The 279,161-nt window shown below is 34.7% G+C and overlaps 1 protein-coding gene and 1 pseudogene across 3 annotated transcripts; one reads left to right on the top strand and one right to left on the bottom strand.

The window, feature by feature from the left end:
• Positions 1 to 37,185: 37,185 nt before the first annotated feature.
• Positions 37,186 to 182,920, bottom strand: LOC149573009 (glutamate receptor 3.3-like). Of its 3 annotated transcripts, none has more exons than XM_089814148.1 (7): positions 182,423 to 182,920; positions 124,709 to 125,011; positions 66,466 to 67,826; positions 65,699 to 65,979; positions 38,752 to 38,783; positions 38,253 to 38,656; positions 37,186 to 37,634 (listed from the first exon to the last, which is right to left on the bottom strand). In XM_089814148.1, the coding sequence occupies exons 1-7, from the start codon at positions 182,547 to 182,549 to the stop codon at positions 37,383 to 37,385; spliced, it is 2,760 nt and encodes a 919-aa protein (XP_089670274.1). In that variant the 5' UTR covers positions 182,550 to 182,920; the 3' UTR covers positions 37,186 to 37,382. The 3 variants fall into 3 exon arrangements, with proteins under 3 accessions (XP_089670274.1, XP_089670275.1, XP_089670276.1); XM_089814149.1 differs by having other exon boundaries at positions 124,709 to 124,843; positions 182,423 to 182,704; XM_089814150.1 differs by lacking the exon at positions 124,709 to 125,011 and having other exon boundaries at positions 182,423 to 182,708.
• Positions 182,921 to 237,981: 55,061 nt separating this feature from the next.
• LOC149573008 (putative GPI-anchored protein At1g61900) lies at positions 237,982 to 266,738 on the top strand (annotated as a pseudogene).
• The last annotated feature ends 12,423 nt before the right edge of the window (positions 266,739 to 279,161 follow it).

The following is a 279,161-nucleotide window of genomic DNA, read 5'->3' as shown; positions in this document are numbered from 1 at the left end:
TGATAACATCAATTAGTGATGTTCGTGACTCCTTTAGAGAAGGTCACTCTTTAGGAAAGATCAAGGAGTGATAAGGTCTAGATGATATTTATGTTAAAACCCTCCAACAAGGTCACACTAAAAATGTGCTTGCAACCTTTAACAAGTTTTTCTCCTAACAAAGCTCACTTCAAAAGAATGAAATCATTTGGGTTACTAGTCCTAGGTGGTTTTTCCCTTTACAGGGTTTCCACATTAAATCATGGTGTCAAATTTGTAATTATTTTTGTGTTGCATGTTGATTTTCATGGTATCTACTTAATGCTACAATTTGGTAGTAGTAAGGTAAAAGCTAAGTTATATTTTTGATACTCAGTAAATAATAGAAATAGTGAGATAACATTTTGAAGTAAATTTATTACAAGATTGAATTTTGTTGGAAACTACAATTGGAGCCATTGTTATGTTATCATTGATGTCAAACCTATTGGTGAGATAGAGTGTCAAACCTACTAGATAGATATTTTACTGACAGTACAAAGTGCCATATCATTTGATTGAGGAAGTGGAATTTAAAAGAAGAGATCATGAGATGACCTAGTGAAAGGTTGAGTTGTGATGTGTTAAGTATTATGGAAATACAATGGGCACTTGATAAGTTAGTCCTTGACAAGATAATGTGTTGATCAATCAATACATGAAGTAAATAAGATAGTTAGATAAATCTTAGAGTGAAAACAAGTCAAAAGGATAAGCTTAGTTGAGTATCAATATTAGTTGGTCAATGAAGGAGCTAAAACAAAAAATTAAGGAACTTAAGTAGAAGTCAAACAAAATAGTTCAAGCTGAGTGATAGTTATTGTCAAGAAAACATATGGAGAAGTGTTGGTAGTGATCAAGCATAGTAATGGTCAAACAAACATGTTGATTTTGAGTGAGAAAGTATAGCGTGTGTCAAGCTACATAATTATTAATGACCATAAGAACACAATGATTATTGAGTGAAACAAAAGTTACTGTTTGAGAAAGAATTGATTTTGACGCCGACACAATGGAACTTTAAATTTATCAAAGCGTGTAGAAGATAAGGATTGATGAGTTGGTGTATTTAATGCATGAGGAGAGTTTTTTAAGTGATCAAAGGAAAAGATTTGTTCAAAAGTTTCTAGAAGAAGAAGGAGAACAAAAATATGGAAAGATTCAATGAACCTGACCTAACCCTAAGATCAATGGTGATGTTTAAGCAAAAAATATTGAAATTACCTATTTAAAGAGGGATAAGAGATATTTTCTAAGGTTGGTCCATTGTTGATTGTCGATCTTAAGGAGAATTTATGAAGAGGAGAGCACTGAAGGTGAAGTGTGAAGAGTGATTTCTTGAGGAGATGCCAAGTAGATCAATGATGGAGATGTCAATGGAGGCCAGTCAATGAACTAGCATATGAGTGAATGGAGATCTAAATTTTCAAAGTGAGTTATACTTTATGTATTGTTACATTCTATCCATTGTATCAATAAAAATTGTTTAATTTGGTTAACCTAATAGTAATTTTATAAATCCTTTAATCAAGGTGACATTCTAATAGAATGATCCAAAATCCTCTAAGAAGGCCACTCCTAACAGGGTGATTAAATCCTTTAACAAGGTTACAATTAATAGTGTGTTTTATAATCTTTAACAGGGTTTTCTCTTAACTGAGCTCACTTTTAGAAGAGTGAAAAATTGGTAGCATGTTACTTGGTGGTTTTTCCTAAATTGGGTTTCCACATTAAATCCTAGTGTCAAAGTGTTATTTTCATGTGTGGATGTTATTGTTATGCATGCTATAGTTTACAGTAGTTTATTTACTGGAAATCAACGCATATAGAGATAGAGAATTAAGTAATTTCTTGAAATGTTAAAATCTTGATGATATGCTATATAGACCGAGTGGGTATCTGAGATTTATTAATTTGTTTAAAGTTAGTAAAAATTGAATTAGAACATCTAGATGTGAGGATACCTAATTCACACACCCCCCTCCCCCCCACTCTTAATTATTCTAAATTATTATAAAATTGTGAAGTTTAATGAGATCATTGAGTTATTGTTAGTGATTTTTATGAATTTTAAATTGGCACTAAAGTGTTTGGAAGGCTTGTAGAATAACTGGACATAATAGATTCACCCCCTACCCTTAGTTATCTAACAATTGGTATTAAAGCACAGCGCTTAGAGGAAGAAGTTTGAAGGAACTTGAGATAAAGATCTAAAGATGAATAAGAGAGAGGTACCAAAGATGTATAAGGAGAATTTCTCCTAATGAAAAAATAGAATGAAGTTATATCTGTTTGGAATTGGTGACAATGCTACATACTAGCTAGATAATGAATACATTGCACCACCTCTTCCTATGATCTTGGAACAAATAGCTGAAAATAAAAATCATAATAGTTTGATGATTGAAATTGCATCTGCCTCAAATGACTTCAAGTTTGATGATGTTAAGAACTGTGCTAATGCTAAAAAAATGTGGGACAAATGGGCACTTGTACATGGTGGAGATCCAAATGTGTTGAGAGATAAAGTAGAAAGTTTAATAGGTAAGTATGATGACATGATGATGAAAGAAGGTGAGAATAATGCACAATATGTGAACCAAATCAAGGAAGTAGTAAGTGCAATCAAAGGTGTTGAAGGGGTTATTAGTGATTATGATATTGTAAGTGAAGTTCTTAGAACTCCTCTACCCATTTATGCTATAAAAAAAATTTGTAGTTTAAGAATTTAGAGCAATGTTAGGCAATGATCTAACTCTTGATGGTCTACTTGATCAATTGACTACATTTGAGTTGAGCAAATATAAGAACAATTTGGCACACTTGGAAATGCTTTTACGTCTTCTCTAACCATTGGTAGTTCAAAAAAAGAAAAGAATAGTAAAGATGAAACTAAATTTGAATCTGAAGATGATATAGATGATATTGAAGCATTTCTTGCAAGGAGATTATCAAAAGGAAAAGATAAATTCAAAGGTAAACTACCCCTAATATATTTTAAGTGTGATGAAGTTGGTAATTTTGTAGCTAAGTGTCATAACAGAAGTAAGAGTGATAGAAATAATAACAAAGATCACAAGTACAAGAAAACAAGGACTACAAAGACAAAGGAAAGAAATCATGTTACATTGTTGATGAAGGACATACCAAGTCTAGCTTTGATGATGAGAATGACAAAGTTGAGATGGCGTAACTTTCTATCAAAGAAGATCCCAGTAGAAAAAATGTATTAGAGTGAAAAATCCCTTATCTCACATGTCAATAGGAATGATATGTGTATCATAGATAGTGGATTTTCACATCACATGACTGTTGGCATAAGTAAGTTTGACAAACTTGAATAAATTGATGATGATGGAACTGTTAATTTAGGTAATGATGTTCCAATTGGAATGTTTAAATGGGAAACAAGATACTAAGAGGGTATGTTTTTTTTTGGGGGGAGAGGGGGGTTGAATTAGGATCTCATACTTTTGACTTCAAAACCAATTTCATAAATTCACACCTAATTCATCTCATATAATAGATCTACCATTAAAATTGTAATGTTGAAACTTAAATGAAATACATTACATCCATAAATATTTCAACACATAACAAAATTATTTTCTTACCTAAAAACATTTCAAGGTGAAGGCAAAACTGGGGTGGGGATCAAACCCACAAATCTTCATTGTTGCAACAATAAAGTTAACCTATTAGGGTTGCAATGTTTGATCATAAGATATAATCTACCCTATGAGGGGTCTACCATGTTAAAATCTTAAGAGACTATTATGTTTGACCTTGTTAAAGGATTTTACACTCACAATGAAGTAAGGACTATGTTAGGAGGTTTATGTTAAAACCACTTTGTTAAGAGATTTACTAGTGTAGAGGCACCTAGTCAAAGCCTTTATTTTGGTTTCTAGTTGAATTGGATTTTTGGCATGTACTAACTCTATCCAATTTAGGGGTGTGAGTGAGTTTGGACCTTTTCAAGGTCATCTCTTTTTTTTTAGTTGTTCCTAGGTGAAGTTTCCTCCTAGGAGATTTTGGTGTGTTTATGAGTGTAGCTTGTGTTATAGGGCATAGGTCTAGAACCATGAAAGTATGAGGAAGGTATGATTTTTGAACCATACTTTCCTCCTTACTATTTTTCTATCCTATTACATGGATTGGATCTCCTAACATGTCATTTGGAGCAAGAAAGGGAGAAGATGTCAATGGTGTAACAAATGTGCAAAAGTTTTCAAGAGGGAAAAAAATGGCATAAAACATACAAATTTATTTCTTAGAGGCTAAATCATGCCTAGATATCATTAATTGATCAAATTAGATAGGTTTGGAAGTTCTTGAGGGAAGAAATGCAAAGTTTCTTATAGATGCAAAAAGTTGTTGAAGTTGTGCAATTCTTGGAAAAGTTGCTTGACAACTTTTTGGCAAAAAAGTTGCAAAATGCAAGAAAGAGGTTGATGGTTACTCAAAATTCCCAAAACCTATTTGGGTAATTATAAAACCATGAAATAAACACATCTCAAGGGTTGGGTCTTGTAGTTAGTAATTTTGTGCAATTGGTTTCATGATTTCTAGTTCAGTTCTAATAGTTCAAAGAGTTTTTTATTACCTGTGTGGAAGAATGGATTTAAGAATTCAATATAGTTTTGGATATTTGATGTTCATATCATTTCAGTACTTTTATATTTAGGTTACAAGTTTTTAGGTGTTCATTTGAATATGTTTTATCATTTGTGGATACCCTGTGTGTTGGTCTAATTTTGGCTCTCTAAACAATAATGGCTCCGCCATGAGTTCCTACCGTAAGTTCTTCATGGATTTATGGGACATTAGAGTAGAGCCAGTGTACATAATGTACATAATTTTTGGGGCCCTAGAAAGTGTGGCAAGCATTTTAAATGTGATGCCCTAGGCAAGTTTTTGACACTTGGTTAGGCGATCACAGCAAAGAAAGGAAGGATTTGGGGTTTGAATGTGAGGAATACTTCAAACAAGGTGTTGGAAAATGATGAGGGTAAGTAATGCCACTATATGCCAAAGGAGAAGGCTTCATGACCATTTTTGATAAGGGAATAATCAGACCCTTGTTAGTCTTGTTGTTCATATTAGGAGACCTTTAAATATAGGCTTAAAAGTTATTTTCTGGTGTACAAATAGTTCGGAAACCTAAAACCCTCAAGATCCATCAGGGTTTCCAAAAGGGTACTAAAATATTTTAAAAAAATTGCCACACCATTTAGAGAAAAGTAAGGTTAAATCTCAAAAACTCAAGTTGGAGGCCTAATCCTAGTAGCCCTATTTGTGGCAGTTTTGGAATAGGAGTAAAGAACTTGATGATAGCTTATGAAATTGATGTCCAAAAGTCTAAGGGAAGTCTAACATCACTTGTAAGATCCCTCACTCCACAAGGTTGAGAGTAATGGCCAAGAAAGACAAAGGAAGGAAGCCAACAAGTTAGCTTGAAGAGACAATTAGAGAACGAAGGAACTAAAACCATTGGTGTAACTAGGTAGTAAGTAGTTAGAGGATAGGGTAGAGATCCTCTAAAGGTTAGTATCAAAGGAATCCTAATAGGCTAAGAGAAATCCTAAGAGAGTCCTTAAGGAAGTATGAACTAAAGAAGCAAACTAACCTAGCATTACATCATTTACCCTGTCTCAATTAACAATAGTTGATTCAGTACTTGATCCTCATTTTTCTCTGTAAGTTTATCTTGGGTCTCCTCTTTATTATATCTCTAATGTGATATCCTAATTTGATAACTTTGTTCAGTTCTTTAATTATCTGATTCCTCTTTATATGATCTTCTCTCAAACTTAGTCTTGTCTTCTTCACATGTGCATACACTCAGTCTTTCCTTCCTTCATACTTTACATAAGGTATATGCTTCTCCTTATCTCTCATTCAAAAAATTTATTCTAGGGTTAGAATCCTCCATAAATAGATGTTCTATGAACATTCTAGATCTTAATCAATAGTTAATAACTCATCACCTTTTGTCATTTCTATCCCATTTTCTAATTGGTTGAATTGCATGCCTTAGGATCATTACCTTCTAAAATGATGTGTGATCATCTTCTTAGCTGGCTCTACAAATATTGAATATCATATACGAGTCAACCAAAATGGTTTACATATGTGTTTGCATCATTACAAACTTATATGTCAAAACTAAACTACTCAGAACTTGAATGCTTTGGCGCTTGGTCATGTAGGCTTCTTCATGATGTTACTCGAATTCTATATACCTACCTACTTGATAATCAATGATTTATCAACGTGCTTAGTCTCAACTATATTGCTTAGTGTGTACATGTGATTAGTCACAACTGAATACTCAACAATCACTATCCTTCTAGGTATAAGCTTTTTAGGCTTCGCCTTTACTAGATAACTCAGTCGTAGTGATGACCATGTAATCTTGCCTAGTAAATCACTAAGTGTTTGGACACTAATCAAAAACATAGGCTTAGACATCAATAGTTCCATGTCCAGTGAAAGATAGATGATCATTAATGTTGAATGAGGACTAAAGTATACTAGGTATGAGGACTAAAGTATAATATTTTGAGTGTTGCTCAGTTGAACAATACTAGTCACAAGATGGAGTTTCAAAATAGAAAATTCAAAACCTATGATGATGAACGAAACCTAATTAGAACTCAAGTGAAAACAAAAGACAATCTATTTTATCTTGATCTGATTGTTAATACACATTTATTTCTTAAGATTGAGGATGTATGGTTAGGGCATAAGAGGTTGTGTCATGTAAATTTTGAGAATATAGCGAAGGTTAGTAGAAAGAAAAGAGTTAGAGGCTTACCAAATCTATATAAACATAAGAATGCTATGTGCAAAGAATTTCAGCCTGATGAGATGGAAAATTCAATTTTTTCAAGAAAGTCACACACTTTTAATGATATTTTATAGTTAGGGCAGGTTGGAATTACAAGTGAAAAGAGTAAAGTTCTAAGAGGAGGGGTGAATTAGTAGTTTAAACTTGGACCCATAAAGCTTTCACCATTCATTCACCACATGCATTAACAAGTAAGATGAAATAACATGTAAAGAATATGCATCTAAATCATGTAAGAAATCACACACATAACACCAAATATTATTATCCTAAAACCCTCCAAGCGAGAAGGTAAAATTGGGGTGGGGATGACACCCACAAATCTTCACTACTGTAGTTGTAAAGTGTATCCAATTAAGGTTACAATGTTTTGACCATGAATCATGGTCTACCCTATGAAAGGTCTACCCTATTAAAGGCTTACAAAGACTATTAGGTCTCACTTTGTTAGAGGATTTCAACACCCTATTAAAAGTGTGCCTTGTTAGAGGACTTCAACTTACAACTAAGTAAGCACACTGTTAAAGGATTTTACATAGACTATTAGGACTACTCTATTAAGAGATTAAACTAAAATTAAATATTAAAATGTCTCAACATAGATCCTATGATTGGCACTTGCTTGCCTGATAACAAATCACCTCTACACACTTTATCATTTTGATCCTTCTTGATCAGATGTCACAATGTTGTATCCTTCTTTCTATCCTATGTTCTTCTCTATCTAATTCTACAATTCACTCTTAATTCTAAGTCACCTTGAATGCTCTACATGCAAACTATCTTGTTTGCTCCTCCAATTCAATTACTCACCCATAAAGAGTTTAGGGCTTTGTCCTCCTTAAGAAGACTTAGGTGGCTTAAGGTTAGGTATGAATTGATGACTGAGATTCATCCATATTGTTTCTTAAACATTCTCATTTTTTGATTGGTTGCATACAATTGCATAGGGAATCCAAATATAGATTTGTCCTTATCTCCAAAAGATCGTAATCTATCCTTAAGTTGGCTCAAAAATGGTTTACATAGTTGTTTGTGTCATTACAAACAAATATGTCAAAATTGTGTCACTCAGCATATGAAGTCTCTGATGCTCGGCATGCACTCTTCTGTATACTGTGACACAACACCTGAATTAATCGATATCGACTATTTACTCAGCTCTTGAATCACTTGGCATAGTCTATCTACTCAGCACCTAAGTGACTTGGCACATGAGTGACTCGACACTCATTGCAACTCGGCATGGTCTAATATTTACATGTTGTGATCGGCATGTATTACTAGTTTATCATGAACTGAGTAAATGACTTAAGTGTGTTGACACTCAGTTCTCAAAACCAATCTGAGATCAACATGGCATGCTAAATTATGTGGACTAATGAGAGTGGAAAGTTATTATTGTGACATATACTTCATATTATTTTTTTATGATTACACTAGGATGAAGAATGTCATGTTCATGAAGGTAAAATCACATACTTTTGATATGTTCAAATGGTATAAGGCTAGAGTTGAGAAAGAATTTGGTAAACAATTGAAATGTCAAAGATCTAATAGAGGTGGTGAATTTTTTATGAACTAAATTCACTAACTTCTATGCTGAGAATGGTATTGAAAGATAGTTATGTACACTAAGGACACCACAATAAAATAGAATCATTGAGAGAAGAAATAGATCTCTTTTGGATTGTGCAAGGACATTGTTGTTTGAAAAAGATGTTGCGCAAATATTCTGGAGAGAGGTTATAAGCATTGCATTCTATACTATCAGCTAAGTTCAGTTGAAGAAAGGAACAAACAAGACATCCTATGAACTTTGGCATGGTCATACACCTAATGTAATTTACTTCAAAATATTTGGAAGTAGGTATTATATTCATAAGGATGCATGAAATGGTAAATTTGACTCAAAAGGAGATGAAGTTATTTTCCTTGGATAGTCATCTAAGGGAAAAACATATAAATATTTGAACATAGCTACTAACATAATGATTGAAAGTGCAAATATAAGAATTGATGATTTTGTAGACAAGAACAATATGAAAAGCAAGAAGGAAACTAAATATTACAATAGATTTGTATATATGTACAAAGATGTACTTGAAACATTACACAAGTTACAACAAAAAGTTATCGAGCAATAGCTTGCTTTACTTGAGCATAAGACATAATAGCCTAAGCAAGAAGTTGAGCCCCTACCAAGTAAGAATAATGTTGAGAATCAAATATATGAACCTATGTTAGAGAAATATGACAAGAAAGAATCATTCACCTAAACAAATCATTAGATATAGGAGTGCTAGATTGTTTGCAAGAAGTAAGTTGAAAGAAAGTACATGTTTAATAGCTAAATTTGAACCTAGAACAATGAAGGTTGCACTTGATAACGAGGGTTTGCTAAATGTTATGAATCAAAAGATTGATCAAATATCAAGGAGAAACACATGGACTCTAGTATCGAGACTTGCAAACAAGAACATGATAGGAACAAAGTGTATTTTCAAGAATGAGTTGAATGAAAATAGAGAAGTGGTGAGAAACAAAGGAAGACTAGTTTACAAAGGTTATGCCCAAGAAGAAGGAATACACTATGGTGGGACTTTTGCACCTATCACAAGATTGCACAGAGTAAGAACATTTTTGGCCTATGCTACTTACTAGAAATTCAAAGTGTATCAAATGGATGTCAAATTTGCATTTTTGAATGGAATACTTGAAGAAAAAAGTCTACATAGAATAACCAAAAGGATTTGTTGAACTTGATTAGAAGAACCTAGTTTGCAAGATGAAAAAAGAATTATATGAACTGAAAAAAGCACCTAGAGCATGGTATGAAAGGTTATATTCTTATTTGATCAAAATTGGATTTTCTAGAACAAGAGAGAACAATAATATATATTTAAAAAGTGAATCTGAAAAAATGTTGTTGATTGCTGAAATTTTTGTGAATGATATTATATTTGGTAGAAATGATTTTCTATGCAAATCATTTACTAATCAAATGAGTATAGAATTTGAGATGTCAATGTTTGGTGAGATCAAATGTTTCATTGGCTTAAAAATTTATCAAATGAAGAATGATATATATGTGACTCGGTCTATATATGTAAAGGAAATCTTCATAACATTTGGAGTGGATGAGTCAAGATCAGTTGGTACACCTATGGTGACCAGAGTGAAATTGTCAAAAAAATTGCCAACTAAGGTAAGTGAAATTCAATATAGATCAATGATTGGTAAACTTCAATATGTTGTGCATTGTAGGCCAAATATTGCACATGTTTTTGAAATTGTTGCAAGGTTTTCATCTAATCCACAGGAAACACACATGACTATTGTGAAGAGGATATTCAAATATCTTAAACGGACTAAAGATTTTGGATTATGGTATAAATAAGATGGTGACTTTACTCTTAAAGTCTATACTGATGCTAATTGGATTGGTAATGTTGATGATAGAAAAAGAACAAGTGGTGGAGCTTTCTTTTTAGGAGAAATATTGATAACATGGTTGAACAAGAAATAGATTTGTATTGCATAATCTACTATTGGAGTTGAATATGTTGTTGCTACAATTAATTCTTCTAATATTGTTTAGATTAAGCAATTCTTGGAAGGAATGCAAGAAGAGTAATTGAGCCTGTTACTATTTATTGTGATAACACTAGTACAATAAATGTATCAAAGAATCTAGTGATACATGCAAAGAAACAACATATATCAATCAAGTATCACTAATTGATGGCACAAGTACAAGAGAAACAAGTAAGGCTTGAATATGTGAAGTCTAAAGAGAAAATTGAAAAGATGTTTACTAAGTCAATGCCTAATGATGCTTTTGAATATCTAAGAGGTAAGTTGGGGGTCGGTCCCTTAATCCAAAATTTACTAAGAGAAGATGCATATTGCATCAATTCATGGTTGAAAAGAAATATCTCTGTCGAGTTGATGCAAGAGTTCACTCTTTAGGAATTGTTTCATGCAGTTGTAAAAATTATTGTAATAAAACTGATGTACACAATACATGCAAGGTACAACATATAACTAAAAGGTTTTATAAGTTTCACATTGCAACCTATAGTTACCTTTGGCATTGTTGTTGAAGGGGAAGAGAATAGGTAAAGGTGGAGAGAATAACCAAAGGAAGATAGAATAAGAAAATGAGGAGAGAATGACTAAAGGAGGAAATGAGTTATAAGTGCAAGAGAATCTGATACATCATGGAAGATAATCATAAATGAGAATGAAATATCAAAGGGGTAGTTGACACAAAAAAATGCAAATATTTCTGAATATAAAGAGAACAAATCTTAAGAGAGAGAAATGTTGAAGATTGATGCTACTGAGATACAAATCGAGTACACCTGAAGATGAAATCTATTGCAAGGAACCTGACTCAAGTCCAAGAGTTGAAAATTTGTATTGTTGTCAATGAATACATTTCATTATCTTATGTAATGTTTTGCCATCGATGCAAAGGGGGGACATTGTTAGCTCCAACTGATGATGTAACTAAGAATGCTATGAATGCATGTTAAAGAGTCATATCAATTATTATGTTATCATTATGTCAAAATCTTAGTTGGCTAGACATTATGTTAATTCAGTACAATGTCATATCATTTGATTGATGAAGACGATTTGAAGAAAGTATGATGATGATAAAAAAGTTGATAAATATGGTATTCAGTGGGCACTTGAATGAGTTGGATAGTGATAATGTTTTTTTTTTATTGTTTTACAATCATGTAATCATGTAATTTAATGATGAATTTTGTGTATTCACCGAGCTATATAAGCTACACTGACTGACAAGGTGAAAGGAGTACAATATTAATGGACATTTGTGTAGAAGAAGACTATGTGTTTCAATCATTATTTTGTCACTGATGTCAAACTTTCTATTTTTTAGTAAGACAACTGCTTATAAGATTCAAGTACTATCACTTAATTCATTGATGAAGAGGATTTGATCAATAAGATGTAACAAAAGAACCAAGAGGAAAGGTTGAGTTATAATTATGTAAGGAAGTACAAGGATCAGTTAAGATGGTGATGACATGATGTATTAATAATCTACTTAAGGTTACAAATGTTAGCTACACTTAATAAAGTTTAGAAGAAAAAGTTACACAAAGTTTGTCTGCCAAGCTTGATCGAGTGGATAGTAGATGTTGAGCGAAGTTAGTGCAAGCAGAGCAGAAAGTCAATTGGAGCTGAGTGAAAGAAAATTCTAGTGGATGCTAAGAAAGACAGTTGATGCTGAGTAAAGTTTAGTTGATGTCAACTATCAATAAACTTTAGTTGACGCTAAGTTATTTTATAGTTGATCTCGAGCAACGCAGTATGCACTAAGCATCAGAAGGTTGATAATGCCGAGCTACTACTTTATGTTAAAGATTGAAGATTCACTAACTCTAAGATGACAAGTTTGTTTTCTTGAAACTTGTGAACTAGGTGGAAGATAAGGTTGATGAGCTAGTGGCATAGAATTTAAGGTAAATTATTTTTAGGCAAATTCAATGAGGATTCTAGAAGTTTCTAGAAGAGATATGAGACATGGAGTAAATATATTGTATCCTATCTAATCTATCCAAAACCCTAATTTTGATGATGAAAAATGAGTGGAAAAATATCCTAATTTCCTATTTATAGGAATATCTGGTCATGAAGAAAATTTGTCATATGTGAGAACTTAAGGAAGAGGAGTTAATGGTTTTGCTTCATTAAGTGACCTAAGAGGAGAGTTTGCAATGGCATGTTAAGAAAGAAGGCTTAAGGAGATGAAAGCTTGAAGGTTGAACAAGCTATCAGAGCTACAAAGTATGAAGGCCAAGTAGAATTGAGGACTAAATAGAGATTTGAAATCTGCAAAAGAAGTTGTAAGTTGTATCAAATCAAAGCTCTATTGTTACTCTCTAACAATTATATCAGTCTAGGGTAAATCCTCTGGATTAAGGTTGACCTAACAATCATTTGTAAATCCTTTAACCAAGTGGCATTTCAATTGAATGGTCTAAAGTCCTCTAACAAGGCTCACTTCTAACAAGGTGATTGAAATCCCTTAACCGGGTCACATTTAATAGTGTGTATTATAATGTTTAATAGGGTTGGCCTTTCACAAGGCAACACTTTAGAAGAGTGAAAAGGACTAGTATGTTAGTGGTAGCTTCTCTCAAATTGGGTTTCCACGTAAATCATTGTGTTAAGTGTGATGATGAATCTATTAAGTTTCATGCTTTACATTTTTGCAAGTTGATTTGACAGTAACATACAAGTTTTAGTGATTGAATAATCTTATGGTTGCATGCATGGGTATAAATTTTTTATGGGTTCACTAAGTTATGAAAAAAATTATTTATACATGTTTGGAACTTGGATAACCGATTCACCCCCCCCCCCCCCCCCCCCAGTTATTCTAAAGTATTCCAACAAATGGTATCAAAGCCATCTGCTTTAGAGGTCTAGTTTCAAGGTACTAGAAACACAAAGATCGAGATGTCTAAAAGAGAAGTACCCAAGCTCAATAGAGATAAATTTGATGAAGCTGCACCTTGGAGGACTTGGAGATCATGCACAATCTACCATTTTTGTGGAACATATTGATCTAGTTGGAGTTCTAATTGGTAAAGATATGAAGAAGAAGAAAGAACACAATGAGGCGATGATGGAGATTGTCTCTGCTCTTAGCTATGTTGAATTTGATGATATCAAAGGTCTTGACCATGTAAAGAAAATGTGGGATGCCCTAGCCACCATCTATGGAGGAGACAAAAATGTTCAAAGAGCCAAATCTGAGAGTCTTAGAGGTAAGTTTGATGGTATGAGAATGAAAGAAGGTGAGAATATTGCCCAATATGTTACTAGAATAAAAGAAGTTGTTAGTGGAATAAAAGGAGCTACTTGTCAAATAGATGATGATATTGTGCTAAGAAAAGTCTTGAGAACACTACTACCTATTTATGCTATTAGAATTTCTACAATTCAAGAACTGAGATGTATTCCAAGAAATGATTTAACCCTTGAAGGTCCGGTAGGTAGACTCACTACTTTTGAGCTATCTAACTTTGATAATTGCAAACCTGAGAGTGTTGAATCTAATTTCAAAGCTAAGCTCTTATTGAAGGACTCTGATGAGGTGAATGAGAAAAAGAAGAGAAAGATAAAATATGTGTCTAGTGATAATGATACAGATGAGGAGGATGTTGAACAATTGGAAGCACTACTAGCAAAAAGATTTCACAAAAGTAAAGGCAAGTTCAAAGGTAAGTTACCCATCATTTTTTTCAATTGCAATGAGGTTGGTCATATTGCTACAAGATGTACACAGAAAGAAGAACTACAAAGGTGATGACAAAGAAGACAAGATGACAACAAAGATTACAAAGATAAAGGCAAGAAGTCATGCTATATTGCTAAAGAGGAAACAAGGGATGATTCTAATGAACATGATGATAAAGTGGTGTATTTTGCAATGAAGGATGAATCTGATGAAGATGAGGCAACTGCACTTGTAACTTGTGTGAACAAAAATGATAGATGGATAATTAATAGTGGATGCTCACATCACATGACTAGAGACAAAAGTAAGTTCATTACCTTAAACTGTTATGATGGAAATAGTGTAAGATTTGGTAATGATGCACCATGTTTGATAAAAGGAAAAGGTTCTATCAAACTCACATAAGATTTCATGTGACAATGCTTACTATGTTGAAGGACTAAACTATAACTTGTTGAGTGTGTCACATTTGAAAAATTTGGGATGCAAGGTTGAATTTGGAAACAAGACTACCAAGATATATGACACAAATAAGAAACTGATTGGAAAAGGTGATCAAACTAGAAGTGATCAATTCTATCTTGATATAGAGGATGTTACTTGTTTTGTTGTAAAATTTGATGATGTATGGCTTTCACACAAAAGGTTATGTCATGTTAATTTTGATAACTTGGTTAATATCAGTAACATGAAGAAAGGTAGAGGTTTTTCTAAGTTGAAGAAACTTGGTAATATAGTGTGCAAACAATGTCAACTAGGAAAAATGACAAAGTCAAGCTTTAAGAGTAAAGCTTATACCTCTAAAAAAATACTAGAGATTGTTCATATTGATTTGTGTGGACCAATTGATGTACAAAGCTACAAGGGAGATAAATACATAATATTATTTGTTGACGATTATTCTAAGATGATGATAGTTATGTTTTTGAAATAGAAATTTGATGCTTGTCAAATGTTTAAGTGGTACTTAGCAAGAGTTGAGAAAGAAACAAGTAAAAGTCTAAAATGTTTGAGATCAAATAGAGGAGGAGAATTCACATCAAATGAGTTTAAGATGTTCTATAATGACAGAGGAATCAAAAGACAGACATCTACCCCCAGAACCCCTCTAAAAAATAAAATAGTTGAAAGGAGAAACAGGTCTATAATGGATTGTGCTAGAACACTCATGATGGAGAAGAATGTTGCTTTGAAATACTAGAGAGAATATGTAAGTACAATTGTCTATACCTTGAACCATGCACAAGTTAAGAAAGGTACTCATTCAACACCTTTTGAACTATGGTATGGATATCCATCCAATGTAAAATATTTTAAAGTATTTGGAAGCAAATGTTACATTTTTAAAAATGTTAGAAAAGCCAAGCTTGATGCAAAAAGTGAAGAGGGTATATTCCTCGGATATTCCACATGAAGAAAAGCTTATAAGTGTTTAAATACTAACACTAACAAAATTGTGGAAAGTGCAAATGTGAATTTTGATGAATATATAAAAGTACATGAGGTTGAACCTATGAAAAAACCAGAAGAATACAAATCATTTGTATACTTTTATGAAGGGATGCTTGTTGAAGAAGATGTTGCAAATCAAGTTCCGAATCAACAAGTTTTAGTGACTGTCGAGTCACATCTTATGAATGTCGAGTTACATTCAGAACTAAGCTACATTCAGATGTCGAGTTATAGAATGAAGAAGATGCACATTCTAATTCTGAAATTAGTATACATGAAGGAGATGTTGAGATACCTAACAGAGATATAAACAGTGATTTTGAAGCTGGAAGAAAAAATAAAGAAACAAGAGCTAAGCCAAGATTGTCCAAATATGTCAAAAGACATCATCCTACTGATCAAATCATTGAAAATAAAGATTCTAGGCCAATGACAAGAAACAGATTGAGAAATGAATCATGTTTTTTGAGCATGAAGAAACCCAAAATAGTGAAAGATACATCAGAAGATGTGGATTGGTATAAAGCCATGGAAGAAGAGATTGAACAAATAGAGAAGAACAAAACATGGAGTCTAGTTCCTAGACTAGTTGACAAGAATGTAATTGGCACCAAGTGGGTATTCAAAAACAAGAAAGATGAGAATGGTGAAGTCACAAGAAACAAAGTAAGATTAGTTTTCAAAGGATATGAACAAGAAGGAATTGACTATGGGGAGACATTTGCCCCTATTGCTAGAATGGAAGGAGTAAGAACTCTACTTGCTTATGTTGCATACAAAGGTTTCAAAGTTTATCAAATGGATGTTAAATCTATATTTCTAAATGGTATATTAGAGGAAGAAGTTTACATAGAATAGCCAGAAGGTTTTTTTGATATTAATAATAAGAAAATGGCATGTAGACTGCATAAAGCTCTATATGGCTTAAAACAAGCACCAAGAGCATGGTATGAGAGACTTCATACTTATCTTGTGAAGATTGGATTTGAAAGGACTGATGATAACAACAATCTGTACATAAAGACAGAGAAAGACAAAGGTATTTTGTTATTTGAAATATTTTTTGATGATATCATATTTGGAGGTCAAGATGCTTTATGCAAGGATTTTGTAAACCAGATGAAGCAAGAATTTGAAATGTCTATGTTTAGAGAGATCAAATTTTTTGTGGGTTTGCAAGTATATCAGATGAATTATGCTATATACATCACTCAGTCAAAGTATGTCAAAGAAATATTGAAGACTTTCGGATTAGAGGATTCCAAACCAATAAGTACACCTATGGTGATAGGACACAAGTTGTCAAAGGATGATGATTCTGCTAAGGTGAATCAAACATTATATAGGTCTATGATTAGCGAATTGCAATATGTAGTATATAGCAGACCTAATATTGCATTATCTATAGAGATAGTTGCAAGATTCTCTACTAATCCCAAGGAGAATCACTTAATGGCTATTAAGAGAATAATGAGATATCTGAAAGGAATAGAAGAGTTCTGTCTATACTACAAGAAGAATGAAAAGTTTGAATTGAAAGCCTAGATTGATGCTAATTGGGCTAGAAACATTGATGATAGAAAGAGCACCAGTGGAGGAGCATTTTTCTTAGGCAAGAGACTAGTTACAAGGACTAGCAAGAAACAAAGTTGTACTTCACACTCTACTGTGAAAGTTGAATATGTTGTTGCTGCTGTAAATTGTAAAAATATTGTATGGATCAAATAGCTACTCAAAGGAATGAAAGAAGAAATCACATAACCATTAATACTTTATTGTGATAATACAAGTGCTATCAATATATCAAAGAATCTAGTGATGCACACAAAGACAAAGCACATTGCAATCAAGTATCATTACTTGACAAGATAAAGGAGATGAAGATGGAATATGTCAACACAAAAGAAAAAATTGTTGATATCTTCACAAAACCATTACCTAAGTATGTTCATGAGTATCTAAGAGGTAAACTAAGTGTGATAACCATATCAAAGGCTATCTAAGTAACAAGAGGAGCACCCTTCATCAAACAAGTTGATATTCATATGTTACAAATTGCTACAGAGGATCTTACTTTAGGAGCTTCCTAAACTAATCACAGAGCTAAAACTTTAAATCAATCACAAGCAAGGTGACAAAGGGACAAACTGAAGAAACCACAAAAGCTTATATCTATATGTTTTAAGATAACAATTTTTTGGTATACGTCTTTGGAATTATTTGCAAAGAGGGAGAAAGTACATTAAACTAATCATCATCAAAAAGAAAGTACAAGAGATTGTTGTCAAATAAGTTGGAGAAGCTATTGATCTTAGAGGGAGATCTGAAAATTGTTGATGTTGTTGATTAGAAGACACATGTATGATGAAGGAGATAGAGAAGAATGTAAGAAAGAGGGAGAAATCATAATCTACCTACTAAGAGGGAGATACAAGAAGAAACTTAGAGGGAATTATAAGAAAGATTTTTGTAACCTAATTAGAAGATGGAAGTTACTAATAGAGGGAGAAATTTTGATACAAGTTTTCTTTTTGGTATTGTCTTACTATTTTAACCCAATCAATTTGGTTGAACAAGATGTTCATCATTTGATTGACTTGGTTGATTAGTTTGGTTTGTCATCAATGCCAAAGAGGGAGATTGTTGAGATATGATTGAAAAGATCATTGTTGAAGAGAGATTATTGAAAGAGGGAGATTGTTGAAGAAGATTATGTGTTTCAATCATTATTTTGTCACAAATGTCAAACCTGCTATTTGTTGGTAAGACAACTGCTTATAAGATTTAAGTACTATCACTTAGTTGATTGATGAAAAGGATTTAATCAATAAGATGTAACAAAAGCACCTAGAGGAAAGGTTGAGTTATGAGTATGTAATGAAGTACAATGATCAGTTAAGACATTGATGACATGATGTATTGATAATCCACTTAAGGTTACAAATTTTGGCTACACTTAAGAAAGTTTAGAAGAACAAGTTACACAAAGTTTGTCTGCTAAGCTTGATCAAGTGGATAGTAGGTGTTGAGCAAAGTCAGTGCAAGCTAAGAAAAAAGTTAGTTGGAGCCAAGTGAAAGAAAATCCTAGTGGATGCTGAGAAAGACAGTTGATGACGAGTAAAGTTTAGTTGATGTCAAACATCAATAAACTTTAGTTGATTTCGAGTGATTTTATAGTTGATTCTGAGCAACGCAATATGTGTTGAGCATCAAAAGGTTGATAATGTTAAGCTGTTGCATTATGTTAAAGATTGAAGATTCACTGAATCTAAGAGGACAAGTTTATTTTCTTGAAACTTGTGAACTAAGTAGAAGATAAGGTTGATGAGCTCGTGGCATAGAATTTGAGGTAAACCATTTTTAGGAAAATTCAAAGAGGATTCTAGGAGAAGTTTCTAGAAGAGATATGAGATATGGGGTAGATACATTGTATCCTACCTAATCCATCCAAGATCCTAATTTTTGAAAATGGAAAATGAGCGAGAAAATATCCTAATTTCCTATTTATAGGAATGTCTGGTCATGAAGCAAACTTGTCATATGCAAGAACCTAAGGAAGAGGAGTTAAGGGTTTTGCTTCATTAAGTGACCTAAGAGGACAGTCTACAATGGCATGTTAAACAAGAAGGCTTAAGGAGATGAATTCTTGAAGAGTGAACAAGCTATCAGATTTGCAAAGTATGAAGACCAGGCAGAATTGAGGACTGAACATTGATATGAAATCTACAAGTGAAATTGTGGGAAAATCCTTTAGATTAAGTTTGACCTAATAGTAATTTGTAAATCCTTTAACTAGGTGGCATTCCAAGTGAATGGCCTAAGGTCCTCTAACAAGTCTAACTTATAACAAGGTGATTGAAATCCCTTAACCGGGTCACATTTAACAGTGTGTATTGTAACTTTAAATAGGATTGGCCTTTCACGGGGCATCATTTTAGAAGTGTGAAAAGGAGTAGCATGTTACTGGTAGTTTTTCCCAAATTGGGTTTCCATGTAAATCATTGTGTCAAGTGTGTTGATGAATCTATTATGTTTCATGCTTTACATTTATGCAAGTTGATTTGATAGTATCATACAAGTTTTAGTGATTGAATGATCTTATGGTTGTATGCATAGGTATGAATGTTTTATGGGTTCACTAAGCTATGAAAAGTTTTTTATACATCTAGACCTTGGATAACTGATTCACCCCCCCGCCGCTCGCCCCCCCCCCCCCCCCCCCCCCCCCTCCCCTCAATTCTTAGTTATTCTAAAGTATTCCAACAGTTTGGTGAAGAGAAAGTTAAAGTTTAGTGTTAACCGAGTAATATTGCCTGAGTGAAATGTAATGTTCATCGAGTATGAGATAGAAGAACAAGTTAAGAAAGATGAGATTTGAGTCTAACTTATGGTGAAAATAGAGACTATTCGAGAAGTTCAAAGCTGAAAGACAACGTTTTAGATTAAGGTAAAAAGAGGTTTTGAAGGGGACCTCAAACCCTTAATAAGAAATCAAAAGATAAACCATAAAGTTTCACCAGGTTTTACAAGGACTTGAAATTTGCAGTTTTAAGAGATTCAAAATCAAGTTTTAAAGGGACTTGAAACCACAAGATAAAACCAAAAAATGAGACCAAGTTTTACAAGGACATGGAACCTAGTTTTAAAACAACAAAACTAGATTAAAAAGCTAGACAATTGACCAGAAACTAGGACAACTACCAAGATAGAGACCAAAAACTAGAAACATAGAAAAACTTCTATTATAGTTCTTTGATCATTTGGACCACCTCTTTTCTAGCCTCCACGATACTTTGGATGGTACTAACTACGAATCCCACAGTGCCCAACAGCTTTTTTCCTAGAGCTCTGTCTAGTTCATTTACTTGGACCACCTTGAGATATGATTTCTTCATTAGTTCTCTTCCCTAAGCTAGCAACAACTACACAAATGCTAGAAGTAACCTACTCCATCTTATTACCACTCTTTTTGATCAATAACTGGAGCTTGTTTTCATATTCCTTTAGTTTGTCTAGTATATTACCAATCTAAATTTCCATCTAGGTGGTCTTTGGACGATCAGTTTCTTGGTTCTACTATATTATTGTGACTTTTCTTTTCAAGTTCATTAATTCGTTATACACCCAGGAGTCGATTTGAAGGGAAGAGTCTACATTGAGCTTTGCAATATGCAGGAAAGTATCTCTACCTGCATAATCATTTGTATCCTCCCCCATAACTTCCTTATCCATAGACTCATTCTTCTCTTTCCTTATGTCTTCCTTCACATTTTCAGCATCCTTATTAAAGAGTTCCTCCTTTCCCTTCTGCACTACTTCTTCTTCATCCCTCACTCCTAGGAATTGTTCACTCTGATTGGTATCCTCTTTACCAAAAATTACCCAACCCAGTATTTTTATCATTGCTTTCATCCATCTCCTCCTTACCAGATTCACCCTTGGCACCTAAGTAACCTTCCAAATTAGAGCTAAAATCTCCCACATTTGTGCTCTCCTCCTCATCCACTTTTTTATCTTCATTATTATCTGAGTTATCAGACTTAGTAATCTCTTCTACATTTTTTTGAGGGGTATCTTGCTTCAAATTTTGTCTTTTCCCACTAACCCCTTCCTCACCTTTACTCTTCCTAGAGTAGGTTTCACTCACAAAGCCCTTCTTTTTCTCAAAAGGAGGGGAAGACACAATAGCCTTGTTCTTACAATAATTCTCAATTAGTAAAATTAATCCTTCATGAAGAATCGGGCAAGATTCTTTTTTTCTATGAGCTTGGAAACTATGGAGTAAAAAAAATCTCAAATAAAAAGGAAATGAGATTCTATCTTTGTGCCTAAAATGGTTTAGAAACACAAAATAAAATTTATGAACGCATTTAGCTCTACCATCTAAAATAAAGTACTCACGAATGCATGAAAGCACATCCTACCAAATAACCTTGATTTGGCCCAATTCGTTAAAATCACCATTCTTCTCCAAGTTCTTTTCCTCCTCATCTATTTTTGAAAACTTCTTAAACATTGCATTTGAAATACTCGTTTCCTTACTAAATTTTATGCCATCCTTTGGCAATCCTGTCACCTCAGCAATAAAGTCTTTCATCAAATGCATCGTCACTCCATGCAGAGAAACCCTATCCTCCACCTAGTTTTTGAAGAAAGTTGTAGTGACATGAGGTTTACATCCATGAAGTCACTCTAGATAATTAGTGGTCTTCCCCTTCTATAGAATTTGCCAAATAGAATTTTTGGCTTTCCAAGCCTTGGAATTATTAGGCTCTTGCTTACATGGTTCTCTGCCCATTTCAGAAGACTTTGTTATGCTAAGGAAATTCAGTGTCGGGTGAAGAAGAAGAAATAAAGAAAAAACTAGAACCAAGGTATTCATTATAATAGCTAAGTCACTCATAAAAACAAATACGTTCAAAGCCAAGATTGAAGTCACATAAATGTACTTTCTCAAGAAAATAACTCTGACTTCCATATTTGCACCTCCAAATTTCATTATATTTCTAATCTTGGAAAATCTTTCCCTCCATCGTGTGAACTCTATCATAATTAATGAGAGATTTCAAATCCATATCTTGCTTAAATCATCATGCCATCTTACACTCTCGTTGGACAGCTTTGTTGGCGATCCAATCAGCCACTACATTACCTTCATGGAAAGAATGGGAAATAAATACTTTCTCAAATTTATTCATTAATGATTTAATTTCCTTTACAAAATCTTTGATTGACCATGTGATCAAACTTTTACCATTTAGCATATTAACAATGTTTAAGGAATCTTCTTCCAGCCAGAGATTCTGGAAACCAGTTTCCACAACAATCCTCATAGTATATAGAGTTGTAGTGGCCTCAACTTTATGGCTATTAGATATACCAATAGGTATAGCAATAGCATCTATTATATTTCCTGGATGATCTCTCAAAACTCCACCACAACCCACTTTACCTAGGTTTCCCTTAGCAGCACCATTTAAGTTCCCTTCAAGCCATCCCGTAGGTGGAGCCTTCCATCTAGTCTTTAGTCTACGGTCTTCTTTCTTCATATTTGAATTTGTGGAAAGAATTGGGTTGTCAATTTGAAAGTCTTTATTATAGTTCCTACGAGCCTTAAAATTTTCTTTTATAGCCCTGACAATGTTTTGTCCAAGCACTTAATATGGCATTTCTTTATTTTGAAAGATTATGTTATTTCTTTCTTTCCAAATACCCCACCAAAGATGGGGGACGGTAATTTTCTATAGGAAAACAACATCAATATCCTTAAAGGGGCAGATCCAACTTTTAAAACATAGATCGGCATTGTTTTGATGGACCCAAAAAATATTCTAATATTGAGAATAGAGCTCCAAACTTATTGACTGTAAGTGCAATTCAAAAACAAGTGATCTCTGTCGTCAAAACCTTCTTTACAAAGATTGCACTTGTTAACCACATTAATGCCTCTCTTTTGCAGATTGTCCGGAGTTAGAATTTTATTTTGAAGTAGGATCCAATAAAAGATATTTATTTGTGGTATAAGACCCTTAATCCATGCTTTTGTCCAAAATGGTTGATTACCTTTCTCTTTTGAATTGAAAACAAAGGAAACTTTGAACTGACCACTAGGATCAACACTCCATATCATCTTATCCTCCTGAAGGGGATGCAAGGAAAAGGCATTCAACATGATTTGGATATTGTGAAAAAACTGGTTTACATCAACAAGGTTGACCCAGTTATTATTATGCCAATAGTGTTCCACAAGAGTCCCAAACAATTGTTTGCATCTATCAACTTGAGTTTTATCCTCTCAAAGTCCTCAATCAAGGGTTGATCCTTTATCCAAGTATCACCAAAAATCTGACTTTTAACCCATTTCCAATTTTCCATGAGCAACCTTTACTTAGGGTATTCTTAGTTCCTTGAATAGCCCCCCAAATAGCAAAAGGGGAAAGAACATCAGGAGAAGACAAAAATTCAGGTAAAGAATGAGCATAAAAGAGATATTTATGTTTCCATATTGTACTCCATTCCCTATCATCATGATATACTCTCCATCCTTGTTTAGCCAAAAGAGCTCGATTTATACTTCGCATTGATATGATTCCTAGACCACCTTCCTGAATAGGTTGACAGATTTGATCCCAAGCTATCAAAGTCATTCTCTTTCTTTCCTCAGTTCCAAACCATATAAAATTTATTTGGATTTTATCAATAGTATCTACAAATTCTATTGGTATTCTAAAAAGACTCAAAGCATAATTAGGAATACTTTGAAGGAAAGCTTTAAGGAGGGTAATTTTACTTGCTTGACTCAAGAAATTTCCCTTCTAGCCTGCCAATTTATTGTTAATCTTCTTTATGAGATCTTCCTAGAAAGTCTAGAACTTTAGGTCCCAAAGGCAGACCCAAATAAATACAAGGAAAAGATCCTATAGAACACCCTAAAATTTTAGCAATTTTGTTCTGTCTTGGAACAGGGGCATTAGTAAAAAACAAGGAGCTCTTGTTCCAATTAATCAATTGACCTGAAGCAAAGGAGTACACATTAAGGGCTTTCTTAAGGTTTCTATCTTCCTTAACATCAACTTTACCCATGAATATAGTATCATCAACAAATTGACCATGAGAACAAGTAAGAGGTTGAGAAAAAGGCTACAAACCTTTAATATCCCCTTGCGAAACCAGTTTCCCAATATATCTTCCCAAGCAATCAGCCATAATAATAAAGAGGATAGGGGATAAAGGATCTCCTTGTCTTAATCCTCTGGAGGGGCTAAAAAATTTAGAAGAGCATCTATTCACCAAAATAGCTATAGAAGTAGTGGAGATCAGCTGAGATATGGCTCTTACAATCTTATGATTAAACCCAAAAGCCTGCAAAATCTTAACAAGAAAACCCCATTCTACTCTATCATAGGCTTTCGCAATATCAACTTTCATGACAGATCCTTGATTGTTAGAGCAAGAGAAGGAATGAATAATCTCATGAGCAGTAATAATAGAATTAAGAATTTGCCTTCTTGGGATAAAACCATTTTGTTGATTGGCAATAAGAGAAGGAAGCACCAAAAGCAAACTAGATGTGAGAACCTTTGAAATAATCTTATAAAAAGAATTACAAAGACTAATAGGTCTATTCTGGTCTGGAAAATCAGCCCAATCTTTTTAGGAATAAGATACAGGAAGGTAGATTTGATCTCCTTAACCATTCTCTTAGCCCCAAAGAATTCCTTTACAGCATCACATACATCTCTTCTAACCAGATACCATGCCTTCTGAAAAAAGAAAATAGGAAAAACATCTAGTCCTGGAGACTTATTCACTCCTAATGAGCTAATAGCTTTAAAAATCTTTTCTTCCTTAGGAATGGATCCTAATAATTTGTTTTGTTCTTCAATAATTAAAGAAGGAATCACCTTCAAGAGATCTTCTTGGTAACCTGCACGAATATTAGGATCAAATGTCATTAAAGAAGAGAAAAAAGAGACCATCTCTTTTGGGATATTCTTTTCCTCAGTAATATTTAGATCACCCTTTTTAAGATATGCAGTACGATTTTTTGCTCTGTGCTTTAGGGTAGAAAGATGAAAAAACTTGGTATTCTTATCTCCTTCATTCAGCCAAATCAATATTGATCCTTGTCTCCAATAGATTTCCTCCTTAGTGACAATGTCATGAAGCTCAACCAATTTTTCATTCTCTTCTCTAACAAGGTCAAAAGAATAGCCTTCCTTCTGAATCTTACTCTGAATACTTTGGAGGTCCTCCTTTAAAGTAGCTTTATTCTCAAAAATATTACCAAAACATTTTATTCCATATTTTAACCTCCTTTTTAACATTTCTTAATTTAGTAGCCACTCTGAAAAGAGCAATTCCTTCAACATCTATATTCCATGATTCAGCCAGTTTACTCTCAAGTTGTGGATGTTGCATCCACATTTTTTCAAACCTAAAAGGAAAGTTTTTTTTGAAATTGATATTTTCTGCAATAAAAAACAAAGGGAAGTGATCAGACCCAAATTTTTGTAAAGCCTCCAATTTACAACTAAACTCTTTAGACCAATCAGGGGAAATAAGGGCTCTACCCAGTCGGACCTAAATACAATCATTACCAAGCCTCTTATTACTCCAAGTAAACTCAATTCCATGAAGATCTAGATCCATTAATGCCTCTTTATTGATGAAATCCATAAGATCCAATCTACCATCTAGTTGACTCGCATTACCTCCCTTTTTTTCATGATCATAGAGAGGAACATTAAAGTCTCCCAAAAAAATCCATCTACCAAAGTAATCTTTACTCTTTATATGAGAAAGAGTTTCCCAAACCTTTTTCTTGAAATTCTTTAAATTCGAAGCATACATATTTACAATATACCAAACATTTTTCTGGTCAATGCTAGTAATTTTGACCACCATAAAATGTTTACTAGCATTTAAGATAGTACCTGAGTAATAGGATTTCTTCCATAACATCAAAGTACCCCCTGAAGCTCCTTTTGAACTACTAGCTTTTATACAGTAATTTTTAAAAGACTTAATTTGTTTAGCTCTCTCCTTTTCCATTTTGGTTTCTTGAAGCAACAGAAAATCTAGTTTATGCTATCTTACAAAATTCCTAACAACATCAAGTTTGTGACTACTATTCAAACCCCTTATATTCCAAGTGATCATTTTCATATATGTTTTTTAGGGGGAAAATCTATAATAGTTGCTTGTTGTCCATCAACAATATTCTGCATACTTTCCATTTCTCTGGTTTTCCTTGTAGATTTCCTTCTAGTTTTCTCTAAAGTTCCAACATTTGGTTTCACCTTGGTTTGTTGTTCCAATTTACTACTATGAGTCTCCACTCTTTTAGGAACCGAATTATTCTTCTATTCTAGTTTTTTCCTTTGTTTCGATTTTTGTTTCAAGTGCTTGTCTTCCTCTTTTTTCTCCTCAGATTTAGCATCATTCTTAAAGAAAACAATTTCTTTGTATAAAGGTGTCTCAAGAAGTTTAGGGGAAGCAATGTGATTTTCAATCACATGAAGATTTTGATATTCTTCTTGCACCATCGATTTGCTACTATCCAAAAGAATTTCACCCTCCTCTAATTCCTCCATTTCTACTAGATCTTCCTAGTTAGTCTCAATTTTCTGATAAATAACTATTTGCTTCATCATATCTATCATGATTTCTATAATTTTTCTCATGTGAGGTAGAATCTAGTATCTCTCGAATCCCCTAATTTTCACTGCTCAAGTTTTCCTTCAAAGCCAATTTTGGCATCTTACCTGATTTCTGAGAATCCGAGTTCAAGTTATCCTTCACATCTTTAGCATGAATAACTTTAGGTTTCCACACTTTCTTTTGGACTTTAACTTCTTTCTTTTTATCTTCCTTTTCAGTCTTAAAGGTTTTCTTTCCTTTGTTAGGACAGTTTTTCACCCAATGGCCCTATTTTTTACAAGCGAAACATGTATTTGGGAGATCTTCATAAATGACTTCCTCCATTCTTTTCCCCAGTTTTGAAATGAGTTCCACTTTTCCAGGGAGGTGATTCAAGTTTGCTACTTTCACATATAACCTGGTGCTCTAAAGTTTAGATTTTGAAGTCATTGTTTGCTCCATTGCAATAAGATCCCCAAAGGATCCAACAATTCCTCTAAAGATATCTTCATGCCAAAACTCTAAGGGAAGGCTAGGAAGTCTAACCCGGATCGAAGTAGCTAAGAATCAGATAAATCCATATTTGGCTCCCATTTTTTAATAGTGAGAGTACTTTTGCCAAATGCTCATGGACCTCCACAGAGAACCATACTCATATCTTCTTTGCAGTTAAATACAAAAGAAAAGAAACCATTCAACATAGGAGCAATATCAACTTGACCACAAATAACCCATTTCCGTTTAACCATTTTTTTCAAAGTTTATATATCTAGTCTAGCCCTCATAAATTTTCCCACAAGAGTAAACTCCATAGAGGAAACACAGAAATCAACAATGGGATCTAGAATAAAAATTTGAAACTCACATTTCTCCCAGCAAGCTTTCGATGTTACCAGAGGGAAGGTTGATTTTCCACTTGGTTTCCTACCGAATAGGGATGACCAAGTCTTTTGATCATCTACTCCTTTCCATGAATCTTGTGCTTTCCTTTCAATAATAGCCCCCACACCATCCAAAGGATTTTTATCTTTCTCGAATACCGAGCCCGTCACGTGATTTGCAGAAGAAGGATCCAAAGAAAGGTCTTGGACCCCACAACTAGTGGAACCAACATCCATAGTTTTTTTCAAAAAGGCTAGATTTTCCTCAAATTGCCCTTCCGTCCCATTAGAACTTAGCAGATTTCCCCAAAATTGCCCTTCTATCCTGCCTAGATCTGTTCCTCTCGCAAGATTCTCCCCTACCAGTTTCCCGCCCAGAAGTGCACCACACAATTCAAAAATAGTCAAAGTGTCAGCCATTCCCCTTTCCCTAGAAAATTATGTAGCCTACAGTACGATACGATTTGTAAATTTGCATATTATTGGTCTAAAAGCTAGGCAATGTTGTAAGTTGTTAGTTACAAGATCTACAGATGGAAAAATACAAATAAGATTTGATGATGAAGATAAAAGTAAGATAAGGATGAGCGTGAAGTTCAATGAAAGTTCTATTTTTCTAAGTGACTAAATACATTGAATTTGAGATCTAGATGTGATTAAGAAACAAAACCTAGAGGAATTTGGAAGTAGAGAGTTCACTATTTAAAGGGATGTTCAAAAAAAAATTTGGTTGATGATCGATATTGTTAAGTTGGTGATTTTTGAGAAGAGGATAAAGAAACAAGAAAGGTGAACCTAGCAAAGCAAAAGGAAGATCAAGTAGAGTTAGAGAAAAATGAAAGTGTGAAGAAGTGAATCAACCAAATAGAGATCAGAGAAGGAGAAGACAAGGGAAAAAATGATTTGAACAAGTAAGGTGGTGCTAAATCTTACAAATCATTCGACTATTACTTTCTTACCATTTTAGCAGAAAAATTGAGTGGACTTAACAAGTCTGTGAAATCCTATACAGTAACATTGATTATTGATGTATGGGAATCCTTTAGAGAAAGTCACTCTTTAGATAAGATCAAGGAGTGATAAGATCTAGATGATCTTTATGTTAAAACCCTCTAAAAAGGCAAACTAAAAATGTGCATGTAACTTTTAACAAGGTTGGCTCCTAATAAAGCTCAATTCAAATGAGTTAAATTATTTGGGTTTCTGGTCCTTGTTGCTTTTTCCCTTTACAAGGTTTCCACGTTAAATCATTGTGTCGAATGTGTGATTGTTTCTGTGTTGCAAGTTGATTTTCATAGTATTCACTTAATACTATAACTCGGTAATAGTAAAAAAAAGCTAAGTTAATTTTTTTATTTTAATTTTATGAATAGTCCTTTTCAATTAATAAAATTTACTAAGATTACAATTCACAAAAAAGGGGCCGAGGGATACAAGATCACCCCGCGAATGAGTTCAAACGGCCGAACCAGAATAAACAACATGGCCTCAGCCAGAAACTATAAACTATTCATTAAAAAAAAACACTTTTAAGCTGCCAAGGCAGTACCAGCAAAGGGAGGAGGATCATCTTTATCAGGAAATCCCCACACAACAGTGGGATTGTGAGGCAGACTGGGAACAGTCTAGCCGTCAGCAGCATCAGCAGGGTCTGGGGTAGTCACAATCTCCGCATCCTTCTTGTCTGGCCGCGGAGGAGAAATTGCCAAGACCAACCGAGGAAACTTGCCAGAGTGCACCCGTCCAGGGGGAGGAGCCGGAGACCGGCCAGATGCCCGCCCAGGGGGGGAGCCAGGGACCAACCAGAACCACCACGTGGTGGGGAAGCGGAGCAGCGCCTCCAACCGCCATGACCACCACTGGGAGAGTGGTGGCGGGGACCCTGGGAGCGCGGCGTGTGTGAATGGCAGCCAGAGGACTGGCATAAGTTAAATTTTTGATACTCGATAAATAATAGAAACAGTGAGACATTAGTTTGAAGTAAATTGATTACAAGATTTAATTGTGAAGCTAAATAAGATCATCAAGTTATTGCTATTGATGTTTATGAAGTTTGAATTGGTACTAAAGTGTTTGGAAGACATGTAGGATAACTAGACATAACTGATTCACTCCCCCCCTGCTCTCATTTATCTAGCAAGACCCACCCTTTCCCTCTTATTAGTGGGGAAAGGGGTATCCACATGTCTAAATATACATCATAAACTAAATGAAGTTCTCTAAATAATTATTTTCAGAAATAGAGGGGAAGATCATCTGTCTATGGCCATCTATGATGAACGAGCAACTAATGGGGCAACAAGCTCATCCATGAACCTAGTAGCCATGTAACCTCTAACCCTAGCTATGTCTGTATAAAAAGGAAACCTAGACTTCACCATAGTGGTGGTGCCCATAGTATCAATCTGCCTATACTTCTCAATGTCAATGACATTGCGAGAAAGAGAATTATAAAAACGGTCATTATTGATATTGTCATAAGGGTTATATGATTCAACCATTTGAATCATACAAGCCAACTCATCTTTAATACTAGTCACCTTCTCCCTATTAGGGAGGGTGGTGGAAATCAAAATAGTAGAACCAAGAACTTTGATAGCACAAGATAGTCTAGCTATGGTATCTATAAATAAATGTTGTTTATCATGACTGAATGATGTTGATCTACGTGTTGTACCTAACTGAGCACTAAACACTACCCTCTCCTAAAGTTTCAAGTGTTGCCCCAATACCAAATGCCATAATGTATGATATAAAGATGTATCTATAAAGTGAACCTATATGTAAGTGTATGTAGCTCGAAGTAATGTATCTAGATCTACAAGTATGACAAAAATCTCTGCACATACATGTACAAGTATACATACAATGTAGATAATAATACTAACTTTAATTTATAAACATACAACATTATGTATGTTATTTAATCATATCTACTTCAACTAAAAAATATAGATCATTAAAACATATATATTGACAATTTATAGCTCATCTATTTTCAAAAAACATTGTGTGAGAAAAAACTAAGTTAATTTGGAACTTAAAGTTAGATATCCAGGTTAAAACTAGATTTGAACAACTGAGTTGACTCTAGATTTTAAGTAATATTTTTTCACTAGGTTGGTTTTTAACTCTAAGTTTGAACAACTTGGTTGATTCTAGGTTAATTCTACCTAATATTTGACTAGGTTAGTTCTAAGGTCTAGTGTTTGACTAGATTAACTAGCAGTAAATCCTAAAATTAATTCTTTAATATTTTAAACATGCTCAAGTGTTTTAAGTATCATTTTACATATATTATTATTATTTTAAAATCTAATTTTATATCATGTGCATGTACATTTAATCTAAACATGAGAAAAAAAAAATGATAAATTCATAGTTTAACTATACATTTATATACATACAAGTCATGAATAAAACACAAATAAACATGGTTAATTATGTTTAACCTACACCCGTGCAAGTTCTATGATTTCAAAGTATGGTTGAAATTGCCTTAAGTTAGACATGTTAGATTAGATTTACTAGGTTAACTACATTTCTAGTACAATTAACTAAAATTAATCCATGTTAACTTCATTTAATCTACGACTATAATTAACTAGGGTTAAATTTGACTATGGTTCTCTACATTTAATTTATATCTATGGTTAACTAAGTTAAAATTAACTATAGTTATCTACATTCAATCTACGTCTATGGTTAACAATTAACTATCATTTAATTTTAAATAATCATAATACAAAGCATATTAATTAAATTTAACAGTAAAGCTAAACTAAATTATCCTCACTTTAATATACAAACATATACTAAATACATAACACTTTAAAAAATAAAATAATTGGCCTACCTAGTCCGACCGAAAGCCCTAATCACCCACTCCAAGAAATCTAGAAATTGCTAGAGTGAAAATGACCTATATATAGATTAAGGGGGGTCCAATTGACACCTTTTCGGTTGGAACCATTCTACACGAAAGGAGTTTGACCAAACCCACTTTTCCACGTCGATGCCACTTGGAACCATGTGGGTTCGGCTAGAAGTGTTCTAGTCGAGCTAGTTCCAGATGTAACCCCCTCAGATGTCCTAAAAGGTGACACAACTTTGTTCTTTTACCCTATGATTCTATTGCCTCACTCTAGCATGATAGTTGATGGGTAAATATTGATTCTCACTTAACTTGGATTCTTAGTGGTCGAGTGGTCCAATCACTTGTGACCCTTCAGGAATAGGGTGGCTGATTATCATATCTATATTGCTTTGGTTGTCTATTATTTGGCTCTCCATGGATTATTATGTATTGCATAATGAAAAAAACAATGTATTCTATACTAATACTTGGTATAATTGAGATAAAATTGTAAATGCTCCTTGAGAAGGTAATTATAGTCAAAGTTTTGATATGTATTCATATTATGTATGTCAATGTTGGTATCATGCACTCCCATGTTATTTTCTATCGTGTGATGGTTGTGGTAGTATCATAGAGCATTAATGGATACATTTGATTTGGTGATTAAAATGAACATAAGTTTTGTTTTTTTAAAGTGGTCTTTTGGACTGAGTGTGCCTTGTTAGATTGAATGAACAAGAGAGAAAATAGGTAGGAACCTAAGTTTTTGTGCTCATCTTAGGTTCATTTAGGAAGTTTGGTGTACCTTGATAAATACCCTAGAATAAGTCCTTGACCTTGGTCTTATAGTTAGCATCTTCATTTTGGAAATTCACTTAGTTTTCTAGTCAAATTTGGTGAATCGATGTTTGTTGTTGTCTTGCAATGTCTACATTGTTTGACATCTCGATATGGTTATTAGTGCAAATGATTCTTTATATTGAGACATTTCAGTATATATTGAGCTTTTTTGATAGATTAGTGTCTATGAATATGTTTTGGCGTATGTATTTTTCAATGTCTATGTCTGGCTTTAGCATATGCACATGTCCTTTGGCATCTTGACCTAATTTATTATTGGAGCTATAAAACTTGTCATGTTAGTGGTTACAAAGCTTTTACACATGTTCTTTAATTTTGATCACATGTTAAGCTTTTGAGGTGAACAAAATGTTGTATCTAGGTGTTTCATAAGGACACTTCTCATAGTGGTATTGGAATGAATTTGGAAGTAATTTGGGTGGACTTGTGTACTACATCTACAAGGAGACCATTAGGAGAATCTAAGTACTTCATGTACTTCAAGGGATTGTAAGACTTTACCCTCTAGATGTTTGGTCTTCTACTAGTGTAGTGTCACAAAGTGACTAGTTGAGTTAATCCTTAATGTTCAACATAATGCTCTCATATGTTTATCATGTTTAATGTTACTATTTCAAAAAAATGCTTAGGTATGATCTTAAGCACAATTTACTCTTGTTACTTACCATGACATTACAAACACGTTAATTTGGGCCTCTGATTCAAAGGGAAACTATTATATTGGAAACTAGATACTCCTTAGCTATTAGCTCTCCAATGTTTTATTCTATTTGGAGAAATACAAGGAATAGAAAAGTAATTCCCAATGTCATTTTTTGGGTAGGTTGTTCACAAAGTAGTCCTCGCCTAAGATAACATTCTTAAAAGATCTTTTTGATTTGCCTAATGCGTTCCTTTCACTACTTGTAGGAGGAAAGTGTAAACCATGTGACTCTCCACTACAACTACTCCTAAGGTTACCTTATGGTCACATGGGGAATCAATTTTGCTGAATTTGAGATTAATTGGGTAATGCTTTTTAATCTTAGCACATTTATAAGCTGTTGGAATTACAATTCACTCGCCTTTCACCCCATTTTGAATGAAATATGAAATCAAGTTTCTTCCCACGTGGTATGGGCATTACAAAAAGAAAGAAATGATAGAATTTTTTAGCGATAATAAATAGGTTGAGATTAAAGCTCTTTCTATATGTAACTCTATCAAAGAAAATGTGAATGTGACTAGAATTAAAAAACAAAGGCTTCTCCTTCCAGTAATGAATATAAAATTTCTAAACATTGGAGTGTCATCAAAAACTTGTTCAATTTTAACCTCAACACAATTTTGATTAGAAAACACAAAAAATGGAAACTCCCCTTGTGAGTAGGGCTAGACTTAAGTCTAATAGGTCTTCAAAAGGGAACTCAAACATAGCTGGTGTTAATAGACTGTGGAGAAATAGAGAAAATAGTATGATTGAAAGCAATGCCAACTACCTAGGAACTAGAACTAACAACAAAGTTCAAGCTATTATTGCTTGATGGAGGATGAAAGGGCCAATGCGAAGGCATCTAATATGCTCAGACAAAAATGAATTTGCAAATTGTATGAACATCGTAAAAGGTGAAGTTGCTCAGCTAAAAAGTAAGGGAACAACATATTGGAAACTTTCACTCTACTAAAACATTTGGGACTTCATATTGCGACAATGTCAACTTGAAAGGCAACATGGTAAGATCCTTTGTGTTTGAATGAAATCTTTTAACAACATCCACAAGGCCAAGCAACCTATGGGACCCATAGAGCGCCACAAACAATGGAAGCAACAAAGCCCAAACAAAGGGCTCCCGCCACTAGATTTCTTTATCCTTCTACAACTTGGATCTTCTACTATGTGTCTTGGTCAAGAAATCTGAACGCTTTAAAATCTCCTCTTCTTCAAACAACTTGCTCAAGGTGTCCAAAATTAGTGTATCAATGTAATTGTTTCAAATATCCTTCTAGGCTAAGCACTTTATGATGTAATGTCAATTGGCCTCCACCATATTTTAAGTGTAATAACATCTTCTGTCTGCCTACTCTTCTTGAGGTATTGTCCATCTTCTGGTTTTAGATCTTAGCTGGTGCAAACTAGTTCTTATACGAACAATTAACATTTTTGCCTTCCATTTTATTTTCATCCCTATGAAGTTCTTTTGAGTACAATCATGAGTGGAATTAAAATGTGTGATGCATAATGGGCAGTAGGATAAATGGCTGGAACAGTCAACTCTGCAACACTACTCGGCAGAAAGAAGCACACTCCCCAAAAGTCTAATCAACATGCTTACCTTGAATTTGCCTTGAACATATGTTTTTATTTCCCCATTGGTGCTTAGGCATTCACTCTTTTTAATATCTCTCTTATTCAACCATTTATTATTCAGTTTCATGCATGTGCTCTTCCTTTTGTTCAATTTATCTTCTGCTATAATTTTTGGCCAACAACACGGCTCCATGTTCTGTAATATTCTTAAATAACCTTGCAAACAACACATAACTATTGCTGCTTTATAATTCAAAAACACATAACTACTGCTTCAATAAGAAAAGCCCTGGCCTTTGCCAACATAATCTTGTACAAAATAAATGATTTAATTTTAAGGCTATTTGTGATCCACTTTTAGTAGTCTCTCTATGTCCATTTACTTCTTGATGTGTTGCTGCCCCATACCTCACACCAATATAGTACAATCAGAAACCAGAGACTCAAAAAGGATTTACCTAGTTTCCCAGCACTTCTACATCTATTTTACGAGTGTAAATTTTTCCATTCCCCTTGTAAACTTTTTGCTGAAATTATGGTGAAAATCAAGACCCAAGTTTTTATATTCATTGACCACTTACGAAAAGTTGCTTTCAAAGATGAATTCTCTGTAAATGTTTGATCTTTTCAAGATAAAGATCATACCTTAGTTTTACTGGTGCTCACATGCATCCCCAACACATGACAAAATGATTCAAGAGCTTTACAAATTGAATGTTCTTTTTATCATTAAAAAAAGGTAATCGAGAACCATTATTTTGAATATTTAGCTCTATGTTTTTGTCAGGTAGCTTTTCTCATCTGACCTATAGTGCCATTCCCTCAGGTCCGCATGCTCACTGAATCAGATTATATCTTGTTATCTGCACTTGTCAATAATGCCCAACTTCTTGATGTTGATACCACCTGTTCAAAATGTAAATATTTCCTTGCTTTCTTGCTACTGCTCCACTAAGGTATTGCTTGTTTTTGTTAGGGAACACCATTGGAAGACAAAAATTTCAAATTGAATCATCGTCACGCACCAAACTTCAAAGGAATGTTTCCATTTGGAATATATTCATTGAGGTGAGATAGGCTCTTGCCTTTGTGGTATGCATGTCCATGAGGTGCTAAACAATCAGTTTGTACGATCGTGGAATCAAAAAGAAGTGGTGTTGGGTGGTGTTCAATTTAAAAGCTATATAGCTATGATCAGTTATCTGCCACGGAAGAAATAATCCTAGAATTGGCTGGACTAAGAATGGGACTTTATTGATGATTTCCTTCAGGAGGGTGAGGATGGGTATAAGAGAGATGCTACATTGGGAGGACAAGCTGCTATGTCTCAACAAAGATTGGAGAAAATTATGAAAAACTCATCTCAGGTCTAAGAATTAGGTTCTTTACTGTTGTTTCTTTTGGTGATCCTTGTATTGTTTAAATTCGACCCTTGCAGCAGTATAGTGTCTTATTTTGATGTCAATATCTTTGTTTTGCTATTCTTGAACTCGTCAGTTTTGTGAACAATTGGGACTCTTCTTTCCCTCTTTATCTGTGAAAACAATTTAATATTACATAAATATTATTATATATATTTTAATTTACATAAAAAGTTCTAATTATAAAGAATGCTAAAGGAAACACAAATGCTACAAAAGCAAGAAATTTTTTAAGCAGCCCAGTTGGTAAGTTGTTTGGCTCTGTGACACATTTGTTTTGTCTTTCCAGTATTATGTTGAATTTGCCAGTGTTCCTTGCACATAGACAAAGTTAGTCACTGGTCTGAGAATTTGTAAAATTTTCCTCAATGTACCTTTCTCGTGCATTTATCTTTGGCATTTGCTAACTTTTGTGTCATTGCATCCCTCTGTTGATTCCATTGCACTGAAACCCAAAGGAAGTCTTCAATGATATCACTGAAATGGCCAAAATTATCTTGGTAGTGGAGAGCTCAGTTATTGGTGGAAACCAATTTTTTCCTATTAATTGGGTGTGAGAAGAGAGAGGGAAATTATGAGAATCATTGTGCCAAGCAGTGATTGTGTTACTGGGATACATGCACCTGAATGGGTGCCTTGGACATAGTAACAGAAGAGAACAGACAGATTAGGCTTAAGAATATCACAAATTTAAACTAGACACAAGTTTTGGTATTGGACATTACAAAAGCAATACAATCAGAGAAATAATGTTGAAGAAAAATGTGTTTGTGGATGCAAATCTATGTTAAGTAAGAGACCGCTACTTAGCAAGGGATGTGCAATTCATACTCAGCAAGAATAGTATAGAAGTTAAGTAAAAGTTGAACATCTCCAAAGTAATTCAATAACCAGCTTAAACTATAAATAAGAAAAGAATAATATCATAATATATTTCTAATTTCTAATTTATTAAAATGTAGACATCTCCAAAGTAATTCAATAAGAAGCTTAAAACTATAATAAGAAAAGTATAATATATTTCTAATTTCTAATTTACTAAAATGTACACAAGAAAAACAATGGTTAAATGTAATACTAGAAGCCTACAATGTAACATATAGCTTTACTACCCTTCAAAATTGGGTTAGGGAATTAGCCATTCTTCACTTAAAGGCTAAAGTATTTCTATTTATGCATAATGGTTGCCGTTTGGGTCAATAAATTATAAATATTTGATTGTACGCATCTTACATATGGTTAAACATTCATTCCTGACCACCTTAAGAATTAGTATTATAAATTTCTCGGAGTAGTATTATATACAGAAGCTGGTTATTTAAATTAGGAAGATCGCATTTGAAAGGAACTAAAGAAGATATATAAGACTACTGAAGTGACGGATATCAATCCAGTCACTAGAAAGAGACCCCAGAAGGAGTCCAATCCAAGCTGATTTGATTCTGTGGAAGCTGTGGAATCACAAGGGGAAGAACCAAACCACTTGTCATTAATTCGTTGAAGTTCTCCATTTTCTTCCAACCCCAAGATAGCAGAAGAAACATCAACTGTTAACTTTGATCCCTTTTGAAATGCCTGCAACAGAACAAATCGAAGAGTTTATTAATGATTTATATTCTAAACCTAACTAAATATATTGATAAACAAATAATAACTGTCATGACAGGACTATTGTAATATTGTCCCAAGACAAATGTCCAAACTAGTACTCTAAAGCCAAGGAACGTTTCAAATGCATAATATAATTGCACTATAATTGTAAGAATAGATTTACAGAATCACATCATCCGGTTGGTGTGTTGCAAATTATGCTTAATTATGTCTTCCTTTTTGGAATCAAAAGGCCTTTATTATCTAGTAAGGAATTCATTTCATTTGTTTCCCCCATTTGAATAATAATTTTGAAATTCCCCACTTGACAAGAAAAAATCCTTAATAATTAGAAGATAAAGGAGAACTTCAGACATCCTGGCCTCACAAGCTCGCATAATTGAGGTATGGGACTCCACATACTTTTAAAGTTAATCAATGTATTGTTCTATTTTTAATTGCCTGTAACTTTATCAGACAATGCTTGTCATCAAATCAAGCTTTACCAATCAGTCCACTACTCATATAACTTCATGTTTGATTCTTTACCACAATTTGTAATGGCTTCTAGTATAAAACATGCAAATATTTATAGAGGCTTACAAATCCCCAGCCACTTGATGTAAACTTCTCGTAATAAATCCTGAATTCACATTCTGAAGACAAAAACAACTGTGCATATGGAAGGTCATCTACAATTGCCCCAACGCCACCTGCTTTTGGTCCTTTGAATAGCATTTTTGTATAGCTAGAAACATTTTTCAATGGTACAAGTCTGTCTTTGGTCACACCCAGCTTGTTGAGATATTCCCCCGCATGCGAACCAGCTTGAAAGCCAATAGGAACATCACTTGCCAGCACTTCAGAAATACCTTGAAAATCTGGCTTTAATTGGTCAACAGTTAAAAGTAATGTAAGACTTGCAGTGTAGCTCGAAGTAACTATCAGTATCACAAAGAGCCAAACAATCACAACAATTCTCCCACGAATGCTTTTCACTTTCTCACCTGTAAAATTTAACTCAAGATTTGAATTTGAATAAGTTAAATACATCTTATGAGCAAATGATTTTCAAAAATAAAAAGCAAAAATTTTTCCTTACTTTGAGCAAAGAAGAGAGTTGAAAAAATGAACCTGCGCATAAAGAACCAGACAACATGCCAAAAATAGTCAACTTACATAAAAATGTCAATTTTAATTCTGTATAAACAAAACAATATCATTCATATGTCCACTCATTTAATTTGAATTATTTAAATAGGTAAAATAATGTTCTATTAGGATCCACACCCTTCAAAAAGTCAAAACTGGTAAAAGTTACAAACTAGACCAAGCTAGGAAACTACAACCAACTTGCCTTTCAAGAAATAAGTAGATTATTCATCAACAAACAACTCAGTCCCATAAAAACAAACAAGGCCCACCTATAACAGCTAGCCATCAAATAAAAAAGCACAACCCCACATTAGGGTAGCCTACAATATACATTTGAAAAATTAGCAAGCCATAATTCAGGGGAAACACTGAAGCAGAGCTCATAGTGACTGTTGATGTGAGTTTTATTCCACTACAACATTCAGAATCAAACACTCAATGTTTCAAGGTGAAATACTAAATATTCAATCCTCACTTGAATAAAGTCACCTCTTATCATAGTTACAACGTCATCTGGGACAGGGGTACATTGGAACGGGGGGATAGGTTTCCGGGACGGGCAGACAAAGGGGCCTCAATTTCGGGACAGTGGGGGAACGGCAAGGGGAGAGCGGCGGGAGGGTTGTATATACCATATACTATACATACGGTACTCAAAATGTTAGTTAGGAAAAGATGTTTAAGACTATAAAGAAGTAAAATGTCAAATACTATATACTAAAATAGTAAATACTTGAACATTGATAGTGAAGTTTTCTCAGCTCTTCACTCTTCTTCTTGTAGCAATCAATTGGAAATAAAAATGTGAAAAAAAAATGAAGCTTGGAGACCTTTTGAAGGAATGTAAGACCATATATGGGCCCCACATAAACTTGGGGTTCAATAGAATGAAAGAAACAATTAAGAATTGTGTTTTTTTATAAATATACTTTTATGTTGTAACAGGCAATGCCTAGTCATCCACAAGACGTTCACGGTATGCATAGGCGTCCCCCTTAGCATTTTGAGGATGTCAGAACCACCCTGCATTCCCACTAGCAGGGGAAAAAAATGGTGGCACCGTGAGGGATGCTAGAACGCCATCCCAAGTTCTCGAGTGCATCCTCGTTCCAAGAACGCTTGGGATTTAGGAGGAACACCACCCCAGGGTTCATTGCTTCTTATGCTAAGATTGCAAAGAAAAATCACAAGGTGACTTCAAGGTTCCTTCTATTGTAGATACTTGCTCAGTTGAAATAAGTGATTTTCTAGATCACTTAGCAGACTTATGTTATTTCTCAAGACTCATCAATTTGATTCTAAAGATTTGTCTTCACAATGTACGAAAATATATTTTGATTTTCCCAGAATCCACTTAGCTTAAACTTGCTAACTTCTACTACTTTTACATGTGGATACAAGGAAGCTTCTAAGGTATATTCAAATGATTTTCAAATCAATACCTCTTCTCCAATCCCATCAATGGACACAAACTAAAGATTGAGTATCAATTGAAATTAAGTGCATGTAAATATCATTTGACCACGCATGGCTTGACTCACAATCAGTAAGTAGCTAGTGGTTCAATCAAAGACCGAGTCAAGTAAATATGCATTCACAATTTCTTTTGTCTAGCTAAGTTTTTTATTAAGTAAAAAAATTTAGGAAGGGGTCATGAAACCTAACACAAAGCAGATTTGTAAACAATGGGACCTGAAACACACATCAAAAGATATACAAAGAGCTCCACATAGAGAAACAGAACAAACGCAAAACATAACCTAGATGGACAAGGGAGAAGCAAATCAACTCACAACTCCCAAGGCACAAATTGGCGGTCAAGAAAAGAACTCCATCATACAACAGACCGCACAAGAAAGAATGATGAACAATAGATTAAGATTTCCCCTTAGATCCCAACTTGTGGGTGTTGGTTCCCAAAATCGCAGATTGGAATCGTACAAGCCTTGCCAACTCGATGCTACAATATCCAACCAGTTATAGCCAACTTGACGGAACTGAATGGATCCAAGTTCCCTGCACTCCTAGCTCTGCAAGGCCAAGGCGGGTGCACCTAATCCTGAACCGATCACTTAAATCCAAGATTATGTAACGCAGATAGATTTAAGTAAAAGGGTCCCCCAAAAAAGCAAGATGTTTTAGGAAACTTCAAACTTGCTTAAATATGTATAAGTTGAATGATAACTTCGAAATATGATTACTTCAAACTTGTAAATGCTGAAATAAGAAAAAAGTTAATGATTAAATAAATTTTTGAATCATTGAAATGAAAAGATATGATGGATCTTAAATCTAGTGAATATATTAACTTTCAACGAAGAAAAATGAAATGGTTGCCAACATATGGATTAGGAGTTATAAGCAAATTAATGACCAGTGCCAGAACTTTGAAAGAGGGTAATAGAGTCAATATCATAAAAGTCAATGTACAATTTTATCAAATTTAATGTATCAAACTATAAATAGTTCAATTACCAAGACGTGACAAATTAGCTATATTTACGCACTTTCAAACTAGTCTATATTGCTTTTTAACTCACGCAGAGACAAAATAGACTCAAATACGAAAACAATTTGGTATTTCACACTATTTGTGATGATCAAGTCTGAAAAGCTATTGCAAATCCAATCCACTTATCCAGCATTAAATTACTTATAGAAAATATAAAACGATCATAAAGGACAGAATTATGTGTTTGACTTCTAAAACTTTGCAAATAAATGAAATAAAAATCCTTACCGATATACCTAAAATTGAAAGCAATGGAGACATTCAACGATGATGCTCTATTCCTTGCAGTTCAATTCCAAACAACACAAAAATATTTGCCAATGCTTCAAAATCCACCAGCTTAGTTCAATCATTTGATCCTTGCTAATGGGAAATTCATATATCACGAATGCTTAAAAAGTTGAGAATGCCAGAATTTTTTTTAGAAAGAAATTGTATATGAATTGTGTGTATATCCTCCATTCATTCTATATCTTATATTTATAGATGAATAAGTAGTTATATGGTTGTCATCCAATCATCACAACTCTTCAAAATAGAGAACTAATTCCTGACTAGTTCCATTATGTAATTGTTACTATAATTACAAGCTTTAATTTCCAATGGCCTTAGGAGAGCAATATGTTATATTCATTTGTGAATCTGAGTTGTCTCCAATCTTGCAATTATATCGAAGTCATCTACGTGCATCTAGTCAGGGCCATCAATCATTGTTATTGATGAATTTTGATTACAGTGTTCCTCAATCATATTTGTGCTTTGCTTGTGTCCCATATATAAACCTTTTTTTCAACATTCTTTTGAGGAACCGTAGATCCCAACAAGCACCAGACTCAATAAAATAATTATCAAACAAACCACTAATTAATGAGTTGTATCTATGTGAGGAATTCACGCAGCCGTTCATCACCATCACGATCTCATAGATAGATTCTGCCATGATATCTGACATTTGGGGTTGTTTTATTTGACTGTGATTGCAATTGTATTCACTTTGACTATATGGACATCGCTCATATTCCACGCAAGATGTATTCGTTCGGAATATAGTAACAAGGTTAAGACTTTGTACACTCCAAGAAAGGAATGTTTCTAGTCGATATATCTGTTTCTGATTAAGATTCTATTATTTACAAAAAAAAAAAAAAAAAAAACTTTGACGTGATGTGCTTGCCAAAAATTGTGTTCATCTTTGAAGACATAACATGTTCCTTATATCGCATTCTCCATGGTGTGTTCATGACCGCTACTCCCCTTACCCATAGACCTGCATCGACAACAAAATATTAATTGGATATAAATCATCAAGGAATGATTTCAAGTCATAAATATATTTTCATGCTTAGACGGCTCTATAAGATGTGGAAACTAAAAATTTCATTGTAGAGCATATTGATTTTCCTCGCATATTCCATATAGGTCTCTAAACAAATTCACATACATCTCCAAGATCAGGTAAAAACAATAAAGCATTCTTTAGAATATTTCTCTTGTGATTCAATTGTGGTAGGGATCATTCCCTCAAGCACGAAAAGTAGAAGGTGAAGAGCATCTATTGAACGAGCATTATTGGGATCTAGTATAAATGAAAATTGACCTCCTTCCTTAGTCGGATATGAGCCACAATCATTGACCACTATGGCAAATCCATTTTATCTGATAGCAATGTTTCCTCAACTAATTTGTCAATGTCATGTTTATCGAATTGAATCCAGCATTTCAGAAACAGGAAGTGGGACTGTTGCCTCAGACAGGGGCTGCAGAATGCTTTCGACTACTGCAGAATAGCCTTTAATGCTGTTAGTTCATCTTGACATTCCTTGTAAATTTATGCTGATTACTCATCGTCAATGGATAGTTGATAACTGTATTTTCTATAATTTTCTTTCATCAATTCATATTAGCTCATTACAGATTCACCACAGCACATTTACTGGTTGCCTTCGATTTGTTGTTTTCTGCAAATAGTTGGTTGTGTATATATATATATATATATATATTCAGACTTATCATTTTTGCCATCCATAGACTTCCACCCTGGTACTGTGATCAGAAGCAATTTGTTGTCTTCTATTGTCGGAGACATGTTTCGTAATCAATATTTGAATGTTCAGAGTATAAAGCAACAATAATAATCGCTTCAATACTAAATCCAGACATCGGTAATTTCCAGTGGATGATAAGCATTGCATTTCATTTTTCACTTATACGCAAGGTTTTCTTCAACACACAATAATTCTGTATTCTCCACGACCATCAAAATTTGCTTGTTTTCAGATGATCTCCTAGTAATCTTTTCTTTGAAGATCACTTTAGTAGCATCTTCACAGGATTGCTGGAGGGTCCCCCTTTAGAAGGAACTGTAACTTCAAATGCTTTAACATTCACCACAACAGTGTTTTTCTTGTATGGGTTACCTATTGAGTTGTATAAACGTGTTATTCTATATCACAGAAAATGCTCCTGTGATGATACTTCTGATTGATTAGAACCTTTTAAAATGCTAACAACGCATGTGTGAACTTTGCCAAATCTGTATTAAAGATATTGCTTCCACTAATGCTTGTGATATTCCCATAATAGCAAGATATTTGTGAGAAATCTTGGTTTTGAAAGTAGGATGTTAAAAAAAAAATCCAGTTATGATAACACATGTAATTGCCGCGCCATAGTATGTAATTATCCCGCAAATGGGGACCTGAAATCAGGGCTCCATCAGTGGGATCTAAGGGCCATGTCCAAGGAAGGAGAGGAGCGCTTTGAATGTTTCCCTTTTACTGTAATCCATCCTTCTTCAACCTTGGCTGCAACAGCATCCCAAGCTGACGAATCCATAGAACATTTAGCCCCGATTGTGGAAGACTTGCTTGAAGGAATAGAGCCAGCACCAACAGTGACAGGCATGCCTAAAGAATCAGAACCAACACCAGAAGAGATTGAGGCAGAAACTGCTGCACCAAAGCCTGAAGAAGGACTAGCACAACCATGGTCTTTCATCCAACGAAGTTGCTTAAACAAAAATTCTATCTTAGCAACTTGAAATCAAATCTATTTTGAGAGATGTAGATTACCATGCAATAATTCAAACTTGATCACAACTCGCCATGTAAAACACAAATGAAGAGTATAGCAAATTTGGCATTATTTTAGCAACAATTTTCCAACATCCAATTCTCTACAAGTGAGGAAAGAAAGCCTTATATAGGGAGCTCAATTACAATGAATGACTAAGATTAAACAAAACCAATGGCCCAGATTAATCCCTACAAATCCTAATTAGAGTTGCCATCTTAATTTTGATTAAGTAAAAACAGGTTTTAAAGGACCCGAAACTTTTTACAAAGTATCAGACAGAAGCAGCTAAGAAAGCCCACAAGGAACTGTGCATCAGCACCAAAAAAGCAAAACAAACTAAGACAGAAGCCTTAAAACAACAAAGACGAATAAAACAGAAAAAAGACAGCACCAGGTTTGCCATCTTAGTTGCCACCTTATCAACCAATGAGATTAAAGCACCTCAAACTGAACCAATAGCAAAATTACAAAGTTTTGACAGCTAATTAAATGGCACCAAAACATGGGCCAATCATAATTAAGCACCTAATCTAGCAACCAGTAAGAAAATTACTTGCCACTTAGGCTTACATCAAATTATCTTTCAAACTATGTTTTCCTTTGTTTGCCAATTCAATGAACTTGGACAAGATAATGTTGAGCTCATTCATTGGAGGAATAGGTGCCTTTTGCAATTTTCAATCTGTTATCTTCATCTCAGTTTCACTTGCAGAAATAGTTTTTCCCAATCTGGTGTTTTGTTTTGAACTGAAGTCATTAAGACTATATAGACTGCAAATCTTCTCAATTGCCCTCTCTTGACAGTTCCATTATCCTTGGGGCTGCAAATCTTCAACTTTTCCTTCAAAATTTCCAAGTTCATATTTTCTTCTCTTTTCTCACCAAACTGAAATGTTATTGCCACTACTTCTTTGGCCTCTTCACTTATTGCTTGGATGGAAAACCTGAGATGATAACACAATCAATTCTTATTTTCTTCAAAGTATCTTTCCTATGGATCAAAGCGAAATACCATTCAGTTACATCCTTCATCCCATTTTCTTTTATCACCTTTCTCTTCTCTAGCAGCTGCTCAGGAAGCTCTGTCATTGCCTGCAATTGAGGGATACATCTCTCTTTAATAGGCTGGAATTCTTCCAAAAGTCTATCCAAGGTTTGAAATCTTTCTCTAAGTGTTGTAAGTTCTTAATATTGCTTCACAAATCCTGAAGGAAAGGCAATCACCTCTTGTGCAGCTTCTTCCATCCAATCTTGTGTCTCCTGGACTGACATCCTTGAAGCAGTATCTATTAATTCCCTCTCAAGGGTGAGATGTGGTGCAAATGTGTGATCTCTCTGCTGGATGGGGTTGAAGACATGTTTGAAGTACTCTGTATCTTGGAGTTTCTTCCTTGGACTTCTTTGCAATTTCCTTGATCATCCTATCTTGCAAACCTTGAAGAGCATTGTGGGCCTCCTTAAATTATTGTTTCTTTGTAGTAGCTCCCGTGTCATGTTCAATGATTTCATAATTTTGAGTAAGGATGCTATCCCTTGTCTTGTCCATCTTTGGAATGGCAATTTGGACTTCACGAGTCCCTGAATCATCTCTAATTATTTTGGCTAATCTTACTGCAAGCTGACTATGTTTCTCCTCTCCAAAATTTTGTACAATATCTTCAATGTTGTCAATTGGTTTTGGTTCCACAATCTCTTTTCCTTGTATTTTGTCTCTCAACCATGCACATGTTTTGCATTCTCCTAATCCAATGTTGGGCTCCTCTCTATTATGATTTTCAATTGAGACAGTGGTTATGTCTTCCCTTGGGCCATTATTTGTGTTGGAGTTTGTAGCTGCAATAGAAGTCTTTACCTCTAGGCATTAATTCCGCTATAGTCATCTTCAGCTGAAAAGGACATTTATGAAAAATTCTAATATTAAATATGGAGACATGTGTCTTATGACATGCATTAAGGCATGCATATGGAAATATGAAGAGTAATGTTTTGAGAAATTAAAGAGACCTTCGGTTGTAATGTGAAGAGTCTCTCTTTATGTACTATTACTTATACTACCGCCAAAAACTCGCAGAATTTTTCGCAAGAACTTGTCGAGTACTTGCTTATTTTTATTAAAAACTTGGTCGTAGTTTTGTAACAGCAGTTAAAGGCGAAAAACAGCCCAAATCAGTTTCATTTCTCATTTCTTCACTTATATTTTGCTGAGGGGAAAAGTCTTCCAAACACTTCCAAACTGATTTCGATTGATTTGAAGTGGACTTTAGGCAGGTTTGAAGCACATTTGCAGTGGGTTTGGAGCAGAGTTTTTGAAGAGGATGACATCAATGATTTGAAGAGGCAAGCTATGGAGAAAGGCATGGATTTGATTTCATGCTGGATGACACTGAGTTGAATGAGTAGTTATTGCTAGTGCCAAGAGAAGCTAGAGGTAGAGCTATATCTAGGATTGAGGACAAGCCACACACTGAATTAGACATACCGAGCAAGAAGGCAATCATGGCCAGTGCAGACTTCTAAGATTAGACCCTCTAGTTCTACCTCTCCCTTAGTTTTTACTAGAACTAAGAAGAAGAAGATGTAATTGGAATGATGTACTTACTTTTAGTTTTACATAAATTATTTACTATTTTGCTTCTAGCCATGAGTCTTCCTCAAGAGAATGCGATTTTGTACCTACTTTGTGTTTAAATATATATAGACTCAGCTTTTTTTTTTTGTTCTCATTTAATGACTCATTGGATGTATCCTCTCATTTCTAATTAAATTTATGCAATTTTATAAGTTGCCGACTTTTTTCTAAAAACTGGCTGAGTTTTCCCCAAATTTATTTTTCAGATCTTGGCGAGTTTTCCAATTATGATTCTAAGTGTGGAATGTGGAGATATCTATTTCCATATGCTTTCTTGATCATGTTCAAAGGATCAAAGTTTTCTCTTGCCTCATAATATCCTAGCCCATAGAATTCAAAGATCTAACTTTGGTGCTTCATCTGTTGCTTGTGATGGGCAAGTCTCACTTCGAAAATTGAAATGGAATCCAACCTTGGCTTATGTTTGTGCTTTTGAATCTTGTCATAGGCAAGTAATTTTCTTGCCACCTCCTTGATCAAAATCTTGTTTATAGGATATCTTGGAAGCTTCCTAGGACAAGTACTTTCCAACACTCGAATGTAGGTAAATTTGGGGTATTGGGTATACCAGGACCTATGCTTCTTGATACATTTCTTAGCTTCTTCAAATAGTCTCACATGTGGTGCCTCCTGTAGCTCTTCTACAACTCATGGAAAATGCACCATTGAAAATCTTGAAATGCTTGTTGTTGTGAAGGTGTAGCTATGGGTAGTGATGGAGTCTTAATTTTAGTCTTCTTTTTTATTGTGAAGAGTGAGCAAAGATGGAGAGTTAGTATGAACACCTGAAATATAGCAGCAATATTACCACTGAAAATAATATGCAAGATGGGGAATTGACAAAAAAAGACTCTTATATGGAAGATTGCAAGCAAGTTTAAACACATAAAAAATAGTGAAAATAAAGAAAATTCATTTGGAGAAGTTGAATGGTCAGTTGAAGCTTATGAAATTTCTTCACAAGTTGGGGCTGATCAGAGTCTTGCAGATTTTCTACATATTCCAAGTATGGAAGAAAGCAATAGAAATCATAAAGCAAATCAGAGATATTCATAACAGAACTGTTTTCCAAGGAACAAAGTAGGATAAATTAGCAGGCTAGTGATTTCTTTAATTCATCCGTTCAGAGTTCAAACCTATTAGAAGTTTTGTAGCCTAAAACAGGTAGATCTTCATTTCAAGATAACTCACAGATCATCTGTAAGAAACGTTCTTTTTGAAGAAGCAAAATTATACGAGGTAACAAAAGTGCTTTTTAGTGCTAGGCACAAAGCTTTAGAGTCTCCAGTTTCACTAGCCAAGCATTGCATGAAGAAAGTATCTTGCAGCACTTCTGTACTGGTTGTTGAAATGGCCACACATCTATCAGTAACAGCTAATGTCTCTCCGATAGGATTGTTTAAACCTATACAATGGAGAATAAAATGTAAGAGTTGCAAAGTTCTGAAAAATGGTGTAGGAAATTATTTTGCCTGTTGTAGAGTGCCCTTTGGAAGCAGCAGTTATAATCTCTAGTAGCGATTATGGTTCTGATTCTTCTGATAATATCTGTGATCTTGTGTCAGATATGTTAGAATCTGAAAAGATTGATAACTCAGAAAACTAGTGCAAAGAATAGATATCTAAACTATGAATGCAAATGATACAAAATCAAAATAGCAACATAGAGTTAGATTGTTAGTCTCCAAGAGAGTAATGCATATGCTAGAAGCAAAATAGCATTAAGAGAATGCAAAAGAAATCGATCACAAATACAAGCCAGGTAGAATGCTTATATAGACTAGGAATAGGGAGGAGGTGGCAACACCGACCAATGAGGAGCAACCATCTATCGGACTAAAGATAGCAAAGCATCTTCCTAAGATAGCTAATGGATGCTCACATGTAGGAAGGTGACACCTCGCAACCACTTTCTAAATAAGACATGCTTTATTAACTTAAGCAAGATTATTAAAAGTGTAAGAAAAACCTAGTAATATAGGGAAAAATAAATAATCCACTAAGAAATAAAAAACTACACTAACACCCCCCCATAAACGAAGCTTAGGTGGATGGAGAAATGGGTTCCAACAAGTCAGGCCTGATGAGGTACCCATGTACATAAAATTCCCCCAAAAAAAATCAGGACTTTGAGTGAGAGGAAGAGGCCCCTCCAAAAGATGAAGCATCCCGCACTGCCAGCAAAGCTCGCAAATGAAGGAACTTGCTCTCAGTGAAGGGTATCAGCAGCCTACTCGAAAGTCGAACAATAGCAAAGGTCGATGACATGACCATGGATGAGCTCTTGGATGTAGTGCATGTGGATCTCGATGTGTTTGGTCTGGTGATAATGGATCGGATTCCGTGAGATTTGAATGGCACTCTGGTTGTCACAAAATATGACTGATGGTCATTTGATTTGGATACCAAACTCAATGAGAAGATGTTGAAGCCAAATGGCCTCAGTGGCGGCATTCACAGCCCCCTGATACTCAACCTCAGTAGAAGATAGAGCAATAGCAGACTACTTCTTGCTCAACCAACAAACAGGACCGGAACCAAGTGAGAAGATGTAACCTGAAGTAGACTTGCGATCCTAAGAATCACCTGCCCAATCTGAATCTGTGTAGCCCACCAAATCAAGCTCAATACCTGCTACATAGTGAATCCCATAACTATGAGAACCCTGAATGTAGTGAAGGACCCGCTTGGCTGCTTTCCAGTGCAACTCATGAGGCTCCTGCATGAATCGAGAGACCATGCCTACAGCATATGAGATGTCAGGTCTCGTATGAGTCAAATAAATGAGACTCCCAACAAGTTGGTGATACAAAGTGCCATCAACAAGTGGAGAAGAACACTGAGCCTCAAGTTTGACTCCAGAAAGAAAGGGAGTCAGAGCAGACTTACAGTCAGCCATATGAAACCTCAAGAGTAAATCTAGAGCATACTTGAATTGTGTGATGGTGATCCCGAAAGGAGACTGAAAGATCTCAATCCCAAGCAAGCAATGCAAGAAGCCCAAGTCAATCATCAAGAAACTGTCCTGAAGGGCAACTTTGACAACCTTAATGGTGGGTGAAGAACTTCCTGTGATCAGAAAGTCATCCACGTACAAAACCAAAAATAGGAGTGAATCACCCTATTGCAGAATGTAGACATTGGGATCAAAATGGCATCGAGTGAACCCAACTAATAGAAGAAAGGAGTCCATCTTGGCATACCAAGCCCAAGGAGCCTGTTTGAGGCCATAGAGAGACTTTCGAAGATGATACACAAGTGAAGAATCCTGAAGGAAACCCTGTGGCTGCTCCATGTAGATCTCCTCATGAAGGTCACCATGAAGAAAAGCACTCTTCACATCCATCTAATGTACTTCCCAATGATTAGCTACAAAAATGGCAAGAACAAGTCGAATGGAATTCATTCAGGCAACTGGCGCAAAAGTCTCAAAGTAGTCAATCCCAGGAACCTGGGAGAATCCTTTGGCGACCAAATGAGCCTTGTGTTTGTCAACTAACCCATCTGCTGCAAATTTTGTCCAATAGATCCACTTACATCAAACAAGTTTTCTTCCCTCGAGAATAGGGACAAGATCCTAAGTGTGGTTCCTCATCAAGGAACTATACTATTCCTGCATAGTTGTATCCCACTCAAGAATACCAGAAACCTCATGAAAGGACTATGGATCTGAGGTAGTAGCAATGAAGACATGTGGAGCATCCTGGAATTGTGAACAAGTCTACCTAGTGTCTGATGGATCCCCAACCCAATCACCTGCAAACTGCAAGGTCTGTCTAGCCCAAAGTGGACCAGAAGATGGAGAATTTGGAGGAGAATCATCAACCTGTGAATGATGACTAGGAAAGGAAGGAGGTGAGTCCTCTGAATCACTCTCTGCATCGAAAGTGGAGGTAGAAGACAACGCAAGTGAATCTGACTCATCAAAAGATTTGTCATGTATTCCAAGTGACTCCAATGTCAAAGTAGGAGTTGGAGAAGTGATAGAAAGGGAGCTTGAAGGTCCCTCCTCAAACTGAACGCTCCTCTCAATGAACAACTCCTATGTAGTAGGGTGGAGCAACCGATAACCCTTCACACCATCAGGATAACCTACAAATATGCAAGGTTTTCTCTACGGATCCAAGGCTTTGCGTTTCTCTGTAGGAATGTAGGAGAGTCAAAAACTTGAAAGTGCTTAACTAATGGTTTCCGATCGTTCCAAGCTTCAAAAGGAGTAACTCCCTTCAAGACTCAGTGAGGAACACAGTTTTGGATATAACAAGCACAGGTAATGGCCTCTGCCCAATACTATGGTGCAAGAGATCTAGAGTGAATCATACAATTTACCATTTCTTTCAAGGATCTATTCTTCTGTTCTGCAACATCGTTCTGCTGAGGATTGTATGGAACTGAATATTGTAAATCAATCCCCTTTGAAGTACAAAATCTTTCAAACCGATGGTTGACATACCACCATTGTCTGTGCGCAAAACTTTGATGGCTTTCCTAGATTGCTTCCCTACAAAAGTTTTGAAGTCCTGAAAATGATCAAATACCTCTGACTTCTGTTTGAGAAAGTAAACCCAAGTATATCGAGAAAAGTCATCAATGAATGTGAGGACATATGGGGCCCTGCTCAAAGAAGGATGTTGAAATGGACCAGCCAAATCACTGTGAACTAACTCTAGTATCTGTGAAGCTCTTCATGCCTTACTTTTGTCAAACTTTTCCTTAGGATGCTTACCAAGAATGCAACCTTGGCAAACACCGCCCGAGAACTGAACTAAAGGAAACCCTGTGACCATACTCTTCTTGTTGAGTTGATGCAAGTAGCGGAAGTTAAGATGGCCAAACCGCCCATGCCATAATTTACTCACATCATTAGAGTGAGTGAGCAAAACAGTCAAAGGAGGATCAGGAACAAAGTGAGAAAACATTTAGAGCCATGACTGATGATCTGCTCTCCCAACTGCAACTGTAGAATCATTGTGCAACTCATGTATCTCCACTGAATCAGGAGTGTACTCAACCCGCTTGCCTGAACCTATGTGAGTGATCTGGTATACCGATAGGAGATTAGTTGACAATGAGGGTACACAAAGAACATCATGAAATGTGTCATCCCCCACATCAACAGATCCTCTCCCACACACCTCAACAGGAGTGTCGTCACCCATCAAAATAGAAGGCATAGTACATGACTCCAAGGATGCAAGTTCTTCCTTAGATGAAGCCATGTGGTGCGAAGCACCTAAATCAAGAACCCAAGTGGATGGCAAGGAAGCAACTGTAACAAGGGTCTTGCCCTTTCCTTTCCCTTTGTTGTTTTCTTTTGCCTTGTTAGACCCTTCATTCAAACTTTGTTTGATTGACTCAGGAACACTGATATTATTCTTCTCAAGAATGTGTGTCAAGTGATCAATTTGTTTCTTCAAACATTTATGTTCATCATGACCAGGGCTTTTACAATAGGCACATTGGACCTTTTCTTTCTTAGGCTTATCGCCCTTGGAAGATGGTGTATCAATAGTTGCTTTTGAAGCAACTAGTATCTAATCCTCTTCTCCTTGCTATTCTTTTGTTTCTTATCCTTACTATTTTTGTTACTACTTTGTCCTTTTTGTTCTTTTGTGCCTTGGTTGGCAACCAAGGCATGTGACTTAAAGGACTTAAGAGTGCCCATTTGGATTAGCTTGTCCTGTTCTCAAGTGAGATTGACAGCAAAATCACCTAAAGATGGTATGGTGAATTGAGTACCAAGTGCACCCATAGTAGCATAGAAGGTAGAGACAAACACAAAATATTTTGAACTCATCTTAGAGAGAGTACTAAGAATCAATTGTTCATCTTGCTTTTCAATTCCACATTGTTTTAACTGCAACCTTAGTGACTTCAATTTACTGAAGAAATCTTGGATTGTGTTGAAATTGCCTGGATTTAAACTAATTAGTTCATTTTCCAACATATGACCCCTCATTGAATCTTGTGTGCCAAATAGTGTTTCTAGCTTGAACGCTTTAACCATATTTCATTTGATGTATTCAAAGATTCAATGTGAAATAACAAATTAGGAGAAACAGACAAACACAATGTTCCATATGCCTCATCACATTTTTTAAACCACTTAAGCTTATCTTCATCTTTATCAAGTTCAGTTTCAAGTCCCATAGTTATCCTATTTAATCTAGCTTTCCTTAAGTGAATTGTCATGTGTGATTTCCACTCAAAGTAATTGTATGGAGTTAGGATGGGCATATTTGTTTGATCCATGATGAAGAAATGCAGAGAAGAAATGCCAAAATAAAACAACCACGACAATCCCCCCCCTTTGTACTCAATCGAAGAACCCCCCATCAAAGAAATATTATTTGGCACTTTATTTTAGTGCATTTACAACTACCACTAGCAAGAAATACTAAGTGGTCTTGATTTCAATGCATTGCAAAACCCTCATGAAGAGCATATGCTAAAAGTGAAACGTGGGCACAATAATCAAGGAAACAAATAGTACCACTGTGATCTACTCAAAAAATCATGCACTTTCAAAAAAAGAATCGCCTTGATACAAGGTCGTATGAGAAAGTTATGATCCTCCGAAGTTTCCAAAATGAGAACTATGCACAGTCACAACAAAGAATCTGCAATTTTTGAAGAATTTATGCATGAAAATCAAAAAACAACTCTACTTGTGGATAGAGCAAAAAAAAATAGCCAAGGTCATAACAAGAATTGTCAAAATCGAAGTCGTTATGAGCAAGAACGAGGCATTTGAAAATTGCATTCACATCTGCGACTACCAACGCAGAGGGGTACGGCTTTAGCTTTTCGTGCTCGATTCTGCAAAATATATAGCTTGCATGCAAAAACTAAAAAATACTCAAATAGTTTTTCGATGTTGCGAACAAAACCCAGAAAGCGTTTTTCTTGGTGATGTACAGAAGATGTAGTTGTGTAAATCAAACACCTTTAACAATAAAAAAACAACTCCAAAAACCAAGAAATGACCCCAACAACCAAAAGATGACATGCAAATGTTGAATCAACTTCCTAAGTCCATCAATGGCATGCTGGAACTTGCAATACTGATTGAAAACTTCAAATATGCACGTTGGTTGTCAGATTTGAGATTGAAACCCCAGAGATTAAAAACATTTTTGTCAAAACTTTTCTAATTCTCAAGATCATCCAAAGATGCAAGAGAAGAACATACTTCGCTTTTCAAAAAACTACAATAAGATTTATTAGTCCCCTGCGAATCTCTCAAATAAGGAAACTAAAATCTACTCTTGCACATAAAAAAGCTCTAATACCATGTTAGAATCTGAAAAGATTGATAACCCAGAAAACTAATGCAAAAAATAGATTTCTAAACTATGAATGCAAATGATACAAAATCAAAATAGCAACATAGAGTTAGTCTCCAAGAGAGTAATGCAAATGCTAGAAGCAAAATAGCATTAAGAGGATGCAAAAGAAATCGATCACAAATACAAGCCAGGTAGCATGCTTATATAGACTAGGAAGGAGGAGGTGGCAACACCGACCAATGAGCAGCAACCCTCTATCGGACTAAAGATAGCAAAGTATCTTCCTAAGATAGCTAATGGATGCTCACATGTAGGAAGGTGACACCTCGCAACCACTTTCTAAATAAGACATGCTTTATTAACCTAAGCAAGATTATTAAAAGTGTAGGAAAAACTTAGCAATATAGGGAAAAATAGATAACCCACTAGGAAATACAAAAACTACACTAACAAGATATTGAATGTTGTAAAGTCTCTCCTGTGAACATAGTCAATGTTTGCCAATACACCTTATTTGATAAGTAATCATTCAAAAGGTCATTCCTTTCTTTAAAATCTAGATGTACCCTCTATGATTCGAATATCCAGGCTTTGGTTTGCAGTGAGAAGAAACATGGAGCGCATGTAATCTCCCAGTCGAAAATTACCCAGTTTTTTTCCCTCAAAAAATTTTCAGAATACAAACATATTTTATACAAAATAAACCAGCACAATTAACCAAAAATGAACCAGTAAATAACCAACAAATGCTCATTAAACTCCAGATTTCGTTATTGCATTATACATCAGCAATACAATAGTAAATTTCATTGTAAAATGGGACGCATCCCCCACCAAAACCAGGCCACACCCGAGACGAGGACACACCCAAGACGAGGGGACGGCATCTCAGCATCTCGAGTGGCACCACCTCTGCCGGAGATGACAAGATGTCTCTGTGTCCCCTGTGGGTGCGGGGGGATGCGAGGGGGGATGTTGGGACGTCTCCTGTGACAACAAGATGGGGGACATTAAAAAAAAATTAAAAACAAGGCATTATTTTAAATTTTTTTGGTTCTATTTTTGTTATAATGGGATGTGGGGCCCATTCCTTCCTTCTTTGTTCAAAAGGCTTCTATTCTTTAATTTTATTCACATTTGCATTTCTATATCTGAAGACTGATATATATTATAAATTTAAAATTATATAATTTGACACTCTTTCATTTGTTGATGTTCATTGTTTGTCATTTGATCATGAATCATGATGTTCCAGTTCAAAACTTCAATGCAATGTTCAATGTTTAAGTTTTTTACATCTTTATATCTTATACTGTATAATTGTAGTACATCTTTTCATAAGTAACATTTTAAGTACCATATGTATAGTATATACACCCCTGATCCCCCCCACCCCCCCGCCGTCCCCAAATCAAGGCCCCTCTATCCCCCCGTCTTGGAAACTTGTCCCCCCGTCTCGCAGGGAGGTGTAACTACGATAATAATCAAGTCCAAACTTAAATACAAAAAATACAGTCGGATTGGAGATAAACAATAAATGCACATGTAATCTTAATGTGAATTCTGATGTGAATCCATGCAAAGATGAATCGGGGCTACATCCAATTCACCTAAGAAAAGCCCGAAGGTTTCCATCCTCAGGATCCTCAACAAGAGAAAGCTAGCAGCTTCCCAAAGATCTCCAAAGAGAAACCAAAAAATAAATCTCAAATCCAAGCATGCCCAAATGAAACCACCTCTCCTCCTTTTATTATCCAATGCCATGACTCTTCAACATCCTCTACCTCATCTCCTTGTCATCTAGCCATTTTGTCTCTTATTAATGCCCCTTTAATATTATATTGGCCTTTTATAAATCTGCACTAAGCTCTCATAATCCAAATTAAATATTTCATAAATTTGACTTTAGAACTCTTAATGTCCCAAAAAGGGGACATTACAAGTCCTTCCTCCTCGAGATTGCTTGCCCTCAAGAAATCATGAGCCCACAATCTAATACCAAGGTCCCATATTAATCTCAAGGAAGCTACTTCACCAAGCCACTGCGCTACTCTAATACAAACAATATGTCCAGAATTGTGAAGCCGTTCATCATTTCCCCACCTCCGCAATGCACCAATCATGTTGATACCAAGATCCTGTATCACTACATGTGCATAATCTATCAAATCAACCGGTCATGTGCTGCTATCATATGTGAGAAAATCCTCAATCCAACTGAGATCACAAGCACTGCTAGAGTCAAATAGAGATGGGAACTCAATATCTTGCCAACCAGCTTCCTAAAACAATACTGACCATAGGCTGATCCTCCTCGGTCCCACAAACAAAAAGGCCATCCACCTTCCTAGCTGTCTAAAATATCCCATCACTCCATACTAAAATAAGTAGAATGTCTAAAATATCTAGCTGCCAAAACACTGCTCCTCTAACATGTATCCTGGAACTGTATCCATAGACTCCATACTGAAGAAGCAAACTAGATATGGCTTCCTCCTTCATGAAAGAAAGTGTAACAAACAAAGTGCTTTCATCATGCTCGACATCTATGATGGTAAAGTAATAGTGGGCACTAGAAAAATGAGAAGAATCAATCAATAAATTCCCAACAACACTCTCCTTTCTACCTATGGGCTCCTTGGCCATACTATTAGCCAAGTTACTATCCAAGGCTGATTTGTACTCAGCATTATGCCCCTCTGTCAAATGTAATAAATCAGTCACCTACTGGCTGCAATAAGTATCAATCTGTGACTTGATTAAAAAAAGTGTTCCATCAAACTTAAATAGTGGATTCTTCACTACCCAATCAGCATCCATCTCAAAAAATGAATTGCTATGCTTTATCCAATTAATATTATGCTAGCTGAAAGTATTATCAATTTATCATGATAAGGATAATTGTCCTTAGGGGATGCTACACAAATAATTGATCTAGAAGATACCTTGTCACCCCTACAATCATCTATAATGTTCTCATTTGTTGCCAGCATCAAAATTTTAGGGATTTGGACCCTCGTAGACTAATGACGATGGTTAGAGGGTCTTCTGAGGATTGATTCATCTCCGACATTCAGGATTTACGGATTTGGCCTTTGTTCGATATCATTGGGACTTCATTTGCCATACTATGTATAGTAAGTCAGGAGTAATAGAGATGGACCCTTTCTATTTTTAGAAAGTGTATTTGGTCACATGGGGAATTATGAGGAGAGATTTCTAATTCAAACAGCATGGCAATCAAACAAGTATTTCAAGAGATATTAAAGTTCAAGGACTTAAGTGATTTATTTAAATATTTTAATGTTATTATAAAGTTATTAAAGTCACTCTAATATTATAAAGTGCAAATATAAAGTTACTTTATGATTTAAAGTCACTTTATGACAAAAGTAACTTAAGTGACTAAAAGACAAAATAGTCTTTTATCCCACATTGCTAAGTTGTTCATACCCCTCCTCATTTTGAAGTTATAAAGGAAAGCATTTGCATTGGGATTGTTATAATGAATATATATTATTTTACAAATCCTGAAGGTTGCTTAAATGTGACTGGATATTTCCTAAAGAAGAAACCCCCTAAGGAAAATAGTGAGTCTGGACGCAAACCTAGCACTCACATTGCATTTTCAGAGCTGAAGGTTGAATTGATACATTGGTGTACCAGAAGTTGGAGACTCCATAGTAAGTAGAAGCAATAGATATTTGAAGGTCATACCAGATAGTGGTAACTCACAGGCAGCAAGTTCAGACAGGTGGGAGTTCACAGCAAAAAGAAGATTGGGCACGAGAAATTAGTATAGAACAGTGGCACGTATAGGACATGGTCTGGTCGCTTGGAATTTGAACAGAAAACAGGCTAGAGAGTCATCACATAGCTAAGATACAGATGGCATGAGTCCAGTTCTAGGTCATACAGAGGCCTTTCACTGTCTACGTACCTCCTAGCAGTGAACCAACAGTAGTATATGTGTGTGACAGTGGGCAGCAGCTGGCTGACACCTAGCTATTCTACGGGGTACACTTCACACGGGGTCACTTTCAGTGCAGTAGTAGCAGTTAGGAGTTGATGGTGAGACAACAGGCAGATTGAAGAAGATCAAGGGAGTCATATGCTGGTCTAACAAGGACTCCATACAGAAGCCGCAAGGATAGTCCATTCCCCAACCACTGGTAAATCTGCATTCATTGAAATCGGGTCTGTATTTCCTCCTCCAAACCGCACTTGCAATATTGTTTGTCTATGTAAATCCTCAAATATTGAAGCCTAGTCAATGGTGTCTCAAACAACAGATGATAATTTATTGTTACTGTCATGAATCAGTATTTCAGATTGTTCTTATTATATCAGTATTAATGTACAATCTAGAAGTCAATATTTCATTTATAATACAACTACTCTATGGCATTTGTTTTGAAAATCAGTAAAGTGATGTTATAGTAGTACTTGCTTAAGGCTCCTCGATTGCACACCAACTGTTTGATGAAATTTTGCGAGTCCAAGTTTGACTTTCTGTGATCAGAACAAGCAAGGATTATTACAATGGTAATTCAGTGAAGTCACCACTTCATGGATAATATAACTATTCTTTGGCACCTGAGTTGTAAATCAGTGAAGTGATATTAAAATAGTGCTTGTTTAAAATCCAGTGATTACGCACCAACTGTTTGACAAAAAGTCAGTTAGTTCAGATAAGAGTTTTATTGATCGAACCAAGAAGGGATCATCGCATCATCAACCAAAAGACATGGTGTCATACTGGAAGGAGACTCCATTGAACTCCTAGGTGGCTGATCCACAATACCATCAGCTTCATCCCTGTTAAGCTGCTCATATGACTGAGTTTTATCTTTGTTTTCATCCCTCTCTATAGGCTGAAACAAATCTTCTTTCCTTCCTTCTATAATCTTGCCCTTTGCTAAGAACGATTTCAATTTCTATTCACATTGTTTGATGATATTGTTAACCAAACTACAAGCATCAAAAGAAAAGACATGTGTTGGTTTTAAATCAGCCAATATGGTAGATAAGAAATTTTGTGAACCGTCATCACTCTCTTCAATGATCAAAAAGACATGATGGACTGCATGAAAGAAACATTTTTCTTGTGGTTCCTTTTAATGACAATCAAAAAGTGATGGAACATATCAAGAATTAAGTCCTCACAACCAAGATCTATCATAATCACACAAGCTCTAAGTTCTGCAACTGTTTCCAAAATTTTAACATTCTTACCAAAGGTTGAGTTATTGATATTACTCAATACCTAAAAACTTTCCACGATCAGCTGGAATACTTCCTTCAGAATCTCCTCGTTCCCCTCCATATGTAGAGTAACGAATAATTGTCAACCTTCAGATTTAGTAATTCTGAATTCTTTCTTTTCTACAAGCCTAAACTAGATACGAGTCTTAAGATTTTAACCAAATAATAGAAGCATATGCCTATAGAAGCCACCCAAATGCCTGTGAAAGTCATCTGGAAGGGCCTCCTAGGCATCCAGATGCAAGTGGAAACCTATCAAAGGCTTCCACTTGCATCCGGGTGCCTGGGAGGCGCTTCCAATTGGCTTCCACAAGCATCTGCCTCGGCATTTGCCTCCACAGGCATCCACTTCTGCTTCCAGAACAAGGATGCCCGCTTCAGCTGCTAAGAATAAAACCATTGCTTTGGTTAGTGAACATTATTTTGGGCCACAATTGCAACAAGATGTTTGGAAGTTTGTGCAAAGTTACAGATTATGTTAGATGGCAAAAGTAACCAAGCAGAAAACACAATTATATCAGCTATTACTTGTACTAGGAAGGTCATGGGAGGATATTGCATGGACTTTATTCTTGCTTTGCCAAGGACTCAGAGGACATGATTCCTCTTTTGTGGCGGTAGACAATTTCTCAAAGATGGCACATTTCATTCCTTGTACAAAGATTAATAATGATGTTCACGTTTTTTAGAGAAGTGGTGAGACTACATGGTCTGCCCAAAAGCATAGTTTCAAATTGAGAGACTAAGTTTGTTGGGTACTTCTAGAGGATATTGTACAAAAAGATGGTAATATCCTCAACTCCATACCAAGCAAGCGATATACAATTATATATGTTTTAATTAAAGACTGAAATTTATGATTTCCCAATCTATTAAATATTTATTAAAAATTGAATCTTACTCAGCCAAATAACCTGTGGAAAAGAGAATGATGCAAGTAATACAATAGTTGGTTCAATAGAGTTATCAACCGTAATAATTAACTTCCAAGAATATCAACTGAAGACATGAAGTCAATTTACTACAAATGATATATGCAAGGACCGGCACCAAGAAGATGTCTACAGAAAACTAGTCTCATTATCCACATCAACACCATCATACACGAGCACATCCATTTTGAGGATTACTGATAAATGCACATGTTGGGATCATCCATATGCATATAAACATACATGTTATAATGTTCCATCATCAGAACATTCTATCATGTATGGCTATATCCATACAGCACTATTTTTCAATATCATGTTCAAAGATATAAGAATGACATCGATATGATCCATGATCGTGTGTCACCAACGATCTGTGGATAATAAATAATTCATGTTTACTATGATTACTTATAATAATCATTAATGATTACTATGAGTGATAAGAATATCTAATGATGGTTGCTTATGCTCCATCGATACTTGGCTGATGTATTCATTCCTTACAATTAATTACTAATCGTATTGTATCTGTAAGCATGGCAGCCCATAATAATTGATCTAATCATATTTTGTTTACCATTAATTATGGTGGAAAGAGTTACCAGTGTGGCAACAATTCATCATGCCCTTTCAGCAGTTACAAATAGGCAAAGCTGATCGGCTATGAGAAGTGTGTATTGATTATTAATTTTATAGACCCATTCTCTTTGTGGTATATCACTCATAGAGCATTTTGGTTGTTGTTGCAACCTTATTTCTTTAAGTGCAAACATTAATAAAGCAGATCAAAGACAACACCATATACATGGCATGCTCATAATTGCATATTAGAGACGGCTCCAAAATAACAGATTGCACACATCATATAAAAGAATATTTGAGACGACATTATCTGCCATTGGATCGTCCTCTCATAGCAGCATATATTACATTGTCTATCGAAGATAGCTCGCAAGGTATATGCATATTCCCTATTGTAAATCAAAGACGACCATATAATATTGAGATTTGAACTGCTAGATATCTATTGTAATCATAACCTTGTTAAGGTTCATTGTATTCCAGTGTGGTATTGGAATTACAATTACACGCGCACGCACACACACACACACACACACACACACACACACATACACATATATTCATATACATACATACATATTTCAGAATTCATTGTTCATTGCATAATACATTGTCCACTTCCAATATCATTACACTTGCACATTATAGTTGCACTTGCTTCATAACTCATTAGCACATTTTAACTATTTTAGCATTTGCATTGCTAGTCATATGTACATTTCATTGATCTCCATTCACAATTCAATAGCCTAAGTCATATAAATGCATTTGTTCACGTAGTGTCCAAGAAACATAAAAAGAGGACAAAATTGTTGCATGCATATTCTACCTGTGGTAAAATCACATGTCACCCATTTGGTTTTTCTCCTACTAAGCTTCTCAACAGATTTCCTAAACTCCTATTCATTGTTGCATGCATATTCTGCCTGTGGTAAAATCAGATGTCACCTATTTGGTTTTTCTCCTACTAAGCTTCTCAACAGATTTCCTAAACTCCTATTCATTACTTCTCTATGTCCATCAGTCTATGGATGGTGTGCCGAGTTAAATTTCAGTCTTTAGCTTGTAATGTCCTCTTTTTATGTTTCTTGGACACTACGTGAACAAATGCATTTATATGCATTTATATGACTTAGGCTATTAAATTGTGAATGGAGATCAATGAAATGTTCATATGACTAGCAATTGCAAATGCTAAAATAGTTAAAATGTGCTAATGAGTTATGAAGCAAGTACAACTATAAAGTGCAAGTGTAATGATATTGGAAGTGAACAATGTATTATAATTCAATAGTAGTATGCAATGAACAATGAATTCTGAAATGAATATATATATATATATATATATTCATTACACTTGCACATTATAGTTGTACTTGCTTCTTAACTCATTAGCACATTTTAACTATTTTGGCATTTTCAATTGCTAGTCATATATACATTTCGTTGATCTCCATTCACAATTGAATAGCCTAAGTCATATAAATGCATTTGTTCACGTAGTGTCCAAGAAATATAAAAAGAGGACATTACAAGCTGAAGACTGAAATTCAACTCAGCACACCATCCATAGACTGATGGCGTAGAGAAGTAATGAATAGGAGTTTAGGAAATCTGTTGAGAAGCTTAGTACGAGAAAAACCAAATGGGTGACATCTGATTTTACCACAGGCAGAATATGCATACAACAATTTTGTCTATAGGAGCACTGGTAAATTGGCATTCCAGATTGTATCTAGAAGAATTTTGACAAATGATTTTGAGTTGAAGAAGTTGGACAATGTAGAAACGAGTAAGTTTGAAGCCCAAGAATTTGTAAAACACTTGAAGAATTTGCAGGAAGAGGTGATAAAGCATATTATTAAGATGAATATACAGTACAAGGCTAAGGCAGATCAGAAGAGGAGACAAGGAATTTCAGATTGATGATGAAGCCATGGTTCATCTATTGAAAGAGAGGTTTCTAATAAAAGCATATGATAAGTTGAAGATGATGAAATCTGGACTATACAAAATCTAGAAGAAGCATGATTCACAAAATGCTTGCGAAGTACAATTGCCCGGTGAGCTCAGTATTTCACCTGTGTTTAGTATTTTAGATTTGACATAGCATCATTAAGAAAATATCGTAGAGAAGATAGCAGAAGTTGTTACAAGCTAGGGTTGTCGTTGCACCAAAAGATCGACCTGTCAATGCTCGATACAAACACTAGATTTATAGAACATAAGAGGCGGTTAGGCTATGTCACGAATCCTGAAGGGTAACATTGGCGGCTAGTCCAACCATCCGCCCCTCAACATTACCCAAGCAGATTTGAACCTATGACCAAGCTCTGATACCAATTGTTTCAAGCTAGGGTCATCATTGCACCAAAAGATTGACTTGGCAATGCTCAATACAATCACTAGACTTATAGAACACAAGAGCCGGTTAAGTTATGTCATGAATCCTGAAGGGGAACGTTGACAGTTACTCCAACAAAAGCACAATGGAATATTTCAAAACCTACTTGAGCTACAAAGGAGATCGAAGACATCTTGGATAGTCGTGTTAGCAGAAGCACAAGAAACAAGAAATATGGAGAGTTCTTAGTCATATGGAAAGGAAAATCTATTGAAGAGTCAGCAAGGCTATTAAAAGAGGTTGACCATCTTAGTTTTCCTTTGGTATAAGAGCAATCTTGCATCACCCAAAAATACTATCTAATTTTTCAATAAGGGCTATTTTGAGCAAGGTTACTAGTTTTGGTAAATTTACTATTTTTAATAAGTTCCTCGTTTGAACACAAATTGTTCCAATTACTTCCTTGGAGGTCCATTTTGGATGTAAAAGCAAACTAGTAGATTTTCATGGCAAGATATTGAATTTTTTGTTTTGGCCGAGTAGTACAAAAACTTTGAACTCAAATTTGAAGGCCTTAGAGGCTTTGAAAAGGTGTCAAACTCCTAGTCCTATCTGAGATGACGCTTAACAATGCGAGTTGTAGAGCGCTTTGAGAGGTTTCAGAAAAGTGGTTATGATAGCCAGTTGAGTCTCCAGTTCACAAGTTATGGCCTTTGGAAGTTGCGCTACTTTAGGAGAAAAAAGAAATCCCTTCAAATATGAGTGTGGAAACCCGTTTTGGGGCATTCCAATATAGGAATAAATAATATAATGATGGTCTGCCTCAAAAAGTGGGTTATAATTTCCAGGTCCTAGGGTGGTTAAATGTCTCAAATATAAAGAAGACAAATAAGGGTTACCGAGGTAGTTCTAAGTGGGCATATGGTGGTTCCAACTTGCAAATTGTTGTGATGAAAATGCCTGTGAGGCTGTAGCGTGTTATATTTCTTAATATTGTAACATCATTCCATTAAAGATAATAGAAAAAGCAAGTATTTATATTCTTGCAATTGTTTGGTTCTTGCAAATTTCTATTTATATCTATGTTGTGTTGTGTGTGTTTGGGTTAGTGAGGGAAATACCCTTCATCATACGCCCTAGCGTGTACGTGTATGTGTTGTAGCATTAATATCAACTTATAATGGTGAAATCAATTATATAAATAGAATCACTCATAATCCGCTTGAAGTTAGCATATTAGTAGCCTATTCCTTAATCATAGTGATAGCCATTAAAAGGATAGGCTGGTGTTGTGTAGGGAAAGGCAGAGTAAATCCTCACAGGGTAGGTGGGTCCCAATATGGAATAGCAACAGGGTCTTCAAGCCTTGAGGGAGCCTCCTTGTAGATTGGTGTGAATCCCCATCCTCCTAAGGATTGACAAGTTTTGTAGAAAGTAACAAATTGGCTATAACTATGTTAACTGACAAATGTGTTATGAATGTTAATCATTTTCCAGTTTAAAGATCCTATTTAAGGCATGATATATGCTGATATGTTAATTACAGGTAAATTTCCATTTGCAAGTGTAATCCAAACCCTAGTTGGTAACTTTTAAGGTAAACCAATCAAAGTCCCGATAGGGGACATTACATTGTTGGTAATAATACAACTGAGTCCTGCCTTTACAGAATGAGTTTTTTCCTGAATCCCATGTATATGTAGTATTGTGAATTCATTTGCTCAATTAGCGTTTTAAAGAGCCTATTCCACACTTGGCTTATTTCATTTATCAGCACAGTTAATTTACTGAGCACTTAATGACATCTGATATTTCATTGTTGACATGTTAATGTTCAGCTTGTGTGTTGTCAAAAAAAAATTTAAATTGAGGGTGGGTGATACAAAAGCCTGTCAATCTTGCATTTGACATATCAAAAGATAGGTTTCTTCTTTATTGAATAAGAATCAATTATTTTTCTAATTGATATGAACTGAGAACTTAAGCATCTGTATCTGATCCTCAACTCTCTTCGGTGCTTCTTAGTCAAGCTTTTAAATAAAGAATTTGTTAAACCAATGCCCACCCAAAAAGTCAAGTATAAAGTTTTTCCGTAAGATGCAGTCTTCAGCAGAAAACTACTCGAAAATATGTTGCATAAAAAATGAACATCTCATCCCAAGGAAAAAGAAATTAACAAAATGTAGAAAGACTTTCAAAACTATAAGGAAATAAATGAAAAGAGGAAGATAGTATTTATTCAAAAGTATTACTATTTACACACCAAATAGATGTGCCAGCTTGTTTCTTCAGCCCGCCTTGAAATTCCTCATTTTTTCTATGCTCAAGCACCCAAACAACAAATCCTGTGAAACTGACAAGCGCCAGCAATGTAAACCACAGATTTGGTGTAAATGGTTTCAAGAAAGACCATGCTTTCTTTGAGGAATAATCCTTCTGACGGACTACAACCACCAGCCCAGCTGTTACATAAGGTTGTGTAAAGTCGACTATTTGTAAGCGAGCTGGTGTGATAGGTATATCTCCTATTGCTGCATCATATTCCTGTGTGACAAGAAAAGGACCTTAAGATTTGCAGATCACATTTTATGCTCCTGGAATATAAGAAAGCATGAAAGAAATGATAGATGTAGAAAATTTAACAATATAACTTCTTGAAGTACTACTCAATATTATTCCTTTCAGAAGTTAAAAGTTTAGAACTCCACACACCTAAAAGCTAACTCAACTCTTTTGCAAAGTAATATCTGAAACATTCTTCAGACACAGCATACGTACTTTGTTAAACAAGAAAGACATATATAAGAATGCACACAGTCTAGTAAACAGATTTCAAATTTGGCAAAGTGCACTTTTCAGTTATTCCATCGAATTCAAAAAAAACCCATGAACTTAGACATCTAAATCTTTCTAATTGTTTCAGATTCCAAAAATATCAGTTTAAAATTTTCCATTTGTATGACACTGCAAATAAATACAGCTAGGAATGACTTGCATAATGATACTCTAATCAAGATTTAGAATGTTCACCTGGTCAGCAACCTTCTTAAGAAGGTAATCAAGATCGAGTGTTGAGCTTCCATTACCGACAGGTATAAAAGTATAACTGATATTATAAGGAAGATACGCAATAGTAGCTTCAAATACATCTATAAAGAAACCATGAAAATTCGTTGTATTGCTCCTGTCCACTGTAGTAGAGACTATCCCCCTCTGAATGGCATCTTTAGGAAACGCAACCCGCAGGGGCCTTAAATATTTTTGAAAATACCCGTCATGATGATTTATTGATCTGCGTCTAGACCAAATATCATGATTTGCACTTTGATTCCCTTTAGTTGTCCCAAATACTGTGCTACTAACATCCTTACCATTTACATCTGAAAGAATTGCAGAGTATCCAGTTTCTTCTTTCCACTTTCCAACAATGACCAGTTTCTTGCGAGTAAATTTCACAACTTCAAAGCAAGTGCCCACTCGTTCCCCTCTTGTATCCATTTTCACAAGTCCTGTTACACCTGAAAATTTAACTTTCAAAATCTCTTGTAAAAGAAAATGTCCATTTTCAAATACCATAAACTTTGATTTACCAACTCTTCCACTTGCAGCTTCGTGCAAAGAAGCATGCATAAAAGACAGATTTCTCTGCTTTCCCAAGAAACCATGAAGAGCTTTTGCAACTGTCCATATTGCATCGTATGCATAAAAACCATATGCTTGTAGTGATTGATCTGTTGCATGTTTGTCTCCCAGCTTGCTCCTCAATTCAGATTGAACAGATTTAAGCTTTGAAGACATTGGCATATAGCTTCTAACACCAACAATGCCATGATACTCCTTCCAGAGATCAACGTCCGAGGATACTGCATCCAAATTCCTTGTAATTGCATCTGTGATAATCCACACATGACCTCCACCAAACAAGCTCAAGTTATGGGCAGCAGAAAGTACACTTTGCCCAAAATTAGGTTGCATATGAACTACAAATACTTTAGGTTTTATTTCCTGCAGTTTAATTAGATTATGGTGTAGTTCTAACATATCTAGATTGGAATGAAGTGCTACTTTGTACATTTTACATCCATAGGGCTCTAGGGCACTACTTAAGGATTCAATAGCATTCCACCCAAAAAAATCATCTGTGAATAAAACCACTGCTTCTTTCCATCCATGCTCGCCAATTATGCTAGCAACTGCTTTCATCTGCACATCATCATTAAATACAACCCTTGTGAAATAAGGGTACTGTTTTCGTGATAGTGATGGATCTGTTGCTGAGAAGGAAACCAAGGGAACATGAACTGCTTCTGCCATTTTACCAACTGATTGGACTACAGCTGATGTTTGAGGCCCTACTATAGCAACTACTTCTTCTTCAAGCAACTTCATTGCTGCACATAATAAAAACCTCTTCTAAGAAAACTCAGGAAATAAACTGAATATCAGCAATCTTAAGGGACTATAAGGAAAATAAGAATGCTGAAAATTATCATATAGTGGATATAGGAAGTTTATTAAGTAAATTTTACTTATCTAAAAGATCAAAACAAGGAGCACGTAAGGTTTCAAGAATAAGGATGATGCTGGAAATTTTCCCATCCACTAAAGGTGAACTATGAGTTTTGAATTCCCTATCCAGTAAAGGTGAACTATGAATATTTTTTTATTTTTTGTCACACGTAAACTGCGTTAGAATATTACCAATAAAAATCCACTCAAAACAGGTATCAGAGATTATATACCTATTCTCAAAAGCTAATAGCAATGAGACTTCAAATTTAGAGAACACTATCTAAGGATTTCCTGGTCTCCAATTGTAAGCCAAATCATATACAGCCAATTGCCCACTTCTTTTTCTTTCTACAAGTCTCGTATTTGTTCAGTGTTGTAAAGTATCATTAAATTATTTTGAAAAGATATTACTTTTTCAGATTTTCCATGGCCTTTACTTCGGCTTCTAACCAAAAAAAATCCTATCAGACCCATATTGTAATTTTGTCAAACACTTTGCAAGTTAGCTGAAAGACTCTATTTGTAGTTTATGGTTGACTGTCCAGGATTTTCTTTCCCCTTGAATTCACAGGAAAGAATCTTTATGTTCCTTTTAACTAGTCACTTGATTGAGCAACAACTTGCCAATGACAACACGTATCGAATGAAAGGAGATATCTTGTACACCAGAAAATAGAAACTATAACGGCTTCATATCAAACATGATTACTTCCAAATCTGAGCTAATGAATTTTTCACTGAACTGAACAAAATCACAAACTTATCTCAGCAAACCCTTCATTTTCATTTGTCCAATACAAACAAGGCGGGTCAAGAAGGAATTATTTTATTGTTTAGTTGCTTAACACCATTGGAGTCTTCAGCCACACTGCACAAAAATCAATTTTCTTGAGACTCTCTTGCAATAGTTGCATTCTCCAACCAAACCTTCCATTAGGTTTTTATGTACTTCCATGCACAGGGCCAGACATGTCCCAAATGAACATACATTAAATTTCTACTACGCACCAATTAAATCAATAGGAAGAGCGATCCCCTGATACAGGAATTTGTTTTCTCTAGTCACTGTCAGTTCTAAGGAAAACTGGCAAATTCACCGACACAAAATAAACCAAGAACCTATGCCCGACAACAAAGTATCTCACAGGCATATACAGCAATGATTTGAAAAAACAAACATTATACTGTCTAGTTGCAGAAAGAATATATAAATATCCGAATTAACCAGAAGTAGACGACTCTCACATACTCCTTTCTCAATACACCCACTTGCAAATGTTTGTAATTTCAAATCAACTACAAGTTATAGTACCACTGCTTTTGTGAACTTATTCCTATCAGAGATACAATCTTGTCCCCCAAGTGTGATTTCTAGCTACATCTGACAATGTTGGAACAGTTTCATTCAAAAGATGATTAAAAAAATCCCAAAATCTTCAAAGAACAGCAACATAGCTCAGCTGAGATGTCCTTTGGCTGAATGAAACAATCCAGAAATTAGGAATGGAATCGGTGCACAAAAAACTGATAATCACGGAAAACATTAATATGGAAAGAGACATTTACATCATCTAACACAAAGTATACCAGCTTTGTTGATGAAGCCAAATAAATCGCAGTCATGAATAAAATTTCCTCTGCAAACTTTATTGATTGATATTCATGCTTAATAATCTCCCCAGATGTTTTGAACATTAGATTTAGGCCATAAATTAATAGCATTAGAATCTCAAGCCAAAAAAAGAAGTCGGATCCACAAATAATGAAACGCCCAATAACTTAAGCATGTATGCGCCCTTTCAGGATGCTCACTTACAAATGTATAGAGTAAATGAAAAATAAATGGGCCCCGCGAATCTTTTACATTTGCAAAAACTTCAACCTTTTGTTTCCAAATTAAATTGGGCCTCCCACTAAATTATAATGCCCACTTCTATATTGCATTGTAAGTTTAATGAAATATTAAATTACCACCTTGAATCACCAGCACTTATATTAATTTGTCTTCAAACCAAAAATATATCTCATCGTTGGCAAATGTCTTCTGCTAAAATCAAGGCAATATGAATGATACAAATACCTGCAACAGGAAACGAATGGGTTCCTCTACCCAATTTCAGTCTTTCTACTAAACAAAGACTCTGGAAATGATGGCTCCAAATGTCCAGATGATACTCGCTCATACAAATGCCTTCTAACGCAACAATTGGCCTTTAGAAAACTGAACGGACCCAAAAGAACATTTCCCAAACATTTTTACAAATAAACAAAGCCTTCGATATTTTATGAGTCTTGAATTCACTCTCATAGCAAATACAAATTCATTCTCATACCAAATTCTTTGACTCACACCAAACATTATTTGATTTGTTGATCTTTGAAGGAGTCGGGCTACTCAAAATTATATGAAAAATATTAGCCTTTCATGTTGAAACAACAAATCCGAGAGCTCGTACCACAAATTGATATATATTGCTTCCTGAATGTTTTGTCTTAGCAACTCAATATAACTGCAAAACTTCCAAAGAGTAATTAGATTTTTTAACCTTTGGCCGAATTGACAAGCCTTTATACACTCACTACTAAGGAAAGATCAAGATTATTTTATTTCCTTCGCTTTTAAATTTAATCTTCAACAACTAATTATCAAATCATGATAAAATATTAGGCAAGAGCCTACAACACAATAGTAAATTGTGAGCCTCTTATCTAAGAGGTCTTGGGTTCGACTCTACTCAAATTTAATAAATAATAATAACTACCTTGGCTTCGGCCTATTACTCATAAAAAAAAAAATCATGATATAATATTTATACATCTTGGAAATCTTTAAATCGTTCATCTTGTTTTTGAATACCCATTTAGTTCCAATAACATTCTTATCCTTAGGTCTAGGAACCAATTCCCATGTATCGTTCTTCTCAATTTGCTCTAGTTCTTCTTTCATAGCTTTAATCCAATAATCATCTTTACTAGCTTCATCAACTTCATCAACATTTTTAGGTTCAACTTGAGAAAGATTGGTTTCTTGGCTAAGCAAGAAACAAGATTGTATTTCATAAAGTACGGCAAAAGTAGAGTATGTAGCAGCAACAAACAGTTGTAATCAGATATTATGGATGAAAAAAAAAACATAGGGATTGAGCTTACAGAGTCTGTTATCATACATTAAGACAACACAAGTACAGTGAGTATGTCAAAGAATCCAGTGTTACGTTCAAAGACAAAGCATATATCTATTAAGTATCACTCTTTGAGAAAGAAAGTTGCAGAAAAAGAGATCAAATCGGAGTATATTAGCACAAAACAGCAAATGGAAGACATATTTACAAAACCTTTGGCAAAGGACACATTTGGGTACATGAGAGGTATGCTTGGGGTTATGCCCCAACCTACTTTTGAGTAGTTGAAGCTGAGATTGCATCAGTCCAGTGGTAATAGAACACTATTTCTCTTATCTGGATTGGATGCTTGATGCTTCCTCTATGGGGGAGTATCTATGTTTGAGCTGAGTCATAAAGGACTCTTGGAAAATGGTTCTTAATAGTCTCTTTGGACACTTGAGCATATTGCAGATTCTAAGTAGAGAATTGACATGATACCTTTGTCATTGTGTCAATGGGGGAGAAATATACATGAAAAACATCCTTTGATATGAATATGTTGAGATATCTTGTGGGGGAGAGTAATACATGAAATATCTTTTGATATGAATGTTTGGAGAATAACACATGAAACATACTTGTATATTGATTCATTGATTGATGTCGATGGGGGAAGAAGATTCAAAGGAGCCTATCCTTTCGAGGAGAGATTCCTAAGAGGATTTGAAAAGATGATGTTGTATGGGGGAGATTAACACCTTCCTTGTGCATTATGGTTATAGTACAGATGACATTCATGGACAGCATGAATTGGAGAGCAGATGTAGTAGAGAGACATTTTGTATTAATGGAACTTAGATGTTTTTCATCTATGTTTCCATCAATGCCAAAGCAGGAGATTGTTAGCATGAATGCTGATGGTATTCCTATGGGGGAGTATCCTAGCAGTGCTAGAAACATGTTTCATAGGTTGTGTGTTGCATTAATGACAGAGTTTGTCATTGATGTCAACATATTGGTTATTCTATGAAGACTCGCAAAGCAACAAACAGAGTTTGGCTTCACGTGGTTTGAGGAATGAAGATCAACTTATGCACACTTGGGAGAATGTTCTAGAGTATGTCTAGATGCTACAGTTAAGAACGTGTACGAAAATATGAAGACTAGAGAGAGTTATGATGGTTTTGGTGATGGCAGCATTCAAACAAAGTTTTTGGAAAGCAGGTACTGTTGTTTGGATTGTATCTCCTAAGTCCTAACACAAATGGAATCTGGTCAAGTGGACTTGGACAGAGGTAGGAACATGTTGAAGATGTTGTTGTTAATCACGCACATTCAAATGATCAGTGAGTGAAGAGTTATGAGACTGTGAGCCAACAAATTGTTTGTAATTGTGAAATGATGTAATATTGTAATGTAATGTGTACATGTAATATCTTAAGTTGGTACTATATTATTATTGTAAATTGAGAAAGCCCCAAGGCCGTCTCAATAACTTATTCTAGGACTTGGTATAAAGGCAAGATGATTGCCTTGGTTGAACCATCCGGTGCGGATATTATGTAATCAGTGAGATATTCTATTGTGCGAACTTACATTTGAATATCTTTTGGATCAGAGAAGTGGTTGGTGCAATTGAGGCACACTGAGCTTACAAGGAACTGTATTTGGCAAAGAAGTTGTTGTTGGACAATGTTGATGTACAATTGTATTATTCAGTAAGGATAGTACTAAAGTAGTTTGGACAATGGGTCCTTTTATCTTCCTATCAACTCCTAACAGTGTTGGCACAACTCCTAACAGATTGGAATCTCCTAACAAGGATTCAAAGTCTCCTAATAGGGACTCATATGTATTGATTGTATTTCATTGACTCCTAACAGGGTCCATCCTTTCACAAGGAACATTTATATTAGTACATCACCTTGTACATACCATCCCCGCTAGATTTTTCCCTCTGATCAAGGCTTTCCCTAGTTAACAGATCTAGTGTTATTGTGTATGGTTATCTTTTTGTGGTCGTTGCATCTACTGCTTGTATGTTTCAAAATTAATAAGGATATTGAAAGTTGTTTTAATTGCATAACTGATTCACCGCTCCCCCCCCCCCCCTCAATTATCTTGGTGGACTTTACTTTCTAGCAAGCATCGCCAAGAAAGGAGTTAGGCGAGGGACACCACTTCATCTAGGGGTTGATAGGTATGAAACCTAACCACCAAGGCTAAGGGGTAAAATGGCTGGGCAAGCGAGAGTATGTTAAGGACTACCATGAGCTACCTGGTCAATGATTGGGCAATGTTAAGAAAACACTAAACATTTAATTAAAATGCAATACATTTTGGTAAGTGTTGATCTTATAACTTGTGATGTTGCCATGCCTTAGTACATTAGTGTCATATCATTTACCTATACTTGCATATCTATATATATATATATATATATGTATGTATGTATGTATGTATGTATGTATGTATGAATTAGACATATGTATGCATCCACATTATATAAAACGTATATGTTAAATACATTGTTAATATACCAAGCATATACATACGTACACAAGTATAAATAGGTGGCGGATGACACAAATGTACTAAGGTGTTACGCATGAATTAATAATTCTTAGCACCACTTTATTTTCTCTTCAAACAACCACCTTTCTATATTGCTCTCATCAGCCTTTTAATTATTTTTTTGGGCGGCCATATTATTAATATTATTATTGCCACATGGAGCTGATGGCCAAAGAATCTTGTAACTCTTGCCACTTCTGTATCTTGCTCGTAACTGAGCTGAGAAGGCTATGCTTTATGTGATGGCTCTTGATCAAATATATATCTTTTTCTCTTGACAAAAATGAGTCACTACTACCTCATTTTTTCTCTGTTCTATTCTCAATATTTTTCCTGCAACTTGATACACCTCTTATGGGCGTTTGCATTCAACGTTTCTTACATCAAAGCATAATTAATCACTGCATATTGAAGCCTCTTGGAGTGGGCATTCTGTGCATCAGCCAAAGCTACTCATACCATGCAATCCTACCATTTACCAAGTCATGTTGTTACCTCTGCACATATATAAATATATCTTGCAAATAGATCGTAAGGCATGGCTAAAGCCATTTAAAGATTCCCTATGCTATCTTATTGATTGTGAATGAAACGATGATCTTCCTTATGAACAGCATGATTGTGCTGAACTACAAAGTCTATATTTTTTTGAGCAAGAGTATTTGCAATATGCTTCCTACGATGAGAATTTTATACCTTGAAGATTCAAATTTGTAAAAGAGAAAACTTCTATACCAATATGTATTAGCAAACTAGAATGGCTGAATCCTGAATTGATTAAAGGAAACTATCATTATATTGCCAACACCAGAATGGCGGATATATTGGCTATTATATGAATGCTTAATCATTTCCAAATTTCCTTTTGAAATGCCAACACCAAAATGGCAGAAGAATTGGCCATGCATATTAAGATTTAAATTCATAATTCTCTTTATTTAGCCAAGGCTACAAAGGTAGATTATCGGTTGTGATTATCATTACTTGTACAACCACCCGATGAATCATCCAGGAAGACCAAAGGATACTTCTACATGATAAAAAGGAATTATCAGTAACTTAAATGCGAAATAAGTTATTTAAAGAAACCGTGTCAGCTCATAGTCCTTAATGTAGTCTTGTTGTCAAGTCTAGCGGTGGGTGATCGGGTACATAGTGCCCTCACAAATCCTTGGCCAGCATAGGTTATTGGCATGCTTGTTGCTGTGATCACTAGAGGTCAGAGTGTTACTAGTTAGAAGATAGATTGATGGAAGATGTCAATAGCCTCGTCAGCTGACTAGCCAACACTCTACACCAAGATGCTCAATGGTTGGACAGTGGTGCCCCAAGCCTGATTCCCAAGGTAGGGAGGGCCTTTCTCAGTAGAGATTGTGTGGGGATACTAAGGGTCCACGGTTGGGAGGTTAAGACCAATGACAACGCTTCTCCTCTCCTCCAATAGCCAAGGCTTGTACAACTCAAGGTCACTGTCTTTTGCAATCATCGGTAAATCGGGTACTTCATTTTATTTTAATATCTTGCGATTTCCAGTTAAGAATTATAGTGAGATGTAATGGTTGTTTCCATGTATATAGACTAGAGCAGTTAGATTAGTTAATCATTTACTTGTTATGTCAATAAAATGAAAATGAGATAAACACATAAGTAGTTATAACTGCATTTCATGTTACATTGAAAAGAATGTTATTTTTGAGATATTTCCAATTAATCATTTATTATCAAATTTTAGCATGTTACATTCTACAAGTTCATGGAATTTGTGGCCGTTGGTGGATGAAGAGTTTTCACATAACTTCAAACAAATTTCTTGCACACATTTTACTCCTATAGGAAGAATCAATTTTATGAAGAAAATTATGCATTTCAATCTATCTATTCAAGTGCTAACCAGATACTATAGTGGAGTATTATTTGTTACATCCCAAATTTTTGCCCTAAATTTTAAATTGAACATAGCCGTTGGTTTAACATGTGAAGCAAGTTAGTTAATTATAGTCGTTGTATCAATTTATTTCTTCCTGATCATGTGAAAGTGAGATAGTTAATTATAGCCGTTGTATCAATTTATTTCTTCCTGATCATGTGAAGCGAATTAGTTAATTATAGCCGTTGTATCAATTTATTTCTTCCTGATCATGTGAAAGTGAGTTAGTTAATTATAGCCGTTGTATCAATTTATTTCTTTTCGATCATGTGAAATGAGTTAGTTGAAATATATATGATAATGAGATATTTTTCATGAACATGTGAAAAGAGTTAGTTATTTTAACGTTGATGAAATCTCTAACGGTCACTAGATGATTGTTGAATTGATGTCTTGGCGAGAATGTTGTTTTGAATGATTACAGGAAGAAGACTAAAAAGGGGAAGCATTGCTAAACGGGATCATCGAAAGGGGATGATCGAATAGTCCAATCATCTGAATTCGATAGGTTTGACCTAAGACCACTTTGGCAAGGATACTAGATTTGATAACATGATGCATTATGGAACACACATGAGCTATTAAAAAGAACAATATAATAATCAATTAAAAATTAAAACTATAATTCATACCTTTGATGAAATTATTAATGAATTCATTATTTAATTATTATTATTCACACTCAAATACGAACATATGTACATTAAAATAAAGTGACACCAATAAATAATAAGCCATTATCTAATGATGCCTCTTTACTTAAACGTACACATGAACGTATTTAAAAATGAACGACAATCATAAAATAATAATAATTCTTTAACTTCTTATTTTCTTTCTTTCTTTCCCTCCTTTTCTTTAATCGTTTTGAATAGCATTTGAATGGATTTCTTGTAACTGAAGGGAGCTGTAGAATCGAGCTCCTTTTTAAAAAGAACTTCTTAATCATATCATGCATTCTTCCTTCAATCTTTTTGTTATCTGCTATCGGTGCTTTCCAAAACGACTAAAACCAAATTTCAATTGCTATTACTGCTCATACCGTCCTCATTTTATTTTCCATATTCCTCTCTCCTACTTGGCCGCGGGAATCAAATCAAGTCGTAGGACTCTCTTACCTGATCACAAAGTCATCCGGAAATTACAGAGGCGTCACGTGACATGAAATATTTTCTTTATTCATTCTACTTGTGTCTGGTACAGAATACGAATCATATGCCATCAAATGTTTCCTGAACTTTTCTTTTCCAGATTATAGTATCAGTAAAATAACTTTTGTGTCATCGAACCATAATGTTTTCTATCATATTGCTGTTGCTGACGATGAGCCTTGACCATCTTAGGGAATCAACTAAACTTTGAGCAAATTTATACTTTATTCTCATTCCAATCGAGTATCCGATTCTATTAATTTCAAATACTGAAGCTACTAATTTCTTTTTTCAGTCTGAAATCGAAATGATAATGAGAAGATTTTCGTTCAACTTTCCTATCCAATATCTCATTAATAATCTTTGTTTTATTTAGAGTTCCAACCATGGAATTGCAATAATAACCTTGATTAAATAACTCTGTTCAGAAATCAATGCATTCATTTTTATCATACTGAGATGGTAAATATACCAACACTGAGGAATTCATCGGCGAAATTGCCATTAAAGGTGAAGAGGTGAAAAGAATACATAGTGGATATGATTCGCGAGCACCTAGGAATCATCGGCATGGTAGCCTGAGAAGGTGAGGAGGTATAGATGAGTTTGCATAGAAAAAGAATGGCATCAGATATAATAAATAATAAGATAAATACTAAAATAGCTCATGCATGTTCCACTTATGTAAGATGTTGTCAAGTCGAGTTGGTGGAGATCAAGTTTGTAGACCCAATTTGAAATCCTTGGCCAGGGTAGAATTAGGCAAATACGCCGAACATGTGATCTTTGTTGATTGTTTAGACACTTCAATTTTTTTTCAGAATAACTGTTCGGACTTCAACCCACCCGATTACTCTGATGGCTAGGCTTATGAACATCCCAAGCCCGATCCCGTGGTAGGAAGGGTCATTCTATTAAATTAGAATATGTGGGTAGAATTAGGCAGATATGCCGAACATGTGATCTTTGTTGATTGTCCAAACGCTTCAATTATTTTGGAGAATAACTATTGGGACTTCAACCCACCCGATTACTCTGATGGCTAGGCTTATGAACATCCCAAGCCCAATCCCAAGGTAGGGAGGGCCGTTCTATTAAATTAGAATATGTGGGGATAAGTAATGGTCCGCGGTTGGGAGGTTAAGCCTATGTCAATGCTTCTCCTCTCACCAATGCCAAGGCTTGGACAACGAGTTAAAGAAAATTCCTCCATTTATATTGTACGTTTCTTTTAGTCCCTGAATGAATAGATGGTTATTTTTATTTCAAGATAGAGAAAACATTTACTTTATGAATAGTCGTTACTTTATTTTCAGTTGAATATTTAGGAATAGTTAAAAGATTGCAATACTTGAATATATCTCTATTGTTTCTTGTAAATATGTAAGATAGATTGAAAAAAAAGTTTCCTTCAGTTATAATCAGATGATATAAAGCAATGTCATGTGAGATGAATTCAGTTATTCGTGAAATTAGTTTAATTTGAGATTTTATAATTTGGTTAAGAAAATTTATATGTTACATAATTCTTCTTGAAGATTTTCTTTGACTAGAGCACATTAGGGATTTTTGTACTTCCAAGGAATTCCTTAAGTGTCTAGATTCAATGCTCTAGTTAGTATTGGCAGTAGAATTTTGGACTTTGTGCACAATTTCCTCATCAAGTGGAGGCTAGTACTTTTGGCCTTGGGTGCATGGATACTAGTAGGCGAAATCCTGAACTTTGAAGAAACTCCTTGATATCTCAAAAGTGATGCTTAGGTATGCCTTCTTGGCTTGGTGTAGTATATCTCTTTTGCTTTGAAATTAGCAATTGAAGGGGCTCACCTTAAGCATGATATAAGTTTTCTTATGAAGAGTTTTGTCCATAGTGGAACAACTTGTATTCTATGTCTTTTGCTTCCTTCTTATCCAACATTATATTGTTTTGGTTGATTCCACATTCTTCATTTTTGGACATGTTTAATAAGGTGCTATGGCTTTTCGAATACTTGGTCATTAATTCCAATTTTACGTCCTCTTACTCAACCGTAAGCCAATTTTTTTATTGTTCAATACCTTCTTAACTTGGGCACATTTTGGCCTTCAAGAGATTTTGAAATTTCTTTAGATAGTGCTAATTTTTTCAAAGGATTCGCAGCTGGCACAATTCTAAACAGGAAAGGTTTCAAAGCTAAAACCTTAAATGACAAGAAACTAATCTCCACTCAAGACTTAGTCAAAGTCACCACTTTTCAATTGGATCACAAGGAACTTAAGAGACTGACACAAGAACCATTTAGAAAACAAAGCCAAAAAGGCCAAGAAAACCAAAAGGTATGGGGATCCCCATTTGCAATGGGCAATGTGTGACAAGACCATATAATCGAAGCTTGAGTTTCTTCACCCCACTCCTTTTCAATGTACTTTGTTTGTAAGGCTATAGGCACAAGAAAACCACATCTCCAACCTCAAGCGTCTTCTCAATCCGAGGCCAATCTGCATACATCTTGTGCTGACTTTGTGCAGGCTGAATACTATCCTTAGGTGCCAAAGTGACCCAGATGTTGAGATTGCCTATTATCCATCTCAAAGGCAAATCCAGTGGATAGGAGACGTTATTCCTATCATGGTTTGGTTTCTCATAAAGCATGGACTCATTCATTCTTACAAAGAGTTCAATGACTGATTATTGTCATTATTGACCTTAAGGATGTCAAGTTGTAACATGGATTTAGCACCGCTGTGACAAACTAGACATATTGAAACTTATATTAATGAGTTTCAACAAGTTATTATGGTTTAAGAGATGCTTGATAGATATGTGGTAATGTTGTTCATTACGAATTTACATGACAAGATATGGGGCTTATTTAGAGCTCTTGAGCAAAAGACTTTGCAGAAACCTATTTCGACAACCTTAGACCTTGATACATCACAACCACCTAGTTATTACCAGGATAAGAAGTTTCCTAGGAATTCCAAGTCATTTCATAGGCCTTCTACAATCAGGAGGGTCCTCCCAAGATGGATTAGGAGACACGTAGTGAGTTGAAGGAAAAGCTATGCTTCTCATGTAAGAAGCCTTGGAAGCCTGGACACCAATGTCTTTGAAAAGGAAAGTTGCGTCTCATACAGTTTAATTCTGATGTGGATGATGACAAAATACAGGACATAGGTTTAGAGGGCAGCAATGTTGAGGGTGAGCACGAGGCTTCACAAGTGGAACTTCGAGATGGCAATGTAATGGATATGTGTAATAATACTAGTGCCACCCAAGTTCCTAGATATCACATCTAACGGCTGAAAGGAGTGATTAATAATAATGGTTGACTTACCTTGTGCATGGTGGCACAATTTCATAGATGAGGCATTAGTTTTTAGACATGGGTTATAGGTAGAGGACTTCTTTGGTTTCAATCTATTAGCTGCAATGGCTTCACTATGCAATGCACTAGGAGAGCCCCATAGCTTATCATATAGATGGGTGAGTACACCTTGATAGATGATATCCATGTTGTAGGTCTTGATGAGATTGATATAGTGCTTGGCATCCGATGGTTACAATCACTCGACAAGTACATTCTTAGCACTCTCATCCTAATGATGGATCATTGAGTATGATCCAAAACGTTGATGCAAAAATTCTCACACAATCTTACCTAGAAGCAGGAATCTAATTATCATGGATTGTGGAAATCTGTTATCTTTAAGTATATTCAGTATTTTTGGAGGAAAGAGTTGAATTTTATGGTTGAGGGAAAGAAGGTTATGTTGAAGAATCTTTCTGATGGTGGACCTATGGTGGTTCTAGCATGTTGGATAGAGTCCATATTCAAACATGGAGAGGATGTTTGGGCGACACAATGTTTCATTTCGTCCAAGTCGCCTTCTTTATAGAACAAACGACCATTCCACATTGATGTCCAAGTGATGTTGGACAAGCATGGAGTTACATTTGGTGATATTCCTTCTAGTAGACCTCCAAGCTATAGATTTAAGAATTTGATATAGCATAATGAGCGCCAAATGAATCAGCAAGCTACAAGCATATGATTTTGACATTATGTCAAGGGGAGAAAGAGTGTTGTCGTTGATGCACTTTAGGCCTACAATTGCCATACTTCATGAGTGAGATTTCAATAGATTGGAAGTCTCAACTCTTAGTTGAGTATCCAAAGAACAAGTTTACATGCGATATTATGGATAGTTAGATTCAAGATGACAAATACACATGCTTGATGTTCTTATCTATTACAAGAACATGATTTTTTTTAGTACCTGGATCAAAACTGAAGACAATCTTGTATGTCATTCATGACACACCACATGTATGATATCTATGGTATTTCAAGACATTTAGGCAAGTTGGAGAGAGATTCTTATGGAAGGGCCTCAAGGATGATATTTTGCACCATGTACGTCTGTTGCATCCCAAATTTTTGATCTTTTAAAATAATGTCATAGTCGTTGCAATGGTTGGTTAGATACTCTTGCATATCATGATCTTGTGAAATGGAAGTTATGATTTACCAAATTTATTCATGTGAAAATGACTTGTTAGTTGATTTTTGTTATTTTGACAAAAGTGAATGCTTATATTTTAATATAAAGATTAGTGGTGGTTAGCCGTTGTGACAATTATCAATTACTTTGTTGTATTGATATTTCAATTTAAATGAAGGAACATGTTATTATTGTGGAAAATGCATTTCTAGTCGTAGGAGCAGACGAAGGGGGGAAGCATTGCTAAACGGGATTCAAGGTATGGGGCACCCATTTAGTCCATCATTCAACTATCAGGTATGGGCTCCAACTACCTTGATGAAGGATTTAACAACTAGGCAACAAAGTATATCTTGGACAGACATGAGCTACTTGGTCAATTTTATAACAAGAGAAATATTAAACCTTTAATATCATGAAAGAACTATTACCTCTCTGTCATTTTTGAGACAATGGATGTGCTCAACATTATAAACTAACATATATATATATATATATATATATATATATATATATATATATATATATATATGATGCCACCATGATACTCTAATAATGTCTATGAATTGCACTTACATGTATATATAAATATATGCATGCGTATCTAGAGAGTATATTGATAAAAAGAAAGTATATGTACTCTCACAATTACACACCTGTATAGATATATGTATATGTAGGTACAATCATAGACAAAATTCAACAGCATGATGACATAATATTTATATGTATATATATAAACATTATATTTGTTTAAAATTATGGAGAAAATATATACTTCTTTATGATTCCAAAACATGAGCGTTGCCACCTTTCATCAGCATTGTTTTTTTTTCAAATTTGAACTTAAAGAATTCTTGTAACTGTAAATCAAGCTCCTTCTTGTAACCACAGCGGGAGACTATACTTTCTATTCCCCACGGCTGAGAGAGCACTCTCTCTCACGCGCTCTCTCTCATTATTGTATACGATTCTCAATGAACCAAGTTCTTGTCTCTCGTCTGATTTCAGAAGCATGATACCGTACTAGTAATGCAATATTGAGCCACTCAGGTGAAGCCAATAACACCTCACTATTACTATGTACTTAGCCGCACGGGTGAAGCCACAACATACATAGTGGTTGCTACTGCATCAGCAATCTGCCTTGCTTCCCTCTATATCCAGGTCATGTATCTTTATCAAATTATTCGCATTGTATGCAATGCTTTACAATTCAAGAAAGCTCCTTTTATTCAAATGGAGAATTAGCTTGAGCTCGATCTGCATCTAAGAAGTGTCGGCTTTGCTCTTTATTTATTTTTTATTATGGCAAGTTCCTATTTATAAGCATCAGGTGCATGCCCATAGGAATGCACTGATATAATTACAGGGAAAGGAATGCCCAACCAATGCAATCATATAGTACCTTTATGTTGTGTAAAATTTGTCGTATCTTTGGTCTTGAAATATCTTTTGTTTTTCTCTGCTATTTCATATATACCAGTTGTCATTGATTTCAAAATGATTCTCGCAAACAATTCTGATTTAAAAGAATCTCATGGTTATCAGCAGTCTCCTAGGATGCACCCAAGACCGGTAGAGCCAAGTGTAAATGGGTGAAGAGGAGAGGAATCCTACAAGAGAAAAGAAAAGAAAACTATTATTCAGTGTCTTAAATATATGATCAATTAAAGAAAGAGATTGTTTAAGTCCAACTCAGCTCATGATTGTCCAAAATGTAATCAGTTGTCAAGTCGAGCGATGGTGATCGGGTTGTTTAATACCCACCTAAATCCTTGGCCAAGGTAGTATAGAGGCATGCTTGCCAGAAATGATCACTAGAGGTCGAGAGTGCTAGCTAATAGAGGAAAGGTTGATGGAGGAATTCCTCAGCCTTCTTTGCTCCTTAGCCAACAATCTAACACCGGTATGCTCAAGATAGCAGAACTATGGTATCCCAAGCCTAACCCGGGGTAGGGAGAACCTTTCTCATAAGAGTCTTGTAAGAGTCTCGTAAGAGATTGTGTGGGGATATGTTAAGGTCCACGGTTGGAAGGTTAAGCCTATGTCAATGCTTCTCCTCTTTGTCAGATGTTGAGGCTTGCACAACACACTGTCAATTGATTCAGCTAACTCGGTATGAATCCTAAATCTTTTACTTGTACGTACCTTTATATTATTTAAAATGTATAGTCGTAGACATGGTTAAATTGATTTGTTTCTTTTAAATTTTAATCATAGTAGTTAAGGAAGTTGATTGTCTTTCATATGAAATGGATATAGTTGTTATTTGATTTTGGAATTGTAGTTTTGATGTATTGTTTCTCAACTACTTCATGTCATTCCATTATGATATTCGGTTATAATCCTAGAATATGTACTTGATTTTAGCTTAGTAAAAACGGTATGTTACATATGGTATCAAAGCTTTGGGTTCAACTCTAAACCTTGGGCTCATCACTCATCAAGTTAGGAAAACTGAAAATTGAGATTTAAATCTAGCAAGATGTATATCCAGAAGACTCCCCGCAAGAAAACCTGGCATCCCATATTCTTCTATTTGATAAAGAACATGCCGAAGCATGATTATTCCTATTGCTCCATACCCCAGGATGATGAAACGCTAGCTCAAGCCGTGCAACGAATGAAGAAGGAAAGGGTCAGATGGGCTCCTACCAAGAAGGCAATACTAAGGGACAAACTTATCAAGACATGGAATGCCTGACAGACTAATCCTCTCGTGATCTTTAATAAAACTTGGATAGTGCAGGATAAGCATAGAATTGAAACTAAACAAAATACCCAGGAATAGAATATCTAAGCATTCAAATTAGTATTTCCTTCGCTGTATCCTCAGAAGAGGAGATTTTTGTAAATAAAAATTCTTGCAAATGTAACTGGGGAATTTGTGAATTTAATAAGATGAGCAATTAGTAATATCTTATTTTCTTGTACTTTCTTTTGAACAAACACATACACATTTAAAAGTATGAACATGAAATTGATTGAAGAAAACTTATTTATATTTCAAAAGCATTTAAAACAAGAAACATGAATAACAACGGGAATACCGTAGATGATGAAGTGATCAATGAAGTCAACCCACAGATTCCCTCAGATCTGTTGCTTCAGGTTTTGCAAGACACAAACGAAGCTGGAAACCATGGAAAAGAATATGAACAACTTGGCAGCCTAGATAGGGCGAGGTCAAGAGGAGATGCAATCCTCGCCTCCACCTAGAACTAAACATGAAAATTCTGGCCACAGCGAAAAGAGCACTCAAGTCTCACCCATGCAAACTGAGAAACAAAAAAAAACTTGAAATAGTTAGCGACTTATCCTCCTATACTAAAAAGATCAAGCCACCTAGATTCTCTGGCTCTGAATTTGGAGAGGATGCAGAAGCCTAGTTAACTCAGATAAAATAGTACTTTTAAATTAGGAGTTTTTCTAAAACATCAAAGGCAATATGGGGAATATACCACCTTTCAGGTGAAGCAACTACTTGGTGAGGAAACACTAAGATAGAACTCAACATTAAGACAACTGAGGTTACCTGGGATAAGTTCGTATCCATTTTCAAAAACCGAAGGCTACCCCAGACTTTCTATGATCAAAAACTGTTAGACTTTCAAAACCTTAGACAAGGGGATATGAGCGTACACAAGTATTGGAAGAAGTTCACTCAATTATTGAAGTACGTACCCCCATATCAACAAGACAAGAATCTAAAGGTTAGGAAGTTCATTATGGGTTTGACCAATAAGATCGAGGGAGTAGTGGATGTCCTTGCTCCCCGAAAAATGGAGGAAGCCCTCAAGAGAGTCATTTGATAGGAACAAAAAATAAAGAGGGATGACTCTATCTGAGATAACAAGAGGAAAACCAAATGGAACACAAAAGGGTCAGATTCAGGATCCCATAAAAAGCATTTTAAAAACTTCAAGCCCAATAAAGCAGAGCCAAGGGGGAATGGAGGTAAAGAACTCAAGGGTAATTCAGGTGGAGGCAGTAAAGGAAATGAGAAGGGACCACCATCGAGATGTTACACTTGTGGTGGGGATCATTATGCCAACAAGTTACCTAATGAGTCAAGTACAAATCAGCCACCTAGAACTCCATTACTACCACAACAAACTGTCTACCAACAAAGGATTCATGCAACACTAGAAAATCGGCAAGTAGAAGAACAACTAGACCAATAGAAACTTCGAGTTAGACCTATAGAAACCCTATTTCTATATTAATCGATACAAGAGCAACAGAATGTTTTATATCCCCAAAGCTACTAAGTAGACTCCCTTAAAGAACTAGTTTTATGGAAAATCCATGGACTGTTGAGTATGCAAACCAATCAAGGGCTAAGGTAGAGCACTACCTATTTGAGTCCTAGATTGACTTTCCAAATTTCTCAACAAAAATGAATCTATATGTAGCACATCTTGGGTCCTATAATATCATCTTGGGTATAAATTGGCTTAGTGAACATAAGGCAAAGTTCAATTGTCTTGCCAAGACAGTAGAATGTTTAGATGATCAAGGAAAATTTGTAACCATCAAGGGAGTTATACATAAGGTCAAAACACACCAGATATTAGCCATGCAACTTAAAAGATGTTGAAGGAAGGGGTGTGAAATTTTCGTGGTAAAAATTAAAGACTTGAAAGAACCTGTAGATGTTACTTATGGTGAAGACTACAACTCCGAAGATGGAGAAATTAGAGAAAAATTGAGGGAATCCTTTTGTTGGCATTATATTGTATTTGTCATTAGTAACAACACTTATTCGACTATGAATGATTACCGAGTTCATCACTCAGTCTATAGTGTATACCGAGCATTCAATGGTTACCTTGTAGGTTCATCACTTAAGTAGTTCATACCGAGCATTCCTAAAGCTACCGAGTGAGTGCGCAGTCAAGCAGTTCATACTGAGCACTCATGAAGCTACCGAGTGAGTGTGCAGCCCAGCAGTATCTACCGGGCATACAATGTTCACCGAGCTTTATAGTGTTTACCGAGTGATAGAGGTGCAATGTTTACCGAGTGATGGAAGTGCAGTGTTTACCGAGTGAAAGCAAGGTAAACGAAGGATTCAGTTTTTACCGAGTGATACTATATCTACCGAGTCTCCAATGGTTACCAAGTTCCAAGCTAAGTTGTGTGATTAGTATGGACCGAGCTTCTACTTCTACCGAGTGCATGACGATGCCCAGTATCAGAAAGTCAGCTTGACGAACCCGAGTTTTCTACTGTTTGGCCGACTCAATAATATTTTGTTCACTTGTGTTTTAGCCGACCTTGCAATTATAATTATTGGAATGATATATATGTAATGTATTATATCATTTACAATGTAGGTATAAGAGTATCAAGATAGACATGTAATGTTTTGAGAAGAATAAATGCGAATCAATAGCAGAGCAGAATATTCAGCAAGGTCTACAAGGAGCAGTAAAGATTCATCAGTCACAAGAGGTGATCTGTACTTTAAGGATCTAATTAGCAATCAAGTTGTAAGTAGATCCACTGTTTCATCCTAACAGGTGAATCAGTTTTGTAAATCCTTTAACAGGGTAGACTTAACAGTTGTTGTATAAATCTCCTAACAGAGTGCATACTTCATTGTATGTTTGTAAATCCTCTAACAAGGTTGACCTAGTAGTCCTTTGTGCTCCTAATAGGGCAGATCACCAAAAGTGGTCAATATAAGCCTTAACAGGCCAACTTTATACTACAGTATTGAAGTTTTGTGGGTATCATCCCTGCCCCAGTTTTACTTTCTATTTGGAAGGTTTCTGGGTTACCAAATCACTGTGTACATGTGTTATGGATGTTTGATCTCTCATATATGCAGTAGATTAGATGAATGAATGGTGAATAGTATATATGATTAAAGTGTTGAATTGTTTTAAAGTTTTGAAGTTACCGATTCACCCCTCCCCTCTCAGTAACCTGTCATATCTTAAATATTTCCAACACCTTCGAGGAGAAGTACCCATATCTCAAGAAGTTTCAAGATGTGTTTCCAAAAGAATTCCCAAGAGTACCTCCGTCAAGAGTATTTGATTTCACCATAGACTTAGTACCTAGGGCAAAACCTATATCCAAAGCACCTTATTGAATGACCACTACCAAGTTGATAGAGCTACAAGTACAGTTACAAGAATTATTAGATAAGAAACTTATCCGACCTAGTGTCTCACCTTGGGGAGCTCTGGTGTTGTTTGTCAGGAAGCAAGATCGGACCATGAGACTGTGCATAGACTATAGGATGCTTAACAAGGTTCTTGTTGACCATTTTGTCACCATTTACCCATTACAAATAATCAATCTGAGATACAATTTATGGGATAAATTGTGCAATTTTCGGCCAGAAACAGTTGTGCAGTTTCGGGCATTCTTGAGTGCACGAAAACACAGTGTAGTTTCGTGCGTCAAAGGAGTTGCATGTCGAATGGGTTTCTCATCGAATGAGCAAATTTCGCTCTTTCGACGCTGCGAAGCTACAGCCTTGCAATGTTGCAATATCCTTGTTTCGCGTGGTCGCAGGGCCACTTTTTGTCATGCAATTTCGTTCTACGACCTTGCAATCAGTATAGTTTCGTGCTTTTCATAGCATCACAAGTCTTTTGTGTGTTGCAATGGTGCATAGGCCAAAATTGTTGTGTGCTTTCATGCCAAAGTTAAATTTTTCTACTGACTATTTCACAACCCAAGAGCCCAGTATTTATTGCCAAACTGCATTTTTTGGTTTCTTTAGATAACATAAGAGGTCGTCCTTTGTTTCCACTTGCAAAACGTATGGGCATGATTTTATTGATTGTATTAACATTTATTAGCCCATTTTTTGTCACTTATGAGCAGATTTGTGTACAAAATTAGATTTTATTGATTGTATGAACATTTATTGGCCCATTTTCTGTTACTTCATGAGTGGATTTGTGTATAGAATTAGATTTTATCTGATTTCTTTCTTGATTTACACTCTATTATCTTAACTCCACTTGGTGGGAGTTTGAGCTGTATTGTTGTTATTGAGTTATGCCTGATCTCTTTAAAAGGGCAACTTTGAACATGGTTTAGAGGTTCTTCTCTGTTCTTCTCTGTTGTATTTTTGCAGTAGCTTTATGCTTTGCAATTGTATTCCTTTTGCCTTCCATTAATGAAATTCTTATTTTTACCTCTTCTTGTCATTCATGATTTGTGCATGTCTTTTGCCTTGTTTTGAATTTTTCTTTCCTACTTTTGAGAGTTGTATGTTGTGTTTAACCTATTTATAAGTGTTGTATTGTGAAAATATCCTTCCTTTCAGCATTCAATCAATTCCAAACCTACATGTGAATTCTTAGGAAATAGAAAAGAGTTAAGATATGTGTATTTGGGTATCTCATTCATGTATTGTGCATCTAGAGGCAAAGATTATAACCACAATTCAATCTGGTGCATCACCTCTCCCTTTCAGCATCTCCTCGTCCCTTTTCTTGAAAAGTTGTAGTTTAGGTGCATCCTAATTGTAGAAGCCAGCCTTCTCTGGAGATTCAACCCTCAGAGTACAAGTCCCACGCTTGGAAGTTGTTTCCATGTTACACAAGGTCGTTTGAGGGTCATAGCAAGGGTGCAGACTTCTGCGTCAACTGTTACCATTAAGAATAGGTATCCACTTCCTAGAATTGATGACTTATTTGATCAAATGAGAGGTGCAACTATATTTTCTAAGATTGACCTAAGGTCTGGATATCATCAACTTCGCATTAAAGGCGAAGACATTCACAAGATTGCTTTCAAAACTAGATACGAACATTATGAATTTATTGTACTACCATTCGGATTAACCAACGGTCCAGCAACTTTCATGAACCTTATGAATAGCATTTTTCAAGATTGTTTGGATAAATTTGTGTTGGTGTTTATCAATGACATTCTCATATATTCACAAAATGAGGACAAACATTAAAGGCATTTAGAGATAGTTTTGTAAAGATTGTGAGAACATAAACTATACGGAAAACTATCCAAATGTTCATTTTATCAAAAAGAGATCCAATACTTGGGGCACATTATATCAGCTCAAGGGATAGTTGTAGACCCCACTTAGATCAAGGCAATCAGAGATTGGCCCATACCTAGGAAATTTGTCAAAGATTTTTCCAGGATAGCTTATCCCATCACCTCACTTCAAAGAAAAGGGAAGAAGTTCATGGAAACCAAAAAGTCTCAGGGAGCTTTTGAATACTTGAAGAGAAAGTTAACTACTGCCCTGATACTTTGAGTACATGATCCCCGAGGCCAATTTGTGGTTATAACAGATACATTCGAGGAAGGGTTAGGAGGTGTATTGATGCAGGAAGATCAAGTTATTGCCTATGAATCTAGGAAGCTGAAAAATTATGAACAAAATTACACCCATCACTTGGAGTAAGCAGCCTTTGTTCACACGCTCTAGATGTGGAGGCACTATTTGGTAGGAAAACCCTTTGAGCTCCGATCAAATCACCACGGCCTAAAATATATATTTACTCAATATGACCTTTAATGCCCTACAAAGGAGATGGCTGGAATTTATAGCAGATTATGACTTTGAGATCAGCTACATTGAGGGCAAGGAAAACAAGGTAGCAGATGCTTTAAGTCGAGAAAGGCATGTGTCAGCCACGGTAGCCATAACTATTGGACTTAGACGTATTGCAACACCTAACCAAAGACAATTTCTATAATGAGGTCTGCCAAGCACTTCATTGAGACCCTCAAGATCTCCGGTATGGAGATTACCAACTAGAAGAGGATAGATTGTTGAGATAAAGAGATAGGATATATATACCCAAGGTTTCAGAAGTCTGAAGGATGATCTTAGATCCCACACAACATGTTATTTTGGGCATCTTGGCATGACCAAGATGTTGGCATATCTGAAACCCTTGTATTTTTGGAAGGGAATGAAAAGAGAAATAACAGATTGCGTAGTTGGATGCCTAGAGTGTGAAAGAGTCAAGGTAGAACACTGTTACGCAGTCAGCCTGCTACAACCAAACAAGGTTCACGAATGTAAGTGGCTGATAATTACCATGGATTTCATTCAAGGGTTGCCTATGACCCGAAACAGACACAATACCATCTTAGTGGTGGTAGACAGGCTAAACAAAGTGGCTCACTTCATACCAACTTAAAAGATGGAACGCCTGAAATTGATCACAAGTTTGTATGAGAAATTTTCAGACTTCATGGAACTCGAAACAAGATTATATCCGACAAGGATGCCAAAGTTACATCCAGGTTTTGGCAAACTCTATTTTCAGCTTTGGGAACCAAGCTAAATATTGGTTTCGCTAAGCACCCAGAAACCGACGGTTAGACAGAAAGACTAAATCAGATTTTGAAAGATCTCTTAAGAGTATTGTATAGATCGATAACACCAGTGGGAAACCTATCTTTCCTTAGTAGAATTTTGTTATAACAACTCTTATCAATCCAATATCAAAATAGCACCCTTTGAGGCCCTATATGGTCATAAATGCAAAACTCTTATAAGTTGGAACCGAATTGAGGACAGAATTATCATTGCACCAAAGATGTTATTAAAGACGGAAGAACAGGTGGTTCAAATCCGTCGAAGGTTGAAAAAGGCAAATGATAGACAAAAAAGTTATGCAGACGCTAAAAGAGTACCTCGAGAATTCTCAATGGGAGAAAAGGTTCAATTAAAGGTTAAACCGCAAAAGAGTACTATCAAGTTTGGAAAGAATGCCAAACTAGCCTCAAGATACGTGGGACCCTCCGAGGTGTTAGAAGTTATAACCTTAGTGGCCTACAAGATCACACTACGTTCATCCCTTGCCAAGATGCACGATGTATTCCATGTATCATATCTTAAGAAATATATCACCCATCATGAACATGTAATTGATTGGAATCTTTTGCAGGTATGAGACCCAAGGGTGGTGGAAATAGAGCCGCTCAAAATACTCGAGGTGCGTCAACTCCACTTACGAAATCAAGACATAACCCAGTGCAAGGTTCAGTGGAACCAGTATACTAAGGAAAATTCTACCTAGGAAGATTATGATGACATAAAATTTTGTGACTATCTATTGAAAAATAAAAAATCTATGCAATGTTAAGTAGAATTTTGTTTTCCTTTCCCTTTCTAAAGTTCATCAAGGATGATGAAACACAAGGGGAAGGGTATGTTACATCCCAATTTTTTTATCTTTTAAAATAATGTTATAGTCATTGTAATGGTTAGTTAGATACTCTTGGATATCATGATCTTGTGAAATGGAAGTTATGATTTACCAAATTAATTCATGTGAAAATGACTTGTTGGTTGATTTCTATTATTTTGACAAAAATGAATGCTTAATTTTAATATAAGGATTAGTGGTGGTTAGCCGTTGTGATAGTTATTACTTATTTTGTTTTATTGATATTTCAATTTAAATGGAGGAACATGTTATTGTGGAAAATGCATTTTTGGTTGTAGGAGCAGACAAATGGGGGGAAGCATTGCTAAACAGGATTCAAGGAATGGGACGCCCATTTAGTCCATCGTTAGACTATCAAGTATGGGCTCTAACTACCTTGATGAAGGATTTAACAACTAGGCAACGAAGTATACGTTCGACAGTCATGAGCAACTTGGTCAATTGTATAAGAAGAGAAATATTAAACCTTCAACGTTATGAAAGAACTATTACCTCTCTTTCATTTTTTAGACTATGGATGTGCTCAACATTATGGACTTTACATATATATTTATATATATATATATGATACTACCATGATACTCTAATAATGTCTATGAATTGCATTTACATATATATATATAATATGCGTGCGTATCTAGAAAGAATATAATGATAAAAAGAAATTATATGTACTCTCAAAATTACACACGTATAGATATATGTATATGTTGGTACAATCATAGACAGAATTCAATAGCATGATGACATAATATTTATATGTATATATATATACATATATAAACATTATATTTGTTTCAAATAATGGAGAAAATATGTACTTCTTTATAATTCCAAAACATAAGCATTGCCACCTTTTATCAGCATCGTTTTTTTTAATTTGAACTTAAGAATTCTTATAACTGTAAATCAAGCTCCTTGTAAACGCAGCGGGAGACTATATTTTCTATTCCCTATGGCTAAGAGAGAACTCTCTCTCGTGCACTCTCTCTCATTATTGTATACGATTCTCTATGAACTGAGTTCTTCTTATCTCTTGTCTAATATCAAAAGCATAATACCATACTAGTAATGCAATACTGAACTGTTTGGGTGAAGCCAATAACACCTCACTATTAATGCATACTGAGCCACACAGGTGAAGCCATATCATACATAGTGGTTGCTGCCACATCAGCAATTTACCTCGTTTCTCTCTATATCCAGGTCATGTACCTTTATCAAATTATTCACATTGTATGCAATGCCTTTCGATTCAAGAAAGCTCCTTTTATTCAAATGCAGTATTAGCTTGAGCTCGATTTGCATCTGAGAAACGTTGGTTCTGCTCTTTATTTTTTTTCTATTATGACAAGTTCATATTTATAAGCATCGGGTGTGATGGAGCCTAAAAATTTCTTGTCTCCATTTTTTTATCTTGAACAAAAGCAAATATGATAAGTTGGTGTTGTTGATGCCTAGAGGGAAAGGAGTAGTTTTAAGATTGCAAAATCTCAGTAGAAGTTATCATCTTTTATATTCAAGTGGAGGTAGTTTTGGTGTTGTTTACTATGGGGGACTTCAGGGAGAGAGGGCAGCCATAAGTAGAATGGATATGCTGGTCACAAAGGAGTTCTTAACTGAATTGAAGGTTCTTACACATGTTCATCACGTGAGCCTGAGGTCGGAGGTGCATCATCAATCTGGCCTTCACATCTACTTGGAACATTTGGAGAGGTCTCTCCTAGGGTGGAGGTATATGCATTGGGTGTTGTTCTTTATAAAGTGGTTTCAACTAATGGCACACTGTTATGAATATGATTGAGAAATTAAATATGGAGGATTTCTTAACATGAAACATTAATGAGTGAAAAACCATTAAAGTGCAGCCCCAGAGCAATGAAAGTTACTGTCAAAGCCATGTTATAGAGATGCAGAGATGAGTGTATTGACAAACCAATGTGTACTTTACAATCATAACTGTCAACTTGTTAGATGTCAAAATGCCGAAATAAGGGAGGTATTTGATGATCTAAGACTTACTGCAGCATACAGTTGAAAAATGAATAAGCGAGAAATTGCAATCATACAATTGACGCAAAAATCAATGTATTTGCATATTGAAATACTAAAAGGACTCAGGTGTCTTCAACAAAGATTTGGAAGATCCATTCATTAAAGTTCTGCAATAAGACAAATTAGTATGATGTTTCCAGATGGACAAAGGAAATACATCAAGTCTTAAAGGAGATATAGGATGAGAGACTCTCATCCAAGTCATCATATGTAAAACAAATTAGAGGAAGCCATGAGAGCTATGAATCAGCCATACCAAACTCCAGTTGGCAATATGATACAAATACACATCATTGTTGGAAAGAAACCAAGTACCCGTACATGACAAGTGGATTGAAATTCACAAAGTTGTATTAAGACAAAAGAAAAACCTTGGACGGCTCTGGAATTGCATACAGCAATGCAACCAGTCCAATATTTTCCATCAAGTATGAGACTTCTCAAAGGAGCAAGGACAAGTTTGTAAAATAATATGAAGAGATGAGAAATTTTGTATCAAGAAATAAACTACCAGAGTGTGCCGTTACAGTAACAATTGATACCAATTGATGCAATAAACGTCAACAGCCATATATGAGAAGGCCAGGTCTTTCATTTTATTTTGATAGTAACTGCTCCTTCGTGTTTGTTGCGGGTGATTAAGCGAAGACTTGAAGCGTGGATTTCCATTTGCGAGATTGTGAGTGAATCGATATTAAGCATTTGAAGATCTGTGATGTGTCGGGGAAGAAAGGCATGAATACATAGATGGATGAACTCTCGATCAGACGTCAAAACGCATTTTCAAAATTATCAAGGACAATAGCGTGAAGGTTCTATGAGGGGCCACCTATATAATAAAGAATCATGTTCGTGATTTTATTGCGGCTCAGAATATATTTGAATGGTCATAAGATATTGGTGTTAACCCGTACCAAATTATAAATTAAAAACTCACGCTATGTCAACAACTATTTAGTTATTTGTTTTGGAGCGGTGTGTCATTTGGTAGTAACCATATGACCCATCGTTCTCTATAAGTAAGAGATGTAAAATCAAATTCATATTCATATTCATATACTCTTTCTAAATTTTATAATGCACCCATGATGTATTATTATCCGATTGGAAATGGAATGAATTTTTTGAACCAAGCTGCTGGATTCTAGATTGCCGAGCAAATTTATATGCAATTTTGAAATTGAAGCGCAATAGATAGATCATCTATAAGGAGTCTCTTTATTGCAATTTTATTTCTAGCATAATTATTTATTTTAAATTTTGGAGTTTTAAATTATTATTAAGTTGTGTCCTTTATAAAAAAAATTATTAATTTATATAAATATTTTAATATTCGGATAAGTGGACTGGGTCAATATTGCATTTTAGATTTGATAAACATAGATATTGTGAAATATTTTATTGTTTCCGTATTTATGCCTAGTTTGTCTCCACAGGAGTTAAAGTGCATTCTAGATTAGTTTAAAATTGCATAAATATAATTGATCCGTCACGTCTGAAATGTTAAAATTGTTTATAGTTTAAATATATTAGACTTTATAAAGCTGTACGTTTCAACTAATAATATTGACTCTGATTGCCCATTTAATTAAGCATTGGTCTTTTACTCTTGATTCATAATCCATATGCTGGCAATTTTTTCATTTCTTTCTTTGAGGAATTAATATATTCATTTGTTGCATTAATCTATAATCATTCTTTATTTGAAACATTATCACATTTATAAAATTATTAACTTTATTTTTTAATTCATAATTTGTAGAATAAAAGCTTTTTATAATTCTTGTCGTTTTGAAAAGCTTTTATTGCATTCGCATTCTAATTTATCTACTATAAGCATCTTGGATTTAAGGTTGTTGCCCAAGATCAGGTACACCCACCTCAGTTTTGCTGAGCCGGAAGCGCAGGGAACACGGACCACATTGTTAAATTTCAGCAAGTTGGCCTTAACAGATTAATATCCTAGCATCGAGCAAGCAAGGCTAGTAGGATTTCAATCTACGGTTTTGGGAACCAACAAATTGGCGACTCTACTGGAGAAAGTTGCAAAACAAACCCTAAGAGTTTCTGGTTGTAGACCAATAAGAGTTAGATTCTATTTAATTTGTTAAAACAATTTGATATATTTGAAATTCTAAATTGATAACTTTTTACAGTGCATTTAATTTCCTTGAAGATTTCAATCTCGTAATTATTTTATAAATCTTATTGCTTTGTGGAAATTGTATCTTGTAGAGCATTGTATGTCTCATTTTAACCTTTGCCACAGGTGAGGTATACTCTATACTCTGCTGGAAGGAAGAACTCAGATTCTTAAAGATTATTCATTTCCTCCATTTGGAGGTGGCGACTCTATTATGTACTAATCGATACTTCAACAAAAGAAGTGCGTGAATCATTAGTGATTCTATTGAGGGAAAATACTCAGAAGGAAATGCTAGATGGTCTTTCAAATGCATCGATCATTTCAAAGAAATCCTTTTGTTCTAGATGGCATCAGGCCATTGGATTTCAGCAATTGTTATTATGAACCTAGCAAGTTATCTCCAAAGCTTTCACAACTGGTACCCAAGTTCCATGGAGAATGGGATGAATCGGCAATTTGACATTTGGATGCATTGTATACATTTATAGAAGATTATGATATTTGTGTGGAAGATCAAGTGATGAAGTTGTTTGCTAGAACATTAAAGAACGATGTGAGACAAGCATATGAATCATTACCCACACAATGCATCTCATCCTAGAAACAATTCGAACAATGGTTCCTTTATGAATTTCATGATACAAGCGAGGAAGATGACATGTATTATGAGTAAGATGACAATCAAAATTGCAACATGGAAGAGGATCTTGACATGTCTCCACTTGATGCTTTTTTCAATATAGAAAGATATGAAGGCGAGACTTCAGCACATTTGTTTTTGAGAATGATGAATATTTATCATAAGATTCCATCAAACTTTAAGCCTCCTTACAAGGAATTTCTAAACAAAATTGTCAAGTTTAGAATCTTGCTAAAGGACCCTGATGTGAAGCTTCTTCTTCAAATATGGGAAGAAGCTATTAAAGATGAAGAAAAGGCTACTAAAGTAATAGAAGAACATAATGATGTTTCAAATTCAAATGTAGAAGAAATCGAAGAGGAATCAGATTATGATGAGACCGGTAAGGAATTAGACTATGAAGATCATGGAAATAATGAAGAGGATTCTCTCAGTGTGGATGAGATCTCGACTCTATTAAACATGGAATATCAAAAGTATGTTGAAAAGGGTGGTCCAATTTTTCTTCCCGTACACAAAGAAAATCAGATTAATGAGACAATAGATGTGTTTTATGAAACATTCAATGGACAAGAAAATTCAGTCATCTTGTCAAATGCAGATCACTTTCATGAGGAGACCAATAAACCAGAAGGATCATACACCTCTCAAGAGGATGACATTTTTGTTGAAGATTTGCATTGTGGTCTAAATATAGAAAGAGATCTCTTCGGATACAATTTCAAAAAAATTTCAGATCCTATATGTGATGGACTGGCAAAAGGGAGTGAAGAATGTAGCTCTTATACATTTCTTGAGGAGAATGTGAACATTTAGGAAGAGGAAGAAAGTGCATCTGAGATAACATATGAATATGAAGAGGTTTCACATGAAAGTTCTCATAAAGATATTCCCGAGATTTCTATATTCTTAAATTCATTTCTTGGAGAGGATCTTTTATGCAATTAAGCCTATCAGCCATATGATGAAGATAGCATACCTAATGACGATTTTGAAGTTGACTCAACTTATGACAAGCAATCAGAAGGTGAGATACTTTTCAGCCCATCCTATGATTAGGAATTATACCAGATGTATGAAGATGATATGAAATCAGACAAGTACAAAGAGGAGAAAAATCAGCATTTGGAGTATAAAGATCAAGAAGATTGTGTGCAAAAGGAAAATCAAACAAAGGTGACTAGTTCTGATGCAAGTATGACTGATTACATATATACAAAGTTTCCATTCAGCAAAGATCACAACACACTTAATGACTCCTTAACAGCAAAACAGAAGTCATATGCCAAGGATTGCATCGAGGAAGCACAATCAGTAAGTATTGTTCATAAAAAAAGATGCATGTGATACAGGTAAGAAGTATGAGCAGCATACCGAGGTAAGTACCCCTGAAGACTCTATGATAATAACATTTGTTAATAATATGCTTAAGGAATTTCTTTCAAGTTTTCATCATCCTTGTTCTGAGGATTTTTCTTTTATGTATACTAATCAAATCAATGAAGTAAGAAATCACATGCTTGAATTAAAAAATCAGATTTATTTCTTTTTAAAAGATCCTATTGATAAGGCATATGTAAAATCTAATCTTGAACAGGAGAAGCACATGACATGTGATGATTGTTTTATATGTACAAACGGATCAGATTTTACTAATGGCCAATATGATATCATATTCAGGAGATCCAAAGTGTTGAATGATCAGAACTATGTGTTTGATAAAGGGAAGAATCAATGTTCACTTTTTGGAGGGCCTGGTGCCACCCAATTTTCATCGTGCACCATGTTAAGCATGATGCTCGGTCTGCTCCTCCAGAGATAGCTGGAATCTCATTATGCCCACAAGGGGCATATGTCCCCAACAAGAGCCACTGATGGAACCTAAAATTTCTTGTCTCCATTTTTTTATCTTGAAGAGTAAGCAAATATGATAATTTGGTGTTGTTGATGCCTAGAGGGAAAGGAGTAGTTCTAAGATTGCAAAATCTCAATAGAAGTTATCATCGTTTATATTCAATTGGAGGTAGTTTTGGTGTTGTTTACTACGTGGAACTTCAAGGAGAGAGGGCATCCATAAGTAGAATGGATATGCTGGTCCCAAAGGAGTTCTTACCTGAATTGAAGGTTCTTACACATGTTCGTCACATGAGCCTGAGGTCGGAGGTGCATCATCAATCTGGCCTTCGCATCTACTTGGAACATTTGGAGAGGTCTCTCCTAGGGTGGATGTATATGCATTGGATGTTGTTCTTTAATAAGTGGTTTCAACCAATGGCACACTGTTATGAATATGATTAAGAAATTAAATATGGAGGATTTCTTAGCATGAAACATTAGTGAGTGACAAACCATTAAAGTGCAGCCCCAAAGCAATGAAGGTTATTGTCAAAGCCATGTTACAGAGATGCAGAGATGAGTGTATTGAAACACCAATGCATACTTTACAATCATAACTGTCAACTTGTTTGATGCCGAAATGCTGAAATAAGGGAAGTATTTGATGATCTAAGACTTACTGCAGCATACAGTTGAAAAATGAATAAGAGAGAAATTGCAATCACACAATTGAAGCAGCAATCAATGTATTTGCATATTGAAATAATGAAAGGACTCAGGTGTCTTCAACAAAGATTTGGAAGATCCATTCATTAAAGTTCTGCAATAAGAAAAATTAGTATGATGTTTCCAGATGGACCAAGGAAATACATCAGGTCTTAAAGGAGATATAGGTTGAGAGACTCTCATCCAAGTCATCATATGTAAAACAAATTAGAGGAAGCCATGAGAGCTATGAATCAGCCATACCAAACTCCAGTTGGCAATATCATTGCTGGAAAGAAACCAAGTGCCCGTACATGACAAGCGGATTGAAATTCACAAAGTTGTATTCAGACAAAAGAAAAACCTTGGACAGCTCTGGAATTGCATACAGCAATGCAACCATTCCAATATTTTCCATCAAGTATGAGACTTCTCACAGGAGCAAGGACAAGTTCATAAAATAATATGAAGAGATGAGAAATTTTGTATCAAGAAATAAACTGCCAGCGTGTGCTGTTACAATAACAATTGATACCAACTGATGCAATAAACATCAACAGCCATATATGATAAGGCCAGGTCTTTCATTTAATTTTGATAGTAATTGCTCCTTCGTGTTTGTTGCAGGTGATTAAGTGGAGACTTGAAGCATGGATTTCCATTTGCAGGATTGTGAGTGAATCGATATTAAGCATTTGAAGATCTATGATGTGTCGGGGAAGAAAGGCGTGAACACAGAGGGATGAACTCTCGATCAAATGTCAAAACACATTTTCAAAATTATCAGGGACAATAGCGTGCAAGTTCTATGAGGGACCACCTTTATTATTAAGAATCATGTCCGTGATTTTATTACGGCTTAGAATATATTTGAATGGTCATAAGATATTGGTGTTCACCCGTACCAAATTATAAATTAAAAACTCACACTATGTAAATAATTATTTAGTTATTTGTTTTGGAGCGGTGTGTCATTTGGAAGTAACCATGTGACCCATCATTCTCTATAAGTAAGAGATATAAAATCAAATTCATATTCATATTCATATACTCTTTCTAAATTTTATAATGCACCCATGATGTATTATTATCCGATTGGAAATGGAATGAATTTTTTGAACCAAGCTGCTGGATTATGGATTGACGAGCAAATTGATATGCAATTCCGAAATTGAAGCGCAATAGATAGATCATTTATAAGGAGTGTCTTTATTGCGATTTTATTTTCGACATAATTATTTATTTTAAATTTTGGAGTTTTAAATTATTATTAAGTTGTGTCCTTTATATATGTTTTTTATTAATTTCTATAAATATTTAAATAATCGGATAAGTGGACTGGGTCATTATTGCATTTTAAATTTGATAAACATAGATATTGTGAAATATTTTATTGTTTCCGTATTCATGCCTAGTTTGTCTACACAAGAGTTAAAGTGCATTCTAGACTAGTTTAAAATTGCATACATATAATTGATCTGTAGCGTCTGAAATGTTAAAATTGTTTATAGTTTTAATATATTAGACATTATAAAGCTGTATGTTTCAACTAATAATATTGATTTTGATTGCCCATTTAATTAAGCACTGGTCTTTTACTCTTGATTCATAATCCATATGCTGGCAATTTTTTCATTTCTTTCTTTGAGGAACTAATATATTCAACTGTTGCATTAATCTATAATCATTCTTTATTTGAAACATTATCACATTTATACAGTTATTTACTTTTATTTTTTAATTCATAATTTGCAGGATAAAAGCTTTTTACAATTCTTGTCATTTTGAAAAGATTTTATTGCGTTCATATTCTAATTTATCTGCTATAAGTATCTTGAATTTAAGGTTGTTGTCTCGGATCAGGTACACCCGCCTTAGTTTTGCAGAGCCGGAAGCGCGAGGAACTCGGACCGCATTGTTCAGTTCTGTCAAGTTGGCCTTAACCAATTGATATCCCAACATCGAGCAAGCAAGGCTCATAGGATTTCAATCTGCAGTTTTGGAAACCAACAGGGTGCATGCCCGTAAGGATGCACTGATATAATTCCAGGAAAGGAATGCCCAGCCAATCATATAGTACCTTGCTGTTGTGTAAAATTTGTCATATCTTTGGTCTTGAAATATCTCTTGTTTTTCTCTATTATTTAATATCTATCAGTTGTGATTGATTTCAAAATGATTCTCACAAACAATTTTGATTTAAAGGAATCTCATGATTAATTAGTAGTCTCCTAAGATGTAACCAAGGCTGGTAGAGCCAAGTGCAAATGGGTGAAGAGAGGAATCCTACAACAGAAAAGAAAGGAAAACTATTATTCAATGCTTAAATATATGATCAATTAAAGAAAGAGATTGTTTAAGTCCAAGTCAGCTCATGATTGTCCAAAATGTAATCAGTGGTCAAGTTGAGCGGTGGTGATCTGGTTGTTTAATATCCACCGAAATCCACAACCAAGGTAGTATAGAAGCATGCTTACCATAAATGATCACTAGAGGTCGAGAATGCTAGTTGACAGAGGAAAGGTTGATGGAGGAATTCCTCAGCTTTGTCTACTGCTTAGCCAACACTCTAACACTGGTATGCTCAGGATAGTAGGACTATGGTATCCCAAGCCTAAACTGGGTTAGGGAGGACCTTTCTTGTAAGAGATTGTGTGGGGATATATTAAAGTCCACGGTTGGGAGGTTAAGCCTATGTCAATGTTTCTCCTCTTTGCCAAATGCCAAGGCTTGCACAACACACCGTCAGTTAATTCAATTAACTCAATATGAATCCTAAATATTTTACTTGTACGTACGTTTATATTACTTGAAATGTATAGTCATAGATATGGTTAAACTGATTTTTTTCTTTTAAATTGAAATCGTACAAGTTAGTTGAGGAAGTTAATTTAGTTGTCTTTCATATGAAATGGATATGTCGTTATTTGATTTTGGAATTATAGTTATGATGTATTGATTCTCAACTACTTCATGTCATTGTGTTATGATATTCGATTATAATCCTAGAATATGTACTTTATTTCGGCTTAGTAAACATGGTATGTTACAATGTCTATGTCACTTGTCAGCAAAACAAGTCAAGGCATACTTTTCCACAAGGTCTTCTGCAGCCATTGCCTATTCTAGAGAAAAATTCGAAGTATATCAATGGATTTCATCTCTAGTCTTCTAAGAGTTCAAGGAAAAGATTGCATTTATGTGGTTGTGGATAGATTGACAAAGTTTTCAAACTTCTCTATTACAGCCAACCATATAGCATCTCAAGTAGCAAAGCTATTCTTTTGTGAGATGTTTAGAGTCTAGATATTGCAAACTTCCTAGGACCATTGTTAGTGATTAGGATAGCAGGTTTGTGAGTATCTTTTGGCAGGAGTTATTTCGATAAGCAAGTACATGGTTGACCCATACACCGATTACCACCCTCAAATGGATGGGCTGACGAATATAGTTCATAAACGAGTTGAGGGTTATTTGCATAACTATGTCTCAGGTCAGCAAAAGGCATGGGTGCATTGGATGTACTTGGGCGAGTATTGTTATAATACTATGTACCACACATTCATTAGTATGACTCCCTTCTGAGCGTTGTATGGTTATGATTCCTTATCATTTGTGGACTTGGCATTGGTTAACAGTAAAGTGCCAAGAGCTCAAGATTGGCTACAAGACAGTCAAGATGTCCTTAAGAGACTTAAAACTAATATTCAACATGCACAAAGTCAGTAGAAGATGTCTACAAATTATCATCAGGTTGAGAGGAAATTTGAGGTCGAAGACATGTTTTTCTTGCTTCTACGACCTTACAAATAGAATACACTCAAAAGGAGTGGGGCAAAGAAACTCATGCCTCGGTTTTATAGTCTATACAAACTATTGAGGACGAATGGAGAGGTAGGCTATGGGCTTGAGTTACCTTTCAAGAGTAAGATACATAATTTATTTCACGTGCCTTGCCTGAAGAAAGATTGGATACATCATGTTGTTTCTTAACTTAATTTGCAAAGATTCTACATATGAGGGAGAGGAGGTTGCAGAGTAGAGTGATTAAAGAGTATTTGGTACAATTGAGAGACTTGGCTTTGGAGGATGCCACTTGGAAAGGCGAGATGATACTCCAGCATCCAACTTTACAATTGCTTGCTCGCAAGCAATCCTAGGAAGGGAGACTTATATTGTTCCTGAAGAGCACACGATTATACTAAGGGGTGGGGGGGTTGAATCAGTATAATAACAACTTTGCCAATATAAACTTTTATCCAAACAATAACTTCAAATACTAAAATAAACGATTATGCACATGAACACAATGACACAAGATTTACGTAGAAACCCAATGCGAGAGAAAATCACGGCAAATAATTGCTTTATCTATAAACTATTATTTTACAAGTTGGTTTGTAGGCTCCAACCTACTAGAGGCTACGACCTCTATGTTTATGAGCACCAACTCACTAGAAGCTCTAACTCCCACACTTTGCAGGCTCTAACCTACTGGAAGCACCAACCCCCACTGTTGTCTTTATGAGCACCAACCCACTGCATGCAAATTTCTTTTCCACCTTAATATGGTTGCTCTCTCAGCTGATGATAGATATTTTGCTCCACAAGAAATGAAAACTTATCTTTCCTTTGTCTAAAAGCTTATTGTCTTCAAAGCACACTCTTCTCATAACCTGTCTATTTCCTTCTTTCTCATATATTCAATTTAATTCAAATTCCTCATAATTCCTTCTACAATACTGCTAAGTATATATATGAATCAAATTAGAAACCTGATTTTATATATATATATATATATATTCTTCTTTTACTCATACTTCAACTCCACACTCTTTCTTGACTTTTCATATATATCTTTACATACTCTTTTTCTTATATTATACTAACATTCAGTTAACATGTATGTATCAGATTTAATAAATCTGAATATATTCTTCAATTGTTCCTTTTCATTCTTCAATCACTGACATCTTTTCTTCTTATTATTTATTTACCATGATACTTCTTCTAATTTCTATTCTTCCTTACACTTCGCTGCTCACATCTGTTCATTCTTATATTTCTAATTTCTTCTCTCACCTGCTGACTTCTTATTCTTTTTTATTTCATATTCTTCACCATACACTTCTTTGATTCTTCTTTTCCACCGCACACTTTACTGTTTCACTTCTCGCTTACTCTCTTTTTAAAATGATTCATTTTTTATACTTTAATATATTAAGAAATATGACTTTTCACAATCAAGACTCATATCATTTCTTAATTAAATTAAATAATATTTGTAACACTGCTTTTACCTCTTTTTACTTTAACACATCGTTTCCTTCCTCTAATTTATACTTGTTCCTTATTTTATTATCATTTCATTAATCACACCTTCCTATTTTATAAATGCTAACTGACGTGGCTTCCATCTATATGCTGACAGGGTGAATTCGAATTCCTCACTGTAGACTTTTGCATATATAACAAATATATAAAGCGGTCACCAATATTTGTCCGTTGCCTTCTTTGCGTATAGTTCATTGCTTATCCATAATATCACTATATATTAACAGATCTCCTCAATGTAAGTTAGATAAAATAATTGCTTGAATCAGGGCAATTGAATGGATGTTGTACCCACTGGATATACACGTCTGACTCCTCTGTCACAGCCGTCTTTTTACATAGTGTCTATAATATTTTTAATTACCGCCGTTCGAACTTCATACGTATCAGGATCTTTGATTTGTATGCTAGCTTTCTCTTCTATTTGTTTATACGATGACTGGGCAAAGAATTTATTTGTTTACTTCCCACCAAGCTGCTCCCGATGCCATGTATAATTTGACTTTATAAAATGTTGTCCGACTCCATAGGTTATTTATATTTGTCATTGCATTAAGTTTTCTGTGTCATTAGATTTGATGAAGGATCGTTTTGAAGCTGCAACCATAATATCTTCTTTATTATTATTTTCTTTGTTACCATCAACTTTTATAGGAGGATTTGTCTTCCCTTTGTTCGAATGCTTCTTAATTATATCGTTTACTCATGAGGTGTATCTCCAATGTACAATCATTCGCTCAAATCGTTGTCTTTTCTCCTTATTAAAATTTTATCGCTGGATATCTTTGTTCCAATGCCGCTCAATCTTTACTTCTCTTGAGGCATACTGCATATGTGTGAGATGATATTTATGTATCAGGTCACTGTCTTTCTAAGACATGTCGCTGTGTATCCTGAATGCTCTAGACATCAATTTAAAAGTCACTCAATATAGGGAAACACTCTGTTCGTTTCAATCGATGGACTCCACCGTTGTGCTTGGTATATTTAACTTGATGTGTATGTTGTCCTGAGTATGCGTCTATGCATCTAATTTAATCGCATCCGATCATACACTCCCTTGATGTAGCCCTCATATCTGGATGACTTTTTGTCTTTCATACACTGACTCAATTTCTAAATACTTCCACAGTGTCTTCTGTTAACAGTCATCGATACTTGCTATCAACTATCATACTCTGTCCATTGTCTTTACTGTATAAGCTCTCTAAATCACATCGCTGATTATTGTCTTCCCATATTCAATGTTATATTCGCTGCTCCATGTTTGACCTTTTTATAGCATTCAAATTAGAATTTATGCACAGAAGTTTCTGACGGCATCTCCAGGCAGGTCTCGTTACTTGGTTTGTTCTATGCTCTGACTCGAACTGGCTGGGACCATCATTTTTACCTCTTACCACTCTTCTATTTATATTGCTCCTCCTTGCCTTCTATATCAACTTGTAATCTTCTTCTCCAAAGTATGATGTTAATTGTGTTTACGTAAGTCTCCTTAGATCTGATTATAGTGCTGCTTATTGTCTGATTATTGGTGCTTTGTCTTCTTATTTCATTTCCATGTAAAAACTCAAGCATTTCCATTTGATAAATAGTTTATGCCATTGCTGCTGGAGACAACTTACACTGTTCAAGTTCAATGCTTCCACATACAGCTTGAAAGCTAGTGTATCACGTAGTTTATCACTATGACTCCATCATGCTGCTGCTGTCATTTATTTAAACTTTTTGCTTAGTTTATTTTGTGGATTGCAGTACACTCTTTGCTCTTGGTCTCTAATAAGATATTCTTCTTTGTATAGTGGTTGTTGTTCCTTCATGAATCAATTAGCAATTCTCTAGTCACTAAAGTTTAATCTTTATTAGTTATAATCCTTTGAAAGACTCTTCCCAATTCTTGACTGTTTCTTAATATCTATTCCTTTGACATTGATGGTTTTTATACTAATAGTATTGACAATCTTTGACATCAATGACAATATTTCAGCAGTTCCCTCTTTCCTAGATGATCACTCAGAAGTTAGACATTTTCCTATTGTCCATCTCCGCAGGCAAATCCAGTGGATACTAGATGTTATTCCTGGCATGGAAGGACTTTACATGATAGAGATTGGCATTTGGATGGCTTAGTTAATGAGAAAATAATTTTATTTTATTATAAAGTTACTTTATGCTCAAACTAGTAATCTTTCTTAAAATAACTTTATAATATTGAAGTCAAAAGGTAACTTTAGAATAGTAAATTATAAAGCAACTTTAAAATATTTCATTGTAAAGTTACATCGCACAATAAAAAATGAAATATTTTATAAAGTGCAATTATAATGCTCACTAAATTTGGACGCCACAGAGGGGAATCTACACAGAGGTTTCCATTTGTGCTTCATTTGATGAATTCTCAAGCAGATTTAACAGGTTTCTTTCAGCAATAAAGCTTCTAGGATTTGGTGCATTCAAATCAATCAAATTCAATAACCATAAATACTTCCTAGAGGTTGATTTGATCATTGATCAATGAAAATCCCTCTAGGGATCTAATTAAAATGGTTGTAGTAGACATCGGTGATTTTGTGAGCGTATATGGAGGGTGAGAGGCTGCTTCTTGCCATTCATACCATTTACCAGGCTTTCCGTGTCAATCCCCCAGCAATACAATTCCTCCTGCAGGTCATACCATTCAGAAATGGTGTCAGGGTTTGTGCAGATTTCTTGATCTATAATTGATTGCAGTGGGATTCATCAAGCATCAAGAACACTTTATGGTTCAGCTTGTTAGGCACATTGAGGAATTCCAATATAATTCAATAAATTTACCTACGAGCCAGGTGCAGGGTTTAGTAATTCCATTATTTCTTTCAATATTTAATTTTAGCAATTACTGTTAATGCAAATAAAACTAGTCGGCGCTACTATAGCAAGTTGGACCCACATATACTGTGATCTCCTCAAATCCACCAATAAAATTCCTATCTGGTTGACTGCTAGACTCCAAGTATGCAAATTCTTGTTCTTGGGGACAAATTCTCTTAATTCTAAACAACTGCACTGATGTTTCAAATAATTCAGACAGAATTTTTATTTCACTCCTTATAATTTTTTCCTTTGGTTCAAAAGCGTTGTATCCTGGCATATGTTTCGTGGTTGAACTCTAAATTATAAATTGGCACTGCAACTCAAACCAAACATTCACAAATAAAATTAAAACCACTTCAATCAGAACCTGAACAAATCAGGAAAAAAATGGATCAGAATCAGCATATATCTTTCATTAACACACATTTCTGAAAAAGAAAGTACAAATTGTATAAATGCAACTTGTGAAAAAAAATACAGAGGTGTGTTATTAGTCCCTGCATTATAAGGCAGAGACTAATGTTTTCACTTTTCCAAATGCGGTTAATTTTGGCTTTGAAAATTGTGTCAAAAAAATGTATAATTGTTGGTAAACAGATTTGTCACTTAGAAAATACATGATTTAGCCCAATGAAGTGTGTGGCAAATCAATTTCTCCAACAGTTGGATAGGCCTTTGATTCCCAGCCTTCCTCTGTGTTTAGAGGGGCAGCTCCCTCGTAAGATAAAATTTTGATTTTTCAATAAAGATGATTACAACTTAGAATATATAAAGGAAACTATTGATGACGAATGCACCACACGACTTCAATGTTTCCATAAAATTGATGTAGACTGCTAATGAAAACAAACAAGAACTATGCTTGGGAGCTATCATCAACACAATGCTAATTCAATGATTCATAAATATTTACACCATACTATGAAAATACTCATCATAGTGATGAAACAACACTTCAACAATTCAGATTCAGTAGTAAATAGAACGCAAAATGTACTTTTTCTTTTATTTCTTAGCACCAAGAACATAAGAAATGACTAATTACAAGAACAATTGTACACACTTTCCAAAAATTGCCTTGTTATCAAAACATAAGTATTCCCTATCTCCAAGTCCAAAAAGTCCTCTATTACATCGAGATTAGTGAATTTATAGCTATTCTAGAATAACTAACCTTTCGGGTTTGTAACTAATCAAAAAGTTAGAGTTTGGACTAATCCAAAGATAGTTCGTAACCAACTCTAACTTTCAATACTTAACTACAATTAGAAAAAGTTAAGACATTGACCAAAACCAAAATTGATTCTAAAGTTGACCTCTTTACAAAATATATAAACAAAAATCTGAGACAACTTTAGACATCCACTTCTAACTTTCAACTATGATCATTGATATTTCCTGAGCTTGCTCCTTGATCTGTAGGTGTTGTGAGTAGCTGAGTCAGGTTTGCCTTGTATGTTCTAAATGATTTGATGACCTATTCCAAAGCTTTGTTTTTTATGATGATTAAACTCTACGTTTTCAGCTTGCATAGATCGTGTCTCTTTCTAACTTCATCCAACTCTCTAGGACATAACCTGGTAAGTTTTGAATACAGGAGTCCAGTGCCGCTGAGAGACTGCTCAATCTCGTCATAATGTTAGCATCTTAACTTTGTTTACTGCCAAGTTTATTGCTGATCTTTACCTCTATGCATTCCAAAATGGAAGATATGTCTGGATCTTGAGTGTGTTCGTTAACTAATAAGGATAGCTTCTACAATCATCGGTATATTCCCCAAGGCCTTCTTTTTCAGTAGCTTGGAAGAGTTTAAGAACTGTTCTCATTCATCCAATTGTTGATTCATGCTATCATTTTTCCATCTGATGTTTTCCAGCCATATGTCAATTTGCTCTTCTTCTCCACTGGTGACTAACTTCAATGATTTGACTATATCACTATCCATTCCTTTAATCTCTACTAAATTAGCATCAATTTCTCTCCAGAATATCTGTTGTTCCTTGAGAGTTGTTAAATCTTTTTGAATGTTTCATTGTATATGATCTGTCTTAGCATATGTAACCTTAACTTCCTAAAATAAGCTTGATGATTGTTCTTTCATGCATTTTATCCATGCTTTCACCATCTTACCATAAGTTTGGCATTCTCCTATGTCTTGAATGGTTTCTTCATTAAACATCTTCTTGGAATCTCCTGTTATTTCTATAGATGAACTAGGGTCCGGAAAGGAATCACCGACCATCGATCGGATGCATGAAGAAAGGGCTTGAACTTGACACTTGAGTTGATTCTTAACTTGTTTATCTCTCCTTGACTATTCCATCAGGACAGCAGCTAGCACTTGAAAATTATGCTCTCTTCCCTCACGAGTGATCCGGCCTAGATCCACTTTAGTTATGCTGAAATCAGCTTTGTCTGCCTCATTATATTCTTCTCTATGACTGGTTGTGCAATTTCAACGAATAGGTTTCCTGAGGTAGGATTCACTGCCAATCTAGAGTCTATTCTAGTTTTCTTTACCTTCATACCTTTATGCACTAAATCAGCTACGGCATCCAAATTCGCTGCTTCCAATTGGATCCTCCTTTTCTTCTCTCTCCAAACTTTGTTGTAACCAAGATGTTGAGATATTGGTAGATGAGTCAATTACTGAAGGAACTTGTAGGACTGTAGATGATAAATCCAAGTTATGCACATTCTCTACAACTGGCACCTCTTGAGTTGCCTTCACACTTTCAAGAGACAATGAGCGTGTAGGGGATGCTATGGATTGAATTATCTCATCCACGAATGATGATGGTAAAGCATTCATCTCAGGAGCTTCATCTATCATTTTTTAAATTGGTTTTAAAGTCTTCGCCTTGGGTTTTGATCTCTTCTTCCTGGTTATTGCATTGAGCTCGCATCCTGAAACTAGATCAATTCCTTTATCTGGATCTTCACCATCATCTCCACCTTGTGTGCTATGTAAAGAACTAGAAGAAGTAGGGATAGAAGATGGAATGGCTGAAATCGATGTACCTTCCTGGGAATTATTATTTTTCTTTGCACTATCTCTTCCTATAGATCCAGTAGCCGTGACTTCTTTAACTTTATTCTTTAACCACCTCTCAGTTCATTGAATCACAACGAAGGTTCTTTCCTTGAGGTCTTTCAATTCTGCTACAGACCAATTAATATATGGCAATTTTAACAGTTGTATCCACTCAAAGAAGAAAGGATCAATTAAGTTTGATCCATCCTCTTTTATGCATGTCACATCCCATCCCATTTTATAATCAATGATTTGTTGTATCGTAAATCTCATCCAGTCCCTTCTTCTCACTTCGAAGTCATTTTCATAGTTCGCCCAATAGTCTTCCATTGTAGGGAAATGGAGATTGCCAGGTCCCAGTGCCAAGTTGTTTTTAACATACCCGTTGCCATCAAATGGGAAACAATTGTGGAAAGAGTATAAAGTCATGTTCACCATGGATCTCTCAATATTTTGAGCATCTAAAGAAGAAAGACAACTATAGTGCCCAATACCGATTGGGAAAGGGATTGATCTTTTATTATTGCACTTTTTGTTTACCTGACCAATTTGCCTGCAAACTTCTAAAAGCACCAACCTATCATCTGCGAAGCGAGGCAACATAAGAGGACAATCTTGGAAACCTCCAATGTGGATGTAAGTGAATCGAGGGTACTGTATGAAAAAGCTACCATAAGTACTGATGAGATTGTCTGCTTCAGGAGAAATTCGGAGTCCTATATCTCCCTGTAGCTCTCCGGCTATGAGCATAGAAAAAGCATCATTTGTTGGATAAAATTATCCAATTATGTGTTGTCTTTGATGTTACACAAATGTCATATCAGTTATCAGTTAGAGTCTACCGAACTCAATTGGTCAGCAAGGCAAAAGACAAAGTCTACCGAGCTCAGAAGGTTAGCAAAGAAGATTTACAATGTCTATAGAGCATTCTCAAACTTTACCTTGTGCAGACAGTTGTTACCGAGCTTTCAAGGTTAGCAAAGGAAATTTTGTGTCTACCGAGCTCACTCGGTCATCAAAGGAAAATGTGGCAAAAAACAGTTCTTACCGAGCTCTCATGGTCAGTGAAGGAAATTCAGTTCTTACCAAGTTCACTCGGCAGCCAAAGGATTTCACAGAATTTGCAGTTTAACCAAGTTGAGATGATTAACTCAGAAAATTGTTTTTGGAGCAGTGTTTACCGGGCAGGGTCGGCCAATGAAGGATTTCATTGTTTTGGAAAATAAAGTTTATTTGTTTAATGTAATATTTGTAGCCGACTGATGTATGGTTTATTGGTAACTGTAACTTGTAATTGAGCCGACTTGACAATTTGTAATGTATAAATAAAAGGTAAAGTTGTGGATTCTAATTGTAAGGAATGAGTATGCAACGACCTGATTATGTGAAGAGGCAGTGTAAGCGAATTTTGAAGAAGGATCAAATATCTTTGAGGAGAAGCAGAGTTCTATTTGATCGACGAGGATCTATTGAAGCAAAGCAAAGATCTGTATCAACAAAGTTCAGTTGCATCTCATTCAGGTCACTTATTGTTACTTTCTCACCATTGTAACAATATTTTCTAAATCTCTTAACAGAGTTGGTTTAACAGCCATTTTGTAAATCCTCTAACAAGATGGACAGTTCAGTTGAATTGTTCTAAAGACCTCTAGCAAGGCCACTCCTAGCAGGGTGATTAAATCCTGTAACAGGGTCACACCTAACAGTGTGTTCTGTAACCTTTAACAAGGTTGGTTCCTAACAGGGCTCACTTCAGAAGAGTGAAAATTGGTAGCTAGTTACTTGGTGGTTTTTCCCATATTGGGTTTCCACATTAAATCTGGTGTCTCTTGTGTTCATGTTATTTACTTTTGCATGCATGTTAATAATTATGAATGCTTAAAGATCAGTAACAAGTTAATCTACTGAGTTACAGCATTTTTGTGAGTGTTTACTGAGTGACAGAAGTAACTAATTATTTAAGACATCTAAGGGATCTTGATTTGTTTTTGTGGTAACTGATTCACCCCCCCCCCCCCCCTCAGTTACTCCATCTATTATTCCAACATCATTACCCTACGGAAGTGTGCGTTGCTTTGTTTTAATTGCAATTGGGGTTAATAATTATTAATTTGCATGGTTAAGTTGTACTCCCCATAAGGATTAAGACTAGGCCATGACTTCATACTAGCAATTGTGTACATTAGGTACGAGGACATGTAAAACCCCTAATTTGCTTTACTAATTATTTCCCCCCAATCTATAAATTTTTTTCCAGTGGTGATGCTACTGATGTACAAAAACATCCAATCCTAAAAGTCTTCAGCAATCTGATTTCCCACTATCCTATTGAGGAGAATTATCATATCAGAAATGTCTTTATTAAAGATATTTCTACGCAGCACTCTTGGTAACTGTGACTGTCCTCTTCTAGGTTGATCCAGCCAACTCTTAGCAATAACATTCAAACATGTTTTCTTATTCTAATTGAAGTATCCTTGAGCACCTTCTTTAGAGATTTTTGTGAATTCTTCTCTTATTGGTAATCTGAATGTGATGGAAATGGACACCAGATCTAGCCTCGCCACGATATTACCCCCTGAGGTCTTGATGTCCTTGGAATTTCGATCATACGCCTTGACACATGTCAAAACTAGTTTTGCACACTGAACTGCAATTGGATGTCCTCCTGCATGGGCTAGACCACTTTCCAATGTTTGTTGTGCTAGAGGTGATCTACCTTCTCTGCTCATCATCTTCCAAAAGTCTGCAATTTCTATATGTCCTATTTTTGTATTTGATATCTCGGGAAGCGTGCTTGTTAATATGACAGGAGGCTCTTTGCCTTGGAATTTGTGCCTCATAGTATTGCTTACCAAATTCCTTTATCGATGTTCATCCGACTTCGTATTTTCAGACTATTGGCTTCAAAGCACACAAATTCACCTTAAGTATCATGTCAAACTTTTCCTTCATGCTTTTCAAAGTTTTTATCTTTATGCAAACTTTTAATTCAACATAACTCGAGTTGAGGATGTGAGAATGCAGAAGGCTTACGTCAAACAATTCATGTTCTTGTCTATGTTTGACAAAACCATTATCACTTGGGCCCTGCACCTGCTATTGCTTTTGTTGTTCACCATTCTTAAAAACCTACTGCTCACACTTGATGGCTTGGGTCTTACATCTGCCAGTTGCATTTTCCTTAGTTAAAATATCATTTCAAATATTTCGAACAACTCCCGTACTTCATCTAGTTCGTAATTGTCATTGCTCTCCATGTGCTTGAGCTAGAGATAAGACGTGAATTTAATTATATCCTTCTAAGACATGGAGCCCTTTCAATGAATGTCTGGTCTTTATGAATCTTTCAATGACTTGATGTATTGTAAGTCTTATCCTAATCTTTTAAACATACGGTCTGAAAGCAACATTTGCTTATTGGCATGGGTGGTACGAGCATTTGGTTAAACATATCAAGGTCTTCTTAGATACTTCCAAATTTGCTATGTTTATGAAAATAGGAATGGTAGCTGAGGGCATAATTTGGGAATATGAAGCTACACGTTACTCAGCAACTTCCACAATCCTAGATGCCACAGATCACGAGAATGAAGATGCTTATTCAAACAACTCACATGCCTAGTCTATGCCTTGTGAAATTCTCAACCATTAAGAACATCAAGCTCATTCCAACGTCGATTACTAATTATCTGATGCCACATAATGCCAAGGGATAGGTATGAGGCTTTGATTTTGTTCATGCTCGCAGATATTCTTGTTAGTGTAAATAATTAATTATTATTTACACTTAAGTTTACTTAGGTTAAATGCATTATTAGTTAGGCACCTAGGAGTATGCGTACTCATATGAGTTTTCTTGATGACAACACAGGAGTTAGCAACTCATTTTAGCATATGGTGTCTACAACACAGGAGTTTGCATTATCAACTGAGTTGTCATGTAAACAACACAATTGTTCACACTCTAATTAAGCACATGGTGTCTACAACATCTTTTTACATGACACACCTAGGTAAGTTTATCCTCTCATCATAGCACAAACTTTTGTGCTCAATGGAGGATAATCCACTCTTGGTGGACATGTGCTTAGTTGTGAGGCTTATCATTTCTCTAACTCCTAGTCATTCTAGAGGCCTTTATTTACAAGCACTTCTAGTGTACTTGTACAATCAATTCATTCTCATATTGTTATTATGATCATACATCATTTGGTCCATATTGTGCTTTGTTCTTGAGCTTCTTGATCTTGGTGTCATTTTTCCCTAAGGCAAATTCTTACATGGTATCAAAGCCATAGGAGCATCATTTCACAACCATTAGAGACCATGTTTACTTTACCTCATAGAGGGCCACCGATTCAAATTCGGAGAATCTGCATCTATTAGGAGCGTCTAGAACCAAAAGGGACCTCACCATTGCATCCGAAGCGTCAATTCAATGAATTGACTATAAATTTGCCTACCCTAGGCCATAGTCAAATTTGAGGCAAAGTTTTATTGCAAACCGGCACCCGAAGGCCTGATTTGCGAATTTGGTATGATCTTTTAGATCTTTGAATTTATTTTTTGGATCTGCATATTTTAATTTCCATCTCTGCAATTTTCGGATTATTTTTTTGAAAAAATTTTGGCCATCAAGCCTATAGAATAGGATTTTTTTTTGCAGGCTAACCGAACATTCTCTGAAATATTCCCTCCAACCGGCAACGTATTCCTCATACTAGCCGACCACACAACATACCGACAATCGGCACCGCATTTCATTATCAATGACATATTCAACTGGCGGTTACATCCAAACCAACCACAGCAACTTCAAGCCGATTTAACCTCTGCAACCTAGTGTTTTTAAACGCCTTGGCAAGCACAAATCGGGTACATGTGGGATTAATCCCACACCACCCACCGAGTTTTTAAACCCCTGCCGACGCCCAACTACCACCGGTGTCACTCATCACCGTTGGCTTCCTACAGCAGCCGCCGTCCTTCAATTGACATTGACCATTGCTCCCACCTGAGACACAATAGCGCCACATGATAACACGTCAGGCGCCAACTCATCAAACTTTGACCACACCATCATCAGAGCTCCGTACACTCGATCAGCAATATGATCTGCCACGCAGACGTTGACTCAGATCCACGTCGTCGGCCAAACAAGTCACCCTCCAAGTCAAATCTGCATCAGCACCATCGTACAGCACAGTAAGCAGTTTGTACCATTCAGATCCGACACGTCATTCGTACGGACTGCCACGTCATCCAGACGGGTCTTTTTTCACTTACGTCATCCGTACACTGTCTTAAATTTCACGATCGTTTGACCGTCACCAGCAAGCCAAATTGCATTGTCGTGACAGCCATTTGGACATCAAATTTAACCTAGTGTTTTCTTGCACAAACCCCTCTTCATATGCAGTTTTGATTTGAGAGTCCAACATCGAGAGGTCATATCTCTGTCATCCGGACTCCAAATCAGGTGCAATTTTTTTTTTTTTTAGCTAGAATTTCCTGAATTTTTCAGTGGTGCAATTATTTTCTGGTTTTGGTGTGCAGATTTGTCAAAAATTTCAGTTTTTGGCAACTGTACTTGTCCAATCCTGCATTTTGCAACTTCAAATGCTTCGTACGGACTCATCTAGACAAATTTTCAGGTTCCTTTTTTTTTTTAAGTAAATAATTTTTTGTCTACTTTCCAGATCTACAATCATATTATAGGCTTGTGTAGACAGAAATACCACTTTCAAAAATAGGTCTTATTTTGCATTGTATTGCTTTGATCAAGCTTCAAAATTGAGCTACAGTGCTTAGTACAAGATTTTAACTCCAAGAGGAGGTTGTAAACAGCAAAATCAAAAGTCCACTAAGGCCTATATTGGCAAGTGGCTATTGTAAACGCACTAAGTATAAAGTGCCAAAATCATTCATTTGGGGGGGGGGGGGGGGGGGGTTTATTAAGTGAAATGGGGGGTGTCTCTTGGTGTTGTGTTCATCTTTTTTTGATGTTATCTTTCTTTTCTTGCATCATGGGAAATCTTAAGATTCCAAAATTAACACGACATAACTATCCAACATGGTCAATTAAAAAATGGTGTAAATTGATGAATGAAGAAGTTTCTCAATATACAGATGGTTCTTTTCTTAAACCAACAAGTGATCAAATATCTGAAAGTGAAATTCGTGCTTTGGAAACAACAAATAGGAAAGCCCTAGGACTCATTAGGTTAGGGGTTGATGACAATATCCTCTATCAGGTCATAAAATATAATACATCCAAGGAAACTTGGGATGCCCTTAAAAACCTATATGGAAAAGTGAGTAAGGAGGATGTCTACAAGAGTGAAGATGAGCTTATCTCCCTAGATCCTAAGAGCTTTGATTCTATACAGGATTTTATCGTTAAGGTGAATGAGTTGAGAACAATACTTACTGATTGTGGCAATCCTATTAAAGATGACAGGTTGATTTATCTCATTCATAATAAACTGCCATCTAAATACTCCACATTTGTTTCTTCTTTCAACACCACAAAGACTACCTTAGGGGCTTCCTATAAGAAAATCACTTTTGATGATTATGCTCAGCTGTTAGAGGATGAACAAGCTAAGTTGATAACAATGGGGATTCTCAAGTCTTCAAAGTCTAAGGCATTGGTGGCTAACAATGAGAGTTCTAAAAATTCAGTTGGTGAAAGTTCAAAGGAAAGGGCAAAAAGAAGAAGTGGAAAGATAACAAACAAAGGGACATAGAAAAATCAACAACAAGGCAAGTCTTCTCCTAATACCAACAAAAAGGGGGACAATAATCAAGAAAAGAAGAAGTGTGCCTATTGCAAGAGAACTGGTCATGATGAACATCAGTGTTATCACAAGCAGATTGATGAATTGAAAAACATCATGAAGAAACACAATGTTCCATTGCCTAATGCTTATAAGGAGAAGGGGCTTTCATCTTCAAATTCTAAGAGCAAATGGCAAGCGTTACTCACAAACACTGTTAGTCAGGGAGAATGGATTATTGACTCAGGTGCCACACATCACATGGGTGCTTCAAAGAGAGATTTTTCTTCCATGAAGCATTCAAAGGTACCTCACATCTTTGTAGGAGATGATACTAAAGTGGAAGTTGAAGGAAAAGGTGAAGTTGAGATGGAAAGTGGAGCATTCAAGGATGTTCTCTATGTTCCTAATCTTACCTCCAACCTTCTTTCAGTCTAAAATATCACTCACTATGGAGGTAGAAATAAGGTTGAATTTCTTCCAGATTCACTGGTAGTGAAAAGCATCGAGGATGAATCTATGGTTGCAATAGGTGAAGCTAATCATGATTCAAGGCTTTACACTTTCTCTTCCTTTGTGCCTAAATCTAATGCACAAGCCTTGTTAATGCATTTAAATACAGAAAGCAAACTGTGGCATGAGAGATTTGGACATCTCAACTACATGTATCTTCAACAGCTTAGTAGCAAGAGCATGTTTCATGGTCTACCTCAAGTCCAGTTTTCAGAAGGTGTTTGTTCAAGTTGCACACTTGGGAAGCATTCAGAAAAAATGTTTGACAAGGGGAAGTCTTGGAGAGCACAATGTGTTCTTGAATTGGTTCATAGTGATGTGGCAGGCCCATTTCCAATGCCATCATTTGGAAAGTCTCGCTATGCACTCACTTTCATTGATGACTACTCTCGCTATACTTGGGTCTCTTCATGCTCATAAGAGTGAAGTGTTTGACAGATTTCTCAGCTTCAAGGCTCAAGTAGAAAAGCAATCAAAGAAAGCCATCAAAGTCCTTCGAACAGATAATGGAGGGGAGTATGTGAACTCAAGACTTATATACTTTTGTACTCAAGAGGGAATTGACCTTCAGCATTCAATACCATACACTCCACAGCAGAATGGTGTTGCCAAAAGGAAGAATAGAACCCTCAAGGAGATGACCACTTGCATGCTACTACATAAGTCTCTTGATCAAGTCTTTTGGGTTGAAGCAATGAATTGTGCTAACTACATCCAGAATAGGAGTCCTCATAAAGCTTTGGATGGTATAACTCCTTTTGAAGCTTGGACTGGCAGGAAACCTTCTGTAAAGCACTTTAGAGTCTTTGGTTGTCCAGCATGGGCACGAATACCTCCACAGAAATGCAAGGCATTGGAACCTCAAAGCAAACCTTGCATCTATGTTGGATATGTGGACTCTCATAAAGCCTACAAGTTGATGGCTCTAGAGACACATGACATATTCTATGAGAAGAGTGTACACTTTGAAGAAAGTTGTCCAAGCTTTACTTCTTCAACTCCTCCTTCTTCCTTCTTCATTAATGAGAGTGACAGTGATGACAGTGACTTGGAAGATGTTTGTCCACAACCCAAACAGAGGCATCAGCCAACTGAGGTTGAGAATATCCCTTCTATATCTTCTTCCACCATACCTAAATGGGCTCAGCTCACATTGGATGCGGCAGGACCATTGGCAAGGAATCCTTTAGATACTAGGAGGGCAAGATCACAACATAACTCACTCCCTCATGCTCATATTGCAGTTGCTTCCAATTCATAATCATTCAAAGAAGCTTCAGGTATTACAGAATGGGATAAAGCAATGGAGGAAGAATATATTTCTCTTATGAGAAATGATACATGGGACTTAGTCTCTCTTCCTAAGGGAAGAAAATTGGTTCGATGTAAGTGGATCTATCGGACCAAGTTTACAGCAGATGAAAGTGTTGATAAACATAAGGCTAGACTTGTTGCAAAAGGTTTCTCTCAGGTACCTGGCATTGACTACACTGAGACCTTTGCTCTAGTTGCAAAAATGAACTCCATTCATTTGACACTATCTATAGCAGCAGCTCAGATATGGGTTGTTCATCAGATGGATGTGAAGAGTGCATTCTTGAATGTTGATCTTCATGAGGAGATTTATATGGAGCAGCCGCATGGATTCATTCAGGATTCTACCTTGGTTTGCAAGTTGAAAAAGTCTATCTATGGACTAAAACAAGCTCCCAGAGCTTGGTATGCCAAGATGGATTCTTTCCTTCTCTCAGCAGGGTTCACTAGATGTCATTCCGATCCGAATGTCTACATTCTTTAGAGGGATGATTCTCATTTGCTACTTGTACTTTATGTTGATGACTTGATCATTACAGGGAGTACAGCATCCATCATTGAAAGTGTCAAGACTACTTTGCAGGACAAATTTTCGATGACAGACTTGGGTCTACGTCATTATTTCCTTCGTATTGAGATACATTAGTCTTCATCAGGGATCACATTATCACAACCCAAGTATGCTCTTGATCTACTTACTTGGTTTCGCATGAGTGACTACAAGGTTGCATCTACTCCATTTTTTTCAGGTCTTAAGTTAGAAGCAAAGTGTTCCACTCCACTACTTTCTATAGAAAGTTGGTTGAAAGTCTCATCTACTTGACACATACACACCCTGACATATCCTTTGCAGTTGGCATGGTTTCTCACTTCATGCAAGCGCCATATGAGCTTCACTAGAAGGCAGCCAAATGCATCCTACACTATATCCAAGGTACACATACACATGGGATATGTTATGCAGTTGATACTGGACTACAGTTAGTGGGTTATACAGACTCAAACTATGCAAGGGATCTTGATTCTCGCAAGTCTACTTCATGATACATGTTTCATCTTGGTTCCAGCCCTATTTGTTGGCAAAGTAAAACACTAAACACTATTGCTCTTTCATCAAATGAGGCTGAGTATCGAGGAGCTGTCAATGTAGCTACAGAAGCTATTTGGTTACATCAAATTCTGAAGAAGTTTGGTTTTGATCTACCTAAACCCACAGTCATACATTGTGATAATCAGAGTGCCATTGAAATCTCAAAACATCCAGTCCAACATCAACGGACAAAACACATTGAGGTTCATATGCACTACATCAGAGAGCTGATTCATGAGCAAGTCATTGCATTGCAGTATTGTCCTATAGAGCAGCAGATTGCCGACATCTTCACCAAGCCCTTCACTAAGGTCAAGTATCTTCATTTGCAAAATCTCTTGGGGGTGCGGGATTTTTCACCAAAGGGGGTCACATGACTCTTCTTTTCTTTATTGTATTTATCTCTCTTTTTGGGGGAGGGTTTTTCCCAGGAGGTTTTCCCTCTTTCTCCGTTTTCAGAGAGATTTCATTTCACTGCATTGCATAGCATTGTATGTAGAACATTGCATTTGTACATGGGTACCTAACATCGCCTAGTAGCCAAGACCCATCATGCATTTTCATCATAGCTTTTGTGAGCTTAAGTGCATTCCCCTAAATTGCACTTAAGGGGGGGTCTTAGTGTAAATAATTAATTATTATTTACACTTTACTTAAGTTTACTTAGGTTAAATGCATTATTAGTTAGACACCTAGGAGTATGCGTACTCATATGAGTTATCTTGTTGACAACACAGGAGTTAGCAACTCATTTTAGCATATGGTGTCTACAACACAGGAGTTTGCATAATCAACTGTGTTGTCATGTAGACAACACAGTTGTTCGCACTCTAATTAAGCACACGGTGTCTACAACATCTTTTTACATGACACACCTATGTAAGCTTATCCTCTCATCATCGCACAAACTTTTGTGCTCAATGGAGGATAACCCACTCTTGGTGGACATGTGCTTAGTTGTGAGGCTTATCATTTCTCTAACTCCTAGTCATTCTAGAGGCCTTTATATACAGGCACTTCTAGTGTACTTGTACAATCAATTCATTCTCATAATGTTATTATGATCATACATCATTTAGTCCATATTGTGCTTTATTCTTGAGCTTCTTGATCTTGGAGTCATTTTTCCCTAAGGCAAATTCTTACAATTCTAAGGTATGCGTTGATAAGGATAAACCAACGAAAAGATAACAAAGATATATTATGTCAAAAATTTCATGTGCATGGTCATATCAGCATTTTTCTCATGCGATGGACAAGGCATGCCGATGGGACATCAATGACCATTATGCAAAATAGACCGTGTGCAAAAAAATTATTCCCATCGAGCTAGCATTCATCGTGCAGAGAGACAGTCACCGTTGCAAGACATTTGATCAATCACTTAAGTGGAAACCTCTATGCTTCTAAGTTCTAATGGAATAGCCAACACTTGAGACATTCAGTCAAACAGATTGGTGAATACCATCGCTATGTGTCTTTGATTCTTACGGTCATAGTGCGATGATGTCTGCAATCAATTAGATCATCCACCTAATCATATCGCACATTGCTTGCAGTCAATGATTCCTTGACTTAGGCTATGCATAGAAGGGAAAGAGTGGCTTTGCATATAGGCGTGAATTGGAATGTAGACTGGAAAGGTTAACACCATCTGTCCTTATTCCATTTTCTACCCACTATGCTAGAATAGTGGTCATTCATTCAACATCATCGCCTTTCTTTGACGATGTCAAACAACAGTTCCATGTATAACTGGCAAGATAAAGTGCAAACATATCCAGACTCTACCCACAACCCATTCCATGCTTCAAAAGACTTATGGAGCTTCACCAACAATTCACTTTTTCTCAATGATCGAGTTTAAGATGTTCAAAGAGCATCAATTGGGTACTTGATCAAACCATTTATCCACGTTTCGATATGCATCTAGAGTTTTAATTAAAGCATTCATCATGAGGGCCAAAGATTCTTCATTTTAGGTGCTTCAATTCACGGGTTGTATCAATGTCTTTACAAATGTCTCTCTTCTTGTAGAAATTACTACTCCACCTTACTCTTGCATTATACACCAGTGTGATTGACCAATGGGAAGCCATCATCTCATAATTTTTTACTTACAGCATCTTCCCAAACTTTACTGGCACGTATTCCTAGTTACCAAACTTCTGTCACAAATCAACTTCAAATTATATCTCTCAACTTAACACCCAGCTAGTAGTTATTTGAAGGTTGGAGTATGAAAGTTGGGGTTAAGATTTGGGAAAAAAGTTTGAGTACGTAGAGAGAGATAGTTTTAGTACGTGGAGAGAGAAAAGTTTTAGTACAAGGAGAGAGAAAGTACGTGGAGAGAGGTAGTACGTGGAGGGAGGTAGTACATGGAGAGAGGATTTTGGTACTAGGAGAGAGAAACTCTTAGTTTGGGGAGAGAGGATTTTTGAATAGTGGAGAATTAATCTCTCCCCCTCTCCATCTCTCTATCTCCGAAATTAATTTAACAAACTCTCCCACTAAAATATCCAGGTAACAATACTATGGTTTGTTAATATTTCTATCAAAATGATTTTCCTCCCTGTTTTTTCTTTTTTTTCTATTGGTTAGCCAGATTTTTCCTAGGCTTTTTTATTATTTTTCTTTTAAAAATAAATTAATGACTAATCAAATATAAGTAGAAGAGAATGTTTTTAAATGTTATAAGGCATATATACAATGCCCCGAATTGGAGTCTTCTAGAAACTGTATCAAATACGAAACATGAATTTTTGTTTTTCTACCATTCCAAAATGTCACTACCTACCTTCACATTGCACAGAGGAAACCATTCATAAAAATACACTACATGACATTTTAGACCAATGAGAACTCATTTTTCTGTTGCATCTCATGGTAAAGTACTTTTTTGGGCATTTATATTAAGACTGAACCATAGCTCACGATAGTTTGATGACCACTAGGGCCTTAACTATAACATCATGTATATATTTTTCTTAATTAATGTTTTAAAAAAAGGCATGTGATTTATTTTTTAAATTTAATTCTTATTCTATGATTTTTTTGATAGGCTTCTCTTATTTTTGTCTGTGGTTTTTTATTTTTCTATTTGAAAAAAGCAGTAAATTTGTTTTGGGAATAAATTTTTACATCAAACCACCGCCTAATAACCACCTAATAATATTTGATGGTTCCAAAACATACTTTCAAAGTTATAAACAATCAAAATAATAATAATAAAATATAAAGTTTATTCTAATACTAAATTAAAATAAATAATTTTTTTTAAATAACTTTAATATTTGCAATGAAATCTTTTATTTGTTATAATAGTGTCTTTTTAAAAAGTATAGTTAAAATTAATTTTTTAATTCTAATATTTTTATTATTATTACAATTTCATTGATTTAAGTAAAATACAATGTGTTATTTCTCTATCATTTTGATATACATTACCAATAGTTTTTATTAGAATATATGTATAATTGTATTTAAATTTAATATAAATTAATTTATAATAATATAATATATGCATTCTTAAGGCAAGAGCCTACAACTCAGCAATAAATTGTGAAACTCTTATGTTGGAGGTCTTGGGTTCAAGTCTCCTCAAGTTCAACAAATAATAACAATTAATAACAACAAAAAATAATAATTAATCTTGGCTTCAGTCTATTACCCATTAAAAAAAAATTAATATATTGTTGTTTTATCAATATTAAATACATATTTATTGCGAATTAAGTTACTTAATTTTATTATTTAATTTGATGACTATTTATTACTTACTTTTTGATAAATTTTATTAGAGATCATTTTTTTCCATAGTGAGAATATGTATTAAGTCTTTTTTCTATGTGACTTTTTTCTTGGCAGAAGATTGTTTTAATGGATATTAAAAAGAGTTGGTAATGAAAAGTTATAAAATCAATATTTAAAAGCTGTTTGTCATTATTTTAGCTTTTTCCCGTTAGAAAATATGTTTTATTTGATTTATACATTTATCTTTCATGAATAAGTCTTTGTTGTGTTATGCAAGATACTTTATTATAGTCTATATAAAAAAAGTCAACATTTAGGTAACTTATTGGCAATAACATGTCTCTTAATTATTTTTGTTGATCTATAGACCCCTGATCATAACTTTCAGTAGATTATCTAGACTTTGCTTGCACAATGAACCCCACTAGTAATAGCTTACAGAGGAGTATCTTGGACTTTTTCTTCAAAACACTCTTCGTGTAGATTAAATTACAATCATAAACAAGTTTTTAAATGTTGTAATGTTCTACTAATTAACAAATAAATAAGCTAAACAATAAATACTTAGCTCTCTATACCTTTAAATAGGATCTAGCAGTCTATCATAAAATTACTTGATATATCTATTGATTTTTCATTGCACTTCAATTTTATTATTATTTACAAAATGAGAATCAACATTTGGCTAACAAAATGAAAAGAAAAAGTGTAAAGCCACAAATAAGCTTGACCTACAATTGAGAAAGGTATATGCAGAAACAATAAGGCTCAATAAAACAACTCAAATTTCATCACTGTTAGTCCTACATATCTTGGTGAACAAATTCATGTAGGTTTAGTACTAAAGTATCTGTAACTGTAATATTTAAATATAAGCTAGTTGTATAGCTACAGCAAAACAACAAATTATTCTATCCTACATTTGGCAGGGACTCGTGTTGTACCACAGCTCTTGTTGTTTATAGTTATTTAGTAATATGCACAAAGTTAAATTATAAAGAATTTTGAAGCAACCAAAAACTCCAAATCAAGTCAGCATCTACTTGCTATAGCTGCAATGGCATCATTGTCCCTTCTCATTGCAAACTGTAGACAAATCTCAAGAATTTTCTTACTAAATTTTTAAGTTCTTGGCTACATGGTCGTCATATCAATTCAGTGTTTCTAATACAACTCCTCTTGTTCTAAAATCAGAATTGTCTAAGTACAATTCAAAGGCCCAGTAACCAAATTCAAAGAGAAACATGGATACTACAAATTCAATATCTAAAAAAAACATACCTGCAGTAACACCTTGTAAAGTATTACAGTTGTAGTCCATAATCTTCAAAGACATCTTTGTACCACTTAATAGATTTTGTTCTTGGTTAATTCTTTGCACAGCAAATTCTAAAGCGGTCTTGCTGATCCTCCCAACTGTTGAATTTAGTGATAGAAGAGCCCCAATATTAATTGTCAAAGGATGTGACTGATGTTGAAGGGGCAATGCAATTGCAATAAAAAGTAACAAAAAATTTATGAATAAAACTAGGAAGCACTGAAGGCATTGCATCTGTAGCATGCTGATCCAAGAGAGCATAAAACCTGAGACATAATAAGTACAACATTATTTCATTATTTTAAAAGATCAATTTTCTTTAAGAGTACATTTAGGACACAAGCAATACATATATCAGCATAAGTTTTATTTTGAAGAAAGTATTCTTGAGGAAGTTCGATATTTCTTAGGAGGATGGCAGTCATTTTATGCTCTTCAAAACAGATGGAGAGAGGAAGAGGTTTGGAATTGGAAAACTACTCAAACAATTTTTGGACTTTTAGTTTTACGGGTTGTTCTTTATGCTTGTGAGGTGTGGGCCAGCAACACCTCCATCTCATAATGGAAGCATATAGAGGGAATCAAAAGCACTATTCCATATGATATCATGCTAAGCAAAACAGGAGCTGCCTGTAATGCCCCTGAAGATAAACGACTTAATAAGTTCAAATTAAAGATTTAAACTTCGTATTTTGAAAGGTATAAGCATTCAAATATTAATCAACAAGTAATATGCAAGGAGTGTCATAACTAAACATATTGATCAATAATAAAAATAATAAAAATATTAGTCATATTAATAATGAACATCAACACCTCCACCAGTGAGTACTTTGATGTAGACTCTCTTGACAGTGTAGGGATATCAGTATATATACCCTGTTGTCATCAATAATGTACTATGGAACGTAAGACTGACCAGTGTTTTGAAGGAAGCTACATTAGCAGCAGCGATATTAAGTTTTGCAGCATTCAAGTTGAAATCGACTGAAATGTGGAGACAATCACTAGAATATGTGTTCAATAAGAATTACTTCCCAATTTTAGTCAGAATATGTATAATATCTGAGTCATGGTTTCTCAATATTAGATGGGTGAAAACAGTGAGCAGAAATAGTCCACCACTATTATCAATAGTAAATGTGAGACAACTAGTCTTTGTTAAAGAAGCAGTCTGCAAAAGTATACAGTGATTGGTATATTGGATAGTTACACCACCCTGGGGGACGGGGGGACGGGGGGATGGCGGAATGGGGGGACAAGTTTCCGGGACGGGGGAACAGAGGGGCCTTAATTTGGGGACGGCGGGGGAACGGTGGGGGGACAGCGGCGGGGGACAAGAGGTGTGAATATATCTATGCATATGGTACTTAAAAATGCTAGTTATGAAAATATGTATTGCAATATAGGATATAAAGATGTAAAAGAGTGAATACTTGAACATTGCATTGAATTGGAACATCGAACATTAAACATAAATAGTTGAATCTGCAAATAGTCAATATCAGGATGTCCCCATCCTCAGTGGAGGTGGCGGAATCTGGTGGCACCGCTGAGGACGGAGAGACAGAGTCCCCAAGTCTCCAGTGCGTTGAAGTCTCCGAGACGTCGAGCAAAAAGGGGGGGACACGTCCCCGTGTTACTATGGTATATTGTCAATCATCCTCGTGTTAGCTATGATGGTCGACAAGATCAATATAAGGCTCATGAGAGGCTATAACGTGGTATGTCCCAATGTAGTTTCCACGAGTACTTGGACAAAAGGATATGCCAAGTAGACACCATAATACCCAAAATATATCATCAGTACCTTGGTTACCAATATATAATCAACTTCATATAATCAGCTGGTAATTATTAATGATATAATTATTGGGTGTGATGAGATGTGATGTCTTTCCAAACCACCCCATTCACATTTTATTGGACATATATATACTAGGCCGATCAGCTATCCAAAGCATGAAATGAGAAATGATTTTCTAAACCGAACTCCCTTTGTGGATTCCACTCGAGCAGAGCATAGATGGTTGCTAATGCTAACACAACCTACATAAAAGTGCAAGTATTATAATTGCAGATTAGAGATGACGCCAAGTAAAGAACATATAACATATTTGATAGATCAGAGACAGCTGCAATACAATTTATTGCCTAACCCATAATAGAATATCAGAGACGTCATTCTTCTGCCAAGTAATTATCTTGTAACTAGCAGCACACATCAGATTGCATATCAGAGACGGCTTGCAAAGTGATGTGCGTATTTTATATTGCTAACTTGGAGATTGCAAGTTTACATACACACTGAATTATATATTGTTCGAACTGGCAAGTACTTACAGTCATTATTGTAACTGTGAACTATTCATTGTGGCAATTGGAATTACAGATATGTATGTATGTATGCATGTATGTATGTACCTTTCATTAAATAATTCATTTGTGTATTTCCATTGACATTAGTATTACCAGTCACTTGTACATTGCATCATACCATTACATTATAATTCGTTAGTGCATTTCCATTATCATAGCATTTTGAATTACCAGTCATGTTCATATTTCATTAGTATTGCCTTCATTAGTATTATTACATTCATTCATCCCTAAATGCAAAGAAGGTGAGTAATATTGCAACAATCACTTGGTGTGTTCTGCCCCATCATCTTGAAGTTGATTGTAATGTCTCATGCACTGGTGGTGTGCCCTGGAAGCTATGTGCCAAGGTTCTGCATAATTGGGGGTGGTCCCCGTCCTGGGATGCTCCGGTAGAAGAGAGCTGTGCCCTGTAATGCCACCCTTAACACCCTAGGTAGTTGCCCTTACCACCAGGATTGTCTTTTGGTGTAGTGGTAAGACCTTAGTGGTATCAAAGTCGAAGTCTCGAGGCTGAGACCCGCAGAGCGTGGTGGGTCATAATTTCCCGTGGGTGGTGTTCCTTGAAGGCCACATGTTTGGGATCTGTGTAAATGGGGTGTGGTCCCTGCCCTCAGATGCTTTGATTAAATGGAAATGTGCCCTGTAATACCACCCTTAACACTCTAAGTAGTCGCCCTTACAGCCAGGTCGATCTTTCGGTGTAGTTGTTGGGCCATAGCACTATAAGATCCCTTGTGGTTCTAGCTCTAAAAACTCAATTTTTGAAATTTCATCAAATGGTTGGCATGCAATCCCTAAGTTCAGATTTCTGAATGTATATGTGTTTGTTTTGTTTGTATTGAATCATTTTGCAATTTCTTAGCATATACCAATGCATAACATAAACTATTTGTTTTCCAAATCCAAACAAAGTATCCCAATTTATTCAATAAGAAATCTGATTGCATACAATACCAGTTATTGGAATTAGAGAAATAAGATTAATCAACAATTATAAAATCCTATAACTGCTTGTTGATCATATTGACACTACCAATGAAATGTGGTCGCTCTAGGAAGTGATACATAGACTAGGAAAAATAGGAGAAGCACCCAGCAAAATAAAATAAATCCCAAACATTGTCCTTTAACAATCTGTTGCTTCTCTATATGACCGACAGCCAGCAAAAACTCAAAACGCTGAACCATATATGGGCTGTGATATGCATAAAGTGAAGCCCTCTTCCCTTGCTAACAATTTGAAAATGAACTGGACTTCTAATCACCAGTTTCTATTTACAGTTGAATTAATCTTGGCTTTTGTATGAAGCCAAAGCACTTGCACAATTCACTACTGTAGTTTTAACCAATTCAAAGTGTTAAAGCCAGTGTAGAATTCACACTTCCACCATGCTGAAATTCTTCAAACCCTTGTTTATTCTCTTCAAAAAATCAACAAAAACAAATGTACAAGAATCCCTTTTGATTTCTCTCTGAGGCTCTTTTATGATATTTCCTCATGAATCTTCATTAGCAAGGATCTTTAATGATTTTGATATTTTCTTTTATAAAAATGAGTTGACTTTATAATATATCATAAATAAAACACACTTTAAACCAATGAGTATTAATTACTCAATACCCTTAGCATGGCCCCCACTTTCTTAAAAAGTCAGTCTATAGCTTTATAATATAAATTGGATAATTAAACATCATTAAATGCCATTAAACTATTAAAATCTCATGAAATACTCATTATTTTGATGACCCGTTTGAACCAGGGAGTCAACCACTGCATCCCTGTCCATTTGGCTACCATTTGACTACCTCACTACAAATAGAAACGGTACATCTCTATCAGCTTCAGACTTACTATAAATAGCTAGTATATGAAACTGACCCGAAACGAAGTCTAATCTGAAACAAAGGAATACCCAACTGGAGCCCTGTAATTGGGGTGCAGTCCCTACCCTCAGATGCTCTGATTAAAGGGAGATGTGCCATGTAATACCACCCTAGTCCCCCTTACAACCAGGTCGATCTTTTGGTGTAATGTTGGGCCTTAGCACGGTAAGAAGCCCTGTGGTTCCAACTCTAAAAACTCAATTTCAACCTTTTAAAATTTAATCAAATGGTTGGCATGCAATCCCTAAGTCGCGATTTCTGAATGTATGTGTTTGTTTTGTTTGTATTGAATGATTTTGCAATTTCTTAGCATATACCAATGCATAACATAAACTATTTGTTTTCCAAATCCAAACGAAGTGTCCCAATTCATTCAATAAGAAATCTGATTGCATACGATAGCAGTTATTGGAATTAGAGAAATAAGATTAATCAACAATTATAAAAACCTAGAATTGATTGTTGATCATATTGACACCACCAATGAAACATGGTTTTTCTAGGAAGTGACGCATAGACTAGGAAACATAGGAGAAGCAACCAGCAAAATAAAACAAATCCCAAACATTGTCCTTTAACAATCTGTTGCTGCTCTATATGACTGGCAGCCAGCAATAACTCAAAAGACTGAACCATATATGGGCTGTGATATGCATAAAGTGAAGCCTTCTTCCCTTGCTAACAATTTGAAAATGAAACAGACTTCTAATCACCAATTTGTGCTAAAAGTTTAATCAATCTTGGCCTCTCTATAAAGCCAAAGCACTTGCACAATTCACTAGTGTAGTTTTAACCAATTCAAATGTTGAAGCCAATGTAGAATTCACAATTCCACCATGCTGAAATTCCTCAAACCCTTGTTTCTTCTCTTGAACAAAAACAAATGCACAAGAATCACTTTTGATTTCTCTACAAGGCTCTTTACTAATATTTCCCCATGAATCTTCATTAGCAAGGCTCTTTAATGATTTTGATATTTGTTTTTGTAATAATGAGTTGACTTTATAATATATCATAAATAAAACACACTTTAAATCAATGAGTATTAATCAGTGTAACATGGAGAATCGTGCCCCCCTCTGAAACCTCGAAGTACTCGTCCCCGAGACGTCCCTGCACCAGGTACTTAGAGTACCCAAGTACCCCCACCTACGCCATTCCACAACCATGCTGCCATTGGGATGGGTATTTGAATTTCTATTTGAATTTTGATTTTTTAATGTTACTATTGGATATGTAATATGCTACTATGTTGAATGTTCAATGGTTCTAGTTAATGTTGCAATTTTGCTATGTTCAAGTATTTAAACTTGGTATGTTCTACTGAAACATCATTTCATAACTAGAACTTCAAGTTCTATATGTATACTATACAACACCCCTCCCTACCCCGTCGTCCCCTTGCCGCCATTCTCTTGCCATCCTGAAAATGAGGCCCATTTTCCCCGCATCCCGGAAACTCGTCTCAACGTACCCCAATACCAAGGTTACACTAGTATTAATTACTCACTACCCTCAGCATGGCCCCACTTAATTAAAAAGTTAGTTTATAGCTTTATAATATAACTTAAATAATTAAACATTCATTAAAAATTATTTTAATATTAATATCTCACTAAATTCTCATTATTTTGAAGTCTTTTGAACCAAGGAGTCAACCACTACATCCCCTATCCATATGACTGCCTTACTAGAAATAGAAAGGGCCCATCTCTATCAACTTCACACTTACTATAAATAGCAAGTATATGAAACTGAGCACAAACAAAGTCCGATTTGAGCCAAATGAGCACCAAACTGGAGCATACTGAATTTTGGAATAGGAACCTCCATTAATGAAATCTCTACCTCAAAAGATCTTCAATCCACAATAATTAGCCTACGAGGGTCATAATAATAGGCCAACTCCTCAAACTCAGGTGCTCATGAAAACGGGAACATTACATTGATAAACAAGGAAAGATAAAAATAAGGAAAGATGAAAATAGCTTGAAGAAATTAGATGAATCAAAGATGTTAAAAGGTGAAATTGAGTTTAGAGGTAGAAGTAATCTTCAACTTATTCATAATCCATAAATGAGAGTTGAAGTGAATTGGATTTGTGACAACCCACTCTCAAAGTGGATGAAGAAGCTGGTTTAAATTCACAGAATGGATTCAATGAAAATAAGTTTTGGGACCCCACTGCACCTTCTCTCAAGGGAGCAATTCAAGCCTTTTGGAATTTCATGACAAGATCTCATAGCGCCACCATTAAAGACTCCCCCCATTCAAATTACCAAAAGATATCATTCAGAAAAGGATTCTTTCTTTGAAGCAAAGATCACAAACCAATTATTCAAATTTGATTAAAAAAATGGACTCATAGTTCTCATACAAGATAAGTGTTGCTATCATTATGTTTCAGTTAAGATGATATTGACAAAAGATCTACCAAACTCGTGGAGGTTAATTATCCAGATCTTCACCTCCATGACAATGAGTAATCATTTTCATGCACAAATGTATGTTATGTAGAGATGGCACTTCAAGTTTAACATCCAGGAATCATCATGAGATTATAAGAATGCTTGTGGGCAAGCATATTCTAAGAGAGGGAGACTATAAGGCCCCTAAAGATAAATGATTTAAATAAACTTATTACTTTTTTATATTAACATAGTGAAAACATTTGGGTTACATCATGAGGTGTATAAACCACTGAGCATCCTACATTTACATATTCAAAATACGCTCAGAAGAAAGTCACAGATACACAGTCTAAGCAAATACCTGAGATGATAATACCTCTTACAATTCAGAGTATCTGTCTACTGATTACAAAAATAACTGATATAACCGATAATTAGATTAGTTAATACAAAAAAGATATACAACCAGCTTAAACAATCCTTTCCAACATCTGATAACAACCAATATACAAGGCTAGCCCATCTATCCAATTGTAGCATGATCATGAGGAACATGGTTAACAGCATTCACTCTATCTTCAATATTAAGATCTTTGATAAACTGGTTAAGATTGTCCATTTCCCTCTGTTTAAGCATATCCTTGTGAATATCAAAATATTGACATGAGACAATATCATTCTTGTGGATCAGGATGTGTCCCCCCAACATCAGCATCATGAATCTATCCCTGAATATTTCCAAAGCAGCAGCAACCAATGACATGATTTGAAAATGTATGAATTTACATCCAAACTCAATAAGTTGTCTCTTCAAAAAAATCTCTTCATTTCTCTCCTTCCCAAAAAACCAAAGAATTTCACAAGTTAAAACAAACCAAAAAGTATTAATTTTAAGATCAAAAGATTCAACAAAACCTACAAGGATTTCACTCCATGAGACTTGGCCTACTATTCCAAACTATGGGTGACCCAAAAAAAATAGACCAAACACCACGGGCAAAGGTACACTCAACAAAAAGGTGCTCATAAGACTCCAAGACAGAGCAGACACCACACATAATAGGATTACCAAGACCATTAGGCAAAGTATTACCCACATCAAGTTTCTTCAAAAGTAATAACCATCTAAAACAAGACTTCTTAGGCTCACAATGAGAGAGCCAAAAAAGAGTAAAGATAAAATGCCATCTATCAAGCGAGAACCCCAGCCCCCAGCCATGGTTAACCCTGTCGAGAATAGAACAGTCATCCTTAAGCATTTTATAGATATGTTTAGTAGAAACACCACTGAAGTGATTACCATCTTTCCATTTGATCTTCTGAACAAACTATTTAGTGTCCATAATATGTCCAGGGAAGAAGTTACCTACAACTTTAACAATGATGGAGTAAGTCTTCTTTTGAGAATTGGGAATGTGAAATTTGCCAACAATCTCATTCCACAACCCGAACCTATTGTCAACCAATATATCACCAACAATAGAGATGTCATACTGATTCCATTTTTTTGCAGAACAGCTTTGAGTTAATGCAAGAGGTTTACTATTAGCTTCAACTCCCTACCAAATAGATCCATCTACAACAGAATATTTAGGGGGACCACCAACTGCACCCCTAGATAGGATAAGCTCTCTAACCTGGGACAGAGCTTCCAAATAGATTGAAAAACTTTGGATCCAAACATAGATAGTTCATAATTCCCAAAAACCTTATCACATAGCTGAACATTGGTCCATTTTTTACCCTTTTTGATACCATACCTAGAGATGTTGTTCCTAACTAAAACTTTCCATGGTTCTTCCCCGCTCTGAGCTTGAATGATCCACTTAGAAGCCAATGCCATACCTTGGGCTTTTATGTCCTTAATCCCCAATCCCCCCTTCTCTTTGGGTAAACAGCACCACTGCCACTTTACACAATGTCTTTTCTTATTCCCTAATCCATTAGACCACAAAATGTCCCTCATGATCCTTTCTAAACTACTATTCTGATAGTTGGTAAATAACCATACTGAAGAAAAGTATATGTGGTTGGCAGATAAAACTTTCTGAACCACTTGAACTCTACATTCCAAAGCGAGTGGGCTTGCCATTTCAAATATTTCTTCTCTATTTTGGAATAGAGCCACATCCACATATCCTTAATAGATGGCTCAATAGAGAATGGGATTCCAAAATACCTAACAATCTCATTAGGTCCCAACCATTGCCATCCTTTACTCACCACCCAGCCTAGAGGGGACAAGGACCACCCAATAATGGATGATCTATGAGGAGCCACTTTAGCCCCTGAGACCAAACAGAAGAATTACAACCTGTGATACATATTATCAAAATTATCTTCATCCAAGACAATGAACAGGGCAGTATCATATGCAAATTGAGCACTAAGCAGGATCTCCTAATTGGGCAGAGTAATACCCTTGATAGAAGGTCCTAATTGGGTAGCTTTGAGAATATAAAATAATGCATTAGCAGCAATTACAAACAAAGAGGGAGCAATTGGACATCCCTGTCTTATAGATCTTTAAAGGACTATCCCTTCAATCAATTCACCATTAACATCTATAACTGTAGAATTGTCTTTAAGTAATATCTCAATCCACTTACAAAAACCAGGAGGGAACCCAAAAGCATGCAGCATACCCATCACAAAAGGCCACTCTATTCTGTCATAGGCTTTTATAAAGTCTAACAGGACCATCACTACATTTTTATCATCATACTTAGCCCAATGCACTGCTTCCCAGCTAGTAATGAGGTTTTCAAGAATAAACCTCCCTTTAATGAAACTAGTTTGAGTGGGTGAGATAAACTCATTAAGAAGACCCCCTATACACCTAGCCAAAATCTTAGTTATAATTTTATATGACAGATTTAGTAATGTTATGGGTCTCCAACTCTTTACCTATGACTTATCCCCTCCTTTTGGCAAAACTTTAAAAACCCCTTCATTGATGTCAATACCAAGTGAACCAAGATGGTAAGCATTCTCATAGAGTTTCAAAAGTTCAAGACCAATCCATTCAATATTATGTTTGTAGAACTCTGTTGGGATGCCATCAGGCCCTGGAGCCTTGTCATTTGCTAAAGAAAGAATTGCCTCCTTAATCTCATCAAGGGTGATGGACCTATCAATTTTCTTAGCATCCTCATTAGAGATCTTTTTGGGAATGAGCTTAAGACATTGTTCTAACTTCATCTTCTTTTAATCACTAAACTCTGAGGTACAAAGACCTTTATAGAAACTATAGAAAGCTTCTTTAATACAGCTAGGGTCATTATTTAGGTCCCCATTAATTTGGACATGCTCAACCAATTCTTTCTTATGCTTAGCTCTAATAATATTAAAAAAGTATTTAGAGCCTTTATCTCCTTCCTTTGTCGAATTCATCCTAGCTCTGATTTGCTGCCCTTTTATACTATACTGCTGAATTTTCCTAAGTTGCGATTTAGTCCATATTAATCTTTCCTCTAAGTCAAGATCACAACCCTTCCTCTGAAGATCCCTTTCAATGGAGTTCAAGGTGCTCTGCAGGAACTGTTCCTCCTCATCCCTATCCCTAGCTCTTTTCTTACCAATAATTTGAGAATAAAAAATCCAAGAATCCACCAATAAGCTCCATCTATCCCAGGGGTTCAATTCTCAGTTACAAAGTTTACATAGCCTGGTCACCCTATAAATGGCACCATCATCCTCATCATTAATCAATAAAGATGTATTGAGTTTAAAATCACTCTTAGCTTGCCTATCATTACCAAGATAATTGTCCATAAAGACATTTGCATATATAGGGTGATGATCAAAAAGAGATGCAGGGGTAACACTAATAGGAGCATGACCATCCTAATTAGCTAAATTGAATTTCTTCAACATAAATCCTATCCAGCCAAGAATAGAATCTTTGGCTTCCAGATTGATTGTTGCACCAAGTGAAACAAATATAAGAGAATCGTTTCTTTTTAAGGGATAAAGGGTTAGCAACTCTAAATTTTCTCTTGAAACAGGACTAAAAGTAAAATTCATTACCTTTCCAGCACTGGGTGGATCCCCCACTTTTGTCTTCTTTATTCTCTACCATATTAAAGTCTCCAACAAAAATGCAATGTGCTTTAGGTAGGTCACAGGTTAATGACTCCCATAAGGCAGCATGGTCCCTATAATCATTGGGGGCATAAATATTGTTGCTAATGAATTAAACTTCTATTAGAATATATGTTTCTTTTAATTTTAATCACAAGTGACTAATAAGTTTGAACTCTTATTTGTAGGTATAAGAGCAGATGTACCTTTATCAATGCTGAATAATGTGTTCAATCTTTAATACTTCCAGTATATGTAACTTGCCCTGAATCTAAGAGCCCGATCTGCAATAATGTTATTCTCTGATTCTGAGTCTTGATCTTCAAGAAGACAGTGGTATGTAGACTGCGAATGCAATATGGATAAGATATAAATCAGATGGTATACGAATGGTTATGAGCAATATGATTTATGTCACTCTGCTGAAGGTATTGATCATTTATAAATTTCGATGTCAATACTACAATAATTGGTGCACATATATATTGATTCCAATGGACACCTTTCAAGATAGGTCACAATCTTTCAATATCAAGAGTCATGATTTTCCAATATGATTAATTAGTATTAACTAATTAATCTGATCTTCTATAGGATCAGATTAGTTAGGTAGTACTAACTAATTGTGACTGATATGTACTCATATAAAGAGGCATATTGGATCGATCTACAAGACCATCATGTTTTGGAATCGAATGTATATATATGTATAAAATTTCATCTTAGTTTGATATGAAGTGCTTGATCAGATTTAAGATATATTATCAGATTGATTATGTATATGTATGTGAGTGTATGTAAAATATACACACACATACATATACAATCTGCAGTCTCTAAGTGACGCTATCCAATAACACTCCCTCTTAACTAGGGAAGACAACTAAGTACGAATTTTTGATATCACCTTACCCGTGATATCAAGGAGTATATTGAACATCAAGTGTCATGATATTCATATATCCTTGTTATGGTATGTGCACTGACATCATGTCGCATGATGCCTACCATAACACATCATGATGTCTCACCATGATCATCTCATAAGGAACATAATGATTTGGAAGACATCAAGTCTCATGATATCTTATTAACATGTTTCAAGAGATCCTACTATCAGGACCTACATAAAGATATCACATCACATGATATCCATCATGATAGGAAACATTGCAAAGTCGTCACTTGACAATGTTAATACAAGTATGCATTATCAAAAAGATCGTCATCTTAATGTAATGTATACAGGTAGAGGGCACATAAGTCATAGAGTCACACATATGACAAAAGAGTTTACACATTAAACCTCTTTAGTATATATAATTTTATACATGAAATAAATTTTAGAGACTAAGTCTCAATTACATTTCAATCATACCAAGTTTCTTTCTGAAGTGCTCCACCTTAACTCTAGAAAGAAGCTTGGTGAGAATCTCTACAGTTTGATCACCAATGTTAATATACTCTTAATGGCTTCCCTTTCTACCATATCTCTGACATAGTGAAAAGGAATTTCAATATGCTTGGATCGATCATGGAATACTAGATTTTCTAATAGCTTGATATAGCTTTGATTATCACATAGAATGGTTGTAGGCAATAGAGGTTTTCCAAATAGTCCCACAATCAGCTTCCTAAGCCATATGGCTTCTCTGGCTCCCAAAGCAGCTGCAATATATTCTGCTTCAGTAGAGCTTTGTGCAACGGAGGATTATTTTCTGCTTGTACAAGAGATCATAGCGGATCCTAGACTAAAACAATACCTAGATGTGCTCTTTTGATCTGCCACACAGCCAGCCCAACCAGAAACTGTGAATCCATGTAAATCAAAATCAATCTTATTGTATTTAAGACCGCACCCAATAGTACCATGTAGGTATCTCCAAATATGCTTAGCAACAACAAGATGAATTTCATGAGGCTCACACATGAACTGACTTAAAGCATTTACTACGTAGCATATGTCAAGTTGAGTGTTAACCAAATACATAAGAGATCCAATAATCTGTCTTTAGAGTGTAGGATCTACAAATTTGGACTTTGATGTAGATTATTTTAATTTGTGCAAGTTAGTCTCCATGGGAATTGACATAGGTCTACAGTTCAACATTCCAAATCTTTTAAGTATATAGGCAGTGTATTTTCCTTGATTCAAAAAGATACCACCAGGTTTCTACCATACTTCCAGCCCTAGAAAATAGTTTAGAATTCCCAAATCTTTCATTTCAGATTCTAAAATTAAATCTCTTTTCCATTGCGCAATGAGGTGATCTTCTCCTGTGAGTAATAGGTCATCAACATAAAGAATTAAAATTATCATATCACCATTAATACATTTAAAATAGAGATTTGGATCAGCAACATTTTTAGAGATTTTTAATCTTGAGGTATTTGTCAATTCTTTCATACCAGGCTCAAGGACCCTGTTTGAGTCCATATAAAACCTTCTTTAATTTGCATGTATGAGTTTCCATATTATGAACTATAAATCCTTCGGGTTGCTCCAGATAGACTTCTTCTATTCTTCCATTTAGAAAAACAGTCTTAACATCCATTTGGTGAACCTTCCAACCTTTGGTTGCTGCTATAGCTAGCATAGCTCGAACAGAGGTATATCGAGCTACAGGTGCAAAAGTTTCCTCGTAGTCAATGCCTTCCTTCTGAGAGAATCCTCTAGCAACAAAACGTGCTTTGTGTTTTTCTATGCTACCATCTGCAACATGTTTAATTTTGAACAACCATTTGGAAAAAACAACTGATTTTCCCTTAGGTCTAGGAACTATATCCCAAACATCATTTTTTAAGATGGGGTGGTATTATACTGTCATAGCATCCTTCCACACTTGTTGTTTGAGAGCTTCATCAATATTGGCTGGTTCAGAATAAAGAATTTCACTCATTAATGCATTATATGTTAGTTTGTGGGGTCTTTTGCTTTCTCTAAATGTTCCATCAAGTGCTGCAAAATTTTCAGCTTCCTTCAAAATTTTCTTAGCCCAAAGTGGTTGTTTCCTTTTGTTGGAATTTGATCTTCATCATGACACTCGTTCTAATTCTCTGATTCAAGTGAACTTTCATATGAGGTGTCGTCAGGATGTTTTGACTGAGTTTCAGGAGTAGAACATATATCTTTGTTTATGGTAGGATTTTGATTTTCTAACTCATCATAATTTTTTGCTCTTTTAAAAGCAATATCTTCCTCAAATATAACATCTCTACTAAGTTCTATTTGCCTTTGTCTAGGAATGAATATTCTATATGCTTTTGGTGTTTCACTATATCCCACAAAGATTCCTTTTCTTTCGGAGGGTTCTAGTTTTGTTCTTTTCTCTTTGGGTACATGAATGTACACCGGGCAGCCAAATATCCTTACATGGCTTATGTCAGATTTTTGTCCGGTAAAAGTCTCTTCAGGAGTTTTTTATCAAGATGGGAATGCAAACATCTATTTTGAATATAAACAGCTACACTAGATGCTTCTGCCCAAAAAGAGGAATCTAGATTTTGATTAAACATCATGGATTTTGCCGCCTCCACAATAGTTCTATTTTTCCTTTCAGCTACCCCATTTTGTTGAGGATTGTAGGGTACAGTGAACTCCCTCTTAATCCCTGAACTACTACAATATTCTTTGAACAATTTTGAAGTGAACTCTATTCCATTGTCAATTCTTGAGGTCTTAATTTTCTTTCCAGAGAAATTTTCAGTTAGAGATTTTAACTCTTTAAATCCATTTAGGATTTACTCAAATTCTTTGTATTTTAGAAAGTATATCCACATTTTCCTTGAGAAATCATCTATGAAGATTACATAGTGTAGGGCTCCTCCCTTGGAGGGTGTTGGCATAGGTCCACAAAGATCAAAGTGGATTGGTTCCAAGATATTTTTGGTTTTACTTGAGCTAGTGTGGAATGATCCTTTGGTGTTTTTCCCTAGAGCACGTCCTTTGCATGTTCCACAATGTGAGGAGTTTAATTTGGGTAGTCTAGTCACCAATTTATCCATGGAATTTAAGGCTTTAAAGTGTAAATGTCCTAATCTTTTGTGCCAGATTTCATTTATGTCAGGTGATTCAAGGATGAGAGCTTGTTTAAGTTTGGTACACAGTTTATATAAATAACCTTGCCTTATTCCTATAAGTTTGGCTTTCTTAAATGTGGTGGATTTATGCCAAGCCAAACTCTCTCATTCATAAATGTGATTCTGTATCCATTATCTTCAAGAGTTGAGATAGATATTAAGTTTCTTTTAATTTTAGATACGTAAAGTACGTCTTTTAGTTGAATTTCCATGCCTAATTCTATGTGCAGAATCATCTCCAATGGTTACTTCATCAATTTCTTCTACCATAGTTTCCATATTTTCTCGGAATCCCATAATATGTTTGGATGATCCGCTATCAATTACCCAGGTGCTTGATTTGTTTGATACTTGATTTGATAATGCTGAATAAAATAGAAACTTTTCAGATTCTTCTTGTGAGTTTACTTTTCCAACATGGGCATAAGATGCTTGTTTCTTTGTTCTGTCAGGACAGTTTACAGCATAGTGCCCATATTGGTCACATCTCAAACATTGAACTTGTGAAGTATCTTTTTATATTTTCCTTTCCCATGAAAATTCTTCTTTCTTTTGAAGTTCTTCTTCTTTCCTTTCTTCTTCATATTTGTATTAAGAACTTGTATGTCTTCATCTAAGGATTTTTGTTTGATTCCTTTCGGTAATAATCTAGCCTCTTCTTGTAGACAAATGGATCTTAATTGGTCTATAGTTTAGGGAGTTTTGATCTTGCACTAATACCTTGTTTGAATGTTTCCCATGAACTTGGAAGGCCACCTAGTGCTGTTAGAGATAATTCCTTATAGTCTATTTCATATCCAACATTAGACAATTGATCTCTTAATTCTATAATTCTCATAATGTAAGCATTTATAAATTCACCTTTGTTCATGCTTATGTGATTCAATTGTATTTTTGGTCCAAGATTGCTTCCAGTATTATTTACCTCAAATGTGTTTTCTAAGGATTTGAGCATGAGATATGCAGTTGTTTGTTTTGCTAAAATAGGCACAATTTGACTCCTTACAAAATCCACTATTAATTTCATAGTGTTTTTATTTTCTTCAATCCATTGTGATTTTTTCGGCTCATTTTCAAGCTTGGTACTTTTGTTTTTAACAAATGAGTCTACTTTGTTTTCGTCTAATACCATCATGATTCGTAGCTTCCATGCTGTGAAGTTCCCTCTAGGCAATCCTCGAGTCTTATTGCACTTGTCATTTTAAAAAATAAATTTGATATGTTAAAGATATGCAATCTGAATGCTCATGTTTAATTTTGGTTTGTTAGAACCATGTGCTTTGATACCATGTTAATGAATTAAACTTCTATCAGACTATGTTTCTTTTAATTTTAATCACAAGTGACTAATAAGTTTGCACTCTTATTTGAAGGTATAAGAAAAGATGTACCTTTCTCAATGCTGAATAATGTGTTCAATCTTTAATACCTCCAGTATATGTAACTCGCCCTATATGTAAGAGCATAATCTGCAATAATCTTATCATCTGATTTTGAGTGGTGATCTGCGAGAAGACAGTGGTATGTAGACTGCGAATGCAATATAGATAAGATATAAATCAGATGGTATACGAATGATTATGAGCAATATGATTTATGTCTATCTGCTCAAGGTATTGATCATTTATTAATTTCAATGTCAATACTACAATCATCAGTGCACATATATATTGATTCCAATGGACGCCTTTCAAGATAGGTCACGATCTTTCAATATCAAGAGTCACAATTTTCCAATATGATTAGTTAGTATTAACTAATTAATCCGATCTTCTACAAGATCGGATTAGTTAGTTAGTACTAACTAATTGTGACTGATATGTATTCATATAAAGAGGCATATTGGATCGATCTACAAGACCATCATGTTTTCGTATCGAATGTATAAATATGTACAGAATTTCATCTTAGTTTGATATGAAGTGCTTGATCAGATTTAAGATATATTATCAGACTGATTATGTATATGTATGTGAGTGTATGTAAAACATACACACACATACATATACAATCTGCAATCTCTGACCGACACTATCCAATAACAATTGCAAACCCCAATTAGCACTTCATTATGTTTTAAAATAACACACAAAGTTCTATGACACAAGGAGGAACCATTAGCAACAACCTTGTCAGCCCAAAGTGGACCAACCAGGATAGCCCACCCACCTTTGCCTCTAAGATGATTATAGTGAAATCCTATAGCTTGATCCCAAATAAATTTCAAAATGGTATAGGCTTGAAAACCTACAATCTTAATTTCTTGTAAACAAATAATATCCTTTAGTTTACGATTGTTACACCATTTTCTAACCAAATACTTCTTGTCAGACCTCGCACATTCCAGCTACGTAGGTGCATCATTTAGGTTGATGGGATTTAGAATTATTATAAAATTTGCTAAAGCAATCTAGGATCTCTTTACCAATCCTTCTATTCTCATTAGAAATAGATTGTCTTTCCACCATTTATCTCTTTTTTTTTGCAGTTTTATTAATGACCTTTGTAAATGGTTCCTATTCCATTACAACATCTATTATACCATTGTCCTTTCTATGTTACAACATCTGGGAGTGAAGAACTATCATTAACCTCTGCATTAATACTACTGTTAACAAAACAAGACACTGGTTGACAAACGGTTAGGGCTTTGGAGATATTGGAGCCCACGGCTAGCACAACTTCAAAATCAGCTTCAAACAAAGGGTTATTTAAACTGATATATTTACCATCATCAATTGTCTCTATTACCGTTTCATTAACTAGCAAATCCTTAGTATTCCTAAGGGAGTCAATGCTGAAATCCGGTCGGTTAGCCCTCGATGAATCATTAAAATTAAGATCATCTCCTTTTGACAATTCATGTCTATCACCTTCTTTAGGGTTAGATGCAGCCATGGTTTCAAACCTAGGGTTTTTCAAATTGATAAGAACTGGGCACTCTTTTTTTGTATGGCCATTCTTTCTTCAATGAAAACAAGACCCTACGTTCCCTAATAAAGAAATTTCCCAAATAAAACTTTCCTCTTCTAAGTTCATTGAGATGAATTCTGGAAATTCAATATCAGGTAGTAGGGTAAGTAGAATCCTAGCATTCAAATGAGGTAAAGTATACCTGGCATTTTCAACCTGAAGGACTGAGCCAAGCAGTTGGAGAATTTGAGGGATAAAAGGCCAGAATTTTGGTTGAAGATTCTTGATTTCAATCCATCGAGGGAGAGAACGAGCAGCAACCTGCTCAACCTTGCCTGTGGCTGGCCACTAATATGCCCTAAAGAGCGACCGGCCAACATTCCAAAAAAAATTATTCAAAACTCTTTCCTGCATTCCATGGGTTTTTTAAAAAAACTACAAAAAGCCCTTTTTGAATCATTCTACAAAAGCTTACTTGAATCCCTAGTTTTCTTCCCCAAACGTTAGCAATCCAGCCATCAAAAAATTCCGAGAGGGAAGGGCATCTTTATCTAAAAATACAAAGAAAATGGCAATATCCTTCAACCTCTTTTGAAAATATAAGCATTCAAATATTAATCAATCAGCAATATGCAAGGAGTGTCATTAACATATTGATCAATAATAAAAATAGGGAAAATATTAGCCATATTGATAATGAATATCAACACCTCCACCACTCAATTCTCCGACATAGATAATCTATACCCTATCATCAAGAATAATCTATTGTGGAACATAAGATTATGATCACTATTTTAAAGGAAGATATATTAGTAGTGACAATATGAAGGTTTGCAGCGTTCAAACTAAAGTTGACTGATATGCAGTGACAATCACTAGACAAATTGGTGAATGCATGTCTTTGGTGGCAAGAAGACTACAATATCACATTTCTTGATTATATGAGTCAACGACTCCATAAGGAGATGTTGAATAAGAATTACTTCCCCATTTTATTTAGAATACATATATTATCTAAGTCATGGATTCTCAATATTAGATGGATGTACAAAGTGCCATCAATCAGAAGGTAACGGTGAGATTTGTGGGAGGGTATGCTCTAGGAGTGTGTGGCATCACCCTTCCGCTACACATCTGCACTTACTTTGTGCATTCTCTTGCTCTTGCTTAGTTGTTTGTGTCCTGTTTGTTCATTTTTTATTGTGCGGGTTTGTTGTTCCTTCTTCCTTTAATTTATTGAGTGTGTCTTTATTGTCTTGGCATTTGATTCTAGTTTGTGTCCTTTCGTCTCCCCTTAGGCAAGAGACTCTGTCCTTTGAACCGTCAGCCATTAATGCTCTCTCCTATGGGAAGTATTAATGTGGATGGTGATGATGAAGATTCAAAAACATCAATTGTTTCTACCAGATAATAGGAAGAAAATGTGCAATCTGAGAAAGAGAATACTGGAAAATCATCATATAAGGCAATTTTATCTGCACAAGAAAGTCACATGAAGTGTCTATTGACTATTGCATTTGATGGAGGAATCATGGCACTTGGAGGAATGGGACCAGAAGGATTATTAAGGATCTGTGGAGATGGACTACGAAATGGAGGGAAGTTTAACCAAGGAGACCCCAAAGGGAGAAAAGATGGCAAGGAACCCTCTTCTGTTGTGAGGAACCTCTCTCTTACGACCAACTATGATATGTTGAAAGCTATTATGGGTGAATAGAACAAATTAAAAAATGTTGCGATCTTTTTTTCTTGAATGAATATTTTTGCTTTACCCTCAAGGAAATTCTTTGATGAATGGAATAATCATGTTTGGACAAAAAAGTTGGCATTTACGTGAGTTTTTGTAAAATGATTTATAAAGGTTTGTTTATTGTAGTGTTTAAGTTGCATAATATGCAAGAAAGAGTCCTAAAAAAGGATTTTTGGAACATCGGCCAATCCCTTTTTCTATGGTTTCCATGATCTCCACTAGGAGACATGGAAAAAGTTGTTGTTGGGGCTTCACTGAACTAGCTTGAAAATTTAAAACCTACATGCCCAATTTTGGCCTTGTATTGCTCAATTGCTCAAGCCTCTAAGGTATATTCTTCAAGTTGAAGAATCTTGGACTACCCTACTGCATTTAAATGCTAGGGTGTGGATTGCTCTCAATATAGGTATTGATATCCCTGGAAAAATTGCATTAGACTTTGAAGAGGAAACATCGTGTTGGGACATTGAAAATCTTGGGAATTTGAATGCTTGCTTCCACTATAAGAAATGGGCACACTATGAAGGATTGTCTGATATTTTAAAAGAAAAACAATGTTGAATCCTTCAACACTATGTAGACAGAAATCCTTGCGAAGGATGGTCCCAATAATGCTAAAAATGTAAACCCTAGTTTAAAATCCTAGAAGAATCAATTGTCTATGAAGAAAGCCTTACCTGATAAGGGTGATAACATGGATATTATAGAAGGTACTGATAAGGGTGAAGAATGTTTAAAAACTTATAATATTTCCATCTCGAATCCTCTCTTTGATGAGGAATTTGATGTTATCCCGACTGGAGGTCAAGGTATTGTTGCAGAGAAGGATATCACCATCCATAGTGAAGCTCAAAATATACTTAATATCCAGAAATTAGCCCTTAATACAATTAAGGAAAGAGCTTTACAATCATAGGAAAACAAGACCACCCCCCACAATGGTCAAGTCCCAAATAAGGAAGTCAATGGCAAAGAAGTTGTGATGTGTGAAGCCCAGATGTAGGATGCACGAAATATAGATGACTACCCTCCTTTTATTGAGGTGGTTACAAAGAGGAAGAGAAAAACCTCAAATAGGAATTCTCTCTCTTGAACAATTCTGATAAGAATGCCTTGAAGAAATCTGAGGAGATGCCAAAATGCTTTAATAGGCTCTATAAGAATCAACAAAATCCCCCCAACTTTGCTAAATGAAGATGAACATTGGGGTTGGAATATAGGGGTCTCAAGATGAAAGACAGAAAACATATACTCAGAGATTGGTGCAATCAATTGAGCATGAAAGATCTTACCTATCTCCAATAAATTAAGGTTCCTAGCTTTAGTGCTGCCAATACTCTTAAATTTATTTGGAATCAAGCTGAAATACTCCACTCCGAGCATGAACATGGTAAGAGTAGTGTTGCAATTTTGATAAGCCATAAGTGGAGTGAAAAAATTACCCTTGAGAGAGTTTCCCCTTGCAACAAAGCATGTTGTGTTACCTTCAAGGCTAATGGTACAAAGTTTGGTGTTTGTAACATTTATGCTCCCAATGACTATAGGGAAAGAGTTGCTCTTTGAAACTGGTTATCCATGACCCTACTCAAAGTCCATTGGATCATCATTGGGGATTTCAATATGATAGAAGCTAGGGAAGATCAATCTGGGGGAATAAGGCATGAAGGGAAAGGTAATGAACACTATTTTTGGGCCAAATCTAAAAGGAAGCTCAATTTGGTAGATACCTTGGAAAGGTATAAGAATGATTCAAGAGGAATATGGTTCACATGGTGTAATAATCAAGCTGCCAGGTAGAGAATATATTGCAGATTGGATATAGTCTATGTGGATGCATCTTTCTTTTCTTTTCCCCTGGATAGTTCATGCAATCCTTTCATTATTAAACCTGCCATTATGTCTTATCATTTCCCCACTTCCACTTGCATCCTGATTAATGACAATAAGACCACCTCTAATAAACTTAGGAATACCAATACCTTTAAAACTCAATTCTTCCCTTCTCAAAGATCAAGACAATCTTGGAGCTATTATAATGGCCACACTCATTGCCAAGATCTCCTGTCAGCATAGCTTAGTTGTTGATAGATGGGAGGTTCTGGTTAATATTTGGAGGAAAGTCTTTCAATTTGAGGGCAAAAAATATGATAAGGATAGACATAAGCTCGAGGATGTAGTACAAGCCAAGATTATTAATATTGAAATCAATTTCCAGCAAAAAGTCTATGAGGATTATCTAGAGAAAGAACTAATTGATCTAAATCAGAATTCAGCAAGATTAAACATAAAATATACAAGGGCCAGAGAATTAGAGATCGAGCAAAATGGTTAAAGGAAGGGGACAAAGGGTCTAATTACTTCTTCAATCTGATCAGACGAAAACAAAAGAAAGAATTGAGGAAATATCATTCCAAGGTATATCCATTAATAACCCAGATGATATTTGCGAGGCTTTCTTTGGTTTTTACCAAGGTCTCTTTAGATCTAAGCATCACAAGGAGAACTTTGAGATATTAGAAAAATGTTGTAGTATGATCCCAAAAATGTTAACTATGGAAGATTCTGGCTTGTTGTCTAGGGATATATCTTTAGCTGAAATTGAAGATCAATCAGATCTATGCCTAACTCAAAATCACTTGGATTAGATGGACTAACAAAAGAATTTTATAAAGCTTATATTGAATGGATTGGACCTATAATGTCCCCAATTTTGTCGGCATCAGATTTTCAGAGATTAGCCTATTATTGTGATCCTCGTAGGCTAATCATTGTGGATAGAGGGTCTTTTGTGGCAGTGGCTTGGCTTGAGAGGGTCTTATCTTCTCCACATCTCAGTAAGCTACAGGTTGGTCTTCATTTGGCTCAGATCAAACTTCGTTTGGGCTTAGTTTTGTGTACTTACTATTTGTGGTAAGTTGGTGTTGATTGAGATGGACCCTTTCTATTTTTGGAAAGTGCATTTGGTCATATGGAGAAATAATAGATATGACTCCTATTTCAAATGGCATATTTAAATGACAATTATTTTGGGAGTTATTATATTTTTAGTCTTCAAATTATTATTAATTATTAAATGGTTTATTATAAAGTTATAATTTAACTTTATAATTTCACTTAAGTTAAGAGTTGAGTTATTATTGGAAAGTACCATTTATTAATTAGTTAAGCCAAGTCAAGTGAGAGAATCTAATGGAAGCTTCTAATTAATGTTGTGTCGTCAAGATTATTGAGTGAAGTTACATTTTGGCAACAAAAGGGAATCTGGAGGTTATAAATACAAGCTCATTTCATTGGGAAAAGCATGCTTGAATATTTTATATGCTTTTGTTGCCTTTGTAGCTTTTCTGAGTTCTAATATTCTGTGGCCCTTGCTGAAGTATAAGGGATTCAAAGCTAAGTTGTGCCTTTAATCCATAGCTGAGGTTATTGTGGATTAAAATTATGAAATTATTATTAATATCTCTTGTTGTATATACTGTGGTTGGGAGATACTGAATTTCCTTCTAAGTTTGTCTTGCAATTTGTTGCTGAAGTAAAGTAAATTGTAATTGCTTCTTGGATTGTGACTTTGCCATTTCTCCTACTGTTTTCTACTATGACTAAGGAGAAAATTAGGGTTGTGCTTATTGACTGGTTTAAGGGAAATTTGCATGCAAATTAAACAGCAACATTCAAGTCTGGAGAGTTGTTGCTGAAGATCATTACCTGATATTCAAAGGACAAGTAATAATCAAATTCTGGAAGCTGTGTTACAATTCAAAGAGGTGAATCTGGGCAATTTTCTGACTGTCATCTGCTTATGTATATTAGGGCTGAACTTCATTATCACAATTCTACTACTGATTTGTGCGACCAGTATTTATGTGCTAGAGATGCAACTAATGTGGGAGACAGGTGTGGCATTATTTGAGATCTGCAAATCATTACAGAACCCTGCATTCACTTCCAGATTTCCCTTGGGTATTGAAAGTTTGTTTATGCACAGCCAGGTTCCACATTGTTTATCATTAAGTAATGTATTTGCTGATTAATGTTGATCCTGGTATAAATAAATCAGAGTTGACTTTGAGCAAATAAAGATTATCATTTCTTGAACTTAATACCTTAGCGCTGCACATTTTATTTATTTGTATTCAAAAGGTATTAATACATAGCAATATATTTTCTGGTTCTTTTTTAGTGCCTATAAGTATGTTTACCAAGTGTTTGGTTAAATGCCAAATCTCTGATTAATGAAGAAAATTGATGCGGTTTAAGTATAACCAAGTCAAGGTTTTTACAGGGCCATAATTGCTTGAACTCTACAAAGAGGCCTTCCAAACAGGTTCTCTTGGGCAAAACATTAATAAGGGTGTTATCAAATTGTTACCCAAAGGTGGAGTTAAGTCTTTGGTTAAGGATTGAAAGTCGATCACATTATTAAATCTCTCATACAAGATCTTAGCTTAAACTCTTGCTAAAAGGATCTTAGGGATTCTTAGGAAAATTATCTTTGTTACACAAATTGGCTTCATCAATGCAAGTTATATTTTGGAAAATCTTATAACTAGTTGGGAAGTTATGCATAGGGCAAAATGGATAACCAAAATGCTATTATGATTCTCCTGGATTTTGAAAAGGCCTATGACAATATTGAGTGACCCTTCATAATGGGTATGCTCAAGCCTAAATCCGAAAATTATATTTCACGATGTTAACTTTTTGGGGTTTACAATTTTTTCCCATTGAAAAATTATGTGTTTTTACAGTTTTTTCTCCTTAAAAAAATCATCTAGAGGGTTTATAATTTTTCCCTAATAATTAAGTTTTTGCTCCTATATACCCTAGTCAGGGTTTTTGTATTTTGCAAGGGCTCTCTAGTCTTTGTTGGGTTTTACTATTTTCCTTAGAAACAATGTTTTGTATATAATCAATGTCTCGGATTTTGTGTAAGCTATCTATTTGGTTTTTCTCAATTTTTCACCTCAAAAATCATTTTTGGTTTTTGTAATTCATGAAGTTTGCATGAGAATTTTGTTAGGGATTCTTATTGTTGGGGCTTTACTGTTTTTCCAAAAAAAGATGATTTGTAAACTTCAAATCATTGTATCTTATAGTCTAATTTGGGGCATCTTGCTCATCTACATTAGTTTGAAGCGTTTGCTGGTTTTTCCTCAAAATCAAGGCACTTGTTCTCAATGTGCATCTTTGTCTACAAGGAAGGGCGGCTAAGTTATCTAACATCCAATTGGACATTTTGTGATGATTTTTGTTTAGAGATTGTGCAAATTTTGGGAGGGATAGTGGCAGACTCATCTCAGTGTTACATCCCAATTTTTGACCTAGTTTGAAATATAGACGTTGAAGTTCACATGAAGTCGGTAGTTTAATTTGATCTGGCAAAATGGTAAGATAGTTAGTCGTTATGATTTCAAGTGAAGATGACATGCTAGTTATTTGTTAATCGCGAATTCATGGAATTAAGACAAAAGGTTAACTAATATGATTATTTATAATTTATAATTTAATTACAAAGAAATTCCTTGCAGGGAGCTTGTCGAAGGGGGTGGAAGCATTGTCAGAAAAGAATTAGGCAGGGAATCACCATCATTGGATAGATAGGTAGAGGACCAAGCGATTTGTAACAGGATTCATCTCTGGAACTGCATGAGTTGTTAATAATTAATTAAGTTTAAATATAAACATATTCTTAAAAGATTTTTAATTATCTTTTGTCATATTATTTTTTTAATAATAGTTTATACATGTGCATTTGAATATAAAAATATTTTGGCATCTTTTAATAAATTAATAGATTGATGTTTTAAAAAAAATACTTGTAAGTTTTTAATAAATTTTCGAATTATAATAATATAACATTTAATGATACTAATAAAACTTTTTCACCTTTGTTCCAACGTTTCATATTTCCAATCGATGGAAATTCAAATCGCATTAGAGTCTTGTAACGGCAGAAGATGAAAAGCTGATCAATATCCTTTATATTGCCTTTGTCATTTTCGAATGGGGGCAACAACATTCCCATTTGCTCTTGCTTTCTGCCATAATCACAAAGTTCTGACTTTCATTAACCCGAGTTTGTCCAATCCTTGGAAGTGTTCTGCCGTGAGATATCCAGTCAACCTTTCTGCCCCAAGCAATCAACGCCTTCAGCATCAATCTAATTTACCACGACACCAGATATTTGAGCTTACGTGAATCTATCCTGCACATCCCTGAGCGACGAAAATTCGGTAGACATTCACCAGATTAGACGCACCGTAAATCAGAGCCAAGTAAGGGTGTACTAAAATCGAATTCATTTCCTTTCACTCACATTTTTCGTCTTTTACTATCCTCATTCTGAGTTGAGTTGATACAAAGTGCACAGATTAGAGTCTTGATGTTTTTCTTGTGCTCAAAATAATAGAATAATGCCAACAGAGCTTGATTACTTAGCTGTTTATTAGAAAGATGATCTTTTGATAGAAGCCAATTATGGAAGTAGTAAAACTTATGTTTCCATCTTAAACATTGTCGGTTATTACCAATTTCCAACACTTAATTCAAATTCAAATATACTTTTGAATAAGGATTATATTTTTAACAAACCCTGCCATTAATCTGTAGTTTGTGTCATGAAATGCTCTGTTCTCAAACAAGCAAAAGCAGTAATAAAGATCAACCCTGAAGACCAAGGAAATTCTGAGGATGCAGAGTCTCAATCATATGAATAAGTGTAAGATGTAACGGTTCAGGCACCGAGGAGACACTGAACTAAAGATTTGTTGATGGTTAGTGAGTGCAATGAGTTGTTCTTTTCTAGTTGTAAGTGGGATATAATATGAGTTCATCCGCTGTATCTGTGTGTATTGAGAATTTGTTTATCAAGGATATAGATATTGAAAATTGGTCGGAGATATAAGCGTAGGAGACCAGTAAGAATGTTGCCAAATTTAGAATGGCCAATCGTGTTTTTCTTTCTAATGCAACTGTTGAATCAAGAATGTTCGATGTGTCTCTTTTTCATTAATACAATTGTAGACTAAATTGAGATGGTCAGTAAAAGAATTCTTGTTCTTGGAAAAACCATCTCAAACCATAAATGTTTCTTTATTCATAAGAGAGTATTAAACATGTATAAAAGATATGGATATTCAGTTCAGAATGTATTACATTCATACCCTGCAAGAGTGAATTTATTGATATTAAACAAGCACCTGGAAATCACGGGCTTGGAGGCCTGATGAGATTGAGGGGGCGTGAGGAAAGATTCATCAACAATAAGAATCAAAAATATCAGTTATGACATTTTAATACATATCATTAATAATAGCTCATGCATATTCCTATTATGATGATCTCCTGCTGCCAAGTCGTATGGCGTGTTATATATCATGATGCCTAGTGAATGGTAAGATGTTCCCTGTCAATTCTGGGTAGGGAGGGCCTTTCTCGTTAAGAGATCGTGTGGGGATATATATTGTGGTCCGAGGTTGGGCAATAAAGCCCCTGGCAATGTTTCACCTCTCTCAAGATATCAAATATACGTCAAACAGAGATAAGCCATGAAATCAATTGTCTATCGGAAACAGGTATTATCATTTTTGTTTATGAGAAAGTAAGATTAAATTAAGGTATTTCATCGTTATCATCATTTTACTGAATATTGAATATAAGTAATTATCTAATTTTGAGAAATTGTCACAGATAAGCAATCAGAAGGAAAAGAAATCCGAAGCCCTAATTGATTGTGTGACAGTTGGAACCTTAATTGAAATGGTGGTATTGGAAGCCCTAACTGAATTCGTGGTATCGGAAACCCTAGTTGAATCCATGGTTGGGGAAGCCCTAAATTGAATCTGTTGTCGCGAAAACCCTAGATAAATCCATTGTCGCGGAAGCCCTAAATTGAATCTGTGATCGTGGAAGCCCTAAGTGGTAAAGCAGTACCAAAAGCCCTAAATAAACCGATGGTAATTGATGCCCTAATTGGTAAGATGATATGTGATGCCCTAATTTAAGTTATAATGGTATTTAGTGGTATTCATCAAATGATTTTTGAGATAGCAATCGATTTGAGAAATTGTTATAGTATATTTGTGGACTAACCCGGGTGGTTGCAGAAGCATACTTAGTTGATTTTTCAGTCTCAGTTTTCCGAGGTATGTGATTTCAATTTCTAAAGTTATTTCATTTAATGGTATTTCAAGTAATTAGATAAGAAATTTTGTTTAACTGATTTTAATGGTAAATCTTCTTCACATGAACATGAATGATGTAATTGCCTTCCTATGAAATCAAAGTTATAACTGAATTCTACGCTTATGTTAAATGTTAAATTAGACCTGGAATAAACTGGTTGTTACACTCAGTGACAAAATCAATAGCAGGCTCTTGTCTCTTGTTGTAGACCATTTTGAATAAGGGGACAACCTTGTTTGTTTTTTTGGCTACTCTTGGTTGTTGACATTCTACAGATCCAAGGAGGGTCTTAGCAACAACAAAATGTTCCGAAAGGATTTGCAACTAAAGACATGTATTATCTTTTGCAAAGTAGTTGATAGAATGACCTTTAAGGGAGGGTATTAGAATATTCTTAGTACCCTAGGTTCTTGCCGTATACTTAGCTTGTTGTTCTAGAACCTTAATTAATTGCCATTTATACTTTCCTTTTTAGTTGTCTTAATTCGTTCTATTTTAAACATTGTCTTTATCTAGATAACTTGCTTTTCAGTTAATGTTAGTTTTAGTGTTTGTAAAACTCTATTTATGTATGTATTGTTAATACAATTTCATTTTGTTTTTTAAAGTTCTGATATATACGTTCATGTTTTGATTAGTTTGTGCTTAAATGGATGTCATATGGTTATTATACAATATGTATATTGTTTGAAACCCACCTTGCAAGTGAAAGGGCCTGACATGTAAAATCAGGTTCGCAAGGGGTTCATGAGGAGGTTGTACTAGTAGGACCATTGCAGCCTAAGACAAGAAGGGACTAATTAAGTCAAGGAACCCCTAACAGCCTCCACATAATTCCACAATGTGGAAATCATTTATAGCGAGATGAGATATGATTACTAACTCAAGTTACCCCTGACAGTCTCCACCTAATTCCACAAGGTGGAAATTGTTTGTAGGAGATGAGATATGATTGGGGAAAGCAGGTAGATGCCAAGTAAGGGGTTGTGTAATGTCTCCTTTGTGAAATAGTATTTAATAATAAAATTAAAATAGAAATAAATAAGTAAATATAAAAATGATAATAAAATATATTGTAATGTAATTAGGAGTTAATTAAGTTAATGAAAGGTGAAGAGATACATAATGAAAAATTGTGACTCCCTCGACATAAGATATAAAAGGGAGGAGAGTTCATTTGGAAGGGAATATGGAAGAAGGAAGAAAGAGGAGAGCATAGGAATTAAAGAAGAACTAATAGAAGAAGAAAAGAAGATGAAGAAAATAAGGAAGTGACTCTTTCAAAAGGCAACAGTTATGAAGGATTGTAACTCTTTTAGAGGGTTGTAATTTTTGAGGGTTGTGGCTCTTTGAAAGGGTTGTGACTCTTCCATAGAGGAATAATTATAAAGGCACGTGAGTCTTCCAAATAGAGACAATTATAAAGGCATGTGACTCTTTCAAAGGCCGGAAATGTTGAAGGGTTGTGACTCTTTCAAAGGATGGTAATTGTGGAAGCTTGTGACCATTGCAAATGAGCAGACATGATAAATAAGTGGGACTCTCCTCAACATTGGAAGATATAAAGGGGGAAGGTTTCATTTGAGGTGGATCTCCACAAGAGATCAATTTGGGGAATAATATATTATTCAAAAAGGCAACAATGAAAAGTGTGACTCAATCCTTATGAAATGTGGTGACCCTTCCAATAATAATGTATAAGGGAGAATTCACTCAAAGCATTGAAATGAAAAAAATAACATTAAAACTTCAGCAGATTGAATCTCCAATACCAATAGAAAATAGAAATCAAAGGCTGGGGTATTTATGTTATTCCATTATTAGTAATGCAGCAACAATGACTAGCTTGTTTATATGAACTTATAATACATCTTTGTTTGATGTTAACAAACACAATCATTAAAAACATGAATATATGTTGCAATAGTTTGTCACAAGGGAGTGAGAAAAGAGCCTACAATCAAGGGAGAACTACTAAGGGCACTCTACAGCTCTATGAGAGAGAGAATTGCTTAAGGCACCTTGTTGTAGTAATAGCTACGGGAGAACAGCTATGAGGGCACCCTATTCCACTATGAGAGGGAGAACCACTAAGGGAACCCTATTGCAATTTATCTTCTAAGCTTGAGATACAATTAATAAACCTGAGGATCTCCAAACCTGAAGTACATCTTTGGGTGTAAAGTTAACACATAAGTATATGCCTCTATAATAGAGAGTAGGTATACATACTGTCAAAAATTCACCTTGTTGGAGAGAGGACTTGAGGTGTAAGTGATGGGTGGCAAGAAGGCCCTTAAGTAGGTCACTTTGGAAAGACCATTGCAGCCAAGGAGAAAGTGGGCACTTACAAAGTCAAGTACCCCTTACAATCTTCGTCAAACTTAGGCAGCCAAGCAAGAGGATTGTTGTACAGTTCCGCTCTTAGGCTTAATGTAGAAATGGCTTCAAGTGCACTTAGCATAACTCTTCTCCTAATGTATTTATACTCTATGAATATAATGCAATTTGAGTAATCCTAATGATTAACCATATGTGTGTGTGTGTGTGTGCAGAGGTAAGTTTGCATGTATGGATGTATATTGCATGTCTTTCATGTTGTGATTGCATGATCCAAACTCCAATTTGTTTTATTGAGGAATGATTCACGCGGTAAGATGTAGCCCTAACCTTAATTTGTTGCAATTTTGATCTTAGGGCAAATTCTAAGGTAAATTTGGGGCCTTTGAGGTTGTGGTATACATGTTAGATTTAGCCCAAAAATCAAAGATAAACAACAATAATGAATAGCCAAAATAGATACAAGAGACTCAAAAATACCCTAGGAAAACCATTCTAAAAGGCTGCAACCAAAATGTCAATGATAAAATCTAATCACCAAAATTCATGGAATCACTGAACATGAAAAACCTACAAGAAACACAACCAGCTTTCATCACAGACTCTCTCAATGTGATGACATGGAATCTCTCAACATGACACTAAGAGAACAATGTAGTCATTTAATAATCATGGAATCACTCAACGTGATAGACCTTTATCAATTAAGATCAACTTTCATCATAGACTCGCTCAATGTGATGTTGTCATGGAATGACAAGTAAGGTTTACAACCAACATTTTATCACGGACTCTCTTAACAAGCCTTCCAACTCCAATCACAGAATCTCTCAATGTGATTACATCATGGACTCTCTCTAGATGATGTCCACTATGAATCTCTCATTAGTGAAAGAGTTATTAGGTTGTCCTTACAACATATTATTTATTCCATATGAATAAAAACTCATAAAATCACAGCTTAAACTCTTTTCCAACAAGAGTCTTATCACCGAGAAGAAACTCATTAACAATATGCATAAAAATGATTGCAATACCCTTTCAACGAAGACTCCTTTTTGGTAGGGATGGCTTTGATTGACACAATAAAAGAGTTGATGTAACCTTCCTCTGAGGCTGAACATCTCCCTCTGAATCTGAAAACATCTCCCTCTAAAGATGAAAAATCTCCACTTGTATATGATCTTCCCACTTTTATGAAGATATCAAATCCGTCGAAGACTACAACCAGCATTTCCACATTCATCATGTCACTTTATCCTGATGCATCTTGATCAAGAGATATTCATCAAATCAATTAGTGCTATACACTATTCCCATTAAAGTGACAAATACAAGATCTATATTAAATATAGAGTGCTTAAAATCAAATACAGTAAAACTTATCTAATCAAATACTAAAACTTGAATATAAGAAAATCAAACTCTCTTTCATAGCTCTAAGTTTCACAAATGATGATACTCATCCTAGCTTCACAAATGATGATACTCATCCCAGCTAGTAAAATAGATGCTCCAAAAGTTAGTCTCCTATTCAAATGGCACAGCCACAACTTCCTGATTGAATTTGTGTAGCTCTCAGCAATCCACATCAATTGCAACACACTCCTGATACCCAATTCAATGCATGACTTACGCCAAGCCATATCAACTACCTAACAAAATTGCATAAAAATTTTGAAATAAGGACCAAACATATCATGCAAACTTAGCAATGAGTAAATGAAAGATAATTAAAAACGAAACTGAGGGGAGTAACGATACATCCCTAACTGGAAACAAGATTCAAACTTAATATTTGTCGAGCCTACCAATATGTATATGCAAGTTGAATTTCTATAACAAACTCAAAACAGAAGAAGATCAAATTCACCTCCATAATCCCCATTCAAATGGAGCTTCACTTTAACACAATCAGGTGCTCAATCTATTGTCGTCGAGAAAATATGCTCCAAAACCATCTAATGACAAGCAACATGAAGAGTCTCGAAGTGAATACTTAATGTAATATGCTTTCTTGATCCAAGCCTCAGTTGTCATTTGACTGACTCACAACACATCATAGTACTCAGACTCTTTCACCATTTCACCAAATTATCGATAGAGTAGAGAAAATCACTAGATTCAATAGATCATTTAAACTCTCGCTAATTGATGGTGATGGCCAAACATACAAAGTGCAACCATACAAAGGGCTTCTCCTTATTCAATAAAAATGAAGAGCAAACAAAAAAGCAAACCTTTCACTTCATATTCATTTTCTACTATTGAAACGCTAACCTCTACGTATGACACATGTTCAATTCCCTAATGCATACGTAGGAACCACATACCTTAAAGAAATACAAATACATTCTTATAAACATTCTCGAGAAGAATATAGAACCCAAGCAATGCATGAATCTCCAATAGAGATGAAGAAATGATGCAAGAAACACCCATATCGGAATCAACTATGTTTAACTCCAAAATCACAGAAAGCTTACCAAAGGAAAAAGGGATTCTCTTCTGCCATTCCACACTCGAGAGATTATAAAGAATTTCAATCACAATTGAAGCCTCTGTAATTAGTGACGCATGAAAAAGATAGAGACTACGATGCCAAGTCATCATAGATGAGCAAAATGCAACATAGAGTTGCAAGAGATGAGCACACCCAATAAGACCATTGCCATTTTTCTTGAATCAAATGAGACCATTGCACCATGATGAAAAAGGAAAGGAAAAACCATTACAAAGCCCAAGCGACATCCTCATGATCCAATGATCGCATCTCATGAACCACCGGCACCTTTCAAAAAAATGAATGATATAGAGTGACAGTGTGCCCATAAACATATTCTCAATGCCAAGACATAATCAAATCTCCACAAGAGCTTTACAAACATGGTGAAAAGAGACAGTAAGAATATGATAGAAACAACTAGGACATAAAAGATCTAATGAAGATATAATTTTATTGCTATTATCAACCTAGCTTTGATACCATTTTAGATTTAGCCCAGAAATCAAAGATAAACAGCGATAATGAATAGCCAAAATAGATACAAAATGCACAAAGAAATACCCTACGAAAACTCTTCTAGAATGAAGGGAAAAACCCAACTAGACAACAAAAGATCACTTTATTGATAATGAAATATTCAAGTGTACAATGTCCTTTGCTTGATGCAATATATATAACAAGAGGTGAGACTCTTTACATTGCAATCGAAGGTCTCTTGAGTTTTCCAAAATATGACTATTTTCAAATACAAGTCTTCGTAATTCCATGCCTCAACGCATGTTGAATGACATGTCTTTATATTTAATATTAAAATTTATCATAAAAGTTCTTCTCAATTGAAGGTGACCATAATGGTATTAATGCCCAAAGATAAAGATCTCTATAGCAGCTACAAACTCGAACAATACATCCGTCTCAGGCTAGGTTTATAAATGGCTTCGAGAGGACCCATCATGTCTCTACCCCAATTTGTTTGTAACCCAAGATTCTAAAATGGTTTGACTATTTTTAATGATTAGATATATGGATATAGATGTATCGCATATGTTTTCCTCCTATTGTTTTGCAGGATTTGAATCCAAGATTGCATTATCGAGGAAAGCTTCATCCAATAAGATGTAACCGTAACCCTAATTTGTTTCAATCGTGATCTTAGGGAAAATTACGAAGGGGACATCATATTGCAGGAAGTAATTGGTAAAATACTTGCTTGATATTGGTAGAGATCAAATGATCAAAATATACAAATGAATAAACGATGTTTCCCTAGGAAACGACCGTCAAGAATAGAAACATTCTATTCTAACTAACAAATAACTAACAACTAACTAAAAGCTAACTAAATATTCGAAAGATTCTAATATTTACAAAAGATTACAATAGATAACCATTAAATAGAAATAGCAACTATCTATTATCTTAATACCCTCCCTTAATGGTTAATCTATCCACTATGCCAAGTTGTCCTCTGCATTTGACAAACTCATCTTGACCAAGAGGCTTGGTAAGAATGTCTACACTCTGAACCACTGTAGAAACATACTACAAGTCTATTGTCTCATCTTCAACCAACTACCATATGTAGTGACAGTGAATATCAACATGCTTGGCTCGTTCATGGAAGATTGGATTCCAAGCTAACTTGATAATGCCTTCTTATCAACAAACAAAGTGATTGGTCCTACCGATGACATTTGTATATCCCCAAGCATCTAATGAAGCCATATAGCTTCACAACCTGCCTTAAATGTGCCTCTATATTCAACCTTTGTAGAGGAGAGAGAAATTGTTTGTTGCTTCTTACTGGTCTATGTGAGGACATTGGATCCCAAACTAAACACATATTCAAAAGTTGACTTTTTATTGTCAATAGAACCTGCTAATCTGAGTCTGTAAAGCCCCTGAATTTAGGATTAGAACTCTGACAATAAAGAAGTCCATAATCTAGAGTGTCCTTCACATAACAAAGCACACACTTTGCTACCATCCAATGATTAGCCTTGGGAGTTGTCATAGAGCATGAGATGTAGAGGACTGCAAAGCTAATATCAAGTCTAGTAGAAGAGAGGTAGATGAGGCTTCCTACTAGTTGCATATATGTAGTGTCATGAACTGTAGGAGAATCAGACTTGGCTGATAACTTGAGACCTTTCTCCATGGGTGTAGATGTAGGCTTGCAATCCTACATGCGAAACTTGTCTAACAAAGCCCTAACATATTTGGACTGAGAAATGAATATACCAGAAAATTGCTGCCAAACCTCAACACCTACGCAATAATGCATGAGCCCAAGGTCAATCATATCAAAAGACTGGCTAAACTATGTTTGATTCCCTGAATCAAAAATGTCGAACTGTCAGTGATGATCATATCATCCACATAAATGACCAAAAGGATGATGTCACTATCAATAGTCTTGATGTACAAATTTGAGTCTAAAGAATTCTTTTGGAAGCCTGATCACTAAGGTACTTATCAATTTTCATGTACCATACCCTAAGGGTTTGCCTCAAACCATAGAGAGCTTTCACTAGTCTAAGAACCTAGTGTTTTTTACCAGCAACCTTAAAACCAAGAGGCTACATCATGTAGACCTCTTCTTGTAGGTCACCATTCCAAAAAGAACTCTTGATGTCCATCCAATGAAACTTCCAACCAAATTGTGTTGCCATCACTAGGACTAATCTAATAGTGCTCATCTTTATTGTAGGAGCAAAGGTCTCCTTGTAATCAATAACTTGACACTGAGAAAAGCCCTTTGCAACTAAACGAGCTTTGTACTTATCCAAAGTACCGTCGAATTTGTATTTTATTTTGTAGACCCATTTGTGTACTTATCCAAGTTACCATCATATTTGTATTTTATTTTGTAGACCCATTTGAGTACTTATCCAAAGTACCATCAAATTTGTATTTTGGGTTCCTTCCCTGGTGCATGATCAGAAAGCACCCATGTGTTAGTCTTCAACAGGCTCTGGTGTCTAGACTTCATGGCCAATTCCCACTCTAGAATTCCTTTAACATCGAAGTATGTCTGAGGTTCAAACACACTGTGAATGTTGGCAATGAGAGAATAATTAACTGCCTTTGTAGGTTTGCTCTTTTTTCCAAGCAGTTTTCTCATCAATGAGCTCATCATCTTGAAGATCAGCAAGTGTCTTACCCCACCACTTAGGCCGGAGAGAGTAAGAACCAACATTAGCATTAGGAGTTGCTCTATGATCAGGTTCCTCATTAGCAAAATACAGATCAAAATCAGGTGAAGCATCTAAAAATTTGGGTGATCCTGCAAGAGAAGTCGGAGGTGTCTGTACAAGAATCACTGGTATAATTGGACTTGTTGGAGCTACTGAATCCCTCCCATCAGGTGGACATAATGGCAACCAAACTCCCAAATCATGAGCCTTCATAGGCTAATTTGCTGCACAGGAACAGGATAAACAAGCATAATGGTCCTCGTAGCTCATCAAAGACCACATCACGACTATACAGGAGACAAGATGTCTCAATGTCGATCAGATGATAGGCTTTACAAAGACTATTGCATCCAGCAAGCATGAGTTTCAAACTCTTGGCATGCAACTTGGTGCATGATGCATCAAGGACCCAAACATAGGCAAGAGAGCCAAAAACCTTCAAGTGATTGATTTGGGCTTGCGACCTAACCAGACCTCTTCCAAAGTCTTATCATTGACTGCAACAGTGGGTTACCAGTTCAAAAGGTAAACTGCAGTGTTAAATGCTTCAGCCCAAAATTTCTTCGAAACATGTCTGTGATCGAGCATGGTGCAAGTCATCTCAATGATTGTTTTGTTCAAACATTCAACTACATTGTTCTATTGTGGTATGACGGGTGTGGTTAGCTAGTGCTTGATGCCATGAATATCACATAGGCTAGAGAATTCATTAGAACATAATTTCCCCCATTATCTAACCTAAGAGCAATAATAAATTTCCAAGACTCTTTTTCAACTAGAGGTTTAAACTTATGAAATATAGTAAACACTTCTAATTTCTTTTTAAGAAAATAGACCCACATTTTTCTATTGAAATCATCCGCAAACAAGAGAAAATACATGGACCCAAGAACAGAAGAAGTGGCCATAGGGCCACAAATATTGACATGAACAAGTTCAAGTACCTGAGAAGCCCGCCATGAAATGCCACTTTTGAAAGGTGTCTGATCTTGCTTCCCAGCCTGACATGCATCACAAACTCCAAGCTATTGAGTCTGAATCTCTAGAAATCCGAGGACAAGCTTTTCCTGAGCAAGCTGAGAGAGATAATACACATTTTAGTGCCCATACCGCTAATGCCAAAGTGAACTGACAAAAGACCGCGAAGCAGCCATAGGTAAGTCCTGAGAATCACCAAAATCAGCAAGTGTGAAAAGACCATGATCCTCAAGCCCAACTGCAACAACAGACTAAGTCCCCCTATCAATGATGGTGCACTAATGTGAATTGAAGGTGACATCCAATTGTTGAAAGTGTCGCAACAACTGATTAACTATGAGTAGATTTAGTTCCATCCTAGAACGCAATACACATCAAGGAAAATGAAATTCCTCCTAGAAGACTAAATCTAAATGTTGCCTTTGCCGACAACAATGTACTCTCTCCTCCACCAGAAATAATTGGAATTGAAAAAGGTTGGTAGTCAGTGAACCAATCTTTGTGGTGTAATGTCCCCAATTTTTAATAAAATATTTTAATTAAGTTAATTAATTAAATGGTCCTAAAAATTAAATAATATCACAAGAACTTTTTAATTAATTGATTTAATTTATAAAGGAGCACAATTTTTATTAATTATCTGTTGGTATTTTCCCTGTTGACATTCTTTGTAAACCCTCAGGAGTTTTTTTTGAAGGGGTATTTATGTGCAACATGTAGGAAGTCATTAGTATGTGTGATTTGGATTATTTCTTTGTACTACAAATTCCAGTTGGAGATCAATATCACAATTTCGGAAGTGGAAGATCTTCCTTACTTGGCTATTCCGATTTTGGTGGGATTCAACCCTCACCCTATTTCGTCTTTGTATTACTTTGCTTCGGATCTAGCACATCTAGAGCGCCATCTTTGTCTGCAAATATAATAGGTGAATATCTATGTTCGGCATCTTTTCTAGTCTGGCATATATCTGGTACACAACATTGGAATTCGCTCATTCATAAATAGCACCAACTGCACGACTTACAAATCTGATAGCCTTCCATGTACGAACATGGACAACAATCTACCAATACCCCCGTACAACATCCCTGCAGCACCGTATCCCCTTCGGACCAAGTTCTCCTTCAGGTCGAGTTTCCCTTAGGATCGAGATCTTCAAACCGACTTTCCTTTGGATCAAGATTCCCCTTCGGATCAAGTTCTCCTTCGAGTCAAGTTCTCCTTGGGGTCGAGTTTCTCTTCAGATCGAGATCTCCTTTGAACCCAGTTTCCCTTCAGATCGAGATCTTCTTCAAACCGAATTTCCCTTCGGGTCAAGATCCCCCTTCAGACCAAGTTTTCCTTCAGATCGAGTTCCCTTTTGGGTCAAATTTCCCCTTCCATTGAGTTCTCCTTCAGGTCAAGTTTCCCTTTGGATCAAGATCTCCTTCAGACTAAGTTTCCCTTTGGATCAAGATTACCCTTAGGATTGAGTTCTCCTTCGGGTCGAGATCCCCTTCAGACCAAGTTTCCCTTCAGATCAAGATTCCCTTCTGATCAAGTTCCCCTTCGATCGAGTTCTCCTTCGGATCGAATTTCCCTTTGGAACGAGATCTCCTTCGGACCAAGTTTTCCTTCGAATCAAGATTCCCTTCTAATCAAGTTCACCTTCGGATCAAGTTCTCCTTTCGATCGAATTTCCCTTTGGAACAAGATCTCCTTCAGACCAAGTTTCCCTTCGGATCAAGTTCTCCTTCGGGTCAAGATCCCCTTCGGACCAAGTATCCCTTCGGATCAAGATCCCCATCTGACTAAGATTGCCTTTGGATAGAGATCACCTATGGCCAAGATCATCTTGGGAACATTACATGTCGTGGGTGAAATGACGAGAGGCACCAGAATCAATGTACCAAGCAAACAACTTGACATGATCTACAGGTCTTTTAGCCATGAAGGCATAAAAGGCAGTTTTTGTCTTCTCAATGTGCTCTAGATTGTTCACTTCTGGCTACGAACCAGATTGCTTAGATAGGGTAACTAAACGTTTCTGACATTCACCCTTCACGTGACCATATTTGTGGCAGTAGTTGCACTCAATGTTCTTTTTCTTGGAGCCTTCTGATGCTAGAGCAGAGGACTTATGCTAAGAAGACTGTTGTGAATGAGACTTGCCCTTATCCTTTTGAAAGGATTTAGTAGCAAAGGCTTGCTTTGTGGAGATGGAGTTGGAGCCTGAAACTACTACCGAATTGTTGTTTCCACCAATTTTTAAGTATAAGTGTGCAAAGAATCCATTAACTTTAGATCAACACCAGTAGAAGTAATGTTGAGAGTCTCGATAAAATGCTCGTAGGACTTGAGTAAACTTTTGAAGGTTCTTACCACAATGTCCTCTTCCTCTATCTTGCATCCAATGGCAAGCAATTGATCACGGATTTCGTGAATCCTATTCAGGTGTTTCTGGAGCGATTTCCGCTCATCCATGACAATAGAAAAAAAATGTTCTTTAGAAAGAAGGTCGTGCTTTTGTCAGAAGTCTTGTGAAGTTTCTTGAAATGCTGTCATATCTCAACTGTTGTCTTGTCTGATGGAATTTGAGGGAGCTAATCATCCATTACGAATGATTTGAGAAGCGTCACACCTCCCGATTATTCTGATCATATGTATCCTGAATAGTACCAACCATAGTCAAACGGTGTGTAACACTTAGAACAATCTTATCAGTATTCCAATGTTCAAAGATTGTTAGCATTCGTTGCTTTCACGTGCCACAATTCTGACCATTGAATTTCTAACTTTTTTCGAACAGAATATTCATCAATGATGTCGTGGCACATTTTCAATGAAAAATGTAAAAATTAGTGAAGGCATGTACTTCAAGGCGAAATGTTGGAAGACCCAAAAAAATGAACAGGTACCTAGAAGACAGCTCAAAAAACCCAGAAGGAATATGCTATCAGAGTTTAGATCTGTAGCTCAAAATTTGAGTCACAAAAATCAAGGCACCTAGAAAAAACAGACAACCCAGTTGAGCTCTTGAAAAACCCACCAAGAAATTTTTTTAAATTGGTTCTGGTACAGAAATTTAGGGTTTCGAGAAAAACGTAGTCAGCTCCAAGAAAGCTCAAAAAATGGCGGATTTTTGTTAATGCAAGAGGATCTCTGATAGAATAAACTATATTTCCAGACTATGATAAAATATATAACTTACTTGATCTTAGATTGTGGATTGCAGATCTTCAATTCTAGAATAGTATTTGATGCTTGGAGAACCTTCTACTTGAATGAGAATGGATAATTGTTCTTCAATAATCTGCAAGAGGGATAGATTGTTGGGACTACATATATGACTTGTAATTGATATATGATAAGTCCCACCGATGCTATAATATATATCCAATGAAGAGTTACGTCCCACCAGGAGCATGACTCTACATGGCCTTTCATGACCCTTCGTGGGCATAACTATTGGTTTATCTTTAACAAAGCAATGTTTTTAAGATCGGCAACAGTAACCTTCTCTTGCCCAATACAAAATTATTATTGATGCATCACACTTGATATGAAATCGGTGATAGAGTATGTTTAACAAGTGGAGCCCGATATGAATCGAAGGCAGTGATATTAATTGCATACATAAATATATATATATATATATATATATATGCACATATGTGTATTTATATAGGTATATGTATTTGTTCAATATAATCACAAAATCAGATTTAATCTCTTTAGTATTACTTAGACAGAAGCTATACTTCAACACTCCCTCTTAGTGAGGGAGAAGTAATAGATTCCTCAATAGATACAAGAATACGGAATGTCTGTATATAACACATTATCTAACTTTTAACACTTTGAAATAGTAACTAGTCAAATAATTAAATCACCATGCTATGAACACCATCATAACATATATTATGATCTCTAATTGTCCGAAACAATATCTAGAGTAATCATAATGCAATCATTATCAATGACTTCCGGCATAACCGAAACAAACATCATGATAACAGGCCTATCATTTGCAAGATCGTCACCTTACAAAAGATTACCTTTTGAATATATATGTCCATGAAAGATCGTCACCTTTCATTACATATCTGATGCAACTAAACAACCATAGAAGCTTAAACACATATAAATTAAAAAATTTAATTCAATATCCAATATTACAATTTAATCATACCAAGTTTTCCTCTGAAGTATTCCAACTTCACTTTAGCAAGAGGCTTGGTAAAGACATCTATTGTTTGCTCATTAGTACTAATGTACTCCAATTTGATAACACCTCGATCTACCATATCTCTAATGTAATGATAAGGAATTTCAATATGCTTAAAACGATTGTGAAAAACTGGATTAGCTGAAAGCTTGATACAACTCTAATTGTCGCAATGAATCACAGTGGACTTCAAAGGCCTTTTAAACAAATCAACTAGTAACTTTCGTAACCATACAGCTTCTCTGACTCCTAAGGAAGAGGCTATGTATTCTGCTTCAGTAGAGCTTAATGCAACTGAGGATTGTTTTCTGCTGAACCAAGAAATCATCCCAGATCCAAGACTGAAACAACATCCAAAAGTGCTTTTAGGTTCAATATTGCTGCCTGCACAATCAGAATCTGAATATCCATGAAGATTGATCTCTACTTGATCATATCTGATTCCCATACCAATAGTGCCTTTTAGATATCTTAAGATATATTTAGCTGCCATTAGATGTATCTTCTTCGGTGCACACATATACTAGCTTAAGGTGTTAGTAGCATAACATATATCAAGACGAGTATTCACCAAATACATTAAGGATCCAATAATCTACCTATAGTAAGTAGGATCTGTAGATTCAGAGCTAATCATATCATCCTTCAGCTTGTGTAGGTTGACTGCCATAGGAGTAGTATCTGGTTTACAATCCACCATTCCAAATTTTGTCAAAATATCAAATAGTATATTTTTCCTGATTTAGAAAGATGTAGTTACCCTTTTGCCAGACTTCCACTCCTAGGAAGTAGTGGAGAAGACCTAGATCTTTTATATCAAACTATGCTATTACTTCTTGTTTGTACTTTTTTATAAAATGTTCTTCACCTATTATCAACAAATCATCGACATATAATACAAGAATAATCATGTCATCACCATCTATCTTGAAGTATAAGTTAGGATCGGCTTCATTTTAGAATACCCTAACTTTGTTAGATATTTGTCTATTCTTTCATTCCACGCTCTGGGAGCCTGATTAAGACCATACAATGCTTTCTTTAACTTACACACGTGAGATTTGCTATCATGAGTGAAGAACCCTTCTAGTTGCTCAATATAAACTTCTTCAATTTCACCGTTTAGGAATTTTGTTTTAACATCCATTTGATGAACTTTCCATCCTTTGGATGATGCGATTGCCAAGATAGTCCTAACTGATGTGTATCTAGCAACTGGAGCAAATGTTTCTTCATAATTGATACCTTCTTTCTATGAGAAACCACATGCTACAAATTTGGCTTTGTACTGTTCAATGCTGCCATCAGATGCATGCTTGATTTTGAAAAGCCACTTAGACGGAACAACTGATTTGTTTTTAGGTCTGGGTACAACATCCCATACATAATTTTTTAGTATAGAATTGTATTCTTCAATCATTGCTTCTTTCCAAGGTTTGCTTGATAAGGCTTCTTCAACATTTGAAGGTTTTGTTTTAATAAGTTCAGTTAATAATGCCACATAACATGATTGGTTTCTTGTTCTTTTACTTTCTCGAATTTCTTCATCAAGTTCAACATGATTCTCTTCTATCATTTTCCTAGCCCAAAGTGGCCTCTTTTTATTGTTAACATTTTCGGTATCCTCAAGATTTGAAGTAGTAGGTGAAGAAAGTTCAATATCATTCTCCTCATTTTCTGTTGGGTGATCTTCATCTATTTCAATGACAGGTTCTGTATGTGAATCATCACTGTTCTTAGAAAGATTGAAGGCAATATCTTCTTCAAATTTAACATCTCTATTGATCTCAATTGTTCTTTGACCCGGAACATAGATCCTTTAGCCTTTGGTTGTTTCACTGTATCCAATGAGTATTCCCTTCTTTCCAGATGGTTCTAGTTTTGTTCTTTTCTCTTTAGGAATGTAAAGATAAACAAGGCACCCAAATATTCTTAGATGACTTAGATCTGGTTTGATACCCATAAATACTTCTTTAAGAGTGGTGTTTTCTATTACTGAGAGTGGACATCTGTTTTGAATGTAAACTGCAGTGTTAGATGCTTTAGCCCAAAAAGAAGTATGAAGATTTTGGTCGTGCATCATTGCTCTGGCTGATTCAACAATTGATCTATTTTTACTTTTTGCGACTCCATTCTATTGAGGATTATAAGGTACAGAAAACTCCCTCTTAATCCCAATAGTAATGCAAAAATCTTTGAAAATTTCAGAGATGTATTCACCTCCATTGTCTAATCTTAGTATTTTTATAAACTGTCCTCACTGGTTTTCAACTAGAGCTTTGAATTCCTTGAATTTTGATAATACTTAAATAGATTTCTTTTGTTTTAGGAAGTAGATCCAAGTTTTTCTATAATAGTCATCAATAAAAATTACATAATAGAGGCACCCATTTAGGGAAGGTACAGACATAGGACCACGTAGGCCGGTGTGAATAAGTTCAAGAACAGATTTTGATTTGTGAATACTTTTAGGAAATGATTGCTTAGTGTTTTTGCCTAGAGCACATCGTTTGCAAATGCTTAAGTGATCAGTTTTGAGACTAGGTAATCCTTTTACAATTTTCCCTATGGATGACAACACACAAAAATGAAGGTGGCCTAGTCTCCTATGCCAAATTTCAATAGAATTTGAAGTTTCATAACTTAGGGCTAAATTTTGTTGATTACAAAGTTTATATAGACTTTCATCTCTAAATCCAATAGATATAGCTTTCTTGATAGTGGAATTCTTTGGCCAAGATAAAATTTTGTCCTCTTGAAAGGTGACTCTAAATCGTTGATCAGCAAGACTAGTGATTGAGACCAAATTCCTTTTTATACCAAGTACATATAAAACATTTTTGAGTTGGAGAGTAATACCTTAATATAGGTGAATTGAGTAGGACCCAATACCTTTGATTGGATGAGTAGAATTATCTCCAATGGTTACTTCTTATGATGAGTATTCTGAGAAGTTTTCAAATTTGTCTCTAAAACCTGTTATATGCCGAGATGCTCACCTGTCTATAATCCAAGTATTTTTGTTTGAGTTTAATTCACTTAAAAGAGCTAAATAAAATGCAAAGTTTTTTTTTTCTTCTTTCTCTTCTTTGACTTCTACTAGGGCTGCTTGAATTATTTTCCATTCAAGGGAGAAGTTGTGAGAGTGACCAATTTTGTCGCATTTGAAGCATTTTACTTTAGACAAATCTCGTTTCTTATATAGTTTGTCAAATCCCTTCTTATTATGTTTGAATTTTCTGTTTTTGTTTGAATTTGCATGAAGAGCTTGAATGTCTCCCTCTTGATTTATGCTTAATCCTCTTGACACTAATCTTGATTCTTCTTGTGTGCACTCATTTTTGAGTAATTCAAATTTAGGAAGCTCGGGTCAGGAGCTTAGACCTTGAATAAAGGTTTCCCAAGATAGAGGAAGTCCTCTTAAGGCTATCATGCTAAGTTTTTTGTCATCAACTCGATTTTTAATTGCTGCAAGTTAATCTTTTAATTCAGAAATTCTTAGAAAATAGGACGTGATTGACTCCCCATTATTCATCTTTATGTATAGAAGATCTTGCTTTAAAGTTAGCAGTCTACGAGTATTATTGATTTCAAAAGTATCCTTAATGGTAGAGAACATCTCAAGTGCAGTTTTAAGACTGGATATAGAAGGAATTATGGAGTCTATAATAATTTTCATAGCCTTATTGTTATGTCTTCTCCATGTACTTTTATCTTGATCATTTTCAAGCATAGGTTTATTTGATTCTATGAACTCTTCTAATTCCATTTCTCTTAATATTGTCATGACTCAAATTTTCCATGATGAAAAGTTTGAAGCTCCCTCAAATCTATCCTCTAATCTTACATGATTAACCATTTTGAATTTGAGGAAAAATTTAAATTTTATAAATCTGAGATTTTAGATTTAAATCTGAATAATAGAGTTTCTTATCAGAATGGCTCTGATACCATGTTAATGCAACAGGATCACTGATAGAATAAACTATATTTCCAAACTGTGATAAAGTATATAACTTACTTGATCTCAGATTGTGGATTACAAATCTTCAATTCCAGAATAGTATTCGATGCTTGGAGAACCTTCTACTTGAATGAGAATGGATAATTGTTCTTCAATAATCTACAAGAGGGATAGATCGTTGGGACTGCATATATGACTTGTAATCGATATATGGTAAGTCCCATCGATGCTATAATATATATCCAATGAAGAGTTACGTCCCTGTAGGGGCATGACTCTACATGACCCTACGTGGGCATAACTATCAGTTTATCTTTAACAAAGCAATGTTATTTAAAATAGGCGGCAGTAACCTTATCTTGTCCAATACAAAATTATTATTGATGCATCACACCCGATATGAAATCAGTGATAGAGTATGTTTAACAAGTAAAGCCCGATATGAATCGAAGGCAATGATATTAATTGCATACATAGATATATATCTATATATATATATATATATATGCACATATGTGTGTGTGTGTGTGTGTATATATATACATATAGGTACATGTATCTATTCAATATAATCACAAAATCAAATTTAATCTGTTCAGTATTACTTCGACAGAAGCTATACTTCAACAATTTTGCAAAAAACCAATCGAAATAGAGCTTGAAAAATCCTAGAAGAGATTGGAAAGGCGGGAGAAGCCCTAGCCAACCAAATTCGAGGCCAAACAAAGTGCAGAAGACTGAAAAAAAAATCTGAAAATGGTTGTCGTTTTTTCAATGCAATTTGAAGAAAGTTCGCGCGATTTCCAGGTGTGAATTACATAACCAATGTGCCCAGTAACCAAAAACATGTTGCAGACCAAAAACAACCAGCAATGGTTGGGATTTGCAAAGAAAAACGGCGTTGAGAAACCTTATTCGGGTTCTATAATAGTCGATTTTTCCTACCCACAAGGTATTTTGAAAACTTAATTTCGAAGAATATTAAAGCAAATAATTTGAAAAAAGAAATTACAAATTTTTTAGAAGAAAATTTTAACCTTGCTCTAATACCATATTATGGAAAGTAATTGGTAAAATACTTGCTTGATATAAACAAAGATCAAATGGTCGATATATACAAATGAATAAATGATGTTTCCTTAGGAAATCATCTTCAAAAATAGAAACATTTTATTCTAGCTAACAGATAACTAACAACTAATTAAAAGCTAACTAAATATTAGAAAGATTCTAATATTTACAGTAGATTACAATAGATAACCATTAAATAGAAATAGAAACTATCTATTATCATAATACATCACATAATTGTTATGCCACATGTTTGAATCCAATATTTATTAATTTGTGAAATAATGAACACATCAATTTATTTAATTGACCTGTCAATCCATCAAGAATCTTAGATTACTAATCATTCATTTGATTTTTATAGAACAATCATATTAGCAAGTGGTGAGGATACACAATAGAGAAATCTAGGAGCACAAGTTCCTTCATTTAAGTAGACCACCCATTGACTTGGATTACTTGAAGATCAAGGGGTCGGCTTGACTTGGTTATTCAGTCTTTTTAAGCCTAGTTGTGGAGTAGTGTTTCACAACGTCCTATCCTGCTTTCCCCTCAAGTTTTGAATGAGGTTGGTTTAAAGAATAAGCTATAGGGTGCACCTAAGAGATGTTATTTACAATAGGAATCTTCATTATCATTGTGTTTCATGTTAATTGATTAGTGTTCCTCAATTCAACTGCTATTGTATAATTTAGTGAAAAAATACTCTTGTAAATAGATTGTATTGTTCAAATCGCTATTTTTTGTGGCAAAAACCAAGTATATCACAGAAGGGAACATTACATGATCAAGAGTATAAGGTTCAAGTTAAGGATGTGTTTTAATATATAAATCTTGTGAGTTGTGATGTTAAAAACAAAGGATAATTTGAAAAATACCGGTTTCAAACTCATGAAAAGAATGGGATATGAATGAAGAGGATTAGGAAAGCATGGGCAAGAAATTAGAACGTCCATTCAGCCTAATTTTGATACCAAAGAATAAAGGCCTCGCATATAGTAAGAGAACTGAAAATGATCTTATTAATGCTACAGGTTCATGCAAGCCATCTCATGGACTGTAGTTTATTTGATGTTCTTATTATCACAAGGAAATGCATAAAAAGGAGAAGTGTTGGGATAATTATCCTTGTTCTAGTTTTGGACTGAAGAATCACTTTAAAAAGTTATGTTGGACTAGAGAGTGGAATGCACAAACAAAGGAAGATTGCATGCAGATTAATTATGGATAGATTGATGAATCCAACTAGGAAAAGGTTACAAATGTGCTCAAATAGTTGTACAAGCCTAAATGTTTGCACGTAAACATGAGGAGTGGTCAAACTAGAATGTCCATTCAGCCTAATTTGAGACCAAATAATGAAGGCCTCACATATAGTAAGAGAATTGAAAATGATCTTATTAATGCTACAGTTTCATACAAGCCATCTCATGGAATGTAGTCTATTCGATGTTCTTATTATCACTAGGAAAAGGTTACAAATGTGCTCAAATAGTTGTGCAAGCCTAAATGTTTGCACGTAAACATGAGTAGTGGTCAAATTAGAATGTCCATTCAGCCTAATTTTGAGACCAAATAATGAAGGCCTCGCATATAGTAAGAAGGCCTTGCATATAGTAAGCAAACTGAAAATGATCTTATTAATGCCACAGGTTCATGCAAGCCATCTCATGGAATGTAGTTTATTCGATGTTCTTATTATCACAAGGAAATGCATAAAAATGAAAAAGTGCTGGGATAATTATCCTTGTTCTAGTTTTGGATTGAAGAATCACTATAAAAAGTTATTGTTGGAAATCTAATAGGGAAAGTGTGAGACTGAGAGGGGGGGTGAATCACGATCTATAAAACTTCTTCACTTTGATATGAAACATATTTGATATCACCACATAAAACCCTCATTTAAACATTCATCTCATATCAATGAAACCATTCACATCAATAGAATATCAGATCTACCTTCTAACTGCATAAATGTAAACTCATAGACACATCACACATTAACACACAGATTTGGTAATGTAGAAATCATCCAAGGTGAAGGTAAAACTGCAGCAGGGATGACACCAATAAAATCTTCACTACTGCAGCAACAAAGTTGTGTCTATTAAGCATCAATGATTCGATCACTTCTGATGATCTACCCTATGAAGGGTCTGCCCTGTTAAAGGCTAAAAGAATTGCTAGGTTCTACCTTGGTTAAAGGATTTGATATCACAATGAAGTGAGTACTCGGTTAGGAGATTTACATAAGCCTGTTAAAGCTACTCTGTTAAGAGATTAAAGCCCTAAAACACCTGTTAAAATGTTCAGTACTTGATCCTTCACTTAGCACTTCAATGCTTGGTAACAAATCTCCTCTATGCAATATAATATCGCCTTACTGTGATAGATCTCCTTTGTCTCTACTCAAAACTCTTCACTGAATTGCTCGATCTCTACACTTTGATTTACCTCCAAAACTTTGCATGCAAACTGAATCTTCACACACACGCGCCCATACACTCATTCATTATGATTTAGGTCATAAACCCTCCTTAAATAGAGGATTGGGTGAACCTTCTAAATCCAAATCAACGATCTAGGATCAATCCTTTTGTCATTTAGTCCTTGCATTTTTTTGATTGGTGGATTCCCTTACCTAGGGATTAATGATCTTGCTTTGAACGCATAATCATCTCCTTAATTACCTCCTCAAGCTTCAAAACATACTTCTAGCTCGACAAAAATGGTTTACATAAGATTTTGTGTCATTCCAAACAAATATGTGAAACTGTGTTACTTGGCACGTACATCACACTAGCGCTCGGCATAAACTATTTCTTCCTGTTGTCCCTCGGCCTTAACTGTACTTGGCATGAACTGAATAACTCGACCTCTATATCACTCGGCGCTCATTGATATCTCTTAACTAACTCGGCATTTAATGGAGTATTGGGCGACCATTAGCTCGCTCGGTAGTAACTACTGCTCGGAACATGACTTGGAATATGTACAAGTCTTCATTCCTTAGTTTGGCCTATATAAGATGACTCGATCGCAGTGATGACTGAATAATCCTGCCTTGTGAATGACTAAGTGTTTGACACTAATAGACAACATTGCTTAGGGATCAACAATCTCCCCCTTTGACATTAGTGGCAAAAACACTTCGTCATGAAATGTCAAAATTGTTCAATACAAAATTGAAATACAAGTACTCGCCCTTAGAATATATTCCATACCATGGCTCGGTATTTCAGTCATGTTATGATTCTGCACTTAGTATATACATGTTCAAAACTTCAAATTTTCAAAATTTATAAACTGTTCTATTCTCTTCTCGATTTCCCCCTTTATTCTGCATTTTTTCCCTTGATCACTTTGTTCATTCCCCCTTGTTTTTGTCATGTATGGCTTCAAGGGTGTAGGGATCAAACCATACTTGTCCAAAAATGGTTTGTGAAGCTATAAGATCATGGCTAGAGCATGATCCCAACTTCTCCGTACAAATTCCAAAATTTGAATCGTTATTTCTAGTGTAGCAGCTAGATCCACTAAATTATCAGCAGTTGAGAGATTTGGATCTCTTTGCACAACCTCCTTTGTTAATTAAAGCTCTCTCTGCATAACCTCCAAGTGAGATATCAACATTGTCTGAATAGAAATAAGATTAGCCCTTATTCTCCCATCCTCAGCCATCAACTTGGCTCACCTTGATTGGGCAAATGTTAACTTATTAAAATGAAATGAGCTTGTACTTGCGTCCATGCTCAATGTGTTTCCTAAATATTGTAAATTGGTTAGAAGCTTATCTATAACCTCTTGATTTGCCTTAGTAAAATAAGTAACATCACGTAACTTTTTGTACAAAGAATGAATACTCTTAACAACTTCTTCTACATTATTTACAAGGTTTGTAAGATGTTGCCTTAATGCAATTTCAGTAGAAATTTTTTCTATAACTTTCTTCTCAAATTTCCTTGCAATCCATTGCATTAACTTCTCATCTGCATCAATGTCTGTGTCATTGACCTTCTCCACAATCTGAACTAAGCTATAATAGAAGATTTTTCATTAAGGTTTTCCACATCAAAAGCTTCGAGGAAAATATCCTCAATCTCATGTAATACTTGTTTTTGTTGTTGCTCTCTTCTTAGCTCTTCTTGTCTTGTCTTCCTTGTCAATAAATCTTGCAAGGTTATCATTTGCTCATATGTTAAGTTATTAGTGTCCCAATTAGGAATCACAATAACTTCATCTAATGTCATTAGTTTCCCAGGTGACTAAGCCTTTTTCTTAATCCTCCTTCCTTTAGAATCTAAAGTACTAGAGCTCAGCAATGATAACTGTACACTTTGAGTTTGGAGCTCTAGACTTGGCTTGTAAACAATTGCTTGTGTACCCTCAGCACCTTTTGGCTCCTCTACTGGTCTCTGTTCCTTGGTCGATGCAAGTTCACTAGTGGAACTCGGCTGCACTATCTCCTTTTCTCCCTCAGTTTGAGTTGACTCTTTACCCAAACTCTCTCTTCATGTGCAACATCACCTTTTGTTCCTTTTGACTTTGCTGCTAGGCAACAACAACATCACCTTTTGCTTCATCTGACATTTGATCATTAGTTTCATTGGTAACTTTAGATGAATCAATTAGACTTACTGTTACCTGCTGAGATTGTTGTTGATCACCGATCTTTGGATATTCCTTGATCTGTACAATCACTAGATTGGTGTCCATCAATGTATCTTTAATAGATTTAGGAGTTTGCTCCTTTTTTGGCTTGGCAAACATGGTCTTCTTTGGCTCTTGATCGGCAGTAGTCACATCAGGCATTGTAGTATCTAGAGTTTCATCCTCAATGGTGACTACCTCAATCTGCTTCACACTCTCTTATTCCATCTTATGAATAGTCTCAACTAATTGCTCGGCATCGTCATAAATATCTTCTTTATTATCCAACTCAACTCCTCCTGCATCATTTTCTTCCTTTTCTTCTTTCTCTTCATCTGCAGGCATCAGTCCAAAGACTTTCTTCCATACTATTTCGCTTTCTTGGACAACCTCTTTAATTTTATTTCTCAAAATTTTATATGCCCTTCTCTTTGGCACAAACTTCTTTGCATAGTCCTTCATGGCTATTGACATATGATGTTTTCCTAAATCAAGCATCACTTGGGCTAATGTAAACTCTCTCATTTGTCTTTCAGTAGTCAAAGCCCATTTCCATTTTGCATCTATCTTGTTAGACAACTCTTCTGGTAATTCCTTAACTAACTCGATTGGTGTATATTTAAAATTCACCATCATGTCAATAATTGTTTGTTCTACTTTTTCCTTATCAATCTTTTCTAAAGTATCATAATATATTTAAAACCAACTAATCCTGCTGAACTTCTCAAATTCTCACATACCTTATCAATATTTTGTGGCTCTTTTCTTGGTACAATTTGAAATTGACTCAAGTCATCTGACTCGGTCCTTTCAGCCTCATCTTCCTCATCATCATTTGATTTAACAACCAACTTTCTCCTCGGCTTCTTCTATTGTTAGCCTTGCTCGGCCTCTTTTGATCTGATGTCCTATTTCTAGGACATCTTCCCTTAATCGGCCTTGCGATCTTAACAATCCCTTTCTTCAGTGGCTCGACAGCTATAGGACTTGTCACCTTGGATCTCTACCTAATGACCCTTTGTGGTGTGGTAGTAGGATGGATTGTCACTTTCTTCAAGCTCTTCTTCAACTTAGGCTCAACCACAACAATTTCCTTCCCTTTGGTTGCCTAAGGCTCGGCAACAACTAGCTCTTTGCCTTTGCCTTCATGTTCTTCTTCACCATCACCTTCATCACTATTGAGATCTTCGTCTTTTCCTTCAACAATCTACAATGGTGCCTCTCCAAGTTTGCCTTCCAAGTATTGGATCATCATCTTTCTTTTTTTGTCCATCTTAGGGACATTGGTTTGCATCATCATCTTGATTTTAGCAATCTCATATGTGTTGAAGGGTTCGGCATTCTTGTCAATCTCCTCAGCTAACAAAGTTGTGATGGCGGCTAACACTTCATCAACATTTACTTCATAATGCATAGGTCTTAGCCATGCCACCCTAGGTATAACAGCCTATACATATGTATAATTTGTATCAACAAGAAATCATAGTACCAATCAACGATCGCTTTAGGTATTCTGAATTTGTTCTTCATCTTCCTCTTGAAGTCCTCAAAGTATCCATCCATTATGGTTTCAAAATTCTCACCTATCTAATTGATGTACTCATTTATTTGCTCGGTCACTGGTCTGGTCTTATCCCAAACATCTCCAACAGTAAGAAATGAATTATGTACATAGAAAAATATGCATATAATAAGAGAACCAAACTTACAAGATGTATTCTTCGCCTTCCTTATCACTCCAAGGTTCTCTGCAAGTTGGATGAGTTGGAACTCGGCCAAATCATTACTATGGTCCTTCTTCAGAAGTTTATAGCCCATGTCAACAGCTACACATGGTACACTGTTCAGTCGACTCGACTGATAAAACTTATGAGCGGTCACCCAAACTACAAACTCAATCACAGGATCCTCAATAATGTTGATTGACATACCTCGGCCATTCCACTTTGCCTTCGACTTTCAATCATATCCCTTGCTTGGCATCGAACACTCTTCACTCGGTCCAAAACAGGGTAACCAATATTCTGACTAGTCCATTCTCCAACCATAATTTCATGTCATGTACCTTGCTCAGCACGATCTTTATCCATTCAACTTTAAACACTTTTAGAAACACTAGAGCACGAGTTAACCCTTTCTCGGCCACGACCTTGTTCTCATCTTTCAATATCCCATTTTCACACAACTTGTCATAGGCATTTCTTAGCTCAAAATCGACCCTCTTTGATCTTGCACATATAATACGATCTAACATCATGAACCATAATCACTCTGGGTGGAATCACAAATAATGCTCCTAACAAATCACTTGTTAACGCAATGTCAAGTTATGCTTTAAACTTAGGTGGAGGGCATGCATCAATATGATTTGAGCATTTTTATCCCTCAATGCTTCACTCTTCTCACTTGCAAATGCAAATGATGCCATTGTCACAATCTAGGGTTTCAAACTCAAACAACTTTACAACTCGGCTCAAACAACTTTGCACAACTTACTCGTTAAGCCAATGACACAAACTCACACAAATCACTCTGCAAATTGCCTAAATTCTTCGCTCTATAAACTCGAAAACCTTGTAAGTCAAAATGAACTTCAAAAATCCACTATATAGCTTCAAACAATCGAATTGAGCTTCCATTAAATACTTTGTACTAATTATAGATATATATTTGGTGCATTACAACTGTCTTGGCTTACTCACTAGAACTCAACAGATACACATCCTTCAACTTTGCTCAGTCAATATTGAGACTCGGTTCATATTGAAATACACAACTAGCACTCGGTCTCTACCAAATTTTCAACTCGGTACAAAAACTCATCTTAACTCAAGCATTAACATTTATCCTGATGCATCTTCAATCATGTTGATTTGGACTTCCATACATACAGTATTAGGAACTAATGTATGATATAGAAATTTGAAATGTAGTTCCATACATACTTTGCCATTTAGTTTGAGGTGGGGAAATCACCTAATCCATTGGATTCAATGATCACAACTTCTCCATTTGCACTATTGCCTTCATCTGACTTCTTTCTTCGTGTCTAATTTATTTCACTCCTTACTTCTTCAGCATTGACCTTTGCCTTTCCATTGTTTACCTCAACATTTGGTGTTGGTGCTTGGTTCATATAGCCCTTACTTAGATGATCGACCTTTTGACAATTGAAACATACTGGTCCAAAATTCCTCCAGTTACTAGATCTTCTTCTGAGATGTATCCTAGCACAATTTGCTGCAATGTGTCCATACTTTCCACAATATTGACAATTTACCCAAGTATTGCAATCCCAATTTATGGTATTACCTTGCTTAGGTGCTTTGCCTTGACCGGTGCCCAATTGTTCTCTGCCTTAGATCTGCAATCTTGTGACTTATGACCATACTTCTGACATGTATAACAGTAGCCTTCAAATCTAGAAGTAGTTGGTGCTTTATTGACCTTTGATCTACACTCATGTGCTTGATGACCTTGTTTGTTGCAAGTAAAGCAATAACCATTAAATTTAGGTTTAGGATTTGACCTACCAATCTTATGCCTACAAATGTTTGTTGTATGACCTGGTTTTTCATAGTGATAGCATGTAGGCTTCATGTTCTTTGGCTTTGTATTTGCATTCCTTTGTTCTCCTTGTCTTGATGATTCTCCTTGCTCGGCACTTAGTATAAACTCAGCATAGCCTAGTCTAGAGGTGTCATGGGGTCTCCTTGGTGCATTCATGTGTTCATTCAGAAATCTCATAGCCTCTTTAGGTTTATTCAACCTCTCAACAAATTTATTTTCAGCTTTCAACTCATTTGTCAGACTATCATTCTTAGATTTCATATTTGTAATCTCCAAATCCTTTCTTGCAATCTCATGATTTGGACTTAGTAACTGATTGAGCATATTAAACTAATTATGTGTTAGCTTTTGTACTTCTTTGATTCTTTCATCAAGTCTTCTAACCAGTTGTCTTGTCTTCATCAGCCATTGCCTTGTCATCTTCAATCTTTGCTTTATCTTCCTCGGCTTTTCTCTTTTGTTCAGTCACTTCACATAGCCTTACTACTTGAATTTCATGTTCTCTTTTCAATGCTCTGACTTATTCAGGGTATTGTTCCTCTTTAACAGATCTACAATTGTTGCATCAAATTCACTAGATCTTCCTTCATCAAATAGTTCTTCAACAATCTCTTCTTTGTATAGGGTGTCATTTTGTTGAATAGTCATCTCTTTCCTTCTCTTCAAGGATTGCCTTAATATTTCCTTTGTGACCTTCACTTGTTCATATGCAAGTTGAACATCTATCTTCTAGTTCTCAATGATCTTTCCCAGTTTGTAGGCTTTCATCTTCAAGATCTTTAACTCCCAGGTGGTTAGACTTATGTCAAGAGCACACGGCTCTGATACCAATTGTTGGAAATCTAATACGGAAAGTGTGAGACTGAGAGAGGGTGAATTAGGATCTATAAAACTTCTTCACTTCAATAGGAAACATATTTGATATCACCACATAAAACCCTCATTTAAACATTCATCTCATATCAATGAAACCATTCACATCAACACAATATCACATCTACCTTCTAACTGCATAAATGTAAACTCATAAACACATTACACATTAACACACATATTTGGTAACATAGAAACCCTCCAAGGTGAAGATAAAACTGCGGGGATGGCACCTACAAGATCTTCAGTACTGTAGCAATAAAGTTGTGTCAGTTAAGGCTACAATGATTTGATCACTTCTGATGATCTACCCTATGAAGGGTTTGCCCTGTTAAAAGCTAAAAGAACTGCTAGGTTCTACCTTGGTTAAAGGATTTTAAATCACAATGAAGTGAGTACTCAATTAGGATATTTACATAAGCCTGTTAAAGCTACTCTGTTAAGAGATATAAACCCTGAAACACCTGTTAAAATGTCCACTACCTGATCCTTCAATTAGCACTTCAATCCTTGGTAACAGATCTCCTCTATGCAATATAATATCACCTTACTGTGATAGATCTCCTTTGTCTCTACTCAAAACCCTTCACTCTCTTATTCACCTCCAAAAATTTGCATGCAAACTAAATCTTCACACACATGCGCCCATACACTCATTCATAAACCCTCCTTAAATAGATGATTGGGTGAACCTTCTAGATCGAAATCAACAATCTAGAATCAATTCTTTTGTCGTTTAGTCCTTGCATTTTTCTGATTGGTGGATTCCCTTACCTAGGGATTTATGATCTTCCTTTGAACACATAATCATCTCCTTAATTACCTCCTCGAGCTTCAAAACATGCTTCCAGCTCGATAAAAACGGTTAACATAAGATTTTGTGTCATTCCAAACAAATATGTGAAACTATGTTACTAAGCACTTACATCACACTGGCACTCAGCACAAATTCTTTCTTCGAGCTGTCCCTTGGCCTTAACTATGCTCAGCATAGAATGAATAACCCAACCTCTATATCACTTGGCTTTCACTAATATCTCTGACTAACTCAGCATCCACTAGAGTATTCAGCGACCATTAGCTCACTCGGCAGTAAATACTACTCGGCACATGACTTGGAATATGTACAAGTCTTTATTCCTTAGCTCAACCTATATAGGATGACTTAGTCATAGTGATGACCAAATAATCATGCCTTCTGAATGACTAAGTGTTTGACACTAATAGACAACATGGTTTAGGGATCAACAATTAAGTTGGACTAGAGAGTGGAATGCACAAACAAACAAAGATTGCATGTAGATTAATTATGGATGGATTGATGAATCCAACTAGGAAAAGGTTACAAATGTGCTCAAATAGTTGTACAAGCCTAAATGTTTGCACGTAAACATGAGTAGTGGTCAAACAAGGTTTAAATGTTTGATGCAGGTTCCTAATGATTGCTTGTGATTACCAATTGAAAGTAGTCATGTAATCTGATAGATGGAGTCTTCTCCGTGGAAAATCCATAAGACTACAGTGATGGTAATGTTGCACAATGAAAGGACCATTTAATGGTTTCACCCACCATAAAATGGGATTATGTCGATAAGTGGTGCTTCTGTACAACCCCATGCAACACAGTCCACAGTTTGCAAGTAAATAGTTTTCGGAAGACCCTAGCCTAGTAATCCTCACTACATGCTAAAATTTAAATGCATGAAAAGGAAAACTGATAATATTTGGAGCTGAAAAACTGCTTGTTTAGAGATTGCAACCTCTACAAAAAGTTCCAATTGCTGTTTGAAACACAAGGTTGTTTAGTATTGAGAAGAAATGTATGCAGAACTCAATATTGAGGTGCATCATATAATCTGTATTGAAAATTGAATAAAAGATTTATGTTTGTGTATCGAAGCAATTTGTTTGTGTTTATTGCCTATGTTGAGAATTTTCATAGATATGGTCTCAACCCTAGAAAGTTTCAAAGGAGCTTGATACTTCATACCATTCATTTCTCGCTGGAGCTTACCCAGTCTATGATGATAGGGGACTTGCCTAAAACTTCCATAAGGTTCTCCCAGAGGCCTGTTGAGAACCTTGGGTAGCCACACTACATTTGCAGATGGCCGAGAAGTTACAGCTCGCTTGAGGTTATAGTATAGGATAACTCTCTCCAATGTAATCCTTTCGGATGATTTTTATTTCTTGGACTGATTAAAGGTTTAAAACATTAATATTGAAGGGCTATGTTAGCCTAGTTTTACTTTTTATCTATCCAACTTGTTGTGATTTCCGTTTTTATTCATCTATTTCGAAGGTATAGGCTTGACTGGATTTTTATAGGATGCATCTCTATCACTAAAGCACATATTAGTTGAGATGTGTTGGTCTTAATTTTTGACAGGAAAAATCCTGTTAAGTTTTAAGTTTTACTTTTTATTTGTTTGATAAAACCTTGTCCATTTCCTTGATTTAAAATTCAAATCTGGACACCTAAATTTTATTTTTTATTAAACCAAAAAGCAAGCTTGTATTCCAGGCGTAATAGTTATTAGTGAAATTATGGCGGGTATTTTGATTCAACGACTGCATAGTGCCAGCCAAGAAAAATTGAAACTGCCAAAAAAATAAAGACAATTGTACCTGAGTAGCGATGAATGGCGGGATGTAATAATGCTTCCTTCCTTGTTCGTTTCCTCAGCAGACGACAAAACTTAAACATTGCTAAAGTCGGAGGAAAAGGAATTGTTTGAAGCTCAAGATAATCCATTTTTCAAAAAGTGCACAAATCGTAACGCTTAAAATTCACACTTCAGCCTGCCAAAGTCTTCTAGGTATTCCGCAACCAAGAGACTGTGGAATCTTCGTTTCTTTAATTGTGACTTCGGATTGAGCTATTCTTCATCAACTGTTATCCCATCCCATAATTACAGGCTATAAAAATCTATTCTCCTTTTATTTTTTTATTTTTTTAAAAGTGCATTGAGCTGTAGTTTCAGAGCCAAACAAGAGACACAAAGCGTCAAAGTTCCTGCCTGCAGTATAGATGTGGAAATGAAAAACGATAGATGTGAGTAGAGTTTAAATGGGTAGAGAGACATGTAATTATATGATTTGGCAAGGTTGGAGAAACTTTAATATAATTTTTTTTCAAAACTAGCAATTAGATTATGATATGCAATGGATACACCAATAAGATCATGTTTGAATTAATTACGCATATTACAATTTTTTTAAGATTTCAGTTACTCAACAAAGTTGGACAATTTTTATTTAGTTACAAATGGAAGAGAAAATAAAAAATTTCCATTTATTAATAAGATCAATAGCTTTAATTAATTAATTAATTAATTAAATTTATTGAATTAACAGATAATCAAATAAGAATAAAATGTTATTGAGTTTATTGAAATTGATATGTAAATTAATTTATTTTTAAATAATTTAAATATTAAATAATATTAAAATAATTTGAAAAATAAAATTCTTGTTAAGAAATTAAAATTTATTAACTAATATTATAATAATAATAATAGATTGTATTCAATATATATCATTTTAAATTGATATATTATTAAAATTAATATTAGAGTATTCATAGATGTGAATGTAAATTATTGATTATTTAATGTGATTTATATACCGAAGAATAAAACATTGCCAATATCCTTAGCTATAAAGGAAATAGGTAGAAATTTGTACGATATATTCTATAGAAAATGGATTTTGAAAAGGCTAGAGGAAGTTACGAGCAAATACAATTGCCAGTTGTTATACCAAGCTCCCTCTTCCAACAAGCTATTCATGTGTGAGAATATGAGAGATCTGCAATAGATTAAAATAGATAAAGACATTATATCAAATTCTTGGAGTCTCTTTGCTTAGTTCTCTTTGTGAAGATCTCCACCACAGAGTATAGAAAGGTTCTATTATAGAATGCTAAAAAGAGGACAATTAAGGTAGAGCTACATGAAGCAAAAATTGACGAGGCAGATGTCAATACAAAGGACTCCTCCTCAACCAGAACAGTCAAAATTAGGGCTTCATAACAAATTGGCATTTGACCATATGTGAGTTGAGCCGAACAGAGAATCAAATTGAGACAACACTTCTGAAATCACCAAAGTATTAGATATATATTTATTATCTTCTTATAGTAAATTTATAGTAGAAATGAAGTAACTTTGGAGCAATGGTAGTCCCACCCAACCCTGTAGGGTGGGGGGCATGGGCCGACCCGCTTGTTACCCTATTGCCATTGTGGGGGAATCTGCCCTTATATTTAAATGCACAAGAAGATAGTAAAAAAGTCTGTTGGGACATTTTGCATGCACGTGGATTGCGGCCCTGCCTTCTGCTCCTCTATTGGACTAGCTAGACATGGGCTTACACCATCCAAATTCCCTGCTTATGGTGAATGGGATCTCTATGCTAAATGAAGACTGGGAACAAACTCCTCGACCAATTTACCTAGGGTTCACAATATTGACAATTCCTTGAAATTTAAGGTAATAAGTCTTATGTTATTGTGAGCTGGATCAAAAGGAGAATCATTCAATAATTTGTTGTTGCTACAAGTACCATCGAGGGCAAAATTATAGGGGCGACTGTGCACCGATTGTACTAACAATGTTCTTCTCTGCAGCCATGGACCAGAACTTAGCGAAATGCAAACACAGAGAAATGAAGGAAAATGCAAATGCAGAATACTAATATTGATTGAGTAGAGATATCTCGATATTTTGACAGGTTTATGGAGATTTGAGAGTATTGATTGAGTGAAATAACTGGAGATTTCCGAGTATTGACTATGTACAGTTTTCTAGAAATTTCCATAGATTTCTAAAGATTTTGTAAAAAAAATTTGCTATCATAAAGCTACAAATTTTGTTTATTTTTACTAAATAAAAATGAATTTTACCCCTTACTCTTCTACAAACCAATGAGAATGTAGGAAAATAATTTTGTTTAAATCATTAAATGTACATAAAATCTCAAACTATAGTAAATATATGTCAGCTAAAAAATTTCTTTGATGTGATTGGTTGTTTATAAAGTTTTAATTGCATCCAACTAATGCAATAGTATCCTACCATAGGTAGGAACTAACAATCTCAGATAAAGACTCATCACATGAACATGATCTTTAAAAAATACCATTCTAGAAACAATCTCAGATAAACACTCATCGGATGAACATGATTAAAAAAAACATCATTGCCTGAAGAGGCTAAATAATTGTTCATCAAACCCAAACAGTTGAAAATTCAGTTTCTTTTCTGAGTTTTTGCTCAGAGTCAAGCAAGAGTACACACAAAGTTTCAACAAAGTAAACTTTGACAGGAGAAATAAACATGGGGTTGCCCATAAAAGCCTATATTGTCGATGATAGAAGGTGCGTGTGATGGAGCCCAATAGTCAGTTCTTCCATTTCTATTTTCCCATCATAGTGTCAAACTTCTCCCTTCTCTACCTCTACTCTCACCATTTCCTCTGTTACATTTCTAGTATGAATCTCAATCCTAATGTACAACTTCAAGGTGAAGACACATATTTTTTCCTCTCTCTGGGCTCTTTCTAGCCAAGGGACTGATGGGTCTTCCTACGGCAAAGAGCCTAAAAATTTTGCAATCCAAAATGATCTAGGTGAGGTCTTAATTCGGTAATGATATAGTTTAGGGCTTGATAAGAGAGAAGCGGTAGATGTGGCGGTGGGCTAAAAAATATTAAAAAAATCTAGAGAATGATCTAGATAAAGAAAAGAGGCAGTAGATGTGGCGGTGGGCTTAAAAATATTTTTAAAATTCAGAGAATGATCTAGATAAAGAAAAGAGGCGGTAGATTTGGCGGTGGGCTAAAAAATATTTTAAAAATCCAGAGAATGATCTAGATAAAGAAAAGATGTGGTAGATGTGGCAGTGGGCTAAAAAATATTTAAAAAACCAAAAAATGATCTAGATAAAGAAAAGTTGTCTATAATGTGACATTATTTTTCTCTAATTTTGATCTGGAAAAAAGATTTTTCTCCTTGCCTTTTTCCATGGCAGCCAATAATAGTTTAGAGAATGAGTAATTTTCTAATTTTATAAATGTATGAAAATAATAAACCATGTACAAAACTTTACAAATGAATTAATTTTAAAATATTATTGGTTGAAGTAATTAAGTTATATGCACCTAACGGATGCATAAGTATTCCTGCCATAGGCAGGAACTAATAATGAGGTCACTTACCGAGAATACCTGATAAAATTTGCAAATTCATATTTCTGTGTTTATTTTTTATTTTGTTTTTTTTAATAGGTGATGGGCTGAAATCTTTGATTAATTATTATAATTTGTTATAATTGATTATTACTAGCACTTGTACCCCCCAAAGGTCCAAGGGTTAACCCGATTCTCAAGTCAAAGAAAATCTTTGCAATTTTAGCAAAGCTACAACATCAAAACCATTTTGTACAGTTTCAAATTTTCTTCATTTTCTTCTTTTCCCCTTAAATTTAAAGCCAAAGGATTATGTAAATGCTTATTAGAAGTATAAAGCTAAGATGTTGACCTCAAGGGACTGAAATCTAGGTTGCGTGTGCTTATCCAAATATTGCTTGTTGCTACTGGGGATCATTTCAAAATGAAACATCAACTTTAATTGCTAGATGGAGGGTTGGAAATTTGCCATGGAGTGAGAGCAAAGCAGCTGTGTGTTAACAAGTGCAATGTAACATCTCCCTGTACATATTCACACTACAACTGGTTGTCCATATTCACACTACGAGAACCGTGTACCTCCAAGAAAATGAAATGGTGTCAATTCTAAAAACAACTTAGCAATGAACAAACTTTTACTCTGATCTTTGTATTTGACTACCATACATGTGCACTTACAATGACGATATTCATGATAAGCAGAGTATCAGAGGCCATTTATATGACTAACAAGTTTGCTTATGTATAGATCTAGGTGGTTACCAAAAATGATGATGAAATGTACAAATGCAATAAAGGATACATTGTTGACTAGCTTGGTCAAATCAAATTATGAGTGATAACAAATCTATTTTGAAAGAAACAACACAATAAATTAATTAGCCAAGTTACACAAAGGACAATAGAGAACTTTTATTTACCAGCAGTGAATCGTCATTAACTTCAAAGTTATAAACAACATGGTATCAAAACAGAGATGGTATTAATCATATTTAACAAGAGCAAAAGTAAAATGAAGTCAAAATGAGAGGATGTTGAAACATGTTGTTGTCTTCGAAGAACTATTCTACGTCTTCCTTGTATTTTTTAAGTAGATTACAAAACAGAATATAGATTGTAGCAAAGTAGGAAATGATTGCAAGTAAATACCAATATCATGTACAATTAATTGCCCAAACATCTTGGTTGGATGGTGTGAGTAAGGAGACATAATAAATGCACAAGTGTGTTAAATTTTGTTCTTTTGCTCTATGAAAAGAACTGAGTAACTACCTGCCAAATATTAAAGAATGTATGCTTGATTAGATGGAACATTGGGTATAAGATGTAATAAAATATGATGTGATTTCTTGAACTTACCAAATAATCGTGAGACACCCACTGGTACAACTTCCAATCATTGAAATGTTGAATTGGGATCCTATGGATAAGAGATTGAATTTCATTGGTGGAACCATTTTTTATTAGAATATTTTAGAAAACGTAATTGTACACGTATGTCATAATAAAAGCATGACGCTCTAAAATTGTTGTGTACCTTGATTGTTGAGAGGGCAAGCTGATGTAATCGAGCTTCTTCTCTTTTCCTTATGAAAGTGTATGCATTATTTTCCATTTTTTAGTACCTTTCAAGGGAAAAATCTGGTTGAATGTGAAGGTCTTCCAATGATATGACTCTAGATATTGTTGTGAATGTGAGCCCTTGCCTTTCTTATTTACCAATGTCAATTGTTGCTTTGTGTAGTGTAATCTCTTGGGATTTGTGAATAAATAAAGCCCATGTCATTGTCAACAAGATTTGCCTTCGCATGTCGAAGGTTAGAGGAATTATTGGTACTACTTTTGGATCATTTTTATCCGATGGTGGACCATTGTAATTATCAATTCTTGTTGCAATGTACAATGGAAATTGTGGGCGTTTGCAACTGTCACTGTAAACCATTTCAATTATTTCACCTAATGCTCCATTTATGAGGCCTACTTGAGTCCATATGTTTTTTGTGAGCATGATATGTTGCCCTTTGCACAACAAGATTTAGTTTCAAGTTGTTCATAAATAGTTGCATATTTTTTGTTGCTTGTAGTGCTTGTTGTTATACTTATTGCAATTGGACAATTCAATAGTTTCAACATTTTTTAATTGTGTAGTTTGACAAGATCATTCGTAGCAAATAGGTGTATTGATTTTTCAAATTCATCCCTTTCGTCTGATGTAATTTGTTTGTTTGTGCACGTGAGTAGGAGATCCCAGTGTTCTCTTGTTGGTATTGCATTTCGTATGTTCTACAAAAGTTGAAAAAATTGTGCTTTCTATGTATCATCGCCTTGTAGGCGAAATATTGTATCTAATGTGATAATTGTCTTGAATTGCTCCCACAGTGTTATTGAAATAGAATGTGATGTGTATAGAGGCTTGTCCATCATAGGGGGTAGTTGGGTGTGGTCACCAATGAGGATGATGGAAAGGCCACCAAAGCAAAGTTGTTGCTTTTGTGGAAATTCTTGTCGTAGTCTACTATCTATTTTCAGTAGTAACTTTGGGCCAATGAAGCTTACTTCATCAATAAGAATGTATCTTATTTTCTAAAGTCCTCTTGGAATGTGGTTAATGCTTTTCCTTATAGGGGTTGCATTTGTTTAATTGGTATCTTGAGCACCATATGTATAGTAGACGCATGTATGTTGAATGCAGCAACACCTATAGGAGCCAGTGCCAGTAGTTGGCCTTTCTATTGTTGACCATTATTGTTCAATGTATGTCTAATGCAATCAATCAAGTATGATTTACTCATACCAGTTGTGCCTTGAATGATCATGTAAAGAGGTTTACTAGGTGGATATTTTTTATGTTCCATAATTATTGTGGGTGTTTCCTTTTGACTTGTTGACAATGGATAGCTCGGTATATAGTAATCTGATAGTACATTCTCACCTTGTGCAATTTCTTTATTTGTATTTATGAACTATGTTGCGACTTCATGTAGATGTTGGGGAATAATAATTTTATCTCATTTGTTGTTGTTGTCAAAGTCACATCTACCAAGCATATCAAGTTCATCAAGGGTAATATTCTGTGAGGTACCCATTTGTGACAACATTCATCATTCATTCATCTATAGTATTTCTTGCTCTTCTTCTACCTCTTCTTCTTCTAAGTCTGGTTCACATTCCAACATGTGATTGACATGCCAAACATGATATCCATTTACATTCATGTTGGTCCAATTTGTAGTAATTCTTTATTTTGTCAAGCCAATGTCATTTTCTATAGTGCGAAAATGTTTTCACAAGAGAAGCTCACTCCAACAGAAAATTTCAAAATGGTCTTAAGTTGACATGTGGAATATTTTTGAACTTTGGGCAAATGTTAACAATGGCTTTCACATTTCTCTCTTTCCACTTGTCATTTCTATGATTTGCAAAATCAGTGTATGATTGTGCAAATTCAAGTAAGTGGTAGCATCTCAAGCTTTGGAGGTCATTGGTTGTATGCTTGCAAGTATGTAGAATATATTTGATTAGTGTCTGATGTGTTTGTTATCCATAGAAACATGTTTCACCCAACATTCAAGGATGTGAAAGGATGATTGCACACAACAAGCAGCAATTTTTGAAGCATGTGACATGTTTCTTGTGTCCCTATGTCACATACAGCTACAACTTCTGTCATAAATTTCCTATATGTTGTAAGAGCTAAGTTATTAGGTTGTTGGGTTGAATATATTCTTTTTAACATATCAATATATATTTCAAATGATCTTCCTACTTTTGATGCATATTTATCAATGTATTTGAGAATAAGCTCCCGTGAAATAACCGGCTGGCAATCATTGTTTGCTCTCCAAATTGTTGACATTTCTTGATTATGAATGTTAATTCTATCATCATTTCTTGCAGGATCAATTTTTTTTTGCCATCCTCATCACATGATAGAGTAGATATAGCTTGTTCTTTCCATGGAGCCCTATAGTGACATTCTACTTTTGTACCCTTTCTTCTTAAGCATGTGTCTTGTCTGCATTTTGTATGTCTTTGAACCTGGTTAATCAATTCTTCATAGTCATGAGTAGGCTCACCAGATAATATCTCTTCTATGTCAAGCAAGCATGGATCATCTAGAGGATTGTGGAAAAGTGTGTTATTTCTTAGTGAAGCTTTACAAGGGTTCCAGGCAGTAACATACTTGTCAAAAAAGAGTCACGCTCTTTCAATTTTTGCAACATTATTCCAATCGAGTTTATCCATATCTAATGCATATTTTATCCAAATAACTCCATGCATAGGTGCACTTCCTTTGTTTTGTCATTCAGATCTATACCAATAGTATTTTGCACCCAAAATTTTTTCATTGAATTCCTCATGAAATATTGTAAAATAATGATGCATGTATAACACCACTGTATGAGGGTTATTGATTATGTTGTCCATCTGTTGTATATTTGGTAACATCCTTGGGGAAGTGTCATTTGTGAGCAGTCGATGTAAATCTAGCCATTTTCTATCTGTTGCACTCAGTGTGAAGAAAAGTGTAGTTAATCTTATCTGGTTGATCAAGTTTATCAACCCCATTTGGCGCTTGTTCCAATATGGTCATGTTCCTCGCATGGAAGAACCATAGTGCACTAGTTCTTGTGCAAGATGGCTATCTGGAAAATTTCTAAGGTGTGCATGAAGCTTTTCTATAGTTGCAAGCATTTTTTCTTCTACATTTATTTTAATGAATATTGTTGCAACTACCTAGCTACGATGTCTACCCATGAGATTGAAGATGAAATATCAAAAGCGGGGGTGCTTTCCAAGTCTGTTATCATGGAACTTCATTTAGTGTTGCACAAATTCATGAATGTAAACTTATCTTATATGAGGATGCATGTAGAGTGCAAATCCATTTCAAAAGAGTGTGGTAAATGCCATATCCAACAAGCCTTTAGTGTTGTATTCATTTACAGGAGATGAATCTATCTTTGGCCAATTGATAACATTGTTTGTGTTGTCTTCAAGTTGTAATTTTTTCTTAATAATCTGTAGCTCATGTGTTGTTTTCGGATGCTAAGACATAAATGATGATGTGCATGTCATGTTATTTTCATTTATCTCTTCATCAATATCTATTTCATAATTTGGCACTGACATGTCTTCAACTATTTCAATGGTTTTGAGCATACATGAGACATTTGTTCTTATTTTAGGGATATCAACTACATGTTCAGCATAAAGAGTGACATCCTTATAGTATGAATCATATTTCACCTTGTATTGAAATGCATCTATAATGTGGCTTCTCTTTACATAACAATCATAGGATTGGCCCATTGTATGTAGTCTTTGAACAATCAGTATATCTAGGTCTTGTATTCTATGTGGAAGAATATTTGCAATGTTATTTATATCCTATGCAAAGTTTATCATGTCTCCACAATATTTATATTGACCTCCAAAATTTTGAGTGACTTGTAATACTGGGCTAACTCTAGCAATCAACATCCCTTCAACTTGGGTCAATCTTTTGAGTATAACAGGTTGCTCTCTTAGACCCATGTTGTTTATGGATGAGAACCAGTGTATGTCTTTCTCATGGAAGCATCTCTTGCATGTGGGAGTTGTGTTTGATAATTGCAAGTGTATTCCTGGGTAAAATTCTTTACATACAGTGCAACTTCATAAGCTGGACAATGCATCAATCCTTTGGCAAAATTTTCTGAGTGCCATTGAATAATCATTTCTTTGCCTAATCCTCGTTTGTTTATTCCTTTCATCTTGTAATGGAGTGTGTCAAAATTTGAGTAGTTGCTTTTGTAATGATGGAACTATTTGTTGTGTGGTTATGTGTTTAACACTTTGTGCTTCTATTTGTTGCAATGGATTCGAAGTTCTCTCCAATCTTTTAGCACATCTCAAAGAAACTATTTGATCTTTATGTTAGGCATAGTATTCTTGACTTTTGTTTCTATTTTTTCCTCCTTGGATTTCATGAAGTGCAATTTCTGGGAGGTGGGTACATTTTTCTTGTAGTGGATCTTTTTTGCCCTATAATGGATGGAACTCTAACTAGTGAAGGTCTTGTTCTATGGTTGTTTTGACAGTACTCTCTACTTGTAGTTGTTCAGAGGTAGTTGAATCTCTTTGTAATCTTCTAGCATGTGTGTGGGTAGGTATCACATATTTGTTATGTGTGTAATATTCTCTATTCCTTTTTCTATTTTCCTGTATTTGTAGTTCAGAAGACAGAGTTCTTGGTAGATGTGTTCTTCTTGAAGAATCAATTTCTTCAAAACTATAAGTTCTGTCGATTCTCTTTTTCCACAATGAAATTGCAATTTTATGATGTTTTAATTTTCAATAATAAAAATTGAAAAATATTAGTTACCTATCACAAAGGTGGGCATAAACTAATTCTAACAGAATAAATGTTTCTGGATGTCCGAGTGCAATAGCAAAAAAAACTTAACTTATTGTATATTATGGAAACAATAAAACTAAAAAAAATTGATAACACTCACTAAATGTACATGTTGGTTTTGTAAACTAATATTTTTGAATTTCAAATTTGAAATTGAGATTATCACCAAGTTTTTTCTCAAAAATATCAGGGAAGAAGAGATTTTAATACAATGCTAAGAGCAAAATCTTTGTTGGAATAGTGGGAAAGATCCTAAAATGTGTATAAAAGAAACATGAATAAAATATGATTTCACATTATATTTAAAAATTTAGAGCATTACAAATAAGTTGTTGTTGGCTATGAGCACATTCACTTGCAACTATAATATATACCACTTATCGGCAAGGACTCTAGTCATAGCCTATCAAACTATGCTTTGGTCCTAAGCCAATTAGTAGGGTGTTTAGTTGCCTTGAAACATTATATAATTATTAAAAGTGGTAGTATTAAAATGACCTTGTGTTTGCAAAAGGCCATTTCAATATGCATCAAGAGCAACATTCCATGTTATCCAAACCAAAAATTGGGTAACTTCTAACAAATTTTGAGCTTCTCTATAGGCTTGTGAGGCATAACTATGCATAAATGAATATATAGATTAATTGTGGGATTTTAAACGAGCTTATGTAGGGAATCAATAGAAGTGCACACGATTTTATAGTTATTACTTTTAGTATATAGTTTTCGATTGTAAGCTTATTTCACTTGTGAGACAGCTTTAGTAAGAGCTCTTAATGACTAAAACCCCTTGAAATTATGGCTAGTCATTTTATAAAGTGGCCTAGGACTGTATTTTTTGTCGAAGTTGCAGATTTTAAGTGATTCATAGCCTACACTTATTGAAAATTTCTCTCACATATGGGTTTCTCCAGGGTAAACCCTTTGCCTTCATAATAATGCACAATGTTTACTCTTGGTTACACATTACATGTTATATGATTTGAAAGCTTACAACATTTCATTTCTTTTATACATTTTTATGTTCACGTCTAATGTGCAAAATATGCATTCTAGTTTATATATTGAGGTAACAATTGTCTTTAGTATTTGTGGGTTTGTTTCCTCTTTCTTTTGTTTTTAGCTCTATCTTTAAAGATTGTTTATGTCATCAAGATAGAAACCAAGCTAGAAACTCGTATGCCTCCCATCTGAAATAACAATCATCTATTATAAAACCAAATTGGGTCGTCCATGTTGTAGGAAGAATGGGCACACCATGGAACATCCATTTTGGAGTAGAGTCAAGTGATTAGAATAATTAAAAATTGAGTTCATGGTGTGGTCCATGAAAAACTCAAGAACATGTAAAGTTTGACAGTGCTACACAGCTGGGGTGCCAAAGTTTCTTTGTTGATATTTTCAGCCAGTGATTGAAGACTAAAATGCCTAAAAGCATATGTTTCCAAGGGCACACTAATATTTTTTATTTCAAATTCTCTTTATATAGCATGCAAATAATTTGTCGGACAATGACGAGTATTATGGGAATGATTTCTTAAAATAGGAAAGTTTCTCAATAGACTTTGGTGGAGTAACTACTATTAACAATTTAAAAACTTAAAACACTAACTAAATTGTTACTTTGACCTCCCAGTTCATGATAATCTCCAAGGGCATCTATAGAAATGTTTTGGCTTGAAAAATTCCTAAAAGAAAAGGTCTGCAAAAGAATGTGGTTATACATATTTGATTCAAAACAATCAAAACCTATTGAATTGTAACGATTAGCATCTAATTGAAATGATTTTCAAATGTTTACAAAAGTCATAATATGCCTTCAAGCACCCAGTTTGAACCAATCAAAAGCTTCCTATATGGGAATTATTCAAAGCCCTGCTATTAATTCAAACACTCCAGTAACAACAACAAAGGAAAAATTGAGAAAACACACATGAAAAGAATACCTTATCTATGGCCAGTGGTGTTTCTAAACAGTTAGTGTTGAAAATTTTCTATTCGGACATGTCATGTAGAGGAGTGCACTCTTGGGTGGTTGTCATTCCTGTATGTGGCTGCTTTTGCTCTTGAATCATCCCCTTTATACTATGTTGATGGTAAACACCTTTGTGGATAGCTAGAAGATGTGTTCCCATTCTATGTTGCCTACTCATTTGGTGAGCACCTTTGTCACCTAACATGCGGCTTTGTGGTAGACTATGCGGATCCGCTACAATTCATTCCATCGTGAGTTGCCATAGTTACGACATACAACATTCAAATTCACTCTGAAAATTGATAATTTGCTGACGAGATCTCTATTTGGTATAAGACAATTTTCAAAGTGGAAGAAAAATTTTCATCAGTGAGCTACACCCACAATGAAAAGCTTATCGACTTAATTATGTGTTGAGTCAAAGACCTCTACATAAGAGGCTCACAAGTTACCATTGTACTATAGACTCTTCCTATATTTCATGTGTTTATTTTTTAATGTAATTTTAAAGTTATTTATATGGAAAGAAGAAATATAATCTTTTATTAGATTTATGTTAAATTTTTATATATTATTTTTCATAATAGTTATTTATTTACTATGGAAAATAATTTAGTTTTTTTTTTGTTATTATGAAATCAATATTATATTTAAACATTCTAATATAGTCTCACTAATAACTAGAGAACGAGGGCCAATATGAGAAAGAAGACAGAGGACACCAAAGTGGAAGAGCCTAAAGAGGATTCCATCCTTCATACTTTGCAGAAGCTAGAAGATCTGGAAAAACAAATAGAGCATCTTCTCCTGGACTTGATCCAGTTTCCTGGTTTTTTTTTTAAATTTGTGTCTTTGTTGGATTGTTTCACTCTCGCTGCTTCTGTTGGTGATGTTGTGTAGTTTCTTGTTGTTAGTTGTCTTTTTTTTTTTTGGTGGTAATTACTTTATGATTGTCTTTCTCATGTCTATCTATCTGTAAGAGGCTTTTGTTGTAAAGGGTTTCGGGTCCCTTCAAACTTTTTTTTGCCTTTAATCCAAAACAAGGTAAATTTTCTATTATGTAAACTATACACACATACACATGTGCATATATATGTATATATACGTGTGTATATATATGCATGTGTATATAAATAAACACATGTTTATAATATATATATATATATATATATACACACACACACACACACACACACACACACACACACACACACACACACATGTGTGTGTGCGTACGTGTGTGTGTGTGTGTGTGTGTGTGTGTGTGTGTGTGTGTGTGTGTGTAAACAACTAGCTTTCAATGTGTATATTTCTTTTTCATTGTGTAAATTTTACCTTCATGATTTGATTTTCATTGAGTAGATATGTTTTGATGTCTCAAATTCTCATTTGTGGTGTTCACCCCTACAAACCAACCTACTTTCAATTGACATCCCCCCCTTCCCTCTTTTATCAAATATATGTTGTGATTAAACATATTTTGTACCATAATAAATGTATTGAGTTCAATACATTAAAATATATTTATATATATTTCAATTAAAAGCATGTTATATGAATAAATGGTTATTCAGTGAGAGGTTCATTTCTATTATAATTTTTGTGACGAGTGTAGCTTTAGTGGGTTGTAGTTTATGTGCTTGAGGTAGATTTCATGGTAGGCACCAGTCTTTATTTTTATCTAATTTCACAACCCTTGCCAAAGTTGTGTTATTTTATCATTGTGTGAAATTTTTAAAATCCTTATTAGTACGTGTCCATAGGCTAAGCAATATTGAATCATTTTATGGAGTGTTGCCCTTAACTAGTAATTAAATAGTTTTCTTTTTGCCAATCTCACCAATAAAATCTAATTATATTTCTCATTGTGTGAAAAATGCATATTTTCTAACGTTAATGTAATACCCCTCCTTTGCTATCATTGTAGATTTAGTTGTTAAAATTCTATATGACTCTTATATAGATGTGTTAGCCCTTATTTGATATTTGAAATGCAATACTTGGATATGTTGAATAATTGATTATGTCAGATTGTAACAATTTCCTACTTGTAGTGATGATGGTTTAATTGCTTTTAATTAGTTAATGAAATTACTTTTTTGGTGATGTCATATGATGTGTCTTAGAAAGATGTTTATTATGTCCTCACAATGATGAGATATTAATGTTAGAATATGACGTTATTATTAGAATTTACTGTTATACTTACCCCATACTTGCATGTGTATGATGTGTGTGTGTGTGTATGTTTAACTTATACATACATACATATGTATGTATGTATACATTGGGGTGTGTGTGTGTGTGTGTGTGTGTGTGTGTGTGTGTACATATATATACATACATACATATATCTTTATATATGCACATGTACATACTCATATTTTATACAAATTTATAAGTAGTGGGCATTGACTTCTTTGAATTGTGAGAATGAGTGTGCCTTATCACAATAACTCAATGGTAAGAATTGAAAGATAATGTTCAGGTCCAATCCCAACCATATTTTAATTACTTGTCTTGAGAAGGAGGACATGTATTTGACTTTCCACCTTTTTTAAACCCATGAGTTTATCTTTGTTCATCTTGTTTAATTTTGAGTTTTGGTTAGTTTTGGTAATGTTCTTTTTATGTGGATTTGGTTGTGTGATTTATTTGGTAAATGATTTAATTATAATATTTGGGTTAATCATATAATATTTGGAATGATTAAATATAATTTGATTAAAAAAGAAAATATTAAAATATGATAATATTTAATTAATTAATATGTGCTTTATTTAAAAAAAAAAAATTAAGAAGTCTAATTTAGAAAGTTGATTAGAGAAAAATTAAAATATGATGACATTTAATTAATTAAATAGTGCTTCAGTTTAAAAGATTTAATTAAAAAGTCCAATTTAAGAAGTTGCATTAAAAAGAGAGTTAAAATATTAAAAGATAGAACATTTAATATTGCTTTATTATTATTATTTAATTAATAATAATTAAATTAGATTTGCATTTAAATAATGAGTTTTAATTATTATTATTAATAATTAAAATAATAAACTACGCATTAAATAGTGCTTGCACTAATTAATAAAGTGGAGGAAAATAAAATAATATTTTAATTAATAAGTTCTTTAGAGTGTACACGAAAATGATTAAATAATAAAAGTAATTATTATTTAATAAAGTTAGTGGCTTTTGAAATATTGGAGAACAAAAACCCTGGTTAGGGTTATGGTTCTTTATAAGGGGGTTAGTAGTTCATTTGAGAGACACATAGGTTTTGGGGAGCAAAATTTGGAATTGGATCAAAAGAATTGTTGAAAGTTTCAGAGGGTTTGGATTTGCATGCATTCACAGATTGTCTCAGATTTTAGCTATGATTTTGAAGTAGGATTTGAAAATCCATTGTAGAATTTTATTGAAAGATATGTCTACTTTGTGTCTTTTTGGGTGCTTGCATAATGCTTATTAATTTATTGCATTAATTTTCGGATAAAGAATTAGGTCATAGATTTTGGAAAGAAAAGGATGAAATTAAATCATATGGCTAAAAACTATGTGTTTCCTTATATTCTATTTATAGTCTTGTAATATTTATTCTCATGATGGTTTTCCTTGTGGGTTGTTTAGTTGGCCAAGTTAGGATGTGCACCAGAGATGTTTTTGATATTTATTTTATGATTATTTGAATGGATGTCATGATGTATTTTATTATTCAAATTGAGATTTATTTCATGAGATATCTTTTGACGAGCATTTATGAGAACTTGGGTTTTGAGAACCAATGTAATTTTTGAGTTGTCTATTAAGGAACTGAATTCTATTAGTATTACTTTTGTGGTATGGGACACAACTGTGATTTGTGAGTTTTGGGAAGGTAGTCTAGGTGCATGTCTATGGGAGTGGCTTGCAATGGGGTTCGAGGCCCAAAGAGGTTGTCAGGGTAACTCATTATAAGTTGTATAACAAGTGATAACATAGTAATTTAAATATTTAGACACACATTAAAAAGATAAGTTACAAATTTTGCCTCACTCAAGCCTTGAGCACTTTAGGCTAAGGATGGGAATGGGATAATACCCAGTGAAAGATATGACTAGTTTTCCTCGTTTTCTTGAGAGGGTATTCTGGAACCCACATGTATCATGTTGGTGGTCCAGGGTCTAGAGTGACCAGTCCAAGTTAACTCAATGCTTGAGGTTCCAAGGTCTAATGAGAGACCAGTCTAGGGTAACTCAAGTAGTTTGACCATGTGATGACTCTCTATAATATGTAGCATGGGTCTCCTTCATGATTTTTTTTATATTTGTCTCTAGTGGTGTCCTTGTTGGATATTATTTTGATGGTGTATTTATTGTGAGTTGTTACTTATTGATTGGATGCCATTTATTGTTGACAATTGACTTTTATTGATGAGTGTCAACTATTTATTAGTGGTGTACTTATTGTTGGATGGTGATTTACTTTTATTGATGACAATTGCTATATGTTGATTATTGTTCTTGGACATGTGGCCTTTGACTTAAGGTGGATACCTTTCATTGACTTTATCTTGATTTATACTTGGTATTTGTATGTTGACTTGGAATGTGGTGTTTGTATTGGATTGAGTGTCCTTTCAATTTTGACTATCTTTCCTTTTTGGTAGTTTATTACCTCGAGGTAGATTTGGCTATCAGGATTCCTTGCCTATGACAATTTTATGATTTAATTATCTGTGTGTAAATCATATATTATCTCTCCTACATGGTCGGAGTGGAAGCCCAATTATGTGACCACACGGTCAAGAGGTAGTGTCTTCTTACCATTTGGATCCCCCTTAGATTTGCGGATGTTGGATGCTCATTGGTGCAGTTGTATCCTTTATCATTCTTATTCATATCTTAGAGACTTTTATTCAGTTGGTGTATAACTATTAACATGTATCTTGTATTTGGATGTACTTGTATCTATTCTCGCATACCCTATGACATGTGTAGTGGATGTTGTTCATTGGATGCATTTTCATTGTATTAGTTGTACTTATGCATTTGCTTATGAGATATTGTATATGTTATTTCCTTAGGATTCATGAACACGTACTTGAGACTTAAACTAATTAACATAAACTTCTTAAATGTGATTCGGCACAAAAGAACCCTTTAGGATTGAAATTTGTATTGTAATTGCATTTGTGTAAATGTTGTGTATATGTATATTGCTTCCTCATTGTTACTTTGATGTTATTAAAACTTTAAAAAAATAGTTTTGTAAACTTTGTAACATATTAGATTTTTTTTTTTTTGGGTTTCTGAGTGGGGCATTACACTTAACACGCACATTTTTTTAATTAATAAATTAATAAATTAATAAAACTATTGTGATTATATGCTTGGTTAAAAATAATTAAGTCCTAAGTGGAAATGGACAGGAAAATGATGCTCTTCTTTGTAAAATCGAATAGAACACAAAAAAGCTTACGACCCACAAAGTCGTAGATCTAAAGCATGCAAATCAATTAAACTTCTTTACATCCACCAAATATGCTAAGGCTTCTCACAATTTGAATCCTCGTGTTCTTGTTAGCCCCAACTAATAATGTAATTGATAGTGGGAGATTGTTAGTTGATAATGCTATGAATGTATGTAAAAGAGTCATATCAGTTGTTATATTGTCCTTGATGTCAAAGTCTTCATTGGCTAGAAATTATGCTAACTCATTAGAGTACCATATCATTTGATTAATGAAGAGGATTTGAAGAAAGTATGATGAAGACATAAGTGTTATGTAGGGCATTCAATGGGTACTTGAATGATTTGGATAGTGATTATATATTATTGATTTGATTGTTTTACAATCATGAATTGTTGCAATGTATTGAAGAACATAAGCTTAACTGAGTGACAAGGTTAATGAAGGGAGATTGTATTCACCGAGTGACTATAGTATTGCATAAGCGATTGACAAGAAAAATGAGAAACACAGTATTCTCCAAGAAATTCATTATTAATCAAGTTCTATATTACCCAAATAAATGTTATGTTTATCGAGTAACAATTCAATGAACAAGATTGGAAAACTAGAATTTGAAGGCAACTTGTGATGGAAATTTGGAAAGTTTGAGATGGTCTAAGGCACAAGTCAAAGTTTTTTACAAGATCAACAATTGAGAAAATTTAAGAAGGATCTGATAATGGAGATTGAAGAAGGATAAATATGTGCACGAAGTTTTGTGCAAGATATATTTTTTGAGTGTCTAGATTCATTACATGAAGTTTTTGAATCTAGAACTTTTGCATAAACCTAAGATCGACATATGTGATTAAGAAACAAAATATTGAATGATCTAGAGGCTAGAAGATGACCGTTTAAGGATGAGACTAGACAATTTTAGGTTGTTGGTTAGAATTTGGTTATATTGGAGTTGATGATCAAATGCAAGAGAGGAGATCAAAAGTGTGAAGTTGAAGAAGGTGAAAGAATATTGTTGAGCCAAGTGAACTGAGTAGTGGGAGGAGAAAGAGAAGGTGTTAATCAACCAAGTCCATCTATAGAGTGAAACAAGATTTGAGAGAGAGATCATATAGAGAAAGATCAAGGAACATAGATCTGAACAAGCAAAGGTAGTTGTTATTCTTAAAAGATCATTTTCTACTGTTACTATTTAACCATTGTAGCATAAAATCTCAGAAGAACCTAGTGGACCTAACAATTCTATGAAATCCTATATGGCAACATCAATTAGTGGTATTTGTAAGTCCTTTAAATCATACCACTCTTTAGTCTGACACAAGGAGTGATAAGGTCTAGATGATATTTTTATAAAATCCTCTAACAAGTTTACATTCATCATGTGTATGTAACCTTTAACAAGGTTGTCTTATGTAACCTTTAATAAGGTTGGCTCCTAGCAAAGCTCACTTGAGAAGAGTAAATTTTTTTTGGGTTATTAGTCCTAGGTGGTTTTTCCCTTCACAAGGTTTCCATGTTAAAATCATGGTGTCGATTGTGTGAATGTTATTTGCATCGCAAGTTGTTATGCATGTTTTTACAATTCACTGCAACTAGGTAATAACTAAGTAAGTTTATTGATACTCGGTAATGCAAAGAGCAGTGAGTTGACAGTTTGGATTAAAGTGTTTGACAGAGTTGATTAATGTTTACATTGTGTGATTATTGATAATGCTTAAGAAGTTTTATTGGTACTAAAATATTTGAAGGGATTATATGATAATTGAACATAACTAATTCACTCTTACCCTCTCATTTATCTAACAATTTGATATCAGAGTTAACTTCTTGAAGAAAGAAGTTTAAAGGAGCTTGAGCCAAAGATTGAAGATGTATAAGAGAGAGGTACCAAGATTGAACAAGAAGAAATTTTCATCATGGAAGACTAAATGAAGCTACATCTTTCTAGTATTGGAGAAAAATATCACACATTGGTTGGAGAATGAATATACCACACTTGTTGGTCCCCTGACTATGGAGCAAATAAATGAGAAAAGGAATCAGAATAGTCTGATGATTGTAATTGTATCTCCTCTCAATGATGTCGAGTTTGATGATATCAAGAATTGTGTCAATACTAAAAAATGTGGGATAAGCTGAAACTAGTACATGGAGGAGATGATAATGTGAGAAGAGACAAAGCTGAAAGTTTGAAAAGTAAGTACGATGACACAAGGATGAAAGAAGGTGACAATGTTGAACCATATGTAAACCAAATAAAGGATATTGTAGGTATAATAAGAGCTATTGGATGAACTATCATGGATTCTAAAATTATAAGTAAGGTTCTCAGAACTCTTCTACTTGTTTTACACTATTAAAGTTTCTGCAATTCAAGAAGTAAGAGCTATGTTTGGAAATAATCGAACACTTGGTAATCTAGTTGGTTGGTTAATTGAATTTGAGTTGAGAAATTATGACAATGGAATGGTTATATTGAGAAATTCATTTAAGCCTTCACTAACCATTAACAATTCAAAGAAAGAGAAGAAAACTAAAGAATAGAGTGAGTTTGAAATTGAAGATGATCTAGATGATCTTGAAGCATTTCTTGTAAGATGGTTGTCAAGAGGTAAAGGTAAACTATCCTCGATTTGTTTCAAATTAATGAGGTTGGTCGTGTTGTTGCTAAATGTCCTAAAAAAAGTAAGTCTGATAGAAATAACAAGAAAGATTTCAAGAACAAGAAGAATAGGGATTACAAAGTCAAAGGAAAGAAGTCATGCTACATTGCTAAGGAAGAGCATATCAAGTCAAATTATGATGATGACAATAAAGTATTTGAAATGGTTTATGTTGTGATCAAGGAAGGTCCAAATGGTGAAAGGTATGAAAATGAAATTGCCTTAATTTTACATGTTACTAAGAATGACTCATGGATAATTGACAGTGGTTGTTCACATCACATGACTGGTGATCTAAGTAAGTTTGATAAATTTGAATGAATTGATGATGGTGTAACTATTAAGTTTGGTAATAATGTTCCATACTCGGTAAAAGGTAAAGAATCACTAACTTTGAATAATAAGATCGGATGCGATGATGCATATTGGGTTGAAGGAATTAAATACAATTTCTTGAGTGTTGCACAGATGAATAACTCAGGTCACAAGCTAGGCTTTGAGAAAAGGAAGGTCAATATCTTTGATGATGAGGGAAATCTAATTAAAATAGGAATGTAAACACAAGTTAACTTATTCTACCTTGATCCTATAGTTGAGACATGCTTATTTGCTAGAATTGAGGATGTGTGGTTATGGCATAAAAGGTTGGTTTCATGTAAACTTTGAGAACATGGTAACGATTAGTAGAAAGAAAAGAGTAAGAGGCTTACCAAATATGCAAAAACCAAAGAATGTTATGTGCAAAGAATGTCAAATTGATAGTATGAAAAAGTCTAGTTTTTCTAGCAAGATACACACTTCAAATGATATCTTGGAACTTTACATACATATTTATGTGGTCCAATTGATGTTGATAGTTACTATGAAGATAAATAATTCATATTGTTTTTGATGATTATTCAAGGATGATGATTGTAATGTTCATGAAGTTGAAATCACATGCCTTTGATATGTTCAAATGGTATAAAGATAGAGTTTAAAAGGAAATGGAAAATCTTTGAAATGTTTAAGATCTGATATAGGTGGTGAGTTTACATATGTTGAATTCACCAACTTTGTGCTAAGAATGGTATCAAAAGATAGCTATCTACACTAAGGACACCATAACAAAAAGATATTGTTGAAAGGAGAAATAGATCCATCATGAATTGCACAAGGACAATGATGGTTGAAAAGGAGGTCTCTTAGATATTTTGGAGAGTGTTTACACACTCAACCGAGTTTGAATGAAGAAAAGAACAAACAAGACTCCCTATAAACTATAGTATGGTCATACACCAATTGTAAGTTATTTCAAAATCTCTGGAAGTACGTGTTACATTTACATAGATACAAGGAATGGTAAACTTGATGTTAAAGGTGATGAAGGTATATTCCTTGGTTATTCATATAAGAGTAAAACTTATAAATGTTTGAGCAAAGCTACTAACAAGATGATTGAAAGTGCAAACATGAGTTTTGATGAGTTTGCAAAGAGGAATGATGTGGAAAGAAAGAAGGAACCAAAAGATTACAAGAAGTTTTTTTATATCTATGAAGAGGCACCTGATATTGTACCTGAGTTATAACACAGAGCTATTGAGTAGTAGATAAGTTCTCCTAAGTCATAGAAAACTTTACCTAATCATCAAACAATTCAACTCGAGCAGGAAGTTGAACCCCTACCGACTGAAGGAAATCAAGAAAATCAAAGAGTTGAATCTATATTAGCCAAATATGTGAGGAATAATCATTCACCTGAATAGATAATTAGAGATAGAAGTGTTGGAGTACAAACACAAATCAAGTTAAGAGAAGGTACATGTTTAATAGATGACTTTGAACCAGAAATATTAAAAGTTGCATTGGATGATGAATGTTGGGTTAATGTTATGAATGAGGAGATGGATTAGATTGAGAGGAACAATACCTGGACACTAGTACCAATACCTACTAATAAAAATGTGATTGGAACAAAATGGATTCTCATGAACAAGATGAATGGAAATGTAGAAGTGGTAAGGAACAAGACAAGATTTGTTTGTAAAGGATATGCACAAGAAGAAGGAATAGATTATGGTGAAACTTTTGCACCTGTGGCAAGACTAGAAGGAGTAAGAACATTTTTGGCCTATGCTACATACAAGAATTTAAAAGTATATTCAATTGATGTCAAATATTTTTTTTGAATGGGATTCTTGAGGAGGAAATATTTATCGAACAAATTGAAGGATTCATTGAACCTAAAAAGAATAGAATGATCTACAAGTTGAACAAAGCATTGAATGGATTGGAACAAGCCCCTAGAGCATGGTATAAAAGATTAGACTCTTATTTTATTAAGATTGGATATGCTAGAACAAGTGAAAACAATAATATCTATTTGAAAAATGAATCTAAAGATATAGTGCTAATTATTGAGATATTTTTTGATGATATAATATTTGGAAGAAATGACATGTAGAGTAAGACATTTGTTGAGCAAATGAGCACTAAATTTGAGATGTCTATGTTTGGTGAGATAAAAAAATTCATTGGATTAGAATTCCATCAAATAATGAAAAGTATATATGCAACTCAGTCTAAGTATGTAAAAAAAATCTTGAAGATATTTGGGATGGACGAGTCTAAACCAGTTGGTACACCTATGGTGACTAGAGTGAAATTATCAAAGGAAGACACCACTAATGAGGTAAATGAAAGACTATACATATCTATGATTGGAAAGCTACATTATGTTGTACATAGTAGATTGTATATCACACTAACTTTTGGAATTATTAAAAGTTTCATCTAATCTAGAAGAGACTTATATGACTGCTATGAAAATGATATTTAGATATCTTAAGGTAACTTAAGATTATGGCCTACGGTACAAACAAGAGGATGATTTTAATCTTAAAGTCTACACAAATGGTGATTGGGCTGGAAATGTTGATGATAGAAAAAGCACAGGTGGTGGAGTTTTCTTTTTAGGAGAAATGTTGGTTGCATAGATAAGAAAGAAATAAAGACACATTTCATAATCTACTGTTGAAACTAGATATATTGTTGGTGCAATCAATTGTTCAAATATTTTGTATGGATCAAGAAATTTTTAGAAGGAATGCAAGAAGATGTAACCACACCTGTTACTATTTACTATGACAATACAAGTGCCATAAATATTTCAAAAAATCCAATGACACATGTAAACAAACACATATCAATCAAATATCATTATTTGAGGGAGCAAGTTGAAGAGAAACAAGTGAGGTTTGAGTAAGTGAAGTCTAACTTGCTGATTTTTATACTAAGCCACTACCTAAGGATGTTTTTGAGTATCTACGAGGTAAACTAGGGGTCCTACCCCTATCCAAAATTCACTAAGTTAAGTAGCATGCTGCATTAATTCATGGATGAATTGTAATATCTCTATGGAGTTGATGCAGAAGTGTTCACACTTTAGGAGCATTTGTGAATTTGTGAAGTTGACTGTGATGAAACTAAAGTACAAGGATAACTACAAGGTTTTATAAGTTTAGTGATGAAATTTATAATGAACTTTGGCATTGTTGTCAAAGGAGGGGAGAAAAAAGAAATGATTAAAGGAAAAGACTATTGAAAACAAATGATTATTATTAATAAATAAGGAGAAGTATGAGAATATAAAAAGATAATCAAAGGGAGAGTGAAGAAAGAGAAATAGTAAAGAGAGAAGATTACCCAAAGGGAAAGAACATATAGAGCTTCTATAGAGATAAAGATAGAGCTTCTATAGAGATAAAGATTGAAGATTGCACCTGATATAAGAGATCATAACCTAAGGGGGAGATATGTTGAAGTATTTTGAAGATTAATGCGATCAGATTTCCACAATCCATCTTAGTTATGTTGATCAGTTTTCTGGATTAGATTGTGTGGAGATTTTTGTCATCTTAGTTATTTTGAAGATGATTATTGATGTTGCTACTAAAGATAAACATCAAGTCACAAAGTTTATACAAGTGAAGGAAAAGTTCTAAAAACTTGTATTGTTGTTAATACATACATTTGATTATATTATGTAATGGTTTTTAATGTACTATCTTATGTTATGTGTTGTCATCAATGTTAAAGGGGCAGATCCTTAGCCCTAGAGATTTCTAGCTGATGATGTTATGAATGTATGTAAAAGTCATATCAATTGTTATATTGTCATTAATGTCAAAGTCTTAGTTGGCTAGACATTATGCTAACTCAGTAGAGTACCATATCATTTTTTCAATGAAGAGGATTTAAAGAAAGTACGATGAAGATAGAAGTGTTATGTAAGGTATCTAGTGGGTACTTGAATGAGTTAAACAATGATAATGTATTATTGGTTTGATTGGTTTACAATCATGAATTGTTGCAATGTGTTGAAGAACATAAGCTTAACTGAGTGACAAGGTTAATGAAAGGAGACTATATTCACTGAGTGACTGCAATATTTCTTGAGTGATTAGCAAGAAAAAGAAGAAACACAGTGTTTCCTAAGCAAGTTAGTATTAACCAAGTGCTATATTACCTGAATAAATGTTATGTTTATCAAGTAACAGCTGGATGAACAAGATTGGAAAATTAGAATTTGAGACTGACTTGTGATGAAATTTGGAAATTTTGAGATGGTCAGAGGCAAGAGTCAAAGTTTGTTACAAGATAAATGATTGAGAAAAGTCAAGAAGGATCTAATGATGGAGATTAAAGAAGGAAAATGATGTGTTAGAATGATTAGAATAACTCCGAAGAGGGGGGAGGGGGGGTTGAATCAGTTATCCTCAGGTCCATATGTGCCAATTCAACTTTAACAACTTATTCAAACTCATAAATTCACTTAGCCAATATAGAAACTCATAAAAAATCCAACTTATTCATCACATCACTTAGCTTTTTGTTTAGTATATGTTGAATAACTAAAATAAACAATAGTCAATAACATGCAACATGAAAACAACATTTACACATGTATTATACTCGCTAAGCTTATTTGAAGATTTCATAATGAAGATGGAGAATGGAAAGATATATGGAATGATAAATATAATAGGGAGAATCATGGCTTTAATCTTTTCCTGGGTAGTGAGGATACTCAAGGGGGCTCTATGGCTTGGAAACAGGCTCATAAAAACAAGAATATTATTAATAAAGGGGTAAGATGGAAGGTTGGAAATGGCAAAAATATTCATTTTTTTGAAAGATATATGAATTATTGATCATGCTTTATGTTCTGACTAGAAGTGGAATGGATATATGGAACAAGGCAAGACTATGCTTGGGACTTTTGTTATTGATTATTGGGATGAAGATAAATGGGTGAACCTATCTAGAATGGATGAGGTTCTTAATGACTATAACAAAATGCTAAATGCTGTCTTTTTAGTCCATGAGGAGGACTCTTTAATTTGGAAATACAATCCAAATGGAAAATTTTCTATTTCTTCTCTATATGGTAATTCTTTTGAAGATTACCATGTGCCCTTCTAGGCTAAAGCTTGGTTCAAAGGCTTGACACCCAAAGTTAACATTTTTTTTTGGATTTTACTGTAGAATTAAATTCTTACTAGTAAAAAATTAGTGAAGAAAGGTATGTGTCTTGTTAGTAGGTGTTATCTTTGTAAGGAAGAGGAAGAGTCAGTTAACCATTTGACCATTCATTGCTCTTATACAAGAAGGTTATGGAAGAGGATTTGTAGACTTCTAGTAGTGGATTGGGTCTTTCCCCTTAGTATCCAAGAGTTATTCTTAGCTTGGAAGTCTCCTTCCCATAATGCTTTTCTTACTAATTTATGGGACTTCATCCTTTCGTATGTTTGTTGGGGTGTCTGGAAGGAAAGATATGATAGGGTTTTCAGGGGCAAGGAGACTTCCTCCAATCAATTATTTCATGAGATTAAATATTTGGCAATTGAGAATATTAGGATAACAAGGAAAGATCAAGAGCCTCAAGATGATTGGAAAGCTAAAGTGATTCAAAATTGGAATTTGGAAGGGATAAGACTCTCTCAACATGATAGTAACCTTAGAAATTTGGCTAGGTGGGATTGTCCACCTCAGGCATGGTATAAGATTAACTTTAATGGGGCCTCAAAGCGTGACCCAAGGATTGCTAGTTGTGGTATTATTATCATAAATGACAAAGGGGTTAGAATGGGGGTTATGGCTATTCCTATTGGGGAGCAAATCAATCATGTTGTAGAAGCTAGTGCGGCTCTCTATGGTCTCTTATTAGCAAAGAGTACGAATTTGGAAAAAATATGGTTAGAAAGGGATTCCCTTAATATTATTGATTGTCTTAATAATGTTAATAACCCTTCTTGGACCATCCATAATATTATTTGCAAAGCTGGCAATTTGATTAATTCCTTTGCAGATTGTGTCATTGCACATAACTATAGAGAAACCAATGCAACACCTAACTGGATTGCAAATGTGGCATGCAAAAGCCATACTAAGATGATATGGAGTTATAGTGGCAACATCCCTACTGATGGGAAATCGTTAATATAGTACAAAAAAATTAGAAGTTTGCAAAAGAGTTTTAACAATGATGAAAATGACATTAAGAAATAATTATGAGTTGTGTAGGAATGAGGAGTTGTGGTTAATGATTATACTTGATGAGAGAACTCATTCATTAACACATAGATTATGGGTATTTTGGCATAAGAGTTTTCTTTATGGGTTTTTTGAAACATAGTTTTCATTTCACCTGAGAGTACTAGGACTGTGAGGATTTGTTGCAGTTTGGGGATGGATGGTAAGAGAAAGAGGGTTGAGCTCACAAGCTGCAAGGAATGGAATAAGAAGAATGACATTTGGGATATCCTTGAATAGGGGCATTTTACAAGCTTCATGGAGAAGTTAAAGGGTAGTAACCCAGCTATTACCTGTCAATTTATCAAGACTTGGAAGGATGGAAGCATCCTGCTGGGAAACTAGAGAATGGAAGTCATAGAGGACATTATAGCTAGAGCCACTAGTCTCAAGCTAGATGGGATCATTTTCTATAGGGATAGGAAGCTGTTTGATTATGTTGTTGATGAGTTTGTGGAGATGACCAAGGAGATAAACAGGTTGGTGAAAATTGGTAATTCCTATTTTAATCCACACTCCATTTCTAGACCTTGGAGGTTTGTGATGTTTGTTGTAATTGAATACCTTACCCTTGATGGTCATTTCACCAAGATTTTTGGGCATCATTTTATGTTGGTAAATCATTTTAGGCATAGGGTTAGAATTAGTTTCCCCTTCTACCTAAGGCAGTCATTGGATAATACTATTTTGGCTATTTAGAATGACCCTAATGGGGATCATGCTTGCCACAAGGGTTTTATGGCATTGATCATGAATCTCCTTAAAGCCAAAAAAGTGGATAGGTCCCATTTTAGTAAAAAAACCTAGAGTGTGATATTGAAGGGAGTGATTAGGATGAGGGTTATGAAGATGAAACAAAGGACTATGAGAAGGAAATTATCGATAAGAAGAGGAAAAACCTCTCACGTGGGAGCTCATCTACCAAGAAAAGTAAGGGTAAGGAAGTGGATTATGAGAAGGAGACAGATTCTGAGGAGGATTTTGAGAAAGTTATAGGGAAGAAAACTAAAGGCAAAATTGGTACTGTTACTAGATCCAAGGGGAAGAAAAATGACAAAGCCTTGAACATTCCCTCTAATGATGAGGTTCTTATTCAAAGGATGTATAGGGGTAATAAAATGTAATCTCAGGAGAAGACTAATGACATTGGCATCAAGGAGGTAGATACTGGGAGAAACACTACAGATATGGATGAGGATTACCTTAATCATAGTAAGGATTATGAGGAATAGGGGTATATGAAGGGGACCTTGGTAACTTGAGTGTGATGAAAAGGGATATTTCCACCATGAAGGAATAGATGCAGGATATCAAGAGGGATTTGAGTAGCTTAGCAAGACTACTAGAGGGGAGAGGACTCTTGGTCAACATCTAGACATACTCTCTAAGGTTATTGGTAACATGAAAGAAGTAAAAAATTTAACGAACAGAGTTCCACCTTGGAAGTGAAGAACAAAGCTAATTAGCAAATGATTAAGGATATGCAGAAAAGGATGGATGCCATGGGAAACAAAGTTGACAATATGGAAAAGGTTGTTAAATAATTGGCTGACCAGAATTGTTCCATATTGAAGATTGTTATAGAAAACACTAATACTCTATTGGAAAAATTGGATTAGAAGAGTATTCATAGTTCTAGGGATAGGACTAAGGATCAGGGCCCTAGTAAACACACTAGAGAAAATTTTAAGAAGATAGAGGTGGTGAAAGACAAAGAAATTGAAGAACTGAAGGCTCTGCAGTGGACATGAATATCCTTATTGATCAGGCCACTGATATATTGAAGACCCTATAGTTTTCTGGGTGCTATCTTTTTGCTAGTTTTTCCTATTTTTTGGTTTAGGGCTTTTATCTTAGTTTGTTTTGTATTTTTGGTGTTGATGCACAATTTCTTATGGGCTTTCTTAGCTATTTCTATTTGATACTTTGTATAAGGTTTTGGGTCCTTTAAAACCTATTTCTACTTAATCAAAACATTTAAACATGTATGAGACAAGGATTTAACATGGAAAACCAATAGGAGAAAACCCACCAAGTAACATGCTACCACTTTTCACTCTTCTGAAGTGAGCTCGGTTCAGAGCGAACCCTGTTAAAGGTCATAAAATACATTGTTAGGTGTGACCTTGTTAAAGGATTTACTCACCTTATTAGGAGTGGCCTAGCTAGAGGTCTTTAAATTATTCCATTATAATGTCACCTTGATCAAAGGATTTATAATATGACTATTAGGTCAACCTTGATTAAAGTATTTTACTGCCACAATGGTTAGAAAGTAAGAGCTAGGTTTGATCTCTAATAATGCGAGAGAATATGGGCTCAACCTGCTTAACAATGCTATAGCATGATAGATAATTTTTGCTCTATCAAATAGCTATTTCATGAGATAGAAGAGCTCAAGGAGAAAATGAGCTAGAAGGATGGCCATTTGAGAGGTAGCGATCAGGGACTCCATGCTGACTAGGAGGATCGTATCTCAATGGTTGAAAAAAGAGTTCTAAGGATGGAGACTTCTAATCAAAATCTGGCTAATTAGGTGATTGTGAATTTGAACATGCTGAATGAGAATATCAACAGTTTGGGTGAATCTCTGAAGGAAGCTGGCTTTGGTAGGGAAAAATAAGATAAGGCTAGTATGGACTGTGGGAAAATCGAGGAAGAAAAGAAAGAGACCAGGGGGCCGACAGATGACCTAAACTAGGACCAAGTGGGTGTGGACAATTGGAGGGTCAATGAAGCTATAGAGACTCTACAAGTTCTAGATAAGGAGAACTAATAGTTTTAGTTTTCATTTTTTGTTTTGTCCCTATCCAGGGTTTCTGGTTTTTATTTCCTAGCCACCGGCCTGTCTTTTGGTTTTGGCTTTTTATAAGTAGATGCATACTAGTTGGACTTTACTTTTTATTAATATTTTTGTTATTATGTAAAATATTTGGGTTTAAAGATCCTTGTAAAACCTATTTTTCTGAATAAAAAATAGCTAGGTTTGATCTAATAAAACACAACTCACTTTGCATGTTCGGATCTCCATTCAACTCATTCCTAGTTCATTGATTAGACTTCATCATATACTCCATCTCTAATATGCTTAACAACCCTTCAAGAAATCACTCTTCACAAACTTCTCACTGTAATCACCCAAAAATGGTCATCTAAACTATGAGCCCCCTTTCTAGAATTTTTGCATAATTTATCTAATGCTTATTCTTGATCAAATCTCCAAAAATCTATTTATTTGATTTTATCCTATAGTTTGACCACTATATCCTAAGTTCATATTTAATTAAAAGAACAGCTCCCCCTTTTCAATAAATAAAATTCCCCACTCATATCTTATGCTAAGTTGCACACACAAAAGCATTTACCTTATTTAAAAATAAAAGAAAAGACATTTTTGTCCCACATGGGGGACAAAAGTCAACTCTTATCATGATTGGTGGAAAATGCTTGTGCACATGGATCACTCCCGCTTTTAAACTCCACCCTTGATCACATGCATCTTGCCTCATGATCTCTACCATCCATTTCTCTTTTCCTCACTTCAAAAAACTCCACTCTTTTAGTAATGTTATGCTGCAGGATTGAAGATCTCATACTTGTGGAGCTCCTCTTCTTCTATCTTCTTTTCTTCATTCTTCATGCTTCTCTTTCATTATAGTTTCTCTCCATGCTTATAGCTTAAATCATCTAGTCTAAATAGAGGTTATAATACTTATTTTCTAGTTCACCTTGCATTCTACTTTCTCTCATTTAACTTTCATTTTCATTACATTAGTTCTAGATTCTTGGATATTGGCACTCTTGCCTCTACTCTTTGAATCTCTCGTTCTATGGTGCACCTTACAAGGGTTGCATAGTTTGGTTCATTTGAGAGCCACCATCCCATAGCCTTTGCACATCATAGATAGAGAGCTATAAGTTGCCTCTTGAGATTCCCTCTTTCATGGGTGTTCTCAAGAATAATGGTTTATAGAAGTGTGACACTTTTTGTACACACATTTTTGGGTATTCTCAAGAATAATGGTTTATAAATGTGTCACAATTCTATAAACCATTATTCTTGAGAATACCCATGAAAGAGGGCATCTCAAGAGGTAGCTTATAGCTTTCTATCTATGATGTACAAAGTTACAAAATAATAGTATGGTAGCTCTCAAACAAACCAAGTTATGCAACCCTTGCAAGGGGCACCATAGAATGAGAGATTCAAAGAGTAGAGGCAATGAGTGCCAATATCCAAGAATCTAGAATGAATGCAATGCTAATGAAAGCTAAATGAGAGAAAGTAGAATGCAAGATAAACTAGAAAATAAGTATTATAACCCCTATTTAGACTAGATGATTTAAGCTATAAGCATGGAGAGAAACTAGAATAAATGAGAAGCATGAAGAATGAAGAATAGAATATAAGAAGAGGAGCTCCACAAGTATGAGATCTTCAATCCTGCAGTGTAATTCTAGTAAAAGAGTGGAGTTTTTGGAGTGAAGAGAGAGCTCTCCCTTTTAAAGAGAAATGGATGATAGAGATCACGAGACAAGATGCATGTGATCGAGGGTGGAGTTTGAAAATGGGAGTGATCCATGTGCACAAGAATTTCCACCAATCATGATGGAGAGTTGACTTTTGTCCCGCATGTGGGACAAAAATGTCTTTTCTTTTATTTTTAAATAAGGGAAATGCTTTTGTATGTGCAACTTAAGATAAGATATGAGTAAGAATTTTATTTAATTAAAAGGGGGACATGCTCTTTTAATTAAATGTGAACTTAGGATAAAGTGGTCAAGCCATAGGTTATAATTGAATAAATTGACTTTTGGATATTTGATTGAGGATAAGCATTAGATAAATTATAGAAAATTTCTAGAAAGGGGCTAATAGTATAGATGACCACTTTTGGGTGATTACATTTGCCCCTCTTTGACTAATGTGTGATTGGTTTGGGAACATATTACATCAAAGAATGAAGAAGCCAAGATAATAGAGAGAATTGACTCTAAAGAATGAAGCATAGAGAGATAAAAGATCCTAAATGCATAGTCTATTTAGTACCAATACTAAACATTTGGAGAGAGAAGAGACAATATTGATATCTAAGACAAGCACTTATATGTCAAGAAAGGAAAGTAGATAGATCAAGGGAAAATAGATAGTTGTAGCAGAAAACAATTTGCAATAGTGATAGAATATTCCTGCCCCCTAAGGATTGAAATTGAAATGAGATAGAGGAGATGCAAAAATAAGCTATATTTGATCAAATCAGAACAAATAAAATTTCATGATGATAGATAAGAGATTAAGACCTAAGAGTGACAACCAAGCAATGAAGATATGCCCCAATTTGACTAAGTTTGATCGAGAAAGATAAAGCATAAGAATTAGGTCAAAGAAAAAAGAAAGATGAAATGAGATGAAATAGAAATGAAAGTGAAGAGTGTAAGAGAGTAGAAATGATGAAGAAATGATGATTTCCCTAACAAGATTCAAAGATTAAGCCTTAATAGGTTAGCCAACTACATAAAAGAAGGAAGAAATTTTGACTAGCAAGATGAACCTGAATTTAGATTTCGATCCCACAAATGGATCTAGGATGTCGAGATTAGAAAAGATAGGTCAAAAGTATAGATGAGACAATAAGACAGAAAAGAAGGAGAAATAGGAAAGAAGAGATAAGACAAGATCGAGAAGAGGCGAGAGAAGGATGAATGCAGTTAGCTAACAAGTCCATGAAAGATAAAGAAGAGAGCTCTCTCAACATGAAAAATGCAAAGCTAAGTTAGAATGAATCCTAGAATGCAAGCTAGTATGAAAGGGTACAATTGAAAGGGTTACATAAGTAGGTCTTAGTTTTTATCATCGAGCCTTATTAGGGACATTAGAAGATTGTACAATCATCACTAGCATAAACTATGAGGATATGAATATGATCTATACTGGATAGAAATGTGGGAATCTAACCTAAGCATCAAATGTTGAGATAATGGGTGTTGCATACATTGAATAATATTGTTATATTTTATTATTTTATTTTATTATGTAATGTTGTGCCTAGATGGATGTGCAACATGTAAAGATTACCATGGAATATTCTTGATGAGTTGTATTGTAACATTGTGATAATATTTCATGTAATTATTTAATAGCGGGGAAAAGAATTAAATGCCCAATATTAAATGTGGGGTCAGTGGGTTAGGTAGCACATGGTTTTAGCACATGGTTTATGTAATACCACTTAGTAGTTTTGTGGGACTTGCTACTATATAAGCAGCCACAAGGGTAGTTGTTGTAGAGAGGAAGAGTGAGAAAGGCAAGAGTCAAGTGGGACAAGGCTTGACAGGTTAGCCAAGGGAGCATTTGTGAAGGTTGGAAGCATGGCATGGGATGTGTGGATTCATGCTTGTTCACATAGTTTTCTTGATTGTGGCTATGGCCATGAAGGCTTCCATGGTTGTATTGCAATGGTATTTTTGCTGAATAATACATGGTGATGGATACTTTTGGAGGCTGGGTTTTTCCCTCAATGAGAGTTTCTCAGGGTATATCTTGTGTCACAATTTTTGTGGGTACATTGTCTATTCTCTTGCATGTGGATTTTAATTTCGTGTTTATTTCGGATCTATTATGGGTTATGTGGAAACGGTTATATTCCTTGTTTCCAAGTTTCCTTACATCAAATACATGTAGGTCAATATGGTTAGTGCAATTAGATTCCCTAGGTTTAATATAGCAAGATTACACTTGTATCAAGGCATAAGTTCTAGGATAACCCCTGAGTATGGTCTTGCGAAAATAATCAAGGATGACATGTTGTAGGTCCAAAGTGTCAAATAGGATAAGCATGAATGCTTTAAACACCTTAGACTAACAAAGTATACCCACAAACATAAAGAAAGTAAGACATGACCCATGCCCCTAGTCTTCTAGTCCATGACATCCTTGAAAGACTATTAGGGAGGGGAAACTTAGCAAAGAAATAGTCGTAAACAACACACAAAGAAAGATAAAGTTCATCATAGCTCAAAAGTTTTAATGTTTAAGTGCATGTGTTTAAGTCACATGGCCATTTCCTCAAGACTTTATTCTAATAGTGAGAAATATTGTAGCACCCTAGACTATAGGTAGACTATCTGAAAAGTGTTGAGAATCACTTGATGTCAAGTTGGGGTAGTGTTAAAAAATAGTATTTTTTGAGTTGCCAAAGAAACCCTATAACACAAGAAGACCCTTATAAGATAAGAAACTGTGCCCCTGAGATGAGGACAAGAAATAATTCCAAGTTAGGAAATATGTTGTGAAATGAATGAGACTGATAGACATGGGTGCAAGGGTCTCAAGTAGCACTTGTTTCCAGGTTTTCACCACTTGGCAGATTTTTTACAGGATTGTTTTCCAATTTTTTTGTATTTTTTGTATTCTTGATTTTTTTGGTGATACATAAAAGCACTGATTGCTATGTTTTCACTAAGATGATCATTTTTTCACAATATTTTCTATTTTTAAAGATATTTTTCAACATTATATATGGTTTTTTTTGGATTTTTTAGAATGATTTAGAGATCACTAGTTCTCAAGCAAGATCACATCATTTTGTTCCAGTGTTTAGTAAGGTGTAGGACATGATGGATCATAGAACTAGTGGATAAGAAGAGATGGATAAGAAAGGAACATGAAGCAAGTGAAAGTGATCCTCAAGGAGTGACTCCTCAAGAGTACCCAAGCTACATAAATATAGTCATATGAAGCAAGTTGTGAGTAAGCAAAGAAAGCCATGAAAGGAGATAACATGTAGGATAAGAAATGGAAACCACTAAGTGAGATTGCATATGAGATGAGCAATGGAAGACAATAAGTGGGATAACATGAAAGCATGTAACCTAAGAGAGTAGACATGTCAAGAAGCCTATGACAACCACATTTTTCTTTATTGTGATCAAGACCAACAGGTCAACTAGATATGATAGTAATGAGATAGAGAAATAAGAATGAAGCTAGATCTGAAGGCTATGAATGAATGAGAAAGCACAATAGGGAAGTTGATGGATAAATTAGCCAATATGCAATGATATCTTAACATTGTCAAGATCAAAGAGGAAGAGAGAATACATGGATGATGGAAGAATTATGCATGATGCATGTTTGCCACGTTTTCATCATAGTACTTTTCCAAGGCACCATAAGAACTGGTTCTCACCATAGGACAAATTTATTTCTCTTTACTTTTTCTACCACGGTCCCACAAGAAGTGGTTTTCACCAATTCACATTTTTTTTCTTTTTTTCTTTTTCTATTTTTCTATTTTTAATTTTTAGAAAGAGCTCAATCTTTTTAAATTTGGATAGTTCTCCTATAGGAAGGATAAGTTATGATAGGTCAAGACCATAGAAAGGTATGTTCAAAGATGCTGATAGGGTGATGGAAGGAAGATAACAGTAGGAGGAGTATATGGAGGATACCCATATACTTGAGAATACCCATGAAATAGGGCATCTTAAGAGACAACTTATACCTCTCTATCTATGATGTAGTTTAGAAAAGTGGATCCATTCTTTACAAAATTGGATCCATCTCATGTAGTTTAGCATCCTTTAGTGGGCCTGCTCTTGAGAGATCAAGAGGAATGACCCAAGTTGACAAGTGAACTCAACTATTCCAAACCACTATAAACTCAAGGCTATCAAGGACACAAAACCTTGGTAGATATAGTAATTGTCTTCATCTAGTTGAAGTACTTGTGATATTGTGACCATGATGAAATCACTAGGTGAAAATGCTTAAGGTACTCTTGTGGCGGCGAGGTCCATTACATATTAGATGTTAACATGTTCTGTATTGAGAGCAAGAGGAGATCTATGAAAATGACCCCTTTGTAAACACCATAGGGTTAGAAACTACCTTATTTTTCTGCTCAACATCTTGGTGCAAGGACCGATCCTAGCGGATTTCCCATATCATCCAAAGATTTTACATTGACCATTTGTGTCCCCTTAGTTATGCCAATGACATTTCTATGACAAAGAAAATAACTCTCGTGGGTAACCACTTGGTGTGAGGTGAAGGGGCATCAAGTGTGTGCCAAGTTGTTGAGTAATGAACCATGTCCTGGTAGATATTGTTTGATGTGTTCTTGAATGTGCTAGACTTGTGGAAATATTTTGAACATACAAATGATGATAGTTCTAGGGATTTCTTTCGAGACCTCACATATGCTTGTATCATGCAAGGTTGCTTTGTCCCTTGCTTGATTTCTTGAAGAATACTCCATGTGTCACTATCTTGCTTGGAAAAAAGTTTCTTTTGAACATCAAACTTGCTATGCTATCAACTATTGTCAAAAATTTGTCAACCCAAGTCAGAACATCGAGTGAAAATATTTGCTTGTGTTGGTTTCTAAGAGGAGTCTCATCATTTGACTTTTTTTTCTATGTTTATAGTGCTTGAACATGATTAAAGTGACTCTTTGGTCTTAGTGCTCTTGGTATTTCTATCTTCATGGTCTATGTCCGCTTGCTAGTTATCTTTTTGCTAAAATGAGTACCTTGATTTATTGACTACACTCCTTGATTAGAAGATTTATTCACTTGTTTTTGCTTATCTATCTACTTGGCTATTTGGGCTTCTTTCCTAGCTCTTCACTGGAGTCACTAGTGTCATAATCTTCTTGGACATTTTGTTTAATAAGTTACTCATTCATTTATACCTCTATTTGATAAGTGAACACTCTACCTCTCTAGTTTAGACACCAAGTTATCTTATGTCACCTTATTAGCTTCCTCTAGTCTCCTTCATGCTTGATATTCTATCTACTACTATGGGCTTCAATCTCCTTGTGTTACCAAACCTCAAGCAAATCTAGACGATCATGATATCCGCCATGCTATTAAAGAGTTTCAAGATCTATACGCTCAATACAAAGAACTAGAAGAGACAAATGATTTTTCTTACCTTCATCTCTCTAAGAGCATGATAGAAATGAAGTCTAAACTTGATAAAAGGTTAGAGGATAATATTTCATTCTTAAATGAATCTCCCTCAAGACCTTTACATATACATGGGTTATCTTCTTTGAGGTCTACATATTCTACTCCAAGACATCAAATGTCTTCATCTTCTAGATCTAAAGACCTCTTAAGAGAACAAGCAAGTGATACCTCCTTTAAGTGTATGCCAAGATTTCACGATGAACCTACCTTTGACCAAGACAATGATGAAGACATGTGTGCATGCTATTCACTTGAGAATCATAAAAATGACTCTAGACATACTTTTGATAGAAATTTTACTCCCTTGGAATATTCTTATGATGACACTTTGCAAACACTTCTTTGCACCAAGCTCAACACATTGCATAAGTCTAGTTCATATGGAAGCCCATTCTTGGATATCTATTGTGCTTATCATCGACATAATGAGCATACTACTTCATATTGCATTGAGCTAAAACATAAAATCCAAGATCTTATTGATGATGGGATTATTGATACCTCTAATGAATCATGTGTGAAGGATACTTCTCTTGAGCAAGATCATGTTGATGAACCTATGTCTATTGATGGTCTCCTTGATATGCCTACTTCTTCCAAAAATCATGCATCTCCCAACACTTCAAATATTTACAACATGCCTCCATCAAACAAAGAACCTAATTCTTTCCACATTGACTATGCCTATCATCAAGGGCTACCTCTAAAAGAAACTCAAGCTAATATTCACTTGGTTGCAAATCTTTTCCATGTTACTAAGTCTAAAGAACCCCAATCTTCATGTGCTACTATGCCTACTTTGACAACTACTCCATTCTCTCTTCATACTCTCTTGTCCTTAGAAGTGCTTTGTGTCAAGAGGACTCGCAAAAAGAAAAAGCTATAAATGTCAAGACAGATCAAGATCAAGAACCCTTTCATCTCTTTCAAGATTTTTCCCCTCCATATCCTATATCTTATTATTAAAAACAATTGATCAATTGTATTTTGTCTTTGATGTTACATAAAATGTCATACATTCACTAGTCAATGTTTGTCAAGCTCACTCGAGCAAGGAAGATAGTTCCCTATGTCTATCAAGCATTCCTGTGTATGCTAAGTTTGGAAGTTAGTGTCTATAAAGTTCACTCTAGAGACTAAGGAAAGTTGGAAGATAACGATTGTTAACTAATCTCACTTGGTTACCAAAGAGAATTTGCAAAAGGCAGTGTCTACCGAGTTCACTCAGGAGACAAAGAAAGTTGTTATGAGAACTAGTATTAATCAAGTTGTCTTGGTTAATGAAGGAAAATCTATTTTTGGGTAGTGTCTACTGAGCAGGGTCGACTAACAAAGGATTTTCTTATTTTGGCATATTGAGTTTAATTGAATTTTTTGTTGGTTCTAGCCGACTGAGGAGATGAATATTAAGTATTTTAAGTTGTATTCAAGCTGACTTGACAATATGTAAGATAAAAATATAAGGTTAAGTTAAGGATTGAATGTGTGAAAGAAAATAGAAGATTTAAAGATACTTAGAGGAAGCAAATTAGAATGATAAGTAGAGTATCCTTGTGGAGTTGCAAAGATACATTTCATTAGGAAGGATCAAGTATTAAAGCCAGAATTGAGATTTGTAATCAACAATTTAGTTGCATAAAAAATAAGGTCATCTTATTGTTACTCTCTAACCATTGCAGCAGTGATCTAAATCTCTTAACAGAGTTGGCTTAACAACTATTTGTAAATACTCTAACAAGGTGGCATTTATAGATTGAAGTGTCTAAAGACCTCTAACAAGGCCACTCCTAACAGGATGATTAAATCCTCTAACAAGATTACACCTAACAATGTGTTTTGTAACCATTAACAAGGTTGGCTCCTAACAAGTCTCACTACAGAAAAGTGAAAATATTAACTAGTTGCAATTGGTGTTTTTTTCCAAATTGGATTTCCATGTTAAATCTTGGTGTCACTTGTGTTCATGCTATTTCTTTTATGTGTATACAACTAAGTTAAAGATTAATCAGAATTAATCACATTAAGATTAGTATACTCAATTATTGCCAAGTTATAGTTGATTCTCAGTGCTTACTAAGTTACAATATTTTCTAGTGTTAGTCGAGTGCCTATGTGTTTGCCAAGTAACAACAAAATATATTTTAATCAAAGTTTATATTTAGATTTGTATTAACATCTAAGGGATCTGGGATTTATTTTGTAGTGACTAATTCACCCCTCCCCTCCCAGTTACTCCACTTATATTTCCAACACTTATCAACCTCCTAAATATGTTGAAAACACCACTTCCACTATTTCCCTTGAGCTTATTGAAAATTATGACAAAAGTTCTCTTTTGATGCTATCTAAAGCTACTTGTCAAGATCAAAGCATCCCCTCATGTTCTACTTCTCCATATCCACTTCAAAATTGTGCTCAAGCTTCAAATGCTCCTATCAAAGATACTCATGAGTCTATTGATGGCCTTGTCCATGTTGCTCACTCTAAAGATGTTTATATCCCTACTCACTATCCATTTGCATCTCCAAAATAAATCCTTGGTCCTTATTCATCTAAGATAGAACCTTCAAACCTTCCTTCCATATTGGGGCTGTATGTTCCTTCATCTTCTAAACTTTCCACTTCTAGCAATCCTATTGTACCTCAAGATCAAAAAAAGCACCTATCCTTGACAAATAATCATTCATCTATCCATTTAAACCAGTTATATTAGCCTTATTTATCCACAAATCTGAAGTCTTTTGGAAGTGAGAATAAACATAAGAATCCATTGAAAAATGAAGATCATTATGTCTCATCTAATCAACATGTGAATACAAAGAAATAATTATTATTCAAGAGACCACAAAGATCCACTACCTAAAGAGCTAAATTAAAGAAAATATGGGTTCCTAAACCCATTATTGAAGAAATGTGTTCTAAAGTATCCAAAAGAAAATCTAAAGCTATATGGATTCTCAAGTCTCTCTTGAAAGACTTGAATATTGAAGATAAATGCAAGTTGACATTCAAGCTTTGAAAGGCTTCAACTCCATCTTCTAAACATCTTCCTCAAAATATTTTGAAGCCTTCCACTCCATCTTCCTCCAACATTACTCTACCACTTCATACATCTAATCCTTAAGCTATTTCGTCCACGATCCCTTTGTCATTCCAATACCCTTTATGGTGTGTGTCAATGTTGATCTTGCCCACTTTTTCATCTACCCTTATGCAATTCTTTCAAGCCTACACTTACATGCTATCCATACTCCTACAATCCTTTCAAGACATGAATTCTTATCCTCCATATACTTATCCTACTACCATATCTCTTCCTTCATCCTATCAACACCTTTAAGCATACTTATCTATGGTATTGGCTTATCATGACTTATCCTTCCTATAGGAGCACTATCTAAATTAAAAAATCTTGAGCTCTTTTGAAAAAAAAATTATTGAAAAAGAAAAAAAATGTGCCTTGGTGAAAACCACTTCTTGTGGCACCTCGGATAAGCACCATGATGAGAACTTGGTAAACATGTGTCATGCATAATTTTTCAATCGTCCATCTAATCCCTCTTCCTCTTTGATCTTAACAATGTTGAGCTATACTTACATATTGGCTATCTTGTTCATCAACTTACCTATTGTGCTTTCTCATTCACTTATAGTCTTCATATCCAACTTCATTCTTATTTATCTATCCCATTGCTATCCTATCTAGTTGACCCCTTGGTCTTGATCACACAAAGAAAAATATGGCTCGCATAGGTCTCTTGATATGCCTATTCCTTTGAACTATACGCTTTCATACTGTCTTTCTTATTGTCTTCCACTTCTTATCATATATGCTATCTCACTTTGTGGTTTCACTTCTTATCCTACATTCTATCTTTCTCATTGCTTCAATTGCTTATCAAAAACCTACTGGAGCTAGTCCTTGAGGATCACTTTTACTTGCTTTATTCTTTATTGCTTATCCATCTCATCCATTAGCTTCCTACTCCATCATGTCCTACACCTTGCTAGACATTAGAACAAAATGACATGATCTTGCTTAAGAACTAGTAATCTCTAAGTCATTCTAAAAATCCAAAAAATTAACATATGGCCTTGAAAAAATCCTAAAAAGAAGAAAATGTCCTAAAAAATGATCATCTTAGTGTAAACCTAGAAATAGGTGCTTTGATGTATCACCAAACAAATCAATTTTTTTGAAAAAATCCAAAAAAAATTGAAAAAAGTCCCGAAAAAATCTACCAAGTGGTGAAAACTTGGAAACAGGCGCTACTTGAGACCCTTGCACATATGTCTATCAGTCTCGTTCATTCACTTTGCAATACATTTCCTAGCTTGGAACTATCTCTTGTTCTTGTCTCAAGTGAACGAATGCTTAGCCCATTGGGGTCTCCTTGCACATTAGGGTTTCTCTAGCAAATCACAAAACAATGTTTCTCAACACTACTCCCAACTTGACATCGAGTATTTCTTAAAACTTCTTGGATACTCTACCTACAATCTAGGATGCTACTATATTTCTCACTATCAGATGCAAGTTTTGAAGAAATAGCCAAATGACTTACACACACACACACACACGTAAACATGAAACTTGATGAGATATGATGAACTTTATCTTCTTTGTGTGTTGTCTATGATAATTTCTTTGCTAAGTATTCCCTCCCTAATAGTCTTTTGAGGATGTCATGGACTAGAAGATGGGGGGCATGGGGCATGTTTTAGTTATTTATGCTTGTGGGTATACTTTTTTAGTCTAAGGTTTTTAAAGCATTCATTCTTATCCTACTTGAAACTTTGGACCTACAACATATCATCCTTGACTATTTTTGCAAGACTGCACTCAGAGGTTATCCTGGTGCTTATGCCTTGATATAGGTGTAATCTTGCTATATCAAATCTAGGCTACATTGGTCATCTTGACTTACATGTCTTTGATGCTTAAGTTGGACTCCCACATTTCTTTCTAACATAGATCATATTCATATCCTCATAGTCATACTAGTGATGGTTTTATAATCTTTCGATGTCCCTAATATGGTTCAATGATAAAAACTAGGACCTACTTATGTAACCCTTGAAATTGCACCTTTTATACTAGCTTGCATTCTAGCTTATCTTTACATTTTACATGTTGAGAGAGCTCTCTTCATTATCTCTCATGGATGTGTCAACTAACTACATTCATCCTTCTCTTGTCTCTTCTCAATCTTATCTTATATCTTCTTTCCTATTTCTCTCTTCTTTTCTATCTTACCATCTCATCTATGCTTTTGACCTATCTTTTCTAATGTCGACATCCTACATCCATTTTCAAGTTCAAAATCCAAATTTGGGTTCATCTTGCCTTCTTCTATGTAGTTAGTTGACCTATTGAGGCTTAATCTTTGAATCTTGTTGGGGCAATCATTATTTCTTCATTTATTCTTCATTTGTACTCTCTTCTTCTCTTCCCTTTCATTTATATTTTATCTCATTTCATCTTTCTTCTTTCTTTGACCTAATTCTTATGCTTTATCTTTCTTGGTCAAACTTAGTAAAATTAGTAGTACATTTTAGGTCAATTTTTAACCTTTTATTTTGACCAAGCCCTAAATGGGTTTCTTGAATACTTTTTTCTTGATTTTTTGCCCGAATTGGTCAAAATTTTGACCAACTTAGGGTTTTCCAATTTGGTCAAAATTTTGACCAAATCGGGCCCATAATAAAAAGAAAAGAAAAGTGAATGTAGGTTATTTTGTTATTTGGGTGTGTTAGGTGTTTTTGGTGGCAGCTTGCAATAGTGCAGGAGCCATTTTCAGGTTAGTGCCATTGACATTATAAGCATGAACATCGATTATTAAGAGACACTAAGTATAGTAAAATAGAAGGCAATATTCAATATGTTTAATTAGTCCATGTGATAGAAATTAACATGGATATTATCATGTATCTTATGAAGAGATACAAATGGAGTAAAAACATATTAGTGATATCACTTAAGATGTATTAGTGATATCACTTAAGATGCATCGTTTGGTGAGGACAAATATATAATGGATATGTTTTAAGTCCTTTTTGGGGAGCGAACATTCCAAATAGGAAAGATAAAATATAAGTGGTACCAATCAAATTGAGTAATCGATAGGGAATAGAATCAATTCAAAAATTCACAAATTATATTCAATATTTTTATTATTGCAGTCGCCTTATATATAGAGACAAAAAATTGATTACGTATGCAAAGAATAGTTTGTCTAGGCTTGGTCTATTGAATAAAGAATGAAAAATAATAATATTGAAAGTACTTTCTTGTTAATCATAAATTATTATTCTAGAACATGCTACATGATCATGTTCTTATTAAAGAAATTTAGATAAATATTTCCTAGTTCTATTGAGAAACCTTTCTCAATGGACAGAGAGTTCTCAGACAAGGGTTACTACTAGTTTCCAATTTGTCATTTGAAAACTAATTCATATTCATTCTTGTGATAATGCATGTCAAGATCAATGATGAACATTAGATGTGTGAAATGATTAAGTCCATTACTTAATATCTTATATAAATTATTGATTTATTTCTTTGATTAACTTGACAATCCACCAAGGAGTTATAACTCATAATCACTCATCAGTTATAGTAAAAAAATCTTATTAGCAAAGGGCAAGGAAAAACAATAAGGACGCATGAATACGGGCCCTAACCATTAGGTAGGCACTAATTGAGTTGGTTGTGTGTGGGCTCCCATTGAGTTGGTTTCTTATGGGCTAAGGGGTTATATTGAATTAGTTGCTTGTTTGACGCTATTGGGCTGAATTGTCTAGGATAATCTCTTGACATCCTATGGTGTTTTCCCCTCAAGTTTCTAATATGGTTGAAGCTCTAGTATGCATGTTTACAAAGAGAATATTCATTACATTTTGTTCAATGATTGATTCTTCTCCTAAATTCAATAACTACTATGTAGTTGAGTGAAAGAATACTCTTGCAAATAAGTTGTACCTTTGGGTTTGTTATCTTAAAGCAAAATTGGTTATATCCCAAAAGGGGATGTTATGTGTACCCAAAAATTTGCCATACACCACAAGAAATGTAGTAAAAAATTCATGGACATTTCTCTTGCAATAGTTTTAGCCTCTTCATTATGCCTTAATTTTTTAAATACCACAACATGACATTGAATGTGATAGCAATGAGTGTGAGAAGCCCCATTATTGACCTAGGTGCTTTTGGGTAACTTGGGAGTTTTACGCTGCAAGTAGTAATCCAAGGTTATACAAATTGCATTTTCTATTTTAGTATTTGTCTCAAAGTTCATTTGCAAAAATATATTCTAAATTGGCCCTCATAATTTGATGTCATCATGTATGATAACATTATCTGATGCTCAATGCATTGCTTTGGTAAAATGATACCATGCGATTATATTTGGTTTCATAGCTAGTTTTATTTGGAAATGTGAAATTTAAATAGATTGTAACTGTATGTATATTCCAAACCTATGCAAATATTATGAGACATTTTGTTTTTAGACCTTTCAAAAAATATTATAATCACCTCACTTGAAAGGCAAATTTAAATGATAGAATTTAGGATGAAAGTAGTACACCAATTTCAAAATCAAAAAATTCATCCTGGGAGTCAAGAAATTACAAAATTTCTTGATCAGAATGCATGCATCTTTGTCCTTGATGTTGCAAGGAAACAAGTATAATTAAGCTTGATGTAGAATAATAACCTTTTTGAGGCATTAGATCTTTCTAGCCCAGGATCCCATTGGAATGATTTTAATTTTTCAATCAGTTGGTATATAGGTTAGACCATTGCAAAAACAAGTAAAGGTCAAAGTTTCTTAGAAGTTCATTTCACTCAAAAATATTGCTGCTAAATCATCCTACTAGAGTACCTTTAGAGATTACTTAAATGTAAGTCACAACTAGCCTAAGATCAGCTTGCTTGACTAGATAATGCATTTAATCTTTGGGAACTGAAACTTATAGTGATACTCATTAGAATTATAATTCTGTTTCTTTACTCACAAAAAAATTATAGTCTTTGTAAAGTCCAAGCTAATGATTGTAGTTTAGTTTTGTAAAGATCAAATGGTATGATCTCAAACAAGAAATGCATACATGAATTTTGGACTCAAGATTAAAAAGCTTGTGAAGATGCTCATAAAAAGTCACAACATTTTATAAATGAATATGAAATTTCTATGTTGACCATGAATTTTGATATGTGTAGTCATTGAGGTAGTTCATATTTATTTTGATAAACCTTATAAGATTTATTACTTTGATAAGTGGGAGATATTTTCAACAAAAGTAAACAAAAAGATATTGCTATCAGGATTGAATTGTAGTTTTCAAGTTAAACTCATTGACTCATGTTTCATGAGTAGTGGTTCACAATAACCCATCTCTCATGAGAATGAAAGGTACACTTTGCACTCATTGTATCTAGATGGTGCTCACAAAGGTGAAGCATTGAAACTTCCTAGGAGAATACCCATTCCAATATTACTACAAATCAATTGCATTTAACGTGGAGTTTCCCTAAAGCTTAAACCCACTTAGCTTGCTATGTGTTGTGCCTTGTAAACAATTCATTAGAGAGCCCCTTTTAGCTCATCAAGTGATAAGTAGGATATATTTTCCATATCAAGTCAGATTATGACATTGCAAGTCAAATTATGTTAAATCTTGATAGCAATATCATAATTTGACTTGTTGTGGAAGACATCTCCTCTTCAATTGATGAGCTAAAGGGACTAATTGTTCATAAGGCAAAACATTTGTTGAATGTTTTGCAAATGGGGTAACAAGCTAAGTGGGGTTAACCTTAGAGGAAACTCCATGGTAATGGATTCTTGAGTTGAAGTAGTACTGAGATGGGTGGCATTTTGGAAAGGTCCAATGCTTCACCTCTATGAGCATCACCAAGATATAATGAGAGCTAAGTGTATCATTCATCCTGATGAGAGATGGGTTGCTTTGAATTGCTACTCATGAAACATGGGTCAATGAGTTTGACTTGAAAAATACATAGTCTAATCCTAATAGCAATATCATGCTTCATTAGTTTGTACTACTTAGGTTATTGGAACCTCCATTGAAAATATATATTAAATCCTAATAGCAGTATCATGATTTATTGGTTTGTACTTCTCAGGTTATTGGAACCTCCATTGAAATATATTTGATTGATTTGCACTTTAATTGTCTAGGTGATAATGTCAACATGGTTGGTTTAGACTTGAAGTATCACTCCTTATGTTGCTTTGGTTATTCTATTTATTTTCTTGGCATTGGTCACTTTGAATTTGTATCTTATGTTTTATGGACATAAAATTTGTTTCTAATATTATTGTTTTCCTTTTAAGTGACTAGTTTCCTATACTCAATAATCTTAGAACCTTAATTCACTCAAACGTTTTGAAATTGGCATACTATTGTGGTGGATTATCAAATAAAGAGTAGCAAAGAAAAGTGTGATGTGCTATCTTTATTTGAATCACATGTTTTCTACACACACATCACTTTTTACAAACATCTGTTGTCTAAGGAATAGAAGGTAAATCACTCTTCTAGGAATTACAACAAGGAAAGAACCCTTTAGGGTAATTAGAACTTTACATTTTGAACCACATCTTGATAATTTATCAAATTTTAAACTATATAGAGGATTACAAGGAGTTGGGGGAAGATCAAAAAAATTAAGATGCTTTTATCAATAAGGATATCAATATGGACAAATTCATATTTGGAATTGGCTGCATTATCTTTTGTATGATTGGAAATCTAGTCTATTTGTTGTTATAAATTTGTGTTACTCTTGAACAATAGTGAATAGATATAGGAAGAATCATAATAATTGTCCATTGAAATTTCTTGCTGAAAACATAGAAAGGCTAACAGTGTAGGCATGCCCAATATAAATAATAATTAAGGATGTGATGGAGGTCTCCATGAAAACAATTCCCCTAATAGAATGTTTTGAAAACTAAGATTTAGATATGGATTAGGAGGTAGCTGAAATAAAACTAAGGGATTTATAATTTTATAGATCATAGGTCATGATCTAATCTTACATGGTATAGTATACTCTATGTGGATTTTTTCCCTACATTCTAGAGCAAAAATTTCCTTGTAATCTGGGCATTTTACAAGTTGAAGTTTGGGCAATGTGGAGTTTCAATTCTCAATGTCGCTAGCACATGCTACACTTACATTTGGCATGAGCTTTATTTCTTCCTGGGCATAAATTTTGAAACTCATTAGAGGTTTTTGGGTAATATCTTTGGAGTAGCACATACTTTTGATCAAGTTGTGTATGGTGCTAAGCGTGAAGTATGTAGTTCAAGTGCAAACTAGACATCTTCAAATGCAAAGAGTGGCTACTATCAACCAAACAGTCCCAGATTTGGACTAAGAAAGGTTCACACATAAGTGGTCTAGTGTAACCAACTAAATTACTATGTTCCCTATGTTTAGTAGTATAATTTCTTGAGCATTTGGTAGTTGAATCATAGCATATGGTTAGAACCTTATAATGATTGTCAAATTGTAATGTATTGCATATAATTACAATAAATGAATTCATCCTATCTTGGTAACTAACTCTATTAGGGTATAAGGTATTTTCTTACATTGCATCCATATATCTTATTTTGGCATTACAAGAAGCAAGGAATCTGCAATTTTTAAGCATCCAAGATACACACTCTCTGTGTTTGTCAATGTGAGCTAGTAGGTGGTGCAGGAGCACCTAGGTAGGCTAGCATGAAACCTAGAGCTTCCTTTTTTTTTTTTTTTGCTTGTAGTGATTATTAGCCACATAATTAGTCTAATAAGAGGTCCTATTTGGTCCTTAGGTGTGTTTAGGATAGTTGGAAAGACCCAAAATGGCCAAGTTGCTAGAAAGTGCAAAATGTTGTCAACTAGGTGACATAGGTTCTAGAAAGGGTAAAATGGTCTACTAAGGTTTCCATGTCCTTGTATATGTTATTTTAGGTCCTTTAATGAATATTATATGCCCACTTGGTCTTTGGAACAAGTTTGGAGGTCTAACTCCAATTTGGGAAAAAGTTGCTAACTAAGAGCAACTTTTTTGCAAGATTTTGAAAATTTATGTTTGCAATGCTCTATCTATTTGGAATAGTTATGAAACTGATGGGGGAACCTTTAAAATAATGAAGACAACCTTTTCAATGGGTTGGAAAAATTGGAGAAAGTACTATACGGACTATGCACAATGTTTTGGTTGCCAATCTTGAAAATGGCTTAATTAAAATAAAATGTATGTAATTCATTTCCTAAAAGTTAAAAATATTAATTCTTTTTTCCCGTTCTATATTTCATCATAGGTCATGAAAACTTTTCCCTCAAGACCTACATGAAGAAAAACAAAAATGATTTTAACAAAGACAAAAACATGAAAGTCAACTTGTGTGGAAGATTAACTCTTTTTGCATTTTCTAGCAAGTTCTGCAAGCATTATCAAGTATCTATTAGATATATCAGTATATACATCAGCTATATGATCATATACAACATCAACATAAACATTTATGTCTAATTTTTTTCAACAGTAGTACATCTATATCAATAAAATGTATCCAATATGCCACAAAAAAAGACTAGTACTGCAGCTCATATGTGTCACACCCTTTTCACTGACACTATCCAGCCAAGAGGACCCTCCTTACAACATGGTTCTTTTTCTTGCTATATTTAGTCTCTGTATGGATGCATCAACACTTCAACTACTAGAATCTCAACACCTGGCACTATTGCAATGGAAACTACATCCACAGGTATTGCTGCAACAACATCTTGTTTCTCCCTCCTACACCACTCATTCAATTCTTCTACAATGTTCTCTAGTGCAATCTCAAATAGGGACTTCCCCACAACTCTTTTAGCCCATGTGAAGCCATGGGAGGTTTCCCACATAATGATTCTCTCTATTACATCCTATAACAACCTTTCAAACTTTTCTTGATTAATCTCAAAGTAACTATGACATGCACATATAATTCATCTTTTCACCATGGCCTCCTAAAGCAATGGCTAGCACTCTAAGTGTTTTTGAATTGGATAGAACTTTTTTAGGTAGGAAATTGGAAGGGGGAAATCTTGCGAGAGATACCGATCCTGGTGGGTTAGGAGATCAAAATGTGGACATTTTGGCAAACTTTGCAGTGTTTGTGAGTTCCACTTCCACTAGATGTGGGGTTGGGAAAATCCCTTTGGATTCTTTACTTGTAATTCACATGTCTAGATAGGAATTTGAGTAGGAAAAGATTCCTTTTGAGAATGTGGAGGGGACCAAAGAAAGGAAAGTAGAGAACCCACTGAAAGGGTTAGGAGATCAAAGGGCATGGTCTTCTCTATTTGGTAGGAAACCCTGGAGGAAAATCATTTTTCCCTCTAGTCACATCAAAATCTTGCTGGAAGAAAGGTGAGTTTCAAATCTTTATTCTAGACTTGATTGTTGATTTCTCTATCTCTTCTATGGAATTTACTCTTGTTGGTAAATTTATGGGTGCTAGACCAAATATAGATACTGTGAAAAATATGATAAAATAGAAATGGGTTATCTATGGTCAAGTTGATATAGCTCCTATGATGAATGGTTTCCTTTCATTCATTTTTAACTGCAAGGAAGATATGAACATGGTCCTTTGTGGAGGGCCATGGTCGTTTGGTAAAAGCACTCTCACTATAAAAAAATGGGAACCAAACATGGACTTATCTGATGCCTTCTTCTTAACTACCTCAATCTGGGTTAGACTTCCTAGCCTTACTTTGGAATTTTGGCATGAGGATATTTTTAAGGGAATAGTTGGTTCCTTTGGGAAAATAATTGCAGTGGATAATGCTACAACTTTGAAGTATAAACTTCAGAGCACAAGATTATATGTGAAAGTGACAAACTTGAGTAACCTTCCTAAAAAGGTGGAACTAATTTCAAAACCTGGAAAAAGGACACAAGAATTTATATACAAATATTTTCCAAATATTTGTTTTGCTTGTAAAAAGTATGGCCATTGGGTGAAAAATTTCCCTAACAAAAGCAAGAACCATCGTAAAACTGATAAGGAGGATAAAAAGAAAGAAGAAAAGACTTAGAAGAAAGTTTGGAGACCTAAAGCTACTCTTGAAAAGGGTTTGAAGGATAAACTAAATCCTAAAAATTAGGAAATTGGGATGATGTCAAATTCTGGCTTGAAGGATACTTGAGCTGTGAAAATTAGGAGACTAGATTGTTGTTTGATCTTGCCTTACCTAAGAAAAATAAAGAGAATATGGCTGACATGATGAAACAATTAGTCATCTACCAGAAGAATGATATAAAATGGGAAGATCTAGTAGAAATGGAGGAAATAGAGGAGGGAGAAATTCTGGAGGATAGGAGTAGATCTTTGGTTTTAGAGGAAACCCAGAATGTTGATTTCCAGTCTATTGAAATCCAGAATGTAGTTTCTCAGCCTCATGAGACACCTTTGTGCAAAGAAATAGTTCCCTTTCAGAATGAATCTAAAGTTGAGGAGAGGAGCTCAGAAGGGAAGGATCTAAAACATAAATAGAGTCAAAGGAAAAAGACTAAAAATAAAAGTAATACAACTCCTAAAGGAGTAGAGACTCGAAGTAGTAAATTGGAGTAGCAATCCAAGGTGAAATTAAATGTTGGAACTCTGAAGAAACCTAGAAGGAGATCTTCTAGGAAAACTAAAGAGATTAAAAGTTTACAGAATATTGCTGATGGAAGATAGGCAACTATTCTGGATTTTATCCCAAAAAAAAACATGAAAATTATCACTTGGAATATTAGGGGATTGAACAATAACCATAAATTAGACGTTGTTCAAAATTTTGTTAGGGAGCATGAGCCAGATATTTTATTGCTTCAAGAAATGAAAATGGAGAAGGAGAGCGCTAAAAAGATTAAGTCTTTTAATGATTACTGTATAAAGGCTACTAGTTCAGAAGGAGCTTTAGGAGGTACTATGATATTATGGAAAGAATCCTATTTCTTAGGAACTATTTTGAATGCTAGCAAACATTTCATGGTGGTCAAAATTACAAGCATTGACCAAAATAATAAATTGTATATTGTCAATATGTATGCACCTAATATTAAGAATTCTAGAAAAAAGGTATGGGAAATTATGTCTAATATAAAGAGTAAAGACTACTATGGTAGATGGATCTTCATGGGGGATTTTAATGTTCCTCTTTATGACCATGAAAAAAAGGGGGGTAATGTGAGTCAGTTGGATGGGAGACTGGATTTTATGGATTTCATTAATAATGAGGGTTTAATGGAGTTGGATCTTCATGGTATAGAGTTTACTTGGAGTAATAAGAGGACAGGTCATGATTGTATTCAGGCTTGATTGGAAAGAGCTCTTATTTCTCTTGACTGGACTAAAGATTTTGTATGCAAGTTAGAGGCATTATAGAAAATTAGGTTAGACCATTTTTCTCTGATCTTTACTTTTGATAAGGTTAATATCAAAAAAAATTTCCTTTTAGGTTTAAAAAATGTGGATGCAACATCCATAGTTTGAGAGTAAATTGGCTGAATGGTGGAATATAGATAGTGATGGAACTGCTCTTTTTTGGGTGGCTTCTAAACTAAGAAATGTCAAAAGGGAAGTTAGAATCTGGAATAAAAGATTTTTTGGTAATATTTTTGAGAGTAAATCAAATATCAAAGAAGAACTACAAAATATCCAAGATTTGATATAGAGGGAAGGATATACTCTTGATCTTGTTGGAGAAGAAAATGAAAAATTGGTGGAGTATCATGACATTGTTACTAAAGAGGAAATTTATTGGAGGCAAAGGTCTAGATTGGTCTGGTTGAATGAAGGAGATAAAAATACTTATTTTTTCACCTTTCTACTCTGAAGCATAGAGCTAAAACTCGTATCTCAAATCTTAAGAAAGGTAATATAAAGATTACAGAGGAAAATAAAATCTCAGAAGAGATGGTTTCCTTTTTTCCACTTTGATGATATCTAACTCTGATATTGATCCTATTCACCAAGAAATTTTTTTAAAGGTTATTCCATCTCTGATTACTAAAGAGAAAAATAAAATGATAGGCACTATTCCTAAGGAAGAGGAAATTTTTAAGGTAGTTTGCTTCTTAGGAGGGGATAAGTCTCCAGGACCAGATGGTTTTCCTATGTTCTTTTTCCAAAAAGAATGGAAACTAGTTTGAAAAGATGTGTATGATGTCGATAAATAATTTTTTGGGGCAAAATATATGCTGAAGGAGATCAATTCCACCTTCCTCTATCTTATTCCTAAAAAGGTTGGGGCTGATTCTCCAAACCAATTCAGGCCTATAAGTTTGTGTAACTCCTTCTATAAGATTATCTCAAAAGTCATCACTTCTAGGCTACTTCTGGTGCTACCGTCTCTTATTGCTAAACAATAAAATGGTTTTGTCCTAGGTAGATGAATTCTTAACTCTGTTATTGCTGTGCATGAGAATATTCACTCTTTATCTTTTTTCAATTATCAGGGTTTTATTATGAAAATTGATATTGTGAAAGCTTATGCTAGAGTGGAATGGGCTTTTCTTGAAAAGATTTTATTGGCCTTTGGCTTTAGTAATAGTATAGTGAGGGTAATTCTATAGTTGATTTCTACAACCTCAATTGCTATATTGGTGAATGGATGTTCCTCTAAATTATTTAGCCCTTATAGAGGATTGAGACAGGGAGACCCTTTATCCCCCTATTCTCTTCACTATTATGGCTAATTGTTTGCGAAGGTATATTGGGAAATTGGTTTTGCAAGGGGATATTAAATGTCTATAGCCTTCTTCTCAACCTCTTCTTACTTGCTCCGATGGACAATTTGTTGATGAAATATTTTCATGGGGAAAGCTGAAGTTAGGAAAGCCATAAATCTTAAAAAAGCCCTCGGCCTCTACTCTTCTGCTTCAGGTCAATTGATTAACATGAATAAGTGCTCTTTATTTTTTGTTAATACCCCAGCGTTAAGATAGAACAAAATTACTAAAATTGTTGCGTGCTCAATAAGTTCTTTTCCTTGTATTTACTTAGGTCTCCCTTTGGGGCCTAAATCTCTAGATTACTTTTGGGATGATCTCATTAAGAAGTTTAATAAGAAACTTGCTGGCTAGAAGGGTAACCTTTTGAGCCAAGCTAGCAAAATCACTCTCCTTAAAGCTTGCCTCCAAAGTATCCCTACTTATGCTTTGAGTCTCTTTAGAATTCCAGAAAAATTTGTAGATACTATTGATAACATCTAAAGGAAATTTTTCTGGTCTAGCATTAAGGAAAGGAAGAGAATGACTTTGATAGCTTGGGATCAAATTTGTAAGCCTATCAGGGAAGGCGGTCTGAAAATTAGGTCATCACGAAGTATGAATAAAGCTCTTCTTGCTAAGTAGGGATGGAGAGTGTATCATGATGATAAGGAGTGGAGCACTATATCAAAACATAAATACCTTTTTAATGCTCCCTCTTTATGTGACTTTCTTTCATATCCTAATGTTCTCTCCCCTTCTTCCATTTGGGGGGCTGTGCAGGGAGCTAAGAACATCTTAAGTAAAGAATGCTCCTAGAAAGTTGGAAATGGGTAGAAGGTCAGATTCTGGGAAGATGCTTGGATCTTGGACCATCCTCTGATTGAGGATTTTGAGGATAGGCCTAGATTGATAAATGTAAGCAATTGTATGGCACTCTTGTGGGACATTACTGGATTAATAATAGTTGGGCTAGCCTTGTTGATATTAACTAGGATTTTTATAATATCCAAATTATGTTGAATGCCTTTTGTTTGTATCCCCATAAGGAAGATAAAATGATATGGAGTACTAATGCAAGTGGTCATTTCAAAGTTTCATCTGTGTACAAATCTAAGGAGAAAGGTGTTCACCCTTTGTGGACTAAAGCTTGGATAAAAGGTCTTACTCCAAAAATAAATATCTTTCACTGAATATTGCTTCAGAATAAAATTCTTACTCTAGACAATCTGCAAAAGAGAGGTATCAATTTGGTTAATTGGTGCAACCTATGTAAAGAAGGTTATGAAGATATAGATCACTTGTTCTTAAATTGAACTTACAGTCAAAAAGTATGGATTACTATCCTCAACTTCTAGAATATTGCTTGGGTCCATCATAACAACATTGAACACTATTTTCAGAGTTGGAATTGCCCATCTAAGGATATTGATGTTGGTTTCCTATGGAAAATTACTCTTCCCCATCTCTGGTGGGGAATTTGGAAAGAAATAAATAACATAATCTTTAGAAACAAAGAAATGTCTGAGTAGGTGCTTGGTCCAAACATTGTCATAGCTATAAAGGAAAACTTCAATTTCTAGAGAAAGTGTAATGAAGATTTCCAAATTGACAATTCAATGCAAACTAAAGGTTCTAAAATGAAGAAAGAAGATCAAAGACTAAATACTAAATGGAAGGCTCCTCCTATGGGATGGATCAAAAGGAATTTTGATGGTGTTGCTAAAGGAAATCCTGGCAAAGTAGGCTGTGGAGGGTTTTGAGGGATCACACTTGTAATATTATAGATGCTATTGCCATACCTATTGGTACCTCTATTAGTCATAAAGCTAAGGCTACTGCAGCTCTTTATATGATGAGGCTGGTAGTGGAAACTAGTTACCGATACCTTTGGATGGAAGGAGACTCCTTGAATATCATAAATATGCTTAATGGTAACAACTCGATTACATGGTCTATTGAAGCTAGTGTAATGGAAATTAAAACCTTAATGGATGAATTTGACAAAGTCATTTTCTCTCACTCCTACCATGAAGGAAATGTTGTGGCTGACTGGATTGTGAACTAGGCTATCTAATGGGAAAGTAAGATGAGCTAGCATGATGACCTAAGCAGGAGCATGGATTTGAAAGCATTAATTAATTATGATAGAACTCACACAATGGAAGGTAAGATTTTCTAAGATTGGCAATTTAATGATAAGTGGAGGTGGGATTATGGAGGACAGTGTTATATTCCCTAAGAAGTACCTAAAAGTGATTATTACCTCTGCTTGGCAAGTAAGTGTTTTAATGAGCTCCTTGGTTGTTTTAATGAGCACCTCAGCTTTTTTCAAATCTTTATGTCTCCTAGTCTTCTCTACTTTGGCATTACATAGAGAAATGCAATTTTCAGATATAGGTGGAGAATCGAGAAAATAAGAACCAAAAAATTGTAAAGCATGGAAGGCCAAAGCCTCTATTTGGTAGATTCTGGAGAAGGGTAATGTTACTACTTACCTAGAGCACCTTCATGGCTACAAACCACATATCATGGAAGCCTTCTTAAAAAATTGGTTCAAAGACACGGTTTCCATGCATGGTGTTACGATTCACTTGACTGAAGATTTCTTTGCTAAAGTCACATGGCTTCCTATGGAGGGCATAAAGTTTAGCAAGGAAACTAATATTTCTAATGTTGCATTCAAGAAATTTCCAAAGATAGAAGAGGAGGAATTTTTTTTGGAGAAAAATGGTGACTTTTATGAGTTGAGTCAAATAAAAGTTATTTGGCGGGACTTCCTCTCTTGCATCTGTGAGTACTTCATTCTAGATGGTAGGGCAAAAAGAGTTCATAAATTTCATTTTGTTTTCCTAAATCATTTTTGGTATAATGATATGATTTATTTTCAATTTTATCTGAGGTACTCCTTGATTCAAAGCCTTTAAGCCCATAGGAAAAAAGAATCCTATCTGGTTTTACATGAAGGGCTAATTCTTTTAATTGAAAATTACAATAAGAGTAGGGCCATTGTATCTTCCCCACCATCTAAGAAAAAGAGAGGTTCTATTAGTGAAACCCATTTAAGGAAGAGTAAGGGAGATGAAGGAGTAAGTGTGAAAAAGAAGAATCTGAAGTAGGACACACCTCAAAAAAACGCTGAGGAAATTATTGAATCTAAAAATTTAGACAAAAATGATGAAATGAATATGGAGAATGAGGAGAATATGGATATGGGGGAATTTAGTCCAAACCTAGAGGGTTACACTAGTAGCAAAGGTGAGTCTAGAAAGGATGAGGCTGAGGAAAGTTATGACAAAAATATAGGGTTAGAAAATATTGGAGAAGAGGATAAAAATCAAAGTGAGCAACCCCAAAAAGCTAGGGAGGAAAATTTGGAGGAAGAAATGGGGAAGGAGAAAGGTGACCTAATTGGTAAGGGTGCTATGCTTATGGAGGAAGATACGAGAAAAGAGAAGGATGACTCAACTGGTAAGGGTGCTACATTTTCTTTCCTTCACACTGCTAAGCTCAAGGCAGACTCCTCTCTCCAAGGTGATTCTAGAATGTACAATGAGTTAATGAATCTAAGAAAAAGAATGGAAAAGATATAGCAAGACCAAGAAACTGATCGGGCTAAGATAATCTAGCTAGAAGTTTAGGTTGGAAATATCCTAAAGAAGTTAAAGGAATTTGAAAATGAGCTCTGTCTTTTGATCAGAGAGAGTGGTAACAAGATGGGACAAGTCACTTCAAGCATTTGTGCGGCTACTACCAGCTTAGGTAAGAGAAATAATGAGGAAATCATGTCTCTTGGTGGGCCAAGCAAAATAGCAAGATAGAGTTCAAGGAAGAAGGTGGTTGAGGCAACTGGGGGATCTTGGTTCTACTGACATTATCTAAAACACTATGGAGGCAGTCAAGGAGGTGGTGAAAATGATCAAGGAGTTGCAATAGTTGCTGGTGGTGGTTCTGGTAACTAGTCTCTAGTTTGGGTTTCTTAACTAGTTTTTCTTCCTTTTGTTTAAAATCTAGGTTTAGGTCCTTGTAAAACCTAGTTTTGTTTTCAGGTCCTTTTTTGTGGCTTTAAGTCCCTGTAAAACCTAGTTTTGTAACTTTCATACTGCAGGTTTTAGGTCCTTGTAAAAGCTGGTTGTGCTTATTTGAACATCTTTTGTTTTTCTATTAAGAGTTTCAAGTCCTTTTAAAACCTATTTTTACCTTAATCAAAAACTATGACCCGCACATCAAACTTGTGAAAATGAGTCTCCTCAGTGACTCAGTAAGAGCTTTATTCCTTCCACTAAAAACACAATCATTTCTAAACTTCCAATTGAGATATAAAATTTCAACAAAAAAGAAATACCAAAAGACATTGCATTAAATTGAGAGTTCACATGAGAGTCAAATTCAAAGAAATTATGAAAACTAAAACATTAATACTACAGAACATCCCTGTGGCATTCTTATGGCCTTTTTTCTAAGATGGGTCAAATAGGCCTAGGACATGTCCCTAGATTACATGGACTGTCCTTTGAGGAAGAGGACCATTAGAGAGAATTTGGTGCAATGGAGAAACCTACTTGTGGAGGATGTTGCATCGTAGAGTAGGTAGATTTGATTATATCCAAACTTGAAATTGCTCAAGGACAAGTAATTCTTAGGAGAGGATTGTAAATCCCATTTCTTAGGGTTTATTTATGTGGATACTATTAGTATATATTTTGAGTTCCTATAGGATAATTGGTATTGGTAAGGGGACTTAGATCTTATAGGGAACACCTTCGACCTTTCTTGGTTTCCATTGTTGGCATTAAGCTCAGTTGGCCATTTAGATTGCGATGATTCTAAAAGTGTTTTTGACCTTTGGGGTGTTCAACAAACTTCATGGAGAGCATGCTAATTTTTAGTAAGTTTGTGAGTTGGCACTTGTTATAATTATTTTACTTTAGTTACATCATGATGATTAATTTTGAATTTTGAAGCCTCGATGTTGCTTTTTGCAACTCAAATGGAGTATTTAATTAATGCTTAAATTTTCATCTAAGTTGCCAATTTGGGTTCCAGTTTTGGTATATAGGTTCAATAATTTTCCCCCCTTTGGTATATATTTGAGTTTATTTATACATACACATATTGCAAATATATGTAGACATGTAGAGGGAAAGGGTTGAATTTTAGGCATAGGCCAGTAGTGTTACTTTAGTGGTATAAGAGTTGGTTATCATGCTTTCTTATGTTTCTTTTGAGCGAAAGAGAGCAGAGATATTTGTAGAAATAGAGAAAGTGGTAGTCCTCAGAAGTTCCAGAAGGGAAAACAATTTCCAAAGTACAAGTTCCTTTAGAAGTCATAGAATAGAAAGAAGCGAATATGGGTGATAGACATAAGAGAAGATCCTGCAATGAAAATTGTAAATATGTTAAAAATAAACTGATATATTTCTGGATTCGATTGTGTAAAGATTTTTTACAATCAAAATTTTGAATCACACCAAGTGATCCATCATCAAGATGAAGAGAGCAAGAGATGTCAAACAAAATGGATCACTTGGCTTGACATCTCTTGCTCTCTTCATCCTGATGATGGATCACTTGGTGTGATTCGAAATGTTGATGGTAAAAAATCTTTACACAATTGAATCCAGAAATATATCAGTTTATTTTTGCTATGGATTGTGGAAATTTGATCTCTTTAATTGTAAATATGTTGGTTAGAGGACAACATAAACAAATCAATGCATGCTTGAAACAAATCAATGCATTGTGTTGTTGGGGGATATGGTGGCTCATTGGGGGACAATAGCAATAGTAATACTAACAATAATAGTGTTGGCAATAATGGCCAAGGGGACCAATTTACTAAATAACTATACTACAAATCAACACATTAAAATAACTAACAACAGACCTCTCATGCCTATATTTCTCCTAGAGTCCAACCACAAGCTGAAAATGAACCTACATAAAATGGTTTGCAAGATCACTTCATTCAAGACTAAAACAAAATAGTCAAGTGTAGGTTGAACTTGAGAGATCTTTAAGAGATTATAAGGACCTCTAGCTGATTTATAGAGTTGAAGACCATATGAAAATGACTTGTAGAAAAAGGTTGGCAAACTGATCCTCTTCTACTATGATGTGTCTAGCAAGACAATGACAAGAACATGGATTCTAAAAATATATACCTATTTTTGGTTTATCCCCATTGTTCATGATTGGCGGCACCATAAAATGATCATAATGGGACATGATCAGAGTATTTGTTATGAAGAGTTCACTAAGAGGCTTATTGACAAATTTAACCCTAAACATCATTTTAAGAAGTTGGCTTAGTTTGAACAATGTTGTTTAGTGGAGACCTACATTGCTGATTTTCAAAGTTATCAATATTGGCCATTGATATAACATAGAGGAGGTTGATGGTGCTATTTATGGATAGATAAAAGTTCTTAGTCCCAACTCTCTAGAGACAATCATTAAGAAGGCTAAAGACATGGATTCAACAATTGCCAAGAATAAAATTCAATTCAAACGATCTACATTACAAACTAAATCATATAGAGGGAAAGGGTTGAATTTTAATGTGAGAACCAATCCATCAAAACATATAATAGAAAGTTTATAATTTTTGGACAAGTATGAATAAACTAAGACTTTCATAGAACAATTCAACTCTTGATGACACCAAATTTTTCTTTCAAAATCATATATGCAGATATAAACATTAAGTACAACATGTCTAGTATTTTTGTAGATATATTTTCCTATGAAGAAAGACCAAACTTGACAATATGAACCCAGATCAAAATAATAAGACAATGGCTACATTATAGTCTCAGTTATGAAGAAAACTTGATAAATGCAATTGTCCTTGCAAAAAGTGTAAGGGCTTAAAGAATTGAAAAATTCTAATCATAATAGCCCAGAGCCATTGTAGGCGACATGGTCATGTTGAAGGGGGCCACAATTTTCATCCATTACTGAATGTGGATTTCCTGCTAGAGGAACATGGAGGTGTGAATATCCAAGCTAAGGATAACACTCCCATGGAAGAATATGGTATTGGCACAGGTGATGAAGATGCTCATAATGATGGTACTAGCAGATCTGATAATGATGATGAAGATGGTCTTGATATACCTTTACTTGAGAAGGTACATGAGCCCCTATATGAAGGCTCCCAAACAACTTTTCTCTCTACTATAGTGTTGTTGGTGAACTTGAAGGTTATGAATAATTTATCCAATGTAGCAATGTCACATATGCTAAGGTATGCCATTTATGTCATCTTTAATGTTAGCATACCATTATTATTCATTATATCAACAATGCATATTTGTTGTTGTAGGTTGATAGGTGAGTTTTTGTTACCACTATCAAACATTCTACCTTGTTCATATCAAGAATTATCTATCATTATGAATCAAATTGGAATGAAGTATCAGACAATACATGCATATCCCAATGATCACATTCTATATCATAAATAATATGAATTTGCAATAGAATGCTCTAATTTTCATATTACTAGATATTGGCTATATCAAATAACAAAAAAGTGCCTCACAAGGTTCTTCAGTACATTCCCATTATTCCATGTCTTCAAAAATTATTTAGGTGCACTAGCTTGGCAAAATTTATGGATTACCATGCATGCAATAGAAGTCAAGATGACATTATGTGAATGCCCACAAATGGTTCTGTATTTAAAGAGATAGAAGAAACATGGTCACACTTTAAAGAAGAACTTCATAAGTAGCAGACGGTGTCAATCTATTTGGAGATATGAGATCTGTTTACTTAGTGTGGCCTATTTTTGTTATTAACAATAACATTCCTCCTTGGATGTCCATAAAGAGGGAGCACATAATGTTGTCAATAATTGTGCTAGGTAACTTTTTTGATTTAATAGTTATCTAAATTAATTTATAAAGAGTGCATGAAAATGGTTATAATAATTATGTAATGTTTCTATTCATTCAATTACTAGGTAAGTATCAAGTTAAAGATATGAATGCGTATATTGAGCCCTAATTGATGAGTTGTCAAAGTTATGGAATGACATCATTATGTATGAAATCTCTAGACCAATAGGACAAAGAAAATTTCAATTCCATGTGGACAATACATGATGCCCTTAGGCTAACTCATTTTTGCGGTATGTTATATTATTAAGGCCACATATTTTTGATCTGTTATAATGCTTACACATTATTATTGTATGCTTAAGTTGTGTATGATAATTGTACATGATCTTTTAGGTTTTTAGACAAAGAGAAAATTTGCATGTCCAATTTGTGGTTTGAAGATGAAATCTCATCATTCAAGAAGTTTAGGAAAGTAATTGTTTGATGAGTTTAGGCACTTTCTCCATAATAATCATAAGTATTGAATTACTGAAAAGCATCTTTTTAATGGGAAAGAAGAGACAACATCAAGGCCATGAAGAATGAAACCTCATCTATGGAAGTTGGAATACAATCGACTATATCGCTAAGGTAATGTCATGTTTGTGGTTCGAAGTTTAAAATTTATATTTTGATATTGTCTTTTATTTAGTAATAATGTAATTGATGCTTGTGAAGGTCGTCAAGGCATTAATGACCAACTTCCTAGAGGAATAAAAAGTTATCCTATTCAATTTAGTATGTTACTGTGCTACAAGGATCTCTCAATCGTGCATTTTTTTGATGCTATGCATATTGGAAAGAATGTAACAAAAACACTATTAAAAAATATTGGATGGAAGGCATGATAGAGAAAAAATTGCCTAAATTTTTATTAACATTCATGAATCCAATCATGCACTAAAAGATTTCATTGAATCAAATAGCAATGGAGACCGCATAAATACGAGTGCCCTTCCTTGGTTATTAATGGAGCAACAAAGCGATGCATTAGAAGAAGTCATTAAAAAAACAAAATTTCTCACAGAATTTGTTGCAAATATAAGAACTCTTTTATTAAAGAAAGGTGATTTTGGACTAGGGTTGAAAACACATGATTGGTATACCTTCCTCAAGGTAAGCCATGTTCTTTATTTACAATATATTTGTAAAATTGAATGTACTACCTATTGTATTAATTAATAATATATTGAAATGATCATTTTTTAATGATTGCAGTATGTCCTGCCTCTATCTTGCCCACACCAGTTTGACAATAATATTAAACAAGTTATATATGATCTTAGAAAATACATGAGGTTAGAAGTATTTTTTCTTAGATTTTTTGCACATATATTATATTTATGACTTGTTTTAATTTTTATGTAATCTATTGTATAATTTTATTTGAAATCTCATTTATATGTTCTTGTATGTTGAATCTCTTTTAGGTGGTTATAATCTAAAGAAATTGATAAAAAAATATAAAATATTGGAAGAGAAAAATTACACAACTTATGTGTGAAATGAAAAAGTTTCTACCTTCAACATTTTTCAATGCTTAAAAACACTACCTCATACATCAAGTTGAGGAGATTGAATTGTGTGGACTTGTACAAACTAGGTCAATGTGGATGGTTGAGAGGCACTTGAAATTTATGAAGGGTTTGGTTTGACAATAACACATCTTGAAGGTTCTATGGTAGAGAGATATATGGTATATTAGACCATGGTTTACATTAGTAAATATCTTCCAAATTTTGCAAAAAATATCCATGTAGATCGCATTTGAGATCCCAACTCTATTAACGAATTCGAAGGGGAGTACCTAATAGGGAAAGGTAGATTGAGGAGAGCAAGAGTTAATTATAAGTTGATGTTTTTTAATTAATTAATTATTATCCATCATCAATATAAGTTGCTTCTAGCTGGTCTAATTGTTTTCTTTATAGTTGGTTGTAAGTGGGATGCACTACATTTGTATATTGCAAACAATCTTGATTGGATGATGGTATGGATTCAACAGTCTCAAGAAAATGGTTTCTCATTAACATGGGATTGTGTTGCATAATTGGTTAAAGAAACTCATCATAATGAAGATCCCAATTTTACACCAATGGTACTTGATCTAGCATATGGCTTAAGAGATACAAAGGTACGTAGGAGGTTATTAATCACAAGCCATAAGTTTAATATCAACTTACAGATCGATGCAAATAATCTTCACATGTTTGAATAATTGTAAGTCAAACACCACAAAGCTATGTACTACCATGACCATCAATTTTTCATAAAAGAGAGACAAAATGAAGAAAACTTGTGATTCCAAGATAAGTGCAGTCTTCACAGTCACCAATATTTCATCTAGAACTTACATGCATCCTCAACAATCTAAAAATTGATACTATGACACTTTGGATGATATATTTGAGTGCTACTTTAATTCATTCAAATTAGTTCTATTTGTCATCAAATGGTATAGGCTATGAATGAATTGAAATGATCCTAATAGGACTATTATTGAACATGATAATGGATTTACAATGATTAATACAAGGTCATTTGAGCCAGTTGGAGATGAGCCCTATGTTCTTCCAAGCCAATGCGAGCAAGTGTTTTACTTTGGTGTTTCAAACAAATGAGGTTGGTCATTTGTTGCTAGACATGATCCAAGAGGAATGCTAGTAAAATATAATGTGATGGAAGAAGAAGATACTAAAGAATTAGAAGATGAAGTAAATGATGATCACAAATGACTATTACCCAATGATGATGAAGAAGAAGAAGATGATGATTCTAGTCATGCTAATGATAATGGTGATGGTGATGATGATGATGATGATGATGATGACGATGATGATGATGTCGATCATGATCATGCTAATGAAGATGGTGATGATCATGGCAATGATGGTCATGATGATGATGGTCATGATAATGGTGATGAAGATGATGATGAAGATGGTGGTGGTGATGATGATGATCAAACTAACAAGTGTGATGATGGTGATGATGATGACATGGATGAAGATGATGATCAATGAAATGTCTATTAAGGTATGATCAATATCAAGTATGATGGGGTCATAATTTTTATTTATAGAAATTTGTTTAATTTTAATAAATGTATCATGTAATTTTTATCTTCTACGTAATTTGTAGTTTATAGAGCATTGTAAGTAGACGATTTTTAATTCATTACAATACGAGTGAATTTGATAAGTGAGCTGACCAACTTTTTCTTTCAAAATAATATGTATAGATATAAACATTAAGTACAACATGTCCAATATTTTTTTAGATATACACATTAATTAGACCAAATTTTTGGCTAACTAAAAGATAAATGATTTACATATGCAAGCTATTCAACGCCTATGACCAGGATCTTGCACAGTCACATGGATCGACAAGTATATGTCAATAGACCCTATAGATACTATTTTTTATTTCCATATCTTCTCTTTACCATCAACATGAAAGTTTTTCTTGGTGTATCTCTCATTTTATGGGTTTTAGATATCACCAAATAGGTATTTGTTTGATTTGTCTTCTTCGAGTAAGGAAAATGTAGGAATAGAAGACAAAAGTAAGACATCTAGTAGGTCTAAAATAGGGAGATCAACTAGAGGTCAAAAGACTAGAAGAAAATTCAATAGAAAAATGAAATTTTTTTGTACTTGGGGGGGTCATGTTCTTATGATAATGAGAGTGAAGGCGATAGGGAGGCTCCCTTAAGGTACACACATCTTTAAAAATAATGGGTACCCAAGGAACTACCTCTAGTTAACACTAATTTTTCTATTAATGAAAGGATATATCACATAGTTCCATATTCATTACATGGTTTGGGCCTATTTTCCATGGATGGCATAAAGGTATGTTACAATAAAGTTGTTGAATTGATGGAGTATGTAGGACCTTGTTATAACTAAAAAAATTCGATGTGGGTTGCACAATATATAAAAAGTATGCATAGGTATGCATTGTCACCAAATTATATACAATGCAAAGAAAATGATCAAAGTAAAATGTTCACTATGTATATTGATGGAAGGCCAAAAACAATAGGGAATATTGCCGGATTTGTAAATAGTTCTCAACCCGTGTCAACTAATAAGTTGGAAAATTATATATTCAAGGAACACGAGTGAAATCATGTTTTTGTATGTGCAATAAAATCAATAAATGCAGGGGCAAAGCTTCTGATACATTACAATTTGAATAATGTAGATACACAAAAATTCCCTATCATGGGACTGGTAAGTATAACATTAAAAGAAATTACCTCCAATTAATATTGACTCCAATATACAATCTACTTTATTATTAATATTTTTTTTGGTAAGTCTATTACTTTCATTTTGCTGCTGATTGCTAATAATTACCAATCTTTTTCACAAGGCAACATGGACAGACCACCACCATAGGCAGGGATGCACCATCTCATACACCTTCTTCAGCGAAGGTAAACCTTGATTATTGTAATTGTTCAAATTATATAGCTATAAATGTCATATTATTATATTCTTTTCTTTATGGCTTTGGAGTTAATTTGGTAGAATTTTATTGATATTGAATTTTGCAGATATACACGAGTTACACCAAATTTTTCTTTCAAAACCATATGTGCAGATATAAACATTAAGTACAACATGTCAAAAACTTTCATTTTGTTGTTGATTGCTAAGAATTACTAAATTTTTTCATAGGGTGAAATGGATAGACCACCACCTATAGGCCGAGATGCACCATCTCACACACCTTCAACAGAGGTAAACCTTAATTATTGTAATTGTTAAAATTATATAGAAACAAATGTTGTATTATTATGTTATTTTCTTTATGGCTTTGGAGTTATTTTGATAGAATTTTACTGATATTACTATCAAAAATGATAGGGAAAAGCTATAATGATAGTAGATCAAATGTAATATGAAATATGAGTGTCATTTCTACATGACATTGCCCTTAATGCTGACCAAATGTTCATGGCCCAACAACTGAAATAAAGATACAATGATGAAATTGTTAATTATCATCAAGGGTGACATAAGCAAAGAGAAAGAGGCATTGAAAGAAGAATTGGGCTATAGAATCAATTCTTTGAAGGTAAGTAGTAATTAATCTCAAGCAATAATAGAAGTTCAATATATGTTTATATTTTATAGTATCTTATGGATCATGATCTAAAATATTAAGTGTTGTTCTACATACATATGTGATAGCTATGACACTGTGTGGTGAACATGGTGAGGGTTGTAGCACACAACCTTCATGTTAGTAACACTTTCTCTTTACAACATTACTTATAACTATAGTATTATTACACCGTTGACTTTATTAAGGAAATTACTAACTATTGAAACATGACATCTAATGTTGAAAGTGAAACTGGTGCAACATTGTTTGTTTTCATCAACATTATAACACTTAACTTTAATTTTTGGGTGCATCTAGCTAGTATCCCATTTGATCTTTATCCATTGCAAATGTCTTTGCTAACAATATTGTATTTTTTAGCTCATGATGAAATGTGGAGGCCTCTTTCAGTCAACAGTTTGATATTGCTAAGTGCATTGTTGGCCACAAGGAGCATGCAAACATCCTCGTCTATGCCCACTACAATTGGTAAAACATTTTTTTGCTATATTTTGTAATGTGCTAATCATGCATTATTTTTTTTGTTGCGTGGATTTTATACTCATGTACCTATTTTGTGCACTAATAGATAAATCTTCAGTTGATAGAGCAACAGAGACCACTACTACTAAAGCTGATCCATTTCCTAGAGTAGTCCATGTGACTAGTACTGGTTTGTTTATAGGGACATTGTTGCTAAACTAGAAAACTATGTTTTCGTTAAAATTATGAAAGCTTGCCGGTGCTTTAGAATTGTTATTATTTAAAGTATACTTTTAGTTTACTTATTCATAACTCATTTTGGATTGATAATCCCTTTATGTTTTTGTAGGAAATAATATTATTCTTTGATCATCTTTTTGATATGACATTGAGGCTATTTGGATCCACCATATGTAAAAGGTACGTAGTTTCAAATTATTACTACAATATTTTTCTTTTCTTCCATTTATTGTACTATATTAAAGTTATTGATTTAACAATTTTATTAAAAAAAAAGAAGGTGGAATGAATAGGGTTTTGAATTAAAAATTAGCTGATTACATCTTTTGAGGACCTATTTGGAAAAAACATTTTTGATATTGCCCTACTTCTAAAAAGAGCATCAAGACATATAAATACTATGAGGGACCAATATAGAAGGGATCTAAAGGAGAACCCAAAGTATGATCATCCTCCTATGATTCCATCAATGGAGTGGAATGAAATAATAGAAGATGCAAAGGAGAAAAGGCTACGTGATAATAAAATAAATTCACCAGAATAGGGCAAAAGAAGATGTATCACGATAGTATTAAGTAGAATGTAATCATGCACTAATTAGTGATCTTTGTAAATATATAATCTAACATGTTTTAAATTATTCATAGATTGTAGGACACATCAGTGGCTACAAAAGTGAGACTAGAAAAGGTTGGCCAACACAAACTTGGCTTTGGTGGCTTTTAGAATAACTGGGGGGGAGGGGGGGGGGTGAATCAATTATTCAAGGTCTAGATGTACAATTTTTTTTTCACAATTCAGTAAACCCATAAAACATTTTAATCATGCATGCATTCATTATGTGTTAACCAAAATTGATATGCTACTATAACATTAACATGCAGAAGTATAAGGCGTTAAACATAACACATCCATCAGTACACTTGACACAATGATTTAACATGGAAATCCAATTTGAAAAAACCCACCAGTAACGTGCTACTCTTTTTTCAATCTTTTGAAGTGATGCCCTATTAAAGGCCAACCCTATTAAAGGTTACAAACACACTATTAAATGTGACCTAGTTAAGGGATTTATATCACCTTGTTAAAAGTGAGCATTGTTAGGACTTTAGGCCATTCACTTGGAATGCAACCCTATTAAAGGATTTTCCAATGACTGTTAAGTCAACCTTTCTCCAAAAGATTTACTCTAATCTGATACAATTATTAGAAAGTAATAGTAGAGCTTTGATCTAATACAACTTACAACCTTACTTGTAGATTACAGATCACTATTCATTCCTCAACTTTTCTTGGCTTCTAATCTTTGTAGTTCTGACAACTTGTTCACCCTTCAAGCATTCATCCTCCTCTAGCCTTCTTTCTTAACTTGCAATTGCAGACTTCTTCACTTGGGTCACTTGATGAAGCAAACCTTCTTCCTTCTCCTTGTTAGATTTTCACATCCAAAAAAACTCTAACCTCTATCCAACTTTGCTTCATGACCAGACATCCCTACATATAGGGAATTAGAACTCTTTTTCCCACTTATTATCAATCTCAAAAATCAGGGTTTTTGATAGGTTAGGTAGGATACAATGTATCTACTCCACATCTTGTCTTCTCTAGAGACTTCTCCTAGAATCCATTTGAATTTGCCTCCAAAATGGTTTACATAAGATTCTGTGCTTCCAGCTCATCAATCTTATCTTCCTCCTAATGCACAAGTTCTAAGAAAACACACTTCTCAACTTTTAATTGTTGAATCTTTGATCTTTTTCATAATGCAACAACTTGACATTATTAATTTACTGATGCTTGACACATATTGTGTTACTTAGCATCAACTAGATTTTACTAGTGCTCGACATCAACTAAAAATCACTCAGCTTCAACTACCTTGCTCAACAGCTACTAACTTGCTTGACATCTACTAGTATACTCATCATCTACTAAAATTTCTTTCACTTGGCTCCAACTGACATTTTTCTTGGTTTGCACTAACTTTGCTCAGCACCTTCTATCAGCTTGGTCAAGCTTAGCAAATGAACTTTGTCCAACCTTATTCTTTTGATCTTTCTAAGTGTAGCCAATCATTTTGTAACTTCAAGTAGCTCAACAATACATTATGTTATCACTGTCTTAACTGATTCTTGCACTTCAATACATAATCATAACTCAACTTACATCTTGTTGATCAAATCCTCCTCATCAATCAACAAAGTGATAGTGCTTGAAACATATAAGAAATTGTCTTACTAGCATGTAGTAGGTTTGAAATTAGTGACAACACAATGATTGAAAACACTTCTTCAACAATCTTTCATTCAAATGATCTTTTCAATCATATATCAACAATCTTCCTCTTTGGCATTGATGGCAAACCAAACTAATCATCCAGTTTAAAAAATGATAAACTAACTAGGTTAAAATAGTAAGGCAATACCAAAAAGAAAGCTTGTGAATAAAGCTTCTCCCTCTATCAACAATTCCCTCTTAGGTTACAAAATATAACATTCTATTCTCTTCTTCCATGGATAAGAAAAATATCTGAATATCTCCCTCTATTTGTTTTCTGCTCTCTCCTCTAATTGCTTTCTGCTTTCTCCCTCTTTCTTTCTTTTAGTCTCCTTCTTTTGCTAATATACTTTTCTCCCTTGATCTTCTACTTTTATCATCTCTCTCTTGATCAATATTTACTTGATTAGTTTCATGTATTTTCTCCCTCTTTGATAACAATGCCAAAGATGTATACTCAACACTTGGCATCTTGATATATGCACTTGCAGGCTCTTCTATTTTCTCCCCCTATCACCTTACTTGTGATTGATTTAAAGTTTTTAGTTTTGTCATTACTTTAGGCAACTTCCTAAAGTAAGATCCACTACATCAATGTGTATGAAATGAATATCAGCTTGTTTGATACAGGGTACTCCTTCTGTCTTTTACATAGCCTTTGATAGGGGTATCACCCCTAATTTACCTCTTAGATACTCATAAGCATCCTTAGGTAATGCTTTGGTGAAGATATCAGCAATTTGCTCCTTTGTGTTGTTATATTACATTTTCACCTCTTTTTCTTGAACCAATTCCCTTACATAATGATACTTTATTGCAATGTGCTTTGTCTTTGTATGCATTACAAGATCCTTTGCTATATTTATAGCCCTTGTATTATCACAACAAAGTGTCACTGGTTCAGTGATCTCTTCCTTCATTCCCTTTAGTAGCTGTTTGATCCATACAATGTTTGTGATAGCAACAACAACATACTTTGCTTCAGCAATAGATTGGGAAGTACAACTTTGTTTCTTGCTTGTCCATGTTACAAGTCTTCTGCCTAAGAAAAATGCTTCTCCATTAGTGCTCTTTCTATCATCAATATTTCCAGCTCAATTAGCATCAGTGTAGATGTGAGGCCTCACCTTGACCCATCATAGCATAGACATTTTATTATATTTTGATATTTGAGATCTTAATAATTTGATAGCCATTCGAGATTTAGATGGACAATGGGTTGTTTTATCAATTTATTTTGATACTACAGTAGTATTTTACATTATGATATGCACTAAGAACCTATTATTGTGTATGAAATGATCGAACACATATGGATGTAGTTTTATGACATATTACTATTAGATTTTGATGTGATGCAAAATGTTAATTTGATTATGATGCTTTATAAGATGAATGATTATGATATGCAGATAAAACTCAATGATGACTTATGACATGCAGATTTTGATATTTTAACATTTTAGATGGAATAATCAAAATGACCAGGAAAGAAAAATTTATTTGAATTATGTTAATATAGATTTTGTAAAATTTGAATTATGCATTTATGATATACACTTTATATGACCTCCTTGGACTACTGATACTCGAGTTTGATGTGCAGGAAGTGTAACCATGGAATTTCTTGGGGGAAACAAGTTTCAAACCTATGTGAACACAATTTAACCAAGGTGAATCTTTGAAAGATTCAAAAGGCTCGTTGTGAAAGTATTTTGTTTCGTAATGTAAGTTTTCTTGTATGAGGAAATGTTTAATCATAATTTAGATGCATTAAGGACATGTCATGGTGAAGTGTAATGTATTTTAATGTGTCACTTGACACTTGTAATTGTCCATGTGTTGATGACATGTCACCTAGAGTGTTGGTCACAAGGCACTTCATCGCAGTCCTTTTTTTTTCTTCCAATTAATGTTTTACTACACCCACTTGGGAGAGAGTGTTAGGATGGGTCACCATCATGTTGATTTTCGAATTCAAACTTGTCAGGGATTTTAGGGGGCCTAAATGGGATCCTAAAGTGTCATTTTATTGAAAATAAGCCACCCTAATGGTAGTATAAGATGTTAGGGACCTAAATTCAACCATTTTAGTGATTAGCTAACTTAGGGGACCCCTTAAAAAATGCACTCTTGAACCAATTCGAAATTTTGGGTTTCCTCATAAGTGTACCCTCACAATCCCACTTGGTCAACTTTCTTATTTTGGAGGGGCAACAATGTAAGAAAGAGGGGGGCTGATGTTCCTATTAAAATAAGGTTGGTAAAGAGTCTTTTTGAAGGGATGGTGACAAATTAGTTGTTGTTCACCCACTCTCTAAGTTTAGATACAATTAGGTTTTGGAGGGAGAGGAAGGAATCTCTACTACAACTATCATTACCCTAGGTTGGACCAAGGTTGGTGTTTTCAAACTATGCTTCACTTTCTTTTCTTCTTTCTTGTAGTATGGCAAAATAAATCTACAAGTGTGAAGGATTTGTCAATGGAGTATGCATATTTTGTGAGTCTTTGCATTGTGGATTTTGGAGTTGAGTTGTGGCAAGGTGAATGTGAATTGTGATCTTGAAGTTTTATTGGTTTTTCCTTCTTGATTTTCTTGTTTTGATTTGAATGTTAAATGTGATCATGGGTGTGAAGGCTTCACTCACCCTTGGGAGGGAAGAGAAGCCTTGGGTGAAGGGCTTAGTTGGGCTCAACAATGTAGTAGAGAGTCACTTCTCTTGGAGAGAAGGGGAAAATTTCATGGAGTATGGGCTTCATTGAAGCCATTATCTTGATATTATGATTTGGGGGTGATAAATTGAGATATCAATTTGGGGGTGATAAGTAGGAATTGTGGAGAGAAGCATGTATGATGCAAGCCTTGTTGAGGCATGGTGAAATTCAATGTGTGTGTGTGAGTTGTATTGACATGGCATATCTCCTCTTGAAGAGCCCACCTTCACCCAATGTTCTTATGATTCCAATGGTGAATCAATGTGCAAGCCATGGGAGGGATTTGTTTTTTTGTTATGTGTCGTGTTCATGCAATGGCAAGTGATGTATGCGTGTAACCTATTTGGATCTTGTTTCCCCTACTCAAGGTGGCTTCATAGAAGACTAGGATGGGAGGTGAGCCTCCATGGTTCCAAGTTTGTGTGCATGTTGTGAAGATGGACTCCTTGAAGATATTAGGGTTTATTCTTGGCAATGCTGGAAACCAAGTGTGTGTGGAGATACAAATCTTCCATGTCATTACAAATGTGTTGAGATGTCAAGTCCCCACGGTTATTTCCATGGTGATGTTAAATAAATTTGTTTACCATGGTATATTATTGAAAATGTGTAAGGAAAAGTTGAGAGATTGCATACAATTACTTGCAAGGAATATGCATTATAAGTTTTCATATTTTGTGATTGGATGTATTGTATTAGATCATGTAAATGCAACACTTCTTCTTATAATTCCATTAGTGTAAAGATTTCATAGTGGTTACATCCCTTTTGATGTAGTTGATTTAATTCAATATATAAATGGTTGTATTGTAGATATGTATATGTTATGCATTCAATGTGATGGAAGAAGGTTACTATATTTTATTAGTTCATTGTTCATGAGTATCCATTAATCCATTTGGGTTCTAGTTTCAATAATTCCCTAGATTGAATAACATCATTACATCATCAACTCCTTTCTCTAAAATTTTCATGGTAGAAGTAGGAGAGAATTAACCGTAGCATAATATATGTAGCCAAAATTATATGAGGAAGGAAATAAACACATGGGAAGTGGAAAATATTCCACTCCCCATTACAGACCAATAAATTAATCCCAAAGAATATTCCCTAGGATCTTGACTCCTAAATAAACCTATTAAAACATAATAGTGTTAACTTGCAAGGAAATAATATTAATGGAAGAGTCCAAGATGGTCACATGACCTTTGAGGGGACCTAAGTGCACTTGTGTTCCTTGAAAAAAAAGAAATACTAAATAAATGTTATACCTACATGAGTCAAGGCCATCCTTGAAAGGACCCCTTAACCCACATAGGACTTTGAGATTCTTAAAGGAAAAGAAAAGAAAAAAAAAAATACTAAATAAAATCAAGTAAAACTTATGATATCCCTGCCTAATCGACACCCCTTACTCATCATCCAATAAGATATAAATTCAAAAAAAAAAAACCTAGGAGCATGGCCTAAGTCTTGGTGCCTAGTCTCAAAGAAAGGGAAAAGAAATTGTACTTAAACCTTGGCCCATCTTCCCTAGGTGTACCTTTCCTGATGGACACATGTTAAAAGCTTAGACTTGCCCTAATTCTTAAACAAAGTTAGAGAAACCCCTTCCTCCTCCTTAGGTGCACTATTCCATGAAAAAGGTTAGTAAGGCAAACCATTTTCTTGTTTTTAAATTTTGAAAAAATGCCTCTCTTCCAATCACCTTGGGGGATAGAAGACCTAGGCACCTAGGAGAGAGCATGGTCTCCTCCATGTCTTGGAAAGAGAGTATTGCGCCTTCCTAGGTATTTAGATTGTTTGGGCATGGGAATTAAGTTATGGAGTTTTAAAGGACTATTAAGGAATGTAGTTAGTAGGTGGGGATTAAAATAATTTGGTAGGTGTTAAAATTTAGGTGTAGTTTAAAATTGATATTAGAAAGTAAAGAAAAATGTTAAAAGTAAGTTATTTAAATTTAATTGTTTTTTTGTTTCATGTTATGGGTAGGGAAAGAGAATGGGTCTTTTGTATTAAATGGTTTTCTTTTATTAAAATGTTTTTGTTTGATGTCATGTTAATCTTAGTGATAAATTCCAATGATAGTTAGAACATATAAAGGTAGGCATTCCTGCATAAAAATCTATCACTTTAAATAGTATAAAGATGCCTATGAAAAAGTGATAGATTTTTAATTAGTATTTAATTATAAATAGTAAATAAAATAAAAGTAGTAATAATAAATAGGTGAATAATTAAAAACATAGCATGTTTAACGATTATTCCGGTAACAAATACTTAAATAAATAATCTATATAACAACCTCAATATGTGCATGAATTTAATATGTGAAAGGGTGCCAGTCATAAGGGACACATTAAGTGGTATGCAAATCTTTAATAATAATGTTTGGATTAAATGTAGGATTGTTATTAGGATTAACTTTAGATGTTGTTAGGATTAAATGTTTTTGATTTGTTAATTATATATAATTAGTGAATAAAATAATTTTAAATTAATAATAAAACTCATAAATAATTGAAATAAAATAAATTAAGGGTTATGTATGACAATTACATTTGAAATGAATTTCCCAATAAATAACCTACATAATATTAAGATTATGTACACAATACTAAAATATGGAAGGATATGAAACATACACGACACATTATAGTGGAAGAAGAAATTTTATGAATGCATCGTAATTAAGCACTAACAAGATGATAAATGATAGGGGACAATATAAAATTCACACAAAAATAAGTAACCCTGTGTGTGTGTGTGTGTGTGTGTGTGTGTGTGTGTGTGTGTGTGCGTGTGTGTGTGTGTGTGTATGGTGTAGTGATAATAGATAACTTGTTAACACCTTGTTGTAATGTAAGGCATCGCATGTGTGCCTCCTGCGCTAGCTCTTGCTCAATACCCTAGTTATGCTCTATTTAAGAAAATAAAATTGGAATAGAATTAGATATGCTGGCATCTAACTAATAACATATCCCTAAACCATATCTTGGAATGCTAGAAAACTAACCCTCACACCTAAGGCCTAGTTAGAATATCAACATACCTAGAAGTTGTTAAGTATGACCTCCAATTCATGATTGAATTTAGTGATACCCTAATGTTCTTAAGAAACATGAATTATAGATTTGAATCTTTGTGTAGTTCGATAAGGTGTATCCATTATACATAGGTATATGTGTATTAATCCTTGATGTACCTTTCTATTTGATAAAGAAAAAAAATTGGTTGTGTTTTGCCTTGATAAATTTAGGGCATGACAGTAGGATTTGAGTTCAAACTTTTCATTCTTCTTATCGTACAAACCATATTCTTATGTTCCTTTCAAGTATCTCATTATTATTTTCATGGCCATCAAGTGATTCTCTCTAGGGTTAGAAGAGAATCTAGTGACTATCCCCACAACTAATGCAATATCAGGTCTATTGTGTACTACATATTGCAATTTTCCAATCATGGATCTATATAATGTTTGATTGACCTCAGCTAAATCATCAATTTTTGATAGCTTGAGTGCTGTTATAGAAGGTGTACTTATTGGTTTTGAATCCTCAAGTCCAAATGTCTTCAATATCTCCTTGACATATTTTGACTAAGTGATATATACAACATATTTCATTTGATAGACTTGTAATCCACAAAGAATTTGATCTCACTAAACATTGACATTTCAAACTCTTACTTCATCTAATTTGCAAAATCTTTACACAAAGCATTTTGTCCTCCAAATATTATGTCATCAACAAATATTTCAGATAATAGTATACCTTTTTCTTTATCCATCTTCATGTACAAATTCTTGTTGTCATTTGTCCTTTCAAATCCAATCTTAACAAGATAAGTATGAAGTCTCTCATACCATGCTCTTGGTGCTTGTTTCAATCCATATAGGGCTTTGTGCAGTTTACATACCATGTTCTTATTGTTTTTATCCATAAGTCCTTCTGGCTGTTCTATGTAGACCTCCTCTTCTAATATCCCATTAAGAAATGTAGACTTAACATCCATTTGATAAACTTTGAAACCTTTATATGCTACATAAGCAAGCAAAATTCTTACTCCTTCCATTCTTGCAACATGGCCAAATGTCTCACCATACTTAATTCCTTCTTCTTGTGCATACCCTTTGCAAACTAGTCTTGCTTGTTTCTTGTTACTTCACCATTCTCATCTAGCTTGTTCCTAAATACTCATTTTGTGCCAATCACATTCTTGTCTTTTGGTCTTGGAACTAGGCTCCAGGTCTTGTTCTTTTCTATTTGCTAAATTTCTTCTTCCATAGCCTTACACCAGTCATCATCTTCCAATACATCTCTCACTATCTTAGGTTCCTTCATGCTTAACAAACATGATTCACTTCTCAACCTATTCCTTGTCATTGGTCTTGCATCTTTGTCTCCAATTATTTGATCTATAGGATGGTGTCTTTTGACATATTTGGACAATCTAGGCTCAGTTCTTGTGGCAGAATTTTGTCTCTTAGCTTCAGTATCACTATGTGCATCTCTGTTAGGTATTTCAAGATCTCTTTCATGTGTACTAATCTTAGAGTCAGATTGTGCATTCTCTTCATTCTACAACTTGGCATCTGAATTCAACTCAACATTTCACAAGATGTGACTCAACAGTTGTTGAAACTTGTTGCTAATTTACTACATGATTTGTAGCATCTTCTTTGGTAGGCATTCCCTCATAATAGTATACAAATGTCTTATAATATTTTGGTTCTTATGTAGGTTCAGCTTCATGTGCTTCTATAAAATCATCAAAATTCACATTTTCACTTTCCACAATCTTGTTAGTGTTAGTAATTAAATACTCGTAAGATTTACTTCTTGTGAAGTAACCAAGGAATATACCTTCTTCACTCTTTGCATCAAACTTTCCACTCCTACGATCTTTAAGAATATATAATTCACTTCCAAATACCTTAAAATATTTCACTTTGGGTGGATGACCATACCATAGTTCAAAAGGTGTTGAGTGAGTACCTTTCTTTAATTGCACACTGTTCAAAGTGTATACAATAGTACTTACAACTTCTCTCCTATTTTTTAGAGCAACATTTTTCTCCATTATGAGTGTTCTAGCACAGTCCATTACATATTTGTTTCTTCTTTCAGCAATTTCATTTTTTGGAGGGGTCTTAGGTGTTGATGTTTGTCTTTTAATTCCTTTGTCATTGCATAACATCTCAAACTCATGTGAAGCAAAATTCACCTCCTCTATCTGATCTCAAGCATTTCAAGCTCTTACCCGTTTCTTTCTCAACTCTTGGCAAGTACCATTTAAACATTTGAAAAGTATCTATTTTTTGTTTTAGAAGCATGGCTGTCATCATTATAAAGTAATCATCAACAAGTAGCATTATATACCTATCTCCTTTATAGCTTTACACTTCAATATGTCCACACAAGTTAGTATGAACAATTTCAAGTATTTCTTTAGAGGTTTAACTTGACTTTGTCATCTTGCCTAGCTGAGATTGTTTGCACATTATATTTTCTTGTTTCTTCAACTTAGGTAAACCAATAACTCTTTTCATGTTACTGATACTAATTAGATTATCAAATTTAACATGACATAATCTCTTGTGCCAAAGCTATACATCATCAAATTTTGCAATAAGACAAGTAGCATCTTCTATATTCAAATAGAATAGATTACTTCTAGTTTGATCACCTTTTCTAATCAGATTTCTATTTGTATCATATATCTTGGCTGATTTATTTTCAAACTCAACTTTGCACTTCAAATTATTCAGTTGTGACACACTTAACAAGTTATAATTTAATCCTTCAACATAATAAGCATTATTAGAAGAAATCTTGTCTGTGACTTTGATAGACCCTTTCCCTTTTATCAAGCATGGTGCATCATTACCAAATCTTACACTATTTCCATCATTATAGGTTAAGGTAATGAACTTACTTTTGTCTCTAGTAATGTGATGTGAGCATCCACTGTCAATGATCCATTTATCATTCTTGTTCACACAAGTCATAAGTGCAGTAGCTTCATCCTCATTTGATTCATCTTTCATTACAACATATACCACTTCATCATCATTTTAATTAGAGTTATTTTCAACAGCAATGTAGCATGACTTCTTGCCTTTGTCTCTATAGTCTCTTCCATCATCTTCTCTTCTATTTTTGTGCTTGTTTCCTTCTCTAAAGTTCTTCTTCTGTGTACATATTGCTACAATATAACCAACTTGATTGCAATTAAAAAAAATGATAGGCAACTTACCTTTGAATTTACCTTTTCCTTTATGGAATCTTCTGGCCAACTAATATCTTCCTCATCCATACTACTATCACTAGATGCATACTTCATCTTTCTTTTCTTCTTCTTTGGCTTTACTTCCTCAGAGTCCTTCAGTAACAATTTTTCTTTGAAAGTTGATTCAATACTCTTTGGTCTGTAGTTGTCAAAATTAGATAACTCAAAAGTAGCGAGTCTTCCTACCAAACCTTCAAGGGTTAGATCATTTCCTAGCATACATCTTAATTATTGGATGGAAAATACTCTAATAGCATACATAGGCAACAATGTTCTCAAGGATTTACTTAGCACAATATTGTCATCTATTTTACCAGTTGCACTTTTGATTGCACTAACAACTTCTTTTATTCTAGCAACATATTGAACAATATTCTCACCTTCTTCCATTCTCATGTCATCAAAATTACCTTTGTGGCTCTCTGCCTTGGCTCTTTGAACATTTTTGTCTCCTCCATAGATGGTGTCTAGGGCATCCCACATCTATTTTGCACTTTTAAATTCTTTGATATCATCAAACTTAGCATAGCTTAGGGCAGAGGCAATCTCCAATGTTGGTTGATTGTGTTCTTTCTTTTTCTTTAGATCTTCAACAGTTAGGGCTCCTGCTAGATCAACATGTGCAACTAAAATGCAAGATTGTGCATAATCTCCAAGTCTTCCAAGGTATAGCTTCATCAAGCTTTTTGATGTAGAAAAGTTATCTCTATTCAGCTTGGGTACCTCTCATTTTGACATTTGGATCTTTATGCTTTTAGTACCTTGAAACTAATCCTCTTAAGAAACTAGGCTCTAATACCAATTGTTGGAATTCCTCTTAGAATAACGGGGGGGGGGTGAATTAGTTATTCAAGGTCCAGATGTACAAATAAAACTTTTCACAATTCAATGAAACCATAAAACATTTTAATCATGCATGCATTCATTGTGTGTTAACCAAAACTAATATGTTAATGTAACATTAACATGTAGAAGTATAAGGCATAAAAAATAACACATCCATCAGTACACTTGACACAATGATTTAACATGGAAACCCAATTTGGGAAAAACCACTAGTAACATGCTACTCCTTTTTCACTCTTCTAAAGTGATGCCTGTTAAAGGCCAACCCTATTAAAGGTTACAGCATATACTGTTAAATGTGACTCAGTTAAGGGATTTTGATCACCCTATTAAAAGTGAGCCTTTTTAGAGGAATTTAAGCCATTCACTTGGAATGCCACTCTGTTAAAGGATTTTCCAATGATTGTTAAGTCAACCTTTCTCTAAAGGATTTACCCTAATTGGATACAATTGTTAGAAAATAACAATAGAGCTTTGATATGATACAACTTACAACCTTACTTATAGATTATAGATCACTATTCAATCCTCCAATCTTTGTAGTTCTGACAGCTTGTTCACCCTTCAAGCATTCATCCTCCTCTAGCCTTCTTGCTTAGCTCGCCATTACATACTTCTTCACTTGGGTCACTTGATGAAGCAAACCCTCTTCCTTCTCCTTTTCAAATTTTCACATCCAAAAATTCTCTGACCTCTATCCAACTTTGCTTCATGACCAGACATCCCTACATATGTGGAATTAGAACACTTTTTCCTACTCATTATCCATCTAAAAAATTAGGGTTTTCAATGGATTAGGTAGCATACAATGTATCTACCCCATATCTTTTCTTCTCTAGAACTTCTCCTATAATCCATTTAAATTTTCCTCAAAAATGGTTTACATAAGATTCTATGCCTCTAGGTCATCAATCTTATCTTCCTCTTGATTCACAGGTTCTAAGAAAATAAACTTGTTAGCTTTTAATTGGAGAATCTTCTATCTTTTTCATAATGCACTAGCTCAACCTTATCAATTTACTGATGCTCGACACATACTATAACTAGATTTTACTGGTGCTCGACATCAACTAAAAATCACTTGGCTTCAACTACCTTGCTCAACACCTACTAACTTGGTTGGTCTCAACTAGCATTGTCAGCATCTACTAGAAATTGCTTTCACTCGGCTCCAACTAACTTTTTGCTCGGCTTGCACTAACTTTGCTTGACACCTTCTATCAGCTTGGTCAAGATTAGCAAATGAATTTTGTCCAACCTTATTATTTTTATCTTTCTAAGTGTAGCCAATCATTTTGTAACTTGAAGTAGATCATCAATACATTATGTATCACTTTCTTAACTAATTCTTGCACTTCAATACATAATCATAACTCAACCTTTTCTCTAGGTACTTTTGTTACATCTTGTTGATCAAATCCTCCTCATGAATCAACTAAGTGATAGTACTTGAAACATATAAGAAATTATTTCACCAACATGTAGCAGGTTTGACATTAATGAGAAAATAATGATTGAAAACACTTCTTTAATAATCTTTCATTCAAATGATCTTTTCAATCATATATCAACATTATAGTGGTGGAGGTATTAATTTTCTATTGGAAATCAATTATACAATTATGAATACAATTTGACATCTTCAATTGCAATTTGAAGAGTAACCTTTTTTTGAATATTTTAGAGCATGTTGAACATCATGGTGAATGGGTGGAGCATGTTCCAAGTGTTCAACATGTTGACATGGCGACAGATCAAAATGTTAATGTACATGATGTGGCATTGTTAGGTAAGAAAAATGCATGTTATGTTGTACTACTTAATTAAATACTTGTAATAGTTAAAAAAAGAAATAGAGTATGCCAATTTAACCCATTTACATGTTCTTTCAATAAAGCCCCCTTTCGTGCAGTAGCCTCCTGCTCTTCCAAATAGGAGGAGGCATCATAATTTAACATTACATGTGCCACAAGAGGAGGAGAATGAGGAAGACATTGATGCTCCTATCAACCTTTTTCTCAATAGAGCTAAGAAAAATAAAAAATAAAAATGATTTTTAAAAAATTCTCTTTGATAAATCTTTTTTGATAAACTTTGTTGGATAATGAAAGAACTTTGTTTTAAGTAATTATCTATGAATGTTGCATATTAATATTGATTTTTATTTCATGTTAATGAATATTTTTATGCGTTAATGAAGTCTTGACTAGTATTGTGTATTAATGAATTTTATATCATATTAATGCATGTTATGTGATTGTATTGATTGAATGTTATAGTTCATAAATGGATGAATAAATGAATGAAGTATGTAATTAGATGATAATGGGTAATTTAGATTGATGTTAGGGGGACGGGGGTAAGGCTAGATGAGCTTCCATCTTCATGTGGTTGGCCTTGTTAAGTAGAGAACATTAAAGTATTCTCAAAACTAAGTGAAGCTCAAACTAACATACCAAGGAATCTTAAACCCAATCCATCTACCTCTCATATTTTCATCCCAGTAAGTCATATTTTCTGCCACTTTTTGCATATTCAATATTCCATTATTCATAATCTTAATAATGACAGCCTCCATCTTGTTGGTAAGTTGTTCCTATCCTATCCTTTTATTTTTAAAAATGCATCTATTTCTCTCCTACCATAACTCCCATATGACAATAGATGGTGTTGCAGTCCACAAGCCACCATACAAACAATCCTTATTTCAAATAGGCCAAGCTTGAAACATGCTTAGGATTGACCTTGGTATTTTTGAATTCCATCCAAGTTTATTATGTAACCAACTCCAACATTGGTGAGAGTATTTGCAAGTTAATAATATGCGGTTCAAATTTCTTCATACTCTTCACAAAAAAGGCACCTTCTTAGACCTGCATATCCTTTTTCTTTGAATGTATCAGCTATAAGAATTTTATTTTTTACTACTAGCCATGAGAAAAATCCTACTTTAGGTAAGCACTACTTTCCCCATACAGTCACAATTAGATATTTGTCTTTGGTCTTAGCTATTTTCTAATTAGGTAATTATAACCCTCTTTAGTGTTCTAGTTTCCATTCTTTGAGCCATCCAAAACTACTTTATCTTGCCTTGGATGAAACATGACCTTTTTTAGATCCTAAGATTTTGATCAACTCGTCTTTTTCTCTATCTAGGATATTGATGTTGTTTAGAGACTTCCATCTCCATTCTTTTGCAATGCCCCCATCCACTACCTCAATGTAATTTTTGACGTGTTTTCCCCACCTTGCTTCGAAGAAGATCTTAGAGATTTCAAAGTTGGATTTTTTTTCTATTGTTGTGTATCCTTATTAATAGTTTGACAAAAATAGGTCATGTTCTCTATTATCAAAATTTTGTGTCATTGATGTAACAATAAGGCTTGCTTCCTTACTTCCTAGTTCTTTCTAGGTGATTATTAGATCACTTCTATGACCTTAATGGTGATTCTTGGCTCACCAACTTAGGATCAATCCAAGATCCTTTTCTTTCACCTTTCTACCATCACATGCATATAAAGGTTTTGGAGTATCTTTACTATAATTATGACATATAAAGATTCATGGAACATCCCATAATTATGACCTTTACTATTTTTGTCTCAAGTTCTGCACCAGAGTTGAATTGGTAACCTAGCTCCACTTTCCTCTGACATGGTTAATCTCATTGAGTGATGGAAGAAAACACTATTTCAAAATAATAATAACTAAAATAAAAAAGTATAATTCTTCAAACTTCTATTTTTCTTCCAATGCATCATCCTCTTATACATTATCCTTTCAATTTTAGCAACAATGTCAAACTCAAAACACAAGTTAGGTTATTGGGTCCTCATTGAAAAGTATATTAAGTTGAGTGTTATATTTTCTATATAATATTCTCTACATACATGACTGATAAATAATTCCTATCTATTCTTCTCACAATCATTGTTTCATATTTCTAATCACAAGCTATAGCTCAAATAGTATCAACATCAACAAACACATTGGAAACAATGACCTTTCCTAGGCCAGGTCTCCAAGGGTTTAACTTAGGATCTCTTTTTAATCTATTTTCATAAAAGATCCTTATTATCTTGGATAGGCCACAACCTCATCCAACACCACAAGGCTTGTCCAAAATTTTATTTCATCTCATTGGATTAATAAATATATAGTTCAGTGCTCTGAATACTTGCTAATATTGCAATTAGTTGCTTTGAGTACTTGCTAATATTACAGTTAGCTCCATTTGTGGGAGTAGTAAATTTAGTTCCTCAATCACTTTTCTATTCTTATAACATTTTACTTGTCAAAATCATAATTTAGTCTCTCTGATGAAATCAAGTTAGCTCATAGATTTCTTTAGTAGGTACATATTGAATTGATTATTGTTTTAGTTGGGATATTAGCCATTAGTCAAATTGCTTGGTAATAATATAGTCCACTAAGCTTCCATTCTAGCACAATGCTATTGAATCAGAAGAGTTGAATTCAAGAAATATGTTGATTATTACACTTTATGATTGAAATTAGGCTGACATGGAGCTCATTACATATTTCAAGTGAATTGTGTTTGAAAATTCTGTACATCAAATTGCTAAAACCAAATTTCCTTTTCCATAGGTTAACTACTGTAAGACTATAAGTGATACCTTTTTTTTGTTTTGAATCTAATTTTGTTTATTATTATTGTTTTTCTAGTTTGTAATTCTTTCTTGTTACTTTGATGCTATTTTAAGTCTATTAGAATTGGAAGTTGGAGCTTTATGTTTCCCCTAAATTTTTTTTTGCATGCACCACTTCTTCTCATAGTCATTTACTACTAAGAAGTAATTGGTTAATTATTTGATGTATCAACAAATGATCAAAATTAGTTCTTAGAATGTGACTTGATCTATTAACTTTTGTGTAAGAGATAATTCTGTCATAACCTTTTCCTCAAGTTGATAAAATTATTTATGAATAAGTCAAATTCTTAGATAACTATTTTCATACTTCTGTAATTAGAAAACATGTTCATTCCTTGTCTCTGACAATGTAAGGGTATGCTCTGTTGTTTGTTAGTTTGGTTATTTTCTAAAATAAACTTGTTTTTGTGGCAAGGTTTGTAAATGCATTCGAGGCTTTGTCATTACCAAAATTTGGTGCAAGTTAGACATCAGGTCATACTGTAGTTGTACATGAGCCCATTGTTTCATTTCCTTGGAATTATCAATTGTTTCAGTTGAATTCTTCACAACCTCATGTTGTGGGAAAGAAAAGTAATGTTTTCTTTGTAGAAGTTTCCCCTACTGCTGCATCTAACCCATTGATTCCTTTACTCACTCCTTGGAATGCTTTCACTCCAAATTCAACTATACCTATTGTATTAGCTATGTAAATGCTTTTGACTAGAATTTGATTAATTTTGCATCTACAGATATTTTTTACTTCTAAGGAACCTTGTGTATCCTATTAAAGAGTATAAGAATATTCTTTTGAAAGGCTACTCCCTACCACTTTTGCAGGGCTCTGTGCTTTCAATTTTTCGACATCAAATTATGTGATCAGTCAAAAAGCAATTGATTATTTGAGTTCATTTTCTTAATATCTAGGAAATGTCATTTTCTATCCTTAGTATGAGGTGTTGCTTCACATTCTTGTTAGAGAATCCAACAAATTGAATGGGTTGCTTGTCTTGAATTCAACATTTGTAGAATACTATTTTTTAGATGTCCAAACTATCTTGGTTAGTCATGATGCAAATGCAAGTCTTCCATCTACATCTAATCTAACCGAAGGATCCTATCCAGTCAAGGGTGTAAATGAGTTGGAACAAATAGTCAATGGGAGCAAAATTTTGATTGATTGCAAAATAGTTGATCTGGTGAAAGAATGCTAGAGCCCTATTTGGTAGCCTACAATCTTAGAAGCTACAAGAAGACTTACTTTGAAGGCTCCTAGATTATTTAGTGAAGATGATGTGTGACTGTCAACTTTACAAAAAACTACTGTTGATGATTGTCATAGAGGTGTCCTTAGATGGTTATCAAGTTAGCTTACTCCAAAGAAGGTAAAATCAATTCTTCAAGGCCTTTCCAATTGCAATGTGAATTAAGGTACTATTTTTGGAATATATTTGATCTTAAGAACTTATTTTGTATTTCCCCTTGAAAGTTATCATCAAAGAATTATTCTAGCCCAGTCTTTTTTTTATCTCATGAGTTAAGAAGTTTTTTCTTAATTGCTTGTTATCTTTTTTATCTGAATAGAAAACAAATAGTTAATGGTTATAAAAGTCTTTTTAGCAAATGAATTGGTTGATCTATGGAAAACTAATTCACCAATCATACAAGGTGAATGCAATAGTGTTTATCTAGGGCAAGTACAATAACCTATGACAAGTATGATAAATAGATATTATTATTGTTGATTTCAAACATTCATTATTAAAATATGCAATGTGTTAGGACTTGTGAACCTATTTTCTTCTACCTTTGCAATTGATATTAATATTTATTAAAAATTCAAAGCCTCTCCTCTTTTATTTAATGAAAACATCACTATTAAATGTATTCTTTTCTCATCTCATATAGGGGAACAAATTTTGGTGTAGGAGTACATACCTAATCGCTCTCTATTGGAACATATTATAGGTACATATATTTCTATGAGATCTTCACATCCAATTCATTGTGTCTTCAATGATAATTTAGGGATGTTTATATAGGTCAAAAGAATATGCAATTCACATGGATAACATGGGTTCAAATAGCAATTGGTGCAGCAAGAGGTATAGAGTTCCTCTCCATTCCTATTTTATTTGATGGATCACTTAAACATCACACACTAAGGCTTGATTCCTAGGCTAAAATATTGACTTATTTTTATAAGTTTAAATTATTCCTTAGTATGTGATGTTTAAAGGTAGCCTTCATTTGATACCATTTTAAATTGCTTTTAATTTGAACAATGAGCATATTAACCTATAATTGGGTGAAAAACTATTTACTAATGTTCTTCTTAAAACTAGATTTATATGATACATTTTAGATTTTGATTTGTTTAGATGATTATGTAAAATTATATTAATAAATAGGTTTTATTAGAGAAATTATTATGATTTCATATTAATCGGTTAAACAAATCAGCTTAAATTTGTGTAGTTCTAATAGGAATTTTTGTTGCCAATCTTACCATTAGAAAAGAATGAATATTTGCTAGCATTTGGTCAAGTGCAAGGATTAATCACTTGCATGAAGAGTGTAAGGCTGTCATCATCCATAGAGACATTAAGCCTAGCAATATCTTGGTGGACAATGAAATGGAAGAAAAAATATTTAATTTTGGGCTTGTGAGGGTAGGTCCATTAGGCAGTGAGTCACATGTGAGAAGCCTTGTTAAAGGGACACCTAGTCACATGGATCCTGACTACTATTCAAGTTACCATCTTACACCATTTGGTGATGTCTACAGTTTTGGTATCATTCTCTTGTAGTTGGTTGCTGCAAGATGAGCCATTGATATTACCAAAAGGAAACCTCACTATAACATCATTGACTGGGTGAGTAATATGTTCATGCCATACACATCATTCTCTTCTCATGGACTAACACTCAATTTTTTTTCTACGAACATTGAAATTCAATTATATTTTTCTTTCTTGCTTATGTTAGTAGGCTAGGCCAAGCCTTGTACAAGGTGATTTAAGGATTTGCAACAAGACTAAGGAGAGATCAACTTTGGTTTCAGCATTAATTCGATTAGGGTTGGTGAATGCAACTTTGCACCCGACATCAATATAGTAGAATAAAGCTACATTCACCAACCCTGATCAAATTAATGCTGAAACCAAAGTCGATCTCTCCTTAGGCTTGTTGCAAATCCTTTAAATCACCTTGTACAAGGCTTGGCCTAGCCTGCTAATACAAGCAAGAAAGAAAAATATAATTGAATTTCAATGTTAGTAGAAAAAAATATAATATTAATGTGGGGGCTACATTTCAACAAGCCATGGATGAAGCATTTAAGGGATTGATTAATAGATGTATAGTTATCTATATGGATGAGTTGACTATCTTTTCAAATGATCAAACTACTCACATTGCTGACCGAAGACAGGTGTTCAATAGGTGTCATAAATATGGCATATCTCTCAATCCTGAGAAGTGTTCATTTGGGGTCACTAAAGGAAAACTTCTTGGTCATGTTATTTTTGAAGCTGGCATCTCCATAGATCCTGATAGAGTTGAAGCCATTTTGAAGTTATCACCCCCAAATAGTCGAAAGGAACTCAATTCCTTCTTTGGAAAGATAATTTTTTTTCAAAAATTCATAAGTAGATTTGCACAGATTATGCGTCCTCTCAATAATTTGCTCAAGATGGGAGCTAAAATGGAATGGGTTCTAGAGGTACAGAAATCATTTGAGGATATTAAGGTAGCCATTTCCAGGGCCCTAATATTGGTAAGCCCTGATTACAACCTTCCCTTCAAGATATATTCCTTCACTTCAGAGCATTCATGTGTGGGGTCTTGACCCAAAAGAAGGAGAAGGAAGATGAAAGACCCATTGCTTTTATGAGTTGCCTGCTGAGAAATGCTAAGTTGAATTTTTCTAAACTTGAAAAATAGTCTTTTTCCATGGTTAAAGTGATAATGAAGTTTCGCCATTGCATATTAAGGAGTAAGGTGTATGCTATCATACTTGACTCAGTGGTAAAAATGCTATTGATGCAAAATGAACTTGGTGAAAGGCAAGGTAAATGGATGGAAATACTTCAAGAGTTCAACCTAGAGATTCAACCTATGAAATTAGTCAAAGGTCAAGGATTGTAAAGGATGATAGCTAATAACTAGATTGGTGACGAAACTAAATTTAAGTTTGAGAAAGAAATAAATACCAAAGATCAGAAGAAAATGATAGTATCTCAAGTTGACATTGGCCAAGGTGTGGTAATAGACGTATGGTATCAGGATATTGTGTACTACCTCCTACAAAATCAATGCCCCACTTGGATGAATAGTTCGCAATGTAGAGGACTTAAAATGAAGTGTGATTCTTATATGCTGCAAGACAACACGTTGTACAAAAGGAACTATGAAGGGATCTACTTAAAGTGCCTAGGATGTGAAGAAGTGAAAGAAGTCCTAGAACAATTTCACAATAAGTATGGTACAAGGCATGGTTCGACAGAAGCGATAGCTCATATAATTTTAAGGTTAGGTTATTTTTGGCGCACATTATTCAAGGAAACTTTTGGGCATGTCTTCTTTTTTCATGTCTACCAAACTAGTGCTAATAGAGAAAGCCACCCGATAATGCCCCTACAACCTGTATATGAGGTACGCCCTTTCATAAAGTGGGGGCTAGATTTCATTGGTCCAATTAACCCACCATCATCAAGCGAACACACCTACATTCTCACGAACACTAATTATTGTACAAGATGGAAAAAAGTAGAAACTTATAGAAATTGCACTACCAAGGTGGTGACAGACTTCTTGGAGGAATACGTTGTTACCAGATTCGAAATGCTATTCCCTATAGTGTGCAATAACAGATCTGCTTTTGCATCGATATTCTTGACCCAATGGGCATTTAAGAATAAGGTTATTATCAAGTTCTCTTCAAATTATTACCCACAAGGAAATGGGGTAGAAAAATCTATGAATAAGAACCTGATCATAGTAATAAGGCGATTGTTGAAGGAGAACCCTAGAGATTGGCATACACAGTTGAAGTATGCCCTATGGAGAGATCGAGTGAGGGTTAAAAATAATTTGGGAACTTCTCCATACTTGCTTGTTTATGGACAAGAGCTAGTGTTCCTGCTTAACCTTAGGATTCCTATTTTGAAATTCATGAGTGGGTACACTGAAGACACTAACAAAGTACAAATTAGATTGATGAATCTTCTAGAAATGAATGAGAAATGAACAACCACATTGGAGCACATGGCTAAACATTAAGTTGTTGTGAAGAGATGGTTTGACAAGAGAGCCATGGTAAAATCCTTTAGGATTTTCAACCTTATTCTACTCTAGGATAAGGCAAAAGAAAAGCTAGGCAACCATACCAAGTTTCAACACTTGTGGACTAGTCCTTATTAGATCACGAAAATCCTCGGAGATGTTGGTGTTTGAAAATGTTTACCAAGTTTTCAATTATCCCAATGAGAATATGACACATCTAGGGATAGCTAACTCCCATTTTCAACGTGCCACTTTAGACACCGAGCCAAGTATAAGGCTAGACCCTTCTTCTACTTCAGGCTCTTCTAGACCTAGGTGGGTGGACCTTAGATTCAAATGATATCATACCAGTGAAAAACATATCATGAATCTATTTACTACAGATTGAAACCCCTTATATCTTCTAATGACTTCATGCAATGACAGAGATCTACAATAGTTGAATGGAAATCCATGAAATACAGAAGCTGAGTGAGGGTCAAACTTTTTATAGCTCTTTAATATAAAATGAAAAGATGATTTGAATTTGGTTTGATTTTATGTGGGTGGGGGAAAGTGGATGAAAACCAAGTATGAATTAACAACTTAATGACCCCGTACTGATTAGTGCTTGATCCATTGGGCAAACTTATGAATCTCCCTCATGCATTTTAGATATCTGATACTGACTTGTATATTTAGATATATGATCTATCCATTTACCTTGTAAATAGACATCAATGTTCAATCTAAATCTCATTCTTACCTGAGATCCTCCTCAATAAACCTGAAACCCTGTTGAATCTCTGAAGCATTTACACAATTCCTTGAATCACAAGAAACAATGAAACAACATACAACCTTAAGGGACTATAACTATGATCTAGACACTTTGTTTCCAAGACCATAAAACATCACAGCTTAATTGGGAAAGCAGACAAGATGTAATTTGAAACTAAACACTTGTTGTTCCTTGTATTGATTTCCTTGAAATAATACAAAAAAATGCATGAAATTAACTCACAATAACCCTAATAAACCAATCTGTATAATAACAAACTACTATCATACAAGAGAGAATATGGCAAGAATGAGAAGCTGACAGGATGGGAAGGGGTTATCATAGCCAAAGTATAGCTTCATGGTCTAGAACCAGCACATCCCAGATCTTCCATTTAGAGTTCATCACTTCCAAGGCCAATTCTACTAATTACCCTCATTCTAGAGACTTTCCAATATTTTCCAACCCTTACAATAGAGAAGAAGAAAGCATAAATAGAGAGGAAGCAATTCCCGAATTCATTTTACAACTGACATGTGTCCCTCAGAATTCCCTCCTAAGAAGATCAAAAACCTCTTTCTAACTTCTCCTTCTAACTAAAAATCAAATCCCATGATTCTAGCTCTTAGAAGCATAAAGAATATCAGATACTTGGTGATGAGAACACAACTGATTTTTGATGTTAAAATGAGTCACCAAGTAAAAGTAAAAATCAGTTCAATATGACTTCAAGAAGCCAATGAAGCATGTCAAAATTGATTTTCTTCATTTTCACCTTTCACCAAGCTTTCATATCTGTCCTTTTACTAGTTCTGATAATCCATGATAATTGACCTACAGTGCGAATTGATGAATACCTGTGCAGAAACAAACCCAAAATCAAAAAATTCAGATTCTCACGATTCGGCGATATATGATAAGGCATACTTTGCCTTTTGAAAACACCTAGAATCTTGATATGAAAAACGTCCTCCTTTGCTAGAAACTTCAGGTTTGCAACTCTTATTTGATTTTAAATTTTGAAAAATTTAAAATGCTTTTAAAGTTAAAACTTTATAATATGCCTTCTTTTGATTTAAAAATTTGTGCACGCTGCAATTTGGAAGGAAATAAAGAAAAAATAATATTTTTTCTTATTTACCAATTTTCTCTTCACTTCTCTGAATTCGGAGTCAAACTGGGTTTGACCAGTGCCACGTGGTGCTTCCTGATTGGACACCTGATATGAATGCCACATGTCATTGTTGGATACAATTTTTAATTGTGTATTGTCTTTGATGTTACACAAATATCATATCAACCATTAGACAAAGTCTACTAAGCTCAGACGGTCGGCAAAGCAATTTACAGTGTCTGCCGAACGTTTATGTACATTACACAGTAAAGTTAGCTCTTACTGAGCTCACTCGGGCATCAAAGGATCTTGTAGCAGAAAGTTAATGTTAACCGAGCTCCCAAGGTTAACAAAGGGAAAGTTCAATGTCTACCGAGTTCACTCGGTCATCAAAGAGAAAGTTAGCTTTTATCGAGCTCACTCGATAAGTGAAGGAAAGTTAGCTTTTATCGAGCTCACTCGATAAATGAAGGAAGGTCAGTGTTTACCTAGTTAACTCGGTCTCTGAAGAAAGTTGCAAGGTTTGCAATTTTTACCAAGCTTCACTTGGTTAACAATGGGAATACCATTCTGGAGCAATGGTCACCGAGCTGGGTCGGGCAACAAAGAATTTTATTGTTCTAAAGAATTAAGTTTAATTATCTTGTGAAGCCAACTGATTTAATATTTTTCAGTTGTTGTAACTTGTAATTGATCCAACTTGACAATCTGAGAGCTATATATGAAAGGTCAATTGATTAGATGAAAGTGTGTGGATGCATAAGAGTGCGAATATATGAATAAGAGGATATATGAGCGAATGTTGAGGAAGGATTAAATATCCTTATGAAGCTACAAAATTGTGTTTGATCAGTAAGGATCTAGTGAAGCAGAACAAAGATATGTATTCAGCAAAGATAAGTTGCATATATTTTAGATCACTTCATTATTGCTTTCTAATCATTGTAACAATGATTCAAAACCTCTTAACAGAGTTGGTTTGACAACCATTTTGTAAATCCTCTAACAAGGTGACAATTTAGTTGAATTGTTTTAAAGACCTCTGACAAGGCCACTTCTAACAGGGTGATTAAATCCTCTAACGAGGTCACACCTAACAGTGTGTTTTGTAACCTTTAACAGGGTTGGCTCCTAACAGGGCTCACTTCAGAAGAGTGAAAATTGGTAACTAGTTACTTGGTGGTTTTTCCCAAATTGGGTTCCACGTTAAATCTGGTGTCTCCTATGTTCATGATTATTTCTTTATGCATGCATGTTAACCACTTTAAATGCTTAACAAGTTAACAGAACATCTATCTAGTTTCAACATTTATTTGTATGGTTATCGAGTGTCAGCAGCAATTTTATTTTAAGACATCCAAGGATCTATGGATTTATTTTTGTGGTAACTGATTCACCCCTCCCCTCTCAATTACTCCATCTCTATTTTCAACATTTGGTATCAGAGCTTTTGGTGCTTGCAGGAAAGATTTCAAGGATCTAAGCCAAAGATCAGGATGTCTTACAAGAGGGAAATTCCAAGGCTTAATAGGAATAACTTCTCAGCATGGCAAGGGTTGATGAGACTTCATCTAGCTTCTATTGGAGATACATGACTAAAATACCTTGATGAAAAATATGCAGAACTAGTTGGCACACTATCTGTCAATGATATTGCTGAAAAGAAGACTCACAACATTATGATGATAGATATAGCATCTACTTTGAGTTATGAAGAATTTGATGATATCAAGGACTACAAATCTGCCTTTGAAATGTGGGAAAAATTGAAAGAGATCTATGGAGGAGATGATAATGTTAGAAGAGCCAAAGCAGAAAGTCTGAGAGGACAATTTGATCAAATGAGGATGAGAGAGGATGAAAACATTGCAAAATATGTTGAAAGGGTTAAAGCATGTGTCAGTGCAATCAAAGCTTCTGGAGGAGATATCAATGAAGAGACAGTTATAAGTAAAGTTCAAATAACTCTACTTCCCATTTATGCAATCATAGTTTCTGCAATTCAAGAAAGAAGATGCGAAGCAAATCACAAGATAAATCTAGAGGCTATAGTTGGAAGATTGACTACATTTGAACTGGACAACTTTGATAACTATGTTCCAGCTTCCAAGAACATTGAATCAGCATTTGAAGCCAAAATTTCACTCAAGGAGAAAAGAAAAAAGAAATCTCAGTCAAAAAGTGAAGATGAATCAAACCAAAGTTCAGACAGTGATCTTGAAGTAATTGAAGCCCTTTTAGCAAGGAAATATTCTAGAGGCAGAGGAAAATACAAAGGTAAAGTACCTCTAATCTATTTTTCATGTGAAGAAGTTGGTCATATTGCTTCTAGGTGTCCAAACAAGCAAACTAAAGATGAAGAAAAAGATCACAAATGGAATGGCAAGAAAGATTTCAAATCATTCAAGGATAAAGGTAAGAAAACATGTTTTATGGCTAAAGATTCTAATGATTCTAATGATGAAGAAGAAGATGAAATTGTCTACATTGCTGTAAAAGATGAATATGATAATGATGAGGATTTGGCACTCATTTATCATATGAGAAAAAATGATACATGGATCATAGATAGTGGTTGTTCTCATCACATGACTAGTGACAAAACTAAGTTTGAATACTTTGAAGACTATGATGGTGGTAGTGTAAGATTTGGTAACAATGAACCTTGTTGTATAAAAGGGAGAGGAAGAATCTCTCTAACTAAGGAACTTATATGTGATAATGCCTATTGGGTAAAAAAACTAAAGCATAATTTGTTAAGTGTGGCACAGCTACTCAATAATGGATTCAAAGTAGAATTCATGCATGGTAAAGCAAGACTGCTGGATGGAAAAAGAAAACTGATTGGATTAGGTACTCAAACTAAAGGTAACTTGTTCTATCTTGAACTAGGTGAATATTCATGTCTCATTGCTCAAGTTGAAGAAAGTTGGTTATGGCATAAAAGGTTGTGTCATGTAAACTTTGATAATTTGGTAAAGATAAGAAAATTCAAGAAAGTTAGAGGCATTCTTAACATAAAGAAACCTAAGGTCAGTCTATGCAAAAATTGTCAAATTGGAAAGATGGGAAAGACTAGTTTTAAAAGCAAAAACTATCACTCTGAAGATATATTAGAAATTGTGCATACTGATCTATGTGGACCCATTGGAATTGAAAGCTATACTGGAGAAAAGTTCTTCATTCTTTTTGTTGACGATTACTCAAGAATGATGACAATCATGTATCTAAGAAACAAATTAGAAGCATCTGAAAAGTTCAAATGGTATTTGGCCAGAGTAGAAAAAGAAATAGAGAAAAGATTAAAATGCTTGAGCTCAGACAGAGGTGGAGAATTCTTTGACATGAGTTTAATAACTTTTGCATTGAAAGAGGAATCAAAAGATAGGCATCATCCCCTGGAACACCCCAACAAAATGGAATAGCTGAAAGAAGAAATAGATCCATCATGGATTGTGCAAGAACTTTAATGATTGAAAAGAATATTTCTATCAAATACTGGAAGGAAGCTATTAGCACTACAGTTTATACCTTGAATCCAGTATAGCTGAAGAAAGACTCATTCAAAACATCCTATGAATTATGGTATGGCTATAAACCTAATGTAAGTTACCTTAAAGTATTTGGAAGTAAATGTTAAATTTTGAAAGAATCTAGAAAAGGAAAATTTGATGTGAAAGGTGATGAAGGTATATTCTTTGGATACTCATGCAAAAGTAAGGCATATAGGTGTTTGAACTTATCTACTCACAAAGTCATAGAAAGTGCACATGTGAAAGTTGATGAGTTTGTAGAAAGGATTGAAGAAGAAAGCAAAAGGGAACCAAAAGACTATAGAAGGTTTGTCTTTAGTGAACCTGATACAATACCAGTTACATCAGAGAATCAAGAATCTTCTACTCCTGAGTTATCTATAACCAAGTTACAGGAAGTTCAAACTGAGCCACAACATGCCGAGCAAGTGTCTACCGAGTTTGAAAAACCTAACCAAATATCTACTGAGCCAGAACAGAAAGAACCTGAAGTTGAAATGCAAGAAGATAATAATGAAATCCATTCAAAAGGCAAGGAACCTATATTAGCTAAGTATTTCAGGAGACATCATTCAGCAGATCAGATCATTGGAGATAAATATGAAGGAACCATGACAAGAAATAAGTTGAAAGGTACTTGTTTACTTGCTGACTTTGAACCTAAAAATGTCAAAGATGCATTGGAAAATGATAGTTGGATTGAGGCTATGAATGAAGAGATAGTGCAGATAGAGAAAAACAAGACATGGACTCTTGTACCCAGACCTAAAGACAAAAATGTGATTGGAACTAAGTGGGTATTCAGAAAAAAGTTGGATGAAGATGGTAAGGTATCAAGAAACAAAGCTAGACTAGTATGCAAAGGATATGCTCAAGAAGAAGGAATAGACTATGAAGAAACTTTTGCTCCTGTTGCAAGACTGGAAGGAGTCAGAACCTTACTAGCATATGCTTCTCACAAAGGATTCAAAGTTTATTAGATGGATGTCAAGTCAACATTCCTCAATGGTATACTGGATGAAGAGGTTTACATTGAATAACCTAAAGGTTTTGTTGATCCAAATAAGAAGAACATGGTCTGCAAATTACACAAGGCATTGTATGGTCTGAAACAAGCCCCTAGAGCATGGTATGAAAGATTGCATAACTATCTTATTCAGATTGGTTTTCAAAGAACTAATGATAATATTAGCTTGTATATTAAGGAAGGACCAGATAATAAGATTGTCTTGGCAGAAATATTTGTAGATGATACTGTTTTCACAAGGAACGATGATCTGTGCAAAGAATTTTTAGAACAAATGAACAAGGAATTTGAAATGTCTATGTTTGGTGAGATCAAATTTTTTGTTGGTCTTCAAATTCGACAGAATATAAATGGTATCTACATTACTCAATCAAAATACATCAAAGAGATATTGAAAAAGTTTGGAATGGAAGATTGTAAACCAGTCGGGACTCCTATGTGTACCAGATTAAAAGTTACCAAGGAAGATGAATAAAAAGAAGTAGATCAAATAGTGTATAGATCTATGATTGGAAAGTTGCAGTATGTAGTTCATACTAGGCCAGATATTGCCCTTGCAGTTGGTATTGCAGCAAGATTTTCAGCAAAACCAAGAGAAAATCACATGATGGCAATCAAAAGAATAATGAGATATTTGAAAGGAACTGAAGAGTATGGTTTATGGTATAAGTTTGGAGGAAATTTGGATTTGAAAGTATTTACTGATGTTGATTGGGCAAGAAACCTTGATGACAGAAAAAGTACAGGTGGAGGTGCATTCTTTCTTGGAAAGAGGTTGGTTTCTTGGACAAGCAAAAAACAGAATTATACATCTCAATCTACAGCAGAGGCAGAGTATGTTGCTGCAGCAGTAAACTATTCTAATATTGTTTGGTTTAAACAATTGTTGGAAGGCATGAAGATAGAAATCAAAGAACCAGTTGTTATGTTCTATGATAATACAAGTGCAATCAAAATTTCTAAGAATCTAGTGATGCATTCCAAAACCAAGCACATTGCAATAAAATATCATTTTGTCAAAGAATTGGTGCAAGATAAGGAGATCAGATTGGAATATGTTCATGCAAAGGAACAAATTGCTAACATATTCACTAAACCATTACCTAAGGATGCATTCCTGTATCTAAGAGGTAAGTTAGGGGTCACTCCCCTATCTAAAGTTCACTAAAATAAAGTTTTAGTGATGCATCAACTCATACGAGATTGAAGATCTATTAGTTGATGCAGCGTAACCAGAAAATACTGCATATGAATTAGTACTAAAGGTACACTGAAATTCATTTGAGTTGAGTTATCTTTGGCATGTGTTGTCAAAGAGGGAGAGTTTTACTGTCACATCTCTTTGAAATTTGTTCAAAATATAAAGAATTTGTTATGTAATTCTTTCACAGAGGGAGACTACTGTAAGAAGGAGAGTTTTCTATCTTAGAGGGAGAACTGTTGAAATGTTGTGTTGCCATATAAGAGAAAGACTTGTCTTCAAATTTTATTTCTACTATGACATGTTGTGTTGCCATCAATGCCAAAGAGGGAGATTTTTGGATACAATTGTTAATTGTGTATTGTCTTTGATGTTACACAAATGTCATATCAGCCATCAGACAAAGTCTATCGAGCTCAGATGGTCGGCAAAGAAATTTACAGTGTCTGCCGAACGTTCTTGTACATTACATAGTAAAGTTAGCTCTTACTAAGCTCACTTGGACATCAAAGGATCTTGTAGCAGAAAGTTAATGTTAGCTGAGCTCCCAAGGTTAACAAAGGGAAAGTTCAATGTCTACCTAGTTCACTCAGTCATCAAAGAGAAAGTTAGCTTTTACCAAGCTCACTCAGTAAGTGAAGGAAAGTTAGCTTTTACCGAGCTCACTCGGTAAATGAAGGAAGGTCAATGTTTACTGAGTTAACTAGGTCTTCGAAGAAAGTTGAAAGGTTTGCAATGTTTATCGAGCTTCACTTGGTTAACACTGGGAATACCATTCTGGAGCAATGGTCACGGAGCTGGGTCGGGTAGCAAAGAATTTTATTGTTCTAAAGAATTAATTTTAATTATCTTGTGAAGCCTACTGATTTAATGTTTTTCAGTTGTTGTAACTTGTAATTGAGCCGACTTGACAATCTAAAAGGTATATATGA

The sequence above is a fragment of the Cupressus sempervirens genome, chromosome 2 (genome assembly GCF_028749045.1).
Source record: "Cupressus sempervirens isolate cs-2001-9-10 chromosome 2, ASM2874904v1, whole genome shotgun sequence".
Taxonomy (NCBI): Eukaryota; Viridiplantae; Streptophyta; class Pinopsida; order Cupressales; family Cupressaceae; genus Cupressus; species Cupressus sempervirens.
The sequence above is the reverse complement of the archived record's forward strand: the minus strand, read 5'-3'. Positions and strand labels throughout refer to the sequence as shown.

What these genes read in the sequence shown, in the direction of transcription:
- LOC149573009 (XM_089814148.1), bottom strand. Translation starts at nt 182,549, where the DNA reads ATGGATTATCTTGAGCTTCAAACAATTCCTTTTCCTCCGACTTTAGCA. An exon ending in AACTCTCTTCTTTGCTCAAA is followed by an intron (nt 38,657 to 38,751) that starts GTAAGGAAAAAT and finishes TAAATTTTACAG; the next exon opens with GTGAGAAAGTGAAAAGCATT. An exon ending in CATCAAGTGGCTGGGGATTT is followed by an intron (nt 37,635 to 38,252) that starts GTAAGCCTCTAT and finishes GTTCTGTTGCAG; the next exon opens with GCATTTCAAAAGGGATCAAA.